This window comes from Scophthalmus maximus, chromosome 6 (genome assembly GCF_022379125.1).
Source record: "Scophthalmus maximus strain ysfricsl-2021 chromosome 6, ASM2237912v1, whole genome shotgun sequence".
Classification (NCBI taxonomy): domain Eukaryota; kingdom Metazoa; phylum Chordata; class Actinopteri; order Pleuronectiformes; family Scophthalmidae; genus Scophthalmus; species Scophthalmus maximus.
Window position 1 is genome coordinate 18,558,130 of NC_061520.1, and position 287,323 is coordinate 18,845,452.

At 42.6% G+C, this 287,323-nt stretch overlaps 16 protein-coding genes and 3 long non-coding RNA genes across 86 annotated transcripts in view; 8 read left to right on the plus strand and 11 right to left on the minus strand.

Annotated features, from left to right (window-relative positions):
- pcsk1 (proprotein convertase subtilisin/kexin type 1) overlaps positions 1-8,784 on the minus strand; it is a 13,490-nt gene extending 4,706 nt beyond the window's left edge. The window contains exons 1-10 of the mRNA XM_035632667.2: positions 8,321-8,784; positions 7,495-7,599; positions 7,229-7,351; positions 3,717-3,863; positions 2,621-2,697; positions 2,184-2,272; positions 1,458-1,630; positions 1,043-1,255; positions 798-898; positions 412-645 (exon numbers count right to left, since the gene is read on the minus strand). Coding sequence (XP_035488560.2) covers positions 412-645; positions 798-898; positions 1,043-1,255; positions 1,458-1,630; positions 2,184-2,272; positions 2,621-2,697; positions 3,717-3,863; positions 7,229-7,351; positions 7,495-7,599; positions 8,321-8,509 — 1,451 coding nt within the window. The 5' untranslated portion in view covers positions 8,510-8,784. The remainder of the gene's footprint in view (positions 1-411; positions 646-797; positions 899-1,042; positions 1,256-1,457; positions 1,631-2,183; positions 2,273-2,620; positions 2,698-3,716; positions 3,864-7,228; positions 7,352-7,494; positions 7,600-8,320) is intronic.
- A 6,942-nt stretch (positions 8,785-15,726) lies between these two features.
- cast (calpastatin) lies at positions 15,727-50,712 on the plus strand. 50 transcript variants are annotated; one of them, XM_047332511.1, is made up of 38 exons: positions 15,802-16,016; positions 17,953-18,042; positions 34,944-35,012; positions 36,387-36,530; positions 36,897-37,007; positions 37,761-37,868; positions 38,688-38,732; positions 38,816-38,917; positions 39,185-39,265; positions 39,965-40,003; positions 40,893-40,979; positions 41,197-41,268; positions 41,365-41,487; positions 41,757-41,888; positions 42,008-42,112; positions 42,243-42,359; positions 42,519-42,626; positions 42,753-42,866; positions 42,951-43,073; positions 43,522-43,614; positions 43,752-43,856; positions 43,973-44,089; positions 44,249-44,356; positions 44,831-44,944; positions 45,088-45,171; positions 45,271-45,375; positions 45,504-45,620; positions 45,783-45,890; positions 46,129-46,236; positions 46,337-46,444; positions 46,550-46,654; positions 46,752-46,844; positions 47,295-47,339; positions 47,428-47,562; positions 47,950-48,036; positions 48,602-48,631; positions 48,953-49,064; positions 49,183-50,712. In XM_047332511.1, exons 1-37 carry the CDS (start codon positions 15,942-15,944, stop codon positions 49,049-49,051), a joined length of 3,606 nt encoding a protein of 1,201 aa, XP_047188467.1. In that variant the 5' UTR covers positions 15,802-15,941; the 3' UTR covers positions 49,052-49,064; positions 49,183-50,712. The 50 variants fall into 50 exon arrangements, with proteins under 50 accessions (XP_047188471.1, XP_047188480.1, XP_047188490.1 ...); XM_047332513.1 differs by lacking the exon at positions 15,802-16,016 and adding an exon at positions 16,858-17,022; XM_047332503.1 differs by lacking the exons at positions 15,802-16,016; positions 17,953-18,042 and adding exons at positions 22,383-22,573; positions 30,609-30,659 and having other exon boundaries at positions 45,783-45,798; positions 46,139-46,236.
- Positions 49,901-53,489, minus strand: cd8a (CD8a molecule). The gene is made up of 6 exons (XM_035630766.2): positions 53,247-53,489; positions 52,764-53,084; positions 52,566-52,670; positions 52,318-52,425; positions 52,043-52,085; positions 49,901-51,518 (listed from the first exon to the last, which is right to left on the minus strand). The coding sequence occupies exons 1-6, from the start codon at positions 53,293-53,295 to the stop codon at positions 51,467-51,469; spliced, it is 678 nt and encodes a 225-aa protein (XP_035486659.1). The 5' UTR covers positions 53,296-53,489; the 3' UTR covers positions 49,901-51,466.
- Positions 53,490-59,024: 5,535 nt separating this feature from the next.
- On the minus strand, positions 59,025-63,295 carry cd8b (cd8 beta). The gene is made up of 7 exons (XM_035630522.2): positions 62,983-63,295; positions 61,554-61,907; positions 60,503-60,589; positions 60,161-60,250; positions 60,006-60,039; positions 59,845-59,891; positions 59,025-59,683 (listed from the first exon to the last, which is right to left on the minus strand). The coding sequence occupies exons 1-6, from the start codon at positions 63,035-63,037 to the stop codon at positions 59,873-59,875; spliced, it is 639 nt and encodes a 212-aa protein (XP_035486415.2). The 5' UTR covers positions 63,038-63,295; the 3' UTR covers positions 59,025-59,683; positions 59,845-59,872.
- Positions 63,296-66,301: 3,006 nt separating this feature from the next.
- LOC118308980 lies at positions 66,302-71,018 on the plus strand. 2 transcript variants are annotated; one of them, XR_004793376.1, is made up of 4 exons: positions 66,302-66,456; positions 68,922-69,072; positions 70,395-70,580; positions 70,861-71,018. It is a non-coding gene; the product is annotated as an uncharacterized LOC118308980 (long non-coding RNA). The 2 variants fall into 2 exon arrangements; XR_004793377.1 differs by having other exon boundaries at positions 70,395-70,575.
- zmat1 (zinc finger matrin-type 1) lies at positions 67,929-75,313 on the minus strand. Of its 4 annotated transcripts, none has more exons than XM_035630503.2 (7): positions 75,143-75,313; positions 72,749-72,855; positions 72,573-72,641; positions 71,054-71,174; positions 70,318-70,608; positions 69,723-69,813; positions 67,929-69,305 (listed from the first exon to the last, which is right to left on the minus strand). In XM_035630503.2, the coding sequence occupies exons 1-7, from the start codon at positions 75,279-75,281 to the stop codon at positions 68,408-68,410; spliced, it is 1,716 nt and encodes a 571-aa protein (XP_035486396.1). In that variant the 5' UTR covers positions 75,282-75,313; the 3' UTR covers positions 67,929-68,407. The 4 variants fall into 4 exon arrangements, with proteins under 4 accessions (XP_035486396.1, XP_035486395.1, XP_035486398.1 ...); XM_035630502.2 differs by having other exon boundaries at positions 71,039-71,174; XM_035630505.2 differs by lacking the exons at positions 72,573-72,641; positions 72,749-72,855; positions 75,143-75,313 and adding an exon at positions 71,475-71,771.
- Positions 75,314-76,257: 944 nt separating this feature from the next.
- gnrh2 (gonadotropin-releasing hormone 2) lies at positions 76,258-78,056 on the minus strand. The gene is made up of 4 exons (XM_035630523.1): positions 77,916-78,056; positions 77,409-77,554; positions 77,204-77,287; positions 76,258-76,482 (listed from the first exon to the last, which is right to left on the minus strand). The coding sequence occupies exons 2-4, from the start codon at positions 77,541-77,543 to the stop codon at positions 76,444-76,446; spliced, it is 258 nt and encodes an 85-aa protein (XP_035486416.1). The 5' UTR covers positions 77,544-77,554; positions 77,916-78,056; the 3' UTR covers positions 76,258-76,443.
- Positions 78,057-80,522: 2,466 nt separating this feature from the next.
- ptpra (protein tyrosine phosphatase receptor type A) lies at positions 80,523-106,946 on the minus strand. 2 transcript variants are annotated; one of them, XM_035630500.2, is made up of 22 exons: positions 106,483-106,946; positions 96,837-96,883; positions 96,490-96,571; positions 95,961-96,401; positions 91,375-91,474; positions 91,083-91,156; positions 90,465-90,601; positions 89,130-89,220; positions 88,891-88,967; positions 88,749-88,785; positions 88,535-88,632; positions 88,222-88,341; positions 87,714-87,880; positions 87,467-87,602; positions 87,175-87,324; positions 86,940-87,030; positions 86,753-86,829; positions 86,481-86,615; positions 85,990-86,115; positions 85,712-85,863; positions 85,198-85,333; positions 80,523-84,451 (listed from the first exon to the last, which is right to left on the minus strand). In XM_035630500.2, the coding sequence occupies exons 2-22, from the start codon at positions 96,855-96,857 to the stop codon at positions 84,377-84,379; spliced, it is 2,523 nt and encodes an 840-aa protein (XP_035486393.1). In that variant the 5' UTR covers positions 96,858-96,883; positions 106,483-106,946; the 3' UTR covers positions 80,523-84,376. The 2 variants fall into 2 exon arrangements, with proteins under 2 accessions (XP_035486393.1, XP_035486392.1); XM_035630499.2 differs by having other exon boundaries at positions 86,940-87,033.
- Positions 106,947-108,456: 1,510 nt separating this feature from the next.
- On the minus strand, positions 108,457-115,867 carry idh3b (isocitrate dehydrogenase (NAD(+)) 3 non-catalytic subunit beta). 2 transcript variants are annotated; one of them, XM_035630520.2, is made up of 11 exons: positions 115,742-115,867; positions 114,638-114,811; positions 113,826-113,946; positions 113,577-113,637; positions 113,361-113,493; positions 112,657-112,790; positions 112,445-112,547; positions 112,135-112,281; positions 111,893-111,987; positions 111,647-111,707; positions 108,457-109,003 (listed from the first exon to the last, which is right to left on the minus strand). In XM_035630520.2, exons 1-11 carry the CDS (start codon positions 115,781-115,783, stop codon positions 108,926-108,928), a joined length of 1,149 nt encoding a protein of 382 aa, XP_035486413.1. In that variant the 5' UTR covers positions 115,784-115,867; the 3' UTR covers positions 108,457-108,925. The 2 variants fall into 2 exon arrangements, with proteins under 2 accessions (XP_035486413.1, XP_035486412.1); XM_035630519.2 differs by lacking the exon at positions 108,457-109,003 and adding an exon at positions 110,099-110,708.
- A 2,736-nt stretch (positions 115,868-118,603) lies between these two features.
- wdr1 (WD repeat domain 1) lies at positions 118,604-128,576 on the plus strand. Its single transcript, XM_035630501.2, has 15 exons — positions 118,604-118,755; positions 119,966-120,087; positions 120,982-121,072; positions 121,177-121,324; positions 121,771-121,951; positions 122,760-122,837; positions 122,973-123,053; positions 123,492-123,725; positions 124,164-124,251; positions 125,265-125,421; positions 125,596-125,683; positions 125,860-125,970; positions 126,189-126,362; positions 126,462-126,606; positions 127,210-128,576. The coding sequence occupies exons 1-15, from the start codon at positions 118,740-118,742 to the stop codon at positions 127,314-127,316; spliced, it is 1,821 nt and encodes a 606-aa protein (XP_035486394.1). The 5' UTR covers positions 118,604-118,739; the 3' UTR covers positions 127,317-128,576.
- A 2,460-nt stretch (positions 128,577-131,036) lies between these two features.
- slc2a9l2 (solute carrier family 2 member 9, like 2) lies at positions 131,037-236,132 on the plus strand. Of its 13 annotated transcripts, none has more exons than XM_035630517.2 (14): positions 132,817-132,972; positions 135,310-135,395; positions 138,042-138,143; positions 145,687-145,847; positions 149,721-149,845; positions 151,287-151,432; positions 159,898-160,030; positions 166,103-166,290; positions 168,817-168,927; positions 178,882-178,983; positions 179,342-179,412; positions 202,235-202,362; positions 232,007-232,159; positions 232,553-236,132. In XM_035630517.2, the coding sequence occupies exons 1-13, from the start codon at positions 132,870-132,872 to the stop codon at positions 232,126-232,128; spliced, it is 1,578 nt and encodes a 525-aa protein (XP_035486410.2). In that variant the 5' UTR covers positions 132,817-132,869; the 3' UTR covers positions 232,129-232,159; positions 232,553-236,132. The 13 variants fall into 13 exon arrangements, 11 of the variants coding, with proteins under 11 accessions (XP_035486406.2, XP_035486408.2, XP_035486410.2 ...); XM_035630516.2 differs by having other exon boundaries at positions 234,115-236,132; XR_004793375.2 differs by having other exon boundaries at positions 132,819-132,972; positions 179,337-179,412.
- Positions 202,369-205,589, plus strand: LOC124850072. Its single transcript, XR_007030918.1, has 2 exons — positions 202,369-204,697; positions 204,738-205,589. It is a non-coding gene; the product is annotated as an uncharacterized LOC124850072 (long non-coding RNA).
- Positions 236,133-249,855: 13,723 nt separating the features above from the next.
- On the plus strand, positions 249,856-269,204 carry LOC118310032. Its single transcript, XR_004793675.2, has 4 exons — positions 249,856-250,010; positions 250,288-250,438; positions 264,404-265,598; positions 265,702-269,204. It is a non-coding gene; the product is annotated as an uncharacterized LOC118310032 (long non-coding RNA).
- Positions 254,222-257,783, minus strand: drd5a (dopamine receptor D5a). Its single transcript, XM_035632771.2, has one exon. The coding sequence runs from the start codon at positions 256,910-256,912 to the stop codon at positions 255,533-255,535; it is 1,380 nt and encodes a 459-aa protein (XP_035488664.1). The 5' UTR covers positions 256,913-257,783; the 3' UTR covers positions 254,222-255,532.
- Positions 259,652-265,859, minus strand: otop1 (otopetrin 1). The gene is made up of 6 exons (XM_035632772.2): positions 265,400-265,859; positions 265,104-265,240; positions 264,722-264,780; positions 264,437-264,567; positions 262,049-262,953; positions 259,652-261,412 (listed from the first exon to the last, which is right to left on the minus strand). Exons 1-6 carry the CDS (start codon positions 265,770-265,772, stop codon positions 261,242-261,244), a joined length of 1,776 nt encoding a protein of 591 aa, XP_035488665.1. The 5' UTR covers positions 265,773-265,859; the 3' UTR covers positions 259,652-261,241.
- A 111-nt stretch (positions 269,205-269,315) lies between the features above and the next one.
- Positions 269,316-275,212, minus strand: tmem128 (transmembrane protein 128). The gene is made up of 5 exons (XM_035631853.2): positions 275,045-275,212; positions 273,477-273,609; positions 272,848-273,009; positions 269,919-270,032; positions 269,316-269,761 (listed from the first exon to the last, which is right to left on the minus strand). Exons 1-4 carry the CDS (start codon positions 275,142-275,144, stop codon positions 269,933-269,935), a joined length of 495 nt encoding a protein of 164 aa, XP_035487746.1. The 5' UTR covers positions 275,145-275,212; the 3' UTR covers positions 269,316-269,761; positions 269,919-269,932.
- A 2,380-nt stretch (positions 275,213-277,592) lies between these two features.
- lyar (Ly1 antibody reactive homolog (mouse)) lies at positions 277,593-280,522 on the minus strand. Its single transcript, XM_035631852.2, has 8 exons — positions 280,062-280,522; positions 279,829-279,943; positions 279,623-279,730; positions 279,441-279,521; positions 278,723-279,044; positions 278,294-278,359; positions 278,027-278,112; positions 277,593-277,872 (listed from the first exon to the last, which is right to left on the minus strand). The coding sequence occupies exons 1-8, from the start codon at positions 280,181-280,183 to the stop codon at positions 277,735-277,737; spliced, it is 1,038 nt and encodes a 345-aa protein (XP_035487745.1). The 5' UTR covers positions 280,184-280,522; the 3' UTR covers positions 277,593-277,734.
- A 231-nt stretch (positions 280,523-280,753) lies between these two features.
- zbtb49 (zinc finger and BTB domain containing 49) lies at positions 280,754-285,264 on the plus strand. The gene is made up of 8 exons (XM_035631851.2): positions 280,754-280,954; positions 281,243-281,418; positions 281,512-282,608; positions 282,724-282,770; positions 282,865-282,938; positions 283,242-283,324; positions 283,467-283,628; positions 284,049-285,264. The coding sequence occupies exons 2-8, from the start codon at positions 281,267-281,269 to the stop codon at positions 284,789-284,791; spliced, it is 2,358 nt and encodes a 785-aa protein (XP_035487744.1). The 5' UTR covers positions 280,754-280,954; positions 281,243-281,266; the 3' UTR covers positions 284,792-285,264.
- Positions 285,265-285,973: 709 nt separating this feature from the next.
- The window catches only part of synpra (synaptoporin a), a 20,082-nt gene continuing 18,732 nt past the window's right edge, over positions 285,974-287,323 (plus strand). The window contains exon 1 of the mRNA XM_035630218.2: positions 285,974-286,126. The gene's annotated coding sequence lies outside the window, so the exon portion shown is untranslated. The remainder of the gene's footprint in view (positions 286,127-287,323) is intronic.

Here is a 287,323-nt window from a genome sequence, read left to right on the forward strand (position 1 = left end):
ACTCCGCTTGAATAAAGCAACAGCTGCATCTTTAAAAACACAGATGGACCAAAAATCTCAGTACAATAGCAAGTAAAACGATATATCTCAATCTTTCTCTCTCTAGAAATAAATTTTTTAAAGAGGTTCGCACTGGGTAATAAACGTTACCATGACAAAATAAAGCAGTTACAATCCCATACATACATTATCTGTGCACAGTAGAGTGCACACTGTACCTAAAACATTTTTCTTCTACCAAATATCAGAATCTGCATCCAAACGCATACATCTCAATACCATGGCTAAGTTTTCAATGTATCAATCCATACATTATTTCCTAAGAGGTTGACAAACAAACCCAGTGATAACGTAACTTCCTTGGTGGAGGTTAGAAAAAAGGATGAAAAGGCAGAGGAGAGATAGATATACCTTGGCTGGAAAGAATCATCCCTGACGATACATTGCTTCTTCTCAGGCACGTGTTTCCAGGTGGCCGGGTCGGCAAGATCCACCAGGGCTTTAGCATTTAGGAGGCCGAAGCCGAAGCGGCTGTTCACCATCAGCCCTGCTCCGTTCCTTTTCCAGCCCGGATTATTGGCCAGAGGGTCGAACTCAGAGGTCCAGACTACAATGTGCTGCAGGTCTCTCCAGGTGAGATCCGGGCTAGTGCAGGGAAGATGGACAGGGAGGCAGGCCAGTGAGCACGGACACATGCTGCCACTTTCATTAAGTGTCAAATGACTTTGTAAATCGTATCAAAACATCATATGTGGGTTTGTGCTTGCGACAGGGGTTTCATTTGCAGTGTTACATACTTTTGTTCCAGCGCCAAGGCAAATATTCCGGCAGCCAACGGGGCAGAGGCCGACGTTCCAGTGTGAGTCTGAGTGCACTCATTGTGCAGATCAGCACTCGTCTGAAAGCGAGCAGGCAGAGAGCGGCGCAGGGAAGAAATTCATCAATTGAGATGAGCTCAAATAGCAGGACATGTACCTTGAACGTGAGACAACACAGTTTAACGCCACGTCGAGATGGAACAGAACAAGTGTAAGCCTCTTACAATCCTCTGGTCGGTGTAGTCTCCACTGCTGTACGCTGTAGCCAGAGTGGAGGAGCACTTCTCAGCGTACCAGGGGGACAAGCCCTGCTGGGAGGCACTGCTGATTGAGATAGTGTAGAGGCTGTCAGTGTAGCCATCACAGTCACAGTTGTCGCCCTGACGGCCACCGTTACCTGAGGCCCAGACGAAGATAGAGCCTTTCCCCCCGCGGCCCTGCGGAAAGAACGATGGAGAGAAAAGAAATGTTGTCATTCTTTTTGGTCATGTTGTCATTAGAAGCTTTAGTCCAAGCAGCACGTGAGATTGTCATCATCTGATTCACACCACTGCTGCACATGACAGCTCCCATTAGGACCCTCACTCTGAGATCACACCAGATGACTGTGCGTTTGAAACTGCCCGTTGGATCGTTTACCTTCTGGATACCGTATTCAAAGGCCTTCTGGGCCAGGCGGCCCGGGCCCTCCACCGTCTTGCCATCATCGTTGGGTCCCCAGCTGGCACTGTAGATGTCCACGTGTTCCGGATTGAACCCGATAGAGCTGGCCTCGATGGCATCCGTCACGATCCCATCCAGCATACGAATCCCTGAGCAGAGAGAGAGAGAGAGAGAGAGAAACACGGACGTGACAATTTACTCCCTCGTTAGATAAATTACATATTAGAAAGAATGAAATCATTTCAAATGTTAGGAGTACGTTTTCAGGACAGCAACGTGCATGGCGATCCTATTTTAAGATTCCAGTACTCCTGGAAACTATAAGAACCAGCTGGCCACCCAGATGTTGCGGCTCTAATATGCGAACCCCTGTTTTTGTAATTTTGGTGTGTGTGAGTGACATTTGTGCAACAATCTGGTGTACAAGGCAGGTCTCCATCAGGAAATCTTCCTTCACTGCCGGCAAAAAAAACAAAACTGTAAATAAAAATCCATGTTTGTGCTGATACAAATCATATCGTATTCAACAAGAATGGTTGCACAAGCACCGACCCACATGTCTTTGCTGTATTTAAGAACAACACAATGGCCTTCTGACAACAAACACTCATTTTCAAAATCCCTTTTGACACATCAACAGCTGCTGAGAGTGACCACCACCACCATCACTACATGAGCACACAGAAATAAAAGGGTCTTTACCTCCAACCTTGGAGTTGTATGCCACTCCAACCCCACATTTATTGTTGTCCGCCTGCATGGCGATTTCCCCAGCACACCTGGTCCCGTGCCTGAGAAGAAACAACATATTAAACGTATAAATTGAAAAAAAAATCCACTTGTTTTTTTTTTACATTTGAAAATAGCGAATGCCACACTGTTGTTTTTTTTTTATCACATTGCTACTTTTAGCAGGAATTTCCCTTTTGAACTGTTTCACCTGCCTTCATTATGTCAGAGGATGCAACACGAATTAAAAAGAGGCCACAAGGTTGTTTGGTCAAGTAGCTTCTGTCTGAGAAATGTCATGTTGGGATATTGACTGTCGAGGCATTTGGCAAAGAACTTTGCCAAACTACGGGCAGATTTGTTCAGATTCAAAAACTGGAAAGAATGTCACGTCTCAGCACATCACTTACTTGTTTTCATTGGTGGAGTCATATCTGGGGAAGGGGTCTGGGTCATTGTCGTTGAAGTCATAGCTGGCTGCTGCGTCCTTTAAAAAAACAACAGATAGAAAAAATAATCAGACATCATCATTGGAGGACGTCAGTGTACGTGGGTGACGGAGGCTTGCCCTCTGCTGTCATGGAGACGTACTATATGACTGGTGGCAAGGGAAGAGCGTGACGTGAATGAATAGTGAAACAACACATATCGGAAGACTCCGAGGATGAAGGAGCGCTTGTCAACAGCATCATGGCTGAAAGCGTACGACTGCTTGAAAATGCTGTTTTCCCCTGACGGTTTTTGTCATGGGTCAACAAGCTGCAGAGTGAAAAAGCAACGCCGCGTCTGTATTTGTCTTTCCTGGCATTCCTCTGCGCTGGGAAATATGATAAAATGCACAAATGATGTTCTTATTAGACAGGAAATTAAAATGTTATTTCGAAGCTTCCTCTCAGCAACAGGTTTAATATCCGTTCTAACTCAGAGGCCTTGTGCCTGTCACTGAAAGATGACTGCTGTTAGGTTATGCAAATGCGGCCCGCTCATACACCTTGATTGTTAAGGATGAGCGTCTTGGTTGATTGAGCCCCTTTGATTAATCTGTGTTAACGTAATTACACTGGAAGTGGTTTCCATCAGCTCTGTTGTCATACATCATCTCTATCTCTCTCTCTTCCTCGATCCCTCTCTTTCTCTTTCGCGCTTTGCACTGGCGAGGCGGAGACACTGTTTGAAACCAAACCACAGATGGGGCTTTTTAGGGCTGTTAAAGTTCCGGTCAACAGGAGAAACGATGCCAAAATGAAACCTAATTGAGCTCCGTTTCAGTCATGATTGCTTTCATTGGCTTGTAATACAGACTGTCAAAATATTATTGGAGGAATTAGGAATATCTGACACGTTTTTCTTACGGAATAGGAATAAAATGCCTCGGAGGCGGTCATTATCATATGGAAGACTTATTACTGTCTTCACACATCGTCTCGTAAGGTGTCACCAGCGGCGTTGCTATGACAACGGCGGGCCCAGACGATGGAGGCTGTCTCCATGGAAACGGTGTCTTACGTAGTTGGAGTAGATGTCGGTGTGGTTCCACTCCAGCCCGTCATCCAGGACGGTGATGACCACTCCTCTTCCTGTGATGCCTTTCTGCCACACGGGGATCACATGCAGGTCCAGCTTTGGCAGTGAGGACGACGTCCGCGTATCTTGCTGGAAGAGAAATGCAGGGGGAATTTGTTATCAATGACGACAAACGCATCACGTGTTATGAAAACGAACCCGGTGTGTTGTCTGCTTTGGTTGTTTTTCAGGATTACGAAATTGCACGTTAATCTGAATTGAAATGAGCAATTTGTTCAACAGGCTCTTATGTGTGAAAAAAAGCTCAGTGGAAGGAGGCTCTTGCATCTGCCTGTTCTTCCAATGACCTTTAAATTCATTACCGGACTCTTGGCTTTTCCTTTGTCAGAGCTTAGGTCCACTCCTGCTGTAAGGCCACTTGTAGGCCGACCGCTGCCCGTGCGTCATAATTATACAGGCTTTTGTGTTGTCCACTACAGCCACTCCACTGATTAATTTAAAACCTAGGGTTGCCTTACAGCACCTACAGATGTGCTCCTTTTCATCCCACAGTCCCCCCCGGCTCGACTCACTTTCAGTTCCCCTGTCAGATTATTTAGAAAACCGCCTTTGAGGCTACACAACAAAACACGGGGAGGGTGTTGCCTCCAATATTTTAAATGGAAAAAATCAGCAGGAGATGGGGAAGAGTGAGCAGGGCCCATGCCTGCCTGAGTATGATTCAGAGTTGGAGACTGAGCTGAGACTAAAAAAAGGAACTCACTCTGCTCTTCTGCTCTTTGGGCATTATGCACAGACACTGCAGAGTGCCACCTCAAAATGTGACTCATCCCTGTGATGTATCGGCTTTTTTTCTCTCTCTCCCCCACTTTGATTCCCTGTTTTCATCCCATCCTCTCACCAGGATCTTTTTTTATCACACCTTTCGTTGTGTTTGGACATGGAATAGAAACCTGAATCTCAATGTCAATGCACACACAGCAGACGTCCCACTTTCACAATGTGCTTTTATAGAAACTTGCTCACAAGGCTCTTACTCCCGATCAGCTCATACAGATTGGTTGTTTTGGTGCTACACCAGATGACTCACTTGTTGATGCAGGTAGGAGGCTGAGGAGGCTTCCAGCCGACACGCCACGCATAGACTTTAATGGTACGCAGCGAAAACACATAGTAGCCTATGAAACGAGTGAGCGGTCATGCAAGAGATAACACGGAGCGATCCCTCGATGCACAAGTAACACAGACTGACACTTGCACCGCCTTGGATATACACACACACACACACACACACACACACACACACACACACACACACACACACACACACACACACACATACACACATACACACACACACACACATACACACATACACACATACACACACACACACATACACACATACACACACACACACACACACATACACACATACACACATACACACACAGCGAAGCAGGCAGTAGGAATTTCAAGCTACAAGTATGAGTCACCCCATGATTAAATTATCGGGCAGCCACCCACTCTTGAAAGATTAAGACACTCATTGGCTTCACACTGGCCCAGATGACGCCCACCGCCATTAACTCGGCCTCCACCCCAGACACAAAATCTAACCCCCTTTCCTTCATTATCATATTTGATTCTTCATTTGCAAACAATAGAGGTAAGAAAAAAAACCTAAAAACATTATAGCACAGTGGCTGATGTAAAAAAAAGCTGACAACTGAAAGCCTTCTCCTTTTCATCATTTCATCCATTCCTGCATAGCTCTGTCCTCGCTGGATGGACGAGGGGGGATTGAATCACGATGCATCACAGGAAACGGTCAGCGAGGCCTTCGCGGTGACACAGACATGGGGTCGCGAGGAAATAGACTTAATGGCACTTTAAAGCCAATTCCATTAGTTTCATCATGCCTGATCGGCAAAAAATGATTCATCTCAATTTATTCCCCTATTCCCCGTAAGCCTGTGACTCATGTTTGGTTAGGGAAGGTGTAGGGACAGTGGAAGCTGAGAGTACGTAATACAAATCTGTCTTTGCCTCTCTCTCTCTCTCTCTCTCTCTTCCTCTCTCTATCTCTCTCTCTGAATGCAGACGCAAACACTGATGCAACACACATACACATACACTTCCTTATTCTCTGACCAGGGACAAAACATATTAGTGTGACCAAGCTAAAGATGATCCGGTGACTTTGCCTCATTGAATTTGATCAGTTTATGAATTCAACAGGCCAGAATAAGCTATTAATACTGATGATGTAGAACAATCTGTTAGGTCACGTCTGTCTCCCGCAGCCTGTGGTGAACATGTTGCGATATTAATTTCTCAAAAAAACACATTAATACTTAATTCTTTTTCTTGAGAATTTGACTTTAATTTCTATTCACTTGATTGCAAATTAAAGTAGATTAATGCTCACTGTGACATGTTGATGGAAACGCATCACTGAATATTATATTGCAGCAATATACTGAGTCCGAATTTGACTTTAGCTTTGACTGTAAATCTGTAAATCAATTGGGTATAAGGCAACAAGAAATCTGAAGGGATCACCGTGGACTTTATTTACTCAACAATTTTTTGATGTTTTATTGACCAAATGAAATAGATCAAATAATTGATAGATTCATCATTACAATAATTGTTAGCTGCAGCCCTAACAGCCCAACTTGTACTGTATTTCCCCCCCAAACGCACTGAGCCTCTGCCAGATCATGTATGTGCTGTGGTCAACGAGACAAAGCTCATGGATCAAAATCAGCAAACGCCGTCATCCGGAGTGGCAGCGTCGGGGTCGGCCTGCGGTCAGGATAAAGCGAATGTGTGGTGTGGGTAATGGATGTGGAAGGGGAATGCACAGCTGTGACAATGTACTATTCTCTGCTACTACTTGGACTCAAAGGGCTAAGACATCCAATTCAGGGCAAATTGGGACTTAATGCACAGTGCTCTCTACTCTACTCCATCCTGCTGGATTATCGTTTCTCCACCCCTGTCATCTCCACATGGACTGTGTTACCAATTAAGCAAATAGCTCCTTTGGCTATTGTTATTGTTCGTGGTTAGAGTGTTCATTGTTTGTATTTGCTGCATTCCCGCAAGCTACATTTACCTTGTTCCCACATGCATGCATGGATACGCAAACTTGCCGACACAGCCGTGCACACAGAGCATATGTACTCTGAACCTGAGAGCCGTCAACAGTGTGGAGCTGCCCGGCGCTCGCAGTGATTCAGTGCGTCTCAGGGGAGATCAGACTGGCTGCGTGCAAACAGAAGGCCCAACCCGACACAGGGAACGCCACACATGGCCAGCAGGACGGATATCCACCCAGATCAGGGGTTTTATGGAGCAACGGAGAGTACACAGTGTTCAGATAGCAGATATGAGATGGTTTATCAGCCAACGCTGTGGCAGACGAGCTTAATTCACCGCTGTGTGTTTTTTATGGTGTGATGTTCAACTCCTAACTGGAGACTCACCAGGTACCACTGCTGGTTCCACATGGGATCATCAAACAGCTTATCCACGGGGCAATCCCTGCAGCCCCCGAGGGACGCCCGCTTGCTGCGGCGTTTCTCGTACTGCTGCTCAGCCCACAGCACCTACACACACACACACACACACACACACACGCAGACAGACAGGTGGAGACGTTAGGTGTGTTGTTCAGTCTTGTTAAATGAGACAAGGATGATCTCGCCGTGGACCCCGGGACAAGATGATAGCTGAAAGAGAGACCACTCACCCGGTCGTCCTCCGACAGCCGCCTGGTGATGTGGTTGGCGCTTCGTTTCATTCTGCTAGGATGATTGCGGTGTTTGAACAAGAAATGGTCCTTCAGGGCCCCAATCTGCAGAGGGGGAAGACATGAGATGAGACAGGTTGAATATTTTATAGGAAATATCATAATACCAGTCATCTGCTCGCTGAAGCCTGCGGTGCAGGTCTAGAAACACTATTATCTCGCAAAACAAAAGTCGAAGGAATTCGGTTTTTCAGAGAAACAACATGAAAATAGTTTTCTTATCCGGACAGTGAATGATTTAAAACATCATTGCTGTGACAACTTCTGTTTTATTTTTTATTTCGTCTGTGTGGTGTTTTCCATCAAGTCGATGCTCAATTATAAATCAGATCAGTAGACAAGTAGACAGTGTGCCTGCCTGGTTATTGTTTATCAGAAACAATGTGCAAACAGTGAGTGATGGCTCAATTAAATATCCCCCTCCTTTAATTAGAGCAGCTCGCTGTGTACAGTAGTGCAATGTGTGCTTTTGGGGCTACAGCATATCATAAAGGCAATGAGTTTCCAGTATAATGGCCTTATCGGGACCAGCGGAATCACCGATACAGATATTGCCTGGTCTGCTGTTCCAACACACATTGTACACTGGAGGCTGCAGGTTTGCATTAATATCCCACGATTAATTTGGCTTTCATGGTTTCGTGACAGGTGGCTGTCCCATTTGACATAAAAGGGAGAGTGCAGAATAAAGTAAAAGCGCTCTTCGTGGTCTTTTCAGTCTCGTTTCTCTCCTCTGGTGTTCCTGCTGCCGGGCTCTGGCGCGTACCTGTCGGACCAGCCTGTAGTCCAGCTCTCGGGCGATCTCCTCCGCGGCGGACAGTCCGCCCGGGATCTCCACCGCCCACTCGTTCAGGTACTGCCTGTCCCAGAGGAGGGACCCCAGCGACCGGGGGAGCGCGGAGCACAGGACGGCGAGAGCGCAGCACATCGCCGCCGGACGACATCTCACTTCCATCTCAGAGGAAATTCAACCAGATGAGGGGGAAAAAAATGTATATATATATATCTGCTCCAGAGACGCTCCCAAGAAAAAGGCTGCCCTGACAAACAAAAAGCAAAAGGATGGCTGCTGTGGGGCGATAGTAAATACAATGTCCTCGTCCAATTGTGTCTATTCCTTAAGAAAACAGCTGGCTGAGGTGGAGGGAGCCGTGCAAACTGAGAGGTATTGGTCCGTCGGCGAGAGGAAATGCTGCTGATTGGGAGGGCGGCTCTGCGCGCCGTGTGCGTAATGGGGCGGGTGGGGGCGGAGAGGGCGGCTCACACGTCAACTCACGGGTCCTCTGACGTCAGTTCGCCGTCTACCTTCAGTAACGTGTTGGTTTGAGTCCCCTGAAGGAGAAAGTCTGGAGAGGAGGAGGAGGAGGAGGAGGGGGGAGATCCGACTAAAAATATCCCAAACGTCCGTCCCAGGAGGAGGAGGAGGGGGAGGAGGGATGAAGCAAGATGAAGAAGTAATATATTGAGTGAAACACATCCTATGTGTGTATGTCATTTAAGAGTGCTTACACTAATACATGTCCGCCGTTTGGAGGCAGATGGGAACCAGAGGGAGTGACACAATCGGCCGCACAGTGCAATGTAGCTCTTCCAAAGGTTTTTGAGCCAAGAAATCGATCGGTTATGAAAAAAACGTCTGCGTCTCTGCACAGAGGCCGTGGTCACGTCACTGATAGAGAGAGAGAGAGAGAGAGAGAGAGAGAGAGCTTCAGCACCGCGGACAGCTCCTCCTCCACATCAGGAGATGAGATGAAATTGAAACCCAAACACAAACACAAACGGATGTGCGCTGATGAGACTAATGCAACACTATATATAGACTGAGAAGACAACACATGCTCATTAGTGGGAGAAGTGGCAATACAGTTCGAGATTCGAAATGCATTCACTGTCTGCATTATTATTCTCTGTATCAGAAATAACATGGCAGAATGGTCTCAGATAGATAGACAGATGGATGGATGGATAGATAGAAAGAAAGAAAGATAGATAGATAGATAGATACATTAGATAGATAGATAGATAGATAGATCGATAGATAGATAGATAGATAGATAGATAGATACATTAGATAGATAGATAGATAGATAGATAGATCGATAGATAGATAGATAGATAGATAGATAGATCGATAGATAGATAGATAGATAGATAGATAGATAGATACATTAGATAGATAGATAGATAGATAGATAGATAGATGGATAGATAGATAGATAGATAGATAGATAGATACATTAGATAGATAGATAGATAGATAGATAGATCGATAGATAGATAGATAGATAGATAGATAGATCGATAGATAGATAGATAGATAGATAGATAGATAGATACATTAGATAGATAGATAGATAGATAGATAGATAGATAGATGGATAGATAGATAGATAGATAGATAGATACATTAGATAGATAGATAGATAGATAGATAGATCGATAGATAGATAGATAGATAGATAGGTAGATTGATTGCGAAAATGTGTCAGGACTCAAGAGTCTTTGAGAGCGGGAGTTTGTGTTGATACTCTGTTAATGTTAAATTTTTATATCATCCCTGAACTTTACATACAATTGGATAGATAATAATGCGTCATATTCTGTGATCTGATCAAGGCGAACAATTGGAAAGGACATAAGTTTAAAGTCGAAAGGCGGGTGCCCATGTGAACACTGAAGCAGGCTGTGCTTCGTGTAGCCAGTTCTCGTGTTCATTCTAGTCCTCCCTCCCTGATGAGCCTTCAGGGCAGTTGAGGTGGAACAAAATCCGCTGTGGTGAGTCTTTGCCAAAATGCACTCCAAAGTTTATCTGAAGCTGAATAAGATAAATCAAGTGTGCATCTCTGAACTGAGCTGCAGTGAAAGTATAGTAAGATCTACTAAATATTTTTACATAGAACAGGGCGTGTGGATATTTCCCCCCGTCACTTACAGGGACATTGCTTTAAGAAGGGATCTGTGTAGGGTCAGTAACAGGAGGAAGCTAAATGGCATTAGAAATATAAACATATCAAACTTAGCAGAAAAAATACCAAATATATCAGACACTTTCATTTTATAATATTAGCTGCCTTGCTAAGAAAAATATTCCTCCACTGTGTGATAGTTATAAGTTAAAGATAATGCGACACATACAGTTTTAAAGTCGGAATCACGCATCCCCGGATGTTGCGGATCGTGATCTTTGGTGTTTCCTGTTACCAAACTGATATAAAGCTCCGGGCGACAGTAACCACATCTCCAATGATAGTTGGCTAAACAACACCCGGATTGCTGGATTTACAAGGGATATGAATTTTACAATTTAACAAAATTCGTCATCTATTTTCTTCATAATGTTAAAACAACCGCTGGCAAATAATGACAAAAAATGTGTGAATGTAAAACAGAATATGGATATGTCTTTCATTTAAAGAATCTGCTTCATGCTTTATACACATGTTTTTGTCTGTTCTAATGTGTTCTCTTTTTTTTCTTGCAGCTCAGTTATAAACGACAACAATATTGCCGATACCTCAGGTGCTGTTCGAGTTGTTTACTGATGGGAACAGTGAGCTCCGGTTTGAGGTCCAGAGATAAAGGTGTCGTAAATGAGGATGTTTTTTTTTCCTTCCCGACACAATGGAGGTGGTGTCGGTGCAGTTCATCTGAGACAAACCGCCTAAATTAGGAGCAAACAAACATGACAATGAGAGCACTATTACACTATTGTACAAAAAATGACTCTTCGGTTTCATTCAGACGCACAGTGCTTGTCCAAAAGTAGAATGGCCTTGTTGGTCATTGTGAATTAGACCTGTGTGAAGCGATGATGTCTGATACCTTTGTTCATCTGGCCATGTGCAAACAGGTCTGCACCAGATCTGCAGTATAATCCACCTTTACCTAGCAACAGCTGTTTGCTTTGACCAAAGCACTCACTCACACACACCCACACACACACAAGTACACACACACGAATGCACGCATGCATGCACGCACACACACAAACACACACACACACACACACACAAGCACACACACACACGCACACACACACACGCACGCACGCACACAAACACACACACACGCACACACACAGCTGAAGAGCTGCAGAACATTAGCAAGGTGGACACTTAGTTTCAGGAGATTATAGTTTCATTACAGATCACCGTATCTTTGATTTTGTTTCCAGCTGGTCCTCCACATCCTCCGTCCTTATATCCGCACTGTATCAGTTTGTCGATCCCTGCGGTGGCCCGAGATCATTCATCCAGCCTTCCTTATTCCGCTGAGAGAGCACACACACACACACACACACACACACACACACACACACACACACACTAGTGCACAGACCCAACACACACCTGTCACGCTATTAGTTCAACTAAATGAGGTCAGAGGTCTGACCGTGTTTCGTCATCTAATTATTTTTCCAGCTCCAAACGGACGGCGGAGAAAAAAAGCCCCTGCTTTTAGCTGGAGGATGACGCACGTGAAGCCAAAGTGACTTGGTGCCACCTCAACAGACAGCAATTCAACCAAAGTCAATTAGGTGAAGTAAATGGATCCAAAGACTTCATCTGCACTTCCAGCTCGTCCCCCGAGGACATTTACGGTTCAGTTACATTTTGCTCTGTCACGTATTTCGCAGTTCTTTACTGATGCGTTTTGGTCTGGTTTTGATATATAGTTAAAAATGCAAATTCAATGTGAAGAGGAGAGCATGCTGTTAAAATGATTTGATATTAAAATCATATGAACTGTTTATTAAACTGAGGGCTGTCTGCTTTCATCATGAAACACATCATTAAAATAGACATATTATATGTGAACGGGATCAATACACTCACCATGTCACTCACCTGCCCTGAGAAATTCGCAGCCCGTGACACTCCACAAAGGACACGATTGCCATGCCAACCCCCTCCCTCTGTCATCGTCACTGTCTCCGAGGCTGTCGCTGAGCAAACGTGTGGAAAATCCTCTCTCACACGCCACCATGTGAGTCAATGAGACTAATAGAAATAGTGGTGTTAAGGCGTGAATTCTCATTTCCATCAGTGATATTCAGAGTGGTGCTAAACTAAAACAGCAGATCCAACCCAATCAGCTCTTCTTCAATTGATAGCCAATCGTCATTATGAATTGTCATTACGGATTTTGCGGAAGTGTGTATGACATTATTTAGAAATTGTACAATGTTCATTGACATTGCATGTGACACTGCTGTTAAAATGTGCAATATATATATATATATATATATATATATATATATATTATTGCAAAAGTATTTAAAGGAAAACTTCAAAGTTAAATCAAAGAAATTAAGACAAAGATAGATAAGTAGATAAGAAATAGGTTTCATGCAAATGTTTTAATATTTCAATATATTTAGTGGCTTAGATTAAAATTATGAATAAACCTTATTCATAGAGTAATAGACATTTTTTTTTAAAAAAACAGCTAAAGATACAAGCCAGAAAAGAGCAGCAGAAATAAAACTGGATTCTAATATATATGTTGACATACATACAGACACACACACACACACACACACACTGGGCGGCTCGATGTGTCCTTGGGCAAAACATTTAACCCTAAATTGCCTCTTGCTGCTCTTCCAGTGATGTTTGAATGTGTATGAATGATAGAGAAAAAAAAGGCGCGGTGAATAGCAGCGCTGTGTGAACGTGTGTGAATGTGTGTGAACGTGTGAATAGGTGAATGTGGCTTTCCTGGAAAGCACTTTGAGTGTTCTATATGACTAGAAAAAGCACTATATAAATACAGTCCATTTACCATTTACATGAACGCACACACACACACACAAAATCTGTGACCACATTCAGGCTCATCGGGTTTAGTTCTATCATATATTTTGAAGTCCAGTCTCAGTTGGGATTACAGTAAATAAGCAATAATGTTTACATTTTCAATCATCTTATATTAAATAGACTATATAGGAAACTAATGCATTGATGCACAACTGTATCTAACATGTTCCTTTTCACTGATGCCCATACTCAGCTGACTCCTAAACCCCAGAGTTATTTCTGTCTAAAGCCCTGTTTATTTCTCTGATAGTTTTATTTTACTGACTAGATTTAAACAGATTTTTAGATGACTGTGTTCCTCTATCAGTCACCAAGAAGCTGTCAGACGATAATCCAGTCTACAAACACTACATTGGCTGCAGATTAACCAAGTGTGTGAGTGTTTCAGTCGGTGAAAATCAGTGTCAGAGAAGAAACAAAAAAAAAAAGCAAAGGTTAAGAGTCAGTTTCATTCATTCATGTCACCAAAGCTCGGCCAACGGCGTACAAATGTCACCGGTTATCAGAGGGGTGCTGTGCCAGATTGGCATCACTCTGCAGGCGATAGACTGAGGAACCAGTCCGAGGATGTGGGGCCGTTCGTACGGTTATCAGGAGTCGTGAAGGCCACGTGGACTCTGAAGGGCATCGGAGTGATGGAGCTTGTTGATGCTCAGACATGTGAGTCATTACTTCCTCTGTCCCATATCACTGATATCGAGGCCACCGGTGCCAAAACACTGAGATAAGTGATGATGGAAAAAGCCTGGAGGCAGGTCAGACAGGAAACCCATCTCAGTGATGAACTCATTTAGTTTTTGTTTTGAAAATTCTGTTTTGTTGTTGTTGCCAACTCACAGTGATATCCTTTCACGTCATTCGAATAAGCATTGTTATTCTGGCAGGGACACAAAATGTCCCACTGGTGTTGTTCATATTAACATTGTATCCATTGTATCACATCACTGCATCAAAATGAAACAGAAATCCAATATAATAATGGATGTTACATAGCAACATATATTACTCACTGTCTTTAATAAGTATGAGAAAAGAAAAAAAGAAACAGTGATGGAGGAGGAGGTCAAAACAGAGCAAAAAAATTAAAACAGTGCCATGTCACATGTTTATGACGAACATAATATTTAAGGTTTACTGGTTCATGACTTGAAGAAATATTAGAATATATTGGATCACTGCAGGGATAATTTACTCCAAAATAAACAAATACTTTGTTTGGTTTATGCTTCAACAGCTTATTTGCACTCCAACTTTAGATTAATTAGTATTGCATGGATGGAAATTCTGTCTTTATCTGAACCTGCAGTGCATGAATGTGTCATCTTCTATTTCTTTATTAATCATCATCATCATAATATATTATATATTATATTACACAGGACACGTGACCAGCATCTAGCAGAGTGTCTTTGAAGATGAAACTGGGCTGCAGCTAGACGTCCTTTATATAATAATTGTATTATTATTGATTAATCCGTTGGTCTGGAAAAAAAAAGGAGCCCAAGATGACAGCTTTACCGTGCCACAAGTATTCTGATTCCAACTCAATTCCAATCCACAGACATGACAATAAGTCATTGTTGTTGGTTTTTATGATTGACCGTCTTTGCGCCGTTGTCCGTTTATTGGCGAGTGAGCCGAAGACAATTTTCCACTTTTGTTGACAATAGAAGTTTTATTCTATTCTATACTGCAAAGATCTTCAACGTTCAAATCACAACACATCCTCTCGTCTCAGACCCTGGAACCAGTGGGTAAAATGATAAAAGGACTCAGACAGAAGACTGAAGACGGCTGACATATGGTTTTATATTAAAATAGAAAGCTAAAAATGATTGGTTAATCAATCAACACGAAAGCCACTGCAATAATGTTCATGTTAATCTGCAGTGGCTTCGTCTTGACTCAGACAGTCGCGCCGTGTGGCCACCAGAGGGCAGCGTTGCGCTTTCACAAAGGGGAAGCAGCGCACCGAGAGGAAACGAGGACAAACATCAGCGGTGAGTCAACTCTTCCTGGGCCGAGGGGGCGTGTCCCTTCGTGCACCGCATCCCCACTCAGAGCTTTTCGCGCATGAAGAAAAAAAACTTCTGCATAACGATGTCCATGCAAAAAAAAAAAAATTCTTTCATGCCTATAAATATCTGTCATAATCTCCTCCAAGTCTGCACTGAGGAGCACTGCCATTGTGGTTGACATGTTTCACACGGGACAGCGATATGCGATGAGATGTGTGTGTCAGATGTGTGTGTGTGTGTGTGTGTGTGTGTGTGTTATGAGCATCATATGTGGAATGAATAAAGTGGACCTCACTCGCTGCAAAAAACATTTTTGGAGATACACCCACACACGCGCGCGCGCACGCACATCGCTAAAATAATTTGCCTATGCCAACTTCCATCCGTCATCGACGTTTTCTCAGCGGGAGGGGCGGCATATAGTTTCCTCCAAGGGGCAGATCAGCCTTTGTCAGTTGCTGTTTTTCTCAAAACTCCGATTTCCAACAGAGGACCGAGGGAGCGCACACGGAACTTTGCTTGTAAACAAACAAACAACAAAAGTTTCAAGATGCCACACAAGAAGAGAAGCCATGGCCACCACAAACACCCAAAGGAGACAAAGGAGGCACAGGAGGCGAAGGAGGTGAGTGTACCACATCACGGGCAGACGGAGAAATTTGGCCTAAATTTACAGAATACGATTCAAGTCGCAACGACAGCCAGTTGTCTCGGTCGGCCCTGGGGCTGCTGCGTGCAGCTGCAAACAGGAAGTATCTGTCACCACATTCTTTTTGTGGCTGATCGGTATTTTTGTAGCCGTGGAAAGTAATTCAAGGTACAAATCGAGTTTTTGGAACCGCTCTACCGACGAAAGAACTCTCGTCCAAGCGACTTCAGAAAGCAGTTGTGTGGCTCGTTTTGGTGTGAGGGCTGTTGTAGTTTGGGCTGGATTTTGGCACAGGATGCTGCTGCTGCTGCTTTAAGGAAACGAACTCAGATGCACAGCATATGCTGCAGACTGCAGCGAGATCAACCTGGTTTGTGTTTCAGCATATACGTGGAACCAGTCGACGATCGGCCGTTGACTGGGGATGCACCGTCCGCATGCGCAAGACGCACCAGGCTCCAAAAGTATTTGGCCGAGCTCCCCCCTAAACAGGGAACAATCACAATATCAGTTTATCAAGTTCCTTCTTTGGACCCCCCCCCCCCCCTCTCTCTGTGTGTGTGTGTGTGTGTGTGTGTGTGAGGTAATGGCAGTGAGAGGGTGGCAGCAGTTCACACAGTGCAGGTCAGTGCTCCAGTGCTCTTTGGCTGGGAGCCAGAGTGGTCCCACTGGATCAGAGTGACTTTTTTTTTTTTTTTTCTCCGACCACGATCTCATTGAGTCAGAGGAAGTCTCCAGCACAGGCAGAACTCTTCTTTGCTTGATTAATCACTCGAAGTGCGCGGGGAGTGGCACTCTCTCTCTCTCTCTCTCTCACACACACACACACACACACACACATAGTGTTTTTGGGAGGCTTGACATCGAGGCTCCTGCGCCGAGGACGGGTAGAGAAAGTGGCAGCGCAGGGTGGAAACCTTTTCTAGTCCAGGTCCTCCGCTCCTGGTTCCTCATGGCGTATGCGGCGTACTGGATGAGCCTCGTGAGTAAATCCTCTTTATCCACTCCCCCCCCCCCCTCTTGTCCTCGACCCTCTGGCGATGCACATCAACGACTCGGCCGAGGCAAGGCTGGGACCTGTAGGAGCTGCATGTGTGCCATCAGCGCGTAAAACCAGCACAACTAGTCTGAAAGAGTTGAGACGAGCTGCGCCGAACGCTTTATCCCCTTGGCATAGGCTGCATGGTGATGAGCCTTCATGGGATATAAATTATGGCAAGGGCTTTGCCCATATTCTGTCACACACGGTATTTGCTGTGGACATGAGGGTGTGTGCTTGTTTGAATTGAGATAAGCCTTACACAACACACACACACATACAGGTTTGAATTAGACTTGAGGAGTAGTGTCCTCATTTCAGATGAATTCAGTCAGTGATGAACATGTTCATTTGAACATTCAAATGTATTATTTACAGCTGCAACAGTCGATCGATTATTCGATTACTAAATTAATCGCCAACAATTTTTGATAGTTGATTAATTGGTTCAAGTAGTTTTATGGACAAAACAAAACATCGTCTTGGGGGTTTTGGGAAACAAATTAATCGAGAAAAATGATCGTCAGATTAATTGATAATGAAAAGAATCGCTAGTTGCAGCCATAGTATTATTGCATAGTGGCATGATAGTATGGCACACAGTTATTACTTCTCAAGATAATGCATAAAAAAAATACTATACTGTATTTGAAGAGATCCTTCTTGTTAGAAAACTGTTAGAAGTAAGAATCGTAATAAGATGTTAAATTAAATTCATAATCTACCAACACAATAGGTTGTAATCACTGCATCCTGTACGAACATTCCATTGAATTTAACCCCGTCCCCCCCAAAAAACTTGTTCAGCCTTCGAATCCTTTGCTTTTACAATAACTCGTGTGTGTATGTGTGTGTGTGTGTTTGTGCATGTAGCAAAATGGAGAAGCTGCCTCCCGACTTGATGTCAAACATAGTAGCAGGTCGTCGGTCTACTCTCCCACAGTGGGATACTCCCACGGCAAGGTACATCCTTCACCTCCTTCCCTCTGTCTCATAGGACTCAGAGGAAAATCTAGATTTTTTTTCCCCCCTCCACATAGCAAGAATCTTTGTTGCACAGATTATTTTTTTTTAACATGTTCTCCAGTTCAGTGAACTGCCGGGGTGTTGACGCCTCTATGTCAACAGATTCTATCAAGAATGCTAACATTATGTAATGATATGAAACCTCAGTTTCTCAACCCTGCACTCACTTGGATAAGGTTGCAGATAAGGTTGGGGCATGATGTATGTCAACAACTATCTTTTAAGAAATAGTTTTCATGAGAAAATGTTTGAAATATTTTTAAATTCCTACGCGATAGTTACAACTCTTTGACTCTCGGGTTTGTGTTGCAGAATTTGAGGCCTTAAAATGTGGCCACAGGTCAGGAACGTCTAACACACTTGGCCTCGGGGTGGATATTGTTCTCGAGTTAAATGGCTGTGTGCCGGACTGCAGTATAGACGGGAAGGGAAATCTACGCTTGTATTTGTCTCCCTCTGCTGAGTGCAGTCACGCTTGAGCTGTTTCCTCAGATAAGAGACGCTCGACTGCCAACCTGGCGCCCCAGATAGTTGTTCGTGCCCTCTCAGTTTACGAGGAGGTTGAGAGCCACATTAACTCTTGTGCGTTTTTTTCCCGCCGTCAAACGTCAAACGTCAAACGCCGGTGATCTGGTTGATTTGAGCTACTGATGTAGCACTTTATTAACCTGCCTGTGCACATTGAGCACCGGGAACATGTGAACTCACTCTGAGACTCTGAACGCATTGGTGGAATTCTTAGTTCCCTTTCGAAACGGGTTTGTCTACCTATTAAAAAGTGCACCAGCAGATTCTCCGCTCATGGTAAAATCACCATCAACTTTAACACAAGAAAGTCTACACATAAGAACAACCTCATGAGTATAAGAACTTTCATTTCCCGTGTACAATGTGGGATGAGTTTAGCTCGGGTTTTACTGCTTTATCCTAAATTTTGTTTCAACCACTTTCAGTGCAGTGCTCATCAGCTCATTTGTGTCTGCCACAGTAGTGTGTTGCTGATGCTGCAGCAAAATGTATTTTATTTGCAATTAAAAAGTTTTTCAGATATTTCAAGAGCAAAAAAACTCACATTTATTTGTAATTCAATGGATTTTGTTACTACCTACATTTCCTGGTCAGCTGTAGCCGCTCGGTGCGGGTGAAGCGGCGTGTGTGGTGGTGTGAGGCCAAATATAGAGATGCGTACCCGTCGAGCAGAGGAGTCCGGTTGCATACAACATGCTCATGTTCGTACGCTCTTACGCAAACATGTCGATGACAAAATCTAGTATTTCCTCATTCAAACTCATTACATTAGCTATAGCTCATAGTTGCCCCCCGTCACTAAAGTTGCACCTTCTTTGAGCAAATGTCAAGTTACTGGTAAAGACAAATTGCAGCACCAACACATGTAACACAAGCGCTGCAGGTTGGTGAAGGGGCCTGATGGAGTTAGTACACGACATCCCTTGTTGTTTCGCATGGTGCATCAGCTAGTTTTACAGGCTGGACCAGTTGGCACTTGACATTGCCAAAGTGGTGTGTCTCCGACAGGGAGTGTGCCATGTTGTTGTTATAGGTGTTGTACATGCAGGGGGGGAGAAGAAAAACGATTAAAAAGCAGACTTGTAAGATTTCATTCCATTGCGGCTTCAAACGTGCCTCCACCAGGTCTTTGACCTGTACGTTGCTCAACGTGACTGAAATCCATGTCCAGTGTTGCAGAAATATAACAACCACGGGACTACACTTAGAAAGTACACTTCCAACAATGCTGTGGGGGATGGCAAACAGGAAGCATAAGTCTGACGTGGCGTCACTCTGAGGGAGCTGCGGCCTACAACTTGAGTCCAGTTTTTTTTGGAGCCAATATTCATTTTAAAGTTCGAAAATATGACGATTCTCAGGCAAATTAGCCAGAGTAATAAGGAGTGCATCTTTTTTTTAATAAATTCTCAGCAGAGCTATGGATATTCATGTGAACGGTTGATGCACAGAATTCCTACAGGTCTCCCAACAGCTCCCATACCCTCTGATGTGCCCTGTACTGCACTGCAGCAAGTAGTGCTGAGATAAAGGCTGATAGAGAGACCGTAGACGGCAGAGTGGTTGGTTTGCGGCTCATCCTTCAGCAAGATAATGTCCCAAAACATTAGAAGCAGACGGAGGCTTCACAGGATGTGAGAGACCCGCAAGTGCAGCAGTGTTGGGACAAACCTTCATATTCCCTTAGTAAGAAGAGCACGGGTGTGTCTGGCTGCTGGCTTGACTCAAACAATCTGATTCAATTTAGGATTCATTTTATATTCCTTATTTAAAAAAATATATTTCATTTTGTTTCAGAATACACTTACAGCATGTAACATTAAATAAAAACTGTTAAATGGGGGCGTTAAAAAACTTTGTAGTGCAAATGTTGGAGATGACAATATTCTGAGAAAGTGTCGGTCACATTAAATGTAACATGTGTTTATCGTGTCTTTGTGTTCAGATATGCCCGAGTTATGACTCAGAGGAGTGTGATCCTTTTACACAAATTGAAGCATATCGCGCACTGAGGGTTTCCCCCCCCGAGCTTTCACGACCACGGCTACTGCTGCTGCCCCTGTCGACTGTGGCACAAATCATCGGGACAAACTACAATAAGTGGCTTCCCTGTTTTTAGAACAGCTTGCACCTGTCCGTTCCACCGCAGGCTGTATTTTTGCTCCTTGCCCCCCCCCCCCCCCCCCCCCCCCCCCCCCGCCTCAAGGTTAGAAAACCCCCTGGAACACCGGAGTCTATGACATGTACTTGAGCTGAATGTAAAGCAGTCACGACCTTTTAATGAATTCTATTCAAAAAAATGCAATTGTCTTTTTAGTTCTATATTATGAAGATACAAGACAGCAGACCTTCATATTTTTTCAGCGCAGTGTGTTGTTTAAGTCCTTTATCATGTCCATTGGTATGAACTTAATGGGTTTACGCGTTTGTAATGACTTCCAACAGGGTTGCGGTGTCTCGCCGTCCAGTCTCAGTGTCATATCGCACCTAGATTATATGTAGCAGGTTGTTATTGCAGTGAATTGTATTTGGCCTGTTAAAGGGACAGCTCTCGTCTCCAACTGGACACGTGAAGTAGCTTTAGTGACCATTCAGCCTTTGTGCTGTGCAAACGGGACTTTCGTGTCAGGCTGGTTTAAACATTATTTTCATATTTTGCTGAGGTGTGCTGTAAAAATACATGTGAGCGAAAGGCTTGGCCGTCAGACTCACTGCACCACAGTGACTCAGTCAGAGGCAGTATTGTCTGTTCACTCCACCCAAAGGGATGCACAATACACCCAAGTCATGTGTGAAGACAAGTCGCTGTGATATGATTGGGAGTTGCACTTTGCACTCGCCTTTAAAATGACGTGGAAACAATGGGAACAATATGTAACAGCTTCAGTTGTGCACGGCTGCATTTCCCTATACAATCCATTGAAGTCCCCTTCAATCCAGTCCAATTTCCTGTATGTGGATCAAATAAAGCTTTGTCTTAAAAAAGATGCTCTGGGAAGCCAACTCCCATGCCTCGAGCAAACCTAGAAACACTCCCTTCATTCCTGCTCCTTAAATTCACCTTTTTTGCCGTTGCTCAGCCGGCTTAGATTCACAGAATCATGATGAAATCCCCCCATTTCCCGCCGATGGTTTTTCTGTGGCCCTGCCAGTGGCTGTTGATTGATGGGTCACATTTTGACCTTGCGACCAAGGTGTTGAAATGACCAGGTCTTTATCAATAATCACTCCCGTTATTATCTGTAAGCGGTCGTGTTGCTGTCATAAAGGATCACGGTTGAACGATCTCTGATCCCCCTTGGCAGATAGTCTGGCCCCTCCCGTCATTCTCACGGGCAATTAGCCAGCCGGTTACACAAAACCCTGTTTTATTGCTGCGTGCAGATAAAAAGTGTGGAACTGTGTTCGCGTCTCTGTGCCCGTGTGTGTGTGTGTGTGTGTGTGTGTGTGCCCAAGGCCCGCGTTTCATCACAAATCTGGGTGTGCGCTTGTTGACAGTGTCTCAGATTAAACGGAGGGTGTTTTACACTAAGTGTATGTCTGATGTATCTGTTTCCATGAGAAGCAGCTCAGATGTGGCCCCTCATCAGGTGGGATCAGCTCACTTCCCTTTATAGCCCAGAGAGTTATGGTCCGGCCTCTTGTGACTGCCACATCTGAGCCTTGCCCCTGCTCTGCTCTGCTCCCCGACCACGCCCCCCTCTGGTCCCTCGGCCCTCCCCCTCTCTCTCTCTCTCTCTTTCACTCCCGTTCCCTTCCCTGCATGCTGGAAACATGCTGCAAGCCGGCAGACAAGGCAGGAGCTGACAGACACATACACACACACACACACACAGACACACACATACACTCAGTCGGAGACAACATGGGCCAGGTACTGAGCTGGATCCGAGGCCCGCGGGACGCCCCGGGCCTGCGGGATGTGTCTGTGGAGGAGCAGGTGTGTGCACGTGTCTATGTTTATTTGTGTGTGTGTGTTAGTGTGTGTGTCTGTGTGTGTGGGCCCTTGTGCCATGATATGTGCTGAGCAACTAATCCAAAGTTTTCCACGTGTGTTTTGTTTTGTCAATGTGAGGGCAGCCTGTAAATACAAAAGTACATATGCAGTTGTTGTTTGCTGTTAGTTCTGCTAGGACTTTTTGTACCGAATGTCTGGCAAAGGACACTGGGGAAAGGCAGACAAGTTGGAAAACTTTCTTGGCTCCAATCCAAGTCAGACCTCTCTCAACTCTCTCGCTCTCTCTCTCAACTCTCTCTCTCTCACTCTGTGTGTGTGTGTGTGTGTCTCTCTCTCTCTCTCGTCTGGAATGTGAGAGCCTCCTGGTCAGCCTCTGAGACTTCAGTGTGTGTGTGTGTGTGTGTGTGTGTATGTTTTCTAGTCATGAGGTATTAAACCGAGAGGCTGGGGCAATGGCTGCACTGTTTTGTTACCAGTTGCTACAAGCACCAAACCGCCGGGAAAATCTGACAGGAACCTGTTATCGATGTCGTTCTTGAAGGTTGATACAGTAGGTGTGTGTGTGCAGAGTGTGCCGAGAAAGCCCCTCTCTTTCCCATTCTTTTTTTCTTCTTCTTCCATACGAAAAAAAACCCATCAAGTTTTGTTAGAGAACTCTCCCAGGAGCGGGTTTTGGGGTTTTCTGTCTCGCCCAAATAGCATTCTCCTGTGATAATCTGCACCGGCAGATGAAGCAACCTCAAAGGGTGTGTAGCTGCAAGAATGAAGTGTTCTTTTATTTCTTCTTTGTTTTTTTTCTTCTTTTGCACGACTTTAAATGACATGCAGGTCATATCCCGTAGCCTCAGCGTCACTATCTTTTGCAAAATGTTCACGTCTGGCAGAAAAAACTGTCTGTCCTGATGCCATGACTCTGTTATCAGGGCTGTGTTAGTTTGCTCTGAGTCACTTTATGTGTGAAAGGTGAAATAGCAGATGCGTCCAGGGAGGAGGACTTCACGCACAAATAGACCTTTAGTGGGAATTTTTGTTTCGAGCATTCCGCCCCCACCCACAACGTACTGTCGTCTTGCACCACAGTCATGACAAGCAGAGGAAATGGCCACAGGGAATCATATCTTGACTGTACATGCATATCAATCGGAGGACAATGGCTGAACACTCACACGCAAGAGCAGTACATTTCCTCGCTGTCAGACACGCACACATCCATGATGAACTAAGTGGAACCTGCACACATCTGCCTTGACAGCTGACACTTGTGGTTTCACGCCGTAACGAACAGCTGGATAGTGATTTAAGTGCTGCAGGGAATCATAATTTCTAATAAGCCAATATACATTGTGTATTCCTTAGTGTCTTTTCAGTATCTCAAAACTAGGTCTAAGTTTAACAGTCTTTTGCTTGAATAAAATTAACCACAGTGTGAAATGTCTAGGAATTTGAGCAAACCAGCAAAAATCTATATTTTCATAATTACAAAATGGAATGTAAATCACGTTACAGTGAGAATGTGTTGCTCTTAGGGATGTTTAGCTTTACTGCTTTGTTTCAGTGTCACCACTCATATATGTTGTGCTGCATTAGGCAGATTAGCACCTCAAGAGCCAGATATTTCCATCAGGTGTTGATAGGGACCAAAAATAGAGATTAAAGGGGCAGTCAGCGATTCTGGAGGGAGCTTGTTTCTCTCTTTGTTGATGTTGGGATTGTACCGCTCCGGCACCGGACCCGCGACCTCCGGCATGGGAGGCCGACGCACTAACCACCAGGCCAAAAATCCCGCTAGCAGATTCTTTTTCGGCACACACACACGCACAAAGGCGACAGCTCGCGGACCGTGAGGAAATATTAGCAGATTTTTGGAAAAAACTTGAATTGCTTTTGGATCGCTCACTGCTCCTTTGAAGGGGAGTGAACGTTATGCCTGTATTCATCGTGAGGCTAGAAACAAAACTCCAAATGAATGATAATGTTTCTCTTTAAATGCCGTACGAGTAAATAAGCAGCTGCTCTCAAACAAGTTGAGAATGTGTTCAATGTCGTGGTCACCAAAGTGTTAAGTTATTAGAGGTCAAAAGTTTTTTGTAAGTTTAAAGCAAATTGTCAAGTTTCAAAACTCCTACTCCCGACTGACCGAATGGTCTCTGTTCTTGTTATCGCCTGTATTATTGGCTTATCATGATCAATTCTTCAACATGTAAGCAGCTTTTCGTTGATGCAGCTGTTTGACGTGGAACTCATTTTAGCCATCTCACACACTGTTGGGCGATCACAGTATTAGTTTTGCACGTACGGATAGAAGACCAAAGGCATGAGGAAATCAGCTGTATTGATGAGAGGCCTCATCACGTGTAACACAGTGATCAACCCTCAGGCTGTGTGTGTGTGTGTGTGTGTGTGTGTGTGTGTGTGTGTGTGTGTGTGTGTGTGTGTGTGTGTGTGTGTGTGTGTGTGTGTGTGTGTGTGTGTGTGTGTGTGTGTGTGTGTGTGTGTGTGTGTGTGTGTGTGTGTGTGTGTGTGTGTGTGTGTGTGTGTGTTTTGTGCCAGAAAGATAGGGAGAGCAAGTTGTGCGATGATTAACACACAGACGTGTTCTGTTGACACATCCTGCACTGCTGAGCACCGTCCTCCCATTGCCTGTTGAATGTGTCTTTAAATGTTGGTGCTCGCCCCCCTTGGCAGGCCCTCTGTTGTTTCCCAGCAGTCATCGGGACTTGCGCTGCGAGATTCCTCACTTCACCGTCAGTTTGGCTCAACCACTGAAACCACCCAAACATTGCTGTCAGGCCTTTTGTCATGACAGTTACATAAAAGTAACACGGAGGCCGAGGTGCTCAGCACCAATACATGTTCGACGCTTGAGGACAAGTTGATGCTGGCAGCCACATGATGTTAGTCTCAATAAGGGGACAGGTAATGAAGCCCAGGCAGCCGACACGGTTTCTGGAAACTGTAATGTGATGACTAAGGTTCTCGGTAACTTCACGTAAACACGTCAGAGTGGAAGTTGGTGATGATATGTTAGCGATCTTGTGATTGCGTCGTGACGTTTTTCTTGGAATATTTATTCTGTCATATATAGCAAACAGTTTGAGGAGTGCTCAGTCCGCACCGTGACTTTAAGACACAAGTCTCAGCCAACAATACATGTCTTGTAGGCAAGAGGACCATTTCAAATTGTGTTCATGGTGTTTTCCAGCAGGGGATGAGGTGGGGGTCAACGAACCAGGGGAGAGAGTGCGGGGCTAAATATAGGGAAGGTGCACAGACATGCAGCGAAGCAAAGGACTTCAATAGTTTAAATATGGGCGACACATATGCACGTGAGGGAACCAGTGAAGGAGAGTTTCGTAGAAGTCACCATTTGTATTTGTATTTGTATTTGTAACCCTAGGTACCACTATAAAACTGGTTAGAACTTTTTTTCTCCATTTTTTTTTTATCACCATTACCTTATGCTAATAATTATTTCATTATTTTTAACCAGCCAGCTCTCATATCCCAGATTTCTGAGCATCTCATCAGCACCTGAACACATCATACCTTTCAAAACATCAAAAGCAAATGACTCAAAATGTCACAGCAGCCTAAAAAATCTATCCATCTTTAAGCAATGTGTATCCGTGCATGCCAGAATACAATGCAGGGAAACAGTTTATGCCGAAGAACCTTTTCTTTTTCTTTTTACGAACCTGATGCTTAAATACAGAAAGGGCTGAGAAAGTTCAGCAGCGGATACTGCAGAGCTCATCCTTGAACCTTATCAGAGTTGTGAGGAATGTCCGGGAACGAGGACCAGAGATAATGTTTCCTCCCAATTTTTGAAACCATTAAACAATTTAGTTTGCTGGTGTTTTATCTCTTTATTTGCAGTCTATGGATGTTAGCTGCAGAACAGCCTCGAGGGGCACTGGCATATTTTGGTTTCATTTTTCCGACAACATGACTTTGATCAATCCAGAGACTAGTATCGCTGCTTATTCACCTTTAGTTCAATTCACAGAGACTGCATTTGGCAACCGCTTGTTGTTACCTCCGTTTTTTTGTGTTTTTTGTGTTTTTGGGGTGACATGGACTCCTCAACAAGACTTAATACTTCTGTAAAAACCCCACCCTGACCCAACCCCCACCCTCACTTTCAACTGCAGAGTTTGGATTAGTCAGAGATCTTGGTCAGATCTTGCTTTAGTTCATTAGTTGTGAGCAGAGATAAGTGTTCCCATGGGTTACAAGGAAGGCATTTGGATCCAGTGTAAGCATGCATGTTGCCCCCCCCCCCACACACACACACAGAGGAAAGGCTCTGTTGTGTTTTCGGAGTCGAGGGCCAAGCTTTCAGAGAAGATTTATTTTGAAAGGCCCCGAAAAAGAGACAAATATTTTTGCCAGGGAGGTGCCAGGCTAGGGTTTGTGCAAGTACAGACTGTACTCTGGTCCGTATACTTTTCCTTTTGAAGATATTTTTAGCCAAGTCAGATTAGTCTGATTAAAGACTGACAGACAGTTGCCACTGAAGAATACAGAAAATGCATTTACTTTATTAATTCCTGCGCTCTGCGTAGGTTTTTCCAAGGTGATAATCCTGTGTTGTGATAGTCATTTTGCGTTGGCCGACGTATAATCAAGTCTCTTCATGTTCACTGCAGAAACGCTAGCAAGAAGGAAAAAAAAATCTTATAGTTATGAGGTAATATAAGAAGTAAAGTGTCTGCCTTGTATATTTTCAAATTACAATAAATCTCAAAGTCCAATGCAACAAAAATTAAAAACCAGAAAAACAACACTCCAACTTTTTGTTCTTTTTCGTGGTTCCATCATTTTTATGATGATCTGCATCTAATTTTTTCGTTAAAAAAGCATCACATCGCTCTCTTCATAGCTAAGAATAATTTTATTAGTCAGGGCTTGAATCTATATGTTGTTCAAAAATAACATAGTGTGCACTGCATTTATAGGGCAGACAAAACAAATGTGACGCAGACAATACATACATGCTAGTCTCGTGTGCATGCAGCGTAAAACAACAGGCGGATTCATAAACTGACAGACACAGCGAGCCCACACAGCATTTCCAGATGACACACTGCACAGTCCTCTTCATTTTCACCTAAGTGCTATGAGTATTTTTGGACACAAGGGGGCGCTGTTTTTCAAAGCCCTCCCCTAGTTACATGTTTGACACATTTTGAGGTGTGGAGTGTTTCGTCTGAACCAAACATAAAAACCCAAGTGATTCACTTTTAGGGGGTAGTACTAAACCGTCAGTGGATCGATGCTGTAAGCTGTGACTGAGTGAAAGAAGGGAAGCCATGTTCATTTCATTCTTACATAACCCCTGGCTGCTGGCCAGAAGCTTCGGCTTCCGGTCAGTTCTCCGTGTCAAGGGTTTACTCCGAAGAAGCGACAGAGGCCAGGGAGAAGATGACCGGACTCTTTTTTAATGACTGACTTGTTTCGCCGTCTCCTCCTTCCTGTCTTTCTTCCTCTCTGCCCTGGTTGTCTTTGGGTGTGGATTGGACTGCATGTGATGTGATCGCCCCTCCCTATTTTCTTTTCTTCCCAAACACACACACACACACACACACACACACACACACACTGTCTCTGTTGTTCGTGTGGCCACTGACGTCTAGATTCCTAAGCAGTGAGTCTTCCCGACACACCCAGACTCTGCCAAACAACAGCGCTGCGGAAAAAAATTCCACATCAGCGCTTCATGCTTTCAGCTCTGCCTCCATTGAAACTCTTCCTGTGAAGAATCTTGCAGAGGGTCACCGTGTCTTTTAATCAAACTGCATCATCCCTCCTCACAAAGCCTGGCCTGGGCCCGGCCCTAAATTCCCTTCGAGCTGACTAACTACTTTTTTTTCCCTGGGTCAGGGGAGCAGTGGGTGGGCCTGTGTGCGTCCGATTGTCCAATCCGATGGAGCCTGCTCCGTTGCCTCGTGACTGAGGAGGTGGGGCCTGGACAGCACAGACTTGTTGTGCCTCTTCCAAGAGGGCGGAGCAGCAAGTTTTTCACTGCTGACAGGGCGTGTGTGTGTGTGTGTGTGTCTGTGTGTTTACATGTGTGCGTGTGCATGTGTGTGCTTGACGTACAGCAACATCCACAGCGCGAAATCGAAGGTGAACCGACCTCAGGAGAGCGTACAGTGTACACATCAGCATACACAGAGGACACACACTCACAATCAAACCTATGGTATGTATCTGGGCAGTGCGCTTGCTCGCTTTTGTAAACGCGTGCTGTGTCGAGGGGCTTCCTGTTCGATTACCTGTCAACTTGATGGCTGCCCTGGGGCAGAGCCGTTGTTATGATCACGCTGGCGGAGGCCGACGTGTGTCGTGTGTCAGCGTTCGACAGCACTTCCCCGTTGTTCAGTGCGAGTCGTGTGAGAGGGCAGCTTGGGCCTTTTTGCGCGTCAAGTTGAGGGAAAGTTGGCAAAGGGACTAAAGATGAGGTGACACTGTTATTTTTACTTTCGTGGACCCTGACAGCTGTTTCTTTCCAAGGTGACAACAAAAGGAGATCAAGTAAACAGTAAACAGCGTATTTATGCCTTGCAGTATTGCACTCAAATTACATTTTTTTATTAATTTACTTGACACTAAAGCAGACGCTCTTAAATCATGCAGACTCGAGTTAAGTCAGGGTTTGTTGCTTGTTGTAGATTTTTTTTTTTACAGTCTGACATTCAAGTGAATATACCTGAGGCAAATGTAGGCAAAATACAAGATGAGCGCTTCTGCTTGAAGAAACCAAAATGTGTCATGGTTGTCTTTCTCCGAGCTGGGAGACGGGACAACACAGTGTGTTCACAGCACAGTGTCAGCACAGACGGCCTGTTAGATTAGGTTTTGACGGATTTTGTCTGTACACTTCCCTTCCTCGTGCAGCTCGGCAAACTGCAGTTACACAACGACAGTGAGCTTCCTCGCTGACTGTTACACTCCTGCTCCACGTTCTCGCCCCATAACCCAAAGCTGCAGCTTTTTTTCCCTTTCCGCCACTGAGCCCGGCCGATTCCACATCATCACATCATCGCTCGCACGAGTCGCCGATGCTGTTTAAAAGCGGCGGCATCAGCTGGAGCGACGAATAGCCACTTCCAGCCATATTCACATGTGCATATCTGTGGTTTGTCGGGTGGGGCCCAGCAGCATTAGTCATCAGTTTTCACAGCGGGGCCGAGCTACCGCTTCAATCGCTCTTGGTGGGTATGTCCCTAGATATAATGAATTCATTTCCTTTTAATGTCTGCCAGACAAAACCATTGTGAGTTGTTTGTGTCACACACTCGTGGTTCTTGTTGTACTTGATGATCTGAACAAAATAGAGGAGGGGACTCAGAGCGGTAAACCTTGGGCACATCAATAGGTTCCGTCAGAGGATGACGTGTCAAACTGAAAGAGTGTTTCAAATGGCACCACACTGCCACACTCCTCATTGCCCCGCTGCACTGTCACTGGGGCTTCAAGTCGCATGACAGAAGCACTTCAGCCTTTAAAAAACCCCTGCGTCTAATCTTGGCCACACTCGCTCAGGCTTTCCATGGCAGTTTGCCCCGCTCTCCCAGAATGCTCGTGGTGTTGGTATCAGTGTCCTGTCGCTGGCTACGTCCGTCGGCGTGGTCCTCGGGCTACGTGGCCACTTTGGCTAGAAGAACTGGTCAAGCGTCCGCAACGAGTGGGATTTTGGTTTGTGGGATTTCTTCGTCTGACGTACACAGATTTTCCGACGAACAGCAGGTCAACACTGCTGTGACAGAAGAAAAAGCCTTTTGCAGTTGGTTTTAACACACAAACTGTAGGTCTGCATGCAACAGACTTAAAACCTACAGTGACTCAGAACCTATGATGGAGGCCGACGCTGATAGAGAATACATGCTGTCTTCTTTGTGCATGTGTGCATTTCTCATGTGTTTCAGGCCACAACTGCGCTGATTTGCGTCTGAGTCTCTGTGCGCCTGTGAGTTTTGAACTTTATAACCTCGCCATTTCCCCTGTGAAACAGATCCACGGCAACTATCGGCCCCTCCCCTTACCCCAACAAAATTTCTATCAGGTACAGCTTCTGCACACCGTGTTTGTCTGTGCACAGGGCTGGACAAAATAACAGGAACGCCGAGCATAACGTCACTTCACAGTCTATAAAAACTACCACAGTGTTGTATTGATGACAGTCTCAACAAACATGTCAAAAGGTAGTATTTCTTTAATCTATAGATACTGTTACTTTGTCCACCCAGTTTATGGCCATTGTTGGCTGTTTGAGAACGAACCACCAAAGGGGCCGGCTTGACTTCTGCTTGCTTTTGTTCCTCAAAGGGCTTTTGTTTGCTTTTTCCAGAAAAGTTTACATGTCTCAGGGGTTTCCTGTCCAAATTCAAAGGTCAGTAAATATCTATTGACGCACTCCCCGTTGTGAGTGTGTTGTCAAATTGATGCTCTTTTTTTTACGTATTCCGTGATCAGATAGTTCAAAATTTCTACAAGTGCGGCTTCTCCGCATTTTGATATCCTTTGAATTAAGATCGAAACAGTATTGTTTTGATGTTGGTGCAGGAACTCGGATGAAGTTTTCACCTTTTACCTTTACTGAGTGTCAAGTTCTTGCTTTTCCGGAAAAACAAACAAACCTGGAAAACAAGGAGGAAGGGTCAGCTCCTTTTTTTTCTTCTTTTTTTTCTTATGAAAGCAACAATCAGAATGGCATAATGTGCAAGGCATGTTTCTTTTTATTTTTTTTTAGAGATGCTTGTACTGTAAGTGCACTGTTTGCAGTGAGTGTCTGTGGATGGACAGTTCGTACGGGAGGTAATGAGGAATGTGGGAAGGCTGCAGGTTGGAGTCACAAAGCATTAGGGTGGACCTCAGGTGAGCACAGACAGCTCAGGCTGGTTACACAGCAACTCTTTGGTTCAGCTCAGGGTGTCGCCTTTTATTTCATGGAGTATATACTCCAGTAGCCCAGCCAATGAACAAACATTTCCCCTAGTGTTGCATATGTTAATTATATGAATTCAATTATATAAATAGCTAAATATATATTTTTGGGCCGGGCATGAGAAAATGGTAAGAGTCTCAGGGCTGAAAAAGAAAGGTAAAGTTATAAGTAACCTTGTTAACACTGTGCTACAACACAGATAAAATACAGAACTGTCATAATGAGCCTTTAAAATGTATATTTTTATATGCGAGCAATGTGAGCGGTAATCATTCTGAATGTCTTTGAGCAACCAACGGAACATTTGATGCATTTCATAACATCACACAACTGATGACACTGGAACACCAATGCAATATTGGCAGAATATTTGGATAAGTCTCAACACTCGGATAAATATTAATGTGGCGTATTTATCTAGGCTATTTAACGTGAGCCTGAGCAGCAATGCAAAGTGGCTACGGCGTTTCAAATGGTGATGGGCGAATGTTTGTTTTCACAGCTCGCATGTCACCTTCTTTGCGTTGTTATTTTTCAAGATCATTCCAACACTTTTGATTATTTTAGATTTTTTTTTGCGACTGACCGACCAATCAAAAGTTGTTCAACTGGGACTCTAAGGTGTGGACTCTCCTTCTCGCCTGTCTCCTTTAATGGGTTGTGAATGATCAGCCTGTTTGTTTGCCTGTAGAAAAGTACAGGGTGGTTTACTGTACAGTACGAGCCGTCTAACCTGTCTTTGTAAAGTGGCCTCTGTCACTTAGCAAAGGTTGGGCTGGTGGTTCACTTGTGCAATGGTTTTGCTGTCAGCCTGAGCCTCCAGGGGAGAACGCTGTGTCTGACGGCAATGCACATGCATGTGGATGCTTTTCTATGCATTATAAATGTACATTTGATTGGACTCCTTGTAAGGAGAGTGTAACTTCTTGAATATTGAATAAAATCTTGGAGTCAACTTGGTGCTGTGGTACAGGCGCGTTCCTGCAGGTCTCATACTACCTGGCAAATGAGTCACCAAATCCTCTCAGCCAGGATTTCCCAATTTGGTGAGGATGTGGTCTTTGGCAGGTTTGTTGTAATGTGTATTCAAATGTCAGTGGCGGTTTATTGGTTTATTTTCCAATGAGAAATGCACCTTCCAGAATTATTTTAATCAAATGATACTGAAACTGCTTCGTCAGTTTTGCTTTAAATTATGTCAATGCTGCAAATCAAGGCTGGGTATCACACCTCAGTGTCATCTGAGCAATGTTTTGTATTGAAACAACAACAAATATGCATGTTTTTTGTTGAAGGAATAGTTCAACACATGGAGAATGAGCTTATTCATTGATTGATATTGATTGATACTACTCCCGTGTCTGTGCGGTGAAAGGGAAGCTAGACTCGAAAGCTTGTAGCACAAAGGATGAAAACAGGGTGAAACAGCTTTATTCATTATATTCATCAATGTAAGATATGACATTTTAGCAATACCCATGTCTAGTGTTCCAGTGTGGGACCTATAAGCTTTAGCCCATTTCAAACCATACAAATTCACACCCTTAGTTCCATAACTGTGAAATAAAAATATTTTGGTTTATTTATTGTGGTTACTTGGTGACAAACAGTATTTATCTCGCCATAATAGGAGCAACGTGACTTCCCCTGTGGCAGGGGGATGCCCTGACTGCCTGTGACCTCATTTCCACCTCTGTGCCATTTCCTCTATTCTCTTTATACAGATATGTTGACCTTCCACAACAGTCAGTCAGTTCATAATAAAAACTATTTGTAATTAGAAAAATATCAAAACAGAAGAAAGGAACATGGAGATGTAAGGCAGATTGTTCTTTGTGGGACAGTGATTCATATTTACTTCCCAACGCTTCTGCCACACAGTAGATCTGAAGGTAAATGATTACTTGGACTTCAAAATTAATATTAAGGGTTTGAGGGAAAAAAAATTGAGGCCCAATAGTTTAAGCAAAGCTAGAGTAAATCAAATAGTGCAAACCTTGTGGTGGTTTGTGGCCTTCTCTGTGCTGAATGTAACACCAGTGCATTGGGCAATCATTGACAGTGATGAGCTGCAATCATTTCTAAATAAGATGTCCCAGATTGCACACTGAGCTTCAGAGTGGTGCAATTCACTGTTTGTCTTTGTCTAGCTGTGATTCTTAACCAGTGTTGCTCATCAAAAGAGACATTCAGAGTCTACCCTTCACCCTGCACGCTCAGCGTAACTTCAACACATGGTGCACCGCTGGTTTGACAGTTTAACTCACTCAGGGGCTTATAGGTGCTTAAACATGCCATAACGATAACTAGTGGATCTGCTGTTTTTCGTCACTGCACTTTCTGTCAAGGATACGTTGAAATTAATAATTACCAACAACACAATGCAAAAACTTTTATCGGTGACCACGCATCAGCATGTAGAGTAAAATCTAAAGTAAAGTAAAAAAGATAGATAGATAGAAAGATAGATACAGTGCAGTGCAGTGATTAATCTGGATCTGATCTGTGCAATAATACAACATCATACGACGCGCTGGGTTGGACGTGAAACTAACAGCAGGGACCTGGTGTCAGCAGGGCGGAGGCCTCGTGCTCTTTGTATTCACACCACCTGAAGGAACAGGGCTGGGCTCTGCGGCACACGGGACTCCACCTGGACAGAGCTGCGTGCACGGCTGCCCTTAAAAAGGAACTCTGTTTCGTCTTGTCCGTATCTTTAATGCACCTGAGGAAATTAATGTCGCCTTTTTTTCCGGTTAGGGAGAAGCGCAAATACTGTACGGTTTAAACATTCACAACATAATACATCCTCTACCTGCCTAAGCTGTGTGGTCACCTGTAAAAAAAAAAAAAGAAGCTAAAAGTGGTTGAACATGTAAAAAACCACCAGCACACCAGGGTTTGGGTTGCGAGACAGAAGTCCTCAGCTGTCAAAGTCGGAGGCTCGAGTCTCTTGGGGCTGAGTGACGACAGAAGCCGATGATCTCACTGAGTGTTCAATTTTAAGGTCTGTGACGTCAGACAACTCAAGTATGGTTGCTTTGGCGACCGCGGGCAACAAAAATACTCGGCCTCTTTGCACTCTGCCGACGAACGGTCACACCCGCCGGTGTGAAAGGCAGTGCTCGAACGCGCCACCCCAGACTGCGGTGTGACGGACGGGTGTTTCGGCGGCACAGGACTTCACTGTGGCAGCCGTGTGAAGTTTCTTCCTCCACCTCCGTCTTTCCCCCTCACAGGTTAAGTCATTCGACCGGAAATGAGCTGCGCGGATGGTTTTTTGTTTTCCTCAGATCGTGGCCCTTGTGAAACCGGGGTTTGTTTCGCAGTGTGAATCTTGAAATGATAATGTATGTACACATGTTCAACTATTCTCTCGTTGGCTCTTTTTCCTCTCTGCAGTCGCTGCCGAGCCAGGCCACACCCAAACCAGCGGCTCAGGTCTCCACTGTGAAGCCTGCACAGTTCGAGGTATTAAACATTCCTCTGTAATTCCAATGAACCCTCTTCTCATCCCGCCTCGCTCATCCTTTCTTAAGAAATCCACTCGCAAACTTCCTGGCTCACCCCCCTGACCCCTGACCCCTTACCCCACCCCTCATCGTCTGGACTAGGTCTATGACTGTTACTTGCGCAGAAAAGAAAACTTTTCTCTTCCTTCCATTCAAGCACAAGAGAGGAAACACCCAGTTTCTGAGTTAGTGGGAAGCAGTTTAAACCGCTGCATGCGGTGTCAAACAATGGATCAAAGCTGTCGTCCCTTCATGTTCAAGTTGTTTGTGACTACGTTTCAGTTTCGTAGGTTTATTCCAAGGAGCTAAGTTCTTGTTAACAAACTGTACCAGCATGATGTCCGTGGACAGAAAACAGCACAGAACACATCAAATCCTTTTTTTGGCTATATAGCTTAAGCAGATTTTTATAAAATGTCAGTTTATAGGAGACGGCATCAGGACAAACCTTTATATCTCTCCACGCTCTACACTTTAGTAACCCATTAGTGAGTGTTGTGAAAGTGTCCTGAGGACTCGTTGTTGACGGGAAGTCCGTTTGCCTGATTGTCTTTCAGTGTCGCAGCATTTCCTTGTTTTTTGAGGCCAGACAGTGTTTTGACAGGACGAACTCACAATGCCAGAGAGTGAAGAGAGTATATATATATATATATATATATATTCACTTGGACTTCAACACCTGTGCTCAGACATTTGGTCTATTTTGGTGTCTGGCCTGTGGAGAAGGGGTTTAAGTAGGATATCCGGAAGTGGCTATGTACAGAAAAAATCTCTACTATTTCAAAGAACGATTAGTCATAATACTTTTTAAACGTACAGAGCTATTTCTAGGCTAAGCCCGTATCGCTCGGCCACCAACCTTCAGCTTTAAGTGACTCTTGTTAGCAGCTGACCTCGGTGACCCTTTTCATACCCGCTTTGCCATAGTTGGATACAGCTACTCAAGTTTCAGTGGCAGTGTGTAAGGGCAGTGAAGTGCAGCAGCATGTGTGAATACAATGTACTATATATCCTGGCTTTTAGTCTCTGCTATTGGACAAGCTTTACAAACACTGTTTCCTACATTTCCTATCATGCAACCAGTAGCATAATCCCTCCCTGCCACCCATCCCCAATCATTTCAAACACAACACCTCCGTTTTGTAACGTAGGCTTTGAGTAATTCATCTGCAGACTACTAGCCCAAGTCGAGACAACCCTAATGACGTCACCAGGATGTCATCGGCGTCACCTTCTCAGCTGCCTCATGAAGACATCATGCAGAACATAATACACCTATTTGAACGGGCCGAGGAGCAAATCCAGTCCTAATGATGAGTCAAATGCGTTGCAGAAAGCATCATCAGGATCCACCATGGCTACAAAGCCTAGGGTGGTTGCCGCAGCGACAGGCGGAGCCACAAGAAGTGGCGTCACGGCAGCGGGAAGCGCCTCGGTTGGGACGGCTGGAAGAGAGGCACCAAAAGCCAAAGCAGAGGTAGACAGACTCTGGATGCCTAAATAAAAGCAGAGGGGGCTCTTTTTGGCTGTTTGGTGTGAAGTAACACGAATCACCTCTTCCTTCTCTTGGTCGCGACACGCCGAGCGTGCCATCAACATGAGGCAGCTCACCTTTCTTCTCCCCTGGCTTCATCTTCTTTTCATCTCGCAAAAGATATTTGTACCTCTGTACGTGTTGTCTCTCTGGCCCTGGCCGTCCACACGTCTGGATCTGAACGCTCACATTAACACGCTGTCAGGTGGTCGCGCTTGGGATGTTTGCTCACAAACAGGGACTGTGGAGCTGATTTCATTGATGACCTTCTCGTGGCTTTTTTTAAAACACGTGCTCCTTGGTTTGTAGACTAACGCCACGCCGGCGGGTGCCGCTGTCATTGACATGTCGTCCGCGGGGGCCACTGTTGTTGACATGACATCGGCGGGTGCGAGGGGCGGTCCTAGAGCGATGCCAAAGGTAACACGGTCATCATACCTTTAAGTGCTGGTCGGGGCTTTTTCTTTCTTTAACCCTATAATCATTTTAACTGGGATTTTTACATTACTGCTGATTTCTGTACCAACTGGGCAGCTTTGCAGATACTTTCTATTGATAACTAATAGTTCCTACTGAATGTAAGGTTAGACTTATTTCTTGTTGGCGTTGTATTGCTCCTTGTGAATAAAACCTTTTTTTTAAAAGACGTTTCCCATGTGCTTGTGGGAAACTCCATCGTATGATTTTTGTCAGCTGCTTAACATCTTCCTTTTTAATCAGACCACTAAAAAATTCACATGATCCACGTGATTTCCCCCCAAGTTTGGTTATTGCATATTACGTAATGTTCATCGTCTTGTATGTTAGATTTTTTTTGTAGCACACTGCAGATGACTCGCAAATGTAATTAATGTAAGACAGGTTCAGCAGCACTGTAAACTTCACAAAGTTTGGTTTAAATGGGCTAAAACACGAAAAAGCAACGGCCTTTAAACATGAACTGCCTCCCCGCAGATCTGATTGGAAGATGAACTTGGCATAAATGTAATTATTTTCATATTTCTTGTGAACCACAGCGACAGATCTGACCGGTAATCGCTGCATATTGCTCTTTTCCGGTTTTTCACTCGCACTGTTAAAATGCCTTACACGTGTGTTTAGTCAGTGAGTCAGAAGTGCAGTGTATCGGCCGTCCTTGTGTTCCTGAGTAATCACCTGGCTACATGTTTGTAGACGGCACCTGTCTCCCAAATCAAAGCCACGGCTACAGTTCACTCTCCTGCCGCTGGACCAGCCGCAGCCGGCGGCACGGCAGCGACCAAACCCAAAGACACAGCCAAGGTAGACTGGACCGCCGCAGGCTTCTCCGACCCTACAATGCCTTCGTGACTCTCTCTCGGGGTGTGACCTTTTGGGGCTCGCTTTGGTCGTTGCTTTGTGTTGCAGGCTCTTGTCACAGCCGTTTCCTGAGAACTCTCAGACTCGAGCTGTATTTCTCACTTTGGGAGTATTTTTTGAAAATAAAAATCGCTCGCACCAGCCTCTCCCCTTTCTCTGTCTTTGGAGGTGAGGAGTCCGGATGTATAAAGGACGTCTCTCTGCTCAGCATGCCTTCGCTCGTTGTTCTCTTTGCTCACAGAGCGTCTGTCCACTCGAAACAACACCGCACATACATCAGAGATCTGAGTCGGCCTGAGGAGACAAATGGAGAGAAGAGGCCTACAGTTTGTTACCAGTTCTTCACTGACTCATAAGTCATCAAGTTGGTGGAGGCTTTCTTCTGCTGAATTGGGATCCTCGTTTTCCTGCCTTTCATTTTGTGCTTTTGGAAATATTCCTGACTTTCTACGTGTACAACGGACCTGCAAATTTTACTTGACCGATAATAGATATGAATTCATATATGTATTTTAGAGCGGCACTGCAACAGTCAAAACTGAAGATGCCTTCAGGGTCTGTAGGGATCTTTCCTTTCTGTCCACTGAGGGAAAATGTCTTCCATGGCCTGCCATACGTTGATCTGTTTGCAATTTATTATCACCCTGCAGAAGTGGGGCCATTTTCACAAGGCCTTTTTACCCACAGATTCATTCCACCATGCAAAACAAACGTGTTGCCTTGCCTGTTCGATGTGAACTGACTGTCGGTATTGTTTCGCAGGTACAAGTGGAGGTTCCTTCCGCAGCAGTGAAAGGAGCCAAGGAGGTAAACACTTACTAAAGCAGTGTTGGTTTGCCTTGAAAAGCATGTTGCCTGCTCCGGTGTGTTGACATGTGTTGCATGCGCAGGCACCTCCGGTGGATCCATTCGATGCCCTGGCCAGCATACTACCGTCTGCTGAGCCCGTCGCACCCAAACAGCCGGTGTACACCGGGCCGGAGGTCAAAGAGGTACAGCACAGCTACAGTGTGCATGCGTTTGCGTTTGCGTGTGTGTGTGTGTGTGTGTGTGTGTGTGTGTGTGTGTGTGTGTGTGTGTGTGTGTGTGTGTGTGTGTGTGTGTGTGTGTGTGTGTGTGTGTGTGTGTGTGTGTGTGTGTGTGTGTGTGTGTGTGTGTGTGTGTGTGTGTGTGTGTGTGTAAACTGAGCAGGTATATGCGACTGTACTAGGCTGCAGCATGTATCTGGTGCAAGTAACTGTGTGTCGCATGTGTCACAGCATGGCATCACGTTTGAGGAGGGCGCAAAGTGTGGAGAGAGAGACGACACGTTGCCTCCAGGCTACAGATTTGAAGATATGGTTAGTCCACCGCTGTGTACTCCTCTTCATCACCTCCTCTGATTTATCCATTATATATTTTTTTTTTTTGTCGCACCGCTAGTGGAGTGAGGTTTTTTTTGCGTCACGGTCAACTGGTTGTAATGTCAGTGAAAGCTGTTGGCGGTGACGGATTGCACAGAGCGATGAGGAAGTTTTAAAACATCATTTTTTCAATGCTGTGAGCATTGCAACCCGAAATTCATTCAACTCCACTGTAATGTTACGGAGATGAAAAGGGCAAGAGTATGGAAACTTAATATTTTTCTTTGGTACCAACTGAAATGTGTCAGCTGCACTGAGGTTGTTAGGGTACCGACAGATTCACTATTTTGTCATATTCACTCTCTCAAATTCTATTTAAATGTTTTAATTGGCGGTCTGTTCGGTTTATTCAAAGTTGTGTGCCTTTGCTTGCTCAGAAAACATCTCAAATCTTAAGTCTGAAATACATTTGCTACCTAGTAAGATATTGAAAAATACAGAAAATAATTCGAACAATAATCTGCCCTCGAGTCAAATATTTCAAAATGTGGACATGTCAAACCAAAGCTACCTGCATACCTGCAGAGGAAATGAGAGAATATTTTGAACTGAGCCTTAAAGCCAGTATTTGTTTGACTCGCTGTATTTTCTTTCGGTATATGACTTTCTTTTTCTTCAAATCCGTTTCTTTTCTAGGGTCCTGTGCCTCCAGATGTAAAACCCAAGGATGTTCCTGTAAGTGAAGCTCTCACAACTCACATTTAGTGACGCTAGTGGCCTCGAAATGTTCCAGATCGGATGGAGACTCGCTTCAAACTCTTTACACTACGTGTCAGCAAATGAGCTTATGGCTTTTAACATCACACACACACACGCAGGACGCTCCACTTAGTGATCTGCTGGTTCCTCTAGAGTGGGGAATGTTGCATTGCATTGGTGGGTGTTGTCTGAGCAAACAGCACAAGACCCACCTTCTCCGCTCGAACGCGTCGGCTCATGTCCTGCCGAACCCTAACACTCGAGCAAATACGTGTGCATGAACACATCGACACGCACACACACACACACACACACACACACACGCACTGATACAGCTGTTACACACTTTGATGTCCACCCATATGTAGGTGACTATTTACTCAACACACCCACATTTGCCTCATAGCCCACTCCCACTTTGTCGTCCTATCTAACCAAAGTCTTGCGTCTCATGATCTGTTGTCACCTTCTTTCCTCCAGTTGGAGTTTTGTCATTTTAGTGTCGGTGTTTATCTTTAGTTTTTGCTAAACCGACACAGTTCTCATGCATCGCATGCGTCTTTTTTCAGCAGTTTATTTGAGATTCTTACGTCTCGAATGGAATTCCAAGGGTGTGTCTGTACTTTTCCTTCTCTCCCCATGGTACATGCAGTCTGGTTCGCATTACTTTGCCCTGTTGTTTGCGTCTGGGCTCGGTCGCACGCGCCCTCTAGTGGAGGATCACGCGGCTGGTGTGGAACATGATTTGGAGCAGTTCCTCTTTAAATCACTCAGCCACGATCACTTTAGGTTTTTGTAATACATAAAAAAAATAATATCTGGTAAGAAGAGGGTTGTGTGATGCACGCTCTGTTTTCCCTCTCAGAAACCCCTGAGCACGGACGAGGCCCTGGATTCCCTGTCAGCTGGATTCATGTCTTCCAGCGCACCAGCCGCCCCCAAGAAGCAACAGGTTAAATTCTTAAAAGACAAAAAATGAAGAGCATGTAGCACTGAGATGTATACTCTTGAAAAAAGTGCATATTTGAAATTCCCGGTGTGGCCTGTCTGTTGTAGAAGCCCAGAATGTACCTCCAGTTCTTGTATGAATATGAAGGCACAAGCCTCTGTTGTTTTAAAAGTCTAACAAATCACCACCTTCTTTCTTTATTTCTACATGAAATATTCAGAAGACGGACAATGTTGAAAGTGTCAGCGTCTCGACTGCCGGGCGTACCAACTTCGCACCACCTCCTGTAAAGGTACAGTAAAACTGCCGAGTCTCTGTGTTGCCGTTAAAGTGTCATCTGACCGAACAGGCTAAGATGTTCATGGTCTAAATGTCACCTCTGTTGCAGAAAGGACCAGCGGTGCCTCCGGTGGCCGTGTGTCCCGCTCCCCCTGCTGATAAGAAAGCCAAGATGGAGAAAGTCTCCGGCGATTTCTCTCTGGAGGCCGGACTTCCCTCGGCTGCTGCTACGGTACGTTTCGTGCAAGGGCGTCTTCAGTGATCGTAATAAAATTCAAAAAACAAACTTTGGCGTCAACGTCACGAGCTGCTAAAGGTGCTCGACTGTCCTGTTTAAATGGGTTTTTATTAGATGATGATACAATCGAAATGAAATATCAAACCACTTAAAACGTCCCCTCGCAGGTCTACTCTTTACTTATACCATTAAATGAATTACGTACTGTCCGTATGGATCTGTAATGTATACATGTTGAGTGTTGTCTCTGTTGGCTGGTGCAGAAAGCAGCTCCTGTCTCTGTGTCCCCTGCTCCTCCTGTTGATAAGAAAGCCAAGATGGAGAAAGCCAGTGCTGATTTCTCTCTGAAGGCTGGACTGGATGGCAAAGTGGCCACCAAGCCCAAGACGGATGAGGTGAGATTTACAGAATATGAAGGGGAAAACATATATTGATCCCTTTGTCTTATTTCTGCGATTAAACGATATGTGAGGGATTATTACATGAATCATTCCTTCTCCTGTTCTCTCCTCAGGGCGCCTCTCTGTCTCTGGACGCTCTCAGTGCTCTTGGCGACACGCTGGCCGCGGACGTACCAAAACCCGAGTCCCCCAAACTCAGGCCTGAGGACATTGTCTCGGTGAGAGCACAAACACCGTCTTGTTCCACGGCCTTTGACGGCCTCTCCAGGGGACAGAGCAGTGAAGACACTTCTCACTGTCCCAGACACAGTTTATGTCTTACCTACTCCTCCTTTTGCCCTATCGCAGGAGGACAAACTGAAGAAGGAGAAGGGTGTGCGTGTAGGAGAGAGGGAGGACTCACTTCCTCCAGAGTACAGGTTCAACAAGGAGAAACTCCCAAAACTGCCTGCTCCTAAACCCGAGGTGAGACTCTGACGACGTCACTTTAAGGTTTTTAGGATTATACTTTAGGGTGTTTAGCTCATAGATATGATTTGCAATTTGTGAAATAAATGCCCGCTAACCCTAAATGCATCTTTTGTTACTGATTGATCCTCCACTTCCGCCCCCCCCCCCCCGCAGCCGACCATGGGCACAGGCGACGCTCTGGACATTTTGTCCGGAGACTTCATGACCTCCTCAGCGGCTCCTGCAGTCCAGGCTCCTGTTGTCTGTTGTCCTCCTGCGCAGGTACACTGAGGATCTGTCATTGGCACCTGCTGCCACAAGCCTACAGAAAAGTAGTAATATCAAACACAATAAGCGCATCATTTTTTAAATATTGATCCTCCACTTCCGTCCCCCCCGCCCCTGCAGCCGACCATGGGCACAGGCGACGCTCTGGACATTTTGTCCGGAGACTTCATGACCTCCTCGGTGGCTCCTGCAGTCCAGGCTCCGGTTGTCGCCCCCTCAGCTCCCCCTGCAAAGGTACACACAATGAAAAAATGAATACAAGCAAAGACACGGCATCCAGTATCTCGTCTGAAGAGACGCCCATGTTGATTGTTGTAGAAAGCCCCTGCCGTTTCTCCGGTGGCCGTGTGTCCCGCTCCTCCTGCTGATAAGAAAGCCAAGATGGAGAAGGTCTCCGGTGATTTCTCTCTGGAGGCCGGACTCACAGCTTCTACTGCCAAGGTACAGTACAGAGTGGCTTGTTGAATCTCTGCTGATGTTGATACATTCGGCTGTAACTGAATTGGTAAAGAGATAACAATGCCGTTTTCTGGGGATATAAATGAACACAATAGCAGCGAACAGGAAGTGCTACATGCCAGATTTCTTGTTCCTAGCAATATAAAGCTCTGCTGATGCTGATTTTTTTTTACCGCTTGATCCCTTATTGAATCCTCACGGCGCCTTGTTGACTGGACTGTGGATCAGAAACTGTCGAGCTGAAGTCCGGGACCTTCTCAAACGTGCATGTTTAATACAAATCCCGCTTTATTATTCTATTTATTTAGGTGCATGGTTGAAATATGTGTTCGTAAAAGATGCGAGAGATGACGCTGCGCACTAATGACACGACATCAGATCGAATTATTATTTCTACGATGTTTGATCTCATCTGCGTTGTCTTCTGCAGAGAGTTGAATCTTCTGCTGTCCGTCCTGCTGATAAGGACCCCAAAGCCTATGCTAGAATGAACACCACTGATGCTAAGCCCAAGACCGATCAGGTGAAATACACATTCACAGATTTCTTTTCCTCCCTCGTCTTCTATTTTTTTTCTTCGTCTGTGCTTCGCCTGATTGCCTTGTCATGTTTTTGTGTGGGATAGATTCCCATAGTTTTATACTTTCATACTTTCCTCAGGGCGACTCGATGTCTCTGGACGCTCTCAGCGCTCTTGGCGACTCGTTGGCTGCAGACACACCAAAACCCGAATCCCCCAAACTCAGGCCCCAGGACATCGTCTCGGTGTGAAACAGAAACAGCCCTCTGTTGTTGGCACATCAGTTTGCATTTGTGTTTCACAGAATCGTTTTTTGCACCAGACAACCTCTTATCACGCCCTTTCTTTCTCCTTGTCGCAGGAGGACAAACTGAAGAAGGAGAAGGGTGTGCGTGTAGGAGAGAGGGAGGACTCACTTCCTCCAGAGTACAGGTTCAACAAGGAGAAACTCCCAAAACTGCCTGCTCCTAAACCCGAGGTGAGACTGGGACGACGTCACTTTAAGGTTTTTAGGATTATACTTTAGGGTGTTTAGCTCATAGATATGATTTGCAATTTGTGAAATAAATGCCTGCTAACCCTAAATGCATCTCTTGTTACTGATTGATCCTCCACTTCCGTCCCCCCCCCCCCGCAGCCGACCATGGGCACAGGCGACGCTCTGGACATTTTGTCCGGAGACTTCATGACCTCCTCGGCGGCTCCTGCAGTCCAGGCTCCTGTTGTCTGTTGTCCTCCAGCGCAGGTACACTGAGGATCTGTCATTGGCACCTGCTGCCACAAGCAGGGGGATGAATCATCTAAACAGAAGTTTCTATTTCTACAGAATGATGCAGGAGTGTTTGTGTTCTACTTTTTCAATATATGGACGTTGTGCAGGAGAATTAAAAGAATTTAAACACCTAAAAATCTCATAAACTACCACGTGATATCTTGATTTTTCTTTAATGTGTAGAACAATCAGAGTGTAAAGTTATTGTTTTACAGAGGGTTATGTGCCTCCGGACAGAACAAGACTAACCGTGCCCTCTAGCTGTCGCCTATAGCTTCATATTTAATGTACAGTTTTTAGATTGGTGTCTCCAGAGGTCAGCAAGTAACCAAATATGTTTATTTACAACAATGTCAAACTAATCATTTAAAAATAGTTCATTGTATTTCCTTACGACAGTGTAAGCTCAGTGTTTAAACCAAAAGCTGTTGTCTCCCTGTTTTCCAGAGCAAAGTAGAGGATTTGTCAGCCCTGGATGTTCTCTCCGGAGACTTTGTGACCTCGGCTAAAGCCTCTGGACTTCAGGCACCCGTCCCTCCTCCTACCAGGAAGGCACCAGAGGTAGAGCTGTAGTACTTCTCCTTACTTAGTTAAAAGAATGAATTGTAAGAATGTCGTTGTTTATGCCTGTCCTTGCGTCCTCTATAGAATCCCCTGTCTTTCCCAGGGTGCATGTCTCACTCCATGTCCCCGTGTATCTGCAGATAGCAATTTGTCATTTGGGGCAACCCCTCTCATCCCATTTCGTACCCGCACAACCAAAACCGTTAGAACCCAAGACTGACAAGGTAACCAAGAACACCTATAATGCTTTGAATGCTACTTTACATTTTTGTTCTTTGGCGATATGGCAGCTAAATGACCACCTCCTGAAAATCTCTCCTCAGGACGACTCTCTGTCTCTGGACGCTCTCAGCGCTCTTGGCGACACGTTGGCTGCGAACGTCCCGAAACCCGAGTCCCCCAAACTCAGGCCTGAGGACATCGTCTCGGTATGGGACACACACTCTCTCGCCAACATACACACACCCTTACAATTTTTTCTTTATTTCCATGCGCATGTGCGATGCCATGATCCCATCAGGTCATTTTTTTCACTTTTCATTTCTCCTTGTCGCAGGAGGACAAACTGAAGAAGGAGAAGGGTGTGCGTGTAGGAGAGAGGGAGGACTCACTTCCTCCAGAGTACAGGTTCAACGAGGAGAAACTCCCAAAACTGCCTGCTCCTAAACCCGAGGTGAGACTCTGACGACGTCACTTTAAGGTTTTTAGGATTATACTTTAGGGTGTTTAGCTCATAGATATGATTTGCAATTTGTGAAATAAATGCCCGCTAACCCTAAATGCATCTTTTGTTACTGATTGATCCTCCACTCTGTCTGTCCCCGCCCCCCCGCAGCCCACCATGGGCACAGGCGACGCTCTGGACATTTTGTCCGGAGACTTCATGACCTCCTCAGCGGCTCCTGCAGTCCAGGCTCCTGTTGTCTGTTGTCCTCCTGCGCAGGTACACTGAGGATCTGTCATTGGCACCTGCTGCCACAAGCAGGGGGATGAATCATCTAAAGAGAAGTTTCTATTTCCACAGAATCAGTAGTGATTTTAGATGTGGGGATGTGTATGGTCTTCCATCTCGACAAGTTGACCTAATTTACAACGAAGTTAACAATTTTAGCAGATTTTTATTATTTATTAGTGCGTCATGAACATCCCCTCAACATTTCCTCTCCCCCATGTACCTGCAGCCCAGCACAGGCGACGCTCTGGACATTTTGTCCGGAGACTTCATGACCTCCTCAGTGGCTCCTGCAGTCCAGGCTCCTGTTGTCACCCCCTCAGCTCCCCCTGCAAAGGTATATACACACTGAGGATCTTTGGCAGTGAACTCCCTAATAACTCAATCATTTCTGCCTGTACACTGATTTTATACATTTCATCCTGTCCCTCCCTCAGCCCTCCGAAGACTTTGCTCTGGATGCCTTGGCAGGAGACTTTGTTGGCGCCACTGCTGCTCCGACGGTGAAGTCCGCCGCTTTCGCTCCCACAGAAACCGACCCACAGGTAAACACGCACGAACAAGGGGACGACTTTTTCCAACGAACTAAACGCCCCAAATCGCCCGCAGTCACATAATCAATCTTTTTGTCTGTGTGTTTGTGCACTCAGCTGGCCGCAGGAGCAGACAGCGCCATGGATGCTCTGTCAGACACCTTGACGGACATCACGCCCGTCCCTCAGCCCGCCCCAGTTCCTACCAAAAACATCGTCAAGGTAGCCAGCAGGCCTCGAGGGCGTAGTCAGCAGGGGAGAGAATATCTTGAAAAAACCACAGTCACTTCCGCTGTGCTGATTTGTTTGGCTGTTGCAGGAGAAAAAGATCGTCGAGGAGAAGCTGATCAAGATGGGAGAGAGAGACGACTCGCTGCCGCCGGAATATCGACCCACCGAGGAAGATCTTAAGGTGAACTGACCTGTACATGACTGTCATTGTTCATTTTAGTTTTGGACAGTGGACTAAGTCATTGTATGTGTTAGTTTCTGCTAAATAATAACATTCTTATGAAAGATAGATAAAAGATAAATACAGTATAGTGGTTTTTATGAATAATATGACGACCACTGTGATTGTTTTACACACACAACGTTAACATATTTAACACATGAATGAAAGAATGCTTACTCGTATGTTCACTGGGAGATGTTTATTTACATCAGGGATGGAGCACATTTCAAATTTTAGAAAACCTCCTTCGGGGACCATACTAAATTATGGAACACATATGTCACAATAACATCTCTAATGTGATGACTGGAGTTGCTTCTCTTTGGGGAGGCGTCTGATGTCAGATGGTAGTGATGATGATGATCTTGCTTTACCGTGTGTCTAATTCACATCTATTTCATTTTTAAGAAAATGGCGGAAGCGAAGGCAAAAGCGGCTGCTGCACCCAAGGAGGTGAGTCTGTCACGGAATAACGATAATGATGAAATAAAAAGAGAACGTTCTGTAGTATTTCACTTCCTGGCTCCTTCTGCCCCTGTAGAAGACCATGGGGGATGATAAAGCCTTGGACCTGCTGTCCAGTGATTTCTCTGCTGATCCGAAACCCTTTGCACCACTCAAATCATGTGCAGCGACAAAGCTGGAGCCGCCGGTGCTGGACTCAGAGCCTCTGAAGGTAGCACACCGCGAAACATACCCCTGTATTATAATTAGACGTGGCTGCATTACATGTAGCCGAGGCAGTTCCAGCATCCTCGTACTGTGCATACCGGTTTACTGGGACACTCAATGGAGATTAGCCATTGCTCATGGTATCACTTCAACATGTGCAAAATCTCTGCTGTGAAAAAAGGTGCTACAGTTGTTGATACCATTTGTCCCATGACACTGGGGTTTAAGAACAATTTTCAAAGTTGAAAGTTGGACAATTGTTTATACAAATATGTTTTTTAATTTTGACCGAAACCCCTGTAGGCTACAGCATTAGTTCAATCCATGGAACCGATTAGGAGCTGATCTATGTTATAAGTTTGTTCATCACTTTTTTTCCTTTCTTTCTTAGCCAATGGCTGGTGCTGTTCTGGACAACCTGTCCAGCACCCTGCTCCCAGACGCCCCAGAGTTCAAGCCTAAAACAGACAAACCAAAGGTTTGTGTGAGATCAGATCTTTAAGTACGGATCAACATCACTCCTTCACTGTGACCAAAGACCAGAGCTCATATTATCAAACTTTTGAGAATTACGGTTCGGATACATTCTGAATCAATCAGAAAAAATGTCTCGGCTGACATAGTATTAATCATGATCAATGATATGTCAAAACATGTCTCAGAGTCTTTGTCTACATGTCTATTTCTGACCCAGAGTCATCCAGGATCTACCTCTGGTGTTAACTTTCAGTGTTTAAGACGTAAGAAATGTTTGAACAGCTTCTAATATGATGTCTGCAAGTTGTTTTTACTTCATTCAAGTTCAGGTCCGCAGTGTGATGATTATATGCCCAGATCTATATGTTTGTCTAACCCGGTGGTAAAACTCTGTTACTCACTCACTAATGGTACTGAAGCTCAGTGCCGTGTGGAACTTGTAGTTATCAGTCAGTTAAATGGCGCCCTCTAGAGGTGGTTTGCCAGCACTCACTCTGTCAGGGGTCATCACGTCCCGGAGCCACCCTGGGCTGTTGAGCCTAACCAAGGTGTCGACTTTGTTGCAGGGCAAGAGCAAGTCAAAGTCAAAGTCAAAAGTAAGCAAACTGCCTACTGCATGACGGCCTGAAATCCGCTGGATGAATTAATCTGATCCACCGTTCTGGACACACTAAATCTGTGCGCTTCTAATTGAGCTGAAGCCCAAAACCAGGAATGACCGCAGAGCCCGTCTGCTCCTGCTGCCTGCACACAGCTGCATGTGATGCCCTCAATTAATTTTCCATAATTCCAATGATTTCCAATTAATATTCCACAATTAATATACCATAATGATTGCATTAAATCTGCGTAACTATTGCATGCAAAGGTGCTGCTCCTCCGTTTCCCTGCCATAACAAATGAACCGTGTGTTTCAGAAACACCATGCAGAGGAGCCATCTGCCACTGACCTGCTCTCAGCTCAGCTAAGCTCAGACGTCGTGCCAACATCTACGAAGAAGGGAAGCAAGAGCTAGACCACCTGGTCAGGTTAGTTCTCATCTCATCAACAAGTTTGCCATGATGAAAAGTGTAATGTGCCAAACGTGATGAAGTCAAACGTCTGCGCCTTTCCACTGGCAGCTCAATGTGTCGCATGTTGTTGCAGGTGTTCGGTGCAATTTCTCCTCAAGGCGGCGGGGACGCATCAGTGTGGGAGCTGCTCTCTGGATGATTATTCTATTTTTCTAAATCTTAAAGAATGTAAATTGGATGAAAGACAAACCTAGACATGCCCATAACACACACACACACACACACACACACACACACACACACACACACACACACATATACACACACACACACACACATATACACACACACACACCTGCGTGTAGCGCCTTTCTTGTTTGATTGCACGTGCATTCTTGGATGAGGAGCTTTTGGTTTATGTCTCTGGAGAAAGTGAAAAGAAGACTTGAGACGAGATGGGTGACAAGAAAGAGTGATGAACAGACAAAGAAAGAAGGGAGACTGTGGGAAAGGGAGGGGATGAAGACGTGTTGAAATTCATTTTTTTTTTGCTGGTTGCTGTGTTGAGTGTGCCGATGGAAGGAAGGCGTTGCACGTCAGAGTCCTGCTTGTGCGTCTCAGCTGACAGTTTTCCATTTTCTTCCAACGACGCTCTAATATCAAAACCCGCAGGTTGTCTCAGCCTGGTGGTATTGTGACGTCGGCGGGAGCGGTGGAGACTGTCAGCTCGCCACGCGAGCAGCACGGAGCGGGTGCATAGTATCGGGATGTTTGTGCAATCTTGATGTACACAGTAAAAAAAAGCCAAGTTTTCTATCACCATGTAGTCAGACGCCAATAAGACACTACTGTACAGCTGCGTTTGCTTTTATTTTGGACAGCGCATAGTTTACATGATTCAAAGTGTGGAGGATTTCCCAGGAGGTGTTCTGCTTAATTCTGTATGTGAGAGCTTCTTGCAAATGCCTTTTACTTTCTGCAGAGATGTAGCTTTTTTATGTGTTTGGCCTTTTAGAAAAGAAGAAACAAATAATGGTCTCCAGAAGTGCACTTAGTGAACCATGGTGGTAAACAAGCTTTGTAAACTTCCTTTTTATATACTGTAAAAAAACAAACATATTTTTTTGCTCTATATAAGACAACACTGTATAGTTTACAAAGGACTTTCAAAGTAAAGTGTAAAGTCAAATCACTATAATTCCCCCGAGGTTATTCTTTCTTCCTGTCCTGGGTTTTGTGTGGGTGTGAGGCAACAGATGCGAGATATATTTTAGATGTGGGAATACTAATGAAATAAAATAAATCTAACATTTAGAATGTGTAGTTGTTATACGTGAGTCTGGTTTCTACAATTTGCACAAAATAAGAAACAAAACTTAACATGCACTGCCTTAAAGAAAGCTACATACAGCTGGAGAAATCAACGAACTCATCATCAAATAAATTTTTTGGTTTCGTTTTTTTTATTCTGCATACAGTTGTAGCAGCCCACTTCCTTTTCACTCAGGGGGCTCACAACGAAACAAATGTCTTTCGCTCAAACTTTATACTTTTTGTGCCAAGAACCTGATGAAGAATGACTGATGGGAACGCAAATGAGTGGGATTTATGTGTATAATAAGACAAAAACAGCAGCCAATAAAGAATGCTTGTCTGAGTGGTATCACATTCTTTTTTATTTTATTTATATTTCTTGTACTATTTTTTTTTTAATTTACAGAATTCCGTAAATTCAGTCAGTGGGATAATACAAAAAAAGTGTACTATTTAAAAAAAACTATAATACTATCAAAGATTTCTTCCTTATTACTCTGAATCATATACATTTTAATTATGGGGGGAGGAGGTGTATCGAAAACATCTAAATAATTGTCGCTGTTACTACAGTAAGTCTGAAGGTAAGTTAGATCTAAAAACTAAAGGACTTTACTGTAAAATGAATGGTAAAAATCCATATACGAAAACTATGCTAAAAAGGTTAACATAAAAAATTTGACCTTTAAAAGTAGAGATTGTAAATGTAGCCATAAATTGAACAAAAGTCAAATTTTATATATAATTTTTTTTTATATTTACAAAAAAATATTTATTAAAAAAAAAACTGAATCCTTTGACTCTTCTTCTACTCTGATCGCATGTTTTTTCATAAAAGAGTTCCATCTTCCCAGGAGGTGTTCTGCTTAATTCGTCTGTCAGACCACATCGCAGGTAATGTTGACAATGAAAAGCTTTCAAAGTATGTGGTGCATTGAATTGTTCAAAGACACTTTTTAAAATAATTTCTGTCTAAAACAGTGAGAATATTTTCAGTTAATTTGTCATTAAACCTAAAATAATGTATAATATATGCAACCATAACACAACACTGTAAGAAAACTGCACTTTAAAGACATGTCGGTGACACTGCCCCATTTAGATCAAACATTTCTGTTGGTCATCATCTGTTTTCCAGGAGCCACCGTCCGCAGCCTATAGTCAAGAAGATAAACCAAGTATTTAGAAATAATAATGAATAATAATGATTCATAATAATGAACAGCTTATTTCAGCAACTTCTGTCACCAAAATGGAATCAAAAAGGAAACAGGCCTTTGAGTAAACTATACACTGAGGTCGGGTTCAGATGTTTGAATATAAAAACTTATATGATGCATGACAATATCTTCATAAAATACATGAAGAATTCACTATCGGGCATTAGGCCAGTCAGCATTAAGGCCATTGTGTAACTTTTTTTTTTAAATATATAATCCCCTAATATAGACAAAGCTTGAACAGTAATTTGAGTTAGAGTTATTGTGAGTTGAATTTAAGTGGAATTTCCTTGACAGACTAATTCATGTTTAAATAGTGGAGTAAAAATAAAAATAAAATAATACAAATGTCTGGGGCGGTTTAAGAGGACAAGGACGAATGACCTCCGTATTTCTAATATCCTGGTCTAAGTGGAAAGACAATATTACATTTTTAAAAAAGATCAATAAATAACTTACTTTTTCTTTTTGTAATGGTGTGGGCATCTCCGCGTCCTTATTCCTACAGCAAATCAAGAGCATAATTAAAAACGATGCTTATCATTACTCACATAATACAACAAACTCGCCAAAATGTAAATCAAAAGCAGGAGAAAATAATTCCGACTGAAAAATTCAGTCAGAGGTAATGTAGAATTTAAAGTAAGTTTTGACTTTCCAATGCGCAGACATTTGTTCACTGTGCATTTGTTTACAGTGTCAGGGTGAAGATATCAGATATCAGATGGACTTACGGTGGCAGTACAGGGTGGTGACGATGAGGAGCAGCAGAAGAAGGCCACAGCCGCCAGCCAGTGGGCCCAGAATGATTATAGAGCAAAATACAGGCAGCCCGGTTTCACCTGTAAAACATCTTCATCACTTGTTTCTCCTCACAGCTTGAAAAAACACAACATTCTGCTCTGCAAAGGATTATAATATGGAATTACACTGCAGAAATTAAAATTGCTGATATTTCAACGCACGGTTCACTGCACCTCACCTTGCCTATTGCTGTTGTGACAAGCACAGGCCGTGGTAGTTGGGCCTAGAGTTTGTGCGGAAGTGGCAGCCAGTGGTGACCTGGTCGTGACTTCAACTTTGTTTTCTACGACGGAGGAAAGAAGAGGTGTAAAGTGATGTTGGAGCGCGTGATTGACCCTGTCACGATGGGACCAGACCTGGGGGAAACAGAACTCACCTCCGATCAGCCGGGTCACTTCGCCAAATTTCAGTTCATTGCTTTTAATGGTCGCACAGGCGTAGACGCCGCCGTCGCGGGCTTTCTTGAAGGAGTTCAGCGTTAGAATCTGTTTGTCCATCTTCAGGAGGCTGAAGTTTGGCGAGAGGGGAGTTGGCGACTTTTTCGTGCCGTCTCTGGAAAAAGACGCAATAAATTCCATCCCTGAGTGGTCCAGAACCCGAAACCAGATGACCATGCTGAGCATCTCAGCAAGCTTGCACTTGATCTCAACGGTCTCCCCCTCTTTCACGACTCTGTCTTCAGTTCCTGAAGTCATTTCTGGAAAGAAATTCGATACAATTGGAAACATTAATTGCTAAAGACCGCCGCTCTGTTCCAGGTACCCTAAAGCAAAAGACAGGAAGAAAAGAGCACAGAGCACATTCCAGCCGTCGCGGGGAAGAGAATAGATTCATCAGTCAAGTTTATATCAAAACTTACTCTGACAAAACACCAAAATCACCAGAATTTGTATCCACTTTGGGTCCATTTCGATCTCGCAGACGACAATAGCTACTAAAGCAGTCTTTGTGGTGCCTGTCAAAGTCTGCCAAGAGATAATTCGGCGAGATATCAAACCACGCCCCACCTGTAACCTTCTTCTAGGCCCGTGTCAAATGAGAACATTGCAGCAGAGCGTTGCAGAGGCCTCCTGCAGCACGGTCGTGGTCTGCAAGGATGTTTTTGAAGTGTGGAGCCCACCCATGTGCACTCGTCACACCTCTGCCTCTGCTATACAGAGCATCGAACAGCCTTCATCCACAACACACTGACACACAGATGCCACAGTGTGTGTAAGCTGAAAAAAAAGGATGCACGAAGTGAACCAACAACACAAGGTACAGGTTGTAAAGTCTGTGTTAGAAGCCCACAAAACACAACACTGTGTCCGTAAAGAAAAAAAAATTAAACGTGAATTTCAAAAATAACAAATTGCAACAGACTAGTCTTCATACGCAATAAGCAAAAACTGAATGTGCCACGCGGAAGTGTCCTTGAGCAAGAATCGCTGACGTTTGATCTCCCTCCTGTGTATAAGTAATTTTCAGAATAATTTTGTCTCCTAAAAATTAAAGTATTCCAGTTGAAATATATATTATTTTATTTTTGTAAGTTTAGTTTCACAAAGTTGCGCGAACACTTGATGTTGTGGCGATTATGCCACTGAATTGTAACAATTTCCTGCTCAATTTAAAGTTTGATTCAAGTGTTAAACTGATATATCAGTCATATGTGACAGCAGCAAAATGAAAATTTTAACTGCTAGATGGCAGCAAAAGCAGGATCAAAAATATATTGAAATACTGGACGTCCTCCCCAAACAGTGATGTCACAGCAGGCGTTTCACCTTTGACATCTTAATGGAAAAACAGCTCACAGAACGAAGGCGACTGCCGTGACACCAGTTTCTGTGGTGTGGCTAGAAGTGGAACATACCCGGATGTTTGAGCTCACAGAGCAGACCGGACTGCGGTTTCGTGTCTCAAAAGTTTTCAGTGGGAGAAGTCACAGTGTGAAATGGTCCTCAAATGGCCTGTTTAAATCATTTTGACTCTGTAGAGTTCAGCTTTAACCTACAGTCCTTTTGAGTTAAATGGATTACATACTGTAACTGTGTTCAGGCAACTGGACATGTTTAAACAATAGACTGTAAATAAAGATGGATGACGGCTCCCCAATAGTGAAGCCAAATCATCATCGCCCCCTGGTGGCAGGCTGCGGTATGTGTCATAAACCACGCCTCCCTCCATGTTAGTGGAATGGGCATCGACCAAACTAAAAAGTCAAAGTACACTTTTCTCAAAGAAGGTTTGTGTCATTTTAAGAAATGCTCATTTTTCTGATGAGTTTGGTTTTAATTGGTTATTTGATGCTGTAAAAACGGGGTGAAAAGTCATGATTGACAGCTGAGACTGACTTGTGATTGGTCGAGCTTGTGTATCATTGGGACCTCGATACTGTGGCAACGCAGCACAATCACTACTGCACCGACTGTGGCCTCAGATGTCACCAAATATTTTGGCTCCATTTTTGCACAACAAGGAAGTAGAGCAGTGTCGTCCATCTGTATATACAGTCTATTGTTATAACCTGTCTGGGGACTTGTGTTGTAATGGCCCCATGTAAAGCTGCATTAAACTGTTAAGTAACAAGATCAGGTCAAAATCTATTGCTGGACCGTGTAATGTGCAAAGTTGAGGACGTAGTTGAAAATAGTTGTGGAACCACAATACACAAATTTACAGTATCTCTTTGCACGTCAGCTCAGTCAGACATGACATCCTCTATGGAGCCAGCAGGGCAAAGTCTGTTTAATGTCCGGTTCAAGTGATTCAGACATTTGTGTTCACAAGTACAACTCCTTCCAGGTAGTCGAGAAAAGTCTTGGTGGTTGCGGTGCATGTGTGAACGCAGCTTTTGTATCTCACACAGCACGCACTCACTAAACAGAGTGAACAATAAGGAAACTGTTTGTAATTTGAAAATTTGAAATAGCAGCAGCCAGTGAGGATTTTTCAGTCAGTCCCGTGGCACTCGACAGACCCAAATGGTGCGACTTGATCAGTTCGCTCAGTCGCTACAGTAAAGGGACATGGCAACAATAAAACACACTGTGACGGCGACACAATAAAACACACTGTGACGGCGACACTTGAAATGAAACCAGGTTTAACAGTTGTAGGGAAGTGAAACTCTTCAGATCGACCGAGGAGAGCGTCAACAGCTATGGCGCAACCCCGGGGGCCCGTCCTCTTTCCTGTTCGGCAATGGAAAGTAAAGGCAGCAATTTGGTAATTGGCAACAATTGCTGACATTTGGCTCTCGTGTGGGCGATTCATCTGTTCCATTGGTGGGTGGAGGGAGACGGGGAGAAACAAACAGAGTGAGAATTAAATAAAAGAGAGGAAGAGACGGTATTGTGGCTCATTAACCTCATCACATCATTTCCTGAAAATGCAGATGCTCGTTATTGATAACTTAAATTACTGACGAATGAAACCATGATGGAAACCTTGTTGCTTTCAGGTTTTCTGATCATTTTCAGTAAGCAGGGGACTCTGTTGATGCCTCGTCTCAGAGGGGAGACCCAGTCACAACGGTCACCGTTCAGCCCACTCCGCCTTTCCACACTTCTGTTTCAGGTTCGAGTCACTCGCAAACACACCTGCACGGGCTTCCCTATCTTAGTCACACAGGGGGTATCCAACCTGAAACTGTATTTGTGTGTGTGTGTGTGTGTGTGTAGGCACTCAGTGGGTGACCTGGGAAAGCCAGTGAGAGAGTACCCTGTACAATGTGTCGCATGGCTTGAAATTCAAATGCAGTCAGAAAAGACGTCCTTACAATCTGACAACAGCAGCAGCCTCAGGTAAATGAACATCAGCCCTTTCGCCTGTTCGGTTCACTAGTCGCGGCTCCGTTGCTGCAAGGCCGCAGCGCCAGGCATTGTGGGATATGGAGTTGTGTGGAAAGGAAACCAAGCGCAGCAACAAGGGTAAGTGGAAATGGAGGGAGCTGAACACATGCAGACGCCTGGACACACGCTTGTTCATCGTTTCTTATTACCAGGACTTCCTGCATGGGATTGTAAATGTAGGTTTGGAAAATATTTCTTTAATATTTTGCTAAGAAAGATGAAATCACATATGAGGAGTTTATATTTGAATTGTATTTAATGAAATAAAGGAAATATATTTTGAAAAGAAAAAAACATTGTTCCGTTGTATGTGATAGGGTTTATATCATGGACTGTACATGTATCTGTATATGTATTGGGTCATCACCCAGTGGACTGTCTCTTGTTCACTTTGATAGTTAAATTAGCAAATGAGTAGCAAATGTGACCTTTAGAAATATACGTACATTATCCTGTGAATACACATCACGTTAGTTAATCCCGTGAAGCATAAACTGACATGTTGCACAGTATGTTAACCTCTTTACATTTTCATATTTGAAATTTTACCGGTCATGAATGTTGTGTTATTATAGTGTGTGCTCTTGTTGCTTGATTTAAACGTCACGAATTTAGATAAATCAGGTTTTTTTTATAAGTAAACTCATTGTATTTTCCTGATAAGTGATGTATGGAATGTTATATTTGACTAATATGTATTGTTCATATATGTGTATATATCATGTAACGCATAGAAAGAGGAAATTGGTATTTTTCAAAGTTTCAGACTTTAAATAAAGAGCAATTCAAAAATAATCAAGTGTCTTTCCTCTTTGTAACATTTCGACTGTTTTCAGTTGAAATTTGGAAAGAAGTTAAAGCTACAAAGTACAATTTGAGAAACTGTACAATCCATATCTAACTTTAACAGAAGTCTGATTAGTGTAGGCCATATTAAGAGTATAAGTGTATAATAATAAGTGTAACTCTCTAAAAGGTTTATAATGTAACTAGTTAATTAATGTGACTAATTATACTTAACAGAGGAAAGTAATACAACTTTACACACAGCACAGTTATATTTTGTTATTATAGGACAAAACTCCCACAAATGGTTTTTCCAAATATACTGTGTGTAGTTTATCATCTTTATCTGTCATCTATGTCATCTATCTAAAGCTTTGGTGTTTGGATTATTTCGACCACCCAGTGAGTCAAGCTGTTCTTATTAATTTGGCAGCTGGATGTAATCTTGCTCGGCTTTGCTTTGATTGAACCCGTCACACTAACGCCGACAGTATCGGAGGACATTTGATTTTAAATAGCAACTTTTACAAGGTATTTACAAGAATTCATCAAGCATGTGCATTTGCTGTCCTTAATCAACTTTAATACACACAAACACACACACGCACACAAGCACGCACACACGCACACACACACACACACATTAATGTACTTGATTGCATTTGTATCATGTTATATTTAATATGTATTCCATATATATATATATATATATATATATATATATATATATATATATATATAGATGTATATTTAGTACTTCAATCCACTGCACATTTTAGCCTTCCTTCACAAGGCAATAGTTGCACTATGTATATAAGTAGGCCTATATAGCTTTATAAAAATAGTTTTTTCCTGTATTTTTATTGTGTATATTTGCTATTCTTGATGACAATCTGCTGCTGTAGTGAGTTAACGAGTTCTTTTTCCCCAGCGTGGGATGACTAAAGTTCTATCCTATCTAATAAAACACACGCCAAGAGGTCTAAGTCTTTACGTCTTTTCTTCTTTTCTTTTTTTTCATTTAGCTTTCTCATTTCAAAACTGTAACGCTCTCTGTCTCTCTCTCTGTCAGTGCTTGTGGTTTGCTCTGTGGTATTTTTGCGGTCTTTTTGTTTCAGACTAGATGAAGAGCTCAAAGCTGAGCGAGCGCGATAGCATCACCGTGAAGACGGTTCTGTCTGTCCTCTTTCTCCAGCACACAGGAAAGTGTCGCGCACACACACCCCCCACATGCGACCTGAAAAACCATCAGCTCAGTTGCACAGGTGTGTGTGTGTGTGTGTGTGTGTGCGTGTGTGTGTGTGTGTGTGAAGGAGAGAAGAAAGAGAAGGAGAGAGAGAGAGAGAGACAAAAAAAGATACACACTTAACAATAAAAAGACTTATTTATTTAAGAGAGCACCAATGAATCCTTTTACCGTTACTGGAGACGGTTTGACAGAAACTGAATGTGATGCAGGTTAACACATCAAAATTAAAGAAAGAAGCCAAACCCTGTCACTCACCTACTCAACTTCCGCCATACACAATATTGACAATGGAAGCACAGAAGGACGACACCCACCTCTCTCTCTCTCTCTTCTCCTCCACACACATGCACAGACTTCTGTACAACACAATGCGATGAACATTTTGAAATGTAGGACATCGTAGATAAATTAACCACCTATGCACACGTCATTACATGTCATTGGAGACTCACACACACACACACACACACACACACACACACACACACACACACACACACACACACACACACACACACACACACACACACACACACACACACACACACACACACACACACACACACACACACACACACACACACACACACAGCATTTGACCTCAGGGTCATACCTGTATTATTATATTGCCTAAGTGCCCTTGAGCAAAGCACCAACCCCTAATGAAGTGTCATTAATCTGGCTGTGTATATGAGGCAGTGGATTGTTTAAAAAATGTTCTCCAGATGATATCTCTAAGACAAAACAGAAAACACAACAACTTAAATGAAATTATTAGAAATGCACATTTTTATTGTCCATCTCACAGAGGAATTCACCTGACAGATTTATTTTTCTTCAAGATGAATGTGTGAACATTTATTTTTAAAATACCGTCAAAGGCAAAATGACAAACAAAATAAATAGCACAAAGAGCAAAAAAAGTAACTGAGCAAATGTGTCGCATTTCTATTTGAGCCGTTTCGTGGTCTACCTGCTCTTTGTATGTAAATATGCAGATCAGTTTTCTGTGTACGTACACAGCACATTTGTATCACAAAAGTTTGGCTTTGTCTTCAATTTTAATGAATAGAAACATACATAAAAAACGATGCCGCTGATCCCAAACCTGCTGAATTGAAAACGTACCTTGATAAATTGATGGAGCCATTGAATATTGATGTTATAGTTGAAAAGTTACAACACGTGGGTTAAATTGAAACTTGCTGGAGCTCTGTCTTTTAAATTGTGTAAAAAAAAAAAATTAAATGGAGTCAGTATATCACAATATGTTACATGGCTTCTGCTGCTGAAGTCGTAAATCTTCTCTCTGTCTTCGCAAACGTGTCACTGTAACTATACAGGACACGTTGATGTCAGCAGAGTTGAGCTGATCACGTCCTTCGCTCTCCACTGGACGTCGGCTAAAGCAAAGCACTTCAGCCACTGTAATAACAGATGTAGGTGTAAAGAGTATGTGAACATTTTTTCAAATAATCATTGAAATTAGCATTGACAAGCTATGATTTTCATGGTGCAGCAGTTTTTAACATCACATACAATAAATGTTTACATATAAATATGAAGAGTTACAATCCAAACCGTACTTCTCATACAAGCTTTGCATGCAGCGCTTCAAGGCTTCTGTCTGACCCTTCATGGAGAAAATCAAAACAAAGAGACTAAAGCATAGTCAATGAAATCAACAAGCAATTTATAGTCTATAATCTATACCAATAAAAATAAAATCCTGTAGTAATCCACTTACTTCACAAAGTGGTGGCGGCATTTCTTCGGTAGCCCTGTAAGCAAGAACGTGTTCAAACAAAATAAAATACTCAGTGATAAATAATAATAATATATATATATATATAGTCTATATATATATTTAAATATAATATAAATATATAAAGGACTACTCACGGCTGAAGTAGTACAGTGTGCAGATGAGAGCTAGGGCCAGGCCGGCAGTGAGGCCAACCAGCGGCCACAGAACCGGGGGGTCGCAGCCGTCTAGAGCAAACACACAATACACACAGGAAGGTTTCCTTTAGATGTATCATAGCTGATTGCACTGTAGCCATGTAAAATGTATCAAACATCGCTTCTTTTTGCTTACTCCTTCTGGTACAGGGCAGAAGATTTGAGCCTGTAATTTATACATCGTGAGCCCATAAGCTCAAGCGGGGACAAACATTGTAGAGATCACGCACTGTCACAAACAAGTGCTCGTTCTCCGTTGCAGAAAAATCCGTACAAACTCACCCTTTGCAGGACTCTTCTTAGGACAGCGACAGACGGACTTGACCGGTGGTTTGGGTTTCGTCGGAGGAGGTGATGTCGGAGGGGTCACTGTCAGAAGAAGACCAAAACAACCATAAAGACAAAGTGACAACTGATCGTGTTCAGTGAGGAGAGGCCGAAAAGAATCTTTGAAGGACAAATCAACATAAGGGGGACATTTTCAACCTGTCCCTATATTTCAAATGTTTCTCAACCACAACACAAGTTCTTTCTACAAACACATCATGTGCGTCGTTTGTCTGTGTGCGACTCTCAAGTAAAAGCTAGTGGACAGTTTCTCACAAGACGTCGCGCACTGATGAATGAACCCCTCGCATCACTTTAGTAAATATGTGGTTTTTGTCTTATCCGTCGAAACCTGTCACTGTCCATTTCACTCTACATTGAACTGCCGTTCCTGTGGACAGGCAGCACCAACTGCTCACAAAGAACTGCTCAGACGCCATCCTAAGCAACATGTAAACTATGAAATGTCCCATTTAAACCTGCTGCGTGTGTACGTCTCTCAATAAAAGAAACACGAGCGTTCACTGTGCGGAGTAATGCTGAGGTCCAGTTGCTCTTACTCTGAGGCTTGATAGCGAAGACTTTGGTTGGAACTAATCGCGGAAGAAAAAGGATTCACTGCACAGCGTCCAGTCATATGATAGTCATATTTTAAATAATGACATATTTTGAGTTGGAAGCAAAATGTGTGACTGGTTCAAAAGGATAACAGATCAGTAATTTGAGTTAGAGAGGGACGTGATCATTTTTTTTTTTTAAATCCTCAATCTAGGTACGCCGCATGGTAGCTGGTGCCACATCCTTTTTCCAAGTCAAAATCTTCATTGTACAATCAATTTTAATAAATTGTGTTGACATACTGAGCCTGGCCGAGGTTAGTTTCAGCTTTGCATTTTTGCCACTTGCTGCGAGTCACTTATTCCTCCAGAAGCTCACAGCCACTTGGTGTTGAACACTTGATATTGAACTGCAGTAAATGAAGCACTTGAAAGTTCAGCATACAAACCTCCCGGCCGCAGAACACTCCCGGGGTTCCATACATGTGTGGGGCCCATGTCCTTTAGGACGCAGGAATAAATCCCTCCGTCCTCCTCCATCACGTTGGCGATGCGTAGCACAAAGGACGAGGTCCCCCGCTTGTCGAATTGGAACCGTTCCTTTGCTACGCCGGCCCCATGGGTAAAGCGGTTGGCGTTGTTGCACGTGCCCAGGAACTGTAAGTTGCCGACACTGCGAGTGCTGCGGAACCAGAGGACGGACTTGCAGGAGATGTTGACGCAGTCACACTCAATAACCGCTTGACTGGAGATCTTGGGATAAAGAACTGTGACGGGCTTTTGTAGAAGTATGTGGCCGGAATCTTGGAGGAGAAACAGATCAGATCAGTACTTTTTAGTAAAACTCCTACAGTCTAATACGGGATTTATGGTCATACATCGTTAACAGCTGAGGCTTTAAAACACCATACCGGTCTTAGGGAAGGTGGTGTTCAGGAAGGTTTGAGGAATATCCGTTAACATTAAAGTAAAAGCACATACGAGCGATTGTGCACAAAGCCACTGAGCAACATGGAAACACTATCACCAAAAGTGTCGCGGGAATGGAAATGAAGCCCAACTGTGAAGAAATCTCTTGTATGTATTTTAAACTTGTGAAGGTGACATTTTGAAATCGCTGCTGAGGGAGTCCGACTGAGCATTTATGCAATGTTCTAAGGGACGTCTCCGTTGGAAAAGCTATTTTATCTGGTTTCAGAATCAGTACCAGGGCCTCTTTCGTGGGTTTTCAAGCCAGGTATGTGGGCATGTGCCTGTTGCAATCACGAGTCTTTTGAAATATCTAAAAGGTAAGCGACAATTCAAAGGCTGCCTGCGTGTGAAAGGTTAAGACTCGCTGGTTCTTAAATCTGTTGGATGATCACGTCGTTCTCGTCATAAAAACATATCCGAGATGTACAAATTGCGTGGCGTTCACGAATTCACCAAACTGACGAGTGTCACTTTACAATGGAACTCGTTAAAAATGCTTCGGTAGAGCCACAATATAGAAGGCCTGCCGCAGAGCACACGCAGCATCACGACTGTACACATCACGTTCATGTATTACAGTCATGTGCACCACTATTGTTGTTCAAATCCACGGACAACAAATGATTTATGACTTAAATGACTTACAGTTTTGACAAACAAACTAAAGGCTGCTGTGTTTGTACTCTGTTTGACCTTCAAAAAAGATTTCATTTAGAACCAAAACTATTATGGATGGGAATGTTTGGAATATAATTTAACTTAAATATCAGATTACATTTCAGCGTGCGGAGATCTCAGCACATCCCTCGCTACGGGCCCCTGACCGACATTGTGATGTCGATGATGTCGGTCTTACAAAACAACAAACAAGCGACGTGTAGATCAACAGAAACATACTGGTCCTACCTGCGGTCCACAGAGACACAGTCAAAAGCGTCCATGACAGCAGCAGCGGGGTCATTTTGTCTGGTCGCCAGTGTGTGTGTGTGTGTGCGCGTGTGTTTCGTATCTTGAGTGGCAGCTGAGGGAGAGTGCTGATACTTTCTTTTCCTGTTGTCTATCTGTCAGAGGTGATGGGAGGAACTGAGCTTACAGGGCCCTGAGACGTCAAGGTAAAACCCCAATGTGACACACACGCACGCACACACACACACAAACACAAACACACACGGGGCCTATCAGAGTGGGCCATAGACCAACCAAGGGACTTAAACATAACACACACACACGCGCACACACACACACACACACACACACACACACATGAACACACCCACACACGCCCACGCGCACACACACACACACACACACACACACACACACAGGGCCTATCAGAGTGGGCCATACACCAACCAAGGGACTTAAACATAACACACACTGCTGGAAAAAGAACAACCCCTCCACTTATATTAAAATGTGCGTGAGACATAACAGGCAGCTTGCAAAAACAAAGGATACCAGCATTAAACCACTATGGATCGTGAAACGTGCGGCTCGGTTCACTTGTGTTTTCACCTCAGAGATGCAGGATGTTGGACAAACATTCAGTTCAACAGAATAAGCACAAAGTGTCATAATATCACCTGGATCGTGACAAACAGCTGAAAACATTGGGGATGTTTCATAGGCGCTGGCAATGATACTGCACATCGAGCGATATGAATATATGTTTTTTTCATTTTCACAGAGCAGCAGCTTGCAGCGCTGTGGTCTCTGCCCAGGTGCGTGACCTCGAGGTCGGTGGAGTCCTACATACGGCAGCTCCGTGTGTCACTGCAGAGCACGGCAAGGGAATACCGACGCGCTGAGCTCAAACTGTAGGAAATAACAATAATAATACATACATTTCTAGAGCCCTTTTCTTGAAACTAAGGGTCAGTGATACAAGACCTAATCTGCAATGCTGGAGAGTATATACATATTGAATATTCAATAGATAACTTCCCTGCATGCTGCTATGCAATCATAAATCAGATAAATGTGGAAAATTCTCCTCTTCTGTGAACAGGTTCATTTCATTCAACTGCATCTGGAAAATTTTATGAAAAGTTTTAAAATTTAAATTATTCATTCTCAATTACAGATTGAATATGTTTCTCATTTATTTAACAAAAAAGAATATTTGCTGATATTTAGTAGGACGTGCATTAAAAAAAACTGATCTCTGAATTTTATTACATTACATTACATTCCTTTTCACAGACGCTTTTGTCAAAAGCGATTTACAGTAAGCTGCATTAACCATGAAGATATTATTCCAAAGTGCAAGAATCATGAGAGTACATAAACATTTCCCAAACAGACAAAAACAGCTTCAAGTGCTGCCTCGAGCGACACAGGGAGCTAATATTTCTTGTCATGTGAATGTCAAATCATTGTCAGTTTGAATCATGAAATGCAGATATTTACTTATATTCAAATAACAGTGAAAAATAAAAGGGAAAATACAGAGGCAACAGACGAGATCTGACTTCAATGTAATCTGGAACACATGTGAAAGGTCAAGAGTGAAGGTTCAGCTTGAAATGTAACTTGTAATGAGTCCGTCAAGGCTGCCTCTTCCAATTATTTTCAGCATTGATTGATTGGTCAATTAATCCATTAATATTTTTTGAAATATTAAAGAAAATTGTGAAAATTCTCTTTGTAATTTCCAGGGGTATCTACTTCAAATTGTTTGTTTTGCCAAATATCATTCCAAGAGCCAAAGGTATTTCACTAATGACGACATGAAACAGCAAATTTAAAAAAAACTGGAACCAATGAGTGACTGGGATTTTTGCTCATCTATTCATATATGAAAACTCATAGACTCTGAGCGATTCTGCGTTTACTAGTGGTAACGACAGGTTGAAGACAGTGTGACATCTCAAGGAAGCACTTGAGATTTCCTTGTAGTTTATATCTCCCTTAAAAAAAACATTTTACGTTCTCTTCCTCGAATTATGAGTTTAATGTCCCTTTTGTTCTGACTGTTCATAGTCCTACTATCCAAAGACCTCAAGACTGATGAACCTGAAGACTTCTTATATCATACAAGTGGTGGCTGTGGAGTGTTTTGTGAGTGTGTGGATGTGTGAGAGTACTTGTACATCTATCTTTGTGAGGACCATTTTCAAGTAAAGACATTGCAGAATTTTGGCCAGTTGTCACTTTCTGACACCTTGCAGACTTGGTTTAGTTTGGGGTTAGAATAACGTTAGGGTGGGGGTTAGGCTTTTCGTTGTGATCGTCAAGGTCAGTATAAGGAAGGCCATGCCTCTATGCTCACTATGTTAGTGTTTTCTGTTTGGCAGTACGTGTAGTTGGAGTTGTGTTCTGTCTATCTAAATGATGTGATTCAAAGCTGACTGCAAGTCTGTAACAGTATTTCTGAGTCGTGTAACAGTATTCTGCTAGCTACGGTTGTGTTGTGTGACTTTGACTTGCTAGATCTGTGTTGTTTATGCTCTTTTTGTGTTCCAAGTGCTTGTTGATTAATGAGTCACTGTCATATGTTGCACAGTTTGAATGTTCATTTCAATTCTTGATAATCGTTAATTGAAATCCTTTCACAAAATTGCAGTTGATCATAGTGATCAAAGGCACACACACACACTCCTTTGATCTGGCACACACACTCAAAGTGATCACAGTGATCAAAGTGATCACTGTGAGTGTGTGTACCAAAGGTACACACACTCCTATGATCTGGCACAAGCGCTCAAAGTGACCAAAGGTACACACACTCCTACGAGCTGGCACAAGGGCTCAGAGTGACCAAAGGTACACACACTCCCACGATCTGGCACAAGCACTCAGAGTGACCAAAGGTACACACACTCCTACGATCTGGCACAAGCACTCAGAGTGACCAAAGGTACACACACTCCTACGATCTGGCACAAGCACTCAGAGTGATCAAAGTGACCAAATGTACACACAAACCTATGATCTGGCACAAGCACTCAAAGTGATTAAAGTGACCAAAGGTACACACAAACCTATGATCTGGCACAAGCACTCAAAGTGATTAAAGTGACCAAAGGCGCACACACTCAAAGGGATCAAAGTGACCAAAGGCACAGACACTCAAAGTGATTAAAGTGACCAAAGGCACAGACACTCAAAGTGATTAAAGTGACCAAAGGTACACACACTCCTATGATCTGGGATCTCGTTGCATACAGGTGATGGTAAACCCTCTCAGAATTTTTTTTCCCCCTTCTCCTTTAAAGTTATAGCAGACGTAGACACATTTATTACGAAACTGTGATGGACTTTGCATTTTTCATGCTGGACTACTACTACATCTAGATCAATCTAGTGTTCTGACCCGACAACAAGAAGCGATTGTGGCTACACCTATTGATCCACAATACAGACCATCAAACAGTTAGGGTAAGGGGCCAGGCAATGTATTTTGCAAATGAGTGTCCTCACTAAGATAGATGTGTGTGTGTGTGTGTGTGTGTGTGTGTGTGTGTGTGTGTGTGTGTGTGTGTGTGTGTGTGTGTGTGTGTGTGTTTGTGTGTGTGTGTGTGTGTGTGTTTTTGTGTGTTTGTGTGTGTGTGTGTGTGTGTAAGGTTAAGATGTAGAAAGGTCTGGTGGGGGTCTTGAAACGAGAGGATGTGGGCACCTGTAGCTCTACGGGGGTCGTAGGTGCGAGCAACACAGGGAACAAGACCGCAGGATTCTTTGAAAACAGGAGATCTCAGGGGGCTTCAGAGCTGCTCTTCACACACTGCTGAGCGACGAAGCCAGCGACGTTTCATCTAACATCAATTGCTGTTACTTCTGTCATTTACATTTTAGATTTGAAATAAACAAGAGTCTTTCAAATGATTATTTTACTTTAAAAGATACAATAAAGCTATTTCATGCATGTTTTTGGCTTAAATCCTGTGATACACTTCTCAGTTATTCCAACCAGCATAAATAATGCTGGTTGCTGGCTGCACCGAGGATCCTGATGCAATCGAATATCTGATACTCGAACATCTAATGTAGTCCTCAAAACGACCTGTTAATCTCTTGGCCTGTTGAAGCAGTTATTGACAGCTTTTTAATGGCACCTACATTACACAGAGTAGTTTGTAAATATTAGACGATCACTTCCGTCTGAAGCTTTCTCTGAGTCAATACTCCATAGTGTCTGAAAACGTCAAACTTTTTTTTAGATCTAGTAATCTAGTTTTTCATAAAACCAAACTAGTTAACTGCAATAATCCATCAGAGCTGCCTAACTTAAAATTTGTGTATGACTTTTTATATTATCCACAAACCACCATGTTAATATTTTGAGGGAAACAGCACTCAAGAGACATGTAAGCATGTGTGAAAACACAAGCAAGTGTTGTTTGAGGAATAAGTATGACAGCCAGCCAAGGTTTTTATTTTATATTAAACTCGTAAAAACCTTGGGATCTTCATGAATCAAGAGAGCAACTGGAAATTTTGATAAACATTTATTTAGCCTCTTTTCAGTCCCCTTAAAATATCCTAAACTGCCTTTGTTCAACTCATCAGAGACTGCACCTGAACATGAATTCTGATGGTTTTAAAGAGCCGTCCTCATTCGAATTTTTGCACCTGTCTGACCCCAAACACTTTGTGTGCTATTTGGATGTGCACACGTATCAAAGACATGTGCACACGTATCAAAGACATGTGCACACGTATCAAAGACATGTGCACACGTATCAAAGACATATGCGCACATGTCACATGTCGCAAAGGACACAGAGTTTGTTGTGCTTTTATGGTTACCGCTATATTCAGAATGCACCGAACCTATCTGGTTGCCTCCTATCAGTCTTTGTGCCTCTCAACTGAGAGCAGACGGAGCTTCAAAAGAAATGAAATGACAGAGCTTCCAACATCCGTGGGCTTTTAATTTGCTTTACTGAAGCGCAGAATGAAGCTCGACAGCGCCAACCACAGGCTGCTAAAGAGATCACAATCTAATACACTCAAACCTAACTTAAATAACTCAAGAGTTGATGATTTGTAAATAATATGCAAACAAAGTAAGATTTAAATATGGCAGCACAAGAATTGAATCCAATATATTAATAAGTGTCATAGTGAAAAAATAAAGTTATTATAGCTGTGCTATACATAATGTAAACCACCCCAAGGTCAATGACAACATTCATTCCCAATTTGTGTTTGCATGAACTTGCGTCTGTGGACAAGAACTGCCGGGGCTCCACTCCGGCAGACGGTGAAAATTGCTTAGTTTACTGCTATCAAAATAATTTCAATAATTGTATCACTACACAGTTTTGACATTTTCAAAGTCAAGCTCATAACTTTGTGTGTAGTCTTAGACACGACAGCATCTCAGAGCTCAACAGCCCAGAATGGAGTCATCCCACAGCTTCTCCTCCTCCGTCCGAGTGTCTAGTTTCTCTCTCATTTTCTTCTTCTCTTTCCTGTATTTGGGTTTGGTCGACTCGTCCGGCCCACACTCTCCCTCTCCAACATTAATTTCAGCCTGAATATGTACTTCAGTATATTTTCTATTGTCCATCATGTCTTCTGGCTGTACATTGTCCATCTCCATATCTCCTCCTTCCTTCTCAACGTCATCTTCCTGGGATTTTTTTTCTTTTCTTCCCCCCTTGCCCTGCTTCTTTTGCTTTTTCCTCCTCCGCTCTTGCTCCGACTCTACAGTCTCCTCTCGTTTTCTCATCGTTTTCTCATTGTCTCGTTCCTTCCGCTGCCGTTTCCTCCTCCTCTCCTCTTTGTCTGAGTCCTCATCTCGTGTCCTCTTGCCTCGCTCCTTCTCGGATCTCCTAATCCTCCTCCTTTCTCTCTGCTTGTATTCACTGTCATCACTGTCACTTGTGCTAATGCTACAGGAAGAGGAAGAGGAGGATCTCTTCATGGGACGACTGGTGAACTGTGGAAGGCCTGAGCCTGAGCCTGGGAGGACTGGAGGAGGACAGTTGAAGTCCCAGCTGTGAGGAGGCCAAGCAGGGCCGTGAAATGGAGGACGCCATCCACCATTCGGTGGGTAGTAACTACTAGGGTGTGGCTGATTTTTCAGTCCTGTGATATTCCTCTTATTCAAAACTTCCTGTACTCCCTCTTCATCCTCTTGTGTGTCACCCTGAGGGAGGACTGGACTGGTCTTGGTGGTAATCCCCCGGGCTTTCTGTACCTGAATGTAATCTGCCAGTTCGTCTGCATATGTGTTGTAGTTTTTCTGTTGGGATTTGCAGAGGTCGACCACCTTCTTCTCCCTGGTCAAGAGCATGTGAACAGTAATTAAGCTGCTTTTGAGTCTGGAGATAAATGTTGACATCAGACTAAAGTGCCACTAAGTGTTTTCCTGCCACTCGAGAGCAGGAAAACAAAACGTACAGAAATGTTACTTCATAATACAATCATCTTATCAACTGCTGTAGGTTAAGTTCATGTCAAACCATTTCCTACTTGCTCAACCAGGAATACGGCCAGTCTATGAATGATACAAGCAGAGGCATACTGAATACTCATTATTCAAGTAGTTTGCAATAATTGCAATATTCAGATTTGGTATAAAATAATAAATACACCTAATGTTGCCCAAGTCCTAGATTGGCAAGTTGAAGTTTAGTGTAGGAGAGGCTAAATGTTAATTACAGTTATATGAATAAATAAATAATGATGACACGTACCTAATCTGGTGCTTGTTTCCCTGTACGTGTGCCTGGTACATCTCCACAGAGTTAAACTGCACACTGCACATCTGACACATCAGGAAGTTGGCTGCAGAGAACACAGAGCTCAGGGTGAGGTCGGAGGGGAGGGAGAGACGGCATAAATGATCCAGCGATGCCAGAAACAACTGTTACTGCAACTGCAAACAGTCTCTGCTATAATATTATCTAACAGGACATTTCAATACAGTGACGGAGCGAGGATCTCCATGCTAATTGGCTATCACGTCGACGTGTCACACGAATATTTTGCTTGAGTTAAAAAATTTCAACAAGAGCGACGGAGGCGAATTTCCCGTCACGCTACTCGCGTCATTTGTTTTGTTTACATCTTGACCATTTATAAGCTGTTGCCAGCTTCTACTTATTGTATTTGTTGCTTATAAGGACATGCAGTATCTAAAAAAGAAAAAAACAGATATATTATACATTAATTTTGGCTCTTAAAACAAATGTAGAATCCCAATGTGTGACTGATTATGTATAATTTCCTTCCGTCAGTGTTTGTTATCGTTGTATTGCCCTGCACTGTTGAGGTAGGACCCCGTGTTACCTTGTTGGACATCGTCTCCCAGCTCTTTGATCAGCTCCTGTCTCGCCTGATTCCTCTGGTGTCTGCGTCCATTGTAGTGCTGCAGAGCCATTTGGGGATTGTTGAAGGAAGCAGTACACAGAGCGCAGCACTTGTTCGGGTCCTTCAGATCGACGGTGCTCGGGGTAGTTATGGCGGCCGCTGGGTCCACAAGATGCTCCGCACGCCCCTCTGGGACTGACGCCTGGTCTGCCCCGTCAGGATCCTGAGTCGACCTTGGTGAAGTACACACCTCCGTGAACCTGTTCATGACTAGATTTAGAAATTATATTAAGTTAATTTGTGTTCCTTTCTGAAATTAGGCAAGACTTGAGCAGACAGTTGAATCATGCCGTCAACGAAATGTACTGTTCATCTTTAAAGGGGCAGTAAGCAATTTTGGAGAAATGTTGTCACTTTGTTGTTGTGAATTTACTGCTCTGACTGAGACTCGGAGCTGCAGCCTCGGATATGTGAGACTGCCAAAAGCCCAGCGTAGCAGCAGCATTTGTTTTCGATTTACAGAGCCAGGGCTGCGTCGAAAACCCGGATTGTTTTTCTGGCGCACGCATGGAAGCGACAGCAAGCGGCCAGTGAGGAAATATTTGCAGATTTTTACAAAACATGTATTGCTTTACAATCGATTACTGTCCCTTTAAATATTAAAATTTGAATCACTACAATAGGTTTCCATCACACTTGCCTGGGGGCTGCACACCTTGTTTGCGAAGATTTTTTGTATGGACTTTGCCTTCATAGTGAAAGTTTGCCACCAAGTGGGAACTAAACACCATATTACACAACCCACAGAAACGGTCCTTATTAGTAGTCGTGGTCCGCTGTAAAAAAAAGTAAAAATAAAAAGAGACATGAGTCAGGCTGATCTGAAAATGAGTGAATTGGTAAATAGGATAGATATCTTAGATTAGTTTTGACCACATACCCTTTTCCCCTACAGTGCATTCAATAAGTATTCAGACCCCTTCAGTTAATTTCATACCAATAGACACAGTATGCAAATTTACTGAAAAGGATAAACTGAAATATCCCATTGACACAAGTGTTCAGACCAGTTTGTCAAGATAGTCGAAGAAACTTTGAGTTATGTTATACTCGAGTCTTAGCATTACATGACAAACCTGGATCTGGGCGTTTTCTGTCATTGGAGGTGTTGTCTTGGATGTGTGATTATGGCCATTGTCCCGCTGGAAGGAGTCAAACTTAATCCAACGCATTCTGAAGAGCTGATCCCTCTGGACCAGGTTTCCCAGAGGCTTCTCCCTGAACTTTGCTCCACTCAGCTTTTCCTCAAACCTGACCAATCTCCACTTCCTTGCTAAGATACTGGCAACATCAGGCTTCCCATTCTGCATGGTGATGGGTGGTGTTTCTGAGTCGTGTTCTGTTCTGCTAGCTACAGCTAAAGCAACCTTCATGTGCTGCACAGTGTGAAAGTTATGGATAATCGTTAATTGAAATGCTATGACGCAATCCCCGGTGATGCCAGGATCAAAGGATTAAAGGCACACTCTCTGATCGGTGGTCTCATCACATATCAGGTAGTGAATCCTCTCAGAATCCCATATGTACAGAAACTGGTGGACTTTGCATTTGGCATGCTGAATTTCACTGCATCTAGATAAACAGTCTAAACCCTAGACCTGGACTCCTTTGTCTGCACTCCCACCTGAGCACAAATTGAGTGTCCCGATCCGTCTCCCTGAAAGCAATTGTTGCCACATCTATTGATCCACAACACACACCATCACACATGTGCTTTGACACAATTTGACAGCTGCAGGCAGAGTCTTCACCCTCATGGCCCGGTTCTTTCACAGATGCTTGTGTGAATTTGATTTTTTTTTTTTTTTTCCCCCAGGTAAGGAATTTCCAAAAATTTCTAAAATTCTGATGTCATATTGTTATTTTGAGTGAAGACAGGAGAAAAATAATTTCAACAGTTTCAGCATGAAGTGGCCAAAGAGTGAAGGAGTTTGAATACTTTCTGAATGCACCGTATAATCTCCTCTGCTTCTTGTTTCTGCTTTCATTTAACTCAAAATACTTGTGTTGGCACACTCAGACGGGACTTGGCCACTCTTTACCCACATAATGGGTTGTGCTCTGCATTCCTCCACTACACTAACATTGTCTTGAGTGGAATATTATGTTGCACTTCTTTGTATAATATAAATTATAAAATGTGTGAAAAGTAAAATGTATAAATTAGCGCTAACCTGGGTTGCTGTGGATTCAGCTTTCTTGGCCTGCAGGTACAGCTTGACTCTCTGGGCATGTTTCTTTCCCTGCCGTTGGGGGATATAGGAGACATTGTTACAAAGGGTCATACCGAGTGAGGTAAATAAAACTGGACAACATTTCAGTGATTAGTGTTTGGGGAAGTTGTACACACCTCATAGTGGGACAGCCGCTGAGATTCAAACAATAGCACAGCCTCACACACATGGCAGTAGTCGTCGGTGAGGAGACCCTCGAGTAGCTCCTCTTCATCCTTGTCTCCTGTATGGCAGAGTAAACTGTCACTCTCAACAATCCACTGGCTTACAAAGCCACAGTGACCCCAGTGGGGAGATTATTCAAACATGATGAACAAATAACGAGCTCTCTCCAATTTATCTCCAGTGAGACGCACATTTTCTCCACACAAGTTGAATATTCAGATTTCACTTTCATAAGCTTCTATATATAATATATAATATCATTCAAACCTTCTCTACATAACAAATAATTGTATACTTAAAACAATCCGACTGTTGCTCCACATTGTGATGTTGATCAAACACACTGACATTTTTAATGAATGCACAAATTGTTTTGTTTTTAAATTATGGAGGTGAAAAATGAAATGCTAGTTTGTACAATTTTGTTGAATGAGTGTAATAAAGGTCTGATCCAACATTCAAAAATAAGGTGGTTTTGTAGCGAGGAAAACAAGTTTACATGCTTTAACGACAACTTCCTGTTCAAAAGAACCATCTTTTATATTTAACTGAATTTCACTTAAGTTCAAGATGCAACCAGCCCCTCAGAACACAAAGCAATATACAATTCACTGTATAACATGATTAGCATTATTTATCATTATTATTATGTGGGACAACTGTGAACTAGGAGGTCTTCCATCATTCAATTATATAAAACACTCCAATTACTGCAAAAAAATAGTGGACTGAAGTATTCTCTTCAACACTACCCCGAAACACCTATCTCTCCATGTATTGCTCCCATGTGAGAAAGTCATAGTTTCACCCTCGACTGCTTCATTCTGCTTGTTCAGTACCTGACGCATGGTCATTGTTCACTGAACTCCCGCATCCATGCAGCCACTGACTGCATGAGGTCAACCTCTTGCCCTGATGACGTCAATAAAGTACATCGTGTTCTGCCCACTGTCACTTGAAACACAACATGCACACCTCTCGAACATCCTGCAACAACAATTCATATCAGCTCGACAGTTTCAGATTTTTTTTAGAGTTTTTTGACTATTTTTGTGAAGAAGTTTCATTTTTAGAGCCATTGCAATTCAATTATTAAAAGGTTATGTGTATTACAGTGACAATGAACTTAATCCTCACTGTCAACATACATGTCTAAAAAATTTAACAATGCCATGGTTTGGTGTGTGGTTTGATGTGGGATGCTGTAATCAAAGGCCATAACTGATATTAATGACTGGTAGATACCGTGTTTCTGCTGTTCTTCTATATTTATAAAAATATTGTTTATTTTTATGATAATAATAACAATAATAATAATAATAATAATAATAATAATAATAATAATAATGGCTGTATTAATCAGTTCTGACCATGACCATTGCAGTGTGAAATGTAGGAACAATAAGGCACTGGAATAAACGACAATGAAATATTTTCAATAATCTCAATACTGATCACCTAAATGGTGGGCTCAACAGTTATTAAAACAACAACTTCTGCAATGTAATAATTCTACACTAAATCAAAGCAAAAAAAAATTATTACACATTAAAAGCTTATATTAGCTTTTTTTGCCAATATTCCCTGATACTTTCTGCCCAAAATATCCATGTCAAATAATGTACTTACCAAAAATGATAATCACAGTAGAAGTTAACAAGAGATCAGAGATTGTACTTCATCTCAAAACTTGTGTGCAAAGTTTGGAATAGGGAGGAAACATCTCCTATTCACACCCTCGTCTTGAAAACATGTTTATTCTACTGCTGGGTAAGGCGATTTGTGATGGATGACAACTGAGCTGAAGGGGTGCGAGAGCCTTCGAATTCCTCTGCGCACTGTATCCTCAACTGAAGTAAAAAAAAAAAATAGTGATTCTCCATTGACCGTTTCAGTGTTAACTTATTCACCTCATATTGACAGAGAGGATACAGTTAATGTCACCCACTGACAGGTGACTCTTCTGATGGTTTTCGGCACCAAACCCAGTTAGCCGCCCAACTTCCGGTATGTGGCTAGTTTAAAGGGCCAGAGAGGCCGTATGGGTTGGGGGCGCTAGATTAACAGCAACCAACTGGACGACCACTTGCGGAGGCCTGTTAAAAATTTTTTTTTAAAAATAACGCGCAAGCCTCTTGACTTTGTGTGGTTGCACGACAACCTGGCTGTTCTCAGGATTAAAGCGTCCCGTCGAACTCACACAGCACTAGCAGTCACGTATTCGCCTAAGGAGCTAGCTCACTCGACGGCTGCGCTGGCTAGCCAGTTAGCTAAAGCGCTAACGCTGGCTCGGCAGGGCATACAATGCCAAACGGCTGAATTTGCACATTCTAGACAAAACTCACCTTCGACCGGGGTATTATCTATTTGAGTGTTTATTACTTTGTCAGCATCTGTCACAGAAGCCGCGTTAGGGGAACTACTAGTGTTATTTTGAGCGTCTGATTCCGCAAGCTGCGGAGTACAGACGCGCACTTCCTCCATCTTTCTCTTTAGCTGTTTGTGGGTAAGGCGCAGTGACGTCATCCTTCTTCTTCCAGGTATTTCTTCTTCTATGACTTTTTACGGCAGTAGGCAGCCATGATTATGTTACTGCCCCCCTGAGTTTTCATTCTCCCTCAGTGTGCATTCATCAGTCCAGTCGTCCTTTGGGACTAATGTTGTTGTCTTGCTTGCTTTGATAATCCTCAGAAATAAAAACGTTTCATTTTATAATAATAATAATAATGATGATAAACAGTGTTTTCATATTTTCAAATTGGTGAATATAGTATTAAAAGCATAGTGTATTTTTTAGAAGGATTAAAAAAAAGAGATGATTTCTAATGTAGTTTCTTTAAGGTTACACATGCACACATGCACACACACGCACACACATGCAAACACACACACACACACACACAAACACACGCACACACAAATTTGTTTTAGTCAAAGATGCTCAGTTACAATAACATCAAAGATAATATAACCCAGACTAAAACAGTAAAACTAAATGTAATTCAATTGTCATGAATTGTACTATTCAAGATGGCTGGTTATGATTTCAAACTCCTCTTCAATTCTTTCAAACTCCTCTTCCATTCTTTCAAACTCATTTCAAAATTCAAGCAATAAAAATGTGTTAAATTTTGGTGAAATTGCGTTGTGTGTTGAACCTGAGGGCCCCTGTAGCTGTCCCTGCTTTGTCACCAGATTAGTAAATACTTGTGACAAAATTAACAAAATTATTATTATATTTCTAAGCATTAACTAATTAAAATATGATAAATAAAGCGTGTCTGCTTGAATACGCTGAACAGATGTAATGTGGAGCTGTTAGCCCTCTACACTTAGACATGTTTTGAACATGTTTTGCCACTGCTTTGAATCATGTGCAAATCACTTTAACTATTTGTGCACTATTTTTCTACTATCCACACTTTCTACCATAAACAACGGAAACCAAAAATGACAAGAATTTAATATCAAAATAAATATTTTATTATGGGACATTATAATTGAATCCATGTAATGCTGGAAAACAAATTCACTGACAAATAGACAAGATCAGAGGAGAAACATACATAACGTTGTTTCATGACTGGACAAAATACACTGATGAAGAGGGTCGCTGGGTAGAAAAGCAGAGTAGGGTAGGAAGCTTTCACTTTCTCTTTTGGAGCTCTCTGGCTAAGGCATCCAGCTGTGGAGAGAGTTATTTGGTTTAACGCACAGTGGGTGGGCAGGTGTTCTAGTTTTGTTTGGTTAATATAAAAGTACAGCTTTTTTGTTTGTATGGTTGGATCTTGGTTATAGATACAGAATGTGGGGAAATATGTCATCAGGGTGGCATAATATGTGTTTGTCTGCAGAACGCAGACACAAGAGAGAAAACACCATCACCAGTGATTCCCTAAAGAGAATACTAGATGTTGGAGTACCTCCTTCAAATATGTATATTACATAATGGTCCCAGGTGGTGTCATCAAACAGGAGACATCGCTGCCACAAAAAAAAATGTTGTGATTGCTGATGCGCTACTTTGTGTAGCAGCTTGTTTTAAGCATTCAAACTAATCATTCTGTGTGGCAGTAAAGTTTAAGACTTCCAACTTAAACTCGACTCAACTGAAAATGCAAAGAAACCAAGTGGACTTTTGGCATCAAAAATTAAGCAATTTGAACAACTAGTATCTATTGACATTATCAAAAATGCTGACAAGAGTTACTCACTCTTCCTTCACAAATTCATAAAACTGTTACACCACCCAGAACGCTAATCTGTTTATATTACCACCACGCTTGCTAAATTAAATTATACCGACAAGGAATTTGATTTGCTAGATGAGACATTAGCTGTTGATCAGTTAATGATCTGGCTTTACTTTATTAAATTCCCTGTGAGGGTAGGGTTACTGAACTTACAAGAATGTTCCTGAGAATGCTCCTCCTCTGGGGTCTCAAGTAGCTGCATTCCCCAGCCTCACACAGCTTAATCTCCTCTGAAATCTGAAAGGGTAGGAGAGAAAAACAGAAGAGGCGGAGAGTTAGTACTTTCTCAATAGAAAACGCTCAGCGACTGAGAAAAAATGCTGTACACTGGCACACACACAGAATCACTGGTCCCGACCTCTGAAGTGCCGAAAGAGTCCAGCTCCCTCTTGCCTCCGGGATACCAACCATGGGACCAATGCTGGGCGCTGGACAGCTGAGCCCCCACGCAGAGAAGCAGCCCCAGCAGCAAAACCAGCCGAGATACACACATGTTATTTCTACCTGTGGGTAAAGACAGACGGTCAGAGGCCGGACTGTGAGAGGCCATCATATCTTTAATAATTTAAGGTTTGGTTTTAGAAAATCAAGTTAATACCAAATTCCATAGTATTGAAATACTCATGTAAATACTCAGTACAGTAGAATATAAGCTAGTCAGAGGTTGTAACTAGAAAGCTGTAATGTTTTTGCAAACATCAAGTAATACTATGAGTTAAAATATTTGACATTTGTAAAAGCTGTGATATGTCCTTATATTATATCTGGATTTCCAACAGTAATCACTGTGACATTCATTCTATATTCTGTTATTATTTTGTTTTCAACAGAGTAAATCTTCGTAGTGTAAGTTAAGTCTCCTTACCTTCGTGCCAACTCTCACAACTTGATCGCCACAGTTGTTCCTTGACGTCGCTCCGGGCCGCTCACTCTGCTCGTCCTGCTCGGTCAGGGGCTCAAGGCGTCTCGGTTTCACAGGCGGTGATGCTCTTCACGCTGAACCTCCTCCTCACTATATGTATCAGTCCCACCATCAGTATCACCTTATGTGTCCCGCCCATCACTGACCCCTGTGGTCCCTCTGCATCCCAGAGGTGGAATGAGCAATCCCTGGAGACAAGAGCCACAGAAGACCCGGCCTATTTCCAATTATCACCTGCAAACAGCGCTGACACTCGCTGGGATGATCGTCTACTCGCCTATATCCACCTGCAAATACTGTCAGTCTGGCTAAATAACAGATTTGAGTGTTTAAATCAGCTAATATGGCGATGCCCAGTATTATACGAAAGGTCTCGAAAGTGGCCTTTGTTGCATAAGTGAAAGATGTCAATGGAGGGCTCACTTAAACGTTACTCATCAGAAGTATGCACAAAAAGAGTTGAAAATGCTTGAAAATGTTTTATATTATACTCCTGCCTAAATTACTGGACTCACACACACACACACACACACACGCACACACCACAGCGTTTCTAGGCCTTGGTTTAATAATTCTGATTCTGATTCTGATCCAAGAAATTTTATTAAAAAGCAATTAGATGTATTTCCCAAACTACACTATTGCCGCCATTCCCTCTTATTTTGTGGCTCCTGCTTTGACCATGGTGACCCCTCGCACATCCTCTCTCTGACCCGGCCGACCCCTCAGTCAGGGCAAAGCCAGGTGCGTCGGATGACAAGAGGAACAAACAGCGAGGATTCATGACCAGGCCGCGTGGCGACATCTCCCTCAATTAGAGGAGGGATGTTTACAGAGTTCTGTATGCAGAGCCAGTTCTTGCTCAGGAAGTGACTGACAGCGTGACGTGTGGCTGTTGACTCAGCCGATCCGGGAGCCGAGCGTCGGATTGGTCGACGCAAAGATGACTCCGAGATGTGTGACAGATGAGATGAGATCCCTGCTCCCTGTCGATGTCTATCTATTTGTCAGTCTATTTCAAGGTGTGGTTGTTTTTTAGTTTTTTTAAAATGTATTAGTATTGTTGTGTTTGTCATGACAAGATAGGTGAAATTTAAACGGTTACTTAATGCGAAACTTATCTAGCTGCTTTGTTACTATAACTGAAGGTCAGATGAGTTTGAGTACCTGCTTGTCAACCAAGGTTATGTAGGTTATGTATTATTGTTGGTTTAGTTGGCAGAAGGCATGGAGGCAGAAAGAAATGTAAATTGATAACGAGCTAAAGTCCTGCATTGGTAAAATTATGTAAATATTATTCATAGGAAAATATTTTGTATTTATAATAAGAGTGTACTCATGCAGAAAAAGTTGTCCCTTGAGTGTTATGCTTATACAGGTTATTTTATGTGATAATCATTATTATTACTGTGATATTGATATACAGACCATTGGGTTGTTCCAAAAGTCACATATTTTAGTTTTCTAAATGTTAATCTGTAGAGTTTCTAAATCTTCCAGGTAATTGAAGTGCAGTAAAAAGCAAAACATTTCCCCGACAATGTATTAATGTAAGTGACTTAATGAAATGGTATCTTAAATAAGTATCCTAAATCTGTTCTTAACTGCAGTTGCTTTGTGTATTACAAACACTTTGAGATTGAATTTAGCAATGAAAAGTGCTCTATAAATTAAATGTACTATTATTATTATTAATGTACTAATGAGTGCATTTGATTTAATATTTACCGGTGCTTAAATCTGATATTATTACTTGGCAGCACCGTTTGTAAAGACAGATTGTTATTTCACTTTTTTTACTTTTTTTTCATAGTGGTTTGTGACCCATGACAGCATTTATTTAACTGAAGTTTTTAAATTACAATTTATTTTTCTGTTAATCTCTTGCTGGTGTTCACAGTTAACCCCCTCTTGATGTGACTGACATGGACCCGTGCAGAAAGCAAAAGTGAACTGTTTGTTTCTCAACTTTGTATTAACCCATGAGAGAAACCTGGATGAAAGTTTGTCAAGATCATCCCTTACTATCTTTAGTAATTGCATTTCTTTTATGACAGTACTGATATATTTCTATCTCTATAATTAGTGATTTCACCAGTGTGCCTGAGTTGACAACTGTTAAAGAGCCAGATAAACTGTTTGCCCGCTAGGCCGAGATACAGTAGTGAAACAACCAAAATGTGAACATAGTGTTTCTTTAAAATGTTTTCCAGATATAACCGCCCGCTCTTTTTTCCCCCATTCGCTCTGCAACGCTGAACAATTCACCAGATTAATAACTGACTGGTGCCAAAAGCAAATGAATATTTGATGGAGGGTGAAGGGTCAAACACTGATTAAAGAGCTGTTGAGACCAACACTCAGGAGGACGTGAACGATTGGCAGTTATTTTTGCACCACTGTACCATTAGTCTTCATTGAGACGTCAGCCGTAATGAGCATCAGGTTGTTGTGCATTGAAAGAAGCAAAAAAAACAAAACGTGAAAGCATCCGAGTTGCACCTCCGTGTTTTACATTATACTTAAAAGACAATAAATGCAGACAAATCCTAAAATCTCAAGCACTTTATTAGGTTTGAACAGTATCTTGCTTAGGAAGGCCATTTGGCATTATATAATTATATATCATTTTATCATATATAATTATATATACATATATTCAAATGTTGAATAACAGAACACTAGAAACAAACAGGCAAATTAAAAAAAAAAGAAAAAAAGATTTGCTTAAGACAATTATAACAAATTAAAAATGGCCAAAACGAAACATCTCTAATACATTTCAAAATGGTCCCAATACAGTTCAATACACATCTTTAAAAAAAGAAGGGGGGTGGGGGGCGGGTTAAAAATAAGCAAGGCAGCAGACAGGAATGAAATATAAATAACCTTACTTTATGTACAAAAGAGAGTGGGTGCAGTGACCACCGGGAAAGAATGGTCCAAGGACAAAGTGAACCAGGGAAATGTAGCGATGAGACGACAACAGTGGGTGGAGACATGACGGACATATAAAGGTGGAGAGAAGAAGAGGAAGTTTGAGACTAGTCTGCCTCTCTGTATACAGTCTGAAGATGCTCCATGGGGGCAAAAATTCCGGAATTAAAGTGATGTGAAACAAGGAAAAATTGGTTTCCATCGGTGGTGATGCGTAAAAAGATGCAATTGTATTTGTTTTGGGAGAAATTTAATGAATTTTCGTTTAACATTTGGTTATCCACAACTGATTACTTGTCATGGACCCTGCGTTCAACTGATATGGAATGAGATGAAGCCATTAAAATCAAAAAAGAAATGAATTAAAAGTGACCTCATATGGTTTGATCTGCACAATCAAGGATCTCGGTATCTCGATATAGATGCGACTCGAGGGAATGTCAAAGGAAGGACGACTGACCCAGTCTTGGTTTTTGCCTAATCAACTAAAGAGGTTTGTCCTTGGTCTGCAGGTGATGTTTGGGAAGTACATGCTAGTTGGGGAAATCCAAAGCACAGCCCCGAGGATGCCAATGGTTCCACCACATAGTGTAGGTAAAGATGAAAATTCATTTGTGTTGAGAACCCATTCTTGAGGCACTTTTTAAGTTCAATATAGTGGGTCGGGTCTCGAGGGTTGGCACAGTGTCTTGTTGTTTTGTGGCCAAATTACAGAGAGATAGCGATGACGTGATCCAACAACATAGATAATAAACCCATATAATTCAGGCGCAGAGAGACCAGTCAAACAAGAAAGAATCCCCCTCTTCCATTATTTAAAGGACCACAGGAAGTGACAAACTAAATAAACGATGAACAACATGGCACCTAACTAACAGTGCGGGCACTTGTGATCCTTTGGAATGAAACAAGACCTGAAATGACGATGATGATGATGATGATGATGATGATGATGATGATGATGGACAAACAACCAACAATTTCAGTGACTGGTCAGTTCAAAAATCTGCTACTGAAAGTCCCCGCAGGAGGCTCGACCTGGGGCGTCCGAGACCTGAAAGCGCGTCAAGAGTTCAAATATAGTTCCCATATTCCAATATCAAGGCCAAATCTTCTCTCTGGCCTTTCTGACCTCATTTGGCTGTGGAAATTTAAGGGCTTTGCTTTTGGTGCAAATAGTGCATGAGTGTTCAGACAATCAACATTGACAACAACCGCCCCCGTCCTGAAGATTCAGCACGTACGTTCAACGACGTCCACTCTCAATAAATTAAATCTGATTGTGCGCCTACTTTTTCATACGAGTCATGGGGATTGTTAGTGTAATTTAGACTAGTTTGTGTGTGAGTGTGATGTAAATTATGTACAAGTACGGGGCCTCATTTGGTTAAAATCTACATTAAAAAGAATGAAATATCTCAAAAAATCCCTAAAGGAAATAGAATTTTTAACATCACAGCATTAAATTCTAAAGCGAGGCCTGATGTCTGGAGACTCCAACAGTGGGAGTTGAAACCATTTGAACACGGGTCAGCCTCGGAGAAAAACTCGAGCTCAATCTGTTCAGTTTGTAAATTTGAAAACAATCCAGGCGTCAGTCATTTCCTGAGCTGACCCGAGTTGAAATTAGGGCTGACCTGAAGCCGTGTTTTACTGACATCATTCATCTTTCGTTACAATCACAAAGGGCATGGCCTCAATTCTCTATAAATTAAAATATATATTTTTTAAAAATAGCAAAAAGCTGTAGTTCAAGCCCGAGTGTCCTCACAGCACAGGCATTTAGGAAAGAAAAGAAATTGCAAACGTCGCATGGCACACCTCCACTACTAAAAGTAACAACGCATCCATCTTTGAGGAATATCATAGCAACAGCATTTTGAATGAAAGGAAACATTCGTCGGCATCAGTGTTCATGGTGGGAGACATGAGGGAATCACTCTTAAAACAGTGACAGTACGGCGTGTTGATGTGAGGCCCATAGATTTAAAGAAATAATAGGGAAGCCCATACAGAAAAGAAATGTATCAATACAATCTAAAAGAAATACTGACGCGTGTCTGTAAACAAGAAAAAAGAGAAATATGCTGGGTATATAACATTTGTTGATTTCTATGATGCAATATTGGAGTTAGTTAGTGACTGTGCTGTTTGAGTTTAAAAGCTCGACCAATTCTCCTCAGCCTTGGATTACTTTACTGTACGGGGCAACAAAAAAAAATGAAAGAACAGAAAATCATTTTTCTCTACATTCCTGCAACACAGGAATGTGTTGGTTGCTGATGGTCGGAGAGTAAAGTAGCTTTCTCGTGCTGAATGTCTAAAACATTGGCTGGTGAAGTCTCTCCAGCTCTGGAGCTGCATGACTACGTGAGCGAGAGACCTCGGCACTCGGCGGAGAGAAGACGGTGATGTGAAAACACGCAGTTGTCCTCGCTGCCAGCTCATGCTACAGCTCAAACGCACACAAACATGTCCCGAAAAAATATGAACGCTCCTGGTATTAAGAGCGGATGCTTATGTGTTAGCGTGTGTGTGTGTCAACCTGAGACTTTGAGCTACGTCACAGAGATTCCGATCTCCACTTGTAGGTGGCCTGATGATGGCAAGTAGATGCACAGAATGAAAAATGGCTCTGTGTGTGTGCGCGTGTGCGTGTGCGTGTGTGTGTGTGTGTGTGTGTGTGTGTGTATGTGTGTGTATGTGTCCGGGAGTTGAAACAATCCAGGTTTTTTTCTGCAAAGGCAGAAACTCCTGGGTTCTGCTACCGCACACGTCGCTACAGCGCGGCTCAGGCAACGCCAAAAACGTCTTAAGTCTCAGTCCCTATAAAGTAACAATCCCAAACATCATTAGCTTGACTCTGGATTGTTTTTTTTTTTTACATTAGCCTCCAAAGCATCAGATTTCTATCCATATATGTGTGTGTGTATATATATATATATATATATATATATATATATATATATATATATATATATATATATATACATATATATATATATATATGTACCAATAAAATACATTACAGGTGCCACCCGAAAATGCAGCCAAACTGTGTCTGAAACCAAAGTAATAAGATGCAACACAGTGAGTATATGTACATATGGGGGGTGGGTGGGTGGCGTGTGGTAGGGAAATAGGGGTGAGGGGCTGTATTGACAAGATCAATATAACAAAATATTCAAGAAGGCATCTCAGTTATTTTCTCTGTCCGACTGCACTGCCCTGTCCTCCGGGCTGAGATGTCTGTTCCCTTTTCTTCCGGGCAGTTCATCCCATCCACAGATCGAGTTGCGACGAGTCTCTCTTTTTTCTTTTTTTGTTGCTGTTGTTTTTAATCCATCAGATGGGAATATGCAGTTTTCTGCAGGGTAACGTATGTGTGTGTCGGTTCTGGCGCGTGCTTGTATAAAGTGTATGTGGACATCCATTCCTCCATCCATCCATCCACCCATGGTAGGTGCCTACTTAAAGTTGGCGTAGTCAGAAAAGGCATCGATGTACTCCTGGACCACTTTGTAGCAGAACTCGTACTGCTCCTGAGGGGAAACAATAACAACGTCAGCTGGTAAAGTAAACACATCGACACTAAGATCACACTGTAATCACCAGAAGTCTGAGAGTCGAGTACAGCTTCTTTATTTCAGATACTGTAGCCAGTCATTTCTTTGATAAGGAGCGAACAGTGTATGACAAAAAGCAGAGTACAATCACACAGCTGTAGCTGAAGTACTATAGGGCTATGAGAGTTCCTAACACTTTGTTTTGCATCAATAAGACACAGTAGAATAAATAGTAAAAATTGAAAGGTTTACTGTCTTTCTAAATAACGACAAACTCTCTTCTTGAAATTCAGTTTGCATTTGGACTGGAAACTCTTTGAGGCATAGTTCAACATTTTGGATGATATGCCTACTCATCTCTTCCCTGCCGAGTGTTTGATTGACAGATTCACACCACTCACACCGTCTGTGTGGTAATATTCGATAATATGCAGCTGGTGCCATCAGCTGTTTAGCTTAGCTTAGCATAAAGACTGGGAACAGGGGGAAAGAAAAGATCGTCCTGGCAGCAACTTGAGGTGGGTCGGACTATAATTTGGTCAGGACCAAAATTCTTTGCTTGGTTGCCTGGCAACAAGTCTCAGCCTGCTACATAACCACAAATCACACAGCAAACTGTGTGGAATAAAGTAATAAGATACAACGTGATAATTATTAATTATTGCTTTCAAAGATTAACCACATAAGTAATGATTATAGATTCAGCGTCAAAGAGTCCTCACCAATGTCTGCACCATGTGGGGTCTCTGCAGTCTGAGGCTCTTGACCGTCTGGAAGACGTCCAGGATGCCCTCAGCCTTCACCCTCTCCAGGACTGTACTCAATGCGCAGAATGTCCCTGTCCGGCCAGCGCCAGCACTGTAAACACACACACGGGCAAAATGTAAACTTCAGTATGTACACTTGTAATAACCTTGTGCATATCCAACACAGCACACTAGAGAGGTTATGTTGTGTGTGTGCATGTGAGGGAAGAGGCATAGCAACAGTTTTACAGGGAGCAGTTAAAATGTCACAAGGAAGACGAGAACAATTCTTCTGAGAAGTTTTTTCCTGTGATTTATTAGCTGCAACAATTTCCCCAGACACACACCAGCACACTCGATTGCCAGAAAATATTTTCATGTGAAACACAAATACAAAAAATACGTCTTGATTTTTTTTCTTTTCTTTTTTCACTGGTAATAAAGGTCAGAAGAGCAACACACTGAGTGAAGGTGTGCAAGTGTCTCTTACCTGCAGTGCACAGTGATGGGATGGTTGCCAGACTGCTGCTGTTGTTTCTGCACCGCAGCAATAATATTGATCATTCCTTTTCCGTCCGTGGGGATGCCCACCTCTGGCCAGCCGTGGAAGTGGAACTGACGCACCGCTCGAGCTTTGTTCTCCTGGAACAACGGAGGAGATGGGTTTTATAGTTACACTACAAAGGTAGTTGTTTATAATCAGTGTCCATTGATGATATTTCTGTCATCTGTTCGAAGCTGCAGCGCATGCGTCCGCTTTCTTCTTACCCTGTTGTTGGTGACCAGGAGGTCACGCACTGTATAGCTCTCACTCTCCTCCTCCCTTTTAAGCTCGATGGAGATGTCCCCGTAGACCACCACTCCATCGCTGGGCCAATACTGAGCACACTTTTCCTGCAAGTGGTCAAATAACAACAACCTCTTAGGATTCTGCACAGAATATTTCTTTATGTGCATGAAGAACGTTTAGTTTGCCGGATATCTAGAAGTACTAAGGAGAGAAATTCCTTAAATCCAACATGTTTGCTCGACATAACTAAACTTCTAGTTCTGGCCATTAAATATGTTTTCCTGGTTTGACAATTACATTAACTTCTTGCTCTAGTATTAAATCGTTTGGACAATATGACTTCTAATAATTTTTACCACATTTAATTCAAGATCTGATATGAAAATATGTCAGAAAACCACCAAAGAAGAGAAAGAGATTATTAACACGTTATACAAGACTGATTATTGACCCCACAATGGCCACACACCTGCCCTCTCTCCTCCAGCTCAGTGAGCATGACTATGGAGCAACTTCTCCACTCCCAGATCATCCTCCAGAAGTCCTCGATGGTGTGCTGCAGGGGGCCCTGGCTGGCCATGTACGAGTCCTTCTGACGGTAGCCCTGTGCAGAAAAGAAGGAAGGATATATGTTACAAAATAAACAGTAAGAGGGAGAGAGGAAGAGTAACGACATCCGAGTGGCTGCTTGTGTTGATAAATCGAATCGATCCCCTCCGACCAAGGTGCTTTTACACTCACGTCAATGAAAGAGGCATTAACATAGTCCGTGTTCTCCTCGCCTCGTTTGACTGGAATGATCACTCTGTTGAACTCGTCTGTCAGGAGCAAAGAGAAACATTAACCTTGACTGAAGGAAACCTTGAAGAGTTGACTCAAGGACAGTCACAATAACACTGTATAAACCCACACCTCACACATCACTTACACGGAATGATCTGCAGGACTCGGTTCTTCTTCATGTTGGCGGGCAGGTTGCCCGTTCTCATCTTGTCGTTCTGAATCTTGATGGATGTCAGCTTCTAGACGTTTTGGGGGGGTTCACATAATTACATATTTTTCAAAACAGTCACATCCTGCTCGAATGAAACAGCTTGACGCAGAGGTATGATGACTGGGGTATCGGAGAGAAGAATGCAAACAAACCGACACATAAAACAGACCTTGAACTCAGCCTCCAGACCACTGCAGCCAGCTCCAGGTGAGGGGGTGTAGAGTTTGGCCAGATGGGACTCTAGAGAGGTCACCTCCAGCTCCGTGTCTCCGTACAGGTAGTGCTCTAACAACGCCTGGAAGATGAACACGTACTGCATCTGTGAAAGAGAGGGAAGATAGTTGAGAAGTGGAAGAATAAATCATTGCTCTGAAAACAGTGCATCGTGGGAGAGCCAAATCCATTGTGTTGTATTTTCAGCAGTGTGCTACGGGGTGGAGCGCGTCCACGATGAGACTTACATCAGTCTGGACCATCTGACAGCGCTGGGCTCTGATCCTGGTGACAAAGCCGAACACGTCCACCTTCCTCTCAGAGTTCATCATGTCCAACATAGCGTCGATCACGATGAAGGTACCCGTCCTCCCCACGCCCGCACTGACGGACAGAAATGTTACTCCCGTGAGTGTTTTGTGCGTGTGGCATTCAGACAAAGACACGACGAAAATAGGCAAAAAAAAAAATCAGCATGAGCTTTGATCCACTTACCTACAATGGACCACGATGGCACCGGCGTACTGGGGGTTGCAGTTCTTGACTTTCTTGAGGAACTTGAGCATGCCAATGGGGGTGAAGGGCACCCCGAAGTCTGGCCAGCTGGTGAAGTGGAACTGTGTGATGAGCCGCTGAGGCTTCTTCCCAGACACATCTCCCACCTGAGACACAAACAAACCAGGTCATAGACCAAGAAACAAGGGTTTTACAGTCATGTCAGTGAAACAAAAAAATGGACAGCATGACAAAAATCGATTCAAATTTTAATCCGTTTTGTGTCTGAAGCGTGCTGCATCAGTATTTAGTCATCAGTGCTACATTATAGGATATAAAAATAGTATCACTATTATAAAAAAAAAATCAGAGGGTAAAAAGGAGTATGACTCATTTAGTTTTCCCTGTATAATGCTTTAGGTTGTAACCTCATTCTTAGAGAAACATTTCTAACACACCATAAAACGATTTTAGAAAGGTACCGTTATCAACAAGAGGTGTACGGTACCTGTTGGATGCAGAACTTGCGGATTGTGTAGTCCACCAGAACCATTGTGTCTTCTACAGATACGCGGATGTTCCCGTATGTCCAACAGCCCTGGTCCGGCCAGTACTGGGCACACTTACACTGAAAAACACAGTGATTTAACAGGCATATGAGTTTAATGTTTACATAAAATACAGAAATATGCTACATCTTAGACAGAATGTGTACAGTGAAAACCTTAGAGAGCTGAGGGCCAAAAGAAATCAAGATTGTGTGATTGTGTACAAACACATCATCATCATCAACATCATCCCACCCGGGGCAACTCTCCTACCTCTTTTCTCTCCTTTAGGTTGGTCACCATGACAATGGTCGCCGTGTTCTGCTCCCAGATCATTCGCCAGTAGTCGTTTACCGTCTCCTCCTTTGGTCCTGAGTGGCCAAGACAGATCGAGAGCAAAGTGTTGAGCAAATAACCGAGTCATTTGTTCACTAAATGATCAACAAAGCGCACGATTCTCCTCCCCAATGCAGGCACCAACCCTTACCTTGAGCTGCAATAAACTTATTCTTCTCTTGGTAACCCTGCAAGAGAGAGACAGAAAAGAAATGTCAGGATGATAAAAAGAAATCCATCATATTTAGAGCAGAATTGTTTCTTTGTGGAAATGTTGCAGCACTTGTACAAACATTTATAAAGGAGGCGTTGATGAAGTCAGAGTCAGGGACTCCCTCCAGAGATGAGAGATGCACCCTGGAGTGATCATCTGAGAGAGAGAGAGAGATAGAGGAGGAGAGAAAGAGCAAATGAAGAGGAGCAGCAGCATACTAAGAGAGGGAACTTAAATTGCCAATGGTATATTATATATATAATTTCTGTTTCATTATGTCTGTCAGTGTCGAAGTGTCAGGGTTGTGCCGTTGCTCACATGGCAGGATGTTGACATATCGGTTCTTTTCTTTGTTCTCTTCCTTGGAAGCAGCGTCACACGATGCCTGAATGGGGCAGACTGGCAGTGCCTAGAACAGGAAAACATATCTTTAGATACCGGGGAGCGGTCAGTCACAAATCTCTCTGTACCACCCACTGGCTTCATCTTATTTTCTGCTCTGTGTCAGAAACAAATCACCCAAAATGCATTTTGTCTGAAGCTGCTGCAGCATTTCATAGAAGTGAGAGATCTCAGTCGATCTCAATAGTGTCTCTATTTTGAGCACATTTTGATGGGATGGTTTGGGTCATGATTAAGTTTAATTCTGAATGATGTGCCATCTATTTAACCACACAGTCCAAATTTATGAGAATATTTCAAAACCAGCGTACAAACAGTTGAACAATTTAGGTCAATGGTTCCCAACCTTTTTCCTTTCACATACGCCCACATCCCTGTCACAGGAGCTGAAGCTTCCCCTCATCTGCGCCATTCGTTATGGTTTCAATGTCTTAATTTTAATACATTTTAAGGTGGCTGTTAGGTAACATACAAAAAGAATAATGTTACAATTCATACCACTGAACTGCCAGTTTATCAGTTTTGGCTCAAGCTCACAATTATCCAGGCATCCATTACTTCAGCTGGTCATTTCAACCATTTATTGATTAGCATTAACTTATTATTTCAGCTGTTTACACATTACTTTTAGCTAACTATTTAAACTATTTATCCATTAGCTTTAGCTAATTATGCCAACTGTTTGCTTGTAAATAACTATAGCTTCATCTAATAATTTTGAACTCTTTACAGATTAATTTTACCTTACTATTTAAACTTTTTACACGTGACTTTTCTAATGTTAGCTCACTATTTAAACAAGAATATTTTTCGTTGTTTCAAATAGACCTGCAACAGTTAATCAATTAATCGCTTAGTAATCAACTATTCTGATAATCGAATAAGTAGTTTCTATGGGGGGGAAAGGCAAAATTCTATGATTTCAGCTTCTTGAGTGTGATTATTTTCTGGTTTCTTTGCTCCTCTATGGCAGTAAACTAAATATATCTGGTATTTGACATTTTTTTTTACCATTTTATGGACCAAACAACTAATCGATTAATCGAGAGAATAATCGACAGATTAATCGACAATGAAAATAATCGTTAGTTGCAGCCTTAGCTTCAAATTCTCCGGAAATATGTGGATTCATGAATCTGCGGAGGTGCCCCCTGGTGCACAAGCACCCTGGTTGGGAAGCACTTCTTTGGGGTGCTGGTTAAACTCATGCTCGGTATTTTATCAGAGGATGTGTGCTTGACTGTGCCGTACATTAAACTCCTCCCTGAAGAGTTTGTTGTCATCAGCCATGCGTCGGTTCATTTCTTCCTCTAGCTTGTCAACGGGAAGGGGCGGGTACTTCCTGTTTGTGCTGGGTGAACGGGCCAATAGCGGGACGCTCTGGAGTTCTGCGCCGGCGAGCAGGAAGGGAGGAGGAGGAGTGAGGAGAGGAGGGAAGGAACGGGAGGAGATAAAGACATGGGAGATGGGGTAAGAACGTGAGAACTGGAACTTTTTTACATCAAGTAACCGACTTCAGCGTTCACTGTCGTTTCTAAACATGCCCACCAGAGGACGATGTGACTCCACACCGACATTGGAGGAAGTTAAATGCAGCCTTGTTATTTTGGTAATCATTGAGAAAAAGCTTCCTGCCAACAGTCGACCAGTGAAATGTTATCAGTTAGGAGAGCAAGATCAATCAAGTCTTATCAAAGGAAGAAAACAAGTTTCGTCAAGCTGACTCTATTTATCTGCTGCTACGAACTAAAACAATGAGTGTTCAGTGAGGATGCTGCGTATCTGCTGACAAATACAAAGCATGCACACACACACACACACACGCACACACACACAAAACAAAAAAAGTGCACATTAGGCTGTTTTAACCTGTATCATCCGATCTTCCATTAGTCAGTCTGAATGAGTTGGAGTGGCTTCCCGCCTGCTTGTATTTCTTAAACCTGTCAATCAAGATCAAAGTGCATATTAATACACAGAGACACAAGCACACGCACACACACACACACTGTCTCATACACTCACACAAATAAACGACACTGTTCAGCCTCACAGCAGAATGCCAATCAGTCTTTGCCATGGCAACGGCAGCACTTTGGGCCCCATCACCACATGTCTCCGGCTGATCGTGTATGATGACCACCGACAACACTGCACCAACCTGAGCATGTAGAGGATGATGATGATGAAGATGATGACCAGCAGCGAGGACAGGGCCACCATCACAGCTATGATGGGCATGTCGTCAGACTGGTTGTTGTCTTCATCGGAGACAGAAAGAAAGGGGGATTAATGATTTGATTAATGACCATGAATATGAAGAACAAAGAAAGCATAGAAAAATGTGCCTCAATACTTTAGGTGTGTCAGTAGTTTGGTTTGACACTGATGCCAAATTCCCTTGCCATTACAAAAGTTATTCTCATATTACACTATTCCATATCAGCTTGGAGTGTTTTATGTTAAATGTTAAACAATGTTTCATTATTTATCAGCTCACAAATTATTTAAAATAAATTGGATTAAAGGCTGCAGATAAACAGTTAATGTCATATCTGCAAATTCCTCATTTGTTCTATAAAATATCAAAAGATTGTGAAAAAAAGAATCACAAGTTCCCAGATTCAAAGATGATTTGATAAATGTTTCCAAACCCAACAAAACAGTGTTCATTTCACAATCATAGAAGGCAGAGAAATCCACCAAATCCACCAAAAAACTACTAACATTAATTCCTAAATATGAAGATCGATACCACCCCGATGTGTTGGTTAACTATAAAGCTACAGTCAGCAGCCAGTTAGCTTAGTTTAGCATAAAGACTGCAAAACAGCAAACCCAGCTCAGGCCAACAGTTACAAAATCTCAGAACCTCTCAGGCTGACTGAGCAACTTGTTACATCTTGTTCAACCTGTGCAAAAACTGAAATGTGCAGTCAAAAGAATTTGAACAAATTAAATCAGATTGAACATGAGAATGAGTCACGAAGTGCAGATTTTTGTCAATTATCAGAATGATTCCTGTTGCTATTTTAATCATTAAAATATCATCCCCACTCACATGTTGATCTACTCTTTAAAACAACTAATAAACTACCACTTATTTTCTGTTGATCAGCTAATCGAATAATCTGCTTGGATTAAATGTCCCAATGTCCCTCGTTTAAATGATTGTATGCCAGTAAAAAAATAAGGAAAGGTCTTGAGGTGACCTCTGCCTCTTTCAAAACCAGCCTGTATCGTCCCTTTCCATAATGTTTGTCCATGTTAATATTTCAGTGGCTTTCAGAGGGGGGGAAAAAACACAAACAAAAATGGTGAGTGCAACAGGCTTTCCTTACGAGTGAGCGGATGAATCACAGTTTAAACCAGAGGGTCGACCTTCGGCTTCGGACAGTAGCCAGAGAATGATCGTATAAAACACCTAAACTTTTCTGACTTTTCACACAAATTATTGCAAAAGTGTAGGGCTGCAACTAATGATTGTTTTCATAATCGATTAGTTGTTTGGTTCATAAAATGTCGTTAAATTGTGAAAAATGCCGATCATGTTTCCCAAACCCCCGACATGATGTTTTGTTTTGTCCACACACCAAAAATATTTAGTTTACTGTCATAGAGGAGCAAAGAAACCAGAAAATATTCACATTTAAAGAGCTGAAATCAGAGATTTTTTTCCTTTTTAAAAAAAATAAAATACACAAAAGTGTATGTTGTTAAACACTATCCATGTGCCATAAACCAGGAAGAATATGGGCCTATGGGTGATGCTACTGACTGATGGCTTAACAGTAAAAAGTAGACATTACACGTCCAAGTTATCTATTCTTTGTGAAGCATCCTGTAGATAACAATGGCTGACCAATTTGTAAATGTTTCCACCATGTGCGTGACTCACTGGTTGAAGGCAATCCTATAGTCTTCCTGGTGACCTTTCCACTGCTGCCATTAGCACAAAAGACACGACGTATGAACAAAAACGGGAGATTGGTACAGCACAACAACAACAAAAAGCCCAACAAAACCCTGGCTGCCGTTTGTGTGCTGTGACTGGACCGTAAGACACATTCGGCCACAACAAAAGCAGAGATTTTTCTAGAAACCCGCATGGTGCTGGCGACAATGCAACGACCAAATCAGCTGTTCCACGGGTCGACTCCAAATTCAAGAAAGCTCTTGCAGCATATGCTCCAGAGAATGCATCGTTTGACTTCATGTTCCATGTGCGATTTCTGGGGGGGGGGGGGGGGGGGGGTTGGAACGGCGCCCAGTTGTGTGCGTTTTCATGCCCAGTTCCCAGGACTTTTCGGCATTCTCCCTCGGACAAGGTGCACATTGAACAGAGCAGGACAACAGCAGGCTGCGGGCATCATGTGGAACTGACATAGGCTTGACTGATCCGCTGCCATCTCCAACTGCACACAGCTATCCACACAAGACCCACGGCCGGCCAGAGGGAGACAATGGAGCAATTGCATAACACCTACGAACTCGCAGTGATTATGTTATATAATAGAAATGCCATATAGTGCAGTGCAGCCACATCTGTTGCGTTTATGTTGACCAGGAGTGTGTGTGCTCACAAGAACCTCTCTCACGTGTTTTTGTACCAGAACCAGGTTCAGTACTTGTTTTAGTTTTACTCCAAGATGATTCAGAACATTCCTGCTGTTCTTATTCCTGATAATTAAGAAGAAAAAACATCTTTCTAAATCAATGAGTGACATTTGATAGTGATTTGTGCATTCCTCTATAATCATGTTATATGAATAATTAATGTAAAAGAAAAAGGTCGGGGGAGTCATGTTTCACTTACAAGGATATTACTAAGACGGTCTGCACAGAGACTCAAAGCTGCAAAAAGGTAAAGCTGAACAACGCTTGAAATCTCAAGCATTTCGTTGACTACATCAAAGGGAGCGTTTCGTAGACCAAAGATGCGTGGGAATCCTTCCCCAGCACTCGCTGTTTTCACGTGAAGATTAGGACGCGTTCGACAAGTGTCTTCTTAGACATCCAGTTTTGGTGGTATTCTAATTCTTGTGGATGACTTGTGGTTACATGCAGGTATGCCACGTAAGGATATTTCCTGCATAGCGACGCTGGGAGTCTAAAAGCAAAAAAAGGTTCACTTAACTAAAATATTAAAGGTGGTCTCCTGAACAGAGGGCTCACTTTTTCTTTTTCTTTCTAGCTGTTGCTACTGCTTTGCTGGTCTACCATGAACGGTCTTAGGTGATCTGATGACAAGTAGGAGGCCTGAATGCATTCAAAATGCATCAAGATCAACATGAGGAACAAATGAGCACATTTTAAAAAAGAAAACCTCTGACCCAGTTGTTTACAACCGCCTGAATTATAAGTATGCACTGGAAGCAGAGTACTAAACAGCCACACCGTCTCTTATTTTTTCTGCTTAGGCAGCGAGTAAACTTGTGTCACAGACCAAACCGAACGTGAACAGGAAAGAAAAAAAATCCCATCACGTCACAACCCGCAAATATCTGGGTTCGACTCGGCAGTGGCCCTGAGCGCTGCCTTCATGATTTCCCACACTTCTCTGAGCCCACTGTTGGTGGAGGACCCCGGCCCCTCCGTCTCTTCCACCGCAGATTTGTCACAGTGTGACTGTTGAAATGTGCTGCATAGTAATAAGAGTGGACAACAGAATCAGTGTTCCTCAACACTGAGGATAATGTTTCAGGGTGGATGTCTCCTCCAGAGAAGTGATGAGAGGGAAAGCAAAGTTTTTTTTTCTTATAACAACCTGGATCTTGTGTTTTGTAGTTTTGGCCACGATTTCCTCAGGTTATAATAAAAAGTGTACTCGGTTCAGCGGAGATCTGGGAGTGTGCTGAATTTGCTGTAAACAAGCCAACAGTTTAATTAAACCCACTTAACTTGAAGGTAAAACCCAGAAGGAGGGCACCTGGAATGTCAGAGGTAATCCACCATTGCCAAGAAGATTGTGAGCACTTAGCTTGTTCTGTAATGCCTTGGACACACTACACGCTTTTCAAAGGCGTAAGATTACTGCACCGTTCATACGACACTACGTGCTGTCTTGTAATCGCAGGCTTTCAGACGTTGTGCTGTTCACACTACGTGACTCATCTGCAACTGGGGGGTTCACACACTAGGCGAACCCTAGTCCAAATCACGCTATTTCACGAAGAAAAACGCGCGCGGGCAAAAATATGCGATACGCGCACGAAACAGGAATTGTTTGTCACTTTCGTTGTGTTGTCGTGCTACAGTTCCTCCCCCAGTGTTTCCAGGTTGACGCACTCGCTGCCTGATACATCAAGGCTCGCACTACAGGAGATGGGTTTCCCGCTGGATCCCCGACGCGTCCGGATATTTAGAATGCTTGATATCTGAAAAACGTCAGCGAGGCCTCGGAGAGTCACTTTGATCGCGTCGTTGGTAGTTCACAAATAGCGATCGAGTAACGATCTGCGATCCCCCATTTCATGCTGATCTTCCTCCGACTTTGTCGGCGACCTGAAAATCGTCCTTAAAATCGTGTAGTGTGAACTCGGCTGAAAGTGTGGACATCTTTTTTGGAGATGAGGCTTAGTTCCTCGACGTTATCATTTACCTCTTGAGTGCAGTCTTATTACGACTGAAAGGAATGACGGCAAGAACTACGGAAATAAGAGCCAAGTTGTAATCACCTAGAATCCTCGCACTAAAGAGATAAGAAAAAGAAAGATAAAAAAGTCATGCACACATGCTGACACTCACCATGTGGGCTGGAGTCTGTGGTGAACTCCACTTCAGGTTCTGTGGTGGTCTCTGTCTCCACGGTGAATATAGGCTCTATGTAAGTCTCTGTAGTCGGGTCGTCTGGAGTCGAAGCTGTGGTCCCGTTGTCTCCGCCGACCTCGGTGGGAGGAGGTAGAGGCTCGGTGCTCGGTGGTGCCTGAGGGGCATCGGTTGGAGCCGGAGCTGGGGGAGGTGGAATTGGTAACAGTTTGCCAGTTGCATCGGGACCCTCGGGTTGTATGTCCTCTCCATCAGCTGGGCTCGTGGTTGTTGTTGTCGTTGTAGTTACTGTCGTCACCGGGACGACTGCAGGGGCGAGCGTTGTGGCCGGGCCAGGGGGGGCAGGTGTCTCCGCGACTGTAAAGTTGAGCGAAGGTGCGACCGGGGGGTCTGTGGGTTTGGCAGTGATATTTGGAGGGCCTGGGAAATAAGGACACAATTTTCACTGTGAACTTGTGCAGGTGTGTAAGTAAAGGCATTTTGTTTTTATGATGGACATTGTTCTTACTTGTGATGGGGACATGATCCTGGGCTAAGGCCCCCAGGGCTAGACTGAGCAGCAGGAGCAGGGGACACACACCCATTCTGCCCTACATGGACGACGCACAACAAAAGGGACAAAAAGCTACAAGTCAACTCTAAATCTCACTGAAATCAAACACAAAAGATAGTGAACCCAAAAATATTTGACCAGGAGATTAAGAGTATTACGTGTTATATAACCAGCTATATATTTTTTTTCTTCTATCCTAATCCCACATGCTCATTTTTTTTTGGAAGGTAATACTCTTCAAATTCGAAATGAAAATGAAATAGTTGCACAATGTTGGACTGTGCGTGTAACATGTTGTTTACCTGAAGAAGCGAAGTTGGCATCAATCACTCATTCGCACGGTGTTGTCCTGGAAATGAAACGGAAGACAAGACATTTAGCTGGACATGGGGGATTTCATAACTTTTCTGCACATAATTTACCATTTATTTTAAACATTTAAGATCAGTATCAAGATGATTCACAGAATAACAGTAAGGTATCACAAGACACATGGACATCCTCAAATCCCTTGACACATCCATATGAGTTTTTGACCATTGGTGGACTTGCGCCTTGTTGACATACTCAAATCATATTATCATTTTTTCCTTGGAAATTGTGGATAAAACTCAGTTGCTGAAGTTTTTCTTCTTATTAAAAGGTTTGTCTGATGTGTCCCAAAAAACCTTGAAACAAACTGTTCTGAGCTCATAACTCAGTCACATTAAACCCGTTATAGCCAGTTTACATTGGCTCCCCATTTCCTTTGATATTGATTTTAAGATCTTGTTGATCACCTTTAAGGACCCACCTCCTGATCATTCATTCATTCATCGTCTACCGCTTAATCCATTTAAGGGTCGCGGTGGGTCGCTGGAGCCAATCCCAGCTATCCGGGCGAGAGGCGGGGTTCACCCTGGACAGGTCGCCAGCCTATCACAGGGCCACATACAGAGACGGACAACCATTCACTCTCACATTCACACCTACGGTCAATTTAGAGTCTTCAATGAACCTAACCCCACTCTGCATGTCTTTGGACTGTGGGAGGAAGCCGGAGAACCCGGAGAGAACCCAAGCATACACGGGGCGAAGGTGCTAACCACTACACCACCGTGCAGCCACCTCCTGATCATATTTGAGATATTTTAATCCCTAATACAAAAGTGCTATATACATATAGTTTATTTATATTTGTATAATTATTACATACATGATACTTGCATTTGCCAAATAATATTATCTGTAAAAGGCTGTTATTAATGTTATATTAAGAGCTGAAAAGATTAGTCCATCAACAGAAAATTAATGGATTATCAAGATAACTGGCGATGGAACATTGTAATTTTAAATTCAATGCCCCTTTTTTCTGTATTTCCATATTGTAGAATAAGCATCTTTGGGTTCTGGAGAAACCGAGGCATGTAAGGACATCACACCTTGGCCTCTGGAAAACTAGCACATTCTCCCAGCTCTTTATACGTTTTTTAACTCCTTTCATCAGAAATACGTGTTATGCCCAACAGACAGCTATCTGTTACTGAGCATTCATGCCTGGAGCGTGACCAACACAGAATCAGTGTCACATTTAAATTCCTGCAGTGACAGTGAATCAGCACTCCTCAGCCACCGATACGGGGATGAGCGAGAGCCTCGGAGAAAGCACGGCGGAGGCCAGGTGGTCGGTCTGGCTGACTGTCAGCCTTTTGTTTGATTCCAGAGGCCAAGAAGGCTGTTGTCTCCCTGACTGAGCTGTGATAATCCCTGGACTTAATCCCATGATCCCGACCCTGGAATAATCCAGCCCGTCTGCGTCTGCTCACAAAGATACTTCAATGCAGCACCGAGCCAAACGCCGCAGCGCTGTAGCGCACGGGAAACCGATGCTTCGCATCACGGATTATTGCATCAGTGGGCAGCGGATAAATTGGGCGCTAAGCGCTCTAATATTGCCAGTTGACGATCTTCTCCTGGTTTGAGCCGCGCTCATTCGTTGCGTTACTTACATTCCGGTTGCGCCGCTTGGTTTGGCTCGGACTGCAGCCTGAAATAAGGCATAATGAGCAAGTTATGTGGTCAATGAGGCTGTTAACCTACAAATCCGATTGTTTCTCTGCCCTCTCTCTGTCATCCGTTCCTACGTCCATTCAGTCCGTTTGCAAAACACGATTCGCGCCCCAAGAAAAATGGAACCTTCCGATGGAAAACCATAGAGATTTTTGTTTTAAATAGAATCTATAACTTTAAAAAAGTGACTTAAAATGCAGGACTGATTATTAAAACTGTTGCCAATTGATTTCTAGTCAATCGACTCATTGATTTTGGGCTTCAACTAAGGATTATATTAATAGTAAGTTGATTAATCAGCAGATCGTTTTCTCAATTGAGATAATGATCAATTATTCTATTAATATTTTTTTTTAAATGTAAAAAAAACCCGCCATTAAATTCCCACAGATGAAAGTGGAAGCTTCAAAATGTCGGTTTTGCCTGAACAACAGCTCAAAACACAAAATCTATTTCATTTACTACCACGTACAGTATGACCACAGCAAGCAGCCGATCGTCACATCTGAGACGCCGGAACCAGGAGATATATGACATGTGTGCTTGAAGAAATTACTGAACCAATTCACCAATTGTTAAAACTAGCTTCACAGTGGCGGCGGTTGTCTTTTCACACTTCTCTAGAAAGAGAAAGTACATCAGTGTCTCGGCCAAAAGTGTTACGTTCAACTGATGCACACATTTGCACATTACACATGTTCACTTGCAAAAAATGCCTTGACGCCGTTCTCGACCGCGTCTCCCTGTACCTGCAGTTTTTCCATATTTCAGCAAACTCGTGAACCGCGAGTGCTTCTGGCCTCTCCTGTCATATGTCTTATTCCTTGTTACCCCAAAAAACACATTTCAACCCCAAACCCTCTAATACCCTCCCCTTCAGCTCTCATTAAAAAGAGTGACTCAGCTATATGGCCATGCTCGGCAATTGGTTCCATTTAGTGCGAGTTAGTGTTATACAGCATTTGGCGAGTGTTTGGGGCTGAATTTGATGTGAGAGACCAAAGTTACTAATGGGTACGTTCACATCAACAAGCTTCTGACCTTTTCTTAATGAAGCATGACTCATTGTTTTCTGCACTGCCATCCAGGGAGGCTGGGTGACGTGTCACCGTGTTGGTGTAAGTGATATGAGCTGTTCCCGTTGCTGACCGCCACTTCACAGATGCTGCCGGAGGCCGAGGGGGACCGCGTAGACCCGAGAGAACGACTCCCCAGAGGTGCATCTTAATGTGTGTCGGCCTCCTGAGAAGCAGCCGTCTTCCTCTCTCTGTGTGTGTGTGTGTGTGTGTGTGTGTGTGTGTGTGTGTGTGTGTTAATACACTGGATTTTTATTCTTTTCTGAGACTTGCGTGTTGGTGGAGGATATTATTTATTTAAGAGATTCCGGCCAAGTGCTCCTATTTGTGCCTCTTTTAGGTTTCATGCCGTCGGTGCTTCCTCTTAAAAAAAAAGATCCTCGGGCTGATGGGTCAGTATTATTCTCACTCAGACGCTGGAGGATGCAGGGACATTACACACACACAAGTCGTTTTCAGACACGAACCGCGATGACCTCAAAATTGGGTCTCTGACATTTTTCCGGAGTCTACTGTTACCATAGACTGTCCAGGAGATTTTCCTGCTGTGTTCCCACTTGGGCTCACTCAGACATTCTCTGGAAATTTCACCGGGGGCCTGCAGGCTACAAACATGTAGGAACCAACATTTGCGTTCTCACATGCAGCCCCTCCGGAGAAGTTCAGGACAACGTCTGGACTTCAGTGAATGTCTGAAATAGGCCAGAAACTACTTTTGCCCAATTACTTGGTTGTTTGTATAATTACCTCCACCAACGAGGTAATGATTTCCTTTGTGTCCGTTTGCTGGTTTATTTTTTTAATTAAGCAGGATTATGCAAAAACTACAAAAATTATTTCCACCACAATTGGTGGAGGGGTGGGGCCTGGGCCTGGGATTTTTTTTATTATACTTTCTTAAACTATGATAACAAAGAAATAATTTAGGTTATCAGACCGGCTTCGTGTTTCCTTTTTGTTTCTACGATAAGAACTAGACAATCATGTGTAGGATTGTTCGGCCTGGCGGAGGTATGCGCTCTACTGAGTGCCATTCCAGTTATATGAATACTGCGGTACTTATTGTAACATAATTAAACAAGACGTTACCAATAAAGCATTAAACATATATACAAGACTCTTGTTTCGTGATCTGACCAGACTCGTTCCTCCAACGGCAGACAAACATTGTCTTACTGCAACACCTTTGTTGACAGCATACAATTTTCTTCCTCTTGGAACAAAGAAACCTTTCGCTAGCTATTTTGTAACTGATTTGAACTCATGCTCCATAAACAGATTTAATGGATACAGCACTTTTCTGTCAATCCAGCCTTGTGCTCCGCATTGTGTTACAGCCAAATATTTGAAGCTCCAACTCTTTCATCACGCGATTCCCCGCAGATGCACGTACATGCCCATCTATTAGTGAATGAATGTACTCAAAAGGTAGTCATGCATCCCGCACTGTCCTGACTTTGGGCTGGTGTTGTGCACCCATGTGAATACTTTTTCAGACAAGGCAGAGCACTTAGAGAAAGCCCTTCACAGAAGCCACGACTTGGGCTGAGCTTGCCTGTGGCGAAGTGCATAACTGCCACTGTGACAGGCGACAAGGTACAAATATCTGTGGTTTGCCTGGAGGGAATCAGAAACACCACGCACACATGTGACAGGAAGTTGGCTCACTTTCTGATGGAAATCCAAAATGACTTTTACTCTCCTTATCCCCCGCAGTATTTTTGTGATCTTACTTGCAGTATCAGAACCAACTCCCCAAGCTTACATGACCGTAGAATAACAGGGCTGGTGGTGAAACTAAGGTTTTACCTGTTGAGTGACAACGTCGAGTATCAAGAAGTGCAAAGTCTTTCAAAAGTGGTATAGTCTTGTTTTATATCTTGTTTCTGATTTTGGTTCCGTTAATATGGATACCTAAAAATACAGAAAAGGGTTTGTGACATGTATGGGTAACAATGGACACAACTATTCCATTACAGAAATCTAAGCATCTCTTATCCTGTCATGTCATGTAAGATAACATAGTGAACGTGTTAAAGAAATCAGCCTCATGTTGTGTCAACGTCACCAGAATTGGCTTCATGCACATGCGAGGGCCGAGCCTGCCCAGCTAATGAAGACAGTTGTCTCTCCGCCTGTGGCCAACTGCAGAGCTCGAAGGGTTGAAAATTGCACAGTTGTGAAAGGGCTGGGCTGTTCCCATGCCATTTCATTCACACAGTGAAAGGAACACTTATAGGTGGAACATAAAGGAAGTCCAATAACATCTCCATGAGAACCAAAGGCCAAGACTTTCTATCAATGCGAGTTAGTCATTTAATATGGAGCGTTCCCCGCTCAAGTCAGCGGGTTTCACCAACGCTTTTGTATTTACCTGTGACCTTAGCTGAAGTAATGAGTATCTTTTCCGGCTGCATGGACACAAATTAATGAATAGCTCAACATGGAGATGGATTCATCTCAAAGTGATCTCTCAGGGCAAGAAAATAACTTAGCATCAGACAAGAATTTACTGACTTAGTTGCTGCCATTTCCTCAGTTTATTGTGTGTTGTTCGACTAGATTAAACCTAAACCAAAAACACAACTGTGGCCAAAGAGGAGCGGTCTCTAGAATAACAGTTTTCATATTGTTCTTAAAATCAACAACTCTTACTGATGATTCACAGAAGACACAATGAGTGAGCCGGAAACCGACCATGCGTGGACCCAGCAAGCCTTGACATGACACCAAAGGTGGCGGTCAAGCAGACTTCAACACTGATGCAGGGAAATATTTCCCTCTGGCTTCACTGGTCTCTGCAACATGAGATAATGGTTTTCTGTCCGTGTCCATTCATGGCATATTAATTCTGTTTCTATGTCTTGAGAGGGAGGGAGGGAGGGGGACCGTGGCAGCAGGAATACTGTGAATGCTTCTCTTCACGAGAGACTGAAGTGGGCCTAACTCAGGGCCGCTAGGACTCTTGCGCTGAAACAGACCACAGATTATATGTCCCCAGTGCCACATACAACAGCCACAAGTCCTCTGGACTTCCCTTTCCGAGGGATACTACTCCCTGCTGGTGTGGTTTGTGCTCCCATTGGCTTCATTCATGAGCTGGTGAGTCGATGAAAGGACGAGCAGAGGCATGGGATTACTATTCTGGCTGATCATACGGGCAGGAGTGACCGCCGTGTCTGTTATTAAGCCCATAATGATGATTCGGTTCCATCAGGCTGGACGGATGAAGCAGGCTCGGTGTGTGTGAGTCAGTGAAGCGCTGCTCCCTGTCCGCTTCGTTGTGGGGTTTCTCACAGGGCATGCCAGGGGCCTCTCAAGCTTTCCCACATTGGACACAGAGAGGATGTGGAGGCGCAAAGCATGGCCTCCCCACAGAAGCCACTGTGACCTTGAAGCATGGTGTGGGGCCAAAGGGGACGGCCGAAGGGCCACAACAAAAACCGACTCAATATTGCTCCCTACAGAGTTCTACATCCAGCATGCAGCCAGGGCCGGACATCAAACTTCAACACTCAATAAACAGAAATGTTTTTGTCAAACACTGCTGCTGGTCACGTTCAGTCTTCTCTGCTTATACTTTGATGAGAGAGTTCCTGACTCGAATTTCTTAAGAACTTCTTATACAGCACTGAACTAAAGACAAGTGATCAAAAAAAGGACATGTGGTATTATAAAAAAATACAATGACACGCCTCCTGTGACTTACATATATAAATATTGATGACGTATTATTACTGACATCAGTGTAATAATAGTAATATGTAAGTAGCACAATACATCCTCACTGCTGTACTTGCGTAAATTAACTCTTTCCCCCACCTTTGAACCACGAGCAGTAGAGAAACATTTCAAACACATCTCTTTCCTTCACAACACATTTAGGTTCTGCGGCACCAAGAACCCAGAGTGAAGGTTGACCATCCTATTGCAGTCGCCCCCTCCTCTTCCTCTGCAAGATAAGAAGCCGTCATCTGAGGCTCGACTTCACAGCGCTGTCGAGACAGTGCTTCTCCAGAATGTCTTTCTTGTCGAATTTACATACGCTGCATTGAAGGACTGCTCGGGCATGTTGGCACGTACTTGGGACAGTTTTTAGCAGCAGGGCAAGAAAGGTTTTGTCGCCTTGAAGGCCGATGCCAAGGGCAAATATAAATATTTACAGCCACGGCTCTCAACTGGGTTTGGATTTGAACTACGTTTGACCTCAACTGTAAAGGCATTGTTTAAAAAAAATTAAGGACAGCAAGTTTTTGTGTAGGTGGACTAAAATACAATAACACGACATGATGGAGTGCGTCACTTTGCTCCTACTTTCTGCTTTTCCATTACCAAAAGGTTTGGAAATATGGACTTTAAGTCAACAAAACAGTGACTGACGGCCACATTATCATCTCTCAGTCTCCGTTACTGAGGCGCATTGTATGACAAACAAAGAATTGATGTACTTCTGGTTGTGGTACATATGCAGCCTAGTGTAATCCTGTTAATACACTGACCTGAGCCAAACCCCTCCCTCCCACCATCCATAACTCCAACAAGCCATCGTCCCACAAACGGCGCCCTGTTCAATCGGAACCTCATTCCGACTAACCTGGAGCGTGTGAGCTTAAAAGACAAAAGAATTCTCAAACATCTAAAATACAAAGTCCCACCTAGTCCACTGAAAAGAAATGAACTTTCATCCACACCGTCACAGTTGTGAACGAGAGACATCAATTGTTACGTCATGTCACAACTACTACACAACTACAGAAGGCCAGAACAAATCTGGATGATCAAGATTTCCCCATCAGGCAAGGGTACGTTATTAATATTTTGTTACTCATCGCATTGGCCCATTTCCTGTACTGCAAAATACATGTGATTAAGTCCCAATGACATATCACATGTAGCTGCAATCAGGCTTCATAATGCTTCATAATCCTCTAAATGCAGCCGTGTTTATCCCGTCGGAGGGTGAATTACAGTGCTTGCCCACAGTCAAACGTGGTGGAACAGGTGGAAACAGAAATACACCTCCAACCCCACCCAAAACAGCCAACTCATAATATTGTGTCAGCACCCTGAAATTGTGAAATTTCACAACATGGGAGTCGGTCTCAAAAGATCCACCCATCGAAAGAACTCCATGCAGAGTTCCCACAGGGCGATTTTCAAGCTGTGCTTTATTCCTTTATATTTAGAAACTAGGCCAATCATGAAAAGTGTGGTGTGAAGATCGCTTGAGCACTTCGGCTGAAACGCTTTCAGGATCCCGAGACAGAAATAACTTACTTTCTCCTAAAATAGGCCCGGAGAAGATATGGACAGAGGGAGCACGCTGATAGCGGCTCTTGTCTTTCTCTGCCGTGTTGCCAGAGCACACCTTTTTTTCCCCTCTCCTCCCACGGTGTCAGGCGACGGGGCTGCGGGACAACCAGAGGGGGGGGGGGGGGGGGGGGGGGGGGGGGGGCCTGACACACAGGTCATGGGCAGAGGCCTGTTTCTTAGAATGGTCCTAACATGACATTACGACATCTGACAAGGCTGAGGTATGGTGGATATTTGCTGCACTTCAGTGAATCCAGACAGGATGAGTCAAGCTCCCTGCAGACATAGCACAGGATCTTTTTCTGTTTTTTTTATGGTTCAGATATGACAAGCCGAGCCTCCTGAGCTCGTCTGATGCTCCTCTCTGCTCCAGCTTCCCAGCCTTTGACGTGACTTCTCCTGGAGCGGTCCTCTCATGGAAGCAACAGCGATATTCATTCACATAAATATAGATTTTTTTTTTTTTTTAATTTATTGAATTCCCAGAATAACTTGTGACAAATGAGCCAGCGGAGGCAATAGCCCATGTTCTAAAGAGCTGAGAAACCGTGACTTCCTCAACAACGATTTCAAGACATCAAGAGTCCAGATGAGGACAAAGTTATTCATTAAAAAAATAATAATAAAAATAGAAAAAAAACATAAACCAAAAAACACAACACCCACAAGATTAAAATGCTACGCTTGGTTACACCCAACACACGCGCGCGCGCGCACACACACACACACACACACACACACACACACACACACACAGAGGGAGGAGAGGGGAGAATATTAATCATTTAAAAAAAAAAAAACTTTGGGAGAGGTCGTGGAGGGGAATGCACACACACACACACGCACACACTCGTGAGAATCGGTGTCCGAGGGAGAAACACAAAGCAGCTGCTGTGATTTGACAGACCATATGTACGTGTTAATGTTGGAGGCGACCTGATTCCTGTTGTGGGTCGCATGACCCCCCCCCCCCCCCCCTCTTTCTCTCTCTCTCTGTGAACGTGTAATAACAAAGCGTTGATCAATAAAGTGTACTTTCCAGAGACCTGGGCGGCAGGGACCTGAAGCCCCCCCCCCCACCGGGGGGCCACACTCTGCGTGGGCACAAGTTACTTCCAAACGCACTCGTCCTACAGCCCCGTTCCCTTCAGAGCCCCCTTCTCCTAAAAAAAAGGAAAAAAAAGAAAGAAAGAAAGGAAGAAAAACATAAAATCCCTCCCTGCCTCCGAGCCACTGGTGACATGTTCGAGGCTCACAACTCCTCCACACAAGTGCGCCCTGCGCGCACAAAGCGCGCGGCTGGCTCCACGCGCACACACAGTCTCGGGGGTAAACGTCGCCCCGAGACTGGACGTGGTGGGGGGGGGGGGGTTGTTTGCGGGAGGCACCGCGTTACAAGCAAGGAGGAGGAGGAGGGGGGGGGGGGGGGGACATGCTGCTGCTGCTGCTACAGCGACATTGTAACAAGTGTGATCCGGGCTTTGCGCAACGAAAACAAGGGGAAACTCACCGCAACTCCCGTAGCAGCCGAAGGGGGAAACCCGCGGAGGGGTTCGAACAAGAAGAGGAATCACAGCCACGCAGGGGTTTATCCTCTCCTTCGCCTCCACGTTGTGTGTGTGTGTGTGTGTGTGTGTGTGTGTGTGTGTGTGTGTGTTTTGTTCAACCCCGGCCCCCGACTCCACACCCCAGGAACCGAGAGTGTGAGCGGGGTGGGGGGGACCTGGGTGATAGCGCGATCCGGGACACAGTCAACACTTCGCCGTCAGTTTTCCCTCGGCTACATCCAGGCAAGGGAGGCGCCCCGGCACGAAAAGGAGACTCCTCAGTTCGCCCCGCACGCAGCGTTCCTCCGGGGGGAACTTTCTCGGCCTTCCTGGATAATAAATCCCACGGTTTATCCGCTGTATCCGGGCGCGTCGGCCGACTATTCTAGTCCGCCATGTTGTGTGTCTGTCTGCATCGGAAGAATGGGAAGCGAGCAGCGAATTCCCAGGCCAGGCCCCGTCTGCCCGCCAGCACGCGTCTGCGCGGCCCGCAGCGACACCTGCCGGCCGAGCTCCATATCACACACAGTCACTGCAGCTTCCTTCACACCGAGGGATTATTATTGCATGGTGATATTTACCCACGTTAAACAATTATCCCCAAAGTCATCTACATGGTTTACCATTGTCCCCACTCTTCTGTCTTTTTGGGGAGACGTGGGAAATTTTGTTTATAGCAAGTCTGGTCATTCTTTAACAACTACGCCCAAAGACATCATCACTATATTTAAATTGCAATAACAAGCCTCTGACTTACATGATTAATCGTATAATCATAGTTGGTAACATTTTACATTCATAAGGCAGGGTTTTTCTAAGTCCTCCCCAAACTTTTAGAATTTTACGATTGAATCTAGTTTGTGCATGGAGACATTAACTAAACCTTATCAAAAACAAATACTGTGAGGGCACACTGTGTTACTTTGAAGAATTATGTGATCCTGGATTAAGAATTGACCCGTCATGAATTATTATATGTTGATATTTCCTTTATTTATTCATTAAATAATTCATTTAGATACTTAATTTCATTTCATTGCTCTATAAATTATGATACATTACTGAGATTAGTTCCATCTCAACCAACTACAAAATTATGGCACCAACTAACATGTAAATGCATGGGTTTACGGTCCATAGTAACAATGTGTCCCATCAATATTACAGCAATGTTGTTTCTTGTTTATAGAGAAAATGATTGTAGACCCTAACAGGAGAAATTAGTTCAGTAAAGGCCTATTGTCATAAAAATGTGAATACCTGTTAACTGGGATGATCATTTGAATAGTGTCCTGTCATTAATTTCATACAGTATTAGAAGTTATTTTGTCAGTGGTTATACTTCTTATGTTGTAACCAATGATGAAATCTCGCGCAGCACTATAATGCAGCTGAAACACTCATTAATCCATAAACAGAAAATGTACCGGTATCAATTCTGATAACCCATTTATTTAATGGTTTCTTTTAACAAACAAACAAAAAAAAGATCCCAAGTTGTGGTGTCAAGTTTGAATAGTTTCCGGTTTTCCTTGTCTTCCATTATAATAAAACTGCTGGTTGGACAAAGCCATTAATGTGAATAAGTCAGCTTTGATTCAGAATGAAAAGGAGTTTCTATAAATATTAATTGAGGTAAATAATAAAGTTTTAAAAAATCACTAGACGCCACCCTGGCCTATTATTATCTTGGACTAGAGTAAAAGCCCAGTACAAACCCATAGTTTCCTGTTAGCTTCTTTTTCATGGTCGTGGGGATCTGGAACCTGTACTGAGCCATCAAGCACAAACCACCGCTCACTTGACTTGCTCACGTCTGGCCACAGGAAGGTGGATGCGTGCTGACGATTAAAGCAGCCCTGATAAACTTTTGATAACACTAAATACTGCATCAGTCTCCTGTTGACATTCACACAAGAATTTTGACAAGCACAATGTCATATCCGTTCACACTTTATTATTCATATCTCATACTAAATGACGAAGCAACAAATCTAAAACTTGGAAGTGAATAAATAATTTGTAACTTATAAATACATCATGTTTTGACAGCGGTTAACGACATAAAACCTTTAAGTACATATTACGGGACCACGTCAGCGAACAGTGTGAATGGCTGGTGTGTTTTACCAGTGGAATAATGTTTTGTGCCCATTCTAAGACTTTAAATAGTCAATCCACTTAGTTTTCTTGCCTCAGATATCATATTTAATGGATAAGCTCCACTGCGAAACAGAGTTTGTGGATATAATAGTTCTGCTTTTCATCAGCATTTCACTGTGTGTAAAAGTGCTTGCTGGAATATATCGTAGAGGGTGTACAATCAGTCAAGAGATCAGTTGAACAGGAGGTAAATTAAAAAGCGTGTGTGCGTCTCAGCAGCTGACAGATTAACAACCACGATGCTTAGACAGCCAGGTTGGCAATGACAGCCCGGGTGAACTCGTCGCTTGATGCGTAGCCCCCCAGGTCTCCAGTGCGCACCTGTTGCAGACATAAGGACAGTGTGTTACTATGTGCACAGCTGCAGCAACACATGTCCACACACACACATTACCATGAGCAGCGTGTTAGAGAGCCTTTACAAACTGCACAGGGGAAAACGAGTTACGCTCTAGTTTTGTTCACAAATGTAGTTTTGAACTGTAACACAAACAAAACGCTGTCGTGAAACATGCATCAAGTTTTTTCGCATAGATTAATGTTCGATTACAGTAACATCTAAGTCACTGACAAATCAAGAGGAGAGGATGTTATGTATTCAACACAGCATCACACTAGTCACCAGCTTCAATGTTCAATTATGAAATTTCCACAATAGGTATGTTTTTAAAATCAGACAAACATAAAAAGACATGACACTGTTGGTGTTAAACATCCTCCACAACGAACCATAAAACCTTTATTGTGCCCAAGGTCAAAACAAGAGGGCAGTTACTAACATGTTGCTTTATAATTATTATTTTTCTCAATAATTCTTGGTTAACAACTCACTATGTATGAATTGCAGCATACTGACACAAGGAGCATGATAAATGAAGTGGTGAGATAGAGCAGTGCTTTAATGTCTTGAAGTGGCGGTGGCATAAACAGTTCTGTGGGAATGAGCAGCACCATATTAGGACTAACTTGTTAATATTAGTCCTTAGATATAACGTTTGAATATGAAATGACTTTGTACGTTAACTCATTTGTTATCACAAGACAAAAACACTAAACAGATCACGTAGATTATACCAGTTGATAATTCAGCCTGGTGCAGATGCTGTTAGACACAAAGATAAGGGGAGTGGTTCTAAAGAGGCTTCGACTATCACATCAGAATTTCAGTGGCTACGAAACTGTAGAATTATTGTAAAACTTCTGGTTTAACACCTGAAAATGATTTCAAAAACAATGGAGCAATACCTGAACAGACTGTTTATCTTGAGTCTAAAATATTTTTGGTTTTCTTTACTTTTGAGTTGTTTAATGTTAGAATACTTCCTGTATTATTAATCTCACAGAAACATGTATTTTGCAGTAGGGTCAGTTTACGTTTGCAATACAGTAACAGCTTTTGGAATTAGTTAAAAAAAACAAAGGCAAAACAGGGTTTTAATAAAAACCATAAGAAACATGTACGTCACATACTCTATGGTATTAGTGTTTCATGACGTAGCAGTGTCCTCATACGATCTATTGAATTACAGACACATTCAGACCAAATATAAGTCATGATTAATGAGGAAATCCGACAAAGAAAACTGAAGTCAGTTGGTGTTGAATTTTGATGACGTACTGTATAAACTGTTGACAAACACAGTGTGGGGTTTTCCACAGTAATATTTTTTAATAATGTGTGACAGCAGAGAGATAGTCAATATTGCCGACAGGACTGAACATTTAGATAGTTAAGCAAAAGTACATAGAATAGGTGGACAAAAAGGTCTTCCAGAATGACTGAGAAGCAGTGAAATAAAAATTTAAAAAAACTAAACTGTGCGGCACAACTGTCATTTGGCAGCGAGAGGCGAGACGAGTCTTAACACGAGCCCTGTTAATGTTAAGACAACGTCCAGATTTAAGGAAATGTCAGTGAGGAGTGTGACGAAACATCTTAGTAAACCGGTCGGTGACGCAGGTTTTCCACAACAGCACGCACAAAGTCGCCAGTGGTAGAATACCCGCCAAGGTCTCGTGTCCGCACCTGGGATGTGCACAGGCACACACACACACACACGCACACACACGCACACACAAACGTGCACGCACGCACACACAAACGCACACGCACGCACACACGCACACACACATGCGCACACACACGCACGCACACACACGCACGCACACACACGCACACACACACGCACACACACGCAGGATAATGGGGTACAGGGAAAGGAGGGAGGTAAAGGAGAGGAAAAAGGGAGAGGAAGGGCACTTAGGACAACATGCAGGCAAATTCTGCTTTCATTTGACAAGTGCTCCTTAAAAATTATCATCCCTCACATTCACACAGCAATCTCAAGGACAACACGATCTGGAGTGACGGAACCACCTCTTACAGAGGAGCAAGGATAAACATAAAAATCCTAAAAAGCTGCCATTGTTGACATGAAATCTTTAGACCCATATTCGCCATGTGGTTAAGCAGCCACGTGTGGGACAAAGGTTAACCCACTTCATGCAGGTGTTTGTGTCAGTAAATGTTAGTGTCAACAGGGTTCAGGTACGAAAAGCAGCTAAAAATTAAAAAAAATTTTTTTGTTCTGGTAACTAATGCATTCAACCTGCACATGAAGACGGAGGATGCAGGAGAAACAGGAAGAGAAATGCAAGAGAGGAGCGGAGACACAGAAGTTTACAGTTTGGGTTCAAAAGGAAGTAATCAAAGGCTCTCTAACACACTGGGGTTTAGTTTGGTGAATGCATGTGTGGGTCAAGAACTGTTAACTGCTAACGGTTAGTTCAGAAAGACAAGATATAAGCATTGGTCTGCAGAACCTCCAGTTGTTATTTTGTTATACTGTTATTAGTAAAATGAAGAAAAATCTTCCCTTTTGTTGTTAGTGCTGTCTGACATGTTTATGTCCACATTCACCGGTGGGCATTAGTGGAATAAGTAGCGCACACATACACACTTACCTTTCCCTGTTTGATGACCTTCTTGACAGCATCTGACACCATTTGGGAGTGATATTCCAGGCTGCAACACAACACGGCGGCAATTATGAGGTGACCAGAACTGTCTTGTCCAAATTCAGAACAACAGACACCTACAGCTGTTTTCTGAAGCTTAAGACGTGTGATAGAGAAGGACAGAGGACAGGGGGAGGTACAGTGTAAAACACGGTGTGCTTTGTTACCACAAGGCCTGAGTGGTAGACTCACTTGAGGTGCCTCAGCATGTTAGCAGCACTGAGCAGCATGGCGGTGGGGTTGGCAATATTCCTTCCAACGGCTTGTGCAAAGGGGTGGCGTGCGCCCTGAAAGACAAAACATACAGGGCACAACAAATGAACGTCCGTCAATAGTTAACACTATATCAATTCATACTATTTTCTGCTCTCCGAACACTGAAGCACACGTCGAACAAACCAAACAGTGGAAAAGGTCAGTAAAAAAAAACTCACAGTCTCGAACACAGCATACTCTGCACTGTAGCTTTCCCCAGGAACAACTCCTGCTCCTCCAACCAGCCCTGCTGCCAGGTTATCAATTATGTTACCGTACAGGTTTGGCATCACCAGCACATCGAACTGGTACGGGTTCTGGACCAACTGCGGCAACGCAAACCAGATAATGACAATATTAAATGTGAAATCAGCCGTGTTTAGTCAGTCAGCAAACAAACAATTAGAATGATTACGATGATTTACTATACACCAAATAACTTTTTTTTATGAGGTCAGGGGAATAAACTGTATGTGAGTCCGTATGTACCTGCATGCAACAGTTATCAATGATTATGGTCTCGTATTTGATTTTGGGGTACAGCTGTGCCACCTCCGCACAGCACTGCAGAAACAGGCCATCACCTAATTTCCTGTAATAAGACAGGAGTTGAGAACCAAATCACAAATCATCACCCAAATTACAATATACCATGATTCCAAAATATATATATTGGGGGGGCGGTCTTTCTATTTCCTTACATGATGTTGGCTTTGTGGACAGCGGTGACCTTGCTTCGTCCCTTCTTGGTGGCATAATCAAAGGCGAACTTGGCGATGCGCCGTGACTTCACTCGGGTGATGATCTTCAAACATTCGATCACACCCGTCACACTCTGAGGAGCAAGAGAAGTGTACAAACGTTTTCATGCAGCCACTTTAACAGGAGTCTTAACTTAACCAGAGTTCAAAAGAATGAAAAATCTGTTACACCCTACTGCATTTTTCATATGTCCAACGAGTGTCGGACAAAATATACTAATTTAAATTTGAATGAATTAATCAGTCCCACAAGCTAATAATTAACTCTACAAGACAGGTTAAAAATCATTGTGAGTAGCAACAAACATTAATTTCCTAATATGAGTGACAAGTAGTTCAAAAGGCCAGCTGGGATTGGCTCCAGCCTCCTCTGCGACCCCTAATGGATAAAGCGGTATAGATAATTTGGGTTTTCTTTGGGTTCCAAAGAAAACCCAAATTAAAAAAGTACAAACAAACGCCTCTTTGTTTTGTTGCCCAATTTAATTTTGGCTAAATCTCCCTGTGTGTTCACGGGAAATATCCCTCTTTAAAGAAAAAACAAAACACCACACTTTCCTTTTTATGTCCGCCTAAAACAACATTTTGTGCCTGCAGTGAGGAGGAGGAGGAGAAGGAGGAGAAGGAGGAGGAGTGTTGTTTACCTCATGCTCCAGGGAACTGTACTCCCCCTCGGTCTGTTCGCGGATGATGACCAGGTCCAGATTGTTGTGGCGAGTGCTGTAGCCCGGCAGGCTGTTCACATGAACCACATTAGCAAACAGGTCCAGTTTGCGCCTGGGGAATGGACAGGGGAGGGTTAAAAGAAGAAAGAAAGAAAATATACACGTACAAATGCACATCTGACTTCTTTGTTTTACCTCAGTCTCATCTCATATGAAGCCAGTTCCCCTTTGAACTCCATGGGCGTGTGAATCTTTCCTGGATGACCACACAAACCGCAAAAAACATATACCTTAGGTTCCCTCGCTTCTCTTTAAAACCTGATGTACTGAGCTTAATGTCAGCCAGGGCACTGTATTGCATCCTATTAAATGGCTCACATTGCTTAGGTATGGAACAGAGATGAACTTTGTGAAGATGAAAAAAAAAAGAACAAGTAAAACTACCTTTCATGGCCACTTTGTTGGTCTTCATAGAAGTCAACACCTGTTCCAGTTTCTCCTCACTGGCCATGTTCTGGACCTCACTCAGGTGGAACTCCTCAAATTCTACAGGGACATCTCCCGCCTGGAGAGTCAGCAGAAACGAGTCAGGGAAACAATATCTGGAAAAACTTGATTTTTAAATTATCATACTGCATTTATATTCAGTATTTAGTTGTTTATTTGTTTTTGTTTTTTTACATATTTGTATTCGTTATTGAAGAAAAGCATATGCAATTATTGCATATGCTATTATTATTATTATTTCAGTGTTTACTGGTTTGGGGGGGGGTTAGGGTTCGTTAGGGTTAAGTTTCATCCACAATCTTTAATACAGGAATGAGGAATAAGGTGTATAAGGAAAGTGACCTGAAATGACTTGTGTTTGACATTATATTTAAAAAACATATTAAAATCAATTTGACATTTCAGGAGAGGTGGGGGCTCCCGTTGGGGGGGGGGGGGGGGGGGGCGGGCGGGCGCCCTCCCAATTCAATGGTAGGGCAACACTGGATTTCATAAAAGTAACCGACACGTATTGCTATTTAATTGAAAGACTGTTATTTAATAAACCACTCTAAGAATGCTTGTTTGTAAATTTAGTCAACATTGGGAAAAAGTTTCATCAAGTATGGATGGTTTGTGAAAGGTTTTCCTTTTTTTTGCCTTTTCTTTTAACCATTATACACACACACACACACGCACACACACACACACACACACACACACACTGATGTATTGATATACAAATATGTAAGTGAAAAGTCAAAATATACCTTGAAGACATCCTTGACGGCAGTCATCAGCTCGGGTCCCACTCCATCCCCCGGGACCATTGTGACCTTGAAGGTGGCATCTGCACGGGCCGGCGGGGCCTCTGGACCACAGAGACCCACAGACAGACTCAGTGGACGAGTGGCCAGCAGCTGCACCCGGGGGCCACTCAGGCCCTGAAGCACGGAGGAAAGACAGTCACAACAAACAGTACGATCGCAGTTTGGATAAGAGACGTGAGCAGTTCCGAAGCTCATCCCTTTTCAGATGTATTCAGCCCTTTTGGGCCTTCGATCGGACAGATTTGGACAGTTTGGGGGCCTTACATTTGTTTTTGTGCAACGGTAATGGAGTTTTATAATATAACAAAATGAGAAAATACTTAGCAGATCGATCAAAAACGAAAATAGCAGAATGTTTGGAATAGTTTGTTTCTTCTTCTTCTCCCTCGTACGGTGTTAAAAGAGAAGCACTGACTTGGGTCATAGTGGGCAACGTTACACATTAATAATATTATGTGAAATATTTTTTATGGAAATTCAGGATTTTATTATTAACCATGTATTTACATGTCAGGTATTTTATTTGCAGAATAAGCCCAAATAGACATTCCAGTTTTTTTTTTATTACTTAAATGTTAAACGCTTGTTAATTGATTTGCAAGAAAATGATTTGCATCACTGCTGTAAAATTGCACATATTGTGATGTGTCGATGTGTCGTTGGGCAGCTCACACTCCTCATCAGGGCGGCGAGCTGCTGTCAGTTATACATCACAGACACGGTTTGAAATAAATGAAGTTGGCTTGATTCTTGAAGAGCATCGAGCGACAACCAACACTAACCAGGACCTGTTTCCTCTCGAAGCAGCTGATAAAAAACAGTAATAGTAGCCACAGACTTGTTCTCTGACACTTTCAATCCGGAGCAGAGGAGGAGATGTGTGAGGCTCATGATTAGCATCGAGACACAGTCAGTGTGTCCCCCTCTGTCCTCGACGGTTAATGATGGAACACGATGCTCGAGTTTCAACCGAGACACAACTCGGAGTCCTTTCCCACCGACGCATTATCAAAGCCGGCGTGAAGACATCGTTTGCACACTCACCTTGACCAATGTTACCAAGCTTCCCCTCAAGGCGGCCGCCATGGTCACAGACGTGCAGCAGCGGAAGTGCTTCTTCAGTGGCGCAGCGGCGGCGGTGGAGGTGAGCAGCCGGGGCGACAGTGCCCCCTGGTGGACGGAGAGGGGGTGCGACAGTGCCCCCTGGTGGACGGAGAGGGGGTGCGACAGTGCCCCCTGGTGGACGGAGAGGGGGTGCGACAGTGCCCCCTGGTGGACGGAGGGGGGGTGCGACAGTGCCCCCTGGTGGACGGAGAGGGGGTGCGACAGTGCCCCCTGGTGGACGGAGAGGGGGGTGCGACAGTGCCCCCTGGTGGACGGAGAGGGGGTGCGACAGGTAACCATTCTCTCTTTGGACACTTCGGCTGCGGTCCAGATGGGAGATTGGTTGGCCGGCACGAGGTCTTCATCACGGGTCTTCAGTTTATAAGACATGTCATATCATGTACGCGATCTGAAACATGGAGCCTATGATTTTGAACCTCCTCATTCTAGGAAACCAGCGGCTGGGTGTTTGGGAAATGACACCACAGAAAGTAGACTTCTTTCTTTCTTTCTCTTTCTTTCTCTTTACTTTTTAGCTTGCACAAAATTATCTAAATACAAATTTAAAAAACATTGCTGCAAAAAAGGTGAGACTTATCTTCCTCACAGTGTTAGATGTTGTCAAAGTCATTGCAAGTTAGTGTTCAACCTGATGGATGAAATAAATACCTGGTATTACAGTGATTGTCACCACTCATCCATGGTGACAATAAGTTTACAGTTGGGGGATTAAAAAGAGGTAAAATAATGATCACACACACACACACACACACACACACACAAACACACACACACACACACACAGCTGCTGCTGCTGCTAGAAAGTGGATTCTTGTACAAGCACAGTCTGCAAATTAAACTCAAACAGGAAAAATATATATATGTAGATAAGGAGAAAACAGTCGTCTTTTTCAGTCCTGTGCACATTTGGGTAAATTGTTAATATACTTAGGATGAGTTATGATGAGGTCAGTTATGATGAGGTTTAAAAGCAGGTTTAGGGATAATGGGATTGACTGGTGCAGTGAAAGAAAAGATTGAAATATATGTGGAAGTATGAGGAGAATTCAAAGCGATCCTGGTGAAGCATTAGTGTTTCAGCATCTTTGTGGATGATTCATGGGGACCAAAGCTAGACAGGGCCCCCTTACATGCTAAGGACTGTGGTGATTTTTTGTGGTGAGTTGAGGTCAGGGGGCCCAAAAATCAACGGTTCCCCATGTGCTCATCTTTATGTGAACAGCTGAGGATGCACATTTTCACACTCACTCACACTGAATTTGCAGTTGCCTTTGGCTTAAATATTAACATATTGTGTTTAAATACATTTTCAATAAGTGCATTATTGCAAAAAGGAAAGCCCCAACAAAAAAATAAAATGAATGAATACATTAATGAATAAAGATTACCTAGGACAAAAAAATATTTGAAGAAATTCTATCTGGGGATATTTGCTGTTGCCATGGTGAACCTCTGAAATGGGTCCACCCTATATAGGTCAGGGGATTCCCAATCCTATTCCAGGCAAGTATGCTCACAACTGACTCACAGCGTTACATCAGATTTTAAAATCACCTCCACCACACTGTGGGTCAGTGGGCTTACCCTCTTAGACTTGTTAAATGGTCATCATTGTTAGGCATTTCATTTGGTTATTGATGCTAGCATAATTATCTCTGGTGGCAAAAGTAGTGCAGCTCATAATTTGTGATAATTTTGCCCTGAGTTGGACTTCTCAGGCAATCCTTCATATGCATACTCAGCCGCCCTTTCTTCATCTGTGGTTCCTCGCACACTTTATAATAACAATCAAGACCGGAGCGATAAGCATACATTTTTCTGAAAAAGCGATAAGTCCCTGACCATCTTTTGAAATACCCAGCTGATATTATAACAGCACTCAAGTGGCGTTCAAATTTACGTGAAAAAAAAACGGTTTTGTTCGTGTTTATTGTTCTGATAATAATATTAATAATTTATTTACACAGCACCCTTCAAAACAGTCATTACAGTTCAAGGTGAACGAATAAAAACAAGCGATCATTGTCTATACAGCCCTGGATGGACCTGGATTTGAACCAGGAACATTCTTGCTGTGCGGCAACAGTTCTAACCACTACCCCACCATGCAGCACAGACAATAATTAAATAATACAACATTAATTACAGTCAAAGACAGCAACTAAAATAGCACAACATCATCTCAACGCGAAACAGTTAAAAGCAATGAGAAAAGAAACATTTAGTAATAGCTAAAAACAATTGTGGCTCAAATTCATTTGGCACGTTTCGAGAGATGATTTCAAAACAGACAGTGATGTTTCAAGTCTGAGTTCCTCGAGTGACTGGGGCCCTTCTTTTGTGTGAATGTCTGTGGCGCACTGTTGGAGCGCGAAGGTACGTTTTTGGGCTCTCCTAAAGTCCAGTCATTTCGCTTGATCTTGACCTGAGAAGCTGACCTTGGTTTGAACTGTCAAAAAAGGGTCAATTTCAAGAGCTGCACAGTGACAAATTGGCACCGGACAATTTTATTTCCTGGATGACAATGGGGGGAACTGAATCAAGATGGTTACAACTTACAAGAATGGATTTTTTCCTCTGATTTTCAATGGCCATTCGGCCTCTCACTCTTTCGCTCAGAAAAACGAGAAGAAATTAGCTTCTTGAAACTGTATTTATAACATTATGATAAACTCAAATGTAGCCATTCTGATAGGTGGAGTGAGTGTCAGGCTGCCTGACAGACGCGACGGAGGGGGAAACATCCCGGGGGCAGCGTAGTAGCTGAGTTTACTATATATGGGCAAAGCCAGGCTGTGCGCGAGCTGCACTCGCTTCCGTGTTTGTGTGATCGCGGAGTGCTCAGCCTGGGGAGCGCCACTGTCTCCACTCTTCCATTCATTTCGTGTCACGCTAAGCAGGAGACCAGCAGGAAAAAATGCCGTATGCTCCGAGTAAGTCCGTTTCTGTTACTTCTAGCGATGAAGACTGAGGGGGGGCCTTCATTCCTGGGCGACGCGTCCCTCAGCTAGTCAGCCAGGTAGCCCCGCAGCTAGCTGGCTAAGCTAGCCTCGCCCATACACAGCTGCACGGGGTTTTTCTTTTTTTTCTTCATCTTGCAAATGAAAGATTGCAGTCACACAACAGGACTTACTACTATACCGCATCTGCCACAGAGCTCCGCATGGCAGTCACGGGGTTCTCGTGAAGACACCCGGCTCGTCAGATGCAGCCCTGTCCCAGACTGTTCCTCTAAGTTAGCATTAGCCGGCTGAGCTAACGTCAGATAGGGGAACTAGTTGTGCTCACATTGTTATGACATGTCCAGACATTCAGCAACCGCCGCCGGCCAAGTAGCTCACAGGATTCACGGGCTTTGCCTCTTTTCTTGTGAAGCTGCAGATCAGGTGATATCTCAATAACAGAAATGTGATTTTTTTGTTTTGTTTGTTGTTAGAGCTAATGCGGAAGTTCAATAAAAAGCAGGAACCTCGCTACATTACATTGGAAGCGTTGCGATTCAATGGTTATAGAGAAAAATAAGGTGTTTTGTTACATAATTTACATGAATATATTTGAAACCAAGAACATTATAAAATGTTTGTATGCTTGTTTTATTGTTCGCTCCAATTAGTTGAGGATCCAAACCACAAAACATTAAATGATCATTAATGGAAACAGTTTGCCACATCCTCTAGAAATTCAGATTGGAAAAATCTGAATACAATTAATATCGTGTGTGTGTTTGTGTGTGTGTGTGTGTGTGTGTGTGTGTGTGTGTGTGTTTTGCATTTTTTTACAGGATCAAAATCATCACTTTTATTTTTCCCTTTTTATTGATGTTCAAGTGTTAATTATGCAGTAGCTCAATCCTCTGTAAATTGAATTTCTTCTTGAGAATAATAAACTTCTCATGGACAACGCCATGAGACCCCTGTATTAAATTTGGTCCAAACACTGTTTTGACCAATAAGGACAGACCTGGTGATGTGGTTGAAAAGTCTGGAAGATCATTGAAGTCCTCTGAATGACTAATGAAAATTTGTGATTAAATCTGCATTCTCTTGTATCTGAAACTGTAGTGCCTCAAGTTGTTGGTCTAGGTAGAGCAAGTTCAGGTCTTTCAGCTCTTATCATCTCAACCCCATATATCTTCTCTTTCAGAACATGTATTCGCCAGTCTCCCACAGATGGAGAGGGGAGTTGCAAAAGTGATTGGCGGCGATCCCAAAGGCAACAACTTCCTATATACCAATGGGAAGTGTGTCATCATCAGGAACATTGAAGTAATTACAATTTTTTTTTAAAGCTTAATTGCATAAATCGTTTTGATTTTAAAGCACTTTGAGATTGCTTTTACAATGAAAAGTGCTCTATAAATTAAATTTATCATTATTATTATTATACAAAGAATAAGTTTACACCAATCCCAAAAATATAATTTCACTGAGCTTCTGGGTGAAACATTCAGCTGTGCTGCTGACCACACCCAGCACCTGTGTAACGTGCGCTCTGGCTGCAGACCAAAATCTGAGTAAGCACAGTGTTGGATTGTGCCAGGTGGAAATGAATTTGAATTTTTTTATTAGACAAACAAAATGACACATGCTGCTTATCGACTGATGTCTTGTGCAACAACTGAACATGCTTTCATGTGTGACAACATCATGGCAAAACAAGATGGGCTGGTAAAGATTATGTATTTGTATGAAATGTCACAGTGACTCAACTGTCTCGACACTTACAAGCTGAGCAAAAGATGAAATTATAGTCTGGCTACTATGATGATTGAATTGGTTGCATACTAAGTATATTTTAAAATGTTGGGAGTTTAGGAACTATTACTAGTTAAATAAGTGAACAACTCATCCTCTGCTTGAAGAGTTACTACCTGCTGCTGCTTGACATGTGGCACAATGGCATTGCTAAATAGAGCTCAGCCTTTACACCTATAGCTACACATAAGGGGGGAGTCAGGGTTCATTGAACCAAATTAGTCTTGAGTTTAGATGCTTGTGTCCCATTTATTTCTCCTTAATACATCTAATGAGTACATTTTCTTCATAACCAATAACAACGGCCAAAACCTTGATAATATGTCCCATGTAACAAAAAATCAAACAAAAACACAGAACCAGATGTAAACTTGCTGATGTCTCACATCTCCTGTGTTTTTCCAGAACCCTGCTATCGCAGACATTTACACCGAACATGCCCACCAAGTCACTGTTGCCAAGTATGCCCCCAGTGGATTCTACATTGCATCTGGAGGTAAACAGCCCAGATATGAACCTCATGTCAACAAACGCGTACTTGTAATTACCACAGTAATGTTGATGCTATGATAACAAAATAATTGTACTTAAATCCTTTAGACGCATCCGGAAAGATCCGTATCTGGGACACCACACAGAAAGAGCACCTGCTCAAGTACGAGTACCAACCTATTTCGGGCAAGGTCAAGGACATCGCATGGACAGAGGACAGCAAGAGGCTTGCTGTTGTTGGGGACGGACGAGAGAAGTGAGAATCGGTGGTTTTATACTCATGATACTCTGACCACAATCATGACTCATGAGAAGCTCCTCCCAACACAGGCAGTTAGTCTGATTCATGTGCACTGGACACAAATCCATTGTTTGCTTTAGATATTCTTATTTTTTTTCAACATGCCAACTTAGCTTTATTTGTATTGCAATTAAATTACAATAAGTATTTATTGTCAATCATGGCTGTGTATAAATTATCAACAAGGTGTGAATGCTATCCACTGTAATCACGACAGTGACAGCAGCCAAGTTACTCTTTTCAGCATGTCTCTTGCTTTACCAAATATGTTGAGCAACTGTCCATAAATAATAACGATTGTAGCCAATTCAATTTTTTTGTGTGTGATTGAATGCCCAACACAATTGTATGCATCCTCACACAAACCTGGAACAACTGAATGTGTTCATCTCTTGGTGTAGGTACGGGGCAGTGTTCCTCTGGGATACTGGCTCCTCAGTGGGGGAAGTTTCCGGTCACTGTAAATTAATCAACAGTGTTGACATAAAGCAGACACGCCCTTACCGCCTCGCCACGGCCAGCGATGACACCGTGGTTTCCTTCTTTGAGGGGCCTCCCTTCAAGTTCAAGTTCACAATACGTGTGAGTTTTTTTCCCCCCCTTGGCATTTGAGCAGTTTTTTTGAAAGGGATATTTCTGTTTAAACGAAGAAGTTTAAGCCTGGTTGGTTTTGCTGGACCTGCTGTTAGCCATGGAGTAAAACCCAACAGACCAACCAAAGGCTAAATGTCATCTGTGATTTGGAGCCTTGATATCAGAAACTAAATATTGTCCTTCAGCAAATGTAGACAGATCAACATATTGATGATTGTCTTCTGTGACTCTGAACCAGCTGTCCTATTTGTATGGCCCGTTGGCCATTGTGCCCTAATGGTTTTTGACAGTTACCTTTTTTGTCCATTTCAACATTACATAACACATTTCCCCCATAAATCCCTGGAGAATGTTTGAGGCATATTCCTAAAACCAGGCCTTCTTATCTCTAGAACATGAACTACACATTGGAGTAAGAAACCTTTAAAAATGGTCTTCTACTTAAAGATCCTAATGGTTTTGGAATTCATTCTACAATTATTTTTTCAGTTAACAAGAGTAAATTGCCTTCAGTAACGCTGACGAAGGTTGTGATAGTGTCATGTCGTACAGCAGAAATGCTCTGATATCAAGAGGGTTGTGCTTTTTTGTATTATGTATAATCAATTTATAATTAAATCAATGCTTCTTTATGCTTACTAAGGAAGGTTTGAATTTATTTTCGTCACGAGGATGAAAAATCCTAATTCCATTTGCCTGTTCGACCTACATGTCATGTCTTGTGAAAACAGACAAAAATGTTTCTTTATGAAAATGTTTCTTCAACCCCCCCCCTCCCTCCCCTGTCCCACCACAGAATCACAGCCAGTTTGTCAACTGTGTCCGTTTCTCTCCAAATGGAAATCACTTTGTCACGGCTGGTGCTGATGGCCAGGTGAGTATTAGTGTAGAGAATGTGCGTATGTATGTGAACAATCTAAGATTTATATAGGTTTATATAGAAAAAATAAAAAAAACATCAGTTTTGAAAATGTTCAAAATGAAGTCCTTGTCTTCTTAATTTTCACAGATTTTCATCTTTGATGGAAAAAGTGGTGAGCATGTTGGCTCACTGGGTGAAGAGAAGGCCCACAAAGGAGGCATCTATGCTGTAAGTGTGGAAAAAACTACCTTCACAATATATTTAACAAATCTGCCTTTTATGAATCAAATTAAATGAATGTTTGTGTTTACCACTAAAGAATTAGATTCTGTCCGGAACTCTGGTCCGTCAGGGTGGATTATTTGATTGGCCAGTGACCCCAGTTGCAGCACACACACACACACACACACACACACACACACACGCACGCACACACACACACACACACACACACACACACACACACACACACACACACACACACACACACACACACACACACACACACATAGTTTTTCTCATGCACACCAAGAGTGATGGGTACGCAGAGAGGGAAGGTGTTATGGGGAGTTCTGCCTGACTGACTTTACACACAACCTTTTTGTTTTACATGCATATTAATATCATAATGCTTCCTTTCCGTCCCTGTTGCTTTACCTCCTCCAGGTCAGTTGGAGTCCTGACAGCTCCCAACTGATCTCAGCCTCAGGGGACAAGACGGTAAAGCTCTGGGATGTCGGTGCAGGCACGGCTGTCACCACCTTCAACATGGGCTCTGATGTGTTAGACCAGCAGCTGGGCTGCCTGTGGCAGAAAGACCACCTCCTCAGCATCTCCCTGTCAGGAAACATCAACTACCTGGACAAGAACAACCCTGACCGACCCATACGCACCGTCAAGGTCAGATTCTGACACTTTTTGGGGACGCTAACTTTGGATATTATCAGTAGAGTTTCTTGATACAAACTTTAAAACCCGTAAGGTGACGTTAATGGAAAAACAGTAGCTTTAAATCTTTTGATTTGCTTGGAACACTTTGGAAGTGATTTGTGAAAGGAAAATCAGCACTAGCTCCAAATGGACAACAGGTTCAGTAACCTGTTGTCCATGTGTGCCCACATGCGCAAATACATACTTTGATTTGCGAATTTATAGTAGGTTACTATATTTGATACAATTCAGTGTTCATATACTTAAAAACTAAATTATATCATTTTCAAATGTGCATACACTTTTATATCAGGTTATCACCAAAACGTCCAAAATGACCATGTCACTGGTCCATCGTGGTCGTGTGCTGGCCTCATATGTCTAAACATGCACTTGTTCATCCCACAGGGACACAGCAAATCCATCCAGTGTCTGACCGTTCACAAACATGATGGGCGGTCGTACATCTACTCAGGGAGTCATGATGGACACATCAATATCCTTTCAGTGATAAAGTGGTGCCAATAATGACTGTAATCATAGGCGCCGTGATTAAGAGTCTTACTGTTATTAGCAGGCTAAAGCTAACTGATGGTAGTCAGGTTTTTTGCGCGCGCGCACACACACACACACACACACACACACACACACACACACACACACACACACACACACACACACACACACACACACACACACACACACACACACACACACACACACACACACACACACACACACACACACTGTCTGCATCCTTTACAGCTTAACAGTGAACTTTATCTTTAAAGCACCCTTCATGTGAGAGCTATAGATCTATACACATAATGCATCATAAATGATGGTCTGGATGCAGAGATTGTGTGATAGACTCTATAGATCATTAATGGAGATTATTGAAAGCAGAGGCATAGTTTCCTGAGTTGATATGATGCATGCACTGTCAAGTTCTGTACACGCTGGGTTGATGAGAGAAGATGTCTCAGAGCCACATCACACAGCAATGTTATAAGATACTTTAACAGGCTTAATGCTTAAAATATATGTATATTTCACCAAACCCCCAAAATGTGTGTAAATCTGCATACATTTTTTTTTAAATGTTGTTAAAGCAGCAGTGTTAAGATAGATTCTGAAAATATCTGTTGTCTTACAGCTGCTCTTGAGGCAATTAAATCTCTGTAGCCACGTGAAAGCAGCAGGACACATGCACATGTTTATCTGCAGCACAATTCAGGTCTACTCTCTTACGGTATTTTACTCATCAGATTTAGCTATATGTTAACATTAGATCGATGCAAAGCATATGAACGACTTTATCAAAATATTTCATAAATATCGCAGGCGAACACACTCGCATTGACACCTACATTCACTGCAGATTGCTTTCATCTCTCCGAGTTGTAAGTAACACCGAGTTGAAGCCCAATACTCGTCTATAACGATGATTTACCAGCAACATTAAATCACCAAATCTAGAACCACGTTTGACCTTAACATTGACCTCACATTACTGGGATGCAGAAACTGGTGAGAACGACTGTTTCTCCGGAAAAGGCCACAGCAACCTGGTGAGCAAGATGGTGCCCAACGAAGCCGACGAGCTGGTGACGTGCAGCATGGATGATACGCTGCGCTACACCAGCATCAACAAGAAGGAGTACAGGTGGGCTTTGTCTTATGTTACAGTGGTGGTACAGATAAGCAACATTAATATGAACTTAGTGGGGATTATAATGGTTTTGTCTGGTAATGGAAGTCAGTATTGCCTTTCAGTTCGCTTCTCGATGTTGCTAAATGCTTCATTGTCATGTAAATAACCTACGCTGGTGCTTTTCAGTGCCTCTGATGTGGTGAAGATGGATTTCCAGCCCAGAAGTGTGTCAGTAGCCTCAGGAGGACTGTCACTGGCCGTGTGCATCGGGCAGGTAATGTCTTTACTACTAGCTGTAACCAGTTGCGTTCAGCGTTTTCACTCGGACGTCTTTTAGCATTTGTAAAGTTTTACAACAGCCCCAAGATAAAAAAATTTTTTTCAAACTTAGGTCTGAGCAGTGATTGTCTTTTTTTGGGATGACGTCATGCCTCCTCTTCCTTTCCCTAGATTGTCTTGCTGAAGGATAAGAAGAAAGTTTTCACATTAGATAATCTCGACTACGAAGCAGAGGTGGGAGTTATCCACCCTGGTGGCACCACTGCTGCAGTGGGGGGAAAGGTGAGTCGAACACACAGTACATTGCATTGTCAAAAATGAGCTACGTTTCTTTAGCCGTCTCAGAAAATGCCTTTTGAGTTTGGAGGGAAAAAATACCATCAGCAAGTCTTGGTGTGTAATAATGATCTTTTAATATAAGTAACCGATCAGGAAAGTGCAGGGAGGAGTAGATCTCATCATCATCACATATTTGAGAATCATTTTTTCTTTCTCCCCAGGATGGAACAATCCGCCTGTACTCCATTCAGGGCAACACTCTGAAGGACGAGAGCAAAACAATCAAGGTCTCAGGGCAGATCATGGACATGGCCTACTCTAATGACGGAGCTCATCTGGCCGTCATTGATGAGAAGAAAGTCGCCACAGCCTTTAGTGTGGCAGACGACTACTCGGTAAACACACACAGTATAAACTGAACTAATTATTTAGGATCCAATATCCTGAAGTGCAGTAAAAACCTGATTCATGTCGTCGTCGTCCCCGCCCTCCAGGTCAAAAATGAGTTTTACGGACACCATGCCAAACCAGTGACTTTGGCCTGGTCACCTGACAATGAGCACTTTGCAACTGGCGGGATGGACATGATGGTGTATGTCTGGACGGTTGCAGATGCAGACAAGAGAATCAAAATCCCAGGTAAGATATACAAGTGCACCTGTACGTTCACTCCTTCTGTTAGAACTACAAAAATTCATTCTGCAGCTGAGGGAAGTAAAACATTTCGAATTCCTTTTAACTACAGAAAACGCACAATTGAACAGCTGCTTTGACAGAAGAGTCTTTTACTGACGAAACAAACAGACACTGTTTTTATAACGGAAGTTATGTTCGGTGTTCTGATTTCATGCTGTGCATTCAGTGAGTTGTTCCAGCGACAAGTGCATTGCTTCTCCCTTGACTGTGGCACAATAAAGGCCGCCACATTTCGCCAGTTTAATGTGAAGCAGCAGCAGTAAATCTTCCATTTGCTTCAGCAGTCAGTTTTACGACTGTAGGGGAGAGTGAGCTGTACACTGTGCGCTATAACCAGAGAAATAAAAAAATAAATATACAGTATACATTGTTTACTGGTGCATGTGGAGGCATTTAAAACCGGTGTGGCATTATAGAGGCACTTAGAGAATATTCATTCTCCAAGTGCCTCTATAATATAGTAATGTTTGTTTAGAGAGAAAAGTGACTTGTGTTTGTGTTAGACATTTTTTTGTAATGGGTTGTTTAATGCTGTGACGTCTGCAGACACTCATCGGCTGCACCACGTGAGCGGCCTGGCTTGGATAGATGAGAACACCCTAGTGACCTCCTCCCACGATGCCAGCGTCAAGCAGTGGACTATTATATACTGAACTGCAGGCAGACACACATCCACATCTCCCGAGACAAGGACTACTGTAGAATCCTAATTCTTTTTTTCTTCCTTTTTTTTCTTTTTTTACTGTATTTTCACTATCTAAACGCTGTTCTATGCTTTCTGTTAACATCTGAATTGTAAATGCTTATGGATTGGGAAAGGCTCCCAAAACAGTTATCCTAGATGAGACTTACTCCGGGATGAAATGTACAATGTAACCACGAGTGCTTTTACATCTCTTTGAGTTTCATGGACCCAGAACAAACATTTGTAAGCTCAACATTCCATAGGTAATAGCCTTCACTCAGTTTAAACTAAAATTCTTGTCTGTAGTTGGGCTCAATGTATCCCTAAACGGTGAACCAAATTTTTGTTTTCGTTTTTTATCGGAAAAAAACGGTGTTTTGAAAGAAATGAAACCTTTTGGTTACATTCCTAAAATTAGAAGTAACTGGTCATCACTGCAGTTGCCTATGTCATATTTTATTTTCAAGGTTTTAAAGGGGGTGGGTGTTGTTGATTTGTTTGCTCTGTCTTAGGTTTCTTTTTCTGATTTATAACTCTTCCTGTCGGAGTGGGGAGCAATAAGTGGGACTGAAAGAACAAAGTATGTATACAATCAAGATGTTGTGTGTTCAGTTGACGGTCCTGTGTTGTTGCTGTGTTGTATGGGCCCACTATCCTTGTCTCACTTGTTTGTCTTTTTTTCCATATCTTTATGCATCTGCTTCCAAAGTGGAATTGATTCATTCATAATAATATTAACAACACTTTTTATGCATTTTTGGTTTCATGCATATTTGCACTTACTTTAATTCATCGAAAAAGAAAGATCAAGGTGTTCAGGAACAAGCTGAACTCTGGGCGTTGACCTGTAGGGCTCCCTCTAGTGGGGTGCAAAGACGGAGAAGCAAATGAAAAAGCCTCAGTAACGGGCGTCTCTTCCAGGATTTCCTGGTAACTCGGTGAGTAAATTGGACATTATACAATTGTAATTTATCCCTGGATTCAACCATAGACATTGTCACTTCAGTGGCTCCAACTTATCTTGTCTTCTTTTATTCTAAACTGTTGAATAAAGCAAAAATGAGAAGAAGAAAATGATCTTTAAAAAGGTGGCTCTCTCAAAAGTACTAAGAGTCTGGTGCCGAACTATTGGCCCAGGTTTTTTGAATGCTGTAAGAAACATTGATATGATTTACCTGCAGTGATATGATCACACCTGTTCAAGGGAAATAAAAAAAAATAACTCACATTGATCGTTCTGGTCAGATAAAAACTTTTGGGTATTTTGCTATGAAAGTGCAATATACTAAACCTACAATTGTATTGTATTTAACACTTTTGCAATCACATTTGAAGTGTTTATTGTAGCCGTTGTTAACAACAGTTTGTTTTCAACTGACCATTGTTCATGTACCTGAGGAGTGAAATGACTGACATAACAGTGGCTTCACCTGGTTCCACCTAAGATATTAATTTCCAATTACATTTTTATTCATAATTGTATTTCCTTCACCAACAGTAGTGTCCTTACTGCAAGACGAGGTACTGAAGAATCTCACATGTACTGTACATATTTTTCTCCAAATGTGGCAAATTTGGCTAAAATTAAAATTCTCCATCATGCACAACTAAACAACTAGAACTGCACTGGAAATTCTACACCCTCGCTGCTTTTAATTTGATATGCATTTTCATTTGTTAATGTTCAGTATCAAAAGTTGCAACGTTAAAGCACCTGAATTTCATTGATTAGCAAAGCAATGACTTACCTCTGGAGAATGTCCACATCATTTTGTGACATTTTGACTACAGGCTCTAGTGGTGAAGATGAGATGTATTTAGTATTTGTGCTGCGCCCTATGGGTCAGGCAGAAAATGCTTTGGTAGATCTTTTCCAAACCAAGGCCTGAAGCTGTCCAATATTTAAGATGATTAACATCATAACAGCCAATATTTGCCTAGCCCTACTCCTTGTGAAGATATTTTGGTTGATGTTTTCTGACCGATCTTAATAATTCATAAAATAAATACCTATCTCAGTTCCCCAAGGCTGCAAACCAAAAGGTTCTATTCATTATACTGTTAGCAATTTGGCAAAAACATTTAACACATGCTGTGACCTTGACCTTCTCAATATTTGAGGGGAAAATACCAAATTAAAAACAAAAAATCAATGTTGCATTTCCTGCCCCAAATTGAATTAAAAATGCAAAGTTATCAAAGTGCAATTGCAAATAAAATGAACTCAGAGTTACTAGGAGTTACTCGCACGCCCAAGCGTCCGGCGTGAACTAGAGGAACATTACAATGTTTTTAAAGTCACCATAAACTCCTCAGGAAAGTGTTTACTGACATTATAAATCAAGTATGAAGTGTAGACTCCTGTAGAAACTGACTTCTTTTTGTAACTAGTGGAGTCGGCCTCTGCTGGTGGTTCCAGAGAATGCAGGCTTCGGGCATTCCCGCATTGGCTTCATTTTCCGGACACAGAGTCTGCGTCCATTTTAATAGACAGTCTATGGTGATAACGTGATACTGATATAGTTTTGTTTTTCGGACATGGCAGCAGTACGTGGCAGCCTGGGTATCTAACATTGGGAAAGTAGCACAAATGCTCGACAATCAAACAGAACGTGGCAAACAATCCGTCAGAGCTGCTGGCTTGTGAAATGAAAATAATTACACTTCTTTTCAATCACATGTTGAAGAGGTGTTTTTTCAAGTCCAGTTTCTTTCCAGTCCCGCAGCTTCAGGACTGAGGCAGGTGGATAGGATATCTGGCAAAATAGCCAGAGCTCGTATATCTCTAACAATGTTAATGCACAGTTGGAGGCAGTTAAGAAACTCATGCATTTTAACAGAGGCCCCATTGGGCCCCGCTGCAGCGCCACTGTTTGCTGAGTCAATCAATGATCCGCCCACTATAGTGCTCAGCATATATGCGTCTCTTAGGTTGTGCAGTAGAAAATTCAACACTTTGACTGGAAGACACCATCTCTTGTATTGGAATGAATAATAGCCCAGCCAGATTTCATAAAGCAATCGGTATGGGATGATTAAAAGGTAAGTGGAATAAACACTTATGTAAATGAGCTGTAGGTTTAGCATTTTCCTTGATATTAAATTGTATATAGCTGCGCCCGTCCTGATTTTGCTGACCAATATTTTGTATGTACAATGTCATGCTGTGTGTGTGTGTGTGTGTGTGTGTGTGTGTGTGTGTGTGTGTGTGTGTGTGTGTGTGTGTGTGTGTGTGTGTGTGTGTGTGTGTGTGTGTGTGTGTGTGTGTGTGTGTGTGTGTGTGTGTGTGTGTGTGTGTGTGACAAATGCAACATTAAATATGATCAAAAAGGATTTAAAAATATATTCCTAAAGAAGAATACAAGAATAAATACTACATTAAATGTAGAGCTCTTTGTTTTGATTCATGCATTTTTTCATTACTGGACCTGTGGCTCTACAACAACTAAGGCGAGAACAAGAAACTTAAAAGATCTACACCCTTAAATGCTAAAATACTTTGATAGGGATTGGCATTGAAATGAGTAGTGACTCACAGACAACACAACAGCCAAGTGCATATCTTTGTGTTTGTTAAGATGCCAACTGTTGATACTCCAACCACTCACCTCATGTCTGGGTTCAGTAAATCAAGTTAACCAGCTCTCATGTGATAATGGTGTCTTTTTAATTACATGCCTGCAGTTGCTTTGGCTGTGGAAACATGCAAGGAAATCCTGGTTTCGGACGGTGAGAGGCATCGGAGTTGGTTGGTAAGTTCCCTTTCTCCAGTCGATTTTTTTAACAGAATGAATGAGCCCGATCAGGGCGAGCGTTTCATTCTCACATTTATTCGTGGTAGGAAATATGTGGAGAGGCAAAGTAGTACAAGTAATCCTCTTTGGTGGACTGTAGGGGACACTGAGCCACTGAGACAGCGGGGGAAGTCAATGTTTAACACGGCTACTGATTCCAGTTGTATTGACCAAGCACCGAAAAAGCAGGACCAAAAAAAAACAAAACCTAGGACATGAGGTTTGGAAAGAACATCCTGAAGTTGGCAGAATCAACATTAGAGTTGCTTTAGCTACTCATTCAACAGGGCACATGAGGACACATGACTTATACACTGGAGTTGACAGTGTTGCATGGATGGATTATGATAAAATGGACCCCACTGCTCCTCCTGTATTGGACATTTTGTGCCCCTTTGTAAAATAAGATAAGCTAAAATGTATTGTCTGGAAGAAAATTTGTCACGCCAAGTAAAGCTGCACATAAACAACGTACATAGTGACAGGACCAAACAACACAACGATGAACACAATGACATTGTGGTGGTTTTTTGCGTCTCATCAGAGTTGCTGAGATTGTTTTGCGTCTCTTTCTGCTAATTTTGTATTTGTATTAACTGAGCTCTGAGACTTTCAAACAAGAAACAGTCTGGTTTTTCAAAAGCTCATTTGATAATCCATGCATGGCTGTATGATATGACAATCAAATAGACTGTGCATATTTAATGCTGCACAGAATAGATATTAATAAAGTAGCTAGTCTAGCTGTGCACATTTGAACAGAGAGGCCGAGCGTATGGCTCGCATTGGCGTAATGAGTTCTGGAAGAGAAAGTGGACACGGATAGCTCAAGATTTGTGCTTGATAAAAATATGGCACACGAGACTGTATAGTGAAAAAACTGGTTCAAAATGCGCGATTGAAATTGAAATATAATTATAAAAAAAGAAACATTTTTGGCATCTTGACTGCCTTCAGTGGTTTGGCGCTCTCTACTTGTGGATTCTTTTCCCACCGCGAGCTCTATCCACACCCCGGGAAACCCAATACCTCCGTTATCTGCACTGCGGGGCGAAGGAAAGACGTCCCGGAGGGGGTGTTCAGCTTCTATTGCCAGAGTTTCATTACTTGGCCATATCTGTTTCCCCAGGGCAGGCACGTCCTGACCCAAATGTTTCCATGTTTCCCATTTTACTGAGAGTTGCCCAACCCCCCGCCGGGGGGGCCAGTCAAACTTAAGCCATGTCACGTTCTTGGCCCGTGTGCGTACTGTAGCTGCTCGTTCGAGCAGTTTCACACGGCAGAGAGGAATGGCTCGTGTGTTTGTAATATAGATAGCTGCCAGGCAGTAGTCATTATTTTTTGTGGACGCGAGGGAGAATAAAGCATGCCATTGATCGAAAAGAACGATGCCCGAGGAGAGGGGATTTTTTAAAGGGACTGAAGGCAAGCTCTTTTGCTGCATGCTTTTCATGTAACGAGCTATAGTGTGCCTGCATTCGCTTCTCTGGTACCTGCAAGTTGCTCTCCTTGATGCATGTTGTCACTATATTTTAGAGGAAGTGGGAATCCAACGCGTTCTTGTTCACTCCAGTAGGGTATGCGTGTTTCCTCGACAACTGGTGTTGCAGCAGTCTGCTCTGTTATTGCCCTGATCCATAACAACGTCGGGGGGGGGGGGGGGGGGCTTCCTCATGCTAACACATGGTCAAGGAATGCAGCACAACAATGGAGCATAGATAGGCTGGATGGGCCCTCTTGTTTTTATGATAGAGAAAAAAAAATACATTTTCTACCAACAGCCTGGCAACTTGGCCTCATCGGTGACATGCGGAACTTATGCCATTCAAGGTAAGTGGCAGGATTTATTTAAACATTCACTCAGGTTTATACACTTTGATCCTTGACCCAACTGTTGTCCCAATGTCCGACAGTGATTGTCGCTCTCTCTGTGGACATTGGTTTACGTCCATTAACCCGTCAGACAGTTGATCCCATCACTATCTCTTTTATATGCTGCCGTTGCAGCAGTAAAGGGGAGAAGGTACATGTACCTCACTTCACTTTTGTGAGAAAATAAAACTCAAGGGAGGAGCATGGAAGTTAATGATTTGTCAGTGTTGCATAATCGCCATGAAGTCTGTTGGATCAGTATTCCTGTAAGCATTGGACGAGCACAAGTGAGTATCCACAATAATACCTGCTACTCAGTCTGGTAGAAAAAAAAAGAAAAGAAGCTTTTGTACCAAACTAATTTCTTGATTTTTGAAAGTGTGCTGACACTTCCTCTTCTATAGACTTGCTGTAATGTCAGTACACATATGGTGTGTTTGTTTCAGTTTCAGTGCTATGTTGGTCTGTTGTAATGTAAAAGCTCCGGTTATAGATTTTATCAAACAGTTTGAATCATATTGTTGTGTTAAATAGGGGAGCAGAGTGGTGAATTAACTTTCAATAGGATTGCATTCATTAGAATTATGAAATTATAGTGGATATTAATCCATTTTAACATAATGAAATCCGCCAACTAATGTGAATTTGTCCTATAACAAAGTAATCATGTCAGTTTAAATAGGATATGATCAAATACCTGAACATTGATGCTGTGAAATATTTTCCAATGATTCATAATCCTCCTCATATTCTCCTATAGGGGCTTCGAACGGGATGTGTGAGCACAAAGTCAGAGCACAAATATAGCAGAATAATATCAGGAATCCTTTAGAAAATACATGTTTCTGTGTGTGGGCCCGATATTATGCGTATTAAAAATAGACTTTTAATTTATAATTTTTTTTATAATGCAAATCCTGCGATCGTCTAAAAAGCGTTATTGATCGTGAGGACATTTAAATGTCCAGGAAACGCGACTAACGCATCCGTTTTTAATCTAAACGTTTTTTAGATTAAAAATTCAGAGGCTTACCCCTCAATTGCAAAGTGTATTGAGGCCGCGGTAACAAAAGATGAAGTTTCTGACATCAAAGTAGTGAGGTCCGGTGAGTGTGTTGTCGCCAACCCAGCTGAGGTTTTACCTGTTGCCTCTGTACCTGCCTATCATCCAGGGGATGATTTGGGGAGGTGATGCGCTGATATTGGTTGGTCAATTACAAAATACCAATGTGTCTCATCTCCCTGGGCCTTGTAGGAGTAAAAAAAAAAAGCCTTCAATAAACACTAAAACAATAGTAGTTCTGATATGGAGTGGCATTAAAAAGGAATTGTATTGAGCACTTTAACAACTTCAGCCTCCGGCTAATGTGAGTTAAAACCACAGAAGTGGTCTAATTAAATGGTTGTAGTCAGGGAGAGTTGGAAGAGAGGATTTTGATGTGTAATGTGTCTGCTTATGAATTCACTGCACCGCTTTGGTTTTTCAATCTTGCTCCTCGGGACTCCCGATTCCTGCTGGTTGTCATTCCAGTCGTCCAATCAATGGCCTCATTTACAGCCTGCAAGCTGACTGATTTGCTATTTAATGTAATCAACTGTGCGGTGGGAGAGGAAATGAGCAGGGGCTACTGCAGAAGACACCAACTCCAATTAGCTCTGTGGAAAATGCTTGGCACTGGATCTTGTAAAATCCCCAAATCCCCTATATAGAAAGTAACACAGTCACATATTTTTTTCCCCCACAAAGGGTATAAAGATTAAGGATCAACCTGTATCTTGAAATTCATCTAACAGTCCAATGCCCTGCAGAAAAGGTGTTTGGTAGAGTTTCTTTCACCTGTTTTCATTGAATGTCTGCTGTGTTGCTGTTCTCTTAACCACTAGGTGGCAGTCCGAGTTCTTTATTGGGGTTTATTTCACTTGGCCGCTGTTGTGGAATCTGTACTGTCTGCAGACCATCGAGTGTTTCCGTTGTTGAACACACTGTGCCAAACTGTAGCCACGACGTCTTCAAACTGAGTTTGAAGTGTACTTTCAATGGGTAAATCCTGAAATTGTGACCAAGTTCTAATCTATAATCCTTTGTGTTCTTGCGTTAGTGTCACTGCTGCATGTCAGCACAGTAGTTTCCTTCTTTTTTTTCTTTTCGTCTTTTTTAGCAGATGTTTCCACAGCGGCAGCAGTTTCTCTGACAAATCCCATTTCCCCTTCCTGTTGTGAAACAGGTCTTGTTTTCCCTTTATGGTGAGTCTGTATGAACCAGATGTCTGATGTGATATGAACCTCTCATTTAAGGCTGCTGCGTCTTTGACATGGACAAACCACAGAAGGACGACCGAGCTGACCAGAAGACGGCCAACTCTAGAACGAATTCTGGAAAGGTTAGTGCGATTATATCACAAACAACACTGCAGCCAAGTGCAAACCTCTCTGTCCTTCAGGCTGCCCACTATGCCGTATAGCTTTTGTGATATTTTACTACTCTGACTGACTGACAGCCCTGTCCTGAGAGATGATATATCTGTGATGCCCTTCATTAAATGTACATGACCTTTGTTAGTCACGCGCACATTTTCGTTACTGTTGTCCAAAATCCTGCTGCCGCCTCCTGAGACTTTGACCTGCTGCTGAAACATTGGCCCTTATATCAGATGGAATCTTTGCCAAAATCACTCCGCACTTAGATTAAAGTAATAAAACAACCATAAAACCAACGCACATCCACAAAGCAAACACTCAGTTGGTTTCCAATTTTCCAAAGCATGGTCCTTGACAACAGGTGTCAGCTCTGCCAACTGAGCAGAGTCCCAGTGCAGATATTCTCACACAACTTCGTCTGTGCAACGTCTCATTCGACACAAATTAGATTTCTGCATATTGCCGTGCTGAAATCATTGACTTTTTGAACTCAATTGAGCCAAGCATTTTATCCAAAGGACAGGGCTGGTAATCTGGCAAACCAGGATGGGCAAACCAGAAGTGCAAGTGAGGCTGCAGAGAAGTTAATGGGTAAAAAAGTTTTTAAAAATAAGCAATGTTATTGTTTAAGTTGTACAGCACATCTTTGTCAGGGAAAATACCTCAGCCAGGTATCTCTGTCTAGTCGAGCCTGGTTGTTGAGTGGTGTTGAGTTAGCAGTGGAGGAGAGAGGGGCCAGGCTGTAGACTGCTTTGCCTGTCCTGAGCCTGCTGTGAGGTCATCAGCCCAGACAAGATGGAAAAAACCAGAGAGCACGCTTGTCCAACAGCACGGACTACTCACCCATGTAGTTGTTTTGAGGAATAGTGCAGTAGGTGTGCATTTTAAAGTAGACCGCATGGGTGGTATGCCGAAACTGACCTGTCCGTGTGTGTGTGTGTGTTTGTGTGTGTGTGTGTGTGTGTGTGTGTGTGTGTGTGTGTGTGTGTGTGTGTGTGTGTGTGTGTGTGTGTGTGTGTGTGTGTGTGTGTGTGTGTGTGTGTGTGTGTGTGTGTGTGTGTGTGTGTGTGTGTGTGTGTGTGTGTGTGTGTGTGTGTGGGGGGGATATTTCTTAACTATGTGTAGGGATTGCAAAACGATTGCTAAACTGTGCATGTGGATGACCACATGTCCATGTGCGTGGACTGATGAGATTTAAGGGGAACAGAACTATTTGTCAAGAGAGTGTATGTGAAGCATTAAGATAAACTGCACACATGAAAGAATTTGCGTATTTAAGAGTAAAAGTAAATTGTACGATAACCCAACAGGGAGTCAGAATGTTCTCCCTGGTCACAGTATGTCACCGGTATACAGTCTACAACTGTACTTTTTTTTTGTGCACCACTATGGATTAAATAATATCTAGGACAAAGGCCGGGAGGAGTATCGTGGCGAATTACTCGCAGGCGTTAATGAAAAAGAACTGTGTACTGTACTGTACTGTACTGTAGTGTACTCAAGAGTTGTGCTAAATGTGCATTCAGTCTGACAACCTTAAAAAGGCAAAGGTGCTGTGGATGGTTTGTCATTTATAAGCAAAAGAGTGATACTTGGCTGTTGTTCTATTGATTAGCAAAATACCAACCCGATTCGTCCTGTGTTTATCTATGAAGTGCTGAGACAGATTTTTGTGGATGTTTTTAGTCTGGATGAACGTTGGCAATTCAGTAGAAAATCTCTAAAACCACTCTTGAATTTCACCTTCCATACGACCGATGAATGCAGAAATGTCCATCTGTTCGTCCGTCTCTTGGATAAGTGCTTCTTGGGAAAGCTCCGAAACATTGCTTTGCCTTTTTTACACGAAGACAGAACGAACACAGACGACCCAGCAACCCCCTGAGGACCGTGCCATGAAAATAAACAACACATTCATGCTCCCCAGAGCATGAAGGCCTTCCCCTGATACTAGACTAGACCTCTGACTTCAAAATTGACATGGAGTGTCATGAAATGTAAGCCTGTTCGCCCTCACAAAGGGGATACACGAATGACTTGAAATTTCACCACACTTTTTAGTGCCTCTTGTAGGACAAACTATGCGTTTTAACCCTCCAAGCGGTGAGGCTCTCTGACAGGCAAAATCTCCATTCGTTTTTTTTTCGTTTTGTCTCGCTCATTTGGTTAATGAGTTTGATTTAACTGGTAGTGGTGTTTCACGCTTTAAGTCTCATTCTAATTCATTTGACTACCTGAGGTTTCTATTCGGATCGCTCTTGTAATCTAATAATAAACCTACTGTTGTCTTATACTTTGATTCTCTTTTTCAAAATAATTAATTTATGATTCCTTGTATGAGGACTTATGCAACAGCTGCCTTGATCTCTTTCCACCAGTGGTCTGTATTTGCAGAGCCAATTTGTTGTTTAACCAGTGAAGGGCTCGAGGGCAAAGTGAAGGGAGGTACCCAGTTCCCTGGCCTTGGTCTCCGGACCTGTCAAACATCCTTTTTTTTGTCTGACCTCTGACGTTGATCAAAAGCGACGTGGCTGCTGCTGACGAGACCTCAAACATTCCTGTGTTTGCATGACTAATATGAACCCCTGTGCCATGTGCTCTCTCAACAGCAGCCGGTCACTGCCTGTCTGTTGAATACGGCCTTCTTCAGTGCCCTGGGGTCATCTTTCCTTTACGGCTACAACCTGTCTGTGGTCAACGCTCCTGCTCTGGTGAGTCAAAGTACTACTGGAGAGCAATACGTATTCCTTTAGACAGTGCTTCACAGCCAGGTTTCTAATGAAGTTATGCTCGAATGACTGAAAATGCATTACAGACGGACACAGCGATATCTCCCGCATTCAGTTGATTGTCCAAAATGCACATGTTCAGTCAGAGTTTGTAGACACTGTCATAGTTATGATAAACCGCACCACAGAGCTTATTCGTCACCATAGAGCGATCTGTTATTTGTCATTTTCTTATTGGACACACTGTTTCTAGGCAAGCAAACTTGCAAACTTGTACCTTCCTTCCATATTGTTTACCTTCTTCAGTTCTATTGAAAACAAGGAAAAATAACCAGAGGGACTGACCAAAGTGAGCAGTTATTGTTCAGCAGCCATGACAGTGCAGAGGGAATTGTGTGTGTGTCACAATTTTTTAAGATATATTGATATTGATTGAGATCAAAAATGAAGGCCGGGTTCGAAGATGGGTGTGGTCCAACCCATGAGTAATGACTATTCTTGAAATGATGTACTGAAGACTACCAGGTACTTGTGGTTGGGAACATCAACACGTTGACAGGCAACGCAGAGTGGATATCTTGTTCAGTGATTTTTTCATCAGACAACTTTTCCCTTTGGATGCCAAAGGTTGCATCATGATCACTTCCAATGGTTTTCTTTTTGAACAAATACTGGTGGTGCTGCAGTTTGATTCATACCGTGACCCACTCTTTATTACTATTGACTCAAAACTGAACTTTGAAGCAAACTGTGAAGCTGTGTGCAGAAAGGGCCACCAGCGATTTGTTCTGCTAAAGGAAGCTCTCCCATTTCCACGTTGACCAAACTGTGATGACCTTATCCTATTGTGCGTTTGTTGAATCGATTTTGTCTTTTTGTCTTGTGTCATGGTTTGGAAACCTATCTCTAAAGAACAGAAACTCTCTGAATCAGATGTGTCAAGTGGTCCGGTTGGCTGATTGGTGAGCCGCAGCTTAACCCAGCACTCTTACATTCCAGACAGTCAGAGCGGATCACAAACTCAATTTCAAATGATGACTTGTTGCGCCCCTCTACACATTGAATTTCAGCTTCTTCCCTCTGGACGGAGGTTTATAGTCCTGAGGTGTAGAACAAAGCAATATAAAAATAGTTTTGTTCCAGCAGCCATAACACAGATGATCAAGTGACATGGCACAGACGCGGCAGAAGAATTGTCTATTGATTTATTTGTTCAGAAAAACACTATTTATTATGTATTTTGAGTCCTGATTAGTGGGCACTTTTATTTTACTCCCATTTTATTTTAGTAATAATGTTTTGTTGTTATGCTTTTTTACGTTTTATCGTATGAATATAAAATGTCTGTCAAACGAATGCCTCTTTCTTAGACTGCAAACGGAATCTACCTACAGGTACAAATAAAGTAAACTGGAACTGAACCTCAACCTGAATTTTAGATGGAGATAAATGTAATTTGAGTTAATGTGAAATTGTGTTTTTGGTGTCTGGAGATTGTTAGTCCAAAGCCTCCTGTCAAATAAAAGAAAAAAAAAAAGACACCAGCTGATGGACAATGAGGTGTATTCACCAATGCTTTGACTGTCCTATAAATTCACAGTCTGCAAATCATCTTTGCCTGGTGAAACCGAAATGACTATTTTCTGTGGCTTTTATGTACCGGTACAGTTGAGTGGTGCCGCTTTTCGGATGAGCAGCAGCCCCTTTGGAGGTCACACTTTTTAATCTGGCACTGTTTAGAGGTAATTAGATGCCACACAGGTCATTCAATTAGTATTCAAACATCATAACTTGCAGCTCTGCAGTTGCCAATACAAATACATGTAATGATGTTGGAAAGTTTATCTCTGCTTTCACTGAAAAAATCTGACCCTCATTAATGCCTCTATTTCTGCCTTAAGTTCCTCTTGATGCAGTATTTCTTGATACTGTGATACAGTGATACAAGCACGAATGGATTTTACATAACAATAACATAAGATGCTAGAGACTAAAGGTTCCATAAATATTATGATGTGATGTGTTCAGGGTACGTGTTCTGCAAACCGTGGGCAATTCATGGTTTATTGTGTTTTTTAAGTTTGAAGATTTTGTATTGTTTTCGTTGTTGTATGTATTTTAAGGCCCTTACCTCAAATATTCTCTATAGATATTCAGGGTGTTAAGGGGTGACAAATGAGCAGTGAAAAACAAAGGCGCACAGGAAACTAACAGATATCAAAAAAATGACAACTGAGTTCCAGGTCAGTGGCAGGACGTTACACAGGGTGACAAACAAAACTCTGAACAGTGTATTCTACGGCCGTCAGCGTTGATGCAAAGTTATAATGATTAGTAAGGGTCTGAAACTATATAGGGGGCAGTGGATGAGGGAACAAGGTCCTGATTTTGGACACAAGCCATTCAAATGTCCTGCTTCATCAGGACATTTTATTGACCGTGGCGGTTTTCTTAATGTGTCACCACATTTTCAGTGACACGTTTCTCCAAACTGCTCTAATTAATGTTATCATCATTTTTTTGTCCCCCAACTGAACCCTGGCCATTTCAATCCTGAGAAATACAGGTAGAAATACAGACGAATATGTAACCAGACTGTTCTCACCCTTGCAGAATCGTTTTGCGTTCACGTAGGACCCCATCACCTAGATCGTAAGAAGCTTTATTTCCAGGTTGTTGGTTGCATTTTGCCACTCGGGTCAGTCTCAAGTCAAAGCATAAAGAATGGGTAAAGAAACTGGTTGGATTGGGATTGTCCTTCCTATGTCCTTCCTATCTACTATTCCTTGACCTCAGTGGAAAATGGCGGGAGGTCAAGGAAAGGTGTAAAGGAGGAGTGATTGGACTTAGAAAAAGCCGACAGCAGTGCTCAGAGAATCCGACTCGACTTTCACTATACTACGTCATCACGCCACCGTCACCATGTGACATCAGATGAAAATGCTTCATATGAAACAGTAACTTACATGATGACGTGCGTCACTTCTGGGTCGTATTCATACTCTTCTTCTTCTTCTCCTTCTACTTTGCGTTCGTACGTAGCACATCACGTTAAATATTGCTGCCGCAATGAATTGTGGGACGTCTATTTTATCCTTTCCTTTCGCATAGGACGGTCCAGTGTACCCTATGCTAAAGGAGATAGGAAAGGAAACATTGAGGCAACTTTCCTTAGCGTTCCGAGAATCCGAAGAGCTCTCATCTTCGCTGCCGATGAAATACTTCCGGGTGACTAAAAGTTTTAGGAAACTTCCTCAGCCAATTTGTGAATTCGACCACACCCTGGGGTCACTGTTAGGTGGTACGTGTCTCTGACTGTACTGACTGGAATAAAATTGGAATGAGAACAATAGGAAGATCACAGTGTGAGACTGAGATCAGGTCCCCACAGCCTCTAAACTAGTTTGCAGGAAGTTGACGGTGATTCTTCATAAATATGTGACACTTGTCAAATGTCATGTTTGAGTTAGTGTCACATTGTGTGTTCCCACAGTAATATAACCTACTGTACCGAGAGAGAAATAAGTGTGAAACATCTGCGGTTCACAACTTGGTATGATTCCTGCTGCTTTCATGTGCAGAATAAGACCAATGCCGATGCAAAGGTCTCGGCAAATAAACCAAACATAAAAACTCTTTATCACTCCTTCATTCTCCATCAAAGAACAGTGGGGTTCTTCTTTTAATTAGGTCTGCTGTGTGCGCGAGTTGACAAGCTTGTCACCGCTGATGAGGTGAATTGAGCGAGAAAGGGAAGGATGAAAGGGAACGAGAGCAAACCAGACATCTCTGACCTTTCAGTCTAACTTGTAGTTGTGAGATCTGTGAGATCAGTAGCCATTTGCTCTAATGCTGTACCATTACAGTATGGAGGAGGAGAGAACCTTATGTTTTCTCATAACTGCAATGCCCGTCATCTACTGTTTGTGGCCAAACCCATCATTTGCAGTAGGAGGATGACAAAAGTAGCCATCTATTAAAATTCTGCCCCTGGTCACATTAGCATAGCATCAAATCATCAATAGAACATCAGTGTTAACACGTCTGGACTGACTAAATGGAACAAAAATATTCCAACCCATTTTCTGGGGTAGTTTCGTGGTCATAATATATTGATATTGGTATATATAACAACAGATATTGGTTGTGCCTGGAGGGTCCTGAAACACCAGGTTTGTAGAATACCATAAATAATAAATTTAATTCAATCCATCCATCCATCCATCCATCCATCACAATTAGGAGCTTTAAAGTCAAATAAACAAACTGGTACTTAATATAACTAACACCTCCATGTATAAACATTTCTCATATTTTATACAAACACATGAGCAAATGTGTGAGTGTGGCGTTATCCACAGTGATGGCCGTGAAAAACATCCGTCTTTGCTGCATCTTCGTCTTCATCCACGCACTCTCACTGTCAACAACACAGCCCTGCTCATTTAAATAAGAGAGCTGGAAGAACGAATTCAAACGTGTCTTGTGTTGTATTCCCTTCATCAATAAAGTTGGGAATCTATAAAAACAAACTTGACGGGAGAACGCGTGCGTCTGTGCGGAGACTCTGACCCTTGCCCGAGAACATATGGGAGACAGGGGAAATTGGTGATGCAGATTCGAAAATTGAATCACACTTTATATCGTACATTACCTAGAGATCAGCTTTATCAATTACATTTAGACTAACAGTGTTGTTTGTGCTTGTGTTTATGAGCCAATGTTGTTAATCCATCCTTCAATTGAAAAAAAAAAAAGTAAGCCAACTCCAATCTAAATCAGGCTGATCCATGTGCGCACATTTCCTAGTTGACAGTGATTTAAATATCGGATTAGTTTTTAGTGCACATCTTTTGGATTTTGTGCGCATGTGAACTCAGTATGGATTCTACACACAGTTGTATAGATGAGGCCCCTGGAGTGCACAGTAAACGTTTCACAGGAGGCGTTATTAGAGCTTTATTAAACAGGTTTGGAATTATTAAAAAACGGAAAACGGATGACTCTTGCACTGCACCGTCCACCTCGTAGTCTCTTCTCAAACAGTCCACGCCAACTAACCCCTTACAGTCCGCTCTGTCATACCATCCCAAAATCGATCCTGCAGGTTCACCAGTTCAGCAGTTTTTCAGTTTTACCAGTTCAATGTGCTGTCATGGATCCCCTGCAGTTCATCTGGCAAAAAAAATAAATAAAAAAAAGATCAAGGTGAAGCTGTTTTTTCCTTCTTCTCTTTTCTATGTCAGCGAGGGGATTATTGCTCATTAATTCAGTAGCTCCTGTCAAGCTGCTGCAAAGTGGATTCTGCTGCTAATCAAATTCATATACATTAAACCAATGAGCCGCGTGTTTTCGGGATTTGCTGTACACAGCCAACCCCCATCCTCTGCTTTAAAGGAATGACGGAAAAATTACAGGTCCACCAAAAATGCCCATGTTCATTTGAGCGAAAGATCTAAAAATAGACCATCCATGCGGCATTAATCAAAAGGTTTTATCAGCCCATTTAAAAACAAACCACAAAACAACACAATAAATATGAAGTCTGCAAACCAACAGTTAGTGTCCCTCACGCACAGCAGCTTTACCTGCAACAGTGAGGCAATCTTTAAATAGCTGCATTGGTTTAAAGGAATATTAATTCATGTCCTTTAATTTCTAATAAACCTGTAGCCTTTAAGATCTCAGGCACCACAGACATGTTATCCGCAGAGACATCTTGCCATAGGGTGCCACAAGGGTTCCTGTTGGTCGTCTGCAGCGATCTGTTTTCTTAAACAGCGTGTAAATGAGAAACCCGGGTGTCTGTTATAAAATGGCCTTAACCCAGTGGGTTTCTAACCGGCTTTTTCACATGTTCACGAGTGTCTGACTTCACACAGGTAAAAGATCATGACCATGATGCATCGCTAAAAAGACAAAGAATCTTCCATTTAACTTTTTTTTAGTTTTTTTTTAGAAAGAAAATATATCCTCACATTACAAGTTACTATAGTGACTGTGAACCTGTCTCCAACCTTTGGACTGATTTCCTGTACAACCTTTGTCCAGGTAACCTAGTTTTTTGTGTTGAGAAGAAATGAGGCTGTTACCTGGCTCAGGAGCGAATGTTTAAAGACACGTGTAATTGCTTAAGTGGTGGGAAGGAGAGGAGATTTGAGGGGAACACACGATGATGATGGCTGAGCGACAGGTGACCAGCTGTAAAAAGAATATAGTATCTTTACTCCGACAAGTGGGAATGATTCAGAGGCTGCACAAGACAGGAAGTGTAAGTATCGCGTCCCCCTAAAACAGGGAACGGCTAAGACATGATGCTTAATGGTGCGTTTCATATTAACTGAGCCCGTTGTGTGTTTGAAGAATGAGGTGTGTTCTTTACAGAGCATTGTAGTCGCCGTCACATCAAGGATAACATTTCCGTCTAATGCCAAACCAACTCGCGGCGGCCACGCTGTCTGACGCTCACATAGACATCGGGCCTGAGCCAAAGCAGACCGCGAAGACGACTTTGCCCGCTCCGCTTTCGACGACTTTCAGGAGCAAGTCTGAAGAAAGGCTCTCCACTGATGAAGCCTTTCATCAATAGATTTCAATGGGTACTGTTTTAACTCCCTTCGGAGGATCATTCACCAGATTTTCTTTTTGCAATCGTGAGCTGCCTGCAAATACAAAACAAACGGACTGAAATGCAAAATGATGAAAACAAAAACAAAAAAACAGGGTCGCTTTGTTTGAATGCTGAGACGTTCATCTTTGGTGGAACACTTCAGTCTAATCTTGTGGGCTTTGAGACACTTGTCGCTGATTTCAGTCACTGACTCGTGCTTCAGTCAGTTCATTTTATTTATGCAGTCATTACAATTTGTGTTTGAGTGTTTGCACTTCAGTATCTGCAACAGAATTTGATAGCAATTTATTTAAGTGTTAAAGCACCACAATTCTCTGTAACTGATTGAGTACATTTGGAGCGAGAGGGATTACTGTGGACAGTATATCACTCGATATATGCAAATTCTGAAATAATACGATTAGACAAGATTGGATAAGATCGACGTTATTATCCTGAAGGACGTTTCTCTCGGACTCACAGTATCAACTACGCGCACGCACGCACGCACGCACGCACGCACGCACGCACGCACGCACGCACACACACCCACAGAGATCAATTCCAATTCCAATAAAAAATTGATTTTGAAGCAATGTTTTTTTAGCAGAAGACAACCTTTTAGAAGATAGTGTAGTAATGGCATCCTGAGCAGAGAATGTTACACCGTGTGTTGGTTATTCTGAAAACTATGACGCAACTCTATGCTACCACACACACACACACACACACACACACACACAGACAGCTCACATGCTGATATACAGTAATTAAATGCATGAGCACAGGGTTTGAGTTTTCATAGTTTTTGCATCTGAATTATAAGTTGAATAGAAAAATCCTCATTCTTTACCATTTGAAATAAATGACACATATGAAAGCCGTCTGTCTGCCATGTCTTCTCTTGTATTGCAGTTCATCAAAAATTTCTACAATAAGACATGGATGGAGCGATACGGCGAGCCTGTTGGAGCAGAGACGGCCACGCTCCTCTGGTCCATGACAGTGTCCATATTTGCTATCGGAGGCCTCATGGGAACGCTGTCCGTCTCTTTAATCATCAACGTGTTGGGAAGGTGAGGTGACTCACACCTTATAATGATATAACCCAGTATCACTGCAGAAGTTCTTCGACAATTGTACTGGTCATACAAAGTATGTTCACTTTATTTTCCATCAGGATACGTACTGGAAAGATTTCCATTTGTAACAACAAGACGTTTTCAATGATAAATCAATAGTTTTTATGCCTTGAATTGGCGACAGAAAACTATTTTACATGGAAAAAGAAAAGGAAGAAAAATATTCCCATTAAAATATAACAGCTTGTTCCTCTTGAGAGCAAAATAGATCCAGGGGCCAAAATGGGATGTGCCCAACTGTCGCTTTGAAAAAAAAAAAGGAAGCTGTTCACTTCCTCTTTTGCTCCCCCACTTTACTGGCTTGATTAAAACACATGGCAAGATTATCCTTCATCTCAGCATATGACAGACCATGTGTACACAATCGTTCCTCGTCTGGAGCCCAGGGAGACCAATGCTGAAGTGCACTTCTTTTCTTCTCTGTATTTCTTCGTCGGGCTCTCTCTTTTCTTTTATTGCCCTCCATACCTTTCACCGTCAGTCTCTCTAAATCACCGTCCGTGACTGTCCAGCCAGTGCAGGAAATGAAGGAATTGAAAATTGTACACGTGAAGATTCCATTACACAGAAGAGGAAACGGCACAGTGACTTTTCTCATATGTCTCATACAACAGCCCAGCAACACATACTACACATCATACACCTACTACAGACAGTACAGTTCCTGTGTGAATGTTAGTGTTCAGAGAGTTGAGACTGTCAGACACTGTAAGTTAATGATCCGCCTTATTTTACTCATATAGTAACCAATTTCATTGTCCTAAGAATTCCTTGCCTCTTGGTGTCTCCTCAACAGGATCTTTAATCTGGGCCATATATGGGGAATGTGGTTGGCATGTGGTTTTGTTTCTGTTTGGATTAGATGATCCTTGCGGACTGATGTGTCCTCCACTGGACCGGACTTTTAATTTCTGTGGGCCCATATTTTGTTGCTATTTTAAATTTAAGGACTCTTCACTATGGTTTCCAGCATTTCTGTTTTTGTCCTGCGTTTGTAGCTGATGTTGAAATGATTTCACATATTTCTGTACACCAATAAGAGTTTAATAATTCTGTATGAAAAGTATTGACTCAACTCAAACTCGAACGTTATGTTTTTCTTCGCTGTACATCAAGGATGCTGGAAGTAGCGGTGCGGAGGAGGCTGTAACTGCAGGGCATAAAAGTAGACTAAATTAATGAAAAGCGATGGAGGGACAATGCATACACCGCACATGCATTATAGGCCACTATTATACACTATATAGTCTATACTTGTCCTGCCACATTTTCATAATAATACAAATAATTACATACATTCTTTCTTACTATCCTTGGCAGGAAGGATTCAGCATAAAGTTGCTAGTTACTGCTTTCGCTGTAACCCCCAAAGTTGGATTCCTACCAAGTTTGAGGAACATCTGCCAACACACACACACACACACACACACACAAGCGCACACACACAAAAGCACACACACACACAAGCGCACACACACAAAAGCACACACACAAGCACACACACACAAGCACACATCCGCACACACACACAATAATTACATGTCAGGATACATCTGCATTTCCCTATGTAGTCTGTGATGCACAAATGTGGAAGGTGGCATCGATAACTTTAGGCGCAAAACGGAGAGGAATCTAGAAGTGATAATATCGGGCCAGATATGTCCCAAAAACAAATCTCTGATTCATCTAATTGCCTGAAAGCCAAGTTTGCTGTCCGCTGCAGTGTAAAATGTTCTAAAACGAGTATAAAATGTTGTGAGGCCATTGACGTGAATACATTAATCGTGAATGTTGCACTGCTGCGCTGCATTTAATATGACGGCATTACTTGCTCTCAGCGAAACTGCCAACTCTCACGACTTCCAGCTCCCGTGCCGTACATTTTTCAGTTACTGTAGGTGCCATTTGCATATGTGGTCACCTGTGATTCACTGAAGAGTAAAATTTGAGCAGTTCGATTATAACTCTCTTTGTACTGAGATTTTCTCCCTTTAGTACGCACTTACAAAACACCAGCAGTGATCAATTTTGATTGATGATCTTCTGCTGAGCTACATAACCCCGGCTTTCATCCCCCTGCAACACATAAGAGCTATCAGGCTGCCTCTTTATGAAAACGACACAGGAATAGTTCTATTTTTGATACGCAAAGTTCCAGACTGTGATTTGCTTCTGACTTAGTTGTTGTGGTTTGACAGCTTATCCCGATCTGGTAGCTCCAGTCTCCCAGCCGGTGTGAGGACTTTTGTGAGGTTTGAGTCTAAATGAGACGTTTCATTGGCCCGTGGTGCAGCGCTGCACAGCTGAACAACCAGACTCTGGCACACTGACAATATCCCCTCACTGCTCTGACATAATATACGTTCAAAGGAATCTATTATCCACTAATGAGGAGGATGTCACTTGCCGAGCAGGGAGAGACTTATGAAGATTTTATTCTAAGTCATTCGAGAAAATTAAAATGCCCTTAAGATTCACCTTGGATTTCTCAGGTGGGGCTGAAACGTATTATTCATTCTCCATCTATATTCCTCTACCAGACATCTGTGGCCCAGCTGCTAGTTTTGCACAGTATCTTGGAAAGGTTGAAATTCAGATGCCAGGGAGAAGACTTGAATATCTATTAGCAGATGAGGACACATGGAGCAATCGAAGTGAAAGTGCGTGAAAGATTGACCAAGTGAAGGTCAGAGTGGATGCAAATGCTGCCCCCCCCCTTCCAACTTAGCGTTTCGGAAGATTTATATACAGGAAAGGGAAAAGACCTCAGCGTGTGAAGAGAAGAATGATCACTGAGCTACCACCTGACTGCAGAAGCGACCAAAAACGACCAATATCGACTTGTCTCACGAGAGAGTAAAACCCTCTTACACAAATTCTCCATCCAATGCTTTTGCTTTGATCATGAACATACCAGTCACATCCTACCCCATGCTGGAACTTCCTTAAATTGTTCATTATCAGGAGTGGTTTGTCTCTGTGTGTTGGCCCTGTGATGGGGCTCATTCTCTTAATTAACCACACTCCTGACATGAAAGTGCCCTGGGGGTCTGCAATCTCAGGGCTGCTATCCATCCTGAAGGAGTTAAACTATAGCCTCAGGCTTGATCAGTCACCCCACGAGTGGACCAAGACAATAAGACAATAAAACCAGTGTAGAAAATATACGTCTGCCCAAACTTTAATTAACTTAAATTTAAGTTTCGTTATATTCCCAGGGGTAATCGCACATTGTGGGCAGTTTGAGGGCAACTTCCTTCTAACAAAGATAAAAAAATGTTTGATGTTAATGAGCACACAAGGGCTGCCTGAGTGCACCATTAGTGTTAGTCTCACACGGGGAGAGGGGGCCCAGATTCAGCCTGGCCTGCGGGTTCTTTGCAGCAGCCATGTTGTCAGGCTTTGTCTGTTTATTGCCCTCCAAGATCTGGAATATTCTCCTGTTTCTCATTAGGGTCCTGTCCCACTATCACTAATTTTAAAATCTAATTTGAAATCCTACAAGACGGCCCACTGCTGTCTCGTTATTCTGTCCATCATTCTTTCATTTTATCTTCACTGTTGTGTACTGCATTTTTCATTGATTTTGATTCATTTATTGCTCTACTTATTCTTTTATCCATACTGGGATTAGTTTTGCTTTTTCTTGATCGTAAAGCTCTTTGAAAGGCTTCCAACATTAGATGAGCTTACCTTGATTTCCCCTTAATCGTTCAATTTGTATCGGATCGTGTCTAGAAATGTGCCTAGTTGATGTTCTCTACTTCCATGTCGTACTTTCCAACCGTGTTCTCTTCTTGACTGTAGAAGGGGAACCTTGATGCTGAATAACAGCTTTGCTGTTATAGCTGCGCTGCTGCTGTCCCTGGGTGAGAAGGCAAAATCCTTTGAGATGCTCATCGCTGGCCGTCTCATAATCGGGGTGGACTCCGGTAAGAGTTTATTTACTCACCAAGCTGTTAACAAAAGTCTCTGTGTACCAGTGGCAAATAAATAATTTGAATTATCTACATCAAGTGCAGACTGACAGTACATTGAACTGTATTCAAAGTCGAACCATAAGCTAAAGAGACACTTTCCTGCATGCAAAAATGAGATGTGGGAACTTAACATTGTGCTTGCATTTCATTGAATAACTCATATTAAATTTCCCAAAACTAAGATATTTCAACAGCAAAAAAAGAAGCAAAAGCGTATTATTTCACAGTGTTTTGTCAAACTAATGTGCAAATCCCATAGATTTTTGTTTTACTCCAGCCCCCAAGGTACAGAAAAATCCGTGGCAGAGATTATGGATATCTTCCTCGTCAGACCTGAATGCACCAGTGATCAGTAAATAACAAAACTTTGATTATAGGTGTAACTTTCTCCTCTAGGTGCTCGGAGCAAAACATCACTGCTTAGTCATCCTATTTGTGGCCTATGTTGCCTGAAGACAGAAATTTTCGGGAGACCAAACTGCAGTCAAATCATCACAGAGTGGCTTCGCTGGAACCGGCTGCTGGACGAAATTTGAAATTGCGCATGGAAAAATCAAACTCTTTTTCCAAGTCCATCGGCTCAAAACTGCTGATTATGAGGAGAAATTTGTGGCGGTTGATTAAGCTTATAATGATAATAATAATACATTTCATTTATAGAGCACTTTTCATTGCTAAAAGCAATCTCAAAGTGCTACAGAGTAGAAACAAGATAATAGAAGGTTTAAAAAGAAAAAAACATCGGTGGAAATCAACGCATTATTCATTATGCAGTGCACCAGACCTCTAATCTTGTGTCCCTCCTCTGGCGCACAGGAAGCAGTGCGTTAAATGTCGACCAGCAATAACTTTTTTGCCAGAGTTGAGGAGTGGGAGCATCCGCAGCTATAGAGACAGAGGCTACATCAACTAGAAGCATTCTGGGAAAAACATAATGTGTCCAAATAAGTTGCTGATGCTCATGATAAAAAAAAATAAAAATAATTCTGCATTCAGATTGATGAAGATTAAAGTCCAAAAAAAGTAATCAAGTGTGAGAACAAGTGAGAATTACTTTTGGAGTTGTGGTTTGCATCCACTAACCTGTCAAGATTATAGATTGGTAGGTAACAAGGTATTGGTTTTTAACAAACTTCCAAAAACCTACGGAATTGCTGGAGACTAGTCCTTCATTTAATGACTCCATTGCCCATGTTAAACCATATGTGCCGACCATTTCCAAAGCACAGGTCTTCTATTTACAGCAAGTATCCATAAGGATGCCCCACAATTCATGAGAGTATTTCCCAAATGTATCAGGCGGTTGAACACCGTCAGTGTATATGTTTGCACGTGGCTTTTCTGCACTTTAACTCCTTTATTTGACTCCTCTGGTTGTTGTCTTTCCTGACAGGCATCGCGCTCAGTGTCCTCCCAATGTACCTGGGAGAAATTTCCCCGAGATACATCAGAGGGTTCATTGGCCAGTTCAACGCCATCCTGATCTGCCTGGGAGTGTTCACAGGACAAGTGCTGGGGCTGCCCGAGCTGCTGGGCCAGGTCAGTGTCGTCAAAGATCACAGAAACTGTGGGTCTGGTTTGTTGTCATGTCTCTCATTTGTAGATTTTTGAAGGGTCATTCTGAGGTGGTGGAGTTCAGATTGATGCTTTGGTGCCATCTTTCACCATCATCGGAGGTGGAGCTGCTTTCACCACACAGTTGTTATGGATGCTGTTGTCTTGTCATTTGTACTGATTCAGCCTTGTTGAATTGAAAGCATCTACCAGTCTAATGTGAACCCATCCCACTATATCTCCACTAAACTGTTTCCATTATATTGCGGTGTTCAGTATTGCTGTGCTAGGTCAGGGGCTGTATCTGAGCTCAACTAATCTCTACGACACCATGACAGGAGGAACACGTAGACTTTTGAAGGAGTTCAGCATTTTCCAGATTGCTGGGGAGTGCATGGTTTTCAAAAATTCAAGGGTCAATCAAACCTCGAGGTGAAATAAACAAGCCTCCGCAAATGCAAGACACAGCAACAAAAAAAAAAAAGGAAAACACTGTGCCGCTCATCCATTTACACGTGGGCCTCGGACACATTGTGGGTGGGACACACCCAGCTACATCCCCTTCCTCTGCATTTTCCCATTACAGCCCAGGATGACTGTGGAATCCTTGATGTCTGATCAGTCGTCCTGACATCCGTGAAGTTTCACACCTATTCATTCAAAACTGAACTATCTCCCGTGACACTGAGGTGTGCAATAGCCACAAAGGTTTGAATGCCAAGGACTCCCCATTAGTCGATAGACATGACGAAGCCTCATGGGCGAGTTGCAGGCTTCTGCAGCCACAATCCATAGGATCCTTTCATTTCTACTTGACATTCAAGTCAAAAAACACAGTCCTCCATTTGCACATAATGATTTCCCATCTCATTTTTTTCCTGGACAAATGAATTGTGGGGGCTGTCTGACAATACTTTTGCCCCTCTGCGACATGTCTTCCCTCAGCCGCTTGAGTAATAAACTCACATTTTTAGCCTTCTCTGATTTTGCCTGGTTCTATCTGCCCCTTGTTACAATAAAACTTTTGGCAAGGGTTTTCAATCACCCGTTGTTTACCCGAGAGGAAAACAGATATTAGCCCAAGGCACATTTGCTCTGAAAGCAAACATCAGTGGTGTAATGTGAACAAAAATCCTGTGATATAAAGCGCTCCGCTTCTGGCACATTCTGTTGACCTCAGCTTTAGGCATGGCCCCTAAAAAATGAATGACTGATTAAGGACTGACATTTCCTCCAAATTGCTTTCCAAAATTTAAAAGCATGCAATTATGTCTTTTGGCTGTCTTGTCCGTTCAGAAAGTGGGAGGATTGGGATCACTGGCATAAAATAAAAAATGGATGACTTACTATCCAGAATATATATAAGGGTGACCTTGTATTTTTATTGCTTGTTTTCCAGGGCAATTATAGAAAAACACATACCCATAAATCTAGGGTTTTAGTGGACCTTTAATTGCCCTGATTGTAAAACAAGTGGAAGATGTCAAAATAACAAAGTAAAACATAAAAACATAATTCCTGCAGTGGAAGTTTTAATTGACGTTTATTTTTATTTTTCAGAGTTCTGTCACTGAATCATATTTCTTTGAATTAGGAGCAAATTTGGTGGTTAAGAGTAGCGTTGCTCCCTGAAACACCCATTCAGTATTTTATCATAAAATGGCTGATAGTCAACTGAAACAAGTAATGCAAAGAAAGCTCTTAAGAGTTCGAGAAAGCCTGTGACTAGATGAGGTGAAAGTGATTTATAGATGTGTGCCGGAGCGTCGACCACAGCAACAGCTGTTTGTGCATTTAACTACCGAGACAAGATACCATGGGAGTATGTGCAGCATCTGGATTTTTCTGTACGATTGTTTGCACATCATAAAATATTTTAAAGCCACAGACAACAAAACCACATCCACATCCTGTTTTGTTTGGGCTTATCCTCTGTGCTGCTGCCGTTTCCACCAGAGCGCAGGCTTTCATTGCAACAATGATGATGTAATCACGGCAAACATATTCCTAAGCCAGTGCATTTTGGAGGAAGCTCACGTTTTTCCATAATTTCCATGGGCCGATGCACATATAGCCTGATGTCTCGGGCATTGTTGTGGTAAATCTGTTTTTCTGTTAGCTTCTCTGTGTCTTTTCCACCGCTTTCCCTTCGATCTAATTCAGTGGAGAAGCAAAAACATTTGGGCATTTATTTGCTTTTTGTTGTGGATGGAGAGGGAAATCTAGCAGGGTGAAGAAATAGAGTTTCTGGAGACAGGAGATGTTTTAAAGTTGTGTTGTTTATACCAGATGCATCAGGGAGACTGGCAGATCCTAACGGTTGTATTGCCATCCCCAAATCTGAGTTTATTACAACCTTACAAAATCATAAGGTATATCTAATACACTATTAGATTATATGTGGAGCCACTCTATTGGATCCATATGTCAAAACATTGTCTTCTCATGAGAATGCATTTTTGCAGAGATACTCTTCCATACTCTTACCTTCTTCCAGTTTGATTTCGCAACGACTTTGACGTCCGACTCTTGAAAACATGTTTCCAATCCATACTTTATGGACTTTTAAGTCAATGTGTTTTATATTCTACCTTTTTCTGTATGTCTTGAACTGTGAATCCTCCCGCTCGCTGTATTATCTCCCCATTTTCCTCCCTTTCCATTTGCCCTGACATTTACACATGGGCATAGTGTTGAGCTGATACTCATTTTTAATTTATGAGTATTGGCTTGTCCCATCCATCATTTCCATCTGCAGACATCCTTTATAAATATCATATGGAGTTGTATATTTTCACTCAGCCATTGTGATGTATTCTTATCATGTCGGTGATACCCTGTCCTTGGCATTTGACAAGCGCGTCACAGGCACATGTGACATATCTGATGATAATGCCACGGTGGTCTCTGCTGGCCTTTGCTTTGGAGACATAAACAAGTTTCCTGTCAGCTGACGCTTCTGTTGATGGTCGCCGGTTTAAGACGTCACTCGTGTGGTACAAAACGATGATAAGCTTTGACAAATGATAATTACTCTAACCCTCATGCTTAGCCACTGATCTTTTCCCGGTGGGGGAAACATGTGTGCTCCAGATTTGCAGCAGGTCCAGGCTTTAAGCCGGCCAGTCACTGAACTCCCCTGAGTCACTGAACTCATCAGCATGCCTCAAACGCAGCACACACCAGCATGGCAACATTAAGGGGCCTTATCTGTACTCTATATCCTCAATATCCTCCTATGGCTTCAAAGGGTTAGTCACTGGTCACTGTAGTACAATTTATTATAAATTGTTGTCACACGTATCAGACACCATAGTAATGTGGTGTCCTGAATGACTGATATTTGTGTGTGTGTGTGTGTGTGTGTGTGCTTGCAGTTCTTTGCAGTTTTGAAATTAAAATATACATCTGTTATCTATACCGCTCATCCTTTGAGGGTCACGGGAGGCTGGAGCCAATCCCTGCTGACTTTAGTCAAGACGCCTGGTACTGTACACCTTGGACAAATGATAATTTGCCAGCAAATCGCAGGGCTGACACAAAGAGACAAACAACCATTCACGCTCACATTCACACCCAGGTGCAATTTCGAGCCTCAAATGAACCTAAGCTGAGTGTCTTTGGACCGTGGGAGGAAGCTAGAGTAACCGGAGAAAAACCCAGGCAGACACGGGGAGAAAGTGCAAACTCCACACAGAAAGGCTCGGGCCGGCCGTCAGGTTTCGAACCCAGAACCTTCTTGCTGCGAGGCGACAGTGCTAACTTGTGCTGCAAAATTAAAAAAAATATATCTGTATCTTCTTACTTGCATGCCATATAAACAGTTCCCGTGGTTGAATAACTATGTTCTACCTGAAATTGAAACTTTGTGAAAACTGTGGTGACATTTCCTTTAAGTAAGTCAAATCTCCACGGTAGCCCTTCCTGTACAGTGTCAATCCCGCTGGGACACCACTTCCATCAAAATATAAGGCAGACTCCTTTACATTCAAGAATGGGACAGCACACATCTGCGAGGGCCAGCTGTCAAATTGCTCTTCAGACAGAGTATCAGGAAAATAGGCTTAGGGGGGAAAGGGACATTCATTACAAACAGCTACAGGCAGAGGGATGATGGGCTTTTCTTTTGATCCTGGCAGATTCCAAAGGCTGCGATGCTGATGGCGTGAGGTTTTTACCAACAAGGTTTTCATTTTGTGAGAATTTAACATGGATGGGGTGTTGTGTTTATCTTTATTTGTTCACAGCGACACAACAGCTCCAAAAACTTTTTTCATCTCCCAGGTATAATGGCCAGATTAATGGGACATGAGTATAAAGGGAGAAACAGTTCCTTCCCCCCACACTCGAAAAAATGTATCTGTGCAGGAGCTTTTAAGATTTCAATATATTCTTTATTTAATCTCTTTTACACACTTTTAGGTCTTTCCCCGTGTGTTATTATTACATACTGACATTCTACTTAACATCATTTTTCTTGTTTATAAAAATCAGGTAATGCAGGGGTTTCTTCCTGTGATCCAACCTGATTCAATTGTCTCCAGCTAGCGAAGTGTGAGACTGCCAATTAAATCTCACTTCCCACTGTGGGAATACAAATTTACATTTAACTGTTACTGCCTCTACCAAACTCAGTACGAGCGGGGCCATTTCTTACATGGGTAATTGTCTGGCTAGGTAGAGCAATTAAGACCGACCTTATACAAATAACACTATCGTGTATAGTTGGAGTCACCAGGAATGTGATCCACCTGACATTTTTATTTCCATTATCTGAGAATTGACCTGCTCACACCGTCCCTCCGGGGTGCTTCTGCAACAGCAGCCATAATTGAAAGGAAAACATCTGTTGGATATACAGCAAAAAACCATGTGTCAGCATTGTTTAGTTTAATGTAAATGAGTATGACCAGAGGTCATTGCTGGGCCTCTTCCAAGCTATTTTATTTTTTTATTACCAGGGATAATGTGATCAGGGACCACAAGGGGAGACACAGCCTGTTCACCCAGCTTTCCCCAGTTAAAATAAAAACGCTGCAGGAAGACACCATGAAGCGTGCATTCAGTTTGTAATGTCATTAAAAACACGCAGAAGTGCATGTGTGTACTACCAGGTGCATTTGCCATGAGCTCTGCAACTTCCTAGTCGGCTATGGATCTCTGTTTACCCCTAATACACAGCCCAACCTGATAATTATCGATTGTATGCGAATGTTGAATTATGACACCCAGCTTCCTTGCCAGTGCTTTTGCATATGCATAACTTACAAATCTATACGCTATGAACCTGCCTTGATAAAGATTTCAGACATTTTCTTGTTTCTTGTCCGTTAGAATAAAAAACAATCCATGTGTTAGCGCAGTCAGCATCGTCAATCTGTATTATATTGTGCCAAAACAAACCTGTGGAGATAAGAATCTGATTTCTTCCAAGATGTTGTGCAGACTATAGAAATCAGTGCTCAGAACTGACCTTTCAGAGCGACCTCTGAGAAAGATGAGCCCAAACTCTGCATCAGTGAGACCTGTGCAACGTGAAGTGTGCTTACATTTACACAACTCACACAGGTTTACACAAAGGATCACATATATATATATATTGTTCACAATGAATTTAATGAAAATATGTAACAGTAAAGTGGTCACTTGTGACAAACCCAAAGAGTTTCACTCAGTTATCCTCTGACATTTTATCATCTTTCAGTTGATTGTTTTAGTTTTAGATTTTTCATTTTTTATTACCCACAACTTCAAAGTTCGGGTCATTTTCCCTGCTCTCATTAAACCTTTGTTTCCATCAGCAGTCAGCTGTTTTCAGTGGAAAAAGCTGTGATATACAAACTGTATTGGACTTACATTTGTCGGGTGGACAGAAAAATGCCTTTAATTCAGAATCTTATATATATATATATATATATATATATATGTATATATATGTATATATGTGTATATATGTATATATATGTGTATATATACACACACACACACATATATATATATGTGTGTGTATATATATATATATATATATAAGCCAAAGAAACATTAATATTTCATTTTGCCTCACTGTTGCGAGGTTCACAACCTATAGCATGCTACTTTACACCTAAAGGGTTAATGACATTTTGGCAGACCTGGATTGTAGACTTTGAGAATATGGAATAATTAGCAGCTCAGGCTGAGTAAATTTGAGGCGTTAACAAAAAGTTACTTACACAATTTGAAAGGTTTTACAGTCTGATAAAAATGTATTAAAAAAAAAAAAACGCAGAGAAAAGGTTAAGTAACTGAATCCCCCCCAAAAATACTGGCTTTGAGTTGAGAGCTGACATTTTCTGTCCAAAGGCCATCTCCTTACTCAGTCTCTGCATAGCAACAAATATGCCCATTCGCTCATGTGAAATCTTGAAGCATAGGTGTGCTGAAGAGAGGGAGCCGAGCTGTATTTCATTTTTTCTTTCGGGACTGAATGTTTTTGGCCTTTGTCTATACTGGTTGTGTTAATCACATTCCTCTTATAGTCTTTGATGATGTCAGTACGAACGTCATCAAAGGTCATGCTCGAGCTTGACGGACGCTGCACTTGTTCATAAAATGATGGTTGTGTATAGAACCTAAAGTGTCTTTCAGACAACATGGCAGACTCAGCGGAAGTGAACCTTCGCCCAATGTAAATACGAAGAGCGCATTCTGAGCTCATGCAGATACAATGATTCTTAGTTTCAGGTAATTTATACAATAAGGAAAAAACTATTACGAATATTATTTTCCATTTCTGCCTTTCGATCATCCCAAATCCTACACAGTGGCACTTTAAAAAGATCCGTCTCTCTGGCAGTCTGCCACAAGCTGAGCTCAAAATAGAAAGTATTGGCTTGAAGTCAAAATTGTTCTTGGAAGAATCTCAAATACATTCGTAGACTTTCCTTCAGTAGTGCCGTAGCACAGGCCGTTCCTGAAGCGTGAGTATCCCTTCTTCCTTTAGCTGCAGGCAGAAATTGGCTGGAGTTGAATCAAACTCCACTCAACAGGCAACGTTTTCTTCAAAAAGATCTAAGTTAAAACCTTGTCATCCACCCAATTTCTCCAAAGAAATGGATTTCATGCAGTGCATTTTATGAACGTGAACTTTCTCCATTCAGAATGATGTTCATTTCTCAGTATCTGGTGATATTTTCTTCAAGGGTGGATCAAAATTTCCCGGCACCGCTTTGTATATTTTGTGGGGGGAAACGATGCCTCATGTATGACAGTCCTTCAATTGGAGGGCTTTCTCTACCATGACAGCGTATGATTCAGTATATTGAAAAGAAGCTGTTGAACCAGACCATAACCTTAAAATACGATCTGCGTATAACATTAATTTACGTGTCCAATTAAATGTCCAATGTTTGAGTATTTGTGAATGACCTCTGCCAGAGATGTGAAGGTCGGACTGTGACATTTTGGAGTATAAAACTGCCCACGTGTATTTTCCACGAAGGATATTTAAAAAATTCAAGGTTGTCCTGACTCAAGTGCTCTTTGCGGTTGGTTTGTTTTGTAGAAGTATGCTACAGAAAAGAACATGTTTAATTCCAGCTTCCATAAATCTTTCAGGACATTTGTACGTATTTGGCCTCTCTGGCATATTATAAAGAAATGATTGTGTAATGGAGGGTATAACTGTAACTGCACTCACGTTGGGCCTGTTTGTCTTCTCTCTCTCTCTCCCTGCAGTCTGTATTCACACCATAATGGAGTAGTTGGGATATAGAAACAAAACAAAACAGTGTTCTGCATACCTAAGTTTGTCGTATTGGCCTCATAAATAGCTCATGTTTAGCCAAACGTAGCAGCGACTGGGGAAACTGCTATTTCTGTTGTTGAATGGATCCCATCTGTTAAAGTCTGCATGCCCGTCAAGACTTACTATTACTCAATAAGGTAATTTCAAATACACGGAGGAGTTGGAACTTGTTTTTAAAAATGTGGGGCCAAATTTAAAATCACAATGAAAGTTATATATGAAAGTCTCCTTATGCAGTTGGATTGTTACTTATAATTTATTGTGTTCCTTTATATTGCTTAGGGGTTTAGCATACTGTTATTAATGCTGACGCCGGCATTATAATTCCGATAACCGATCAACACTTTCATACAAAACAGTAAGCAGCATTTTGCTCGTAGTCTTTCTTACTTAAGGGAAATATGTGCAGAAAAATATGCATCATCTGAATGCCACAGGTCTAAATTAAGCTTTCACATTCGAAGCAGTGCCATAATCCTATACCATATTTTGTTCATGCACGGTAACTCATTGTTACGTCGCATTTAAATGACGATCATCTCTTCTGGCATAAATCCTCAGTGAGAGAATATGCATCCACTTATTCCAGGAAGGGTTATGTTACAGCTGCAAAATACTGCTCTAACTTATCGGGTATTGCATTTTGGCGATTGTTTCACTGCAGGAGTCCAGGTGGAACTACCTGTTTTCCTTCCTGGCCTTACCGGCATTGCTTCAGCTCTGTGTGCTGTCGTTCCTTCCCGAGAGTCCTCGCTTCCTGCTGATCCAGAGGAGGGATGAGGCCGGGGCAGAGAGAGGTATTGCACACAATCACACACACACACACACACACACACACACACACACACACACACACACACACACACACACACACACACACACACACACACACACACACACACACACACACACACACACACACACACACACACACAAGCACACACACACACACGCAAACACACACCAACAGAAAGATGTGCCAATCCCCCTCACTGGTGCACTGTACGTCTGCAGAATACAGATCTCTCTTATACATTTGTGCTCATTGTATTTTAAGAGCATTTTTCTTTTGCCCGCTCATGATCACATGCACTCACTTCTGGTCTTTGAAAAAAATACCTACAGGGAAAGAGGCTGACTGCACTACTACACATACTAACGTAGTATATCTGCAGGGAGATGATAGTTGTATAACAACAGCACAGCCTGGCTCATTGATTACTTTCCCATTACTGAGATTTGTTGCTTTTACCGTGGCATAGTTTACCATTGACTTACAGTGCAGAACTCTTGTGGGATAGGACCACGTCGGTTTAATGTCCTAAATGTTCTCAAACAAAAGTCTGGTGCCCGTATGAACCCTGAAGCAGATTTGACTTGCTAAAATCGGGACTCGGGCTCATATTAGAAATTGTAAATGAATGAAATGTCTTTTTTTCTGGTCACTGTCAAAATGTTGCACTGAATTGAGTGTTCTTTTCAGTTTGAAGTTGCTTCACAGCGTCACAGCCAGAGTAACTATAGTTTCCTGTATTTTCAATGATTAAAGGCTCTGCACACCCACACATGCGCTCTGAGTTGTTTGACTGCTCAGGTTGAGGGCGCCGAGATTATGTCTCCATGTACCAGCAAGAATATTTCAGGTTTAATTTGTCAATCAAGCACAATTAGTGTTCAGCCACACAGTCCTGCAGGCAGCTCTAATCTGCCACAACAATTGATATGTCAGTTATTATAATAGTAAACCTCATGCTTTGAATAAAAGCGTACAATCACAATCCTCGTGTTGCCTTGTATGAATGTGGGATTTACTGCAAAGTCAGAATGTTGAAGTAGATTGAAAGTAATAAAAAGTAAGTGTGAAAGTGTAAAAGTTATAGAACCTAACCCTATCTTTAAATTCCAGTTGGATATACTGCACAGTATGTCTGTAGTGTGGGCACTGTGATTTCAACATTGTCTGTTAGGTCAGTGATTTTAATTCCATCGGGAGCTTGTATCCGTATAATCTTTCACCTCCACTCCAGAACTTTTCACTCTTTAATCCAGATCCTGGCCAGAGTGATGTTCTTCAAAAGTAGCTTAAAAGTAGGATCAATTTTTTTCTGCTTGTTTAAACTTGTTGGCCTTTGTTAATGTATCAGCTCGGTGTGAAATTCTACTTGTATGTTAAAGGCAACGGAGTAAGTTAAACATTTTTTTAGCTTTCTTTGATACCGACAAGAACGCATTTGAATCACAATTTTTCTGTTATTGGTCGGTGGATTCATGGACGTGTGTACAGAATATCACATGCTTCATTTCTGTGTGATTATATTTGACTAAATTGGAACTCCGAGATGAAATAGCTGAAGTAATAACACCATGAGCCATATATCTTGGTTTGGCATCTCCTTTTAACCTTTCTCAACTCTCAACCAATGTAGGCTGTAATTGAGTAACCGCAGTGGGATCCTGTCAACTGTACATGCCCTGACATGAGAGAAAACAGCATGGGGTAGAAGGCATAACTCCAAAGTGCATGTGTTAATGAAGCATGTAGAAAACTGTGACGTCAGCTACGACTTTGATCAAGTTGGTCTCTGGAATGTTTGGAGCTGTTTGATGTGTCCTTACATTATAGATACGTGCCCTGAGGGGTCGATTGCTCGTGTTCTTGTATGAAAATTGAATATCCCGTTTGCTTCTTCTGAGCTCAAATTTCAGGAAGGTCGCTGCGAGAGAGAAACTTAAATGAGCAGCACTGATCACCATAGCAAAATAATTTTAAAATAATCTCATGTCAAGATTGTTTTCAAATCTTATTGATAATTTTGAAGAAAAAAAATATAAGAACTCTTGATGGTTGGTTTTGTCTTACGTTTTTAACCTTCCAAAGTAACCCAAATGCATCCAATCATACTTTACATTCAAAGTTTTTAAGTTTCTGATAACAAGGCATTAAAGAATATAGGATGGAATTTGCCCCACTGCTCATGGGACGATGTGTGTGGCATGTTGGACCTGCCTCATTCATTTGACAATAATAACCTACAATAAGATAGTAATGAATAATGCATTATACCTACACCACAGGTGTCCTTTGTAGAGCAGTTTTAATAAAATGAGATTGGCACTAGGTTGTGCACAATTTGGCAGAAATTACACCATGTTGAATTAATGAGGAAAAACGTGTTTGCTCTGCGGTGCTTGAGGGCAACATCTTATGATTGAAATCAGGGGGGTTTGGCCCAAAACTACAGTAGTCCCCTATTGATGCAAAGGAACAGAAGCACATGTTTAACAAATTCATATTCTAATGAAAGAGCTTATGTATCAATGTCAGAAACAAACAAATGAGCTCTGGATAGGTCCTGAGCAGTTAAGAGCCCACGCTAATTATTCTGGGCGAGAAATTATGTTTGGAAATCCTGTTTAATCCAATTAATCTGGCAAGGCATCCACACTATGCACAATAGATCTGGTGCCATCTTGGCAGAGTTACTGCATGTTAAATTTACTTGGCGACTCCAAAAACAACACCAGAAAAAATATTCACAGCAAACAAAGAGGAAGATCTGTTTTTTGAGACCACATTTTGGTTGTTTCTGTTCATCTCCTTTTCCATTTTTTAGGTAGGAAGTAACAGTTACCATTGTTCACATGAAGTGAAATACTAAATTATATGGATACTGAATATGTGCACACAGACATACGGTGTATTTATACATACAGATACAATATCCAGAAATAATCCAATATGAGCACATTAGTGTTAATGCATGGACATCATTTCCACAGATTAGCAATGGTATTTCTCTTTTTGTTTATAGGGCCGACTAGAAAGCTATCATCCTCATTACATGACAGGTAGTGACAGAGTTTATGCAGCATAACTTATGTTCAGCAGAGTTTCTACAGTTGTTTGTCATTGGCCTCACTGTGGAAACATACATTGTGCAGCATATACTGTGAAGTGAGAGTAAAGGAGTTTGTTTTAAACCAGTACAGCACAGAATCTGGAAGAGCAACCATTTTTTTCAAGACGAGAGATTAGGATATCAAGGTTTAACGCTGCACTTCGGTCAAAGCGGACAAAAACCAAGAGACCTTATTTTCAACAGAGTTTAGGCCGAGGTCGCTGGTTATTTTTAGAAAGAGCAGTTTCAGTGCTGTGGTTAATTCCAAGTGTGAGTGAAATTCCTCTAGGGTACATTTCGACATAGAAATGAGTTCATTTGCGCTGACACTATCATCTTAAGTTTCTTATTAGTGGATGATATACTGTAGCCAGTCAGTACCCGTGAACTATCTCGGTTGGGTTTCTCCAAGGAGAGTTTTACCGAACGCTGTCTTTGAATTTTAATAGATGAATTTGATTTGTATTTATACTCTTCAGGACATGACTTGAAACACTGTTTAACAAGTGATGTGGGGACAAGGGGTCAAGATACTCTGTGTTGCAAAACTCAGTCAATGGGAATTTTTCCAGAGACAGCGTTAGCAGCAACACTGACTCCAATTTACTTTATTGTACTATTGAAGAACAATACAAGATCTTCACATTATGCCCGTTAAGTGTTTCGCTCATTAATGTTCATGATGAAGACCTGTAACAATGTCCCTTTAAAAAACAGATTCTAAATTCCTGCTCCGCTGTTTACCTTCAACCTTTTCGATCACTTTCCCTCTCTGCCATCTGTCTTTGTTTTTTCACTTGAATGTTGAGTCTTTTCTGAAAATTAGAGTCAAGACAATGTTTTCTCTCTCTTTTTTTTTTTACTGGCGCGGAAGACAAAGAACAGAAGTAGAGAACTCAATAAATCAACCGAGTAACCATAAAAAAGTCATCGTGGTGGGAGGAGAGGTGGGTCTGTAAACACATCCAATTATCTGTAAAGCTGATGGTGAACTCGGAGTTCGATTTAACGACATCTGCTGTATCGTGGTGTTACAGAGTCGTTCTCCTGTCTGGTGCTTTGTACGAGCATCAGACAGCCGGCGACAGCGACTGGCCGTGTGAAGAACTCCTCGAGGGAGAGACGAGGGTTGGTTAAAGGACACGTCGCCCAAACTCCCCTCATGTCTTCCCTACGGCGTTTTGTGGGCCCAGCGCGTCACATCCATGTTGTTGGCTTACAGCGCTGCGGGTGGCGGTCGGGGGTTTGGGGGCGTTGTCAACACACATGAATCTTGAGTGGTGGACCCTTCAGTGTCCTGTCATCATCATACAGTGTCAGACAGGAAAAGCATGTTCTCTTTCATGTTGTGTCTGTCGTTGTGTCGGCCCTGTCCTCCTTTTAAAGGTTAGAGAGGTTTGAGACAAGAAAGAGGGACTATGTGTTGTTGGTTTTGGTCATCATGGAACAAAACTAACCACTCTCATCCCTTAAAAACAAGCAAAGATGTATCCATGTTAACCCTCTTCCCAGTCCTTATCCAACTTCCTATAAATATTCACCTTTATTCCAACACTCATGTTAGAAGCGGTCTGGTTCTTTCTCGCTGCAACATCCCTGCGCCGCGTGGCACTGCGAGGGGCCGAGGCCACAACGGTGACATGGAGAGGGGCCCCTCGCTGTCCTCCTCCTGCAGGGAAAATAAAATAGGTTGCCTCTGTGGGGACACCGCCGCCGTTGCACCTCCCGCCACACTCATGTCACGACACCACTGACATTGACAGCCGTATGACTTTGGATTAGAGCAGGTTTCTGTATTTTTCCATCAGCAGGGATGGCGATGGAGCACTCATTTACATGCGCTAATCTGTATAATAATTACTTTGAGGTAAGATCTCGTGGGGGGAAAACTGTAGCCGGGGAAATTAATTTGCCTTGGCTCACCCTCTGACTCGACCGTGAAATTGCTGGTACAACGTGTGATTCAGGCCGTAAAAGGTGACACGTACTGTACCTATTCTCAACAAGAGTGAGTGGTACTTGTTTTGCACATTTATTGTTTCTCATCTTATGCTGAGTATTTGTTCAACCTCAACACTGAACATAGAAGCCTATTACTCTGTGGCTCTCTGTGTTAAATCTCACTAGGATTTTAGAATCCGAATGCATGCAGTCCACAGACACAATGGGCCTCACGCAGGAAACATCTCTTACATCTGTTCGTACCGTGAGTTCTTACTAACAGGCCTCGTCGGATTCATTAAACGCTTCAATCTTCAGAAAAGTGTGTAAAACACGTGTGTTAACAGCATGAATGTAACCTGTGCGTATTTGGGCAAGCATGCCCGCGGAATTGCAAATTATTATAATCAACGCCAAATAATAATCAAATTATTATTATTTAACGTGACGCGCCACGCACCGACGTAAACGATTCTATCCGATGTAGAAGAGTATGAATATGACCCAGAAGTGATGCATGTCATAATGTAAGTAACTGTTGCCTGTGAATAATTCATAGTGTGTGTGAGGTCATCTGATGTCACACGGTGGTAAAACATGTTGATGGAGCCGCTGCGTTTTTTGTAGTCCATCTTCTGAAATTTGTAGTTTCACCAGGGCAGACACACGTCAATAACATCCGCCGTCGCATTAGGACGTAGTATAGTGAAAGTTGAGATAAATAAAAATTAAAATTTGAATAATTAAAACAAAGTTGCACAATAACTTAAAATAGGGGAGAGTTAAAGCCAATAGAAAGAAAGTCAAATTCTTAAGTCGCTCGACTCAACAGCCTTGTGGCGGTACAAATAATATATATCTTTAGAAAACATTTTGTGTTCATTTAATCAATTCAATAGATTGAATCATTCGTGAGGATGTTTTGTAATTTGCTGTGGAATGAACCCCTTAAAATGCTTTTCCCCCTCTGCATGAGGGTCGTTGTAGTTTTTTTCTAACCCAGCGTTTGTGTGTGTGTTTCTGGGTCAGCCTTCCAAAGGTTTTTGGGGAAGGAGGATGTGTCCCAGGAGCTCGAAGAAGTCCGAGGGGAGGCTCAAGCTCAGGGAAGCCTGGACTCCATCTCTGTGTTACAGCTGATGAGGACCCCAGCTGTTCGCTGGCAGCTCATCACCATCATCATCACCATGGCCTGCTATCAGCTCTGTGGCCTCAACACCGTAAGCTGCGGTTTTACTTCCTCTTCTTTATATGCTCTCTGTCAGGACACGTAATTCAAATTATTTCATAATAAACATAAGAATTTCCTTCATTCCACATTTAGCGGTAACGGTATGCACATCAGCATAAGACTCTCTTGAAGACATCTAACCTGCAGTTACTTTTCGACCTTGACAGATTTACATCAGTGCCACACCAGGAGCCTTTAGAGACTCAAACAAGAGAGGCAGCCATTCTTCTCCCTTCTTACCAGTCCACACAGAAAATGTGTTGATTGTGATGTTTCCCTGATGCTAGGATGTGCTGTCTCAGACAAACGGCACAATGCACAGCCACCTTACAGAGAGGTCACGGCGGACGCGTGTTAACACATCCGGCAGGAGCCACGTAATCAAATTATCTGAAGTCTGTGAACAAACGCCAGTGTTCATTCTTCTCCCAGCGCCGTTTCAGTCTCCACAAACTCCCACGAGTTTGTGGAGACTGCTGCATGCGACTGGAAGTAATGTTGATGAGAGAAGAGACAAACCAATGAGCCTTAGAGTTGCTAAAAACACAGTTTCGATCTGAGAAGGACAACTGGGTGAAAATTCACCCTGGTTTTATCACAGTGAGAATAAACCCCTTTCACATCACACACAGGTATTTGAGCAGCCGTTTTCACCCACAAAACAAAGATGTGTTGCTTTAATTCTCATTGGAACTTGAACTTTTGCAAAGTAAAACGTTGTTACTGCGTCACACACACTGTGTATAAAGCTCTGTGTCGACACAGCCGCAGCTTCCTGCAGCCTTGGTCAACATGACATATGACTCCCACCTCCACGGTGCAGTAAAGAAAGTATATTTTAGCACGGGCAAAAGTATTTCCGTTTCTTTAAAGAACACCATGTACTATAGATGGTGATATAGATGGTACAGGGCTGGTGATAAACTGCTGAATCTTTGGGGTGTAAAAAAAATAAATAAAGAATGCCGTCACAGCCCCGTGTGTCAGTGCCCCAGGTGTGGCAACACATCACAGTGACCCTCTGGGTCTGTGCATGCACAGGTTTGATCCCACGTCTGTGGTCTCCCACAGAGTAAGCTCTCTTTTATTTATAAACTTCTGAATTCTATTCTGCATTATTACTCATTTTTAACCTGCGGTTTTCTGTAAAACAAATATCCATTTAAGAATAAGAGCTATTGCAGCCAGTTTCCTGCCCCAATTACAAATGTGTCTTTTGCTCCACAGTACAGCGTATGAGAACCGGGAGATGTCGCAGTGCGTCACCGTGCTAACAGAAACAGACTTCTAACTGTCCTCCACCTGCTGAGTTAGAGCACACGCGGTTGTTGGTAATGATGGTTTTCCAATTAGAGGGCCTGTCCTCTCTACCCTGGGCCTATGGGTGCCAGGAGTACGCCTCCAAGAGGAAATGAGCAGCTGTATATTGCTGCCATCCACCACCTAAATGAAAGAGAATGACCACATTGAAAAATAAAAAAACTGACCTTGGATGATTAACTGCTGGCAACTAGCGCAAACTTAAAATTGAAAAAGTTATTTCAGTTTTACTGTTAAAGTCAGACACTCCTGTGCATTTAAATCTGAGTCTATCAAGAAAGTCCTGGCAACAGGGATGCAATGAAAACTGGTCTTTTTGAAACTAAAGTGAATTAAAGAGACAAAAAAACACTAGTTATTTGACCAACATACTTTAACAGGCCGCATGCGGGGTATGCAAATGGATTGTCTCCAAATTCATATTCACTGTGTTATAAATGATAAAAAAAAAACTGCATTTAACCTTTCGTGATTGGATTTTCAGATTTGACAGGTTGGTGGTCTTTTCAGTGACATACATGAGGCCCACAAATTACAAAGCTCATTTGAAGTATCTCAGATATGAATAAGGCTTGATGCACAGTTGTTTTCATTCCAAGAAGACAGGGATGTAATTTAAATCTCTGTGGAGGTCTTTGTTTTGACTGTCGTATACTAGTCACTCCCGCCCCATCACCATCAGAGCAGTCATATTATTCTAGTAAATATTACAGTCTGAGAGTGAAATGGTGAAGATTCAGCAGCATATTGTGCCGCACTGAATCGGAGTGCTGATGTTCACCTGACAGCTGAGAAATACCCCTGCAACCCGTGTCATAGCTCACTGCTTCAGGTTGTCATAACTTACCTTTTCTGACAGTAATATTATATATATATATTTATATATATTTTTAACCCTATGAAAAGGACCTGTGGAGAGAATAGTGCAGGCCAAAGGTAAAAGGAGAGTGTGCAGAGAACAGCGAGCCAGGCACTTCCATACTCTCAGCATGCATTGCCTCCATACAGTTTGTCATGGCATGTCACTTAACTTGAGATTCTCAACAAAGGGCGATGAATGGCTGCGAGGATTTGTAGTAAAAAGAATCAACTGTCCAGCTATTGAAGCAAAATGTATAAATCTATAGAAAATGATGTGTTGCTCACTCAGATTTTTTGTTCACAACAGTGAACTTTGATGTATTTTTCCTCACAGATCTGGTACTACACCAACGGGATCCTTCGGGAAGCCGGCTTTGCCGAGAACATCCTCCCCTACATCACACTGAGCACCGGGGCTATAGAGACATTGGCGGCCATTATGTCAGTAAGTTGGTTGTGAAGTACAGGTTGATTGACACATATGCGACCCCCCTGAACGCATTGAGAGCTACATGTTCAGGTGTTTCTGGACAGATCTTTAAAAGATATATTAAAAGCTTAATTATGAATTTGGGAAAAACCAGATGTGCCCACAGTATGGCCTGAAAGGCAGTGGATTATTTTTCTGCATTGTTTTTTTTAAAGTGAGCCAAAGTAGTTTTTCAAAGTTTGCTGTAACTGAATTATGTTACCTCGACTGTGCATAAGATGAAAAGTTATACATCAACACACTAGCGTGTGTGTGTTGGGTTGGAGGCGAGTGTGCTGTGTGGATTCTGTTGCATGGGGATAGATGTTGTGTGGTTGTGTATGTTTAATTATATCGGCCTCGATGATGCGTGTGAAATGTGTGTGTAGCTGCTCGCCTTAGCTTACAGGCCTGAGATCTTGTATTGTATATTGCATATTGAGACTTTGTAAGATTGCGGCACTATGGCTACATCCACATTATTACGTTTTTGTTTAAAAATTCACCACTGCTGCTACGTTTACGCCTGCTGTCCACAAGCGCCCTACATCGAAGAAGTTTAGAAATGCAGCTTGCCCCATTTTAGATGGCAAACTCCGGGGCTGTACTGTAGTATAGACGGGCTAAAACTGAGACGTTTGGAAACAATTACACAGCCACCGGCATTTGCTTCGTGATTGGTTCTTATCAGTCTCTACCAGCGGTGAAGGCAAAGCGTTGTAAATACGGTCATTGCTGTACCCCGTTCATAGTATTTTCTGTAACCCAGCATGCAAAGTACACATGCTCAGTGTATCCGAAGAGTCAAGTGATAAGTGTGTTGTCAGGTGTGTAAGAATGGACGGGGGATTAATAATCATACAGATCTAAAATGATTGTATGGACGGAGATCATTTTAGCTTTAAAACATCATTTAAAATGATTTAGTTTCAGTAAGGATGTAGTCAATTGACACTGGGTATTTCATGCACTGTATTGCTGTTTTGCAAGTATTTAAATCAACCAAACATGTCTGGTTCTGGACAACAGACTGCTCTTGAAATACATATTCACAAGTGGGCCAGATGGTAAAAACAAACATCTGACCCGCCCAGAAACAGAAGTTTCTGTTGCTCAGCCATCACGCTAATGCACTTGACCACAGTTGGTTGGTGTGGAGGAAGGTCCCAAATGAAAGCGTCGCAAACAGCTGACGAGTTGACGTGAAAAGGCAGGAGTTCCTTCCTGCTCTGGCAGCTGATCTGTCACTCGATGACCGAGCAGGGAGCACTTTGCATTAAGCAGCTCAGTGGAGTCAATATTTAGTGGGAGTGTCCCTGTTGGCAGCCTGTTAGACAGATGTTGTTGCATTTCTCACCTGAGCCTTATGTGATGATTGGCACGCACTGATCACTGTGCACAAAACACAATGAAAACATCCCGACCAACACCATGTACCAACGAGCTTAGTCCTGTTGCAGCAACGCAGGCATCTCACCTTCCACCTTATTCCTCTTGTGACTTGTCAGTCAGCCAGAAAATCAGAGATTGCACCGAAAAACCAAATCAGTGAGTTTGCATGGGATGTGATGTTGAGGTGTTCTTTATCCCCACAGTATGCAACGCGGGCTGAAATAGTCCCTCTTTCCGTCAGTAATCATTTTTGTTTCTGGGACAGCACCCAAAACAAATTTTGGAATTTGGTCATGAAACTTCACGATGATGTTAATCAGTTAAGGAAGTTGATAGTTTGGTGTTTATTAAAATGCTATAGTCCTCTTTTCCTTGTCAACGAGTTGGAGAGTCGACTCTCAACCCTCTCAAACTTTTCACCAATAGGCAACAGAAAGACACCACACACTTTGTTCTGTCGACAGGATATGGATATGAAGACCAGGGCTGGACCTTGTTGTCAATTGCACTGAATAACACTTTATTATAAATATATGTCACTCATATTAATCATATATATATATATATATATATATATATATATATATATATATATATATATATATATATATATATATATATATCATCATATTACATTTCTTTTTACTACAGGATATTCTGCTGTTTTTTTTAATCACTGATGGAAATATTAAGACTTGTGACAGAACCAAATGTTTTGCTCTTTCAAGTTCCGTGGGTGCCCGGGGACGCATCGTTTTTAATTGTGATTTCCATCACGGCCTCCATTCAAGCAGCAAACAGCTACAAATCACTTGCGTTCCTGAGAGGTAGAGTGGTGTGAGACTATGGGTAATTGCTTTTTTTGAAGTTATTTCAGGGAAAAATAAGTTTGCTGTGTTCAATTTAAATCCTTTTGGCTGGTGCTGTAGGAATACTGTCGCACCGAGCGCGATCCGGTGCTTCCGATACAGATTACAGGCTCAGACAACGCGGATAGTAAAAACACGGTGTGTCACACTGACAGAGCTCTGACATGTCACAGAAGTTTCATTAGAGTTTAGAGTGAAGCTGTTTAAACTGAGTATGATGATTGTAAGATGTGTAGAGCTAGTTTTACGTTTCCTGGCAGCGTTTGGATATTTCTCCTATATTTGTTCTGCACCATTGTCTAATAAGAATGTCAGTCCTCAATGCTGCTTTCTTGCAAGGTGCAATTATTTTGGCACCATATTAAGAGCGTATCATTCGGACTGTATGATTATAGTCCATATTTCATTAAATTGAATAATTATGATTGTTGCTATTATCACAGCAATGTTAAAAAATATATCTGTTCTTCTAAATGCATTTTTGGTCACTGGATTTAGGCAGTTTATCCCTGATGCCTCTCACCACAGGTGAAATGTTGCTACCGTCAAGACACTGTCCAAATGGTGTGAGTAGAACACAAAGTAGTCCAGGGGAAAAGGGTGGCGAGAAGATCAAATCCAAATCATTGCATTGCCGACGTACAGATTGATATTGGGACTTTGATTTGCAGCCATAAAAGGAGGCTACTGATTGACTGAGCTTCAAACACCAACATGTATCCTTCAGATAAGAATTTTCCCTCCGGCACAACAGCATCTCCCCATAAGCCACAGTCAATTCACCATCCTTCCTGCATTACTGATAACACCATGCCACTGGCTGTGCCACCTCTTTGACTGGCATTCACAACACAGACAAAAGTGATCAGAATGAAACTCGGGTTGTTATACTGAATGTGTTAATCAATCTGACAAATTACTTCCTATAAACTGTGAATCAGACGTGGCGTAGACTAATTTCTTGAGGAATATGTGACTACAATACAACGATGGCTCAAAGTATACTGCAGAACCACCTTTATTTGCCTTTTATTTTTAATGAAGCTCCATTTTGTTATTAAGCAAGGTGCTGCCACCATAATCTGCCCGAGGTGTACTTTGCTGTGGTATCCCTGCCACTCTCAGGGTAAAGCAAACACTCGCAAGAGAGAATTTTGTTGGGTGAAAAAGCCGAACATTTGACATCTTGCGTTTCGAGAGTGAACTCAAGTTTCTTTGTTTGCTCTTTTTCCTCAGACCAGTGTTGATATTTCATCGCTTGCACTTTGAGATTGCTTTTAGCAATGAAAAGTGCTCTATAAATGTAATTTATTATTATTATTAATATTATTATTATTATTATTATTATTATTATTATCGCCACGGAGCAGTTGCCATTTGTATGAGCCTCATGTTCACAATTGGGGACACTTTGACATCCGATGAGAACGAATAATTTGATTTGTGGTTTCGGGAGCTTGGAATATTTATGATATTCAAATCAAAGTCTACGTGCGGCTTTAAAGGGCCTTTTTTTTCTTTTCTGGTTTTAAGTGGCAAGCAGCTCATTGGTGAGGTTTAATCCCTAAATCCTGTCATATGTGCCTCTTAATATGACACGGAGAGCGCCGCAGGGTGCATTTGGCTGTTACTCTTATTACATTAACAATGCCCTAGAGAGCTGCCAACAAGCATGGAATACATTCTGACATGATATTCAGACATTTTACATATTCCAGACGAAGAAGGGGGAGACATGGCATCATGGAAAGCCCGGTATGTGCTGATAAAGTCAAATCTGCCCATTCCTGTAAACACAGTAAATTATCTGACAGAAGATTAGTCGTTTTTTTGTGCACTTTTTTGTGCAATTTGTGCAATTTGGTGTTAATGAGTTTCTGGTGCACCCGTAAGACACCTTTACCAAATATTGCACTGTAGGGAAGTTAATATTTGCTCTACGATTGCAGACAAGACGAGGAAGAAGGCTATCAATGATGGACTGTTGTGTGAAAGTGAGAAAGTTATGCGACACATGATATTTAAATTGGTAGGTGGCATTCAGCGGCGGAGGTGAACGTATAACTCATCATGACTGCGTCAATGACACAATCCAGGCCTGTCACTGTGCAGCATTGTCACAGAAAACCTCACACACAGGACATCAGAAGGATGCAAACAAATGTGCCAAAGAGCTATTTCTGATTAGTTAAACTTTTATATTCAAAAATGTGACATTGACCTGTGCACAGAGACGAACGTTGTCCTTGGACCCGAACAACCGAATGTGTCATCTTGTCCCAAGCTAATTTAACAGCGTCTGTTTTCAGCAGCTTATTAATGGGATGCCGTCGTTGCTTGCGGCGGTTTTCTGCACCACTGCTACAAGGACATCAGTTTGGTGTTGCAAGCACATTTGTATGACAAAACCGTGCGTCTCTTCTTTACCAGGACTCTAAGGTCTGTGGAGTGCACAGATTTTTAAGGGAGTGAAAACTGCTGCATGAAGATTGGTCGATGAAGAGGCGGCTCGCCTATGGAGGGCGATAGGGCTCCGCCCCTCCTTGACCCTCAAGAGAAGGATTAAGATAACAATAAATTCATGCTTATCAACATCAGTTTTTTTAAATTTTTTTAAATACGTTCAATGTATGACATTATTTTCATCATTTTCACTTGAGATGGTTTCCTGCTTCGGCCTTTCAGTGTCAAGTCGTGTTCCATGGAGTACCGCCCCTTTGAGATCTCTCTCATAGACTCTCATCTTAAAGCTCTTTTTTTTTGCAATACAGTCTCTATGGCTTCCAGGTGGGGCTCACCCCAACGCGTTTTTTGTCATACATAACCTGGTAGTGGCATTAAGGGGCTCCTCGGATGGTTTCATTTTCTGAATTGAGCAATCCCTCTTCCCACTGTGGTGTGTGTTATGGGCTTTTAAGTAGTAATATGGATTAAAAAAATGTCAATAAATATTTATCCACTTATGTATTACTTGACGGTCGGAAACTAATTTCTCGGATTACACATGACACAGCGAGGGGAGGGAACTAGTCGGGAACATGGTGATTTGAACGAGAGGGTAATTGATCACTTTGCTGCTTTAAAGGAGAGACGAGCAAATTTCGGTACAAAAGAGCGATGTAATTTAAATAGGGTTAAATATTGGATTTTTTACTGATCATGTATTCCCTTCAGATTCCACCCACCAACTGTGTTTCACGAGCAATTGGTCACCACAGTCTGTGGATTCAAGGATGTTCACTTGTATCAGGGGACCAGATGTCACAGAAATATAGAATCCTAACTCTTTTGAGTTTGGATTTTTGGGGTGTGTACCTCCTGACAGTATCCTCTTGTTTATAGAGTGGTATATGTTTTAAGGAAAAGCAATGCTTACTGTTAACAAAATAAAATCAGCTGTCAGTCAGCAGCGTTTTTTGACAGATTTGTACGTATAACGCTCGAAAGAGAAAGTCGAGGGTGACCGTACTTCCTGTCTCATGTCCACTGCAGTTATAGCAGTGTGAAAACGACAAATAAAATTAGGTGGTAAATGTCGCTGCCACCTGGGTTCAAACCTGACCCAGTTAATGGGTCCTCGTGTGTAGAGTTTTTGTCCTCCCTGTGTGTGTTCACAAGGAGTTTATCCAGATAACCTGAACACGTGTAGGTCCGGAAAACAGGCAAACTATGTGTCTAATGTGTGTCATGCACTGGCAACCTTTTCCTATCGCGCCGACAATGCGTGTTGGGATAAGCCCTGGCGACCTTGCACAAAAGAAGTGGGTGTAGAAAATATGTGGAATATGAGTCAGTGCAGCATTTTCAGTGTATTGCTGTTTTTTTTGTCTTTTTTTCCAGCCTCCTGTGACTGGAGGATGGCCACAGATCTTACAAGGAAAATGTTGCACTGATGATAGCCCCGTGGTAAACAGGCGTGTATCATGTAACCCAGTTTAGCTTGCTGACATTTGCTTACATGCAGTGTGTGTGTGTGTGTGTGTGTGTGTGTGTGTGTGTGTGTGCGCGTGTGTGCGTGCGCGTGCGTGCGTCCGTCTGTCCGTCCGTCTGTCCGTCCGTGTCCATGTGTGCGACAGTTTAGACAAACTGTCAACAACTCCAGCTGTTTCTCATATTTGTCAGCGAGGCCCCCTCACCTTTTGCGTTCCCCCTGTAGATGAATGGAATGACGTGGCACGCTGCGCAGTGTTGCAACGCTGACAAGCTTCTTCGGCCAAAAAAGATTGCGCCGCCTGGAGTGACTTGTTTGTTCATGTCTGTTTGCATCTGTTCATATCTCTCTCCATTGGCTTTGTGTGCATTCGTGCTGCTGTTGAATTTTTCATCTCATTAAATCTGAATGCGTCGTTACACTATATTTATTTATAACATTCTGTTTCTAACATCTAGTATTAGTCCTTTGTGAAACGCATCATGGGGAAAAAAAAAAGAAATAGAGATCAGGCATAAGATATGCATTTTCAATGCAGATTGCTATGCAATGACCTCATGCCCCCTTTTTTCTTGCGTCCCACTGCGCCATTGCCTTTTCACTGCGTCACACGACACTACACGCCTGGCCAACGTACTAGAACCATGGAGTGTTTGCCACAGCTCATTAAATCATATCGTATGTCGTCAAACCCTGGAGCCTTTTGGCAAAAAGTCTAAACACAAACAAATCTGACCTTATGGTGGAGAAGACGCGTTTCAAATTACAAATAATGTACGGAATTATTAAAATTCGCTGCTTTTATTTAGATAACAAATTAACATTTGCTTGCTTCCTTAAATTTGTGTTCGCCCGACAGAACTAAATGAACGCTTTGTGAAGAGCGTGATGATCTTTTCTTGCTTTGAGAAAATTTCAAGCCCGTTGACGTTGCCTTTCCATGCTGCCGAATACGAATATGATGTGCAAATGATGACCATGGTGACCTCTGGAGTCAGAAAGTCAATCTCTGACATTATGCTTACTGATTGCAGAGCATGTGGTTTTCCTTCGGTACATACTTGCACCTTATTTAAAGATAAACACAAAGGCAAGTGTCCACAGATCTTTAATCCCATGGGAGAGAGTTTCAAGAGCCATGTAGGGAAGTCCCTCAATAGTTTTAAACTTCAATGCAGGCAAGAACCTGACCGCATTGGGCTCTATAAATGATCGCAGGGATTTTGAATTGGATTCTGAACATGTCTTTATCCTACAAAGAAATTTGTGCGCTGATTGTCATGAGTGTGAAAAAAACAACAACCCAGCACTATTGTCAGTGTGTGTCAATCCATATTCAAAGCCTCCCCCAAGGGTTTAACCAGGGATGGTGAAGGGTCAGTGGTGCCTTGAGCTGGGACCAGTCGTCTTTAATTGCTCGTCTTCTTCTTGATGCGATGAATAATGACCAGACACTTCAGTCATGCCAACCCCCGAGGGGGCTGAAGTCGCCAGTCTGACCTCCTTAAGTGTGATACTTGCTTTGTGTGTTCTCACACTGAGAGATAGTGGTCCTTTAATCATGTTTCATCTGTAGTTTACTGTGTGAGTTTACATTGTGAGCACAAAATACACACAACCTAGAAACACATTATTGCATTATACAAGTCATTAAAATGATCTCTTCAGTCAGAAAGTGGTATCACTTATTTACTGGTCGTGTTATTGACACTTGCACATTTGATTGAAGATCTGCGGACTGAACACACTGTCGTGTGTGTGTTTCAAAGACACTTTCAGGCCAGAGGGTTGAATGTATGATTCTTGCTTTGTGTACTGTACACACACACAGGAGTGAACACCAGAATGACTAAATCAAGGACACACACAATGCACACATTCTTTTCTGTCTCCCAGGTTTGACCTGTGACTGATCGTAACATACACATTCATACAGTCAATAGAAAAACACACACACACACACACACACACACACACACACACACACACTCACACTCACACTCACACACACTGAGACTCATAAATATTCAGTCTCTTAGGCCTTCACAGACCTTAATGAGCTGGCATGAGTTTGTGCAGCTGCAGTGCGGATTTTGGCTGGAAGAGAAGTGTCCAGCGCCTATAGGGACAAGCGCACACACATACACACACACACACACACACACACACACACACACACACACACACACACACACACACACACACACACACACAAATGACCTTGTGTTACATTTCCCACCCTGGCTCAGCCCAGCTGTACAGGGACATATACTGTAAAAACAACAGTGACCTTTTCCGCAACCCCATGAAATCCCACTGTTCTGGCGAGCTGATGGCATGAATACTTTAATACCCCCCCGGCCACTGTGGAAGAAGGCCTGCAGTGGAGGGCGTAGCTTCGCTTGTGTTTTGACTGTGGCTGTGAATGAGTCAGATCTCCATTTTAAGCCCGACGCGGTGCCGACTAGAGCGAGAAGTGACTGTGGAATTATTGATGAACCGAACTGTATTATTATGTATGTGTAAGTCACTGTGTGTACCATATGGTGCATTATATATTGGGTGTATTTCGCCACTGTGTTCCAGTATAATTTCCCGGTGGCTTTAGGGATCAAGAAAGTAACTGCATGGTCTTCTGCCTTCAGCAAATTTTGGCATTTTTACTGTACTGTGACATACGACGGCGTATTAGGGACAATTTACGGGAAAAAAATGGGACTTTAATGTTAGAAATTCAGTGTTTTTTTCCTCCTGAATATTACCCCCCTCCCCAGGCTCCGTTAATTAATTTTTTCCTCCGATGGCCCTAATACGTGGTCGCAGTGAAGTCCCATAAAGCTACGTCATTATATTGCATACACAGTGTGATTTATGTACACATGCACATCATCGCAAATAGATCAACTGCTTTGCAAATACAATTTGAAATGTTTTAATAAGACACATTAGCATGCTACCATTACATATTGACCTCTTTATACTTTTGCAGGTATTTGGCCATAAACCTGGGCTTATTGAAACTTTGACCTGATGGTGCTAAATGAAAAGCTTAGCTGATCACTAAAGCCACCAAATGCACCACCCGCATCGTGGATGTTGGCACCAAATTCATGTCAACCCTTGTAATAGTTGTCATGATTCATGTATTTCACACACAAGTCAACAATATAGTGACATTTAAGAGGTAAAGTCACTTGTTCACGAAGTCAGTGATCTTTGTCCTCTGTGGACCGTGAATGTCTGTATGAATTAGGTTGGTAAGTAAGTTTTTGTTTGGTTGGTTGGTTGTGGGTCTGTATGTCCCGGGAGGGGGAGAATTCACTTTCACAACACTGTACATTAATTTCCACAAACCACATCCCGTGAATCAAACAACAGTGCAAACAGATCGGACCGCAAAGATAACAAACAAGGACTCCTCATGAACATAAAACATTAACGGACTGTTAACAGGCCTTGCTGGATTGGTGGATATCTTATTAAGTGGTTGCAGATACTAGGCATTTTGCCAAAGCTGACACTGATGCACTTTGTAGACCCGTATTTGGGTAAATGTCATTATAATTCATGACAGAGTTGTTGAGATATTTCCGTCTGGACCACAGTGGTGGACTGACTGACTGACTCACAGACTCGGTGCAATGCCATGAGCAATAACACTGTTCTGTAATCACGCGACAGTGTCACTGAACCCCCCCGGGAACGCCTATGATATTGCTTTTTTGTCCCCTTTCCCAGGGCTTGGTGATCGAACGAATCGGAAGGAAGCCCCTCCTCATATTCGGGTTCTCCGCCATGGCCTTCTTCTTCAGCCTCCTCACGGTGTTCCTTAATTTACAGGTGAGCCGCCCTCGCTGTTCTGCACTGACCTCAATCTGGACACACTGGGAGTGAAGGGGTGTCGCGGTGCCCTTACTGCGCTGCGACCCAGTTATAGTGTGAACAAATCAATAGCTACACCTCCGCAGCATGAAAACAATATTTAGTGTGTGCTCACATCAAATGTTATCAATACTTCAGACAACAAGTGTGCAATAGAACAATTTAATAAAGGAAATGTCTCGTATTATAGTTCACACTTTCCTGTTTTGGGATTTAGGCTGTTTGAAAAAAAGAAACAACCAAGAAAAGTAGGGTGTAGTGTGATATCATTATCATTATTTCTCTCTCTCTCTGTCCCTCTCTTCTCTCAGAACAGCGTGTCATGGATGCCCTACCTCAGTTACATGTGTATACTGGCTGTTATTGCATCCTTTTGCTCTGGTCCAGGTAAGCTGCTGACCTTTATTACTAGCTTCGATTTTGTCCTTATTACTTTCTTTCTTTCTTTCTTTCTCTTTTTAAATGTTTCCTTAATTTAAAAAAAACTAAAATTTCTTCGACGATCCTAAATCAGTGCTCCACTCCACATGAAACTGCGCATTAAAGTGACTTAGGAAATACTTCTAATAATCTTGCGGATCTAGTTCAGTAATGCAGTTGTTGAATAATCATGTGAGTCCTCACTTTCAAAACCTGCAGAAGAACAGCAGTCATTGCATGGTTTGTCCATATATATTTCCTTGTGAATAACAATCTCTCCAGGGAGTTTTCGATGTATCAGGGTGAGAAGAGATCTGAGTAGGAAAACATTTGAGAAAACAGAAAAATAGGCCGTGATTGCGCAGAGATTAACTTTGGGATATACATTTAATCTTCCTTAGCCAAGATATAAATTTCCTAAATCGAGAAAAAGGAAGCCATAGAAAGGTGAAACGCACACACGCACACACACACACACACACACACACACACACACACACACACACACACACACACACACACACACACACACACACACACACACACACACACACAGAGGACTCAGCCACTGTAAAAAAAAATTCACTGGTCAAAAAGTGCAATAACCAACTGTGCAATATTTATATTTATTCTCCACTTGCAACTATTGCTACTGCTCTGTATATAGTATTTATATTTTTAAATTTTTTTGTTATATTTTGTACATACCTATTGCTTTTTTTTTTTTCTTTCTATATTCTTTTATTTCTGCTGCCGTAACGACCAAATTTCCCCATTGTGGGTCGGATAAAGGTATATCTTATCTTATCACACACACACACACACACACACACACACACACACACACACACACACACACACACACACACGGATCTGGTGGCTCCACTGCAGTGCCACCCTGTCCCCTATCCTAACACCACCACTACAGCTTTTCATCCAGTGCCTTGTTCAGGTGCACGTCTGTGGTAATCGCTGAGGGCAGACCGATCATTTTTGCCATTTATTTTCCTCTGCGCAGCAGATGATTTATGGCCTGTTGAGACAAACAAAGCCCCATCACTGCTGAGTGACTGAGAGAGGGATGAGCAGGACATTCACATGAGGGATGACCCCCGCGGCGCTTCGATCTTGTGGGTGGATAAACGAGTGCCCACGGTTTCTCTCGAGTCATTTCACCATGCAAACAGTGACATTTTTAAAGTTGGATGAAAACACAAAGATTAAGTGGCTCTGTGAAAGTGAAAAACAGCAACTTTTGTATTTGATGTGATGATTCAAAGGGCAAAGCTGCAGTACAGCGTGTTCGCAGTCGTGTTTAAGTTATTTCTTTTCAAATCCTGAAATCTTCTGAAAAGCCTGAAGATCTCATACCTCATAGTATGTGTTTTTACTGAATCTAACTGAACCTGGGAAGATATGACCATCTGTGTTTTAACTACAAGTAACTAGAGAGAGATCTTAACACACTGCCAGTATTGTACTACATTAGTCATGCCACGATAGAAAATCGCTGTAAACAAATCAATGGTCTGTTACAGTGTTTGGACACCACCAGCAAATCCCACCATTTTTTATACAAGCAATGATTCAATAATGTCAGGTTTTCTAAAACTTGATGAATAATATTTAGTTAAAATACAGTCATTCAATGGAAGTAACCTGTATGCAGCTTCCAATTCACTGATGTGATCAATTAATCATTTCAATCCTTTTTTCTTTTTTTTTTCAATTCTTTTAATAACAGCTATTATTATACCTCTAAAGTGCAAAAAGACAACGGGTTCTTCTCCGAGACAAGCACCGGCAGTGTAATAGCGATAGTACTGTGGCTTTGGCAGCAGTTCTGTGCCATGAACATCTCGTCCAGTGTGACAGCGTGTTCGACCTGTCAGAGGTCAGTCCGAATACGTCCTCTCCTCATTTGGGGTCGCAGGGGTTGTTTTGTGACTGAGATGCAATCCACCTCATTAAGCTGCAGCATGGACCTGCTACGAGTGGTAAACCCGACACCTGGAGGAAAGTGTGTTTGGGCAGCGGCATCTTTAATGAAATTTTACATTCCTATTTCTCTGGTCGACGCACCTACGTGCCCTACCAAGCTTCATTATAAGCCCGGCATTAATAATTAGAGGAAACTATGATATATTCTTTCTGTTATTCTTCTCTCCCTTGCATCTTCGAAACCCTTTTTTTTTTACCAAACTTCCTTGATGTGATGTGGTTTCTGTCCAGCCCCTCTTATCAGACCCAGACTCTTGTCTTCTTTACGTTTGAGTGTATTGCAAATGGTCCTGATGTAGCCTCACCACTGTGAGCCATCCTCACCGGCTCATGGATGCTCTTGTCATCAGCCCCCTGCCGGCACAGCTCCTGCTTTCACGCTTTCACAAAATGCATTTTCTTTGTCTTCTATGCCGAGACTGTCTACGTTGCCATCGTTTGCCGTAGTGTTCCATTGATTTCTGTTACCTGTTGAATATCCATAATTTGACTGAGCTGGCAGCCTGCTGATTTGCTACATGTTCGCCGCATTTGCGTCGTGACACCTGATACTGGATTCCCGATCGGGACAACATTTTTGCAGTACAGAGTGAGAAGGTCAACCGTGTCCCGTGTTCTGCGAGGGTCCTTGTTCTCACCGTGAAGGGTGATTACAGCTGTAATCACAAAATCCAATCCGATGTGTGCCCCTTTGTTGTTTGTTCTAAAGTGGCCTATTGAAATGTCCTTGTTCAATACGAAATAACTCGGGGCGTAATTATGACTGTATTTGTTCACCAACAAACACATGAGTTTGGCCGTAAAGGGCAATAATGTCAGCAAAAATATTAATGACGCACTCAGTAATGATAATGAATAAAGATACTGATGGCACACTGATGCAAACAATGCCATATGGGCCAGGGTCATAACTTGCAGATGCCAAGTGTCAATTCCAAAGTTTTCAGCGAATCATTTGACTAACTGTTGATAAATTAATGTTTACGTGAAGCCGACGTGGATTTACACAGTTTATATTTGAAGATATGCTGTGTGGGTGTTCCACACTATGAAGCCTGTACACTCTGCGGTGGCAACTCATTTCCTCCACTGTATCTTTGCTTTGCAGACACTAGTTTACTGTTCTGTACACGGTGTTTTCTGATGTATTTCATGCATTATGGATACTATGCATTACGATTGGTTTTATTCAGCTTTTATCAAGCTTTGTCCCGAGAAGCTTCACACTGAGGTGTACTGTGTCAAGTTAAGGTACTCAGTCCTCATAAGTTTTTCGTTTGAGCAATTTTCCAGGAGGAAACATCTGAGGGACAAATGGCCAATGTGGCATCAGTTTTAATTCCTCCACTGTCTCTCAGTTCGCTCCTTTGAAGAGCAAAACCAGTTCAATTTTTTCTCCTCTAACACAGTTTGGCAGACGTAGTGGAGGCGTCGAGGTGTTTGGCTGCTTTGTCACTAAAATGATTACAGGCAAGAGTGAAATAGGTTAGATTAAAATCTGGACGCTGGAAAGTGCAATTTACTTCCAGTCGTTTCCAACTGCTCCAGCAAAGATTGGAAAATGGTTGGGGTTCGGGTGAAAGCCTGTTTTGGATGAATTTGACTCAGCCGCTGCAAAAGTGGAAGCCAGCTTGTGTTAACGAAGGGTTTATGTTTATTTTGGGGGGGGGTGTTTCAGTGCAGAAACATACAAACATTAAGATAAATGTATAACTTCTACTGAGCTGGTTGTATTTGGAATGTATAAAATACAAGGAAGTAAAGTTTTTCCAGTACAACAAAGCAGTGCTGGAATAGTTGATATATTAGAATGTTAAGAAATGTTGTGTGGTTTGCTTGTAAGCATCTACACAATGTTGCAACGACTGCTTTCAAATATCTTGAACATGTGTTAAGTGCAGGAAGTTAATTTATAGCATTTGACATGGACAACATCTCTTCTTGGTATTAGAGCTGCCACCTCTGAATACATGTATGATTAAAATCAATGCAAATGTGATTAATCCCTATTCTTCCTTCATATTACTATTCTCATTGTATACCTTCATCACTCAAGTTAGACCTGCATACAGTAACAGACAGGGTTTATATTTTAGATGTTAATTGCAACTTCTGGGTCATATTCATACTCTTCTACTTCTTCTACTTCTATCTATTTGGATTAAATTGTTTTACATTCGTGCATGTCACTTCACATTAAATATCGCTGCCTCAGTGGATTGTGGGGAGTCTATTTCTACTTTCCTTTCGCTTAGGAAGCTCCAGTGTACCCTGTGCTAAAGGAGATAGGAAAGGAAGCATTGGAGCACCTTTCCTAAACATTTAGAGAATCCCAACAGCTCTTATCATGGCTGCTGATGTAAAAACTTCCCGCTCACGTCAAGATTTAGGAAACTTTCGACCTCACCCTATATACACAAGGTGGAGAGGACTATTTACAGACTTGACAGAAAACAAGAGACAGGGGAAAGGACATGAATGTCAAAATAAAACGGGAAACAACAAACCCAAGATTCAGCAAAGACAAGCGATAACAAAAAGGAGCTGAACCAAGACAGAGACACACAAGGAAGAAACAATATTCATATCTTCATATACCCCTATAGCAGCAGTCACATCATTATTACCCTTTTTCCACCTTTTTTCTTTTTTTTCCTCCAAGTCAAGTGTAGCCTAACAGTCGTGCGATGAGACAAAAAAAGAAAAACCTGGATGAGCTCCGTTAAAAGGCCTCTGCACCTGGGAGCTATTTTGTAGGTGGTCACACCGGCACTTGATGATGGATGAGACCAGGGGCGGACTGACACATAAGGCCAGGAATCTGACTCTACCCCAGGCCACCGTCTCGCCATCCATCAGGCCGCTAATTTTGTGGACTAAACCTATTTGTCGGTGTTATAGGCAGCAGACTTAGAAATATGGCCTGTACATTCTTCTGAGAGGAACATTACATAATAAAATATATTTGGGACTGACGATGAAAAAATTCTGTTCAATGATGAGTCATACTCTTTCAACAATTTTTGCAGTTCCATGTTATTACAGGAGTGTGCTGTATAGTCATAACAGAAGCCCTGTGTAGATTATACTTATATTATGTAAACAGGTTAATTCAAAATAAGGTGAAATGCAGTCTTTTCTGGTATCCTCGCTCGATCTCTCTCCTCGCTCTCTGACCGCGGTTAAACATAAGTCCCATGACTGCTCTCTGGTTACAACTCTTCAGCTCTTAGGACCATTCATCACAATGGATGATTTTGATTCATATTATTGATAGACATAATCCAAGGCAGACTCAATATAGGATAATCGGTGTGGAGACACACACACGCACATGTCTACGAACTGCAGCAGTTCAGCGAGGCAGCCATCATGTCCATGTGAGGCAAAAGTTGCACTTGATGCAGGAGGTCCATCAGCTTAGCTGGTCAAGTTGATTCTGGCTCAGGCCAACATGACCACCGAGAAATCTCTGATCGGCCGTTCGCCATTGGATGACCGCAAACTTGGGGAATATGGACACACTATTGATATGGCAGAGGACAGAGACCAGACAATGATGGAGCAAAACACAAAAAACATTGTTGAAAATAGCCAACTCATAAAACTACAGTCCAGGGTGATATTTAATGAAATCCATAAACAGTGGTGACAGTGATATTTATCTTGAAAAATGTCCCTATGTGACCAGTGTTTTGAATTACAAGGCTGCAGGGTTTGTTGGGCTGCTTGCTAGTTGAGATACTGTTTTGGTGAAATGACAGTTGGAATAAATCTTATGAATTCCCTGAATGAAATATACGTGGCAACTCTGCAACAAATTACTTTCACCGCATAAAATCCAAAGGCTCAACTATAAAATAGATGAATAAATATAGAAAAACAAAAAGGAAAATGAATGATTAAGACTGCAAGCAGCATTAATAAAGGGGACCTTAATAAAGCTGGCAAGGGCAAAGTTAAAGCAGGGGGCATTGATTTTTGAAAATATTAGGGCCACAATTGAGCCCTTGCATTGAAACATAAATGCAATTGCATTCTGTCACATCTTCCTTCATTTATAATGCAGTCAATATGATGTTTCAGAATAAGCAAGCCTGTACGGATCTAACAAAGGAACACCTCGGCAATGTATTTTTAAATGTTTTTAGATGAGGTCCACTGCCTCAAGACGTGGATTATATGAGGCTTTGACTATCCAATAGCACTTGATGGGATAAATTAATTGTCGGTTCTGATCTCTTTAAAGATCAAATAATCCCCCAATGCCCAACAAGAAAACAGCCTTATTGGCAGTTTAGTCACTACAATGTTTTTTCAAAATTCCTTTTTATGGATATTGGTTTCTCCCAAAAAGTGTGCGTTTAGTTTAAAAATACTGTATAAAGGGGCATATAAACACTTAAAAATGATACTTCAGCTAAAATCTTTAAGCTTGGAAATATGCAGACCCGTCCTATTAGGGCTTCAACAAGGGTTGATATATTAAAGCTGCATGTTTGTGTAATGAAAAGTGTGACTCATAGATGGGCAGCAGCCAAGTAGACTGTGTTGCAAGAGTGGGTCGAGACACTTCCTCAGACAATTATATCAAATTCTAATGATTGGAAACTATTATAACTAACATGAATATTCAAAGTATTGATTATGAGAGAAGAATCACTTTGAATACTTCAACTTTATACCATTAATGCCTTATCGCACCTGCTCCTGTAGCACCTAATACATGTTCCCCACTTGCAAAACTACAGTACTTGCTGTTTTTCGACGTGCACCACACATTCAACTTTTAATTGGCGCGAGCAGCTGATGGAGGCTGAAGGAGAGAAGTGCTTCCGCAGAGAGGCTGATTTTCATATGGTTTCAGTCAGGTGATTGACAAGTGTGGAACCTCCTGTCTGCTGAGGAAATCTATTTGTCTGTCAATCACCCGTGGTGCAGTCATGTCGAGTGAAGGTTCAACTGCCTCCTTTCACTGCTGGAAGCTGGAACTGTGACTCATGGCTTTTGTGAAGCTAACCATTTGTCCGGCTGACTAGGGTGACATCCGACACAAACGGTGTGGAGGTCACACTGTGCGTTTTTTGGGGACGGAAATCGTTACATTACATTTACACTCCTGTGTTTGTCTTTTTCTGGCTTCCTGTTTTATGAATTTCTCACGTCAAATGTGCATTGTTTTAAAAGATGAGCGGGTCGTGGGTCGTTGAGTGTGTCAGATTCTATCCCCTGGTCAAACCAGAGGAATCATCTCCGCGAGCTGCTTCACAACCCCTGTGATGCCGGTGCCAATATATGAAAACAAACAAGACCAGATATAAGAAACAAACTAAACAGATCGGGTTAAACAGCATCATATCATGGTTCTGTTTCTGAATCCTGCAATGACAACGGGACGTCTGTTGCCATTTTGATACTGTATACATTGTTATTTTAGATTATAAGGGATCACGCAGACAGAGCCAAGTCCAAAATGTACAGGCTGAAAAGTGAGAAGTGTGTGGGGGGGGACATGTTTTCCTATAGTCCTCAGAGAGCTGTTCCATCTGTTGTGTTGATAAGTAGATGGCATCAACACTCACCAGATTGTCGCAGAGAGACTCCCCGAAGATGCCTTGATGTGCTGAGTACTTTGGGACCAGCAGAGTCCCCCCCTCCCCCATGGCTCGGATGTCATCGAGTGTAGGACAATTTTAAATCAAAACCACTTTAATTTTCCAGTGAGGATATGATGGCAAACACCTGCGCCTCGATGGTCTTCAGTTTCGCTGGAATTACTGAGGCACTAAAGTTTTTTTATGCCCCCTCCGGTGTCAATTTGTCCCTGAGATTTAGAAGAATGGGGTCTGGGTTTTTTTCTAGAGGGAAGTTTTTGTGATACTGTCATTATGTAAATTCACGGTAATTAACTTCCCGTGATCTGCTTCCCATCTATGGGGTGATTAGTGTGTCCAGTATGTGTACAGATGCCTTTGAATGTTTAATGAGTCCAGCGTGATCATGAGAGAATGTGAGGCACTTTCACCTAACATTTAAAACACATAAATATGACACCGCCATCATGAAAGTGTTCCGTTTGATTGATACTGTGTGAAGTGTAATTCTCCGGTAATCACCGAAGGCAACAATTATCTCAGCTTGCATCTCACTCGATACTTGGAGAAGCCCCAACACGCTTTATGGTGTTGTGCCTAATGATAGCAGTGGCTCAGTGGTTGTAGCCACAATGAGATTTACTTACTTTAATTCACAGCTGCATGTGCTGCCTCTGTGAACCTTTCACATCATTTACAAGACTTATTTTTTCTCCCTGAGTAGGCATACACATTTAAAACAGTGAGCTGTGTTACTCTATCAAGGTGATGACTGTGAAGAAAGAGGAGGTGCTCTACGAACTACCCGACCCCCCCAGCCCGTGTATTTCAAACACAAGAACCAATTTGGCAGGGACGCGTTGTTTTAGAGTTATCAGCGAGATCATCGCGACGATCACAAGCTTGCGTGCATATAATTGGTCAATGCCGCTTCTTGCTTGATGACCCGTGACGCATTTTTCTTTTTGTGAAATGAAGTCTTAATTAAAGCCATTTGGCAAAGATGATACAAATCTTTCATCATCAATCCAAAATTGTTCCTGGTGGTCCTGGATTGAACTGTTAAGCACGTCCTCAAATGGCCCCATGTCAGAAATATATTCAACTGCTGCCACGGCCCGCGTCTGAAAAATCAGCCGGACTGACGGCCCATTCACATTACACCAGAAAAAGCTCTTTTGCTTTGCATTCATGTTCTCGTCAGCACAATATTTACCAAACAGTGGTGGCGCAAAATGCACTGCCTCTGTTATAATGGTTATGTTTCTGACAACAGAACAGCACCATTTCAGAGACCGGGGCGTCTGTTCAGAGCCACCGCAAGGCACCACGTGTGCGACAATGGCGACATGTCTGACTAAAGTTGTATAAAAGTTAAGGACCGAAAACACACCTACCCACACACGAACCAAAACGATAGAGGTGATGTTCAAGTTGACGTCTTAAAAGGGATAGTTCACTGATTTTGAAGTGGGGTTGTATGAGCCCCAATGTTGCAGAAGGGACCACCGAAAAAGGCCTTTTTTTTGCACATTTTTAAACGTTACCTGAAAAAATATGTATATCTTTTTCACTACTTTAGTTTGCTGCCAGACAGCCGTTTAAGTTGTGCCATGTATTACTGCGCCAACTTGCCGCGGTACCATTGAGTCGAAAACAGCTTATTCTGTGGACCGTCGCGATATTGGCGCAGTAATACATGGTCGGAGCGTGCTACAAAAAAAATAATTGCATAATTATACGGCTACCTGGCGGCAATTTTTTTTTTTTAGGTACCTTTTAAAAATGTGGCGAAAAAGACGTTTTTCTGGTGGTCCCCTCTGCAACAGTGGGACTCAGACTTTCGCAACTTCCACTTCTCCCCCAAACTCCGTAAAATGACATCCTGCACGATCTCCACAAGGTGACATATGGACTATGCATAAGTAACTCATATAACCCCACTTCAAAATCACTGAACTATCCCTTCAAGACTCGCAGCTCACTTGATTTGGGTTGTGTCGATATGTTTGAGTTGTGTGTTCAGCCGGTTGTCCCCTTGCTCTGTCAACACACACAGTGCAAAGATAGCATGGGGAAAAGCAATGCGAGACTAACCGCAGCGATATGAGGCACAGTGCCCTCATTCATTAAGGTATTTTCAGATCTAATCATTATGTTTAATTAGTGAATGCTTATTACGCAGCTGAAAAATGATTTGAATTAATCCTTGTGACACCCTTGTCATGTGAAACAGAGATTAACCTGTTGCTGGATGAAACATTTCACACCCAGGCTGCCACCCTCCAAATTTAGCACCTCAATGTGCGTATTGATATCATGTCGGTGGGTTTTATAGTGTAACTCGAGGGAGCCTGTGCAGAAAGAAGCATCGCAAAAAAGCTCATATTCTTCCTCAGATCACTTTGTCTTTTTTCCCTTGTCTCACTCCCTTCATGTCTTCCCTTCAGTGAGCCTGCTAGAGAGGAAATCTGTCATCCAAAAACAAAGTGAGCCCCCCCAAGCGAACAAGGGTGCGGGATCATTCGGAGCTTTCAGCCTTCACAGCCCCCCCCAAAAAAGAGAAAGTGTTGTGACAATAAAGTTTCTCCACTTTTGAGCAGATGACAGCAATGATCTCTAACAAAAAAAAATACTGATGAAATATTTTTCAAAAAAATGACAGTGGGCGATAGCAGAACAAAAGCAGGGAAGCATTCTTTCAGCTCGGTTGTCCTGTGAAGAACTGAATACTTTCCGTATTAATTAGAGCTCATGTTTTTCACCCGTCTCTGATTAAAATATAAAAAATACTTTAACCTTGTCTTTGTTTTGATGACATCATACATGCAGGACAACATTGTAAAGAAATCAATTATAATAAGAGAGCTGGAGATCTGCAGAAACTTTTTTTCCCCCTCTCTTTTGTCACTGTCTGACCCATACAACCTTCCACCCACTGCAGTGAATAGTATGAAAGAAAGCCATTTTGTAACCGGGCTTTAAAAGAACCACTTGACATTATATTACTTCCATTCTTTTATAGAAATTGGAACTGCATTTAAATGTGCTTGGCAGCTACAGTATCTTTCATCAAAGTTCCCTTTTTGATTTGAGGGGGGACGACATTCAGGGGCAAATATGTGAAACATAACAGTCTGCAGCATTCACTCATTTGTTCCTCCACCTGTGTGCTCCTCCAAGTCTCTCCTCCCACATCAGGGGTGGGGATCTGTTCGGATCCAGGGCCATTTGACATGTTTTACTTAGTTCGCAGGCCATACCCGTGTGATTGAAGTGTGAGCCTCTTAGCTATGGGCTCACTCACCACAAAATGTGCCGGCATGAAACTGTGTGTAAGGCGTTGTGAAAGACGCTTGCTGGCCGCCCTAAATTCGCCAAAGAGCTTTAATTTATCAAAGCGCATTTGTCCTTGCAACTCGTCTATAGCTCGACTGGATGACGCTTGAGAACCAGTGCAAATGTTGATCACGGTTATATTTAACAATTGACATTAAACTTAAGTGTGCAGGAAAGTTTGGCTTAAAAATGACATGCCAGACTGGTCCATTACCAACTTTATGCTCTATTCCTACAGGCATAATGTGATATGAGATAAAACGCTCTGTGGGGTTGTTCCACTTCTCTTCAAACAAATGGAGCGCAAACTCGCAAGATTCCTCAGATATCATCTGTATTTTTTTTTCTTCTTTCCTGCCTCTAACATAAAACTGTGGAGGGCAGGGTCATCTTTTGTACGTGCGCTATCATGTTGACCTTCCCGAAGAAAAAATTAACTTTAAACTGTAGCTTCTATCTGTAGAACTTCAGTCCTTTCGTGCTGTTTGGCACTCACCCTTACGGTCAAGGTACAAGACACATTAATTTCCTCTTAGATCAAGATGAAGGGTCTCTATGGTTTTCCCTCTACACCTTTTTCTCCTGCAGTGAGAAACAAATAAGCCCACCTGGTGTTCCTGAATGTTGTCTGTGAGTTAAAAATGCAAATGATATTCTTTTGTGCACTATGGTGAGAAGCTGCCTGGACTTGAATATTAAAGAGCAGCATAAGCAGTAACTATAGATACACATTGTTCATTGTTATTGCTATTATTTTTATTATTTCTGAAGGAAATAATTGTTGTTCCCGGTAAAATCACCCTGAATCATTCATTGTCCTAATGTAAATTGTGTGTTGGCAAAAGAAAATGGCTTGGTCCGCACTGTTTGCAGGCAGATCACAGGACACAAATGCTCGCTTTGGCTTTGTTTTTCTTTCGCCCCTTATACATATGTTTTCCTTCAAAATATTTTTTCACAGACTCAAATTGGATAATATAATATACTAATAATTGGTGGTGAGGCTGTAGTAAAAGTTTTTAATCATGTGTAAATTTCATTTTAAAACAAAAAGTTGAATCACAGTGAAAAATCTGTGCCAGTTTGGACTATGGGGCCATGAATGATGGTGCATGCAGTGCAAAAAAATAGTAGAATTTCCTCTTTTGAACACATGAACCCATCATTATTACCCTGAGCACCAGCACAGCCACACGATAAGGGTATTATTTTCCCCAGTGTGCATATATATGTATATATATTTATAATTTATGATCATATAGAAATATGTTAGAATTTCCCACCAATAAGATTAGAGATACAATCTACAGCTTAGTTAGATTAACCATTCATTATTCAAATGACATCATGATGAAATAGAATTATTATAGTTAGAGTATAGAGTTAGCATTGCCTGAAAGGGGTAGATACTGTACAGCACAGACACGTAGGGTAGACACTGCCCCTGCTTGTCATTAGGTTGTATATTAACTCAGTTCTCAACTCCGTTCTCCTGGAAAACGAAAAGACCGTCGCAGGAAGAAAGACAGAGGAAGTTGCAGTTGCAGAGGTAGTTACAAAGTGCTGCCAAACGGCCCCCAGGGTCTGAGACAGAAGATTACTGAACAAGATGGATCACCTTTCACCTGGGAGTGTGGACACAAACAGGTATTGGACAGCCAGACATGCTATCGAGAGAGTCTGCAGGTAATGAGAGCTACCAGGGGGCGAGATGTGCACACCTGACTAGAGTGGCATCTGCTGCTTTTTAGGAGCCACAAGCAAAGTACAACGGGGACTGAAGTGATGAGAGGAAACTCGAGTGAAGTCTAGCCAAGGTGAAACCTAATGATGTGTGGCAGACAATATTAGAGCAGGATTTAATTAGATGAGCGGAAGGAATGAAGGAAGAAGTGAAGGCTGATGGACTGTGAGTTTGTGCGAGAGAGAAGTGGTCTCTGTACACCTGCATTTATTTGCCTGTGGATGTGCTTGGTGGCTCTTATCATCTTTTGCCACCTCATTTGGTTAATGTCTTGCTATTTATATGCTCCTAATAGTGCACAGACAAGAATCTGCCAGTATTTTTAATATCCCCGTCCTGCTGTACTGTGTGTGGTTTGAATGATCTGTCATTTTGACACTATGAGCGATAAGGTAACACAAAGAACCTTTTTTAAATCCACGTAGCCACAGCAACATTTAATACAAAAGCATTAATCATAATAAAGAAATCCCCAGAATTCCTTTTAATTCTCATTTGTCCCCGCTTTGATTGCATCCTGCGTTTACCAGAGGAGCAGAGCCCTGATTGCTGCCATTCCTTGCCTGGTTTCCCCCACAAATACCGTCGTACATTCCAAGGCCAATGTCTCCTGTGAGACCAATACAGTCGCTACGGAATAGTACACTTGCGATGCCGCCAGTTTTTAGGATTCGTCCCTGACTCTCGAGCACCAGCTGGGGCAGGGTCTCTGAGGGAAAGACAGACTGAGGGCTCTTTATTGACTGTATCTGCATTTACACATTACAGTCGAGAGCTGTAAACCTGAGCTATGGCTGCAGGCGTGTTACAGGGCGAGGGGATGTCATTATGACCAGCATGCAAAAGAATGCAATGTGATTTGATGTGTTGTACAAAGGTGTAGATACATTTTTCCATTGCCTTCAACAAATGCGGGATTTCGGCAACTTGACCAAACTGGAAGTGATAACTGAAAAAAATATGAAGGTTAACAACCCTGTCTCCTGGATGAGAGTCCCGTGCTTGACTCGGTCGTCCACCATGATATCTACTGTACACGTACGTTGGCTCTTTATACCTCTCCGGAGTTGTGAAGGCTGCTCTGGCAGAAAGCCCTTCAAAGCTGCAAAGAGTGCACAAATGGACAAGATCAATTCCTGGCATGTTCTTGGTTACCATCCATGTTCTCTGCCATGCTGCATGTGTGCTGCTGGTTTACCCGAACCATTGCGGACTCATTGGACCGGGGGGCAACAGAACTACAGACTACACCATTTCAAGTTCTGAAGCTACCGAGCAGTGGACAGAGAGACATTCGTTGATCAGTTTAGCATGGGAAGAGTCAGCAGCTTTGTAAAGGTGCTTGTCAAAAATCAAATTAAAAGTACATCACCGGCCCTCTTGTCTATTTAGTTCTGAATAAATGATTCCCCTTCAATAGATGCTTAAAATATTTATCTTTGTCAATTTGTGTGGCATCTGAAAAGCCACAGAGGCGTCACTTGTACTATATTTCAAACCAGCAACGTGAATGAGTGTGTGATCTCCACGGCTGCATTCTGTCACCGGTGTCAACATCCATGAGTCTGGAGAGTTGCAAAGTGACCCTGGCTGACCTCTATGAAGGAAGGAGTAGCAACAATTTGTGGTTTTTCAGTTGCTCAAATTCTCTCAGTATCGAGAGTATTGATTGGTTGACACGGGGCAAAAGGCTGAACCAGCATTTTCTCGAAATGAAGTGCTGCCACACCTCTGCCCCGCTGCATTTGAACCCTGACCCTCTTCAGTTCTTTATTGTGGAGGACCTTACCGAGCAAGGACATTGATCACTCTGTGACCACGAGCTCCTCCGAGCAGTCTCCTCTGACTTCCCATGGCCATCCCAGGGCAACCTTGGTCCTACGGTAACTGCATTCCAAATTTGATCATAGCTGTTGCCGACAGGATCTTCGAGGCTGCTCTTTTTGTTTTTTATTATCCCACAGCCCCGGACGAACATCAGCGGGTGATACAATCAGTACGACTAATCATCACCTCTCCTGTTTCCACGGACTGTCATGTTAAGTTTATAATCAAGGCTGCGGCTTTGTCACAGCCAACTCCGCATCCTCTCTCCTCTGGTTTCCAGCTACGATATCTGTTCCAAGCTGAGAGAGCAAAGGTGCATCATGGGATCATGCGGTATTTCTTTTGGGTTTGGGCAGAATCCATTACCTTACTGTAGTTTTTTGTGTCAGATGAGCATGTAGAGAAAAAAAAAAACCTGGGTAAGCAGGGAGATTGTCAGATGCTCCTGTTTATCCTTGGTGAGGGCTCCGTCGGTTCTTCTCTCTGCCAGGAGAGGGAATCAGATTAATGACGTTTGGCCGTCGCCACGGGGGTACACAAACTGTCTCCATTTTCCATGAATAATTACATCAGTAACTTTTATCGATTTATTTGACTCAGGCACACTTCATTGAGTCCTACTCCAAGACAATCTGCTGATTTTAACTACATGCTGTTGTTTGCATGCTAACATATTAGTTGAAAAACTGGACATTTCCTGCAGTGTCCTTTTGTGTTTTTTTCAATGTGTCATATCAGTAATTTGACACTTAGGAACAATTCTACTTTTTTCTGGTGCAGCAGCTCCGCGGTGGAAACCTGCCTCTTTTACAAATTCTCCTCCTGAATGAGATTTAAACTTCTTAGCTATTAGCTCACTCACTTGAACATTTCCCTTTACAACACTGTCTCTGTCAGAATGTGGTCGGACCAGCTGAAAGCAGCTTGTCAGACACAGACACTCCACTGAGGAGCAATAAGGTTATCAAAATGCATTTCTCCTCTCAACTCATCCAGATTAGTTGCACGTTGCAGACGTTGCTTTTTTTTTCTTCAGCACTGTGAGTTTGTCCCCACAAACTAGGGACACTGGCTCCATCATTTGTCCATTTCTCTCGGAGAGCGCCACATTCTACTTCTCTTTTCTCGGCAGCGGGTGAATGTGGTGTGTCATTTTCTTTTCCTCCTGCAAATAGCTGTTTGGAGTATTTTGCAAATTGCTGTGCAATTTCTTGTTTACCATTTACAAATTATATTACTGGTTTCTACTTAATCTGTTAGAAATTGGTCAAGGTCAAACAAGGAATACAGAGCTTTCGCTCTAGCTTCTGACAGCAATATCCTTATTGATTGTTCTATTTCCTTGACTCTTTTTTGCCTCTCTCCTCATACACAGAATTGAATATGATTTCCTCCCTCCACACAGTGTTACCGGTTTAACTTCCTCTGTATCATGGATCGCCTTAACAGTTGATCTAATTTTAATCTTGAAGTTCTTCCATTTATAACCGGGAGTTATTTAGTTTTCAAAGGTCAAGGTACAATTTCATAGTTATCGAAGCATGATCTCACAGTGCAGTTAGATTTATGGTGCCCTGATACATGTTTCTTGAATATAAAAAAAGCCTATCTTGGGTAATTTTGCAAAGCAAAAGTATTATCTCTTATTTTATTTATTTATTTTTTTGGGGGGGGGGAGACAGCTGTTTACACATCTATCAGGCCTGTTTCCTTGACTGTCTCATTATTTAAGCAGGTATGTTCTGATCTGAGCTACGTTCTCTATCATTTTGTGCATTCATGCTTGACTCAATATTTCGTTTAGATTGTCTGCAGTGCGTGTTATACCTTCGACTTTCTGAATCCATTATTTCAACAACCCTTTTCATTAAGTCTGGGCCTTTTTCAGGAGCGTTGTAGACATTTATAAATGATACCCATCACCTCATGAATTTTTTTCCCACTGCCATTGCATATCCACCTTCCTTGTCTGCAGTGTAAAAGCAATGTGAGGCAGTGTTAGTGCAGCAACTCCTCTTTTTGATGAGTGATATACCCGAGCATTTCTTCAGCTTTTAATGTTCTACTTTAACATTGTGTGAAGGACATATTAAATATCTCCCATTTCTTTCTTGAGTTGAAGGAAATTACTACGCTGAATGGGGCTCTTGAAGCCATTCACAGTATGAGATTATTTTTTAGTGTTTGGATATATTGGAGGTTGGTTGATTTTTGAGATATCTACCCCTGGATTTATATTCGGAGTATTATTAGGAATCTTTGGACTCAAATTATGGTTTGCAGTCCTGTCAATAAGTGAACAACAAAAAAATCAACACATTAATAAGGGAAGGAGAAGGAACAATTGCCCTTGGACTTTACACTGATCGTCTCGTGTGTATTATCTTAGTTGTGTAAAAATGGCAATATTCTCTTTAGGCATTATGAAGAAAAAAACCCAAAGAAACAGAATATATACACTTGTGCTATAGCCCTTATTATAAAATCCTATGTATCTTAAAAAAAATCTTAGAAAGCATCCTTTTTGTTTATTGCAATAGTCCAATAGCTCCTCCATACTTGCCACCATTTTTGTAGTTTGCTCTTTGCGTCTGTTATTTTACTTTTAAATTTTTGCCTCCGGGTTGCTCCTGATCACAGGTTCGTTTGGCCCCTCTCCATAATGTAATGCATTAGCAATTCGCAGTAATATCCCCCGCATGTGCTTTCTTTTTCTGATGGTGGACAAAAGGAAACCCATTAAAGTCTCATAACATTTTAGCTACACCATCCGTATCAGTCTTCTATTTGACTTATATGACTCATGACTTAATACATGTAACTCATTGCACCAGCTGTTCTATAGTTGTGCGGTGCATTGGTTGAAATGTTGGTTCCTGTCTGAGCCCCCAATTTAAAGAGAATGAAAGAAATTGGCATTCTTTAATTCATTTTACACTTCATTTCATTTAATCCTATTGAAATAAGTCTAAGCAATGACTCCTAATGGAATCAATTCGTGTTGAAATTGTGAAAACGGCTTAGCGACATGACAACGTTAAAGTATGTGAGGTATTTAATTTAAAACTCACGTGAACTCAAACATGCTGCTCATGGTCAATGTCAAACATTTACTCACTCGCTGTGTCTGCATGGAAACACACTGTTCAGCATGTGCATGGTTTTAAATGACTGTCCAAGTGTTTTGTCACTGTAGTCATGCTGCTGTGTGTGTGTGTGTGTGTGTGACAAGAAAGTTCCATGTGTTTGTGTGGGAGGGTAGTATTCTGCTAGTGTGACATGATTATCCTATTATATAATAAGAGTTTATTTATAGCGTGTGTTTGCGCTGTTGCTAGATAATATCGTTCATTTATGAGTGGTGGAGCAAACCACCAGTCCCTACAAGGGCAAAGGTTGTGCTTATAAGAAGTCCTCCAGATTGAGGGAAACTCAAAATTTTTTGAATCATTTTCCACGGTTAGAACAAAAATTCATACATATTTTTTTTTGCATTCATGGAAAATGTATAGCGCGTTAAAAGCGTGGGTTTTAATCCTGACCTTGTTGCAGCCATAACGTAGGATTGCTGGTACACTGATACAGATGATCTGCTTAAACCCCTGTCAGAAGAAATAGGGATTGGGGGGAAAAAATTGTCTCATGCTGTTGCCCTCTTGCCACTGTCCCATCATCTGGCGCTCTCTGCCGGAGGCACAACGGATCAAGGTTTCAACACTGGTAGTGTGTGACCAACCACCCGGAAATGTGATGTCCCAGGAGGTCAAGCTGAAACAGAAGGCAACGCATTAAGCCTCGTCACAAACACCACACTAAAGGAATTACTTTCAGTTTTTTTGTAATGTCAATGCTGAAAGTTGTTTTTTTTACACGCAAAGCACCATTTGTATGCACACGCCAATTATTCTTTGGGTTGTGAGATTTTATGCATGCATTACCCACCTGCTCAGTGATGCAGAAAGTGCATGACCAGTTTGGAATGTAAAATTATGGACCTGTACATTAGCCAATTTGTGTTAGAATTGGTGGAAATGAATCTTCCGTTCAAACGGTGATATAGTGGAAACACCACCTCATTTACACAGTGGGTCTTTTGAGATGCGAAACAAGTATTCACATATTTAGGCAAAAACTACAACACTGGGAGATGTTGTGTTATTGCTGTAATGGGGAGGGGGACAACGCAGGTTTTTCTTTTTATCAGTAACTTACTCTCGGATTAAACGTACAATACACAGTGAGCTGCTGTGGCCTTTGGCTGGGAGGGAAACCTGCATGCTTTCATCACACATCATTCAACACATGCTGGTTCATCTGAGGCCCTCCACGGACATATGCTGGCCAAATATCATGCGTGTCCTAATTAGTGTACCCAAGCCATCTGAGACGAGAACCGCGATGAAAGGCTAAGCAGATCAAATTGGACTGACATGGAACATGTCGTGCACTCAATTAGGCACCTGCACCCCGTTCATTTGTATCCTGGAAATAGCTTCACAACTTACATTAGGTTTCCCCCCCACCGCAAATATAAGACTTATGTGCTCCCTGGAAGCATTTTTTTTGTGTGCAGTGCCTAAATAGAATGCATGGAAATAACAATGCGGAGAGTTATTTACCACTTTGGAAAGAAGGTAACCAGACTGACGCCAATATTTTTTATATAAAACTTTTACCACCCAAGTTTGTTCATTCATTAGAACAGATTATCTTTTTGAATGGACAGAGGAACAGTGTATAACTTCAGTCCGTTACAGAACATAATGGGTTATCATTAAGCATTAATTAGCATTATCATGTGGCTCGGCTAGTGAGTGTTTTCAAGTCCATCAAATGAGTCTGAGTCTGCAGGAGTCAGCCTTAAAAGTGTTTGCTTGGTCCAAGAGGTGTCACCAACGGTCGCAGCAACGAATCATGTGACGTGTTGTTGAGTGACGCGAAAAGGTCAACAGACGTGAGAGGAGACACCTGTGATGATGATTCCACAATGTCTGTGAACGAGTGTTGTCATTTTTTGAACATCACTTCCCGATGGAGGTGATCCAGTCGCAGTCTGGCAGAGCAATTGAAATGAGCTCCCAGAATTCCTTCTTCTTCTACAGATCGCTCTCATGCGCGCCCCAAATGACGGGCACACTCAAAGGGCCGGTGAAAAGAATGACAGCATTGGTAAAAAAAAAACCTCAATGATTTCTTGAGGGCACACAGGCCGACTGGAGGCCCACCAGTCATCCCAGTGGCTGTTCCGACTGTGAACCACACCACGCGTGAAGATGGTCCCTTTGCAACTTGAGTGCACAACTCAAAGTCGAACGAGAACATCATCACTACATCTGAGTGCAGCTTTACCGAAACACAATCAAAGAGACTGTGGGGGGCAGGAGGAGGGGGTACAGGCAACCCGACTGGTTTTACACTATTCTCCATTTGATGGTGGTTTCAAAGCACCATTTTTTTCTTTAGTAACCAGAAGAAGGGGGGGGGGGGGGGGGGGGGGGGGGGGGGGGGGAAGGAAGAGATTAAACATTTTCATATTACACCGGCATGTCACTGTGGAAGAATTTGTCATGTCATGGTACCAGCGTTTTGACATTTCATCTCCTCAGTGAGGATGTACCCTCAGGAGAAGCGGAGAAACCTGCAAATTGTGTCAGTGACCATTAATTTGATGTTAACGTTTTTCGCTAGAACTGGTCTCTGAAGATTGCTGCGTGCAATTTTGCGGACGCGGTGCATGCATGAACGCGCACGCGCGCACACACGCACGCACACACGCACGCACACACACACACACACAGTCACTTTTAATGAGCTTGTCATATTTGCTTAACAGCAAGGCATCTTCTTCAAATAACAGGTTGGCTTACAGTATTATCGCAAGCAATTAAATGGAAGAGGGTGCTGAGGGCTGTGAGCTATTCTTTCCCTCTAAATGGTTTGTAGCTCATTAACTGGCCTTCTCAAAGGCAATTATGTGACAAAAGATAGCCCCGCAATGAGGACACAATACAACATCCTCAGACTTAGAATAGAATACAGTATGCAGGTCCAGAACTGTAGGTAAAAGAGGGTCTACAGCCCTGATGTCTTGAGTCATTTATACTATAGTAACGCGTATAAATGAGTTTATGAAGAACACTGTGGAGACAACTAAGAGATAGCTGGCTACACGTGTACCACACCTGAAATTTGCTTATCACATTATGCATTGACCCACACTGAACACTTTTTCATACACTTTAACAAATATTCTGTCAGGCCACGGCTAATTCCCAAGAAGCCAGATAACACCTGGTCCAGATAAGACATAACTTTCAATAACGTTGTTGTTGAAAGTGTGTGGCTGCATGTGAATAATGAGGAGTTTTTTTTTTCTGTCGCTCCATCACTTTATCTTGTTGTACGATTTGTGTTTCTAAAATATTGCTGTTCACGCCGTACGTGCATTCAAACTTCAAAATGCACATCGCAGTCAGTCACAGATACAAGCAACAACTGCATTACAGTCTAGATCTGTCACCCACGTTTCCTGGAGTTGCACACTGTACACCACCGATCACGACCAGCACGGACTGTCCCCGCGACTCACCTTCAGAGAGGGTGGCTCGACCACGCTGGCTGCTTTTTCGTGCATAATCTCTGCAGCCGGGGTTCATGCATGAATGCCTATAGGCTTACACTCTGAGGAAATATGGCAGGAAATGTCACCATTCATTACATTTCCAACTGTGCCATTCCTCTTGCATCCACAATCGAGGGAGCAGGGGCATTTTTGCGAAATCGTGTCTACACGGTTTGTTTTGGAAAAGTACTGTGTACTGGATTTGTTCCTGCACAAAGTCAGACCTGCGTTGTTTTGTCTTTAAGTGACGAAACTACACAACACAGTCTGATTCTGTGTGGGTTTTTTTCTTTTATTCAGCTCAGGTCATTAAAGTTGGCTGTTATCCTCTCCCCTTCTTTCCTTGCATAATGACGGTGTTAGTGCAAAAAAAACTACTAATTTCCTCCTTTCAACAGACAAACATATTTCACAGCTTACGAACTGCAGAATATATTTTAAAAAGTGTAGGCTTCAGTCCACTTCATTTTGATCCGTGGGAAATCATCATACTAGAGTGGGTTGCATTGTTTTCAACTCTACTGTTTATTTGGAAGGTGTCAGCTATTTATTTTTTTCCTTCTTAGCTGAACTGTTTGTGTAATTTGTCCCAGACAGACAGAAAAACAACAAATGTCAACCTTAGCATAAAACAGTGATGATGCCTTTTGGACAGAATGTCTTCAGTTTGTCCACCAACTAATAGGCCACTCGTGTTTCTTTCACCTAAGCTTTTTAGAAAAGATTATCTGAATTAGAAAATAGTAAATCAACCCTTGGCCCTGGGATACGCTGGCGACCTGTCCTTAATGGACAAAGCGGGATGGATAATGGATGGATGGATAAATCAATACTATTTTCACTCAGACTATGTGTTCTATCTGATGAACAACTATTCGTTTGTACAAAACCTTTTGAACAATGTAAAAAGATTTGTTGAAAATAGAAAATGTACCTCCCCATTCCTTTCAAACCCTACAAAAGTCACTTATTACTGTTGCTTTGAAACGCAACCATGAACTGTGTGGGGGGTTCGAAGGAAATAATTAGACTGGCTTTGATTTGATGGCGGTGGAATGTAGATGCTCTTTCATGTCTCTGAGGCAAAATATGTCTATTTTCTGTTGTTTGTGGCATTTTTCAAAAAAGACTCTAATGTGTCCACATGTTGAGAAACGACACTATGTGTTATAATGGGGTTAGGGTGGCACCACCTCAAAGGATTGAGATAGGATTACTGTACTGAATGTCAGCCTTGAAATACAGTAACATAATTAATGCCTGTATTTACAAACAGAACTGGTAAATTATTTATTTTTTGTCAGGTAAAATTGTTGTTTAACTCTTCTCTGAAATACACATGTATATACACATGGTCCTGAAGTGGCAATATGAAATCAGTTCACGATGTGTTCACTTGATAGAAAAGGGGATTGTGTGTTGAACCAGAGAACATTGTCAGAAATACGTTAATGCACATTAATATCTGGTTAAAAGGGCCGGAAAATGCTAAAAAAACCCCGGAGATATGTCCCTTACTTTACACTCACCTGTGATCCCTGTGCCCAAATTAAACTGACGTTGATCCTGTACTGTGTGGTTTGTGTTGTAGTTGTGGGTTATGTTGTAGTTGTGTGTGTGTGGTTTGTTGTAGTGTAACCCTCTGTTTGCCTCTCTTGTCAGGTGGCATCCCCTTCATCCTGACCGGGGAGCTGTTTCAACAGTCCTATCACCCTGCTGCCTTCATGATCGCCGGCACCGTGAATTGGCTGTCCAACTTTGCTGTGGGCCTCCTGTTCCCATTCATTCAAGTGAGTTACATCATTTTAATGTTTACATATGTACACATGTATATGTTATACCTTTTATTTTTGGGGGGGGGCAAGTTTTAGAGCTCAGTCCGCTTCGATGTGTGCAGAGACATTGTGACACTTTTCTAAAATGAAGCATTAGACACACGTCCTGTAGGGTTCAACTTGAAAAAAACCTTGTAAGCATGTACAAAGGCATGAGTCCTCCTGCAGCGGCCGCAGGTTCCATTCCGACCCCATCCCTTTGCTGCATGTCTTCCACATTCTGTCTCCCTTTCACGCTAACAGCTCTCCTGTACCAATAAAGGCTGGTTCCATAAATTTAAGCCACTGGCTTATCATTTAGTTCGGGCAAATCTCACTCGCCAATGTTACAAAGAGTGCGGAGTGGTAATGAAAGAGGCCCTATTCTCATTATTACAAGTCAGTATCCCATCAGAAGGACTTTGAAGAGCAGTTGCATAATGTTGCTTCAATCCCTGCGGTGGTCGACCTCCCGCACCGCGTTGTCGAGTGGTTGCGCTCTCCGCCAGCACCTCCAACTCCTTTCTGTGCTCATAAGTTAACACTCTTGTGATTGAATATATCTGCAGTGCTATCACATTGTGTTTCATGCCCTACTTATGTACAACTACTGAGCTTTGGGTTCATGAAAAGCACTTTAAAAATTAAATATATTATTATTATTTATTATTATGAGCTCCAATGGTTGCTCGTGTACAAGCCTTTTGAAGTACATGATCAGTGAGTGCCTGACTGAACGTGCTCTGCACTTTTTTGTTATATCGTAGTTCAAAATCAGTGCTGGATCACCCAAAAAGATCATTTGCAGATGTTCCTCACTGATTCATACCGACTGTAATAGAAATGGGGAAGATGATGATGGAAAAGTGGAACCTATTTGCAGCAGGTGCACAGGTCCAAACAGCCTCTAAACCACGAAGTGTGTTCCACAGGACATTTGCTGTTTTTCACTCAACCAGGCTTATTAGACAGTTTCTTGTCCTCGTCTCTCTTGATTTTCTTTGTAATAATTACAGCAAAGCAAATTGTGAAAGGGGCACTCCACCCAATTCATACATTAAGTCTATTGTATACAACATGAGACATCCTATTCAGCCTGTGATGTACAGTATACTTTCTAAGCTCTGCTCTGGAGGAGATCTCTGATGTTCAAATTATTCAAATCATCCCTTAAGGATTCATCAAGTTGCTTTGTTTTTTTTTAAGTTCTTTGTCTTTTTTTAAATACATCACAAACTGGAGGAAGTTTGCCCAAAAGTGGCCATTTATTTGTCCGGCTGAAGGACTGCTTTGCGGCATGTGAAAGGATCCTGTGTTTTTTGTGAATCTTGACCCACACAAGCCTAAATCGGAGGATATCTCTGTCTCTGCTGCTTCAATTTTCACCATTGCTTTTGGTGTCAATCTTCAGTGCTGCCGTCCACACTGGCCTGTGCTGAATAAACACAATGGCTTGTGCTTCACTTACACTTAGATGTGTAATTGCATGTGTCTCACTAGCCTTCCAAGACTGCCCTGACCATGATTTTGTATTAAGACGTGAGCTCTGTCACAAGGCCTCTGAGTGCCCGGCTGAACAATTGCAGCGTGGACATTGATTGCTGCCGTTGTGCTGCTTTTGTTGGTCAGCCTTTACAAAGAAGGTGACAGGAATCCCGAAGACACAGACGCACTCTCACAGCCCCAGAGGAGCTGTGACTAACGTCGCTAACAAAACGATAGAAAATAACAGTGCTGGTTATTTTATCTTGGTTTAAACAAGCCAGTTTCCTCTTTATCTTTTCAAAAAGACCTGAAGAAAGAAAGCCGCTGTAAGAAAATACAACATCAGCGATGAAAGCTTGTGGCATTGTATTTGTAAACAGTTCATAACAGTCCCTTAATCTTAAATATTTCTGAAGTGCTTCCTATGGGAACCTGAGATGCCTCCACTTTAAGGGTGATGAATGTGGTTTTTTTAAATAATGAAAAACAACAGTTTCAGACAGAAGAGCCTATTAGTGTCTCAAGTTGGAATGTTTCCCTGGAAACTGCCGGGTCCTCTTACAACTACTAAAACCTGACTGTTTCCCCAAGCGGCTCCACTTCACTGCCTCCTCTCATTTCACCTCCTCTGTTTTCTTCCCCTCTATGCATCCCCCTCTCCTTCTTCAGCCTCGCAGCCTATTTTCCTTTCTTTCCATCATTCTATGCTCAACTCGTCTGTTCGCAACTTCAACTGCAGCTGCTGTGTCTCAGTTCGCGTACTTCCATATACTCACACTTGCTATCTCTGAGTGGCCAAGTGTGTTCACACTGAGTACGGCAACACGTAGTGCACTGTCAGTACATGGAGGGTGACCTCAAAACAGTTAAGTGTGAAAAATTGGACAATTCTCACCCCCAACAGTTGACATTATTACTACGGAGCGGAAGAACAGGGATCACCAATGTATTTTCGAACTAATTTTCCCGGAGTTGTGAGTGGTGTATTTTCTGTTTGTGAAACAGGGGACGCACACAAGAAAGTAAAACGTTCACAGTCAAAATTGTACAAGAATTATTGTGGTGTTAGACGATATTTTCTGGTATGGTAATGTTTGGTTTTGGTTTTTGGAATGTTAAAGTTGTGTTTTGTGTATGGTTTTATTTGCAGTTTTGAAAAAACGTTTCAAAAGTTTTTCACTCAAATAATTCAACATCTAATAACACAGCGCAGCACTTATGTCCAGGAGCGATTTCTCAGCATCAACTCCTCTGCATGTGTGCTGGTATGGGCTAAACTGCTGCTTGAAAATCATCCACTGGGAGAAATTTGAAAATAGCGTGTGAGACAATAAAAAGGTCAGATGTTTAATGGTAGTTTGATCGACCAGCTTCTTCTGTCCACATGTCAAAGTGTCTTTTATTAGTCGCGCTGGTCAAAAGTCTGTCAAATTAAAATAATGAAGTTAATAAATTTGTTGGGTAAGATGTACATCAATACGACTTTTTAGTGGTGGTTCGTATATTTTGCCCGACTTTAAACGTTGACCATTTTCTGGCCATTGAATGACTCTTTGTGAGCAAATATTTACCATATGTATGTTTTATTATTATTTCTACATTGACGATCCCACTCTTTTGTCTTTGTGCTCATCCTGAACCCTTTGGGGCGATTATACCCACTGCTTTTTGCGGAAACGCCATGCCTGCCAAAACAAAAAATAAATATTAATATCAAATATCCCAGATATATTTTTTGTCCACATAGAGTCTCTGTGTTTTAAGTTTGGTCTGGGTCTTCTTGTTGACTCCTGAGGCGTTATGACTTTGTTTCTTGATCCTTATTCTTCAGGGAAACCAAGGCCCAAAACAGTGATTAGCCAGCAGTCTTCTGAAGAAAATTAGCTACAGTATGCCTCCGGACCAAAAAGATACTGCATATATTTCACCACTTTTAAATACACTAGATATGCATAGAACCTCTCAATAGGCACTAACTGAAAAGTCCATCCATCCATCCATCCATCGTCAACTGCTTTATCCATTTAAGGGTCGCAGGGGTGGCTGGAGCCAATCCCAGCTGACACTAGGCGAGAGGCGGGGTACACCCTGGACGGTGTCGCCAGCCTATCGCAGGGCCACATACAGAGATGAACAACCACCAAAAATGTGCAGTATGCTTTTAGGACATACAGTATGCTCATATTGAGACACTTTGAATCAAAGTGTTCTGCCCTCTGTGTTGTCGTCGGGGCAGGCCAAGAAATTTAGCTGTACATGTCCTCTTCTACGTCCGCAGTGTGCCTTTATACACAGGCAAACCCATTCGCACAGACACAGCAATCAACAAATATAACTTGTAACTAATACAATGTGTTATTATTAGACATCAGTGATCAGGAGCATGGTAATGTCAGTGTTGGTGTACTTACAGCTGACTACAATAACCTAAGAGGCCACGGACGTGTCTCAGAACATTTCCTGTGGACAAATGTGATGGAGATTTGTTGGAAACACATTATGTTGCTAGTAGGATGGAGTAGCTGTGCCACTCTGTGTCTGCTGTATTGTGTGCAGTCTTTCCAGCTGCTCTAAAGAAGTCATGCTCATGGTAAATGGACAACAATTCCATTTATATGGCTGCTTTTTCTAGTCTTAACGACCACTCAAAGCGCTTTGCTCTACAAGTCCCATATTGCACACATTCACACACTTCTCTATCATATACAGACTGGAGGAAACGGACCTTCGATTAGTGGACGAGCCACTCCACCCTCTGGACCCCTTTGTGGCAGTCTTCTTATCCCATTAATTGCCCTCATGGCTTCTAACTTCCTGTTTTTATTTCGCTAATGTGACAGCACAGACACAAATAGATGCACACAAAGGAAAAAGGAACTGTTTGGTGCATCCATTGTCTTATCTGAGGTTTCGCAGATCTATTCATGTGAAACCCAGTTTACTCTGCTAATCTCTTGAAAAATAAGTACAAATTAGTCTACAAGTGCAGAGGACTTGCGCCTTGTTCAAATTAGTTCCATTTCAAAGTTAATTCAATGTCTGAAGGAGATAGTAACCTCTTCCCTTTCGCTGCAGCCCCAGGCAAACCTGACCGTCTACACAGACAAAGCCTAAAGAGATTAACTACCCTTGGTAATCGGCTGTGAGTCAAATGTCTTGAATTGACATCCCCTTTAATAAGGCTTTTGCTCTGTGAGTAGAATAGGATATGTGGCCCATGAGGACTAAATATTCGCTAGCCTAGAAACTAATGTCCCCCACAAACCACTGGGAGAGGCACTGACAAGAAATTTGAGCTTAACTTTGATCTGGCCAGACCATGATCAGAAAGAGAAAATCAAACAAACTTGATTTACATTCCTCTGAAGGAGAATATGGAGATTAGTGGGGTGCCGCCAGTTGACAGAGATGGGATGAGCTCATTATGGCCTTATGGGGTCTGCAGTTTGCCGGTTAAAAGCTAGTTAGGAGCAGAGCTGTCTTCGACAACAACACATCCAAATGAATTTTCTAAAAATGATGTTGACCGATGACTGTTACATCCCCTCTTTCAGAGAAAAGGGGGGGACTAACGCAACAACCAAACTGAAGTGTAATTGAACTTTAAGTTTTATTTTTAGAAAGGAAAGGAGCTTCATTGCTTCCTTTCTTATCTCCTTTAGCATAGGGTACACTGGACCTTCCTATGCAAAAAGAAAGACGCCCCACAAGTCATTGTGGCAGCGATATTTAACGTGACGCACCATGCGCGAACGTAAACGATTCAATCCGATGTAGAAGTAGAAGAGGTAGAACAGTATGAATATGACCCAGAAGAGACGCACGTTATAACGTCAGTAACTGTTACTTATGAATCATTAACATCTGATGTCACACGGTGGTAAAACACACTGAAACATGCTGATGGAGCCGGTGAGGTTTTTGTAGTTCATCTTCGGAAATTTGTAGTTACACCACGGCAGACGCACGTCAACAACATCCGTCGTGGTGTGATAACGCAGTAAAGTGAAAGTCGAGTCGGATTCTCTGAGCAACGCTGTCGGCTTTTCCTAGGTCCTATGAGTTTTCCTTTGCACCTTTCCTTGACCTCATGATATTTTCCACTGCGGTCAAGTAATAGTAGATAGGACGGACAGTTCGGACCGCACCCATAGACGCAGGATCCTGAGGATGGGCCCTTTTTGTGGAGCACCCCACCTCTGATTGGCCAGCTCAACAGGTGGAACCCAATCAGGTATTTAGCACCTTGGGAGAAAACAGAAAGGAGGGGGGGAGGAAGAGAGAGAGACACACACACACAAGCATCCCTCTGACTGCTTTGGCACGAAACAATGGCTATTATATTCATAAACCACTTTGTACCGCGAGCATGAACACTTGGTGAATGGTTTCCGTCATGCTGGGGTGGGGGGGCAGACTGTCAGCATGCAGATCCAGCCTCTCCCCGTCCAGGCGAAGAAGGTTTACCATTCTGTGAGCCTCGAATACAAGCTTCAAATGCAACAGGAGCATCCGCGGGTCTCCCAAAAGGAAGCTGCACAATGTCCAACACAATCTACGCGGTACTTTGTCACTCGGGCCATGCTCTGGGGAGAAACTAGGCACCGAGTGTTTGTTTGTGAGGGAAAAGTTATTCACAGTGGCTTGCGCAAATATTGTATATCTCTGCCAATGGTGGCTGGGCTGTCAGCCAGGTCAGATCTTCCCTGGACAAGAGGTCAGGTCAGCCCCCGTGTTCCTGGTTCTTGGGACTCGGGTTGTGCGCAGTGACAGGAGATGTGCACTGTGTGTGTGTGTGCCAGCCCATCAGGTTGCGGGAGATCAGCTATACCAGGGTGATGTACCCTGATGTCAGGACTATTATTTTGAGATTTTCATAACAAATCTGGGGATCAAGATGTGTTGTTATTAATGAATTAAAATGTCTGACAGTCATTTGGAAAATGTTGCTGATAATTTACAGCACTCACACCCCTATAGCATTGTCACGTTTGCTTTTTAAATTCCTCATTATAAATATGTTCTAAGCAGAACAAGGACCTTGGTCTACTGTGAACTTCATGTTCTTCGTGTGGCAATAAAAAAGTGAAAGTCAGTAAATGAAGCTAACCTGTTTGTAAGTCTGGAATTTGAATTCCCAACAGTTACATCCCATTGGCCTGCCCACCCATAACCAGAGCCTTTGCATAGCCGTCCGGTCAATTGTTGTGTGCTGAGGTGTGGCCACAAAGCGCCGGCAGAACGAGAAAGCCGGAGCTGTATTTTCTCAGGAGATGTGTAGCTGCGGCTTTGGAGGCCGAACTCCCGCTTTCGTTTCAGAGCCACAAAGTGCCGCGAGAGAAAACGTTTTTTGATAACCAAAGGCAGCTGGCTCACCGCAACTCTCAACTGAAAAATGTTTCCTGGGGAGAGATTTATTGTTCAATAATAATTCCCCTTAGTCGAACCCTTTCATGCACTGGACTGTACGATTCCCCACGTTACGGGCCCGTCATGCTTGATTTTAAATATCACACATACGGAGACGCCGCAAATTCCCTTCTGCTATCAAGATAAATGCCCCCGTGCTTTTACTGACACAAATCTGATTTCCTTCGGAGCGGGAAACTAGCAAGTTCCATGGCCGATTTACTTCTTCAATATTCTCACTGAGATGCATTGACGGACTCGTGTCGTTTAACGCAGCCCCTCACGGGTAGCGACAGCGGTGAAAAAAGAAACTAAAACGCCTGCTCTTTTTTGTGAGCCGCTGCCAATGAACTAGACGTGCGGTGGATTTCATGTGGATTTGTGCAAATGCACAGGGAGGGAATCGCTCGCAACATACGTAGGAATAGACAAGATAACAAGGCTGGTGGTCTGCTTTTGCTCATTACTGAAGTTTTTTATACGGCTGCAGTTTTCAGGAGTTTTTCTTTTGGAAAACAAAGTGCACCATATAGCATGTACTGTACGTACATTCTGTACTTTCCCCCTCTGTCCTGTCTTCCTCTTTGATGTTTTGCAGCAGTCTTCTCATAAATGACTATGTTCTTCATGTTAACTGCACCAAGTTGGCCGGCAATGCACTTTGAAGCTCCATCGATTGACTTTCACACTTCTGTTTCATCCCTGCATGTCAAATTTTCACATTCATCTCAGCCAATGGGTGATGAGCAAAGGTCGTAGAGAGCGACTGTGAAGATGATCTAAAGACCGCTCGCTAACATGAATCATCGGCGTATATGCTGAATGTGACTCTTTTTAATGTGTGCCTTGACCTGTACCGTATATATCAGCTGTTTGTCTGTTTACAAACCAAACGCCACTGTAGAAGAACACTGATGTTGTTGTATTATGGCAGGGTGGAGAAAAATCGATGTGACATTTTATTTTGAAATTGTCACATCTAAGAAGTCTCGCTTTTCATTTTACTGCCCACGTCCTTTTTGCCTTTTTCTTTTCCCCTCTCATTTTACTGCCCTGCACTTCTCTCACTCTGTTTCTTTTCTCTCAGTGTCATGGCCTCTTCGTTTCTGCTCCTCTGCAGTACACTCACATCTTTTCTCCCAAGGACTTCAGCCAAGTGATTCACTGAGATACAACTTCATCTGCCATTCTCCTGACTTCTTTTACATATTCAGGCAACCATAAATATATAATGTGACTTTCTGTGTGACCATCCTTCACTGCCTTTTTGTTGTTTGCCTTTTCACTCTAACATCTATCTATGTGTCAAGGTCACAAACAAAGTTGTTTGGCATGTGACCTGTGTGTGTGTGTGTGTGTGTCTGCGTGTGTGCAAGCGTGCGTGCGTGCGTGTGTGTGTTTTAAATCAAAGCTGTTGTTTGGAGATTAGCTGTCTCCTTGCTGACTGACATGTTTCTGTTACGTTTTTTTCCTTTTAAACTAAGACCTTGGGTGTTGATGAATTTGCTGGTATAGTTTTGTCACATCAGAGTGTTAGCTGTGACGCAGGACTTAAACAGTTTGAGGAGATAGGATATATCGTTGTTGTTTCAGTCAGAGATTCATACTACACTCATATTCCAACAAGATGAAGCAAGAGTCTATATATATATAAATATATATATATATATATATATATATATATAATATATATATAAATATTTAGGCAAATTCCACTATAAAAAATGTGCAAACAAAAGATACAGTTCCATCTTTGTCTCAGTAATTCAGCAAAAATAATCTTATAGATATTTTTTTTAAAAAGCATTTTGACTATAAGGGCCAACTTTGTGCTTGACAGTGGTGTGAATTTGACATTTTACCATTTTAATATTAACCAGTGTGCGATTCTTTTGCCACATAATTGCCTCCTGTGCTGAGGACATGAGCACTTCTTTTTATAGAGAGAACTTTGCTCTGGGTCATACTAACTTGTCCCTCATCAGATCCTAATGGCATTTGACATTTTAATCTCTGTGAGTTGGAAAAATCTAGATAGCATATATATATATATATATATATATATGCTGGACTTCATGCCCTCTTATACCTACAGTTCTCTCAGTTTATTCAGACACTTTCCCATTCTGGCCATTTGCAGAAAGAGCCAGGGGCATTTTTTGTCAGCGCTGCACAAACAGTCATTTACTGTTAATACAAATAGCTGGTGAGGGTTCATGAGATTTGCTGAAGACATTTCGTTCTGTTTTTATGTTGTTACCCCCAGTCAATGACACAATTCTGTTGCATACAACAATGCAGTACCCCACAGGGAATTGTCATGATGTAAAATGTATGATTTATTGAATACATAAACAAAATATATATACAATTTCATGGGTCATACTACATTTTTGACACTCACAACTGGTTTTTAGCCAAAAATCGATGCTCAAACAAGTCCTCACCTTTTCCTACACAGCTATGTGTGTGATTCGATGACCCTGACCATGACCTGACAGGCAGAAAGCCAGGAGGGACCACCTTTAAGGACATGCCACTACTATTTTACCTTATTTTCTTTTATCAATCGTTTAAAAATATATTGCTGTCAGGAGAATTCTTTGAGTAATTGCCTCACAGCCCTGATAAAACAATCTACACAGCCTGAGATTCCCTAACCCTACCGCTTACATGCCTCATCATATTTCCAATCTTGGGAACATAATTGGAATTGATTGCTTTGGTCAGTAAATTTTTCCTATGGTCCCCCGAAATCAGGGGCTCGCCTAAAATTAATGCAAGAAAACATGAAGTTAGTGCTTCAAAGCCCCGAGAGGCAGGACTTTTAATACTGGTAAATCTATACTTGTATCCGTTCATCCATTATCTGTACCGCTTAGTCTTAAGAGGGCCGTGCGGGGCTGGAGCCAATCACAGCTAACATCGGGCAAGACCCTGGACAGATTGCCAGAGGCATTCATCAACAGGAAACTGTTATTGTCACACTCTGCTGAGGATAAACAGAGACGACGCAAGAGCACAGGACATTTCAGGCATAACCTAGTTAAGTTCTGAAGGCAGGCACAGGGACACAGAAATCCATTCAACTATCACCCCGCTGTATCCAACAATCAACCTGATGTGACGGAATTACACAGGTAATGCAGATTACCTTGTAGTGCATCTGTCACTTTTATAACATGACTCGATGGAGTGGACAGTATGTCATATTTCTGTTCATGCACAAGTTCACACGTAAAGTTTACAAAGTATAGCTCATCAGATTAAATGGCAGACCAAATAAAAATGATAAACAACCATAAATGACATTAAGTTACATTTTCTCAAACTGAAGATGTCAAAACCTAGTTAAGGTAAATTACTATGAGTTGCCATTAATGACGGGAGACAGGGGCTTTCACCAGTCTGACAGAGATATGGAAACAGAGCATAATCAGCAGTTAACTCAAGCATGCAGCAAGCGTATCTTGCATACATACAAATATGTATATATTTCAGATGTTAGAGAAATGATATGCAAGCAAAACCATTTTGTTTGAGCGAATGCAAATATTTTTTGTGCTCAATAAAGGTATTTGCATGTTAACCATTATACATTTTAACGTGCAATGATAACCCCTCTCACACTGTTTTATATACACTCACACAATTTCTGACTCCAAACCAGCGTCTCTCTCTCTCTCCCTCCCAACCTCTACACTCTGTGCTCGCTCAAGTTTGTCTTGGCGCTCGCTCGACATGGCACAGTGTAATATTTGTGTCACCAAATCCACCAAGCTGATTGGCTGTTTGGTGTCAGGCTTAGGCTAAGAATGAACAAAACTAACCATAAAACCCAGTCTTAACCATCGAGCAGTCCCATTGACATTGTGAGGACCGTCCAAAACATCAGAATGTCCTCACAATAAACCAAATTGGACTTGACAGCCATAGAAATACAAGTACACACACACACACACACACACACACACACACACACACACACACACACACAGAGACACAGGCAATGTCCCTCTTAATTACCTGAGGGACAGAAAGAGTTAGACGAAAGTCAGTGCAGAAGTTTGAGATAAGAAAGAAACTTTGCTTGTGGCTTGTTGGACAGTGGCGTTGGGTTGACCCTCTGTCAAATGTTTTCTCTGCAGCCCCTGCAGAGAAAAAACTAATTCTGTCCTTTCAGTCAGCTGCACCGATGTGTCATGTGTTGGAGGCAAATAGTGAACTGAGAACTGAGATAGCTGGAAAGGGCATATCGAACTGTGTGTGGTTTCTAAGAGGAGGATGCGGTTGTTGCTGTAGGATCTTTTTTTTTTTTTTTCCTTTTACTTTAGTCTTTAGTCAATTTGAACCAGAAACAAAGACAAGGCACAAAAATAAAACACAAGAACAGATCAGATTACCTAAGGCGAGACAAAGTGGTAGTTTGACTCACGCCGATAACAGGTTTCCATTATGTGCTGGGTTAACTTCACAACCAATTTTCAGGAGAAACAGGTGTGTGTGTGTGTGTGTGTGTGTGTGTGTGTGTGTGTGTGTGTGTGTGTGTGTGTGTGTGTGTGTGTGTGTGTGTGTGCGTGCGTGCGTGCGTGCGCGCGCGCGCGTGTGTGTGTGCGTGTGTGCGTGTGCTTGTGTGTTATCACAAAAGCTCAAGTGCCTGGATACAAACACATATTTACCAAAACAATTTCAGCGTGCGTACATATACCCTGTGGAGTGTCAGACCACCGGCGCTGGTGTAGAACAATGTTTCATTAGGGCCCCGGGTTGCTGATGAATTAGCCTCATATGGCTTGTGTCTGAGGTTCTGCCACAAGCTTGGGGCTGAGGTGATACGCATTTCTGCCGACCGCAGAGGCAGCAGCCGCGAAAATGTGCCTGTGAAAAAGAAGAGGAAGACTGGAAGCCTGAGTAAACAATACAGGTTTTGACACAAAGGAACTAATCAGCTCGGGTCTTCATATAGCATGGTTATTTATTCTCCGGTGCACTCTTACTATGTGCACGAGCAGAATACTTAGCAGGCAGACTGCGGCAGGATTTTAAAAGGAATGGAAGATTCCCATGATTGTTAAAGAGCCTTTTGAAGCATGCGCCTGGTGCCGCTACCTTTTTTCTGCCATCGTTACAATAGAGAACCATCGTGTGTACAGCCATGCACTTAAGCACAGCAGAGATTTGAACTGAATGCTAACGTCAGCGTGTGAACATTAAATGTTATTGCAATTCATCCTCGTTGGACCTTTGAATATCTGTAGCAGGTTTTAACGGCAGTCTGTCCAACAGTTGTGAAGATGTGTGACTGCAAATCACAAATGTCAACTCGTGGTCACAGGGAAGGGTCAAGGGTTTACCAAGTGAGTGGGCTTCAATCCTCCCGGACACAAAACACAAATATCTATTCGAAGTCTGTGACTATCCATCCAATTGGTGTTGACATATGTCAGACGGGACCACGGTGATGGACGGACCCACTGATGTCGTGATTCCTACAGTCAGACCAATGTTTTGTAGCTGTAAGCTAAAAAATAAGATAGATAAAGTCCAGATAATCAAATAGGCACACTCCTGCCTGAGTTTACTTATTGTGGTCGCTTTGCCAATGTAAACACACAACAGTCTCAATCCACAGAGTTATTTTGCAGTATTGAAAAAGAAGTTACAATTCACCAAAAGAGTGTCGAACAACATTCTACAGTATTCTTGTTGTATAATTAGATAATAATTATAATTATAATTTTCTCCTCAAGCTTATTTCTACTGATTTTCTAGTAGTAAACATGTGAGTGATTGAAGCGTCCTCTTTTTCACGATGAAGCCCCTGTTTGTTTGTTTTGTTCCCGGTTCCTCATTTTCGACGGATCAAATTTTCAATCTCACAGCATTTACTTCCCCTCTGTGCTTGATTAGCACTGACAATATAAACAGGTAGGAGAGACACGGTGTCTACAGAAATGGTTTTGAGCCCCACCGCGTCCAGCACTTCCAGCGTGTGTCATCACATTAGATATCTCATCAGTGTCCATTAGTTTTAATGATCAGTGGGTGCTCTTTGTGCTGTCAGGGGAAGTGCAAGATCCACAGCGGTGGGTGAAATCTCCAGAGGAGAGTGTCAGCAGATCCACAGAACACCAATTATAAACCTCCTAATTGTCTCCTTCACATCTCGTCAACTCTGAGGTCACTCAGGATTTTTTTCCTGAGCGAGATGCCTGTAGTAAAAAATAAAATGTGTTGAGAAGTTTAAAAAGCTGATTCTTAGTGATAACAAACTGTACATTAGTGATAGTTATATTCTGTATTCAATTGAATCCATGAACACCATAGGGACAACTCAACAAGTCCTCTAACTAGAATGGACCAACTATGTCGTATGTGTTTCATTCGCTCTAATGCGAAGAAACTCAACTACTTCTTCAGAGAGCATTGTTGGGTTTCATTTGATTCACCAGCACATGCTTGGTGAGCTTGTGCAGGTAATGATAATAATAATAATAATACATTTCATTTATAGAGCACTTTTCAATGCTAAGGGTTTGGGTTTACATGGCAGAGAATCAGCACGATTAAGCGAATCGATTTAAAATACACAAACTTCTGGACTCACCGGGTCCAGAGCGGCCGTGTTCATAAAGACTTTTTTCGGTGGAGGACGAATCTCAATCAGCGACAAGTTTCAAATAACATAAACGATAAACTGTGAATTATTAGTCCAAATTGTCGAGAGCCATAGATATGCCATGAGACAATACACAACTGGACACAGATAAATGTTGTTGCCCCCCCCCAAGACACTGAGAAAGACACAACATGTCTGCATGACACGCAACCACGGTTGTTTGGTAGTTATCTCTCTCACTTAGTGTCATTTTGGTGTCTTTGTAGATGTTTTCTGTCTCTTTGTGGTCGCTTGGTGTCTCCTTGCAGTCGAATCCAGTCGGTATTATTTACGTAGCCAAATCACAAATCATTTTCCACAGGGGCAGCATTAATAATTGTTCACAAGCTGAATAATTCATCCGGCTCTGGAGCTCTAAATGATGTCTTTCTCTTTGAATTCTGCCCAGACAGTACTGAGCATTGTTATGCTCTAGGGTTGCAAATAAAATCCCAACGTCTCCATGTAAAAGGGCAGCAGTTTTCTCTGCGCTGTAATTGCACGGATTTAAGTTCAGTTAAGTTTCATAGATACTCAATATCATTTAGATTGGGGCATTGGTATGATAGTCATATCTACAATACAATACGTTTCTTGGCACTGTGCTGATTATTTCCACTTTTCTTTTCAGGCTGCTCTTTCCTTACTCTAAGCTCACCTCTTTGTTTCATTCTCTAGGCACAAGTCCACATTTGGGAGAAGAAGGCTGGAAAAATGGAAAGAATCCATTAAGTTAAAAGAGAAAAAAAAAAGATATTGTTAGGTAATAGAAGAAAAAATATGCTGCAGTGTGTAAACCATATATCTGAACATTTTCAAATTATGATAATTTTCCATGGTGGGTTAGGAAAATATCCTACTCCGTACGTAATTCAACAGTTTAAAGCCTCATTTAATTATCCTCGTGAATAGTTGATGTTTTTGGGAGAGATGGTTTTAACAGGACATACAGTATGTAATGAATGTGTTAAAATGATGTCTAGAAATGTCTTAATTAGTGCAGAGAGTCATTTCCATATAGCGATTTAATGACTTGCTGGCATTTTAGAGTACTCTCAAACGTTAAACTAAACACAATCGATGATCCTTTTAGATGATTTATTGACAATGTTAAATTTACAATGGGGATATAACAACAGGCTCTATTAGTCTATGACATATTTAAAGACTAATGAGACATCAAAGTCAATCACGTTCATTAATAAATTAGGATTATTGGAGCTATGATCCTTAACTGCGATGCTAAACAACTGGTTGACTTCCCGTTGGTGTGCTCCTGCAGTGTGACAGCGCTGTTCGACAATAAAACCATTAAAACTTTGAATAGCCCATTGTGGAACTGTAATACTTTGCTGTGTAATGTTATCCACAGCTCAGTCTTTCATGCACCGCAGACTCTGTCCTTGAGCGCGTCTCCCGTTCGGAAGATTCAGCGCATTGTATAGAAGCCCACGCATGCAAATAAGGCCTGACCACCGGGGCGTACGGCTCACACCCAAACACATCGATTATGACTCTGTTGCCCACCGAAGCGGTCACCGTGACACTGTCATTCCCAGCAACCTATAGTTGCTGAACAAGGACATTTTTTAAATGTCTCCATCAGATTTATGAAAACAGTCGGTGTTAAAACATTTTTTCTCTCTTTAACTCTGTCCCGCCCTTTCCTGACCTTTCCTGACCTTTCCAGTCCAGTCCTGTCCTGTCTTGAACTGTCCTGTTCTTTACCCTTCCCATCTGCACTGTTTTGTTCTAGACCAGTGGTGTCAAACATATGGCCTGTGGGCCAGGATCGGCCCCTCAAGGATTTAATTTCGACCCACTAGTTGACTTTGCGTGGTGTGAAGGTTGAAAAATTGTCATCAATTATTCTACATTTTCAATACAAAGCACTGCCTTTCCTTGTTTGTCCACTGGGTGCTGCAGTGTCATAATGAGAGTAGCACGCTAGTGAGACACAAACACTACGAAGTGTAGGCTACTGTTCCTGTGAGCTTGCGGTGAAAAATGTCTTTTTACACTCCTATATGGGGAGGGTATTATATGGTGAATTAAATCCAATCTGTAGCCTACCAGGCATAAATGCATTGGTATTTAAATGCTGATAAACACTATATATACACCTATCTGAACATCATTGCCTGGTCCTCCACAATCTAATGTAAATCCAACTGCACTGCTCATTCGTTCTCGCGAATATAACCAGTTCACTCAGCTGCTGGTCTTTCTTGTTCCCTTTAATTTCCTTGTCCTTGTCTTGTTATATCCCACCATGTTGGGCTGCTCTTTCCAATTTCTTCCTCTCTTGTCCCGTCCTGCACTGGCCTACTCTATCCCATCTTGTCTTGCATTGTTCTTTCCTTGACTGCCCCATTATGTTCTTGACTGTCCTGTCTTCCTCTGTCCTATTTTATACCATTGTAACCCTGTTCTTGTCATTCCTGGCAGAGTCTTGTCCCATCCTGCCCACCCAGTCCCGTGTCCGTCCTATCCATGCCCTATCTTATCATGTCCCAAATGCTCTGTCATGTCCTGTCTCACACTGTCAAGTGTCTCCTCCTCGAACATGACACGTGGTAATAAGGTTCCTGATTAAATGTGTGTGTCTCCAGCCACTGAAGGGTCTTTGTGTGCATGCCTAATGTTTTGTGTGTGCGCACCAAACTGAACCCAGCAGAGCCACCGCAGCAGATCATAAGCTTATCTCCGTGTCAAAGACGGGACTGTCTCATTCTCCTCAATCCACGGGGAGTGCAAAAATTAGATTAATGACAGAGTGGATGCAGAAATGTGTTTGTACCACGACTCATCTCCGATGACAACTGGGAGAACCAGTGTTTTTTTTTTTGTTGTTGTCTGGTTTTTTTTTTAAATTGAGGAACTCGCTAACTTTGCAGATGTGTGTTACGTCACATAGGCGGCACAGAAAGTGGGCCAGGCTCTTTGCATGATGCTCTGTTTTTTCAGGGCCATTATGAAATACACTCAACAGAGGAGTACAGTGGCCGAGGCTAACAGCAGTGGTGATGTAACCACTGAAATCAAAGCAGTAAGTGAGTTCCTCATAGAGGTCATGGTTGTTTGGACACTGTATTTCTGATTCCAGGTACATTGCACTACATTTCGAGTTCCATCCCGTTAAAGCGAGGGATTATAGGGTCAGTCAAGTTTCTCTGTCTGATGCAAAATCTCTCTCTCTCTCTCCCTCTCACCCACACACAAACACACACACACACAAACTCTCTCTCCATCTCTAAATCTCCCTCCGGGTAGTCAGTCGGTGTATTTTTAAATCTGTCACTAATCTCTATTATTGGCATAACACACTGGACAAGGTTTGCATTCATACTTTGGGCACTGCCATATAGTTGAACGCACAGACACACACAAATAATCTAAAGTGGAAAGGTTCTCCACATTGCACACCTCAAAACAGCTTTTCATTGGAAAATTGCGGGGGGTGGGGGTTAGAATGTCCTCAGAATGGCACAACAGATGCCACAATATGTCACTCTGGAGTTGGAGAATTTTGGATGGCTGAAAAATGATAGCATTTGGCTCTGTGGAAGCGGGGAGGGTTTGGGGTGGGGGGCAGTAATTGTCAAATGGTTTAACTTCTTAAATGGGGGGGTTTTCTTAAAAGCATTGCTTCATATTTGATGCAGCAATGATGAATTGTGTTTACCTGTGACCTTGAAAAGAGTGAAACTGTGATGTCAGTTCATTTTCATCCTCACTCAGTGTTGATCTGTCTAACTCCTCCCTGTTTGGTTTCTCTTTGTGCAGGAGACGCTGGAGTCCTTTGCCTTCCTCGTTTTTGTGGGGGTCTGCACCTTGGGATCTCTCTACCTCTATGTCGTCCTCCCTGAAACCAAAAATAAAACGTTCGCGGACATCAGCCAGAGCTTTGCTAAGATCAACAAAATCCCTGCCGCCTTCCCCAGCCATGAAATGGAGCTTGCTCTGTGCATCAAACCGAAAACAAATGACAAATTCCAAAATGTCAAGATAGAGAGTTCCTTTTAACGGAGCGAACCACACCAATTGCGAGGGGAAGCAGGTTTGAAACCTAAACTTAAAATATTTGTACATATTTATTTTATCACTGTGATTAGTTAAAGAAAACCCAGGCTTTTTGGTAGTTTTATTTTTTTGGTTTACATTTCACATATGTTATATTAATTATATGGTTGAGATATTTAGGAATATTACATTATTTCAGGGGCTTCACGATGGTGTAGTGGTTAGCACTTTCCCCTCACAGCAAGAAGGTTCTGGGTTCGAATCCCAGTTCAAACCAACCAGGGCCTTTCTGTGTGGAGTTTGCATGTTCTCCCCGTGTATGCGTGGGTTCTCTCCGGGTTCTCCGGCTTCCTCCCACAGTCCAAAGACATGCAGAATGGGGTTAGGTAAATTGGAGAATCTAAATTGACCGTAGGTGTGAATGTGAGAGTGAATGGTCGTTTGTCTCTGTATGTGGCCCTGTGATAGGCTGGCGACCTGTCCAGGGTGTACACCGCCTCTCGCCCAATGTTAGCTGGGATTGGCTCCAGCCCCCCCCCCCCGTGACCCTTAAATGGATAAAGCGCTAGATGATGGATGGACATTATTTCCGTTTACAGCAATTAAAACAATGTAACACACCAACTGGATCTCATGCATTTGTCTTATCAAAACACAATATTAAACAATGATAAAATTTCGGCAAACCCTGGAATGCTTAGGTCATTAAACAGTTACAAAAGGAACATAAATATAGGTGTGGGGGGGGCTCACATGAAAGTGAGTCTCACTACAATATTAAACCTAAACCTGCATCAGAGGATGAGTCGGTGTGAACAGCTACATTGCAAGCCAGAAAGACCAAAACAATCAGCTGAAAGACGCTAAAATGATTCACAACGATTAGTGGAACTGCAGAGTCGGAAGTGTGACTGAGGAGAGACATATTTCGCAGGATTATAACCCCTAATGCTGATGCCTTGGTCAACTCCCTAATATAGCCGACAGGAGGGAGAGAGCCCACGTAGCGGAGTAAAGCTGACGGGGACAATCTTTTGGAGCCTCTCCAAGTCTGATAGGAGCCGAGGCTACTTCCACCAGATGGCGGGAGCCAGCGGAGGAAGTGATCTGAACAGAGGCAGACAAGCGTGGCATTGGCTAGCAGTCACAGTTTGCTCCACAGTGGGGTGTTCGCCACATTTCAAAGTCCACTGCCTAGAGGGGCCTGCGTCACACACTCTCACATAGACTCACACAAGTGTACGCAGATGCACACAGGTGTGTGTGTGCGTGTGTGCCCAAGTATTTGAATGGCATTATAGAAGATAGGTGGATATATTTCAATGAATCATCACCTTCGGTTACCACCGCGGCGCATATTCCTGTTTTACAAAGTGTTGTCTCATTACAGCATGTTGCTCTCGAGGAGTTATTCTTCTCAGCAGCGTTAGTCGTCGGTTAATTGACAGAACGGCTTTCTGGTGATTTCTGATGAGAGAGTAATTATGTAACATCATATATGCAAAGACAAAATATGATGTATATTTTAATAGGGTGCACTATATGGTAATGCTGCAGCTGATTAATCACTGCCTGTCCAACCTCTTCAATATCCTCGCTGGAAATTAATTAAATATTCTGTGTGTGTGTGTGTGTGTGTGTGTGTGTGTGTGTGTGTGTGTGTGTGTGTGTGTGTGTGTGTGTGTGTGTGTGTGTGTGTGTGTGTGTGTGTGTGTGTGTATATAACTATAGCAAATAACCAAAACTCTGCAGGTGTGTCTGTTCAGCGATCAATGGGCCACTTTGCGTCTTTGTGTCTTATTTGTCTCCATCAGGTTGTCAGCTTCGGCACTTGAACAGTGACTAACAAACGGGTGTCTTTGCTCTGTTCATAATGCAGAAGGCTCCATCAGGTTGTCAGCTTCGGCACTTGAACAGTGACTAACAGACGGGTGTCTTTGCTCTGTTCATAATGCAAAAGGCTACCTCACTTTAGTAGATCACAATGCAAAGTACAAAAAGAAAGGATATTTATGCTCCATAAGGTTTGCAGCAGTCTCACACTATGCAGCAACATTATGCAGCATCACCTGCATACTTTCATCACGCCAGCAAACGTCCCAGCTTTGACTCCTATGTAGATTTTGATCATAGTCATGGGGAAGTGTCAGGACTCAAATTTCACTTTAATCATCATTATGACAATTTCCCACAATGTTTTTTTTTTCCTTTCTGTCTGCGCTTAGTCACAGCATGTGGATGTTGCACCTGTACATCATATCCTGTTTCATGGAAATATAGATAATATATCTATCATTAATTAGTCATTTATGATCTGATATTTACATGCACAAAGTCACATGAGATGTCCCAAATTCCAATAATAAACTAGAAGATGCATATACACACTCTCAGTGACAGATTTATTTCCTTCACCATGATACAGTATTTTCTTGGAATTCAATATTAGAGGGACAACACTTGTTGCAAACACCTGTTGCATCGCGGCCTCTCATGCCTGCATCTTGAGGCTATTTGCTCTGTATATTCGTCTTCTGAGCTTCTTTTGCAGTCTGACCAGAGAGTTGATCATTTGAACCCTGTCACCCAGCAGGAAGGCTTGAGGGTATCCTTGGCACTGTGAGGATTTCAACTTTTTTTTGTTGTTGTTGTGGCGACTGTAGCCTCAAGACCTTGGTTGATAAAACAGGGATTTGGCCAAGGGGCCCCTCAACGGCCAGCTCCATTAGAAGGCTGCTGTGCCCGAAGCATCTGCTTTCTCCTTCAGTCTCAGTGGTGCTAGTTTACCGCAAGTACTTTAGACGCTGTCAGATAAATATTGAGACACTTAATGTGTCTGGGAGTTTGATGCTGTGTGTTTAAGGCAAGTGAGCGTCTGAGGTGGAGGAGGAAGACGGCGGCCAGTGCTTCAGTGGATTCATCTTCGTGGTTAATTAAAGTTGACTAGGCTAAATAGAAAAGCACATTGTTTCCCTTCATTGACAGCTGTGATAGCACGAGAAACTCCCTTTGATAAATGTCCATAACGCAACATCGGCAAAGAAGTGAAAAATTTATGGTTGCATCCTGTTGCTCTCGTCCGGTTCGGCACAGCTCAACCGTGGTTTGGTGAGCACAGCTGCAGCCTTTAAACACCTATAGCCTAATTCTACACTTGAATTATACCCACACCTCCCTTGAATAGCGAATCGTTTTCCCCAAAAGTGAAGCCAAAACATCTTGAGCCCCCCCTGTAGGCTAAATACAATAAAGATAAAATACCCCCTCCATGTCGGAGGGGGAATGGGGGCCAAACTATTGGCAAATTATGTTGTTGTTATCGCATTGGTATATAAGTGATAATTTGCTGTTGAGTTTGAATCTAATTAGCTATTTGATGCTGTAAAAAGTGGGATTATGATTGACAGCTGTAACTGACTCGTGATTGGTCAGAAACATGAATGTGGTGTCAGGCTGAATAATTCAATAGGCGTTACAACTCTTCTCAGCGCAGCACACTGAGGTTTGCATTCACTCACTCGGCCAAACATGACAATTCTAATTTCCCTTTAGTACATACGGAGTAGTGACCAGGACCTCGGGCCTTCTTCATTTCACAAGTCTCTTGTGAAGACCAGGTGAAAGGTGAGCGGGCTCCTCACCTACACTCGTACAACCGCGGCTTTCAGCACGTATAGGCTTTCACACAGACGTTGCCCTATTACGAGCTCTACAAGCTTAACAGGGTCACTGGGAGCCAAAGCCAATACTCCTTATTGTGAGAGCAACATAACATCATTGATCATGTATGCATTAGTTACCATGGCAACAGACCCCCTTCCCCCCATTACAGAACACCAACAACCCGGGGCAGGAAGGCAGAATCCACTGCACCAGTTCACGCCCGATTGACCTTGTGTACCATATGGGAAAGTCAACCCGGGGAGCAACATGGCACCTCTCACCTCTGCGCTAGTAGAAGGAGCGGGTCGTCACAGTAATGAGCCAGTCTTGCTAATGAGCATGTCGCCATCGGCGCACAGCACTGCTGCTCTCTCAGCGTAGGAAACTCTAAGACGCGTCAACACCAAGACCTCTGGCCAGCAGCAAAAACACATGTCTGTGTATCCAACCTACTCTCAGCGGGCACGAGGGAGGTCCTGCGATGTGAAAGACACAGGCTGCCAGTGGCCACATGTGTGAGACGTCAAGCCTGTAGGCATTACCTCCACTCTGGACAGTTTTGAACGTCATGATGTGCATGGAGTTAGCCTTGGATAATGGTCGTCAATAATGGAGCTTGGGGGAGGGACGGGGAGAGCGAGAGAGAAGAAAACGACTGCTGCTACTGCCGTTGTAATGTCGCCATCAATAGATCTTCAATATGTTTGTTGTGTTTTCTGACGGAGTTAGATGAGATGATCGATTTGAGTCTTATGGAGCCAACAGCCAGTTAGCTCAGCATATATTGAATTGAATTGAATTGAAAATGTGTTTATTCCGAACATGTAAAGAAAGACAGATATAGAAGAGTGATATTCAAAAAACAATTAAAGCATATAGCAAAAGAAACTGTCCAACACTTGCTCATGTTCGAAAAGGGGTGAGAAGAAGATTAACTTTTTTAATCTCACCCCTTCTCCCCAAGTAATCCATCTATAATTAATAATTAATCAGCTTCCTTATTGATTGAAATCTAAACTTTAGTTAATATAACTTTTATCTTTATCTCTAAATTCATTACTAATATAGTTATCCTTATCAAAATATACATTCTTTTCAATAAAAATAAATTCATTACCAACTTCATGTATCTTAATCGTATTTTCTAGTTATCTTATATTGTCATATACAAACATAAAGGGTAGGAGAAATTATCAGAGTCAAAAAATGATGTGGCTCACAAGTAGTGATCATGAATACAATAATGAAAGTGTTGATCCTCTCGTTTAACACTCCTCCAGAAAACTCAAGTGCATATCCCAAAGTGACCTTTTGCATTAAGTGTTTTGGTTGCTTAGCATTATTATTATTATTATTATTATTATTATTAGCCACAACCTCACTCCTCTCCTAAACTTTAAAAACTGTAGTTGCAGATACAAAAGGTGAGCACTAAATGAAAATGTGGGACATTGACACTGAATGTAACCATGGGATGTTCATTCATGTCCATTGCAGGACGCCAAACTCATGCGACATATAATGTGAACCTGGGGCAGACTTGTAAAATCTAAAAACGTGAACACTCCCCTTGACCCTCTGACCATCAGCTGAAGAGGCAGAGGCCTACACACCAAAAGCCATTAGATATTATTGCTGAAGCCAGCAGACTTTCAGCGCAACGCTTCACATTCTTGGAAGAGTAGTGGCTTGTAGGGACACACAGTAATGCAATTTCTCCCATCTCTCCCTGGTACAGTTTATGTGGGGGCACCTAGAATAACTAGACAGTCAGTCAATCCACTTCTTCCTAGAATGGAGCTCTGTGGCACCCCGTACCCCAGGCAACGTTAGAGAGGATGTGAATCCATCAACTGACACCTTTTTGACAACTTATTCCTTGAAGACGACGCCTACTGTCTTCACGTGACAAGGAACGAGGTCATGGCAATGTCATAACACACATTTTGTCGTGATATCCTCTCTGGACCTAAGCATCATCTCCCTCTGATTTCATTTTTATTTGTCGATTTAAATATTTCGGAATCGGATATACTTAATTGATCCCTGGAGGGAAAATGAAACAGCCTGCATGCAAAGTCAAGTCATGCGCATTGAAGTTATTCCCCCCTTTTTTACTCCCTTCTTCCTATCCCATCTGCCAGTTGCGGTACATTTAATTTCCATTTCTGCGTTGTCTCAATCAGTCGGTGTTGCCCCCAACACTCCGGTCCTGCAGAACTGACAGGACCGGAGTGTTGGAGCTCATTAAGAACAGACAGAATCAATGCAGGTGGCTGAACTGATTTAATGCTTGAGCGATGTGGCAAAAGAGGAGGTGTGTGTGTGTGTGTGTGTGTGTGTGTGTGTGTGTGTGTGTGTGTGTGTGTGTGTGTGTGTGTGTGTGTGTGTGTGTGTGTGTGTGTGTGTGTGTGTGTGTGTGTGTGTGTGTGTGTGTGTGTGTGTGCGTGCGTGCGTGCGTGCGTGCGTGCGTGCGTGCGTGTGTGTGTTCTGTTATAAGAGTATGATAAGTTGGGGCCTGTTGAATCGTGGGACAATGGCAGTTCATTACTCAGAAGCTATACAAATAAATTATAGTATGTTTACACATAACCATCGACACCAAATGACATGTCATAACTTTAGATTTAAACATGATTAAGCGTCATTCTCAATATTTATTGTTCTGTCGTCTGTGTTTCACTGAGGGATAATGAAGGCTGACAATGTCTTCTCCGCCTCACCAGTGCACAAATGCTTGTAGATGAAAGTGGGTTGTGCTGACCCTACAACTGGCCCTGCAACACTGCACCGAGTGCAATCACCCACCGGGGCCTTTGGTTGATGAAGTGTATATGTCCAAGACTGTGTGTTGTAGTCAGTACTTGCCCCGTGTTAAAGTTTAGTAGTACCTGACCACAGAGTGTGACGCTGTCAGAACTAGTGTTAGGGATTGTAACACATGATTGTAATTCTGTGTTTGTGTGTGATGGGTGTGTGGTCTGGACAAAGTCCTTTTGCCTTGGTGTTATGGGAAAGGTCACACAAGGTCACACATAAAGTACATACTGTATTGTACTACATGCCACAGCGGAAAGTATTTGCTGTAAACCGCATGACGCCACCAATGTGGAACGTCCAAAACAATTAAAGTGTGGATAATTGTGCCAACCACCGTCTCATTGCAGTTGTTTTTGTCCTTCAACGGTGCAGTGGCTGCTGCTGAAACATCTATGACAACGTTAGAAGCAGAAAGCAGGAGAAGCCAATTATTACGTTCTTTATTTAATATTTCACGATTATTTTCCTACGTTGCAATTTTAGGGCCCTACTTGGCTTTGTGTACTTAAGTACATTTGTTATCTGGTTATTGTTTTGTGTTGTGGAAGGGAGCAGAAAAATAATTGATTGGGTCAGGTTCCTTCAAACAAACAAAAAAAGCCAAACAAAATCTAATTTGAGAGGCATGCGTGCACTAGATCATCCATGCGCCAATGTATCAGCATCAGTTTATACTGTATGTTGATTCATAATTACAGTACAATAGCAGTTGAGAAACAGTCACACGATCACATAGTTTATCCAGCAAAGCTTATTGACAAGTTTACTTTTCAACTAAAAATATCCCCATTGAGACATATCTTTGTTGAAATTCCATTTATTTGTCTGTGTTTTGTATTTACGTCGAAAGATTAAGATTAGTCACTACAGTTTTGTCAATACAATGGTAACCCCCCACCACACACAAACATGCGCGCGCACACACATACACACAAACACACTCACACACACACACACACACACACACACATACACATATACACACACAGAGCTGATGACCCTGTAAGAGGATGTATGTCTCAAACTGCCGCAAAAACCTCAACTGTGATGTATATTCAAAAATCCCATCAAAAGAGTGTATAAGGAATAAGGCCAAATTCACAATTATCCAAATTGAATACGCCGTTTACAAGAAACTCCGAGGATCATCATTGTCCGAACAATAGTGGACTGTAAGTGTGCGTGAGAACTGGTTGTGTTGTCCTTTTTGAGTTTGTGTGGAAGCAGGTGCAGCATGTGTATTGTGGACTGTAGCTGCAGGAAAAGCTTGTCCGCGCAGTCACGAGCCGCTGACCTGATGTAGTGGAGGATTACACAGACATGGCTCAGATGTGCCCTGAAATAGAACATCGCAGTTTGTGGTCGCGAAAAACCCAGAAATAAGTGTGGCATAGCTACTGTCACTTGTTTTTGTTTTGTACAATTTATGCTGAAAATGTGGTTTTCAGTTCACATGAATCCTGCTTACTGTACCTGCATGAAAGTAAATGACGGCCAAATTATGAGTGGCGCCGTGTTATCTTTTGAAACTTGTTTGCAAATATCATTATGATTATTACATTCAAAATAATGTGTGTTTATGATCAACTTAATTTGACTTATTTTCTTCTTGCAAAAAATCCAATGCGAAGAAACAATCGGAAATATAAGCAGATGCTAAATACCAGGTTTTGTATCACTGCAAAACGTAAGGCTACTTTATTGTAACAAATCTCTATTTAAAGTCTGATACTGTATATCACCATGAGAGGCGAACTAGTTACCAAACAGTCTCTTTCTTAACACATCCAGCACACATGGAGCAACACCAGCATCCATTTGTGTTTGTGTCCACCTGATACATTTAAGTTTCATATTCACTCTCCTTTTAGAGGCAGTGTCGGTTTTTCATAACTCCTGAGGTAAATAACGTTGTAATTATAAAGGTGATAATTCTTTTCGGATTCATTCACACAGACACACTACTACTGATGAGTGCAGTTTTGAGTAATGTAGTCATGTTATTATTATAGTTATTATTTAGTTTAGGCGTGTCAGCTTTAATAAGCTGAAGGGATAACAGAAAGATTCTGAAGGTCCTGGCCGTGGTAAACGGAATGTTTGCTTCTGTACTTGACCTCACCGTCATCCTCATTTTCAAGTGAAGCCACGTTCCATCCTACTGGAGGAGAAACAGTGAGTATTTCTTTTTTCCAGGGTTCTATAATACACCATAGTAATAATCTCGGCATTGAGATGAACAAGGTCACCTCGGCCTAGTCCACATTATCTTCTATATTTAATTTACTCATCTCGTTGTTGAGGGGAAAGTAAATATGACAGCTCTTTTCAATCCAACCATTGCACATGAAGGAGACGGCCATTGGACCTGTTTCTCTCCCATGAGCTATTTCTGTCTTCCGTCGGGGCACCGTGCGACGTGCTCAGGTTGTGACATGTTTGTTTTTGCCTGTCCTACCATATCTTCTGACCCACTTATCTGAATGAAGTGGCGTCTGCAATGTTTAAACCTTTCTACATTTGCGGGTGTTTAATAATTGATATCAATATTCCGAATACTTTCTTAACTCTACATAATGCAATCATGCACTTTATGCCAATAAAATCCAATTCATGCCCACAGCTGTCAGGCATGATCAGTCTCAGTCTGTGAGCTCCTGAAGGTAAGCGTCTTAAACTGAATTAAACTAGAGACAGAGACAAGTGTTGCTTTAGAACTTTTGCTTTTAAAACTATATGAATAAAATAAAGAAAAAACAGTATTTACTTTTATACGAACCACATTCGAGTCAGCAATCTCTTTAAATGAACCCGATTCAGACACCCTGTTTCAGAGTCAGACAAATGCATGTGAGTCAGTGTGGGGGTCCGTCGCAGAAACATAACGTTCATTTCATGAACACCATCTGTACAGCTGCTGATTGCAGCAACCTACAAAACAGGAGGTTAATGTGGAACTGGGCCACCTCTTCTCTTCCAGGTCCACAAATAGACTGGCTGATGTTCAGCCACAGCGAGTCTCTCACTCGCGTTGCCCTCTGAATTCTTTTTCCGAATGCCCAAGCATTTTTATTGTACCTGCGTGGAAGATGCTCTCGCATGCACGCAGACCGGAGAGCGTGCGGAGGGATTTGATCAGTTAAAACAATGATCACAAACTGTCAACATGTGAAAACATCTCCATTCAAAGGCCTCAAATTGTATTAGGGAATGATCCGCCTGCCGGAGCACCATTTGCCTGGGAGCTCTCTCAGTAATTACACGGGATTAGCCTTTGTGTACAGTACAGGCTTAAATCCCTGCAACATGTGACGTGCCCAAAAGGACAATGATGTGGTCTCAGTTTTTCTTGTAAATGCTCTCCAAAAAAATACTCCCCGCGACTGTTTTTTTGTGCAGCATGTTGTCAGCGACTCCTTCCCCTGCGAGACGGTGTGATATGATTGAAGGCTACAGAGGAGCGAGCAAATTGACTTTGTCGATGAGTTCTCTTGTACTAACTAAAGTCGTATTTACGCTCACTGTTTGTCACCAAAGAATATTGAGTGTATCCTTGAGTTCGAATAAAGGCTTTAAAAATAAACATATTTCAGTTTTAATTACATTTCTTATTTTTTTAAATACTGTTTTGATAACATCCATCTTTGTTGCATATTTTTTTCTTCTTTGCTGTGACTATTTCTCCCAGTGATCAAAAACTTCACAGGGTGCCTTTTTTATCCCCTTCCATCTCCTCTTCTTATTCTTGTTTAAAAGCACAACGACAAGAAGGTATATACTGTATTAGCAAGGGACAATGTCAGCCGACACCTTATTTTAGGCGTAAATCCACTCATCTTGACACCAAACGCGCTTTCCATGATTCCTGTGTAAAAAAGGTATTTCCTTCGGCAATGCAATCTAGTTCAGGAGTTAATGCCCTGAACTCCGAAGCGGTGACTGGCAGCTCAACACCGGGTAACAACAGAGAGAGAGTGATGACATGGAAATGTGCCTGGAAGAAGGGGAATAAGAACAGATATTAACCTGCTGCACTTTCTCTTTATCACTTTACAGGGAATGGCAGCAGTGTTTTTTGTCTCTCAGGTGGAATACGAATGTGGCAGCAGCCGAGGGGAGATAGAAAAAGCATACGGCGCTGTGTAATTTTTGTCTTGATCAGGGGTAGATGTCATTAAAATATATCACCTAAACCATCATCTAAGATTAAAAAGAAACAAGCACAGAACGTCACATACATTTTTTTCAGAAGCAATTACAGTGCAGTCGACTTTTCACCAGGCAGGCCCTTGGGAAAAGCTTCTACTGTATACTGACACAACCGCACAATGGATGAAGGAACAGACTTAAATTAACCACCTTAGACAGGTTTATATAGATGTTTGTCTGGGCTGCATGATGACTATACGAGCTTTGGAGTCAGTCTGACAGCTTTTCGTGGCACTTCTCTGATACGAACCTACTGACGGTGAGCTTTGACTTATACACTTCCTACAGGTCTCAAGGCACAGTGAGATGCTCTGGTAGATCTTTTATATTTTTATCTGAGTTCCTTCTAACCAGCTGCCCTCCTCTCTGCACGCCACCTTCTGCAACAGCACGTTGTTGGTTATACTTTTTGGACTCTCTCAAGGAATCAGGCCTTTGCAGCCACAACAACATGAATGTGTTGCCATGTGTTGATGCTGCAGCAGTATAGACGGAATCATCCATGAGTCAAAGGAAACTAGACGTTCTGTTTGGTTTTGTAGACATTATGCATCTCATCCAAAGAAAGTCTTGGTCAGTAGCATAAAGAAACGTTGTCACCAAGAAGAAGAATTTGGAAAAGAAAAAAACTAAACACAATCTGTGAACGCAAAAAGCTCAATATGCAACCAAGCCTGCAGGAATAAAAGCAACACGAGACCAGGTAGATAACGTCTAAGGTTTTGCACCATTGTCCTTGGTAGTAGATTTTTCTAGAAGACACATCATTAAAACGGCGCAGCCCAGAATCTGTTCATACCAACTGCAACTGTTGAAGCAGCAATAATTGTCCTTTTACTGCACAAGACAGTTCAATGATTAGGGTTATGACCAAAGAGTCAGATGGCTGCGTATTGTTCAGCAGAATCAATGGGGACTGGAAATACCCATTATAACTCATGTGAAATAATGTGTCCTATGATATGAATAGACCGATTCCTAGAAGACTGAAGGAAGACTGAAGACTTTCTTCAGCTTTTATTCGTTCAACATTGTCCCAAAAGTTTCCTCAAAAACATTTTTGCCATTACTGTCACTCAGTTGGTGTGTTGTCCAGGTTTTAACTCGTCCCTCTGTGGGGCTCTAGTGCATGACGTCGAAACCCCCGCCCGCCAAACAATGTGGAGTATTACCAAAATACAATTTCTCCAGAAGAATAGCAGAGTGATCTTTGAAAATGGATCCCGCCCCAGGGTCTCTATCATTCCGCGGCAGGGGTTCCTTTTCTAAGGCCGAGACTACATCAGCATGATTGCTTTTTCCGGCTGCGTTCTGATTGTGTTTCATCTGAGCAGATGCTCTCTTTACCTGCAGGGGACTTTCTTCAAACCAGCGACAAGGGGAGTTCTCCCGAGCATCATGGCAGAAGGCGCGACGGTCAGATGACCTCCGCCTGCCATGTCACGATGACAGGTGGCGTCAATACAAAATGCTGAAATGGCACTGCATATCACCGCACGTCTGCAGGTAAGTTATGCTCTTTTACTTAGCACTGCTGGTAAAAATGAAAATTAAAAACTATTTATAGAGGGATAATGAGGGAAAGAGAACATTGTCCCGTTACTTCAAATGCAGGTCTAATATTGATTTGTGCGCCATGTTACTCACGTGTGCTGGGTCATATCCATTTATGAAGTAGCAGTCATTATAAAATCCATCTCTGGTATTGATTGGAATGCTTTTGCAGCCAATTTTCTTCCAAAGTAACAAACTGTCTGTGCTCGGTCGGTGCTCGGGCCAGTCGCTGTGCTCTCTGAGGAATTAAAGAAAAGAATGTTTTCCTTTTACGTACACTTCCTGCACATTGGAGGTTCGCAAGAGCTGGAACAGCAAAGTCACATGTTGTATGTTTTTCCACAGACAGAGCTCGGTGGCCCAGTGTTATGCACCGCGCTGCAGGATGAAAAGCCTATTAGGAGACTCTCTCCGAGTTAATTCGGCCCCGCTGCTCCCCGCGCCGCTATAATGAGAAGTGCCTCTTCACTTAACCTCAGAGAAACGCTGACACAGGCAGCTCTCGAGCCTCGCCGGGGACCGTTTCAGCTCTGAAATGGGCGTTCTTTGAAACCTGGCAAAACTTCTGTGAAAACTTAAAGGGTGCTTGGCTGAAACTTTTTTTCCACACCGACAGGAACTGTCGCCGCATAAGCAGCTCCCCGCAGTGTGCGGTGGGAACAACTTCTTTTTTCTTCCGGCAAAATGTCTCTTTAATATGCCACCTGTCTTGATGAGCTTTAACGAGATTTTTTATTTGTATTTGTATTTTTTTTTTTTAGGAGCACACGCAGCGAAAAGCAAACACAAGTCTTTATTGTCTCTGTTGCCGGAGCTCTCAGGCTGCAGGGTGTTTGTTTTAAAGTCCACAGGAGGAAATCTTTTTACTGGGGCGTCTCTGGAGAGTCTGTGGCCGCAATGAATAATAGATGAACTGTATTTCTGGCTTTGTTCGGATGGAAAGATAGCAGCAATTACATGGGCCTCTGCGGCGGAGGGTAGAAGAGAAGCTAACTTTTGCTAATAATAGCTCGGGAGACGATGCAGTATGTCAAAATCCCCCGCCCCCAAAAAAGGAAACGTGTTGGCAAAACATGGCAAACATTTGATTATCAACCATTAAAAATCTATGTATATAGACCAGATGTGGAAGCAAACGTGAGGACTTCCCAGAGTGCACAGTAATCCCCAGTGATGAGCTGGATAACAAATGGATACTGTCATTGATCTACATTTGACTGACGAGTCCAGTTTGTGTAAAGATCCTTCAGTGGAGAGAAGGAGGGACGGTCTCTTTCAGGGATACAGAGGCGACTCTTGCTCAACCAGCCAGTCAGAGCTCTGCAGCTGAGGATGAGGGGGAGAATGGAAAGTAGCGGACAATTAACCTCTGACTTTCTTTAGAAGGGAATGACGTGTTGAAGTGAAACGCCGCGAGCGAATGCTGTCGACTGTCTGCGAGATGGTGAATGAAAGGAGAGCTCAGCTGTCAGGAGATTAAGAGACAGATATTTAGAACTGACTAACCAAGCGTCCGGTTCTCCTCATTTCCTTTTTCCTTTTTTCTTTCTTTTAACATGTATCAGGTGATTCCAAAAATTGAGATTTTTACAGAATCATTATTTCTTTGCCTATATATATATATATATGTATATATATTTATATATATATATTTATATATATATTTATATATATCTTGTGAGGTCTATGTTTAAAATGTTTCGTAGTGAAGGGCGACTTGGTCCTGCATCCAGCAATAAATTAAATCCATTATATTTATATATATATTTATATTTATCTTGTGAGATCTATGTTTAAAATGTTTCGTAGTGAAGGGCGACTTGGTCCTGCATCCAGCAGTAAATGAAATCCATTAGGAAGAGCCCCTTCACCAAGATGTCTTATTTCACTTTCTGTCTGTCTTCCAGCTCTGAGGATAAATGGGGCATCTATAAATAAGCAGACGGAGCTGGTATTCAAGACAGGCTGAACGCAGGTCTGACTCCCGCAGGAGAATCCAGACCGTCTGGAGATCATCGCACGTCTCCCTCAGTCTCATTGAGAGCTCATCTAGAACAGGCCCAAGGCACAGGGTGAGACCTGGGATTGACGCTGTTTGAAGTCGGGGGGTGTTACAGCGGAGCAGAAGTCGCAGCGATGGGAAGATACTGGGGTTCAGTGCTTGGAGGCTTTTTATCCGGCGGACTGTAAAGATCTGTTGGTCCGGGGCATGAGAAAATAACAGCTGTAGGGAGTGTGGACAAGCAGAAGTTCAATCAATAACTTCAAGGAAAAAAAAAAAAATGAATCTTTGAGGTGAGATCTTGTGAAATGAAAAAAAATTAATTCAATGATGATATGAAAAAGTAATTGGTTGGCATTTGGGGAAATGCTCTAATGTAAAACGACACATATATAATCATCCATATTGTTCAGGTGATGTTCTGAAAAGCAGCAATCCTCTTTTCATCTTTTGGAGCTCCACCTATTAAAGGTAGCTTGCATGAAATTCATAGACAGTCGACAGACCGCCGCTACCAGATTCTATCAGCCCTGATTAGTTCTTTATTATTGGCTCTTTAACATTGTCATCAGAAAACGATTGTCATCAGAAACATAAAATCAGTGCCCTTCTGATGGCTCCGTGTAATCTGGCTGAAAGTCTGAGGCTGCATGTCTCAGGTAAAACAAAAAGTCAGCATCCTCACCAGCTCATGACGCATGTAGAAGTTATGAAAAGAAAGTATTTGATGGAAACTATAGAAAAACATACATGGGCAAACTAAACTGAGGTTATAGTTGTGCTTCGTGGTTCATATGTCCAAAGAAAAGCACACCTTTTACGTTAAAGTTACAAGAGAAAAGGACGAAGACGTACTGAAATTTGGCAACAGGTTCGACCCGGCTTGCTGGAGTGTCAAGGAGTTGATAAAGTTGCCCAAAGCTCCGATACAGTTGCATCCAGGAGCAACTCACGTGCCGTGAATGTCCTGGCCCTCGTTGGACCTCAGTGTTAAGTACTGAAACCTGCAAAATAAGATAATCAGCTACCCCTAGCTCCCAATACACTGATTGGTCTTGGAGGCACAGGCGCATGAAGAGGATCCCCACGGATTGCTTTAATGGCTCTTCTGCTGTATGAAATATGGATGTGTTGGACTGACCGACATCAGGTGGGCTGTTCGGAGGGAAAAAAAAAAAAACAGCTAAACGGCGGATAAAGAGGAGAGATTCCACCACGCCCAGCCGAGGGCTTACGGAGGAAATAAAGAGGACACTAACTAGCCCCCAGCATCCCGAGGAGCTGTCACATTAATGCAGTACACTCAGACAAAATGTTCAGAGTACATAATTCCCTGGCCTCTCCAGTTTCCTGGCACTGCAGTGAGAGAGAGAAAACAAATGTAAAGGGTTTCTTTAAAGAGCAAGCAATCACCAAAGGGGATTGTTTTAAATGTGGAGTGTTGCACCAGGGGCATCTGATAACAGCCCTTTCAGATCTTGAGTGTTCACATGTTTCGCCCTGTGTGTGTGCGTGCGTGCGTGTGTGTGTGTGTGTGAGATGATAAGGGATCATAAGGGATTTAGGCCATTGTTTTCTAGGTTATACCTAAAAGCCTCCTGTCTGTCTAAAACACATTTGGATTATTTAAAATATTAGCACAAAAATAAGTGATCATGTGTCTCTCTCTCTCTCTCTCTCTCTCTCTCTCTCTCTGTCTGTCTCTCTGTCAACCCCCCGAAAATGCAAAAGAGTCCATATTGCCCAAAAATAAAAATAAAAATGATGTCGATTTAAACTCATTAACAACGATCTTTGAATTTTCCTGTGAAGGTAAAAATGTCCATTATTTTCCCATTACTACTGCACTGAATATGTCAATCAAAATACATGTGTGTATGTATATATTCCCTATTGATTAAATGTTGAAGACTCTCAGTGGAATTGTGCGATTGGCCTCAAACTATTTCTTGAAAGCAAAACAAAACCACTCTTTGTCACTCGGGCTGCCTCATTATCTCGTAACGTCTGGGGAAATCACATTAGTATTACAACGCACCAGAGGAAGCGTAAACTGGTACACTCGGTTTATGTTTTGGTTTTTTTGTTTTCGATGTGGTGTTCTCCATGAATTTTTTAAAGAGGTGCCCGTCTCACTGACACTGGATCCTGCGGTAAAGTTTAGGTGGCGACGACTGACTCGTATTCGTTGTAAAAAAAAGAAAAAAACAAGACATAAACAAAAACAGTTCAAGGTTGTTAACTGTTGTTGACTGAACAATGGAGCCCGTTCAACTCTTTCCATTTATTGCGCCTCTGATTTATTTTAGTCTCTTTGTGGGAGATGCTAATTTTGTGCCACGCTGGTTATGTGTGAAACGCTGGCACAATGCATTTACGTGCTGGCACGGGGCACCAGAACAAAGACCCACCGCAACACAATGCCTTCTGTTGTTTTGCAGGATTTAATGGCGCAAACATGCATACACACGCTCGCACAATAATCTAACCAACCAGTAATCCACAATCAAACAATGAATCCATATGAACATTTGCATGAATGGTGAAAGAATGGCAGGAACAAGCCTTGCCTGTTCTTACTAACAATTGTCTGATTAGCCATTTGTGTATCCCGAAAAAAAAATCATTTTTTTTCGGGATGAATTTTGCTTCAGGCTTGGTTTGTCTTCACTGTACATGAGTGGATTTAGAGTGTGTGTGTGTGTGTGTGTGTGTGTGTGTGGTCTTGTCTGTCTAATGTGATGAAAAATGTTTTTTTAAGTCTATTTTTATATTAGACAGACACAGCAAACACAACTACCCCCCCCCCCCCCACACACACACACACACACACACACACACACTCTAAATCCACTCATGTACAGTGAAGACAAACCAAGCCTGAAGCAAAATTCATCCCGAAAAAAAATGATCTTTTCCTTTTCATCACCCTGAGCCAAGTTGCTCAGGAGCTGATTTGACTCTGCACAGTAAACATGAGGCTGACCTTTTATAGTGAAGTGAAAACGCTGGAGATTAAAAATTTGCAATGCAAATTTCAACCGCAGGGCCCAGTTGCATGACTGTGAAGGACACCTACAATCGGCTGTGAGAAAAGTAAAAACCGATCCAAATTGTATTCACATTCCTCTCATTTATTCTGCCTGTGGCCGGCCCATCACAGCTCCTTGACCGATTGTTGTTGTCGGCTCAGCCGTTCAGAGCCCGGGAACGGCCAGTTGTCGCTTAATTTCCACTGCATTGATAAAAAAATTGTTTGTATAATTAACGGAGACTCCTGCATACTGAGCTTTTCACCGTTGGAATCTCTGGATATAATGAGCCTTTTCAGTGCATGCACAGAAATAAAAAATAAAAAAACTCTCCCCATCCTCATGTCGCTTGCAAATTCCCCAGGATTGGAGGAATATAAATATGCTATTACAGTCTAAGAGCCATCACTTGAATGACAAGGTGAGCACAGGGGCTCTTCACATGCGCATTTAGATTTGGAGGATTTCCGACTAGATTACTGGGAAGCAGGTGTGATCTTCAGCTCACCCGCAACCCCCGCGCGCAGTGCAGGTGGAAGCATCTCTCGGAGCATAGAGAGTGTCTCCGAGCTGCCAAGGAGGCTGTGACTGAAGTTCACTCTCTCACACTCTCAAAGACAACTACTGCAGGGAGGCTTCCAGGTTTTTTCCTTTTGTGACCCAACATTTTTCTGCTCTGCTTGGCAGAAGTCGCACCTGCGTTCGTGCAGCAGTGCCCAAGCAGATGTCACCTCCTTGTTTGTATTGGGAAAACGGAAATTTAGCACCACGGGGCGACTGATTAGCTCAAGAAAACGAAAATCTACACACTTTGCACTCAATGAGTTTCTGCATTAATTAAAAAGAGCTGAGTGACTACAAGGTGGTGAGGTAGTTATATATGACTTACCTCAGAAGAGTATTTCAGTTGACAGGGTGTTAGGGTGTGAGTCCAGGGCTGGCCCCTTGAACGTCCTGGGGCCCCCCCAAAAAAAGCAGATGGGTTTGTAATTATTAAGGAAGGAATAAACATTACTCAGATTGCAGGCTGTGACAGTGTGAAAAGAAAAGTGTGAGGAGGACACGTCCCCTTAGAAAAATTGTCAATTCTCTTCCATTCCATTCAATTTTGAATCCCAGCGTTCTTTATCTCAAGGCAACTCACATGGTAAAGCCTCGGCCTTACAGTTTCATAGAGAGATCACCCACTGACTGAGAAATGTAAGCTCTGTGTAAAATCCTACAGTGAGGCAAGTTCCTGCAGAGGATGACATTACATTACTATGTATCCAATCTTTTTTTTTTCAAATTTCCATTTGATGAAAACTGTAAGTGTGCAGAAGAACCATTTTCTTGTATGATTGCTGCTATTTTCCCACCCCCTAATGTGACACGCTGTTTGTTTTCTGACGCTGATGCATTTCAGTCCGATGTGGCCAGTGACGTCCTGTGACTGATGTGGAACTTCACTGACCCTTGAGACTCTCCGTTTGATGAGAAGCTCTTATCTCTGTCAACACAAGGCCCGCAAATGAACAGCTACATGGAGAGGTTTTTTTGAACAGTCTTGTGTGTCATCAACAGTAAGAATGATGGTTGGACCACAGCCCGTGTGCGCACACACACACACACACACACACACACACACACACACACACTCTGATAGATTTTCTTTTGTCTTGCTTCACGCTTTTCTGTCTTTCTTTCTTATTTCAGTCGGAAGTCAGATTCTGTCCACAGTTGTACAACAACACTCGCTGTAATGATGTATGTCCATGCCTGCTTTCGGGTCGCTGCATCAATCCTGGTTTTCCTGCTCCTTCTTTTCAACCTCTCGAAGAATTGATCCATCCATTGAGTCGAGGGGTGTGCGCTCCTTATCTCCTGTCTTTATTGTCTCGTCCACACATTGTTCACGTATCACTCCCGGGCTGCTAGAGTATGTGGGTCAGTGTTACTTACTTGAGCTGTCGGGTTGCCTTGGACGCCACCTGATCTTTACAGTGGACATTTGGGAAATAATATGCTCATGCAAGTGTAATTTGAGTGGAGCGTCCCCTGCAGCCTGTTACCAGTAACCCTGTAAGGCTGCAGGATGCGGCGATGAAATGGCGACCGCAGACAGAGGACTCAGAATCTTCCTGCTCTCCCGTAACCTTGCGGCCTACTTTCAGTGAGACAGAAACTGACGCCGCCTCTTTGGTCGGATTGTTCACACAGGTTCAACGTGGGAGACAAACTTCAAAGCCAGCGAACAGTGTGTCGCGTGTGATTACATCACAGATGGTCATATTTGAAGAAAAATGCAGAATTTTGGGACTCAAGGTGTGATAGCAGTGAATATTTGAAGTGAGCTATGACCTCTGGTGTGATCCTGCATATGAACTAGCGCCAGAAGAACTATTTAAGATTATGCAAAGAGCTGCATGTTTTGTCTCCTTTTTAATTAGTTTCTCCCTCAAATATGTACATATTTTAAAAAAGACTTCCGTTTAAGCAGTCATCAAAGAACGGGAGCAGAACACTCGGCTCTTCAACTGTATTTGCAATATGCTGATAAAAGCAATGTTCTCAGTGTCTCCACTGCTGAATCACCACAGTATGCAGAACCCTGCTGTTCAAATGAGCCAGGAATTCATCGAAATGACCCGTCCCACAAAAGCAGCGGTTTTAAACTTAGCCGCACTTCAGGAACCCTGGAGGAGACTTTAATTCCCCCCCGGTGGCGACTGGCGCAGCCCCGGCCCACCGTTTACACAGCAGCGGCAGTAAACAGATGAGGTTTCTTTTCATTCGTTGGCAAGAGCAAACAAATGCCACTCATTTAGGATGTGGGATGTGAAAGGATAATTTAAATTATAATGCTGATTATTACTTAGTGATTACTCTAAATCTATTGTAATCTATCTATTGTTGACGTGCAAGACGTGAGTGGAAAAACATACCTTTTTTTTTATTTTTCCTAGTTAGTTTCATAAAACTCTGGCAGGTGATGAACTTAGCTTAGCATAAAGACTGGAGGAGGGCAACAGCTTACAAGTACTTGTACATTTTAAAATTAAGATAGCATCTTAATTTCACAAACAGGGGGGGGGGGAAGTGTAACTAAAGGTCACTGCTCCCGACTGCTGTTTTTTCTACTAATAGTTAAAGCACATAATTACTTTATAGATTGAAAAAAATAAAATTAAACATTTCTCATTTAGATTGTGTTTTGATTGATTTGTTAATCTTTGAGTTGTTGTCAGTTTGAAGTTCAGACAGAGGCAATCCGCAACTCTGCGAACTGATAACATTAAATTACGTAAATTATGTGCCAGGACATAAATACATTTTTATCTACACCCGGTTCCCCGCTGCTCATGTTACCGCTCTTGCTCTGGAGAACATTAGTCACTCTTGTACGGTGGGTCAGTCTTCATCTAATTACAGGCCGCTGGAAACAGGATCTGGTAGGTGATCGCACATACAGTACATGGACACATGCGCCTGTGCACGCATCGTCGCCCTTGAACTGAAGTTCACTCAGAAACACACACACACTCACACAGAAACAAGAGCATGGTGTCATGTTGGGTCACTGTGCAGCTGCAGTGTGTCTCGTGGGGACTGCTGCAGAGGGCAGGAGTTCAGCTCATGACAGTTTACATAGCGGGTGATAGACAGGCGGTACATTATATTGATGGTTTTTCGCTGAAGCACAATCAACTCTAAGTAAACTTAAAAGTTGCTCTCCCGTCAACCACCAGGTCTGATTTAGTTTCATAACTAACTCTTATGTTTGGATATATCCATCAATCGTGAGTGTTGATATCCCATAGAGCACTTTATAGCTTTACTTTTTACAAGCTTATGTTTAAGTGCAATATCACACAGTGGAATAAAATCACAAAATATCAACTGAAAAAACTCTGGTTACGATTAAGAGCTTGTTTGGGAACGGTGGAGGAGCCCAGGAGAAACAAAAGCTGTGAGCATATGGTCGAAGAGAAAATAATCTAAAGGGAACGAAAGAAGCAAAGGCCCAAAGAATATCAAAGCGTCCACTGTCAAATAAGCTCACAGAAACATGAAGGAGATGATCGATGCGAAAGCTTTGAATGCTCGAAGGATGCAGGAATAAAAAGAGACCAAAATCTGACAATCGCTGACATTGGACGAGAGGCGGGGTTCACCCTGGACAGGTCGCCAGCCTATCGCAGGGCCACATACAGAGACGGACAACCATTCAATCTCACCTTCACACCTACGGTCAGTTTAGAGTCTCCCATTAACCTAACCCCATTCTGCATGTCTCTGGACTGTGGGAGGAAGCCGGGGAACCCGGAGAGAACCCACGCATACACGGGGAGAACATGCAAACTCCACACAGAAAGGCCCTGGTTGGTTTGAACCGGGATTCGAACACAGAACCTTCTTGCTGTGACGCAAAAGTGCTAACCACCATGAAGATTAGTCTGTGAGCAATAAACATCATATTTTAATGTTGCTACTGGTCGGATAAAAACATTTTACATTACCTAAAAACACTTTGGCGAGACAGTCTCTTCACTTTCCCGGCTCAACGAGAGCATAAACATGCAGGGTCATCTTGGAGCATCGGTTTTCTTTTACGGCAGATTTCAGAGACGAGCGCTGGCACATTGGAATAATGAGTATTGCATTACAGCAGTTTGATGCGCTGGAACGCAGGTGCAGAATATGAGCAGGATATTGTAAAGCCTTGGTTTAAAAAGCCAGACACACCAGTGATATTTCGCTAAAGTCCCGATACATTCACAGATATTGTACAGATTTGAAGGATCATTCATCTCCACTCTTTATTGCAGAGAGTTCGATGTGAACATTGAGTATATCCTCCTATCTGTCCACATGCCTATTCAAGGAAGATGCCTTTAGCATGAAGACAGGAAATCAACTTTAAAGCACACTGATTTACACATTCGATATCATTTGTTTAATCCATACAAAAATTTTGAAAAATAAATATGTAATATCCACAATCTACATTTCATTTTCACAACTCATTATTTCTCCACCATTTCAGGGGACCATTGCTCAGGGGGTAGAGCACAAGGTTGGCAGTTCTACCGCGGCTCCCCTGAACCCAGGTTGTGTCAGTGAAGGCATCTGGCGTGAAAAAAAAACCCTAAGCCACATTAAATATGTAGATGGTGAGTTTCTATGGCGACCCCTCATGGGAGCAGCCAAAAGACAAACAATGTTAAAAATCCACCATTTAATCTATTGTCACTCAGTAGACCTGCATGTTATCATTAACATAATTTCAGCATTATTTTAACATTATCTGTGAAATACTAAATACAAAAAAAAAACAACAACACAGTTATGACATGCTTCGGATCACCAGTCGCAGGTTCAATATCCTTGAGCAAGACACAAAGACCTTCCCTGCAGTCCACCCATTGTCTCAACAGCAATGCACAATTTGTCCTTGAGGAAGGGGAGGAAAAGATTCACCTTTGACATGAGATCGCAGTTGTTCAGTTACGATCCGAACACGGGTTAAGACTAGAAATAGCATTTCAATCGACCAGATAATTCAATCTCCCTGACAGATGTTGGCAATTGATTAAAAATCTAGTTTGGACCGTTCAATTGATGAGGAGAGGAGTGAAAAAAACGCTTGACCGCTTGTCAAGTCTTTTTATGTATACAGCACATTTAAAAACACAAAATGTCTAACACAATACAGTGGACAGCTAAAATATATATATATATAAAAGACTGAATACAAGGAATCACAACAAGAGGCGAGGGAACTCAGACTGCAAGGGAGTAACTGGAATGTCAATTTAAACTGTTTGGCAATCTGTGCAATGCTTTAAAAGACAAAACATTTTTAAAATCAATACTGTTTTTGAAGGGAGCAAGAAGGAACCTGTAGTTAAGCACACAGAAATAAAACGGGCAATGTGGAGTCTCCAGTTATCCTGGCTTATTCTCCCCGTGACCTGCATGTCTTTTGGACATGTCTTTGGACATGCAGGTCACAGAGACAATATGCTCTCTAAATGTGAGCAGACCTTGCTGACCACTGCACAATAGGTGCTGCCTATACGCCCTGACGAGCCGGAGGGGCCACCGGGAGCAGATCTTGGTTGGTCGTAGCAATTATTCGAAACAATAACTTTGAAAGGCCAAAATGGAAAGTGGTGACATGTGAACAGCAGTCAAACATCAGTCAGTCGGCCCTAAGCGATGGATAAATGCAGTTCGCAACGGTGGGGCGATGACCTACGTCGCCCATGGCCGATATGAGGGGCGTCGGGTTCAGATTAATCTGGCAATATGCATTTTAATGTCAAGTGTAGGGATTCATCAAAAGCCATTTTAAGGCCATGAATGGATTTTATTCTGTGTATGAAATAAGTAAAATTTGTGATTTTGAGGAAAATAAATAGTTTTTTGGGGGTTTAATCAATGAGGACATTTAATAAGGTTCCCCATAGCCTTGGAAGTAAGGCTGCTGTAGGTCACTAGTTCTCCAGACGTGCTAAGCAATTCTAACCTTTTTGAGTAAAGAAAAACACACTTCTGTCAATTCCTTTCAATTTATCTTTATCAAAAATCCACTCTACAAACCGTTAAAATGCTAAGTACCTCTCATCAGAACCTCAAGCAATAAATGAGGCTGACAGACCTGCACATGCCTCGTCACAGTACGTTGCTAAGCTATGATTGGAAAATCCCTGTCAGGGGAAAGGGGTTTAACAGCCAGTTGCATCACAGGATTCTTTTCTGTGTCTTTCTGCAACCCATTTTAATATTTAATATTTTCCTTTTTTATGCACCTGTGCCTTTATTGGATTTATTTTAATGATAAAGTCAGCAGTTTGTGTTTTATCTTCGTGAGCAGATTTGGTTTCCTATTTTCTGGAGAAGAAAAAAAACAAGAAACGTGACAGTTCCTGGAACTTGAGAACATCATGCAGCTATGACTTACTGGCCTTGAGTGAAGGTGCTGAATTTTTTAATATGACACCCTATACCTACACGTGCACTTCCGTTTCTGCTCTGTGTGAATTTTGTATTGGGTTTACTTGTGCGCCAATATGGAAGAGCAGTCAACTGACTGATGTTCACTCTCCTTCATTCTAAATCCATTTATTTGTTTGTTGCCTTTACAGTAATCACACAATACTAGTTTTTTTATTGTTTTTAAGAAGCATCTTCTTGACCAGACTGTGACCATTGTGTTAATGCCATGACTGACAACTTAACACATCTGTGTTGAAGCAAATTTTGTTTTGTCTACATTATTATATTACATACAGTACAGAAATGAAATGCATTAGTCGGTCTGACAAAGGATTTCATCTCAGTAAAATTAAAAGGTTTGTCTCATACAAATTGTAAACATTCACCCGCTCTCATTTATTAGATGCCCATTATGTTCGTGTGACCATTAGTTAGTGCATTCAATTTATAGTAGATTTATTTTTCTACGGTATGTCCTACGTTAACTGACAGTAAACGGTAACTCAACATTAATCAACTCCTCAGTACATGATTTTTGATAAATTTATGTTTTTTGATGTGTTTTCTGGTATTCAGAGAAGTTTTATCTTTACATGCTCCCGAGCTTGCACTGCACTGCACTGCTAAGTTTCCTTTTTTTGTCATATCTGTAGTTCACATAAAATTGACTTGACAACTTGATGGAAGCATTTCACTATGGCAAAGTAATATCAACATCCACTGGTCAAGAAAATGTGTTGCACTACCAAGAATCAGTCAATTACGGAACAGTCCTTTTAGATCTCATTTTTATCCAAGTCTTATATCTTTCAGTTTGTCCTCTGCTGTTGCTGATGACTGATTCTTCGCTAAGGTCATCTTGAAACTGATGTGAAACTTTTTTTTTACCAGTGGTTGTTGCTGAAAAAAGACGGTGACATGTTGCTTTTCCATCAACATGGAAAGATGGACTGTTGCAAATGGTCCCATTGAGGATTTCAATCATAGCCAGCTTGTACGTTATTGGATTTCACAGAGATATGGCAGATTTTTCATGGATGACCAAGATTTGAACCCTGCTTGGAAACATAAATTGATTGATTTGAATACATTGCCCAGTTTGTAGTGATCCTTTTTGATAAGTAAACCACAATGTAGAAATACTCTAACCCCTAACCCTCAATCTCCAACAGTGCCATTTAATTCATACAACGATCCAATTTCCAATTCTTGCACATAATTGTGATCAAAAAAGTAGCTGTGAAATTTAAATTGTAGTGAAGTTAAACCCGTATAATGAAACATAAATCAGCAAAAAAACAGATAAAAAAAATGATATTTGTCATGTGCCATTTTTTTTTTAAACATGCAAAAACTTTTTATTTGGAGCAGCATGTTCAATTTGAGTCGTGTTTCTGGCCACCTGGTGAATGTAAGTGTAATATTCACCCTCCCTTTGCTCCGTCTTGGTCTTCACTACCTCCTGCGGGAAATATGTGTCTTTTAAGCTGATAAATGCTCCACTATGTTCACCGTCTAGCCGCTAACAGAGGGTTTATAGCCCAATTTCACTGAAAAGAACAGCTTGCTGTTGCTGAAAGCAATGACAGCGGTGGGAGTGAACCAAAACAGGAAGGGTTGCAAGCTGGAAAAACCCAAGTCATTGTACTCAAAGAAGTTGTAAAGTTTCATAAAGCTGAACAGCAGAGTTCTCTATGCATTCAACACAATTGGCAATGACCCATTGTTATTGTACAAATTATGATAATAGTTGCTTAAAGTGCAGCACTGGAGCAAATGTACTCAGTGACACGTTCCAACACAACTGATCAGTTGTTCAATCAGTTCGATGACGGGAGGATTTCAGCAGGTTCTGTGTAGAAACCACCTGAGCCTGGTCGTATGTTTCAAAACATTTCATTATTAAAGCAAAAATAATCACCAAATACATGATTATTATATGCAAATACTTCTTTGGGTACCTGATGTCAAGCCAGCTGCGGGCGAGCACCGCAGCCAGAGTTCCCTGATTTTCCTGATGCTCTGAATACTGTTCCTTTATTCCTGAAACACACACACACACACACACACACACACACACACACATATCCACTGCTGTGTCAGTTGACAGGACTTGCAACCTGATTCCTGGGTTTCAGAAGACAACAAAGCACTAGCCGCTACCCACCTACCTGCCACTGATGAAAACATGGCAGACTCTCCTCATCGCCACTGGTCAGCACAGCACAATGGCTTCAGTTACACCACCTCTGCTCTCCGTCCGCCCTACTCCCCCCTCAAATGATTACATGGTGTGTGGAGGGAGAGACCCCATGCTTATCTTATTCAAAGAGGATTCTCCAAGAACGATTCCCCATGGGACATTTAATTTGGTCTCCGACTGTGGGACCCAATTAATTATTCATATTCAACACTGTACCGTGAAAAAAATACAACATACATTTTTACCTGCTGTCTTTGCTGTATCATTGGGGGTGTCGCGGCGATTTTCAAAACAGTGCATTGCTTTCTCTGACATTGACGTAGGTGCACATGTAACCGCACATTCATTGGTACCTCCTGGGTCCAGAGACGGAGCCAGGAGGTTTAGTTATTCGTTTTAGTTATTCGCTAGTCTCCAGATAAAGATAAAAAAATAAATAGGGTACACGGTATATGTCCAATAATAGGTGGAGGCTCATATGAGATAGTTATCTACCTCACTGCAAAACATTACTAAAGAAATTAGGATAGCGATTACAGCCCGCTTTGGCTGAAATTACATTTTGTGTCTCCCCATTCAAGACCAATGAACAATTTGCTCATTATGTTATCTAATGCAAGAGCATCAGGACAAGTTGTGTTTGTTATCATTGGATCGAAACCTGATTGTAATTATCTGATAATTATGAGCGATGGGGGAGACGGGATATAATGTGATTGTTGGCCTCCCACATCGGCGGACCGCCTGCTCGGGTGTGATGGTACCTGATGCAGCAATGACATCATCAGCAGTGGTCTTGTGGGATAACAGCAGGATAATATCTCAGATTGCAATTGCATGCATGCAGCATAGGCTGCAGTCTAATCGTCCTTTTTGATTAGAACGCCGATCTATACAATCAGCGTCTGAATGGAGTTGGGAGAACAGGATAAACAGGGGCTTTTGACACGATGGCTGTTCCAATAACCTCTCTTTTTTTATCTCTGGAAGATTTGAGCACAGACGTGCTGGTGTTGTTGTGATTCTCTGTGATAGTCCCGGAGCCGCTGTACAGCTGAGGTCCACCACACAAGCTGCAGGCTCAGTCATGAGGAAGAGGACGACCCCTTAAAAAAAGTAGCATCTGCTCACCTTATCTCAGAGTCTGAATCGGGAGACGCGAGTCTGCTCCTCGAGTTCTCATAGATGTGTTCACGTCAATCTGCTCCGTGTTATTGTCACTGCGTGACAAAAGGCGAGTTGAAGGCTTGGCAAACTGATCAATGTTGTACCGAATAAGCAGCAAATGAAGTACAGCGTTGATACAAATCATAAATACAGCGCTTCTCTATCACCCGTCCTTCACACACAGTCGTCAGCGGCGATCTGGGGCTCAGTTTGGTGGCCACAGACGCTCAGACATGTGGACTGGAGGAGTCAGAGGTCAAACCACCGACCCTCTGGTCAGTGGATGACCCGCTTCACCCCAATGACTGTATTCAGCACAGTTTCCCGGATAATCTATCTAGTCTACACATTCAGAGACCTCTTCCAGTTTGAGCGTCATCATTTCCATTTCTGTATATTGTGGTGTGGTTCCCCACCAGTCCCAGTGTCGGGTATAATAAGTTGTTACATAATGATAAAGTCTCGATAGTGATATGGTATATTGTGAGAAAGAATCACGGTGCACTGAAGTGCAGCAGCATCCACTACTGTAAGGGTATGACTTAAACTTCAATCATTGATCATGTCGATCAAAATGTAAGTTCCCTATCAGCACAGGAAACAGCCGGGACTGTTGTGGGAGGGGAAACGCATTGACGTTAGCTGAGTCATTTTGACAGAGGCAGATGTCGGCTTATTAGGAGCACCAGGGGGATTAGTCTTTCACTCTTTTGTCATTGAAAATATCAGTACACAGATCTACAGAGGGGAGTTAGATGTCTCTCTCTAAGCAGTTGTGTAATTCATATTCACAAAGCTCTGTCACACAACACTTCATCCACGTGGAATAATATGCTGAATGACTTGCCAGAAATACGAAAACTGTGATGAGTTAATCGGCACAGACCATAAGACAAAAAATGTTTTCTCTCCCATCGCCTGAAATTTTAAAAAAGTTTGAGAAGATTCCAACCGACGTGATGTCATATGTTAGAATCGATCATTACATATTCTTTCTGTTCTTGCTGAATAATGCTGCTTTAAAATTTTAAAATGTGTTCATTTGTGTTGCCGCTACTGTGTGTAATGTAAAGCAAATTGCATTTAACAAAGACGGCAAACATTCTTTTATTTTTAACCCAATGTGTCATTTATGGTGTTGAAGCCAAACTCCTTCCACACATTGCACTGAACCGTCTTGATCTGTCCTCCAGGAACCGATGTGGTTGTGTGTGTGTGTGTGTGTGTGTGTGTGTGTGTGCGTGTGTCATGGTGTGTTAGGCATTTTTTGTTAGCAAAGACAATAGCCTTGCTTAGTGATGCATTGACTGAGATGGAGAGTGTTTGAGCGTTTGTTGCAGATATACAGAATTCTAACGATCAAAGATAGATAGATATATTTTAGCCTATTTGAGAATAAAAAGGGACAGCCCTTGGACTTTTTGAAACAGTCTGGTTTGGCAAGGTATTTCATCTGTAAACTTCCACATTGAAAGCAGCCAAATGACAAGATTGTGAATGATAATGTGAAAGTCATTTAGCAAATTAAGACCCAACTTTGCTGCTCAGCTTTTAAGAGGAAATCGGATCCGATTCGGGTGCATGACAGACAATATTTAACACAGCATCAACTCCAAATCAACACTAATGTTACTCCATATCGGCTGGGTGTGGAAATAAGCAACTGTTTACTACCAAGTTCAATACATCCAGTTAAAAATTGAAGAAACGTTTTTTCCAATAACCCCAGGAGGTCACTTTTCTGCTTCTGCATTTTTATGGACCAGAAAAATCTAGTCGCTCGCAATGTCTCCTCACTGCATGTCTCTTTATAATTCACAGGCCACGAGAACCGATAAAAGATTGCTACATATACAAGAAGTCAGCCACAGCACAATAGAAATTGCTAAAGAATACCTGAAAGAATGAATCAATGAAGTAAAGTTGAAGCGAAATCAAGCTATTTGTTTACTTGGATGAATATCAGAGCCACAAGACTAGTTTATTAACTGCGGCCAAGCATATTATCAGACTGCAGACGGCCTTATTGTTACAAAGTCAATTTCCTTCACGCAGAGCAACTCTCAGCTTGGTCTCTTCAACTTTACGGCCCGCTGCTAATAAATCAAGTCCGTCTATCATCACGCGGGGAAATCAAACCAGTGAGAGACAATGACTCCGGCAGGTCTGCTCGGGAATAATAGCTTCTATGATAATGAATTGTTGTGCTCCGTGGCAGTAATTGCTTTCAAGTTTGTCATTGTCTCATTTCAGGAACGCACCATCATGTCCATGTGCCAGTTAATCTGGAGAGGGAGATCCGTCTGACAGCAAGTGCCGGGTGACTTCCTTTGACAAGATGACTCATGGCTGTTTTTGGATAAACACAGGACAGTCAGGATGATATGTTTTTGGAAGAGACCACCAGGATACAGCCAAGTAGGAATAACATTCTTCGTCTATGTTTCACAGTGGTATCGTGTTGAGTTCACTTCATCTCCATCGCCTCCCAAATCGCGTGCTTCACGAGGCCACATTTTACATTTCATTTCACAAATAGGAATCAATTGATTTTTACGAGAGAAAAAAAAGCTCATCACTCAAAGCATTTCCACATCAGGATATGAGACATTTGTCAAATAAATAACCAGTTCAAACGAAATAGAATGGAATCAAAATGACAGAGACGTAACCATGGCTGTCATATGAACTCTAGATTCCTGCAGAGCATCGGCCCATTGTCACCGTCGGACAGACGACAGCGAGGAAATGCGGAGGAATGCTGAGTCACCGGGCAAAAGATCCCCCCGACGATTGATTCATAACCACCGGAAGCGTCTGTGACCTGCAGCTCTTTGTACTTACAGGTATTCAGCCCGGCTTCATGATTGCCTTCTCTTTAGCTTTTATTGGTCAACAGGGAGCATTTCACCCCTCATACAGCAAATGTTTTCATCCTCGCCATAAAAACTATATAACTCTTGCCTCATTGCCTCCACTCCCATATTGAGCTGGTGCAGGTAATTTGCCCAGCAGTGCTTGTGATGAAACAATTCAGTTACAAGCTATTAACGGCCTGGACACACAATTTTCTACCTTGGCTTTATCCACCATTAACCGTGAGATTTCTTGTAACCTGATATAATAGAAGAGAAGAGGAAAAAGATGAAACATTATGAACACAAAGGGGGGGGTGGGGGGGTCTGTGGAATAAGGAAACTCGGCTGAACATCTCATAATTAAGACGTGGCATCTCGTAATTACAAGAAAAATATCTCAGGGATCTGCATTTAATATTTATGAAAATGACGGGGGTTGTAATTATGAGAAGAGGATCTGCATCTGCAGGCAGAGCAGAGTATGCTGTTCGCCATGATATTATAATGATAACGGAATATTTCTTGTGGTTGGATCGATGCGGTTCTACGTACTTCTGTACGTCCTATCAACTTTTGAATTCGCATGTGCTGACAGTTGTGGGCTTGTTTGCTCATGTTGCCTGACAATTGCATTGCTTAATAAATAATATATTGAAGGTTGTAAAAAACATATGGAAGCCTGCATTATTGAAAAGTGACAGGAAGAGAAAATGTGAGAAAGGGGCCGTATCAAAGACATCAATATTCAAACGCAGCGTCTCTGCGTGTCCGTTCATCTTGTATCAGCAGAGCGGATCTGAGGGCTTCGTTCCGCCGTGTCCGAGAGCCCGGTCATTCATGCCACAGGGCGAACATACGCACAGTGGACCTGTGGCCCTTTGGGAAAGAGACACCAGTCTTCTTCTCCATCCAAGATCACTGAAAGTAACTCAAAACCACCGACTGCGTCAGAGATAGGAAGCGGATGCGGCGGCAGCGAGAGATGGCAGGAGGAGTTTCAAAGAGCAAAAATCTTCAAAGCCGTATTGTTTTTGTACCGATATGCCACAAAGGTTTGGGTGATGTGAATGAACTCTCTCCCTTTAATAATGCAGGGGCCGAACACGGCAGCCTCAGAGCAAAAGTTTCTTCTGTCGTGAGAATAAAACACGCAATCATTAAAATGTTGCTGCTCTTGAAAGAGTCACTGTGAAAAGTGAAACATGGCAGTGGAGATATGCGACGACGGGAGCGGGGAGGAGGTGGCAAGATGCTAATTTTAGCGGGGTTACCCCCAGGTCAGTCATGAACTCTGGTAAAACAGGTCAAGCTTCTTTTTTCTGACAGTAATTATTAAGGTTTACTTAACACTCATATAGCTACGATAAGTTTGAGGTGGTTTCATTCACTATGGTCAACCTGCTCTCATGAGAGGTGATGGAAACTTGAAGCGTAGCTGCCTCACAACTTTTCCTTAGATGATTGAGATCATGTTGAAGATGATTGAGATCATTTGAAGATGATTGAGATCATCTTCAAATGAGAATTGAGAGGAGATATAGAAATGGCTGTGTGTGTGTGTGTGTGTGTGTGTGTGTGTGTGTGAGAGAGAGTGCGTGTGAGTGTGTGTGTGTGTGTGTGTGTGTGTGTGTGTGTACATGCGTGTGTTTACATTTACACATAGTCACCAATATAGTGCATATAGATTCAAGGAAAATATCCTGTAGTGCATAAATGTGTGTGTGTGTGTGCACGCTCGCGCGTGTGTGTGTGTGTGTGCACGCTCGCGTGTGTGTGTGTTGGGGGGGCATGTGTGTGTGCGATTTTGATGAATGCATCCTGACGGATGGTGTAGCCCCCCTAAGCCTGCCTCCACTGCCTCCCCAGCTCTCCTGTCATGGCTGAATATCGAGGTCAAACCACCTTTCATATTTGTTCCACACCACAAGGACACAACAAAGAAAACAAGTAAACACTCATCCCCTCACAATGGGGCTGATTTACTAATATCCTCTTTGATGACAAAAAATAAATGATGGTTACATCAGACTAGATAGAAGATATCTAGTACTATCTTTCCAGTTTCAGAGTGCCTAAATTATGGCCTTAGACATTGAATGTAATGACCTCCACATTTGATTATATATTTCATACAGTTCACACTTCAAATCTGATCAAAATTGCACTGGTGTTGTCTGTGATCTTGAGTTCAATCACAGTCGGACAAGTTGTCATTGAGACACCACTTGCATAAGTCTGATGGACACAACCTGATCCACAGTTCGGCCCCTCCTCTCCCTCCCTCTCGTCCGTCTCTCATCTCGATGGGCGAAACGCTGATCAGCAACGGGGCGGAGGTGGGACGTGAACGACGCCGGGGCACAGCCACGAGCTTATGGTCATGATGTCATTCCATTTAATTCCCTTGGCAGCTGTGCCAATTGTGCCTCTGACGAGGGAAAGCAACAGATTGTCTCGATTTCAGGAAAATGTGTCAAGAAAAGGAGAAGAGCAGTGTCATTCAGAGTTACTGCTTTTTACGCGTGTACATGGCATTTCCCTCATCAATCTGCCATGTCTGATTCATGTAAGATGGTTTTATACGTGTTTTGTTTTATCGTAAAACTCTGTCTTTGAACACAGTGTTCATAAACTTTGTACCCGTGGACAGTGGTGGGATGTATCTAGATGTATTTACTCTAACTTACTTTAAGTACTTTTTATTCAGTGGTAGTTGAATGCATGACTACTTGTGATGGATGAATGTTTGCAGTTTGTCTTGGTACTTTTTTTCTCAAGTAAAGGCGGATACTTCTGTCAACACTTCCTGCGCATGTCAGATAAATGACAGTGAACAGAACATCAGTCATTGACACAAAGACCAGGGTTTAGAGAGGTAGAGCACAAACTTAGAAAAAAAAATGCTAATTGAATTTCACTGATGATGATTAATTATCTCGTTTTTCACGCTGTACGTGAACATATTGCAGCAAATGGCATCCTTATGGTATGCAGACATAATGTGTGGTATATCTAAGCTAAATGAGACAGACCCTTCTCCTATTGGGTTATCAAATACATTTCACTTATCTTGGGATGACTAAGAAGAGTTCATTTGACTGGATATAAATTTACTGTATATATTCACATGTAAAAACTGGATATTCTGTCCGAAGCCTATAACAAGGTGTTGTTCCTGGGATGTCATGTGTGTGGATTAAGTACTGGTGAAAGGGCTGGGGCAATATGAATGGTTTTTAAAGCCATGAAAAGATCAGTCATAAAAGCCATAAAAAAGAAAGAGCTGCTTCCTGCGGGTGTGTTTGCTCTTCATTACTACTTCACAGCTGTCTGAACCTCTGGATGACAGGACAGGCTACGGAAGTGTCCTGCAGGAGCAGCAGCCTATAGATGAGATTTACCACCTAACCACAACGTCCTGCAGGTCAGGTCAGGGGCCCTCTGCTGCAGGTCATCCCTTACTGTCTGTCTGTGCCAACATTTCCCGTCACTCTCTGCTCTCTGTCTGTCCAAAGAAGGCAAAACACTGAACGGGAAATCTTCAAAAGGACCAAATCAGAGGTGAGGGACTTTTGCCGGTAAAGTTAAAAGATGAAAGTGAGACTGGAGGTTTTAAAAAAAAAAAAAAATATATATATATATATATATATATATATATATATATATATATATATATATATATATATATATATATCCTCCAACCCTGCAAAGTTTGTCTATTTGTGTGGCCCATGCTACACAAATGTCACCTTCAGGAAGATAGCGGAGTACTCTGTTCCTCTCAGTATGACAGCATTTTATTAGACAAATGATGACACACTTCACTGTTTAAAGGACAGTATACATTCAGATCAGGTCATCTGTACAGTACAAAGTAAAGAGAGATGTGGGAGAGGTGATGTATGACACCCAGTCGTGTGGCCTCACGTGTGTGTGTGTGTGTGTGTGTGTGTGTAGGCTTTCTATAGCAACAATTCCCCTAGCGGAAAAACACTCTGTAGCCTCATTGTGTCTGAGTTATTGATTTGCTCCTCGACATCTTTGGTCGTCTAGGACGGTTTACATTCCCTCTTTTCTTTCGCTCGACTGTGGCTGCCAAAGCAGAAATCCCCTTTGAAAATTTGGCCTCGATAACAAATGGAAAAATCACAGAAAAGAGTAACAGCTTTGACAGTTAAAAAGGACAGAGACGCCGGTATAAACAAGCTCAACTTTTTTCATCATTCTTTATGGCATTGGATTTTGTGCCTTTTCATCAAGTTTTGTGCTCCGTCCAAAGCCTCCTGCCGTCTGAGCCCTGGATCAAACTGCATAATAGTCCATGTGGTGCAGAGCAGGTGAGCTAGAGGAGTCACCGGGGTGGGGCGCAGTGCGTAAACACTTTTAATACTGCATTTGGCATCATGTAACTTAAGCTCCATGCGACACATTCCATTCACGTCTCCAAACTCGTCTTTGAATAAGCTATAAGGCGCTGAAATGACTGCATTTGAAGGAGAGCTGTCTTGATTGCACTGTCTGTAAGGCTGCCCTCATGTCTCACACCAAGTGGAAAGGCGGCACTGGATACACGTGAGGTTATCGAGCAGCAAAAAGGTTTCCTTTCTGAATCCCCCAGTGAGTCTTTACAAACATCTACCCTTCTAAGTGGATGGACAGGACACGTGGACGCTCTGAGTAAAGCCTTCCAGTAAACAACAGCTTCGACGACACTGAACCTTTTGAACTTATGGACACAGACTTCACTTGTCATGTAAATAAACACCTACACATCACTGTTTTTCTCTTTTTTTTCTTTTTTTTTGCAGAACAGGACAGGAACATATCACATCTCATATATGACAAAACACCGAGGCAGGGTGGACTGGTGCCATCAGAGACATGCCCTCCGCCCAAGTGTGCACGACCGAGTCACTGGATCCCTCCCACCACTGGCAAGGGGCTGCCCAGAAGCTCAGAGGACCCTGACCCTGACCCTGTGGGCTCCCCCGTGGAGAGGAGCCTCTGGGGCACAGAAGCTGAATGAAGGGTGGCATTATCATCAACACATCCAATTACACACGGGGAGACAAAGAGTTGGAGTCAGTGTAATCCATTGGGTGTGAACGGTGACATCGTGTCCAGGCTGATATCTGCCTCGCAGTCCTCCGGGTCACAAACCGAGTCGGTGGCGTTCTCGTTGTGGGAGAACTGCGAGATCCTGTCGAAGTTCTCCTCGTGCTCCATACATTCCACCACGTTGGGGATCATGTTGACGTAGGCGTTCGCGATTTCCTTGTGGATGAGGGTGTCTTGGTTGTATGAGACCAGCTCGTTGCTGATGTTCACTGTCTCGACCGGTGTGTTGGAGCAGAAGTAGCGACAGCCCAGGAGGCCGGCGAAGGCCTTCCTGAACTCGGCGTTGAAGGCGTAGATGATGGGGTTCAGGGAGGAGTTGGTCCAGCCGAACCACACGAAGACGTCGAACGTCGTCTCGCTGACGCACGGCAGCCCCGCGTCCCGGTCCGTGGCCGGCCTGTCGCAGAACGGCACCATGCAGTTCAGCACGAAGAAAGGTAACCAGCAGCACACAAAGACACCCATGATCACCGACAGAGTTTTGAACACTTTGGTTTCCCGTTTGATCGACGTCTTCAAGGTGTTGTGGTGTTGGCACTCGATTCTGTTAGTCCTGCAACTTTGCGCGTGTTCCGCCGCCCGCTCGAGGGAGGCGATTCTCCTAATTTGTATCTGTGCAATCCGGTATATTCGGGTGTACGTCACAATCATAATTGCCACGGGGATATAGAAACTTATCAAAGAGGAGGATATAGCGTACTCCCTGCTCAGGCTGGAGTCGCAGTTTTCCTCCACCTGCCAACTCGTGGAGGAGTTGTGCGCCCCAGCCATTTCGTCGGCGCTGGCTTTGTGCCAGTTTAACTGGACCGGGATGAATGAGATGAGCACAGACAACGTCCAAGTGATGCTTATCATGACGAAGGCAACTCGCTGGGTCATTTTCCTCTCGTAGCGGAAGGGGCTCGAGATTGCCCAGTATCTGTCCACACTGATAATGCAGAGGTTGAGGATGGAGGCAGTGGAGCACATAATGTCAAACGCGACCCAGACGTTACAGAAAGTACCGAACGGCCAGTACCCCGCCACCTCCGCCACAGCTTTCCATGGCATCACCAGGACGGCCACGAATAAATCCGATAGAGCCAGGGAGACGATGAAAATGTTGGTGACTTTGGTCCGCAGGTGCCGAAAGCGCAACACGGCGGCGCAAACCAGGATGTTCCCCAGCAGGGTCCACAGGATGAGCAGGGACAGCAGGCAGCCCGTCAGTGTGCGCACCACCATATCCTTCCCTCCGTCGCTTGTTGCCTCCGTTTCGGTGCTGTTCAACATAATCTCTCCTAGGGGTGCCGGCGCAGAGTCAATCCCCTGCACCGATGAGAGGTACTTCGCTGGGCTCTCCATGTGCCCCTTTCAAGTAAAACTGCAGTCCATTGCGCCGTGCGCGCGTACAGGCACAGTCATCAGCCACTCACCGCATAGTCCCCGTTGACCCGCTCGACTGCCAGCCTGGTGTGAAGTGGAGAGCAAACGGGAAGAGAGAAGTGAGAGCGCCAAAACCGAGCCGAGCGACGTGCCAGGTGCTCCAAGGGGCTGGAACGCAGCAGGCAGTGGCGAGCGCATGTTGCAGCCTGGCCCGTCCGGGTGTCCGTCCCTGCTGCCTCAGCGCATCTCTCTCTCAAAGATATCCTGAGTGCTATGAGGACGAGGAGGGAGTCCTTGGAGCCCGACACACACTAACCTGACCAGGGCTGGGTGCATACGCATCACACCTCCTCTGTGCGTGTTATTGCGCACAGCAGTGCACTGTTCCTCTGAGGGGGGTTTCTGTTGGAGGAAAATTGAGTAATTGTGTTATTCAAAACTCGAGTTCTGGAGCTATTTTATGATTGTGGATTATCCATCCCGTGGTGCGCATTATCCATGTTTGACATCACACAACACCACACTCCTGGAAGCGAAAATGTCTGCTTTTGTGCAGGAATGATTTAAAGCTTATCATTATATGTTATTTGTAAAAAAAAAATCATGATATCATCATGATTATCATGATAATAATAATAATAACAAACTTCTACACGCAGTAACAATAATCGTATGGATTGTAAACAGGCAACAGTTTACAATAATCACGTTTATTGTAAATGGAAAAGAGCCACACCGGCAGCTCTGTACGTGCTGTACAGAGCTGTCCATGGTGCTGAAAACACCAGACAGCCTGGAGCATTTTGCATTTCTTTCTATTTATCTATCTATCTATCTATCTATCTATCTATCTATCTATCTATCTATCTATCTATCCATCTATCTATCTATCTATCAATCTATCTATATAGCTATCTATCCATCTATCCATCTATCTATCTACCTATCTCAAACCTCCTACAGGATCATAATACTGTTTTACTGCCTCGAATAAGCACGAGTTTGATTCCCATAATTGCAGCACCACAGTCTGCTCCTCTCCTCTCGCTAAAGTAGGATTAGTCTAGTAAAGGTCACCCAAAACCCCCTTTTAGCACATTTTCAGCCTGATATCAAAGGCCACAGGAAAAGTTTTATTGCGTGCGCCTAAATTGAAAAAACAGAAGAACAAAAATCGCAGGGGGCATAACACATGTCTGTCTCCGAGTATCAGTGAGCATTAGAGGTGGTTTTCCCTCCGACCACCGCAGACTGGAGGTCGTGGCTCGCACACTCTTTTTTCCAGAGTTGCCCGGACAGGTGAGTCACATTCACACTCGCAGCGGGCACGTCGAGCCAGGGGATCCGCGCCATGTGTTGTCGTGTGTGTGTGTGTGTGTGGACACAGCAGCCGTTTCCGGCTCTGAGACGTCACGGGTATTTTTAGACCCGTCTGCGTGCCTGTCAAATCGTTGTGACACTACGTCAAAAATAATCCCCCGACGCCAAATTCTCTGGACTAACCTATAATCTCGGGATGTCGTGTCACGAGGCAAAAAACAACCTGCGTCGGACACAGCGTTTACCCCGCTCCACACAGATGTTGCTACAGATGTTCCCACATGCCATTGAATTAATATGCTCAGATTCAAATGGCTGTGGCCACGGGAGGTGCATGGCTACAGTGCGTTCATGTGGAATGCCGTTGCTCCATTTGAATTCAAGAGAACCACTGACCATTATTGCATCAATATGAAGTCACAACCTGGAGAAAGGATGTTTTCATTTTAAATATTTTTGTGTCTATTTTAACTACTTCTGTATTTAGTTTTCGTGAAGAGCAGTTGGACTATTAAAGATGTCATAACACGAAAACCAAAGGTCCTTTGGAGTGCAGGGGGCGCTCCCGGGGACCTTCTTTGACACTGTGGTGGCATCAGCCATGTTCTATGGAGTGGTCTGCTGGAGCAGCAGCATGTCAACAGCTGACAGGAGAATAGACAGACTGATCAGGAAGGCCAGCTCTGTCCTGGGATGCCCCTTGGACACGGTGCAGGTGGTGGGAGACGGGAGGAGAGAGTGATGGACAACGACTCCCACCCCATGCAGGACACTGTCTCTGCACTGAACAACTCCTTCAGCGACCGGCTCCTTCACCCTAAGTGTGTGAAGGAGCGGTGTGGCCTGTCCGTCCTGCTGCTGTGACACTGTACAACCAGCACTGCTCCCAATAGAACACACACACTCACACACACACACAGGACTCAACCACTGTGAAATAATGAACGGTTCAATAACCAACTGTGCAATATTTATAGTTATTCCCCATGTGCAACTGTTGCTAAGGCTCTGTACATATTATTTTTACATTTTGTTATATTTTGTACATACATACTGTTTAAAAAAAATCCCTGTAAATTTCTTTCTATTCTGCTATTTCTCCTATATTCTGTCCACTGTGCCCCCCCCCCCCCCCCCCCCCCCCCCCCCCATTGTGGGACGAATAAAGGAATATCTTATCTTATCTTAAAGCTGTGCCAGACCCCAATAGTGCAGGAGCTTTTCAAGCGTCCTAGCGAACTCTTAAAAATACATAAAGACATAGCGCCATCCTGTGGTACACGGGATTATTACAAATGCACCTGATCTAAAGAAATTTTGTTAAAAAGTAAAAATGACAAAAAGACAGATAACGTAAGAGCAGTAGAGAGTGAAGAGATATGAAAGGTCTTCTGTATGAAAGGGGAAACTATTGGTGTTTATTTCAATAGGCAAAAGATATACATCCATCACTATTGTACATATCATTTCACATGAGCACCATTTCATTGGAATTTCACAAAATCGTATCACAGTTTTTCTGAATGATTCTGATCAGCAGTATTTACAGAGAATATTGCAGTTGGCACCTAAAAAAACAAACAAGGATTTGACCACAACTTGGCACATGGCGAGGAGGACACATACAGCAGATGGCACCAGATTGAGAACTTAGTGGAAATCTGACTGAGATTATACAATGTACAGTACAACCATACAGTACGTGTGTGCTTTATCTCAAGAAGGGATGTCACAGACTGCGATGGTTTTTATTGCCGATTCTTCTGGCGTAAACATATGATCTCTGGTCTGGTATTGCATTTGACATCGTGCCAGCATGTCGGTGTAATGATCCTGGAACTGCTGACGTACGAGATTCATATTTTTTTAACGATATAGATGCACCTGATTTGAACAATGTTAAACCCGGAACCTTTTCATGATAACAGCCATGAACTTTTCAATATAATGAGGATGCAAATTCAATATAATGTGGATTTAAATTCGAAAACAATGCTACCCAGTAACATAATTGTATCATTAGCTTCCATTAAATGTGACAGCGCAGAGAATCAGGAAGCAGGAAGACAGTGATGTACCTAGAATGACTGAGAGATACAGGTGCAAGATCTGAGAACTAGTGTCCAACTCATAAATATTACTCAAAATATAGGCCTGTTTGTAATGGTGTGTTCAGACAAAACTCTTGGTCGCTGGACCGATTTTTTAGAGTAGCCCTCTCATTTTTTGGTTTAACTGCCGAGGTTGTGCAACGTGAAGTAATAACCGCGTAAATCTGTTGGTCTCCATATTTGATACGGACGTGTATTTGCATCTACTCGTGTCTTTGCATTGACTTTGCGCCGCAGAAAAAACATTCATCACATTTGGTCCGTACACACCGTGAGATTCTTACTTTTCTAAGTAAAGAAAATGAGAACCATATCCATATAAAGCAATGCACATTTCAAATGCAGATACAAATGTGTGTCAAGTGGTACATAAATGTCTCGTGGCTCTGTGAAATACAGTACCATTTTCTCATTAGATATATGAGACGGGTGTTTCGTTGGCTTGACTTGCACTTTTGAGATATGAAAATCAAGTGAGTATTGTCTATTCTATGCAGTTAGCTACTAATATGAAACAGTATAAAATTTGTGTAGTATATACAGTACATTTTTGCATGATCCGCCAGATAGAATAAAAATTCTACTGAAATGTGACTATAAACTGAAAGTAGACAGGTCTTTTGAAACCAAAGGTTCTGTCCATCACCATCTTCAAAGGTAATTCTTTAAGGGACGCAGGCGAAGGGCTTCATTTTCCTCCGCACTGAGAGGTCGGCGTTTTGTTTGTCTCCACGGCTCATTTTCGAGTCTGTTGGAGTGTGACCCCTGACTGCCTCCTGAACGGTTGACCTGCGCTGTGAGACACCCTTCGGGGAGCTGGCGGCGACGGGTATTCTTGTGCATGTCATCCAGGATTGTCAGTCATCGGCCAAATAGGTCAGACCCGGCGGAACACCTCGAAGAGGGAGGCAACTGAGTGCATGCGGTAGAAAAGGTTCAAAGGGATGGCAAAATTGAGAACTGTTGTCCATGTGCTGAAGCCGAAAGTCTCCTGTTCCAACCCATTGTCGTACTGTGGCCGGCAGCCAAAGGCGGGGAGGATCCACAGCTGAGCGAGAGAGAGAAAATTAATTTAACCCGTATTCACGATTTTCCTGCCACTTGGCAGAATCCTTATAGTTGTAAACTCCAGAGTGACAGGTTATCACCTTATAAAGTAGCCGGAGCTACATCTTTTTGCAAATGTAGGCATCCATCGGACACAGAGCAACATTAGCATTCATTTGACAGTGTGTTAGGATAAATGTTAGTCTACTGTTCACCCTCCTCTTTGCTCTGTTTTAGTCTTCGTCATCCGGTCTCTAAGTTTGATTGGTAGTGCCGCCACAGCAGGTTTATCACAGTCTTTCTCTCAAAACAGCTTTTAGCCATGTCTAGACAAATAAGATGGATGGGAGTGATGGGACTGAACCAGAGCAGTGTAGATGCAGGTCATAAAACCCAAATAATGAGCTGAAAGGCGCTAAAACACTGAAGACCTGAGGAAAACTGAAGGGCCAGGTGATAATGCTCTATGGGGGGGGGGGGGGGGGGGGGATTATAGGAACATTAAGTAGAAATTTGGATGGGTAAATTAGATTTGGATTCACATGAGCATTTCTTATCATTTCGATTTTTTACACATGAGCTCACGATCAATCTCATTCAATTTATAGAAACTCGGTTATAAGTTGACATTACTCACCGAGATGTTGCACATGATGAGGAAGACGGAGAGGTTCTTAAGGATCAGCCTCTTTATGTTCGGTGGCTCCACCGCTTTGCTTCCCACGGGCAGCGGCACCTCCGATGGTTTCCTCGGACATCGGTACACCTGGCCGCTGTCCTCCTGCTCGTTCTCCATGGTGACGCAGGCCTTTTCCGGAGTCTCGTAGGCGCGGTTGATGATGCCGTTGTACGGCGGGGCCAAAGAGGAGGTGACGGAGAAGATTTCCGGAGCGGATGGTAGTTCTGGGTCCTCCCTTTCCCCATCCCCCTGCTGGCGGTAGAGAGACTCTATGATGAAGAGGTTCTGTATGTACTTCTCCAACACAATAAGCAGAGAGTAGAGGAAGTTTGTCCAGAGGTAAGGGGGGCTGCTGTTGGTACTCAGCACAGCCACGATGCTGCACCAGGACATAAGCCAGGAGCCGATGGAGGATCCAAACAGCAGTTCTGTGTCCAGCTGTCTTGACGGGTTCTTGGAGGTGTCCGGCGGAATGTGGTGTGCTCTGTATATGAGTAGACCCAAAGCACCCGCAATGCACATGAACAGCAGAATGACTATGCCGTAAATGTAGAACATGGAGATGGCCGACTGACGTGTCTGACGGGACTCCACATGGGTGATGTAGACCACCAGGATCCCTATGGTGCTGGCCAGGGCAAGCAGGCCCAGCAGAGGGCCCACGGACAGGCCCGGTGTTTTGGTGGACAGCCTTTTCCGGTTTGAAGAGAGGTCAATGGTGCGTCCGATGTTTTTCCACATCACAAAGAGCATGGCCGAGACAAAGATGTGGTACTCGATGTTGAAGGGATAGAGATAGTACAGGCTGCTGGTGAACATGGAGCAAGTGCTGGTGGTGCAGTTACACTGAGGCTCGGAGTGAACTGCAATACAAATGAAAACAGATGCAAAAGCATGAGAGATATAAAAGTACAACTGACAGCAACAAAAACAACTATTTTATGCTGCCCTACATTAACACTCACTTCTGTCAATCGTGAAAGACATTATAGAAATAAAAATAAAACACATCCGTCTGTTAAGATATAATACAGAACAGTGAGGCACCAAAAACATAAATATGAGAATAAAAAATGTTGCTCCAGTGCAATCCCATTTAGGCAGTTGAACACAATCTCTTCTGAAAACGACAACATTGAGCATGAGAGGCAGCATCGGAAGCACACGGTGATATAATCTAAAGCAGAGTTTTGCAACTTTTTCGACATGTTACAAAGCCGTGTCTCCTTTCATTCCCTTGTTGGTGCACACTGCATGTCTAGTTGTGACCAGTTCAACAATACGTGTTTTTTCCTTACTATTTAAAGATCCGAAAATTTATTAAGTTATTAATCTATTAAGTTCACACTAAATTCAAAACAAAGGACTGCCCTGTTAGCCACTTCTTGTGTTTTGGGGTTTTATGATATATCTCTCAACTGTGCTCCGAGGATGCCCCCTTTTCAGCTTCTCCTTGATAAATTTCAACTGAAATGTTTTTTGATTTGTGATGAGATAAGATAACCCCTTTATTGTCATTTCACAGGGACCCATACAATGAGATTGTGGGTGCCACAACTGAAGGTGCATTACAGATAAAAACAAGGATAAAAAACAAGAAATGATGAACTTAGAAGCAAATATAAGGGTCATTATTTTTGTGTGTTGCGAATTTAAAATTCCAATCGTGTTTTGTTTCTTTAAAAGGTACGTGTCATACGAGGTACAAAACTTTATAATAAATTTCCATTCTAGTCAAATGTTAAATTTCACTCCTTAGCTGAACACCTGAGCATCGTAGACGCTGGTGACAATACACTTTGTATACTTCCTGCACTCCTTGTAAAGTCCTACCCAACATATGATAGTAATGCTGTTGGCCTATAGAGATCATCTCAATGAAACCCCCCCTCCCTCCCTTTTACTATGGTCCTGCGCCCTTTAATTAAAACGGGAACAGTCAGGGTGCAGCCAGCCTCACAGTCAGCCGGATATGAGGAGGAGCAGCCGAACCCCCCAACCCTGGGCTTAGATGTATCAGTTACTGTAATTGCAGCACCCTTGGGAGAAAGCAGCCCTGGGACAAAGCCGTCTGAGGTCAAGTGGGGGGTTGCCAAGGAGGGTGGTAGTGGCTGAAGTGTGGGGAAAGGGCCGGGGGGGCCTCAGCACTAGCAACACTCTGTGTCTCCTGAAACCTAATAGAGAGACGTTCGACACAAACAAGCCCCGCTGGGCTAACCTCCCCTCCCCTCCCCTCGCAAACCCTCCTCCCTTTCCTTTTCCTTTTATCCATTGAAGTGAGAGCTCAAGTGGACTATTGTACTTTTCCTCCAGGTACAAGCCGGCAATCGACCCCTAGGCCCTTACCTATGGTGAGGTTTCCGTAGCCCAGGGCAGAGAGTCTTCTCATGTGGTTGTTCAGGAAGTGCTCGGACTCTGACATCACGCCGTTGCACCACAGGAGGAGGTTTGTAAAGACTGCATGGATTACACCAAATCTGATGGGACAAGCAGTTGCGCAAAAAATGTTGATGACCCATCCTCTGTTGGCATGTGACAGTGTTATGATAAAGTTTGTGCTGATGTGCATGTTTAATCACTTGTGAGAAAAGACTTCCCTTCAAGTGTTGTTAAAATGTAATATTCACATACCTCTCAAATGTTTCAAAGCTCTTGATGACATCCTTGATGTGAAACCACAGAAAATGCACCTATTACAGAGGAAAAAAAGACACAAAACGTTGAGGCCAAAGGGTATGATCGGAAATAGAGCTTATTAAAACACATTTTGTAAAATCAACTTAATAAGTACTTTTAAGTCCAGAGGGATTTCCTTTGTCATATGCAGTTACACTGACATGATAACATGGACAATGATGGGATTATATTGTTGCAGCAACTCTGTACTCGGCTCAGAAACAAAGAGCACATTATTTACAGACCTACCTGGTTAAGCGGTGCAGAGGGAAAAGACACAGTGTCTAACACTGCTGAAAGATTATCACTTTATTGAAAGTGGTGGTTGTAAACTTGCCTGCCCTATGGTGTGAGTTGCATGGATGACAGGATATACTCCGAGCACAGCCGACACACAAGACTGATAGCCGACATAATACCCAATTCGGAACGCGTCCATAATCAGTGAAAGGAGTGCAAGGAGAGTCAAACCACCTAGCGAGAAAAAACAAGATATGGAGATCACGTTTTCGTTCATTCATCAAATCACAAACAAGTTAATCTGCAAATTGTTTTAACAAGAGTATAACTGATTTGCCCTGTTGCCCTATTACGCATTTAATGCTGAAATCTTGTGCGTAATGACACACTCACCCCGTATCCAGCATGAGGTGGCGTGCACATCTTTCTCTGTCCGCGTGTTCTTCTGTCTCTCCCGCAGCAGGATGTACCACATCATCCAGATCAGCTGGAGGATCATGAGGCAGGTGACAAAGGACAGAAAGTGCTCTTCCTTGACGAAGGGGTCGTGGTGCGCAACGGCCAGCATCAACGCGGCCCCGATCAGCAGCAGGTTGGTCCCGTACTGGCCGCTCAGCATCTCCGCGTTCTTCCTCGGATACTCCCCTGACAAGCTGAGTTTTAACTTGGCGAACATCTTCTTGTCCTGCTCGGAGCTGGAGGACGAGGAGGAACTGTGGCAGTACTTGTTCAGACACATAATATCCAGGCCGCTGTGTTCCACCATGGTGGGAGACGTACAGAAATCGCAGCACCGAGGGAGCAGGCGAGTCGAAGTCGCGCGCTATAAGTGCATTTGAGGTACGTAACCTGTTGCTACGAGGTGTGGAGTCAGACGGATGAGTACCGTGCCAAACATGTTCATCCAATCTACAAGGTTCGGCTCAGTGGCCACGCATCGTTTCAGTGTCCGGTTTCGGTGAAGATGGACTTGGAATCGATGATATTGTCATCTCGAAGCCCTGAAACAGATATATGTGGCCGTGCGCCTCGCTGAGTCACTGAAAATGAGAGATTGCGTTTCAGGCTTTGGTGATCTCAGACCCCCGTCCTCTTGAAACCCCCATATGTTTCTGAGAAACCACTGGGCTTCCTGTGCCAACCATTCACCGCACACAGAAGCAAAAACACCAAGTACGGAATTATCCACAATAACAAAAAAAAAAAAAAAAGAGCTGCGCCCAAATCCACCCTTTTCAGAGCAGCTGCCAGCCAGTCTTTCCAAGTCTGCTGAAATTCTCTCCGGGTGGCTATCGGATGTTAAGGTCTACATGATAGAGAAGATGGCATTTCACAAACCTGCGATTTTTACAGACCGGGGGCAATGACCCTTTCTGATTTAATGCGCTTCAAATCCAAGTGCTACCTCCTTAAACATGTCCACTTGAGGTTGAGGTATGATGGTTAAAAACTTTGCTCTCAGATTGGGGAGAAAAAACCCCCCAGAAGAATCGGATTTCGATGGTGACATTCACAATGGCTTATTGTGGGTAGATGTAATTCAATATAAATAGCCTTGGACTGATGCACGCCATCAGCATGACAACAGAAAGTCTATTGACACGTGATTGGTGTGAAGTGAGATGGGCGGGTGTTTTTGAGGGCCTTACAATCAAGCACGTTCCTATAGAGGCACATGTGGCTCATTTCAATTTTAGAAAATTTACCCAAATTAAAAGGGACAAAACATGAGTGTAATTGATAGGCTGCATGCAGCACAGTGGCCGCACAATAGCTCTTATTCTGCAGTCCGTCGGGACTCCTGAGGAAGCCTGGTCCTGCAGCTTGGACTCAAGGAAACCTTTTCTTTGTATAAACCTTGAGAAACTGCTGGAGCAAGGTGACTGAATATGTTGGCAAAAACTTAAAGATTCCAGAACGCTATTGCCATTGTGCAAATGTCCTCTTCAAATTGGGCCCGTTGTAAAGACTAACAAAGGGAAATATATACAATTTATAATTGAGCAACTAGAAATGTAGAAAGAGGTATAAAATAAAGTTCTCCATTAAAATATTAGTAAACACAAGTCGAGGGAACGAGGGTGCAAAGAATGATAAATAATATAAATTATCTTGATACTGTACAGAGCATTTAAGGTTTATGATAAATATGATGGTTATTACAGTGTGTTAAGGTGACATTATAAGAATGCTGAATAAATATTGCACACGATGGGATGGTAATAATACATGCCAACAATAAGTTCGAAGTATTATGTCTTAGGGCCCATTAGCACATGATATTATCCGTTTCAAACAACATATATTAGACTGTGAGAAGGTTTTAGAGAAGATAGGTGAAGAATTTGTACCGTAGGTGTTGCAGGGCGGACTAATAAGGGCCGTGCGCCAGGGGCGATGGTGCGCATTTACGCACACGAGCGTGCGCTTTGACGGACTGTTTTACAGTGCAACCATTTCGCTTCACACACTGGGGTTTGTTCTGGCGCCTGTCATTCAACTTCCCGTCCCCGGACACTAAGCAGTTATCTTTGCACGACAGCATCACGAGGACTGAAGAACTGATCAAGTTATGCTCCTTAACAGCTCATCTCGACGCCATCTGCCGCCGAGCATTGATTTCTTGATCACCGAGAATCAGCGCGATAAAGAAAGTAGTCTAACGGCTTGTTGTTATCAGGGGGACGTTAATGGGCGACTGATTAAGTCGGAACATTTTTGATTGAATTTGGAAGCTTCTTATTACCTTAGAAGAGGCTGATGGCCAATCATTAACGCCCTTACTCACTGTATGAGCTTTGCTATCATCTCTAAAAACAAAGGCTGAGGAACAATGTGCTACTTTCATTTCAAGGTATCACACTACTTTTCAGGGGGAAAATAGTGACATTTACTTAAGGAAGATTTAAAACCGACGTCGTCTATTGGTGATGGAGTATTTGCTAATAGTCTTGTTATGTTAAGAATATGAACATTTCATCCAAAGCTGCATTAAGTAAAGCAAACATTGAGAGTCTTCCTGTTTTCCTTTGAAAGGAGATGCTCTGTCTGATCACAATGACTCTGTGGATGAAAAGGAAAATTAAGATTTTGATGATGTTGTGCTGTGATTAGCGCGCACAATAAGAGTATGGGTGGAGTGGGATCTGCTGGACTCCCTTATTGCACTGTAACACAACAAAATCAGGTCGAAGAAGTGGTACCACCAGCTGATGACCATCGTGACTGTCTGGCTACTCTACAGCCCTGGCATGAGAAAAGAGGAACAAATTATGCTTTATACATTAAAGTCGTACATCGTGGAACGCCTGTGCAAAAGTGGAAAGAATCTGGAGTGCAAGAAACGGTCGTTCTAGTTCCAAGATCGCTCTGGAGTATGAAGGAAAGAGAAGAAGAGTACCCTCTTCACCAATTCCAGTCCCTGAAGCCAAGTGCCAAACAAATGATGTCCACCTCTGTTTGACAACCACCAGCAACTAGGCCTGTAGCGATAACTACTTTTTCTTGCACAATATATATGTCCCAGAATTTTTCTTATTACGATAAACAATATTATCTTCCTTTTAAGACCATGTTTTTGATAATGAATCATGTGAGCTTGGTTGTTGCGTGTGCAAGTCCTACACGACCCGTGTTGCTGCTGAGAGAAATGTTATCCCACACTAAGAAATCTATATTTTATGGAAATTTTATAGACCATACAAGTGATTTATTAATCATACGACGAGAACATATGAGAGGACAGAACCAGGCATGACTTTGCTGGACTGTCGTTGACATTCATTCATTATGTCAACACACGCATGTAGACATAATTGCTGTTATTTATGACACTAAAAATTATTGATTTCATAATCATGTATCATACGATATGTCGATGATGTAATTAACGTGACAGGCCTACCAGCAACTGCATACTTAAGGTTCAATACAGAATAGAACAGTGTGCTTTGTAAAGAAAAGAGAAAAACTGATCCAATCAGTGCCCCACAGAAACACACATTTGCTTGTTTGTTGATCATTCCACTTATTATATGCTATAGAAAACTATGGTGTTTTAGAACCCAATAGCACCTTGTTGTCCTGAGGCAACAAACCAATATCTGGTGACGGGTCGGGGGGCTTTCTTTCTGCCCCCAAAAGTCAAAATTCTGAATTGATTCAAATTGTCCTCTTTGTCCCAGATAAGCTCCTCATCATCACATCAGGAGGTTTCAGTTGCGATCACAGCTCCGACCCTGTATCTCGCACTGCTGGAGCTGTGCGTTGCTGCGCTTCGTCAATTAAAAGCGACAATTGGACACGGCTGTTGAAATTAGTTATAAAACTTTTATTAAAGACAAAAACATTTCACAGGATATGCGCAGACATCTTTACACACAGTACCTCACCACAAACTGCCGTTTCAACAGCGGTTGAAAATGTTTTCTCCGGTGCGCACGTGTCAACAGATGAGCACAACCGGCACATTTAATACCCTATGACATGTCTCTGTAGGAAAAGCACAGGTGAGCATGATTTAATTATCTATGGCTAAATTCCATTTTTAGTTACATTATACGGTATCAGTGTCATGGCTCGCTGGTTCACTTGAATGAACAGAGACATTTTAATGCTATTGCTAACACCTGTGCTTTCTCCAACAAGTCGACCTGTCGGCTCATTGTCTACATGCTCATGTATGTTACTCACACGTGGCGTGAGCAATGGAGAAAAAACTATAAAGACAAAACTCAGCGTTGTGTCATTCCCCAGCTGCAAAACAAAACAAAAGATTATGTCAAGTAGAGATTCAAGCATGAAACATAATTTTTAAGTTTACTCCACGTATACATTTTTTTTTAGCAATTAATGACCAAATGCAATGTTGTCACATTTTGTGGAAATGAATATCACCACGGCAGAGTCTCACCTCGGCCGTCACATTCATCCAAGCAGAGAGATGAGCATGACCACGCCCATGAACTGTGTGAAGAGGATGAGTGGCGTGAAGAAGGACCACACAGGCCACAGTGCTATGTTGAAGCTGGAAAGAGAAGGACAAATATGGAATTTCATGGAAAAGAAAGTTTGATTAGAAATGACTGAAAACAGACGCTTCCTATACTGTCTTGTTTCACACATTATGCAACAGGGATTCATAGCTTGTGATAAAAAATCTAATTTAAAAGGCTTCTTCACAGGCCAGGGAGAATCCAATAGAAAAACATGACAAGTGATTACATGACGGTGAATCTTTGGCCCTGTTCAGTGTGGGGTGATGTGATCACAAGTGGACAGCTTGTTTGGATGCCACAGTGACATCTCCCGTTGGTTTGTGAACTGCCATTTTGAAGCCTCGGGTTTAGCATTTTTCCAGCGCCATCTTGTTTTTAAAAAATCAGAAGTAATCATATTTGGAGGAACGGGGAGTGGGTCTGACTGAGAGCTCGTCCACTACACTTCCACCTACACTGATTGGACGGTACTAGCTTTATTGTCTATTTTACTCTAAATAAGACCATCATTTACTCAATGAACATCATGCTGTATTGAAGTAGACTTGAAACTACTGATTAAGACGATAAACTCCTCAGGAAAATGTTTACTGATGTTATAAATCAAATGACCAGTTTATAAACCAGTTTGTGTCAGGGATGCAGATACCCTGTCTACATTTAAAGTTAAACTTAAAACCTTCCTTTTTGATAAAGCTTATAGTTAGAACTGCTCAGGTGTTTAATAAACCATTTCTTTATTATGCTGTTATAGGCCTAGACTGCTGGGGGAACTTATATCATGAGCATCTTTCTCCCTCTCCCGTTCTCTCCTTCTCCCTCTTTCTCTCCCTTTATATCTCTCTCCTTCTCCCACCTTTTCAATCTCTCTCTCTCTCTCTCTCTGCCCCCATGTATCTACATTACATGTCACTAACTCTGTTTTCTCTCTCCCCTAGTAGATCTGACCCCAGATCTGCAGGATCCAAACCCGTCATTATTATTATTACTATCATTATTATTAATAACATCATTGTATTTATAAGTATCAGTTTTCACTAATTATAAGTATCAGTCTGGTAGAAATTAAAGCAACTGTTATACTACCCCCCCCATCCCCCGATATGTTTACAGTACATGTCACTAACCCTGTTTGTGTTTTCTATCTCTCCTAGTGTATCTCTGACCCCAGAGCTGCAGGACCCAAACCCGTCATTATTATTATTGCTATTATTAATATTAATATTAATATCATCACTAATAATGACAACAACATAATTGTATTTTTTAATTATAAGTATCAGTCTGGTAGAGATTACAGCGGCGGTTGTACAACTGTCCTCTCTCTCTCTTCTCTCCTACTGTCTCTCCTCCCACCCTCTTTCTGCCCACCTCTCCTCTCTTCCTCCTCTCTCTCCTCACCCCAACCGGTCGAGACAGATGACCGCCCACAACAGAGTCTGGTTCTGTCAGAGATTTCTTCCTGTTAAAAGGGAGTTTTTTCTCTCCACCGTCGCCAAGTGCTTTGCTCATTGTGGGATTTGTTGGGTTTTCCCTGTAATATTGTAATATTGACCTCACTATGTAAAGTGCCTTGAGACAATGTATTTTGTGATATGGCGCTATACAAATAAAATTGAATTGAATTGAAAAAGTGAGAAGTCTATTTCTCATAGACCCTCAATAGAAACTGGCTTATTTTTGCAGCCAGTGGAGTCGCCCTCTCCAGTCTATGGTTCAGACGTCCGCTGCCTGTTGCTCCAAAAAAAATCCAGCAAACGCATCACAAGGTGAAAAATTCCCCTCACATTTGGTCTGAACACACAATCAGACTGTTGTGTGCATTTGACAGATTTTTACTTTAATTAAAAAAAAATTCTCCAACCAACCATGTAAATGTCGTGAATTAACATGAAAATGGGCTGAGGACCAAGAAACCTAAGAGGCCCATCTATCAATGTAAAATAAAAAGCCTTAACCAGGTATGACATAGCAATACACAAGCTAACGGGGACATTTTAAATTTACTAGTGATGAGTGAAGTTGTATTATTAAAGCTTTAGATGTTTGCTGGTTCAACAGATCAGATGCACATGAATCTTACCATGAACATAAGGAGATTTATTTCGAACAGCATTTCTTATTACAGAAACAGCGACTTATTTGGGTTTTAAATATTACAGAACCACACAGGTTATGGCATATTAGACAGAAAAAGGGAAACACGTCGGTACATGCCAACATGATCCTGGGAAAAGCTGTGATAACAGTACTGTGCTGTGTGTTGGACGAACAAGAGCTGTGTGTAAGGGCCATTAAAGACCATTAAGAAATATTCATCACTTATTGGTTGATTCGTGATTATGGACCAGGATGCTTGTACTGCAGAACCAACAGAGTCAAAAGCAGCCAATTCCAGCTACTTGACCAGTGAGAAACAGAGCCGACATAAAGTCACTGATATAAAAGTCGAGAAGATCTTTTAGAAAGCCAGATGCCCACATACGTACGGTCTAAGCCTGTTTTTATCACGTGTTTTTTCCTTAGTTTGATTCAAAAATCTTGTGTTACAGCATATAATGACATTTTAGACAAAAGTGTGTTTGTGGAGAGCCCTTTGTGTTTCAACATGACAGCTGAAAGCCTGATGGGACACGTGATATATGAGGCAGACACCACTGTCACTATATTATCTCATCTCTCCTCATGTGCCCAAAGAACATGAACTTGTTAAATTACGCACATTTAAAAAGGAGAGGACGGTTTAGGATGCCAAGTGTCCTACTTTCTTCGGTTTTAATTCAATGTCCTATATTTCATCTGTTATTATGAAACTTGAAGGTCCATCAAAGCGATCCGTTTTACCTGCATGATGCAGCAATAAAGGCTGCGGTGGTGAGGGGAGGGATGGCAGGGTATTCTTGGTCATAGTGCAGGATGCCTTTGAACCACTCCAGGTACACAATGCAAAACATGGCCAGAGACAGGCAGACCCCAAGGAGCACCAGGCCCACATTGAACCACCAACTGGGGAAAAAAAGAGAGTTGTTTTTTTTAAAGAGGGAACATTAATTTAAGACCTGAAGAAAACCGGTGGAGACTTATTGAGGCTGTTCCAATACAAAAGATGGTCTAGTTAACAATGGCACAAAAAAGTTTCCCAGTGGTATCAGATACCAGTGGTATCATTTACTAGGGGTGCCACTGAAATAGAAAACAAAAACATCTGAACTTTGATTTTATCCACCTTCCATAACAAGCGTATTCCCTAGGACAAGTGTCGGTGTGTGTAGGTCATCTACAGAAAATAAATAAACTAAAAACAAGACACGTAATTTCATACGTGTCTAATGTTTTACCTGCTTAACTGCACATAACACTTCCAGCTATCTGTGCGATTGATTAACCTCTGAGTGTGTATAATGTAGGGTACTGGAGAAGTGTGGATGATATCCGCATGGAAGTGTTTGCGTCTTCCTCATAACTCAAGTCACCTTTTGATATCGTCGTTCTCCATGATGTTGCGGAGGAAATCCACGTAGTAGGTCACACCTATAGATGCTACGATCCAGAAAATGGAGTGTCTGTTGAGGCGAGGGAGAGGCTTGGCATCTTTTTCCTCCTGACCTGAAAGATGAGAGAAAACAACTGTGTCAAGATGATGATGCATGCCCACAAACGTTTGGCAAAAGTATTTAAGTGTTTCACCTTTACTAATATCAGAAATATGAAGACATTTACCATTCAACACTAACACACTAAATAATGCAAAGTATACTAAATGCTAAGCGGCAATGAAAGAGTCATGGTATATAATGTACCAAATATGAGATTTATCTTGACTCAATAGAAAGTGCTAAATCCTCACCATTCCAGTTTGAGGAGCTTTTGAGGGGAACCTGATAGTTTTCTTAAGGGATAATCTTACTTCTCAGAGAGCTATTAATCTCTATAATTTACTGGTTGATTAAACATATCCGAGCGTGTTGTTGGCTGATGAATTCTCTCCTCCCTGCAGTGTTCACAATGAACTCCTTGCCCCCAGGCGCCAGACAAATGGTTGGCCAACGTCTTTTAATCAAAGTTATGCCCCGTGGTCCCTAAGATACACGGCAATATATTTGGCAAGTAGGCTTACCAGAGAGGCCACCGGCGGTACGTAAAACTGGAATATTCTCAGACGCTGATATGCACGGGATGATCCCTCGGCAAATGTTTGGTCTGTAGTCGCTCTGTATCACAGTTATCAGTTTACACTGCAAAAGAGACGGCCCTTGGACTGGGGACAGGGTGAGTGTACAGTTTCCTTGACAAAGCGTTTGCTCCCAGTCAAAACAATCAAGAAGCGCTGGGTTTCTGCCAGCGGATGCCTCAAAGTTAGACAATTGTCCACTGTACAAACTGCCTACAAAACCCCCCTTAGACCAAGAGTGTTGCAGTCACACTTACACACAGGCCTACAGTAAACCGCACTGCGATTGAAAGGTTCACAGTTTGTTGCAAATGTTTTGGAGAAGTCTTGATTCACCTGAATGGTCCAACTGGAGGACGCGGTTTGTGATGCTGTTGCATTACACTGTAATACAGACCAGCAGCTTTGAATCACATCGTGCAAAAGGACCGCGGAGTTGACTCAACAATTCTCTCCTCCAAAAAGCTTCAACAAACGCAACGGGCACATTTCAGTCTTCATCACAGAATAGTTCGCTGCAGGGCCGCTGCGCCAGGCTGCGTTAGTTTAGCTTAAAGTACACGGTTGACTGTCAGACAGCTGACTCCTCCCACCTGGTGACTGTCAAGTGTCACGCATCTTGTTTGAGTTCCGTGGAAGGAACATGTCAATGTGTCGAAAGACTGTGACGACAGCAAAGTGATGATTAAAGTGAAGGTTATCGACTTTAACAGCTGACAGTAGTGTTTGCTCGGGTTAGCCCGCGCACTTAGCATTTAGCAATCACATCCGGGAGGTCTAGCGCCCGGGCTGTGTTCTAATCGTTGGCTCCGACAGAGAGCCGGTCAAAGTTGGCCGACGTCATCCGACGTGGTGTTTTCCTGGGCTTACTCTTTTCATCTTCGTCACCCGCTGTCGCTGTTTGCATGAGGAACTCCGCATCTCTCTTAAACCTGTTGCGCAGCGTGGCCAGCTCGCTGTCGTTGAGCATAGCGTCGATGCTATCGAGCTACCAAGCTAAGTGGAGACTGGTACACTCCCTGCCTGGACTCGGTCGCCTTTTCATGACGCACTTGACAGCGACAGTTGTAGTTTTTTTTTTTTGAGTTTTTTTTTTTTTTGAATTGTCTGGATTTAACAAATGTAAAGGCGTGGGTAAAAACAAAAACAACAATACACATTAAGTAAACGAACAAGCTAACACATTTGAAAGATAATAGGTTAAGAAAATTTAGAAAGTTATGGTTCATAGTATATATTGAGATTAATGTATATATATATATATATATATATATATATATAGATATATAGATAGATATATAGATATATAAATCTATATATATATAAACATATTCATAGTGGCATCAAACCTTTTTTTTTTTTTTAAAGGCCTTTGTTGTTAGTATCTGTTCCCTACTACGCAAAACCATGTTGAATGCAGTCACTTGAAATTGATAATTAAAGATAGTAGGTGTGTTTTGTGTACATCTTTTGATAGGGGCCATCTTAGTACAAAAAAACTAGACCACTGGGCAGAAAGAAAAAAATGCTTCAAAGGTACAAAAAAATACACGCTTAAAAGGATTACTGAGGATATTGGCACAAAAAAAAGTAGGACCAAGCATATTTGCTCCCATTCCTCGTACGCTTTGCAGAATGCATAGTAGCTGGCCCCCACCCAAAGTCTACCTTTACACAGCGGTGGCAGGAATCGGACACTGCTGATACCAATTCCGTTCTCAATTATAAACTTTCAAAGAGGCAATGGCAGGATGTGTGCATTGAAGAAAAGAGAATAGGACTATTGGTTGTAAATCCCACTCATTCTCAGTGTCAAATCCTTCACATCAGCCCACTTTTTGTAAGTTTACTAGATATACTATTATGTAAAACTAATGTGAAGTAATACAACAGCCCTTCAATAAATCCTACCTCCATGAAGGTGACAATGTTCAGCATTGAAGCATTATACTGACAAATGTCACTCATATGTTACAACTTACTACTTTTGTTAATATTTATAATCAAACTCTCTGGCGTTTATTCACCTTTAAGTAAACTTGACTTCTGCCCACAAACAAATAAATGGAAAACCAAGTCATCAGTTACTCTTCTTACACTGGCTGGTCTTGTTCATGAGCATATGCACCAGTTAAAACTGTTACCTCACACTCATATTCAGGGATTTAATTTAAATCATCTGTATTAATTCATGCATCTTAAGACTCTTATCTTCTTCGCATCTTCTTTTAAAACATTTTATCTTTTTATTAATCCATTTCAAATCTCTTGTAGACATTTTTATCCATCTGTTTACCTGCCTTTGCGTTTCCTCAGTTCCTGTTAATATTGCTGCGCTCTGTGCATGGATGGGGTGCCTCTTATTCTGAAAAAATGTTTCTGTAAGACAAGCAGAGAAGACGGTAAAGATTGCTCCTGTCACAATTAAATGTGTAAATCCGAAAAATGTAACAGCATCACTAGTAATGAGGGCTCATCAGGTCAGAAAACTGACTAAATGTGGTCATACCAGCTGTTAAACCGAGGTGTACAGAAAAAAGAAATGGTGCTATATTTCTAAATAATTAAACTTTTCATTTGAAAGAGAACTGGTGTTTCTTTCAGACAATGCATTGTCTCACTTTACCATCATAGGTACCCCTTTGACTTGAAAAAGGCTTTATTCATATAGCTATTGCTGCCGTCAAGATCAGAGGTTAGGGATCAAACTGCCCCATCAGGCAAGACCTGCTGGCCACACAGTTCACCCTGCAGTATTTAATGGCAGACCGGAAATGATGATCTGGATTTCTTTTTAGTTTCCTTTCTGTTTTTCAGTTTCTTTGGGGTCTAGATTAAAACAAAAGCCTTCAGCCATATTGAGTCCCACAGCGGACCAGAAAACACCATTTTAATACTAGCAAACTTGAGGAACAGCTTGACTAATACCCAAAGTATGTAATATACAATTACAGGTAAGCAGTGTGATGAATGAGGATCAGTGTTAAACCTGCGGGGATTAGCAGAGCTTCATAAAGCTGGGCAGATTTCCTCCTGTAGCTCCTCCTCTATCTGTGTGTGTGTGTGTGTACGCAGGGTAAAGAGTCTGCTCATTCTAGCGGCGGAAAATCAGACAGCATTACAACTTCACCTGAGGCTGACACCAAGCATCTTGCCTCTATGGAGCTTCTGTGTCCATGGCCAAGTGAACCCCGTTCGGGGTGCCGAGGAATGTGCATTAGCTTCGTCCCGTGTGAGAGTCAAATTCACCTCAGGTGCACCTCTCCTGTTTCCCCATCCCCCACTCCAACATCCAATCCCACAGATAAGGTGCCATTTCCCAGCCTTACCGTGGCCTTGGAATGTAGAAGAGAGTAGCCGTCTATCACAGCTGTCATTTTATACATCGGGCCACTTCAATCAGTAACAGGACACATAATTCAGTTATAAAATGGTTTAATCTTCAAGATTATGCCACCTGTATAAAAACATCCAGGGGGAGGATGACGGACAAGGGCCTTTAAATTGTAAAAGTCTATGAACAATATACATTTCATGCCAGAGGAGTGAGATAAACACATCTAGTTTACAAGTCTTACTTTGTCTTTCAAAACTCTGAATTTGGGATTTTTATTGATCTTCTTGTTGAATAGTGCGAACACATCCTCTTCTGTTTTGAAATTTCTATCACCGGTGAAAGAGTAGTAGGCTGCCAAGACCTGTGAAAGGAGGAACAAGCTCTCAGCATCATTTCCATCCAAAGACTCTTGCTTCCAAATAATAATGTAGTGGAAGGACATGCAGAGTTTAGAAGCCAGGGGGGATGCTGTGCAAATCAAAGAACCAGAGACTCTAATTAAAACTATGTCTCACCTTCTTCCGTAGTTTCTTCACTGACAGTTCCTGGTCGGGTGAGTCTTTCAGTACTGCCTTAATATTCCCCTTCCAGTTGAATTTGCCTGTGAGAGGATCAGAAGTATAAATTAGCTTCTTGTATGGAGAATATTCATTGAGGGTCAGTTTCCCACAGAATAAGAAACAAAGAAAGTAACAACACTGACCCCTAGTGGCTTCACAACTTAGTACCATCATTCGGCTACTAAAAGACATTATTCAAGGTTATGAACAGAACCATGTCACCTTTGGAAGCGGTTTGATCCTCAGTCTCCTCTGATACGTCTATATCAGCATCTGCTGTTTCAACAACTGGGAAAGGGAATATAAAAGCGTTAGATTGGACTTTTGTTTGTAGATCCCAAAAACATCTCATCTCTCCTTCAAGAAGCTTCTTAAGTTCTGACTGACTGGTGGAAGGTCCCAGGTATTTAATGCTTGTGGGGTCATTATAAAGGTCATTGATGTCACTTGGTTAGTGCTCCTGGCTGTTGGGACAACAGTCTACAGTTGATGGAGTCACACAAGTCACATCAATGACCTTGATCCCCCACTCGTCAGTCAGAAATGAAGAAGCCTCTTGGATCAGAGGTGAAATGTGGAACGTTTTAGTCGTTTCAACTTTTGTTGTATAACCATGACCCGGATGACGGAGAATCTTCACAGACGACTTACTTTTCTTTTTCTTGCTGGATGTCTCATTTTCAGCACTGTGCCCATTCGGCTCTTCATCTCCCTCCTCGTCACTGCTGTGCTTTCTCTTTCTGTCCTTTTTTTTCTTTTTGCCCGTCTGGTCTTCCTCTCGCTCCTTCACTTCTGTTTTTCCTGCATCTTTCCTGCTCTTCTGCTGACGGGCCTCTTTGCGCTCCCTTTTGTTCAGCTTCTTCTTCTCCTCAACGTTTGGCTGGCCATTCTGATTTTCATTTCCATTGATATGCACTTTGACTTCAGCCGCTGCCTGTTCGTCTTTTTTAGTCTGTTGGGGGGCCTCCACAGCCTGTCAGATTGAGGGTAGGGAAGGAAAATCAGTGTACAGGTTGAAAACATGGGAAACTTATTTTTTTCTATACCTTGAGAAGAAAGGAAAAACAGAAGGAAAAACCACATCGAAACACCCATTTCAAACTAGAGAATGATTTGTGGCATCATTTACATTTACAAGAAGGAAAATCATTCCAGTGGTGTAAAACCAGCCCCTGATATTACCAGAATGCAATAAAATAAATACTTGCAGCCTATTTTTTGGAGCGATTTCTCTGCATTAAATTTGGATGTGAGCGGCAAACTAAACTAACCAACATATACTACACTCCCACCTTAACTACTGTGCACAAGGAATCAGCCAAACACTGAATATAACCAGAGTAATGTGACAGTATGCAGATGAACTTACAGCGTCGGCCGCAGCGAGGATGTTCCACACTTCGTCGTGAAGGCTGGGATTCGCTATTTTCAGACTGTTTCTCATCCAGTTCTGAGGAAGAGTCAGGAAAATAATGAGTCTCTGACGACCAGCCAGTCTGCTCAATTGAGTAATTATTAATTTATTATATGGTAAATTATTGAAACACCAACCTGAAACTTGGCCCTCTTTCTTGGGACATTATCATACATACTGACTTGTGAGAGCACGTCCTTTAGCTTCGCACTGACCCCGGGTTTGTTCATGGCCTCGTTGACTCTCTTCAGTGAAAAGAAACGTTAAAACGTCAGCTTACAACCTATACATGCTTTTCCTGATGCAAACAAACATGGATGGACAGCATTCCATCACATTTCACCTGGATCCACTGCTGCTGTTTCACATCCCCTTTGTTTGCCTTGGCCTCGAAGCCTTTTCCTCCATACTTCTGATCTTCACTGATGCATTTCATGTGGTTCTTGTAGTCGTCGCCCCTGTTCACAGAGAAACACCATCGCACAATTGAAAGTTATTGTTGGCTATTGTTGACTGCAGTGAGAGGAAGTGGAGAGCAAACATATAAAGAGAAGACAGAAAACACTTGATCGTTACCAGAAGTCTTTTCCACAGTCGATGCAGGACAGCACCTGGCAGCCCCGACACATGTTCACATGTTTATCGACCTGAGCTTTCTTCAAGGATTCGCCGCACGCGTTGCAGGTGAAAAACACCATTTCGAACAATACTTCTCAACCTAAACGATTTAAAGTCGAACGAGGCTGCCGCTGACACACCGGCGTACTCCTCGTGCGCACGCGAGACCCGCCTGTCCGCAGCGCTGGTACGAGCTAATGTTAGCTAAAGAAAGGCTAACATCCAGAGACAACAAGTGTGACATAAAATAACTAATGTGACCAGGGGAGGATTTCATCAACACGTATACAAACAGCGAGTTGCAGTGTTAAACGTGTTTTGTTTGAAAATCGCATTTGAAATCAACCGCGAGGCTCCAGCTCCCTTACATCCGTGCGAAGTTTCCAAAACACACGTGACCGCGCCGACACGCAGTAGTCGCATTATTAGTCTTCCGTGTGCAAACGCATCAAAATAATAGTTCCTACTCAAATGAAGCCGAATATTGTCCAAACACTTTTTTTTGTTGAAAAGCTATGTACTGTCATTGTCAGTGTGTCAGTATCACCATCCCCACGTTAAAATATATCACTCCATCATTCTCCAACATGGGAGTCCCACAATGTTTTTTCCCTGTTTCGTGTTTAGGCGGCACCAAATACAAGCTGCACCCGGATGTGACGCAACGTTCTCCCTACTCGAAAAAGTGACCCATCATCCAAATAAGAGGTGGGAACCTTCAATGCAGGTCTGGACTCGTATCTACCACCAACAACACTGAAGCGAAGACTTCCAGGACTTCCAGGACTTCCAGTTTCGATTGAGTCTGCCCTTCTTTGATGCTGCGCCGACTCACTCCTCTCACCGCCGGGGTCTGTTGTTTTGTTAGCATAGCTTTGTATTTCGTTTGTCATTTTCGTCCAATTTTTGCATGGGTGGTCTCATAACAAGTGATACAGACTCACTGGATTCTGCACTGTTGTTGAATAATGTATTTTCTGTATGAACGTTAGCAACATGTTGGTGGTGTTTCAAGAATGAGCAGATCAGAGAAATTAATTAAAGACTCCTTAATAAATACTTGTTTTGTGTGTGTGTGTGTGTGTGTGTGTGTGTGTGTGTGTGTGTGTGTGTGTGTGTGTGTGTGTGTGATGGAGAAGTTGGAGCACAGCAGCTGAGGGACCATGGACACCCTGTCCAGCCACAGCTCCTACCTGCTGCAGCAGCTCCAGGAGCAGAGGATCCAGGGACTGCTGTGTGACTGCATGCTGGTGGTCAAAGGCGTCTGCTTCAAGGCCCACAAAAATGTCCTGGCGGCGTTCAGCTCCTATTTCAGGTGCCTTGACCTCTTTATAGCAGATAGTGTAGTCGTGGCACATCAGTGTGCATTTGTGTGAATTCACACTCTTTGCTCTTTAATCTATCCCAGGTCCTTGTTCCAAAATTCCCCCAGTCAGAAGAACGAGGTGTTCAACCTGGTCATCCAGGACGTCGGTGGTATAGGTCAAATATTGGACTACATGTACACCTCACACCTCGACGTCAACCAGGATAATGTGCAGGCGCTCCTGGACATCGCTCAGTGCTTGCAGGTTCCAAATGTGCAGGGCATGTGTAACGCTTTCCTCAAGCCCTGTCCCCCACCAGTGGAAATCCCACCGTTTTCTCTCCCAGGCATGCTGAGCTCTGAGCACGACTGCCTCCTGGGGAGCAATCTTCCTCATGACGTTGACCTCCCCTGTCCCTCTGAAGCCCAGAGGCCCGGCACCAGCAGTGATGTGGACCACACCAAAAGGGTGCCGGGTTCTTTACCTAACAGCAGCACCAGCTGTGACACAGCTAGCAGCTCTCAGGCACCTGTAGAAAAACAGTTAGTCCACGGCTACAAGCTCCGTAACTTCTACAGCAAGCAGTACTTCAAACAGAGTGCTATTCAGACTAATAGTGCGGCCTCAAACCAAGGCCCTAGTCCTTTGGTGGTGGTGGAGGAGCCGCAGTGTCAGCTTGGGGTCAGCCAGGGTGTCAACAACATGCCTGTGTGCTCAGGAAACACAGTCCAGCCTAATCCTTCTAGCGCATCTGCGGCAGTGGAAAAGAACCCTGCCTCCGCTCTAACACCCTCAGAAAATTTAAACGCCCCCAACTCAGACTCCATGCTCAACAGGCCGGTGCGCCCAAAGAAGGCTGTGTACTTGAAAAAATACAACTACCTGAGATCTCAGAAAGCTCTGGAGGAGATGTGTGCAGAGTCTGTCAGCGAGCCCGTCCTCTGCTGTCCCAAACAGAGTCGTCAAGAAGAGTCTGTTGTCCTGTCAACTCCAGAGGCTCCCGTTGCTGCGGCCGAGGAGAAGGTTCCTGATACAGCGACAGATTCACAACATCATCCCAGTTCTCCACCTGCGACCCAAGAAGAGCAAAATCTGAAGCCACAGCAGCCGACAGGACACAAGCAGTATTGTTGCAATGTGTGCGGGAAGATTTTCAAGCATCCGAGCAACCTGGAGCTGCACAAGCGCTCACATACTGGTATTCACACTTTATAACTATGGTGTACAGTAACACTGAGTGTTAAACCAGGGATTTTGTCAGATTTATTGCAAATGATTACTTTTAAGACCCAAATCTATGTCTGTTTTTGCAGGGGAGAAGCCCTTCCAGTGTAATGTTTGTGGGAGAAACTTCTCACAGGTACTGTCCGGTGTTATATTCCTGGCTTTGTAGCTCCTATGTGGTCAGATGAAATTCAGACGTGTATGTTATTCATTAAATGTATGTTTTACAGGCTGGAAATTTACAGACCCATCTGCGGCGACATTCTGGAGAGAAACCGTACATCTGTGAGTTATGTGGCAAAAGGTGAAGTATCTCCTATTTATTATTTTTATTATTATTATTATTATTTAGTCATCCCCTCCCCTTGTTTATATTTTCATTTTGCCCCCCATTTCACTTTCCTGTCCTCTTTGCCACGTTTTGTTTGATTCAGTGCTTTTATAACAACAAAATCCTTGATAGTTTTCAAAGCTTGCCAATAAACAATAATTTTAGGTATTCTAATAATTGTTTTTGCATTTTTATTATACAGTCTTTAAGTTGCATAATGGGGCCCTAACAAAGAATTTGTGGTGATAAATGAATGAATATTCATGTGATGTTCAGCTTTACAGCAGCAGGGGATGTTCACCGTCACAAAGTGGTCCACACAGGAGAGAAGCCCCATCTGTGTGATATATGTGGTCGAGGTATGTGACATCTCTCAACACAACAAATCATCTTTTTATTAAACCTTAAAACAACTTACTCCAGCTTGTACGATCTGCTGAGGGCCATCTGGAAAACATTTTTGAGATGTTTTTTTTCTTTCTGTCTTTGTACATGTCTCAGGATTCAACAACTTGAGCAATCTCAAGGAGCACAAGAGGACTCACGCCACAGACAAGACATACACCTGTGACCAGTGTGGAAAATCCTTCAACACGCACAGAAAGCTGCTGAAGCACAAGGCCCGCCACGCTGGGGAAAAACCACACAGTTGTGCAACCTGTGGTAAGGAGCGGTTTGTAACTAGTGCGAATGTATCATTCACTTGTTGGTTCTGTAGATTCTACTAGAGACATAATTGCATGAAAATTAAATATATCATATTTAGTAATGACAAAATGATTTATAGGAGAAAATAGCTTAATAGGAGTATGAGTGTAGAATTACCTTTCTAATCTAGTATAAGAAACTACTGGCCACCAGATATGGTTAGATATTTAATAAATGCCTGTTGTAGGTTAATTTTTGTGATCCTTAATATATACGTTTTTCAGTAAAGGTTTATTTGGCATTGGTGTTGTTTTTACCTGTAAAGATGAACAAAACGAAAAAGACAAATGCTTTTTTTCACCACCCAGATTTTTTGACTGGCCTGTAGCTAATGTCTGTGCAGTGATTTATACTCAGTTTGTATCCTTAATGCAGGGAAGTGCTTTATTGGCTCAGGGGACCTGCAGCGTCACATACGTTCTCACACCGGTGAGAAACCCTATATCTGCAACGCCTGCGGTAAGAGCTTCACCCGCTCCGCCATGTTGAGGAGACACAGCAACATGCACTGCAAGGGGGCTCCGGCCGACAGCCTGGACACCTCTGAGCAGACGTCGCGTAGTTCGGACGGAGCAGCCTCGTTCCCCAAACTTGTCGGCCACCGCAAATCTCCCGCCTCTACCGGTGAGCAGAATTTCTCCACCATGATGCCCCGTGCAGAGTTGGAGAAACCCTCACTACCGGCTCCATCGCCAACACAGCCACCGCCGCATATAGACACGCCTTCTCCCACCATGCCCCTCAGCCCAGCTTCCACCCCCACCCCGCTACCCGAGCTCCGCTCTCTGGTGCCGCATCATCTCCTCTCGTCCAACCACCAGGAGAAAAGTGCAGCCCTGGCTGCTCCAGACCACTCGAAGATGGCCAAACACCACCTGCCTCAGGAGGCCGTGTACGGTCCGTATGTGGAGAATGAGGGCATGTCGGTGGAGATGGGCAGGGGACCGGTGGGGAGACCCTACCTTCCTCACACAGACAACCACTGCAGTTCACACACATCCTCCGGCAGGCCCAGTAGTGGCTCCTACAGGTCCAGTGAGGGCCAGTACATCTCCAGCGTCACTCTGTGGGGCCTGGCGATGAAAACTCTGCAGAACGACAATGACATGGAGCAATGACACGCTTCTTCACACAAGCACAGCATCAATGATAGCAGCTCTTATGATGAAGCAGACATAAAATATTAACAATATTAACTATTTATAACTGGAAATGTTTTGAGAGTTGACATCACTCCAAATCAAAGCAAGCCTTTCTCTAAAAATAGTGAAATCATACATTTACTCAAAGGAATGATAATTGCCGTTGTGATACTTTATTGTAATACACACACCAGTCAGGTGTGGACTTTGACAGCTGAGCAGTGCACAGGGTTGTTTTTTTTACCACTCTTATTCTGCGTGGATCTTCCTTTTTAAAATTCCACCTATAGACTTCCGAAGATGCACCACAGGTAGTCAAAAATATTCATTTGTATTCGTATTTATAGCACTGCACTTTAAAATGTGAACATGCAGACCTATTTTTTGATTATCTGCGTCAAATGTTTAATAGTATTATATTAATGTAAGAATAAATGATGTACATTCTATTTAATGTGTGTGTCTTTGTTAAAAACATTTTTAGGTTTTCCATGAGATGTTTACGTTGTAGTACGAGACAGCTGAAGTCCAAGATGTCTGCTAACAGCCTTAGAATTTTCGAAATCAAACAGTCGTTGTGTCTTTAGGACATAAGGGGGGTTGAATTTACACTTTTTTGAATGAATCCCTAAGATTTGAAATCCCTTTTCCAATGCATGAAATCTGGATTCCCATTATAACCTGAAAACAGAATCAACTACTGTAAATCTGTAAAGTGTTAAGTGTTAAAAAGACTGCAGATGGCGCCAGAAATCAGATGTTACAATTCATGGTGGGATATGCAAAGAAATGTTTGTGGGAGCCTCAGGTACTGTTGTGTCGCGGGTTTGGATCTGGTAGCTATTCTTCAAATCAGATAAATGTTAAGTATCTTGCAAAACAAAGAAACTATCAAGGGCAAAAATTCCTAGCAGCATACATTGTACCCAGTGGCTTGTTATGTAAAAACCTGCCCCCCTGACCAAGTGCCTGAAGGTCTGAACATTGCTCATCATGGGATGGATTTAGTTTTCATGGAGACAGAGTGAGTATGAGTCACTCTTTCACACCAGTAAACATTGTGCAAACACCACTTCAAGAACACGAGACTTATAAACACAGCAGAACACTTCCACTACACCATAGGGAGATGATAATTGGCCGAACATTGTCCTCCGCAGGCCCCGTTACCCAATGCCTGGATTAGTTATCAACCTTAAATTTTGTTTTGCATCACTCCACCAACCACAGATGGACAGTGCTTTCTGGGAAGGATAATACCTGACGCTGAAGTTTCCCCTCTAAGGAGAGTGTTGTGAGTATCGCAGATATGTAAGTGCTTCAATATTCCTCCCTTCTTTTCCCCTTTTTACTCACTGTCCCTGGATAATAATGATTCATCCATCAATTCTCTATACCACTATATACTTTAAGGGTCGGGAGGGGGATTGGAGGGGAATAATAATAATCATTTTTAACAATGCTTTAAGATAATTTACATAGGTCAAAACAGAGAAAAGCAAATAACTAGAAATACTAAATACCCATCATGATATTAAAGTTACTTTTTGCCTAAAAGGCTGTGAGCATTTCACTCTACATTGAGAAGTAATTCAAAGCCCTGGCCAGCTTGAACATGCTCTCACTTTCCAGCCGACACCAAAATGTGTGAGTGTGAAGAAAAACCATTCTGTCCTTCGCACACTGGAGGATGAAATCCACAGCACGGTCGTACCGACCACGATTACCCGTCCTCCGTGTGCTGTAGCAAATCTCCCAATTCTTAATTGCGGTGCACTGTGCACCACTTCACATGTATCCACTGTGACATGTTCAGACAAGAAAGAGGTTTTCAACACTCCCATGAAGTTTGGGGGTCTTGAGGTCGACGCGTTAAAATAAATCCACAGCCATATAGCAGCTTTGTGAGCCTTTATCTAGGTATTCGGGCAGAGCGGTATCGGCACGTTGACATGCTCTCCAACTGGGAGACCCCTCAGAGCACTATGTGCCAAAACACGCCACAATGTCATCATTGACCGTCACATGTTGATTTTCAATTTGTCTTTTACTAAAGTTTTTTTAATTATTTTTTTTACGGAAAAATCCTATTTCGTCATCAGCGCATCAGTTCACCCAGCCCCTCCGGACTGAAAACAACAAGACATTTGGCCTTTGAAAAGCAGAAAATGACATTTGTGTGTACTTGCACATACAGTAGAGTGCAGGAAGTAAGATCTGATTTCAAGTGATCGCTCAGTCAAGACACATCCACCTGTGATTGGATCACACAGGACAAATACTGATGCCCGGTGTAAACGGGTCCAAAAGAACCACCACGTGGAGTAGAGTTTGAAGTGGCAACAAGATCATTCACTCCACCCATCCACACCATCGGCTGTGTGTAAAAGTGCACACACAAGCAATAGAAAGTCAGCCATCTTGGTGTACAAATCATGATAGACTCTGCTGGCATTGATACAACTAAAGCAGTTTCACTTGAAATGGAAATGGTAGTGCTTCTTGTGT

Coding starts and splice junctions, on each gene's coding strand:
- cast (XM_047332500.1), top strand. CDS start 22,397: ATGCTGGAAACATGCTGCAAGCCGGCAGACAAGGCAGGAGCTGACAGA. Junction 45,621..45,782: donor TGCCTGCTCCTAAACCCGAG/GTGAGACTCTGA, acceptor GCCCCCCCGCAG/CCCACCATGGGCACAGGCGA. Junction 46,845..47,294: donor CCACCGAGGAAGATCTTAAG/GTGAACTGACCT, acceptor TTCATTTTTAAG/AAAATGGCGGAAGCGAAGGC.
- cd8a (XM_035630766.2), bottom strand. CDS start 53,295: ATGGACCCAAAGTGGATACAAATTCTGGTGATTTTGGTGTTTTGTCAG. Junction 52,426..52,565: donor TCACAACAGCAATAGGCAAG/GTGAGGTGCAGT, acceptor GATGTTTTACAG/GTGAAACCGGGCTGCCTGTA. Junction 52,086..52,317: donor CACCACCCTGTACTGCCACC/GTAAGTCCATCT, acceptor GATTTGCTGTAG/GAATAAGGACGCGGAGATGC.
- cd8b (XM_035630522.2), bottom strand. CDS start 63,037: ATGACCCCGCTGCTGCTGTCATGGACGCTTTTGACTGTGTCTCTGTGG. Junction 60,590..61,553: donor GAGTGTTCTGCGGCCGGGAG/GTTTGTATGCTG, acceptor TTCTTCTGACAG/TGACCCCTCCGACATCACCT. Junction 60,040..60,160: donor CACACTGTACTACTTCAGCC/GTGAGTAGTCCT, acceptor TCTTGCTTACAG/GGCTACCGAAGAAATGCCGC.
- zmat1 (XM_035630502.2), bottom strand. CDS start 75,281: ATGGAGGAAGTGCGCGTCTGTACTCCGCAGCTTGCGGAATCAGACGCT. Junction 72,642..72,748: donor AGCGGCTGTCCCACTATGAG/GTGTGTACAACT, acceptor CCCCAACGGCAG/GGAAAGAAACATGCCCAGAG. Junction 70,609..71,038: donor ACAAGGTGTGCAGCCCCCAG/GCAAGTGTGATG, acceptor TTCTAAATCTAG/TCATGAACAGGTTCACGGAG.
- gnrh2 (XM_035630523.1), bottom strand. CDS start 77,543: ATGTGTGTATCTCGGCTGGTTTTGCTGCTGGGGCTGCTTCTCTGCGTG. Junction 77,288..77,408: donor ACTCTTTCGGCACTTCAGAG/GTCGGGACCAGT, acceptor CTACCCTTTCAG/ATTTCAGAGGAGATTAAGCT. Junction 76,483..77,203: donor GCATTCTCAGGAACATTCTT/GTAAGTTCAGTA, acceptor CTCTCTCCACAG/CTGGATGCCTTAGCCAGAGA.
- ptpra (XM_035630499.2), bottom strand. CDS start 96,857: ATGCCAACTTCGCTTCTTCAG. Junction 89,221..90,464: donor TCTTCAGGGAGGAGTTTAAT/GTACGGCACAGT, acceptor TTCCTGTTCTAG/GCACTGCCAGTCTGCCCCAT. Junction 85,864..85,989: donor TCCTGGTCACCAACAACAGG/GTAAGAAGAAAG, acceptor CCGTTGTTCCAG/GAGAACAAAGCTCGAGCGGT.
- idh3b (XM_035630519.2), bottom strand. CDS start 115,783: ATGGCGGCCGCCTTGAGGGGAAGCTTGGTAACATTGGTCAAG. Junction 112,791..113,360: donor ACAGTTCCCTGGAGCATGAG/GTAAACAACACT, acceptor CTTGCTCCTCAG/AGTGTGACGGGTGTGATCGA. Junction 111,988..112,134: donor AGTATGCTGTGTTCGAGACT/GTGAGTTTTTTT, acceptor TTTGTCTTTCAG/GGCGCACGCCACCCCTTTGC.
- wdr1 (XM_035630501.2), top strand. Junction 123,726..124,163: donor GACCCATACGCACCGTCAAG/GTCAGATTCTGA, acceptor TTCATCCCACAG/GGACACAGCAAATCCATCCA. Junction 125,684..125,859: donor TGGCCGTGTGCATCGGGCAG/GTAATGTCTTTA, acceptor TCCTTTCCCTAG/ATTGTCTTGCTGAAGGATAA.
- slc2a9l2 (XM_035630507.2), top strand. CDS start 132,870: ATGGGCCCTCTTGTTTTTATGATAGAGAAAAAAAAATACATTTTCTAC. Junction 138,144..145,686: donor TGGTCAACGCTCCTGCTCTG/GTGAGTCAAAGT, acceptor CTTGTATTGCAG/TTCATCAAAAATTTCTACAA. Junction 178,984..179,336: donor CGGTGTTCCTTAATTTACAG/GTGAGCCGCCCT, acceptor CTCTTCTCTCAG/AACAGCGTGTCATGGATGCC.
- drd5a (XM_035632771.2), bottom strand. CDS start 256,912: ATGGAGAGCCCAGCGAAGTACCTCTCATCGGTGCAGGGGATTGACTCT.
- otop1 (XM_035632772.2), bottom strand. CDS start 265,772: ATGGTGGAACACAGCGGCCTGGATATTATGTGTCTGAACAAGTACTGC. Junction 265,241..265,399: donor CACCTCATGCTGGATACGGG/GTGAGTGTGTCA, acceptor TTTTCTCGCTAG/GTGGTTTGACTCTCCTTGCA. Junction 264,568..264,721: donor AGCTTTGAAACATTTGAGAG/GTATGTGAATAT, acceptor TTGTCCCATCAG/ATTTGGTGTAATCCATGCAG.
- tmem128 (XM_035631853.2), bottom strand. CDS start 275,144: ATGCTCAACGACAGCGAGCTGGCCACGCTGCGCAACAGGTTTAAGAGA. Junction 273,010..273,476: donor GAGAACGACGATATCAAAAG/GTGACTTGAGTT, acceptor TTTTTTCCCCAG/TTGGTGGTTCAATGTGGGCC. Junction 270,033..272,847: donor TTTATTGCTGCATCATGCAG/GTAAAACGGATC, acceptor TTCTCTTTCCAG/CTTCAACATAGCACTGTGGC.
- lyar (XM_035631852.2), bottom strand. CDS start 280,183: ATGGTGTTTTTCACCTGCAACGCGTGCGGCGAATCCTTGAAGAAAGCT. Junction 279,045..279,440: donor TCCTCGCTGCGGCCGACGCT/GTAAGTTCATCT, acceptor TCAATCTGACAG/GCTGTGGAGGCCCCCCAACA. Junction 278,113..278,293: donor GGATCAAACCGCTTCCAAAG/GTGACATGGTTC, acceptor ATCCTCTCACAG/GCAAATTCAACTGGAAGGGG.
- zbtb49 (XM_035631851.2), top strand. CDS start 281,267: ATGGACACCCTGTCCAGCCACAGCTCCTACCTGCTGCAGCAGCTCCAG. Junction 282,609..282,723: donor GCACAAGCGCTCACATACTG/GTATTCACACTT, acceptor CTGTTTTTGCAG/GGGAGAAGCCCTTCCAGTGT. Junction 283,325..283,466: donor GTGTGATATATGTGGTCGAG/GTATGTGACATC, acceptor TACATGTCTCAG/GATTCAACAACTTGAGCAAT.